General features: G+C 38.6%; 3 protein-coding genes and 2 long non-coding RNA genes across 7 annotated transcripts; 3 read left to right on the top strand and 2 right to left on the bottom strand.

Annotated features, from left to right (window-relative positions):
* Nucleotides 1-269: 269 nt before the first annotated feature.
* On the top strand, nucleotides 270-19,894 carry RELL1 (RELT like 1). Its single transcript, XM_072334977.1, has 7 exons — nucleotides 270-460; nucleotides 8,171-8,398; nucleotides 10,213-10,284; nucleotides 11,469-11,526; nucleotides 13,980-14,219; nucleotides 14,907-15,094; nucleotides 17,317-19,894. The coding sequence occupies exons 1-6, from the start codon at nucleotides 373-375 to the stop codon at nucleotides 15,085-15,087; spliced, it is 867 nt and encodes a 288-aa protein (XP_072191078.1). The 5' UTR covers nucleotides 270-372; the 3' UTR covers nucleotides 15,088-15,094; nucleotides 17,317-19,894.
* Nucleotides 19,895-27,611: 7,717 nt separating this feature from the next.
* PGCKA1 (PDCD10 and GCKIII kinases associated 1) lies at nucleotides 27,612-71,064 on the bottom strand. Its single transcript, XM_072336177.1, has 5 exons — nucleotides 70,928-71,064; nucleotides 50,359-50,449; nucleotides 47,590-47,644; nucleotides 30,890-30,937; nucleotides 27,612-30,069 (listed from the first exon to the last, which is right to left on the bottom strand). The coding sequence occupies exons 2-5, from the start codon at nucleotides 50,393-50,395 to the stop codon at nucleotides 29,112-29,114; spliced, it is 1,098 nt and encodes a 365-aa protein (XP_072192278.1). The 5' UTR covers nucleotides 50,396-50,449; nucleotides 70,928-71,064; the 3' UTR covers nucleotides 27,612-29,111.
* Nucleotides 71,065-76,855: 5,791 nt separating this feature from the next.
* On the bottom strand, nucleotides 76,856-125,248 carry NWD2 (NACHT and WD repeat domain containing 2). Of its 3 annotated transcripts, XM_072334092.1 has the most exons (8): nucleotides 125,098-125,248; nucleotides 105,829-105,917; nucleotides 100,915-101,031; nucleotides 86,431-86,634; nucleotides 85,068-85,212; nucleotides 84,164-84,753; nucleotides 78,827-82,660; nucleotides 76,856-77,538 (listed from the first exon to the last, which is right to left on the bottom strand). In XM_072334092.1, exons 1-8 carry the CDS (start codon nucleotides 125,246-125,248, stop codon nucleotides 77,530-77,532), a joined length of 5,139 nt encoding a protein of 1,712 aa, XP_072190193.1. In that variant the 3' UTR covers nucleotides 76,856-77,529. The 3 variants fall into 3 exon arrangements, with proteins under 3 accessions (XP_072190193.1, XP_072190192.1, XP_072190194.1); XM_072334091.1 differs by lacking the exon at nucleotides 76,856-77,538 and having other exon boundaries at nucleotides 78,562-82,660; XM_072334093.1 differs by lacking the exons at nucleotides 76,856-77,538; nucleotides 105,829-105,917; nucleotides 125,098-125,248 and having other exon boundaries at nucleotides 78,562-82,660; nucleotides 100,929-101,037.
* A 10,525-nt stretch (nucleotides 125,249-135,773) lies between these two features.
* On the top strand, nucleotides 135,774-136,769 carry LOC140250954 (uncharacterized). The gene is made up of 3 exons (XR_011903341.1): nucleotides 135,774-135,968; nucleotides 136,434-136,562; nucleotides 136,668-136,769. It is a non-coding gene; the product is annotated as an uncharacterized lncRNA (long non-coding RNA).
* Nucleotides 136,770-142,914: 6,145 nt separating this feature from the next.
* Nucleotides 142,915-144,984, top strand: LOC140252068 (uncharacterized). The gene is made up of 3 exons (XR_011903526.1): nucleotides 142,915-143,009; nucleotides 143,230-143,455; nucleotides 144,446-144,984. It is a non-coding gene; the product is annotated as an uncharacterized lncRNA (long non-coding RNA).
* Nucleotides 144,985-243,793: the final 98,809 nt, after the last annotated feature.

Genomic DNA, 243,793 nt, shown 5'->3' with positions numbered 1-243,793 from the left:
CTCTGGCTCAACCCCAGCTCCAGCGAGGACACCAGACCAGGTGCTCAGATGTATATTCAAGGGGGAGGGAGATTCCACAGCCTCTGGGCACTCTGTGCCAGCGCTCCATCACCCCCGCTAACGCTTCTGCATTCGATGCTAATGCTGGCTAAGTTCACAAACTTACCACAGGAGCACACAAGAACCGCCTCCCACATTCTCTAACACCAAACCGAGAGCTCCAAACGGGACTGCGCGCCGCCTCACCCAGCACCGCCCCGGGCCGCCTCCGCGCAGTCGCCGTGCGGTCAGGGCGCGTCCCGCCGCCGGTGGGCCGTGCCGTGCCGTGCCGTGCCGGGCGGCAGCGCGGCTGCCAGCGAGGAGGCGGCGGGTATGGCTCCGCCGGTGACGAGCGGGATTCCGCCGGTTGGTCTTTCGCTGGGCCCGACGGCCGTCTGGCTGGGGAACCGCTCCGATCTCGGTGGGTGAAACGTCGAGCCGGGGCGCCTCCGCCGACCCCGCCGCTTCTCCCCGGGGGTCGGTCCGCTCTTCGCGACGGGAGCCGGCGAGGCAGGGGCCGCTCGGGGCCGGGCCTGCGACGGGCTGCCGAGGCGAGGGTAGAGGGGCAGCCTCCTCCTCGCTCTGCCCCAGCTCGACCCCTGCGCTGCCCGGGGCCGAGCCGGGTGGGAGGCAGCGGGGGCTCCGCCTGTGTCCGGCTCGCGGCGCTCGGCGCGGTGCCGCCCGCTGTGCCGGAGCGCGGAGCTCCGTGGGCTGCGCGGCCCTTCGCGTCGCGACGGGTCCTGTACCGTGCGGCTGTGCGGTACGGGGCGGGTTAAAAAACAAGCTATACAGCGAGCCGTACAAGTTCTCGTAACCGTTCTGTAGCTGCCTTTACTTTGAGCCGGAGTGGGGGAATGACTCACAGAATATAAATGATTCGAGGAACTGCTGCTGCTTGGCTGTCCGCTGTGAGGTTAAACTTGGCTTTGTGTTTAGGTTTTAGAAACTCGGTTTGCTGTAACCCTTAAGTGCTCCCAGTGCAGCTCAAGTATGGAGGAAGTCACTTCTCAGTGACATTTTCTGCGTTTATACGTAACCCCAGACGCTGCGATGCTGGTAATCTGAAAGCTGAACGCCTCCCGCGTTGTCTGAAGTGCGAACTGTCAAACATAAACTCACTGGTAGGCTCTCCTCGGCTGCTTGCTGTGTCTGTGGGTGCCTCGCACCGGCAGCACATTACAGCTGTGCAGCAGGGCATGGCTGAGGGCGTACGGCTGGTGTGAGAGCACAGGGGAAGCAGTTAGCACGGCTGTGATTGCTAGCATGAAATTAGGCACAGAATGAATCTTTCTAATACGCCCTTTGTCAATCTGTACTTAGTGCTTAGCGTGTGTCAGCTTGGTCCAAAACTGTCTGAGGTGTCCACCACCTGCTGCTCTGCTCTGAAAACAAGAGGCGTGGAAGCCTTGTCATCTAGCTAATTCCTTCTCTTCAGGAGAGCAGAAAGAAGTAAATATCAGTAGGCACAGCTGAGACCTGTAGAACAGTGATAAATGTGTCAGCATTATCAGGCTTTTTCTTCTCAAGTTCAACCAGTTTCAGTGAAAGAACAGCCAGCCCGGAGTTCAGATCTGTGTTGACTACTATTGGGCTTTGCAAGGCCTGAATGCTTTCTTCAGATCTTCTATGTAAGAGAGGAGAGGAGATGTGGGTGTTCTTTCTCTTCTTGAGTCTGACCACATTCTCCACCTTCTTTGTGAATAAGATTAATGTGAGGTTTCTCTCACCGGGCACTTTTCCATGGGAGTTGTAAGGCCATGTGCATCAGTGGGACTTAGTATTGATACCTGTGATTTCATCACATGCATCAGGTGCACGTTTGAAAGCGAACTGCTGCAAGGTGTAACAAAAAGTGCAAAAGGTACAAAAAAAATACACACTATTTCTTCCTCCTGAGGTTTGCCAGATGTTTTCTGCTATACTGTCATACAGGATATGCTGGTTTTAGTTAAAAATCTTTGGCTGATTTCAACTAATGCGAATGTTTGCACAGAACGGTTGATTTTTATGTATTTGGTAGCATTGCTTTAATGCTGCTGGCACTTGTAAATTTCCTAATGGTATGGATTAGTCTTAAACATCTGATGTGTTCTACAGGCATCCTTTATTTTTCTTAAACAGACTAATGTGTTAAGTGCACTTTGCACGGAATGCATACTTTATTTGAAAGCTGAAATTCGGTGATTCTAGCAGAAATGAGAGCATTGTAATGCTGATTAGCAGCAAAGCACGAGATTCTGATCTGTTCTCTTGGTCTTGTCAGCTGCATCTTCTGGATGGATCAGGTCTCTCTTATTGCTGTACATAGTGCAGTTTTCTCAACGGGTCTGAGCTGCTGTTGGTATCTTTGTCTTTGAAGTCTTAATAATGCTAGGTGCCTGCACGGTGTGATTGCCCAGACAGACAAGGCAACTGACAAGACTAGGTTTAGTCTTCATCTGGGATTGCATAAACCACAATGATTTTGAATTGCTGAGGGTTACATGCATTATACTCTACTGCTTTAGCTATAGTTCGCTGTTAATTGCACCTGTCCATGCTTAGGAGGTATCTCCTCTCTGAGCCCCTCTTGCCAGATTTCAGGGAATGGTCATTTTTTGTGGGCAGCTTGTTGAAACTGTGTTGATGTAGCATGCGATTGGAGGGAACTCATCGTGGCAGAGACCTGACTCTCAGAGTTCAGAGGAGAAGGCTCGCTTTTCAGACCTACTACAGAATGTGCCCTTGGATATCATGGTAAGTTTTGTGATAACTTCAGTAAGCCAAAGCCTCAGTTTCTAATGTAAGGACTCTAGCAGGCTCCAGTTTGAGGTACTATGAAAGATTTGAGGGTTTATGGGTTTGAATGGGATGTTGGGTAGTAAGGATGCAGCTAGGTGTTTTAAGACAGGTTATTCCTGGAACTGGCTATGTACATCTTGCTATTAGTGACAAGGAAGTAAAGCTAGTTAAAAGTATTTAGAGCTAGTGCTGGGTGACTGCACTGGCACAGGCTGCCCAGGGGCTCCTTGGACCATGGGCCTGGGTACCTGCTCTGGTGTCCCTGCTGGAGCTGCAGCTGGGCTAGAGGGAGCCTGGGGTCTCTGTGAGCCATGGGGCAGATTCTTCTGTGCGCTTGTTTGAGAGACTGCTGCTGGCAAACCTAATGAAAGTTTAGAAGTTTGTTCCTAGCTGCAGACCTTAAACAACTGTTAGGGCAATTGGCAGCACTGCTGCTAGTCGTCATCTTCTTTTATCACGTGGCTTCCTCTATCTCATTAGACTTCCTGCTTATTGCACTTCTGTTTGTAGGTTCCGTTTACTACAGGATAGCTAGAAGTGAAGCAGAATTGAGCATGCTGAATGTTTCTCTTAAATGATAGCTTTATTTTCCCGTTATTTAGTTCGTGGTTATTCCCCAAAGTACCATTCCTTTTAACAATAGGTGAAACAGATGTTAGGCAACAGGTTGCCTTCACTTACTCTTTCCTCTGGAAATCACCCTGTTTAACCTCTTCCTTGTCATTGTTTCCATGGTTTCCTCTGGTCTCCTTTATAGATTCCACCTTAGTAGTAAGACAGGGATGTAAACTGTGATTTAAAGCTCTAGTAACCGTGATTCAGAGTGAAACATAGAGACACAGTTTGGGCTTCTCCTGATGCAGTGTGAGCATACTTCTGTCAGGGTCAGGAGAAGATGAAACACTGGCTATGGTGGCAACTGCTGTTCCCTTGAAAGGTGAGCTGAAGTGGGAATTGCCTGCTCATTTCTCTTCGTGGTGTTGCCAGCTTATGTTTTTCATTACACCTGTAAGTTGTTTCTGTGGCCTCACAGTGAACTGAATGAGAAGTGGTCCAGGCATTAAAGAAAGAAAAACTAGCAGGAAGCACCCAAATAAGTCACATTTTTGTTAAGTTATTCTGAAACTTGAGTGATTCCTACTCTACTGTGTATGAGTGGAGCACATGTATGAACAGGGAGAGAACTGCTGAAGATAAGGCTGCTGCTGGGACGTTTACAGATGTGCTTAGTTGAGGTGCCTGAGCAGATCCCATGTCTTAACTGAGTGCTTCATTTGTCTTACACTGCAGCTGAGTAGGTTGTGCAGAGGTCATACTTGATTTCTCCAACCGTTCAGTTAACATCAAGGCCAACAGTAGTTTGTGTATATTTAGATAGAAAGCTGAATGTCATCTTCATGCCTGAAAGCAGGAAATATGACCATGCAACTTTCTGAACTACAGGGATAAGATAGTAAATATGTATGTAGTTATTTATAGCAGACTGATTGCTAGAACAATCAAATTAATGAAATATAAACAAAGCTTTTTAAAAGGAAAGCCACAAGAAATAAATGGCATGGGCTTAATAGGCAAAATCTGGCGTAACAAAATAGGATTCTTTATCAGCAGGGCAGAGAGATTACATCATTGTTTATGGGCTTCTTGCTGTAGATTAAACAATACAATAACTGGAATGTGCTTAAAACAATCCATTAGATGTGTATTATACTTAGGTTTAGTATGGGAGATTTAGAAAAATAAAGGCAATGCATTATTTTAAAGATGAATTTTACGTTGCTTATGTAACAGCTAAACAGATGTAATCTATTGCAGAACAGATTTCCTTTTCAACCATCTGAGTTGTTCTTTAAGCAGTATTAAATCATTCAGGGGATTTTGCTTTGCTCTTTGAAAAGTTTGAGAATTGCCTTTTTAGATCATTGCTAAAGGCAAAGCTTTGGGCTGACTGGAGCTTCATCGGGGATGTTGTAATGATCATGCTAAATGAGATCTTCGCGTGCTGCTAAAACCAAGGAGCAAGTAATTCTGAAGCTTGGTATGAGCTGAGTTGTTTGATGTGGCAAATAGATATCAATGAAATAGTTGTTCTGACCTTCCATCTGTGCAGAAAGAAAACGGTGTATGAGGGGGACGGGCTGTTGCCTTTGCAGGATCTTTAGCTCTGTGTGGCAAATAGTTGTCTGGGAACAGCTAATCCTGCTCCAGGACAGCAGCATGAAGTGGGATGACCTTGCTGACGTGTTCTGATCTCTGATTTCTGTGAAACTAGGGCGGAAAAGGTTTGCTACAGAGCAGTCCCCTTGTGTACATGGTCCACTCCAGCCTTGTTATTACTACAGCCTGCAAGATATCACAGACTTAGATTTTATTTATTTATTTACTAAACATTATCTTGCTAACATGGAGAGAAGACAGTGTTTTACTTGAATATCAATAATAGATCAAGCTCAGCCCTATAAAAATTTTAATTAAAAAAAGGATGATTTTCTTTTTTTCCTTCATCGGCCAACTTTTTTTTCCTCACATATTCTGTTTCTTAAGGGTTTTGTAATATATTCTTGAGCCATTGCTGAATTGAGAAGATAGAAGAACACTGTGTTTGAGTAGTGGGGATTAGAACCAGTATAAAAGGAAAGTTCTTGACTGAGGCAGACTGACTTTATATTTTACTTTTTAGTTAAGGCTTCGTTAAGGGCAGAGAAAACTTAAGATCAATGACTGAAGTGTACTTAAGCAAACAAGGTGACATGGGATCTCAATTGGTATCATGAATATGATCTGTGATTTGTTGTTTAAGCAGCATTTTAAATGTGCCAAGTGCTGCTCCTAAATGTCTGCATTTGGAGTGCATCTTCGGTTAATTTTGGTACGTAGACTGGTAGTCTGCACAGGTGTATGAAAACATCAGGACAGGAGAAGGACCACAGCAAACTGCTTTCATAGTTATTGGCTTGAGTCAAGGAAGGCCTGAATTTCCAGTAAAACCTTTGTGAGGCAACATGGTACTTCATGAGAATGGAGTAACTGTCACCATTCTGTTAATAAGCATAACGTGCCTCAGGGGAAGAAGAATAGGGATCATAAAATGAGTGATGCAGCTCTGACTAATACATGACATATATTGCTTGTACCCAGGCAAGTCTTTGTCTTGTATTACATTCTAACTGCTGAAGTTTCTGAGAGCAGAGCTCTTGGCACATGGATGGTGTTTGGTAATGAGTGCTGAGCGCTTATTAGGTTGAATACAGCAGCAAGTATTTGATCCTGGCAATCAGTTTCTTCTGGAAAATTTTTGTTTTGCTTCTTGTCAAATTTTATATCTCTGATCATTTAATGATGCCATCAAGAGCAGTTTCTGTTCTGTGTGAATTACCTATTTGCACAAAAAATACTGATTTAATTTTTTACTGCTGAGGAAGATACTTTGACAGCGGACTGTAGCTGAAGGGTTTTCTCACTGGTGTATCAGGCAGCAGCCTGTGAGCAGAAGTGCTCATTGAGCAGATTGGAGGTTTGAAAATAAGCAAAAAAGGAAAGAAAGAAACCAGGCAAGCTGTTCCTTCCAGAACAGAATCAGATTTATTTCAGAACTGTACTCGAGCACGACTGACACAAAATAAGAGGAAACTCGTAAAGATGAGTTACTTGACTGCCTTGATACAGCAGTCTGTAAACCACCGGTAGTGCTGCTTCACTGAAGTGACTGCTTTAAAAAGTAAAGGCTTCCTAGGCCGTGTTTTTCTTCAGCGAGCTCAGTGTCTTGTTTAAAGTTTAAAACTGTTTTCAGGGTTTTGGCCTGTCAGGTGCAAAATCAGTGGGGTAGCAGAGAACTGAGCGGGGAGGGACCTTGTGAAGAGGCTTTGCATCTGGAGAAGCTGTGAGGAACCACAGCTTGGAGGGGTGGAAGCACTTGATCTCTAGGTTTGAAGTAGGGGTTACCTGCCGTGGTCGTGGAGGAAAGTCAGGAGGAAATTCCCTAGGGTAATGCTGTTTTTCTCACAAAGAGATGTAGAAAACATAAAGAGTCAGATTTGTTTTGTGGCATTCCTAATCTGTCCTCCGACCTGTTAGTTATCTTGAGTAGTAATCTGCTGTTGATGTCTTGGAAGTAGTGTGCTGTGGATTTCCTGTTCATTCTTAAAACAGACCGTATGCATCAAAATTCAAAGCACCTGCCACTTTTCCTTAAATTAGCACTCTTCATGTTCTGATCTGTTAATACACCTGAGGTTGTGCTGTATGCTATTTCAGTTGGATTTCTTAGGTTCTGAAACAGTGCAGCCATCAAAATAGTGTTTGCTGTAATGGCTTTTCTCTTTCCTGGTAAGTAAATTGGCTGATGAGTGGGGAACTTTGGATATGTTGAAAGCCAACAAGACTGAACCTGTTCCATTCCAATATATTAAAATGTGAATTAAAAATTCTTGCCAAACCAACTGTGAGTTCTGTGATTCTGTTTATCCTTTCTTGTCTTTTACTTCTCTGTCATGTAAAACAATTGCAGTTTTTAAGTGTTAACTCATTCACTTCTTCTGTTGCTCAATTGTCCTGCCCGAGTTCAAGTTAAAGCTACTGAAGAATACATACCTTGTAAGTTTTACGTGCAGTTATCTGTAGCGTTGCTGGCTTTTCTTGAGAAAAATGGATAGCTTTCTTTTTTGGGTTTGTATGCAAGCCAGGCCATCTGGCTCTGCCCCAAGCAAACATCCTGAGGTTTAATTTTAACATTAGAGTTCATTCAGCCTCCAGAACTATTCAGATGTTTGTTTGCGTTTCCTCTAGCTTTCTGCATTCCCGCTGTTGTGTAGCGGATTGATTCAGATGAATACTTAATGTTAAAAACTGTATTATTTATACAGCTGGCACAGTAGAGGTGATTTGGAAGTAATGGTCTGTCTGTAAATTTCTGGAGACTTTAGAATTTTACTCTTCTCATTTTGTTGCTGTTCTTTCCTACTCTTAACTTAGTTGGAATCTGTTGTATTCTTCTAATCCCATTGCCAAGAAAATTTCAAGGGTGTTTCTTAAGTCTGATCCTTTTGTCAGTGCTAAATCCTGTGCTTTCATACTAGGAAACGATCCATGCTTTTTATCTGTTTTGCATGAAGTTATGGCTTCAGGAATAGTATGGAGCTCCCCTTGCTGGTGAGAAGGAGCGCTTGTGGTATTTAGCTTTTCTCGCCTTCACCTCATGCTGAGATTGGCTGGAATACCATTTGTTCTACCCCATCGTACCGAAGAAATATCATGTGGGTGTTTTTTGTACGTGACTGAATGTTTGTAATCGTTTTATGGAGAGAAGATACTGACCGTTACAGGCATAAACTCTGTTTATTCCGTTATGTAGGTGATGTACAGGCCTTGGCAAGCCATGATTTACCGACAACTACTGTGACAACTGGCAATAATAACAAGCCTGAGCACCTAGAGTATGTTGCCTTTGTATTGGTGCCTGTGTTCTTCATCATGGGTCTCTTGGGGATCCTCATCTGTCACATCCTTAAGAAAAAAGGGTATCGTTGTACAACAGAGGCTGAAGAGGTAGAGGAAGAGGAAAAGCCTGATGAAAAAATAGGTAATCAACATGTCTAAAAAACTATTTCTGCTTATTTCTAAACATTGCAGCCAATATGGAGGTGACTTTTTGTGAGAATTCTGTCATTCTTCTGTCTAGATTAGATATTATATAATATTAAGAGAAGTAGTTTTATTACCATTGTGTCTGTTGGTTTTTGGTCTTTGCTAGTCAAATCTTCACCAGTCTTCCAACTTCCCATGTGAGTACTTTAAAACAGACTAAGAGCTCATGGAGGGACCAAAGTATCCAGCGTATTAGTGGCTGTGTACTGAAGTCACCAGATCCCTTTTGTGCATTCTGTCTGCTGCTGAGAGCAAGTACTGAACATCAGGGGGTGGTGAAAAGCCGCTGCTTGAAGCCTTAAGTCTAAAGTTTATGTTCAGCAACTTTGGTTTTATTCCTGTTGCGTTGTCTTTTTCATCTCCCCTCTCATTATAAAACTGAGCCTTTGGGTGGATTGTCTACATTCTCTTTTATGTAACATATGCTGCTTATATACATATTTTTTTCTTTTTACCTTGGTTCTGTTTTTTTGTTTGTACTCCTGTTTTGTGATTCCTTATTCCCATCTTCCCCTGCTCTCTTTTTCACCCCAGAGAAGAATGTTATATGCAGCATTTGGCTAGTAAATAGAAAGGTCAGGTCCCTTGTAAATACTGAGGGCCTCTTCCTTTCTCTAAATAGATTGATAGCACCTAAGTATGTTCATAATAAGTGCAAATGACAGTGCCTCTGTGGTAACCTAGAGTCATGTGCTGCAGTTATGATCTGTCATTGTGTTCCTAAGCAATCACTGCCCAGGGCATGTACTCAAGCAGTGTATCTGTTCAATCTGCTGGTTCAAGGGAGGAGTAACAGCAAGGTGAATAGCAGAGAGAAGGGGCAGCTTCCAGGTCTTCTGGGGAGACAGGTGTTTAAGTTGCTTTTCAGAGTTGTAGGCATTGGGGTGAAGAAGATGAAAGGTGGGGTAAAGAGTGAAGGAAGCCCCTAATTTACTGCTTAGAGGCAATTTTGAGGCCTAACCTGTGAAACTTGCCTCCATCCTCTGAGGATGAGTATTTTTCTTTTTAAAGATTGCCCTAATGTCTATTAAGTAAGCAGCGCTTACTTAATTCATTTATTTTTTCTCCAGTCTTCGAGATCTGAGATTATTCTGGGGAAACTTCCAGCGCTAGTAGTGAGTGCAGTCAGCTCCAGAAGTACTAAGTTTCTCTATTAGATATGACTAAAGGAGCGAGGAATTTAAGAATCCTACAGTATAAAATAAATTAAAAAAAAACAAAAAACCTTGCAGTTGTAAGATTAAACTGAATCCCTTTTGTTTTAGAAGCTGATAATACCTGTTATAAAATATTATCTTGAGGTGTTTTGATTTGTAGTTGTTATGTTTAGGGTTAGAAATAATGCTTTCCTTTACATCTCCTTATCTAAGTAGCTATAAATAGAATTTTGATTACATGTTCCTGAAAATCTTGGACTGCTTCAAGCCTTAAAGAATATTAGAGCTGATGTGTCGATTCCATAAACTTAAGTTTATGGTTATGCTTTCTTGAATAAAGACCAAAAAGTCTCATCTAAGTTTTCTCTCCGAACTGACAGTAGATCCTGCCAGTTTCTTTCTGTATCGTCTTCAGGTGTCCTTTCTTTCTTTCTTTTTTTCTTTCTTTCATTCTTTTTTTTGTTTTAATTGGAAATGGGTCTTTAATTGGTGGGGTGGTGCAGTGTAGTTTTTGTTTTTAAAAATAACATTTCTTTTTTTTGTTTGTTGTGAAAGGCCAAACTATTGACGAAATATTTATTTCATTGCACAGAAATGAATGAAACTGCGCATGAGAATAGTGACACTGTAGGACAAATTATTAACTACATTATGAAAAATGAAGGTATAGTATGGTGAAATTGAAGTTACGAGCCTTTGTGGTGGTGTCTGACAAGTATGTGTATATTTGTATGTATTCAGAAGTATGGCATGTTTGTATGTTCTTGCTGAATAGCCTTTTTGTACCTGTATTCTTTGAGATTGCCTCCAGGAGGCAATAATTCAAAGCAAAGTGGAGTCATTTTTTGATTATCTGAAAATAATTTTGCACTGTAAGTTTGGTTCGTGCATTTCTTGATCTTCTGTTAACTGTTGTGCCATTGGATTTTTTTTTTTGTTTGTTTGGTTTTCTTTTTTTAAATATTTTTGCTTGTTTTTCAAAGAAAAGCTGAAGCTTGTTTTCTTAATGGCAACACTGAAAGCATGTAAAATTCTAACGTTTTGACCAGATTGAATATTTTTGTCTGATGAAAGATTTGTGCATAATTGAGAGAGCAGAGTAGACTGGCTCTGACTTGGAAATTCAGGTGTGTTATCTTCCTGTGCTGTCTGCATAGTGTAAATGGTCAAACAGATACTACTAGGGAGAGGTAGAACTACTCCTAAGTGGCCTGAAGAGTGCTTGGTTAGTTCCGAACATTTTACCAGTCAAAGTAACCTTTAGGATACTGTATGATTTTATAATATAAGAAACTTTAACCTGTTAATTTTACATTTGTGTAAATCCAAGTTCTCCTAAGCATTGAGCTTGCTTTGAGTTACTACTGAATGAAGCCTAAAACTCAGGAAGGGTTTCCTTTTGTTGCTGGTTTCTTCTTTTCCTGTAATGACTGCTAGGCCTTAGTGCTAATGTGTTTTTCATCATGGCTGGGTTTTGTTCTTTTTGGTGCTTTTTCTCTTAAATGACTCTGAGTTGATGATAGTCCTGTGATGAAATGAATATTTTTAAATGTTTCAGTGATCTTGTGTAGGAGTGCTGTGCAGATGGCTGCTCTACAGCTTGTACGGGGGGAAAGCTTGGTGTGCAATATGAGCAGTAATGCTAGTAGCTTATGTTAAGAAAATCCCATAGGATTATGTAAACATTTTTGCATGATTCTCTCTCGTGCCTTTTTAATGATGCAGGTAATGCAGCCATCTTTCTTCTAGGTGGAAGTTGTAGTTCTAAGCAAACCTTTAGATTTGTTGTTTGTTTTTCTAAAGTTAGAGCTGTGCATTTTTGAAGAATTCTATTTATTCTCATTACAGCAAATGCTGATGTGTTAAAGGCCATGGTAGCAGATAGCAGTGTCTTTGAACCCGAAAGGTAATTGCTCAACTTTTTAATGTGTGTTTCCTGAGGCAACTAAAAATGTACCCTTTCAAAGGGTTTTATTTCCTGTGCACTTTGAAGGCTACATCACTTCCTTGAGTTGTCAGCCCAGAGGATAATAGCTTGATTTCTTTGTTGTGCCTTTGAGTTCACTACATTTTAGCATAAGCCCCATGATAATATCTTGCTCTTCTGGTTATATGTTCTGGGCCTGTCAAAATGATTTATTGCTTTCTTGAGCTAAAGATTTACAGAGGCTGCAAATACCTGTTTACTTTAGGATGCAATTACTTAGAAGCTGGTTTAATCCAAACTTGGTGTTCTGAAAGAGCAGAGGCAGTGCTTGTTTCATTTGTATGGTTGCTAACTTTGAACAGTGTCTCATTCAATGTCTTCTTCTGTTTCACTCTTTTTGCATTGTAATTTTGTTGACATACATTGGCTGGCCTACCTCTTGGGCTTTCTTCCACCGTACACCTATTTAAAACTTCACGTAGAGAAAGTTGTTTGCTCCTTAAATGGCAAGCATACCATTGAATTAAACATGCTTATACCTGTATCTGAGTACTTTTTAACTGTATCTATATTACCATACTCTCCTTATGTAATCCTATATTGCTGTTCAAGGCAGAGGAAATGGATACTGAAGTAGTGAAGCAGGAGCATAAAGTTTTAGCAAAACATATAATTTAATGTGCAACCATTTATCTCCTATTTTAATGATGAGAGGCTTGGTTATTGAAGAAACTCATTTCAAGTTTAACAAAATGAACTCTTGAACATAGAAATTATTTTGGAACTATTTTTTCCTGGTACATCAGAAGTATTTGGTAGGATTTTAACTCAGACATCTTGTGTCGTTATGTGTACTTTGAGAGTTTGACTGCTGTTTCAGTGAATTAATATATAAAAATGGGAAGGGACTATGGTCTTTTAAGACTACCAAAAGATATGGTGGATTGTTCTTTCATTACTTCTGACAGACAGATGTTCCTAAAGCTTTAGTAGCTTGAGTGCAAATCCCCTGCACTCATTTGTATGTTCAGTCCACTGCGAAACACTTCCTAGTGACAGAAATAAACACAGTGAAGTTAAATCTGCACTTCTGCTATTTAAAGTCGTTACTTCTTGTCTTTACTTCAAACATGTTAAATGGATTTTATTTCCTTTTTAAGTTTCTGTTATTTGTTTGAAGACCACTAAACGCCTCCCGACAATATATTTGTTCTGAAAATAAACATCTAAATAGCTCCAGACTTCCCATAACAAATTTTGTTTCTTTGTTCTCCCTTGGAGTTTTTCTGGTTTGTTAGATTTTTTTCTAGAAATAGCCTTCCTAAAACTGGATGAAACATTCTGACTAAGGCATGATTAAAGCTTAATAATACAACTTTATTAGGTGAATATATATATATATAAGTACCTACATCCTAATGATTCATGTTCAGCTTGTGTTTTTTACCTTCTTTTTCTGAGTAATGGGTATCTGGCTGCCTCTGTCTTTTTAGTATTTACTTCTGCTGAAGTGCTGAAATCTGTGTTGTCCCTACTGTGATACATCCAGTATTTTTCATAAGATTTCTGTGTGTGTGTTTCTCACACACAACTTTGTCCTATCATACTTATTTCTTGGCTTGTTCTCTACAGATACTATGGGTAACCCCAAATTTCACAGATACTTTAGATAGTCTTTTCTTCCATTATTTAAAGAGCTATTTAAAACACAGAATATGATCTGGACCAGAATGACTGCACTGAAAATGTCCTTTCAGTTTTACAGTAATCTGATTAAAACCTTTCTAGTATGTCCCTTTTCAGAACTGTTCTGCCTTACGTTGTAGTCATTTTACCTGTAATGCATCTATCTTGCTTTATGAGAATATGTTGCTTGACAGTGGAGTAATGCTGAAGTCCAAAAATGTCTTTGCTTTTTGTCTGTCCTGCCTGTTTTCCTGTTTTAGAAGAAATGGAGGTTAACTCGATAAGAATGGTTATTCTCAGTAGGTGCATTTTGTTCATTGGAATGCTTTTTCTTTTTTTTTTTATGGGTCCTTCAAGAAGCAGCTTTCTGAAGCTTAGGCTGAATGATATGTTAATCCTGTTTCATGACAGACATTTAGTTTTGCCTCAACACAATGTTGTTGAGTTCTTAAAAATAACGGAACAAATCCACTTAAACTATTTTTCTCAATTTTAACCTGATTTTTTTCCCCATTTCCTTGTACTTTATGTACATTAACTACATGATTGCAGATCCATTCATTCATAGAAGTGATTTTTGAACTGTGGAAATGTGGTATTAAGGGGAATTCATATATTCTCACAAATAAACTGTCCTTCTGAAAAGTAGTTATTCATTAGATGCAACTAAAAGCTTTACTTTTTACTTTCCTTTTAAGAAACAGGATTTAATAGTATACTCTGCATTTCCTTTATACTTCCTCTAGCCCCATGTCTCCTAACACTCCTGGAAGTCCAACAAGTCCAGGGTCTCCTTTGTCACCTGGTGCTGCTTCACTTAAACACAACTGCAAAGGCCATCACTTACATACTGTTGGAGGAGTAATAGAGAAGGATGTTTGTTCTCGCTGTAGCCACAAACGATGGCATCATATAAAACCAGCTCACAAATCCAAGGAGCACAGGAGAAGTCGCCTTGGGGAGGTTACAGTACTTTCTGTGGGAAGGTAAGATTTAATGCCACTTCACTGTATCCTTTTCTTAGAGATTCTGTAGTGGCTCACATGGGATCATCTACCCATTAATTTTACTCTATTTCTAGAACGAGTGATTGATTTTTTTTTTTTCCTTTTTTTAACATTATTTTTTAAAACCCCACTATTAGTGAACTAAATTTAACTCTAGAGGAAGTGAACAAGACTTCTTAGAACCCTGTGAGTGAGTAGGGATCCACTGTGGCTGTAAACCCAAAGCTGTAGTTCTGTTGACACAGCCTAAATGTAGTAAGGATTGCATATGAATAAATCCCCTTTGTTCTTAATTTGTTATTTCTGGATTAAGTGTGAGGTACCGAAATAACTTCATTATGTTTCCAGTTATTTTTAATTCCAATCTTACACAGTTGCTGTCTTAGAAAAAAATTACTGGTCTAGTACAATAGAATCTGTGGGTTGTTTTGAAAACCAAGTCCTTGAGAAGTGTGATTCAGCAGCAGCGAGCATATAAGGTCTGCACGGGCAATAAAAAGGAAGATTGTTCTGAAGTGAACATGAGTCTGTGTGGGTGTGTGCTTCTGCTTCACAGTCTTGGGATTCGCCCGTCTAAAAGTGCATGTGTATCCATATGCTGGTACACAGAATGATCTTGGTAATGTCTGGGGACATGCAGCTGAATCTCACTTCTGGTCACCTCAGGTTTAGAGTCACGAAAGTGGAGCACAAATCTAATTCCAAAGAACGGAAAAGCTTGATGTCTGTTACTGGGGTGGAGGGCCTCAATGGTGACATGCCTGCCACGCCTGCGAAACAGGAAGCAAAAGAAGCACCTGCCACACCTGTGAAAGAGGAGATGCAAGAGAGGAGAAGCTCGGAGTGAACTGCAGGTATGGCACTGGGAACTAGTGAAAGTGAAACAGACTGGGGCAACCAGGAAGGAGAAAAAAGGTGGTGAATGTGTCTGTTCTGTGTGAAAACTTATCGGGCAGTTTTGAAAGTTTCTGTAAAAAAAAAAAAAAGAAGTATTCTGCAAATATTGTATTTGATAATTCAGTTAATGATAAATTGGTAAAGCCTAAAATATATTCTGAGTTTTTTTTTTTTAATCTATTTTTTTTATTTAGACCTTAAAATTTGGGCAGTTGTAGGAATAAAAGCTACTCCATGAAGGCAGCATCATTGGTCCAAGATCTGCATATAGTTTTTCACAGTAAATGGACAATTCAGTTCTTAGTGGCAATGTGCTGGTTTCCCAAAAGAAACAAATACTGTTGACTGCTATTCATTGGAATAATTGCAGTGCTTCTTTGATCCTGCGTGTCAGCTGGCTGCTTATTAGGTACTTCTCTGATGGATTAGGGAGGCTTTGGCTAATAAGAATGGAGATGCATAAAAATGCTCATATCACAGTGACCAGTGGTAGGCTGTTAAACCAAGAGGATGGGGATTCTATTGAGACATTAAAATTTATAACCTCTTCTCTTGCTAGCTGTATCAGTATTTTCATGTCCAGCTGGATGGAGCTCTGTGGTCTTTCTAGTATTTCCAATGGGAGTTCAAACTGTTACTAATACATTCACTGACATATGAGAAGAGAATTTGTCTTTTGACATGGAAAAATAGCAGGAAAAGGGCATATGTGAAAATAGTTCGTTCCAGCATGCTTGTGATTTGAAGTTTGTTTTCATCATCTAGAAAAGCTTTGTACATGTTTTGTAACTTGTCCTATCCCAAATTAATGAAAGCTGTTCCCCAAGTTTGAACTATTCCTACTTTAATCTAAAAATAAGCTGCTCTTTAGAGAGAGAATAGTATAGTTATTAAAGAAAAAAGCGTCCATCTATGGCATTTTTTTATTGTAGAACATCTCTTAGGAATTAAGATGCTGCCCTTTTTGAAAACAAATATTCTGATGGCAGAGGAATGACTCAGAAATGACACTTGTAATGGCTTCTGCAGTCCAACAAATCTATTTTCTAAACTTGGGAAACTATCCAGGTCTGTTTGCTCTGTACTGTGAGGGGGGGGGGAAAGCAAAACATAACCACAAAACCTCAGCTTTGGCCTGAAAGCTTAATATTCTGTTCTCTAGTGTGGTTCTAGATGAGTTTTTGTGCACTGCCATGATAGGCTGTTCTCAAGTAAGCAGATGCTAGTTAGACTTCTGTTTCAATTACTTGTTTCAGGCTTCTAATAAACTATTGTAGCTTAATTTACTGACATTGAATGGACAAGTAATGTTTAGGACTTCTGTGCCTGTAGCTAATAAATGTATGATTAAAAAGCACGTTGTTTTAGAGGACATGACTCAGATCTTCAGATGTAGAGGAAGAAGGGAGGCACAAATGTGCATGTAAGTGCTGCTGGAAGAAGGTTTATTCCAGCTTTTTGGAGGCACTAGATTAGTCCTTAGTGCTTTAAACATCTATAACAGCGTTCTGTGTAGGATGAAATCTCTGAGTTGAGCAGTATTTTCATGCTGCTGGTTGCTTATGTTCACTGCTACTCTTGAGTTCAGTTTTGCTTCCCCTAAACTGACATATTCTTAGTCTTGAAATGAGCTCTGCAGTGTTTCAGCTTATCCTTCCATCTTGCTGCCTGTGTCTTTTATACTTATGTCTTCTGTCTATCTCTGGGGTCCATGGTCTTGAGCAGATTCCATTTCATCATTTCAGTTTACTTAAAATATTTTTAGTGGCACATGAAGAAGGAGTAAGTATGGAGCAGATACTTGAAGTCAAGTATTTGAGTTAAGCTCTTGGAGTTCCTTGGCAAGCTACTAAGAAAACAAAAACTTATGTTACTGCTGTGCTGCGGCTTTGTGATGTTTGCCATTTCTGGTATTCCTTTCTACATTTTGTGCTCTTTACACTGATGTGATTTATTGGTTTGATGGTGGTTTTGTCCATCCTTTTCATGATTACTGGCTGAATTTCCAGCTCTTCTCATTTCTTATTCTAAAGCTTGTAATGCATAACCACCACACTAAGTAATTCAAGCTTTTTTTTTATTTTTTCTACTTCAGAAGATCTGTTCTTAATTGATGAGCTTGTTTTGTAACTAATTTTTCTCCTGGACTTACCTGTGAAATTACCTCCTTGTTTTGCAGGTGGAACTTCTAAAAAGAAGTTTGTCAAGTAGCACTTTGGAGAAACCAGAGAACTCCCAAGAAATGCGTTCCTATTTAAGGAAATGTGTTTATGGCACTGTAGCATTTTACAAGTTTTGTGATGGCATCTGTGCAAGGTTAAATACTTTCTGATTTTTATTGGTCACAAAATACTATGACTTACACGTACGTACTGTTGCTCAGTGTGGACCTCATACCAAAAATCGAGCATCTTCAAAAGAAAAGATATGTTTAAGGTTTTGGACAGGGAAGGTAAAAAACCTTACCAGATAATTTTTTTCTTCATACTTAGACAAGTATTTTCTTTTAATAAGTTCAATATTACATGTAGTCTGATTGCTCTCTGGATAAACTGTATTCACCTCTCTGGTCCGTCTGGATTCTTTTCCTCTGTTCTTCCCTTCTGGAGCTCACAAGTACTCTGAAGATGAAAGTTAGGCTACAGAAGATGAAAATACTCTTTCAATCTAAATTCTAGTAGCCAAGCAAAACACACAAGGAAATAAACATTTTCATTCAGATCTGCATGTGTGCAGACATGCAGAAGTATGTAAGCCTTCTGATGCTTTCACAGTACAGAGTGGCTTAGCTATACACAAATGTTAAAGGATACTGTTGTCCTTATTCCCATTACCTTAATAACTATTTATCATTAGGCTAAAGAGTGTCATCATCTATGCGCTTGGTTGAGCTTTGGAAAAGTCACTTTCATTAAGACCATTTGTTCTCCATTTTTCTTGTGACTACTTAGTCATATTTGCAGATTGCCTAATGGCTTTGCATTTCTCTTTTGTTTTTACCCACAGGTTCCTTATTAAGCTAAGGCAACATATTTGAACCGCTAGATAAAAGATATGGAATATTTGTCATTAAAAATTAATGGAGTATGTACTGAAGTACTTCAGAGTGGCTTCAGAGGGTAGCAGTTCTCACTGGCATCGAAAGCCATTGTTTCACTGCCTTAATATTTTGAGTGTGATCTACTGCTAAAAATACCAGAGATGGTTTTGTGATGTTATTTTTATGTCTACTTATTATGACCTTTGCAATCTTATCGTTTTATTTTGGTGAGGCAGGGGGGGGGGACCTTTGCAATACTTCAGCAAATTTTGCTATGTGAAAGAAACTGAAAAATAACATTTTCTCCAAGTGCCTAAGAATATTAGCTGTAGGGTAAGACAGCGTAGTAGTGATTATGCTATGTTCTGAGAACTATACGTTAATTTAATCTAATTTATGAACTCTGAAAATCAGTGCTTCTTTTGAAATTGATTTGTTTTAAATTGCTTTCAGTCCCTTTTGTCCAAGCGTTCTGAACTGTGTTTCTCTCTCAAATCTGAGAATCTTCATCAGCTTATGTGAAGTTAACAATCAATGTGTACAGATACTAAAAATTCATGTTCATTTTTTAAACCATATTAGATACTCCCACATCTTGTCAGAGAACTTTGAGTTTGTTCGATGGTTGCTGGGAAGTATGTGTTGTGACTGCTTTCCTTTGTCTTCTATCAATTAGATATTGATAAACCCAATTATAGAACAGCTTGGGTTGGAAGGGGTCTTAAAGATCATCTAGTTCTGCCTCCCCCTGCCCTGGGCAGGTTTACTGCTCACTTGGTCTGAATGCTTCTCACAGACACCATATTTGGTAGGGGGGAGGAACCAAACAAACCAACAAACAAACCCAACCAAGTTCCTGAAAAGAAATGATGGTTTATTGTGCCTTCTAAAATTGATATTTTTTAGAGAGAACTGCTCATTCTTGAGTACCTAACATAACTCTGACCAGGACTGGTACTTGAGTGTTTAGCATCCTTGCTGTCATTAATAAAGTATGGTTTATGAAATCTCTTTGATATTTAACAAACTATGAAGCCCGCCTTATAGGCATACACTTGATTTATTTATTTGATTTATTCTAGAGGAGTTTAATTAGTGTCGGTTAGAGTAGTTAGCTTTCAATTTCCAAGAGATTGTAGAGCTACAAATATAAAATGTTATTGGAAAAAGGGAGTATTGGGCAAATCTGAGCAGTTTTAAACAGTTCTCAGAAAGAAGATGCACAGTTACGGACTGCCTCAAAAGCTTTAAAAAAAAGAAAAGTTTTTAATGTTATGGTATTGTGTTTCAATACACGGTGGGCGAGTATTGCAAGGTAACACGCTGAAAGAATTCAAAAGAAGCTCAAACAAAAATATCCTATTTTTTTACTTAATTTAAAAGTACATCCTATTTTGATTCCATTTGAATTATGTAGAATACAATTGAAATGTGTTGGATATGTAAAGCATTGTTTGCCTGCATAACATACTTACATAAGGTATTGTAAGACCTGGTATGTGTAAGAACTGAATTTGTACATTGCTTCTTCAGTAGGAAGGTTTAGAAGTGGTGCCTGTTTTTATTGCCTTTAACACTACACTTTGCAGTTTTGTAGTGATATGGACATTGCCATATTAGTCAGCCTTTCTTAAATTTGCATATCAGATGTATTTTTAACAAAGTAGTTTATATACAACTTTTGTACTACCAAGCAGATAATAAAACATTGATTCTTAAACTCGCTTGTGATTTCTTTAAACCTGCATCACTGTGTGGAACTTAACTGTTACACAGTCTGAGCTTCTAATGTGTGATGTTAAACTCTTTGCACTGTGAGTTTTTGTTCGTGGAGGTAATGAGGTTAGGCTGTTATGTGATGTTCTTCCTTACTATTTTCTTGGCAGACAATACACTTGTTCTGTATTTTATCTTGGAAAGAAGAAAATATACTCTGAGCGGGTATCTGACTGAAGACCTTTAGCCTTTAATGTATCAGGAGCATTAATTTTTTATTCTATGTGACGTTGAGCTTTTAGAAAATATGCAACATTCTCATTATTCTCAATTGTTTTTTTGTAAGGTATGGAAAGAAAAAAATACAAACGACAGGAAGCTCTTTGTGGTTGCTTCCTCTGTGTCTCTCAGTAATATTACAATGCTTAATTTGTTACATTATGTTCTCACAGATGACTGCAATCTGCAAATGGCATTACAGTGAGTTTTGCTGTATGAATAGGTGAAGGAAGCTCAAAGCAAGATGTTGTGGCTAGCTGGATGTAATTATCAGCGTACCATCCTGTTTGCAGTTCTTCTGTTCTTTATTTCAGTGTTTCCTAGCTGCATCACACAAGGTCTGTTTTGAGATCTGGGCTTGCTGAGTTTTAGAAGTTTCCATGCAGCTGTGGTTTACAGTCAGAACTAGGAAAAATAAGAAAGAAAAACATTCTTCCAGGCCTCTGTTTTCTCAGAGAATTGAGACAGTGCTACTAGAAAAGTCATGGAATTTGAGCACACATTTAGATTCTCATTTCCAGGTATTTTCATCTTCATAACAAAATAACCATAGTGTAATATTCTAGGTCTGTGTTTTTTTCCATTGCGTGGTTTTCCACACTCAGCTCCTTGACATTTGTATTGCTTGCAGTAACAATTTCAGGTTATCTTTAATTGAAAACTGAATACAAATCCAGCTGTCGTTATAACAGTTGTGCAATACATATGCTTCTATTAGCTGTATGCATATGTTGAATAAATAAGGATTTCTGTTTTGAGATGTTAAAATTCAACTGGCATAAATCAGTCCTCAAAAGAAATGTGATTTTTTTCTTCAGGGAAGGAAACTCTTATTTCCCCCCAACACAGTGCTTTGTTTAATTACATGAGTCGTTATGCTAAAACTCCTCAGTCTACCTCATGTTGCTGCAGCAAAACAGATGAGGGAACTACTTATGTTTAATAATACCTGGTTTTATTGGTAAAGAGCACACCTGCAACGTATCTTTGAAACATGGTAAGTGAGAAAGAGGTTTTCTCATTTCTGATTCTTTGTCACCAACACTCAGATTAGAAGCATGCTGTCGTGTACCTGGTGGCTCTTCACTCTTTTCTTTCTGAATTCTTTCCTTGTTATTCACAAGTACAGAAACCCTGACAAAACTGGAACTTCATATGATTCTTGTACTGTCTGTGTCATATGTGGAAAGGCAATGACACTTCATGCAGATGGTATAATTTAAAGATGAAAAAACAGTGCCAGAGTGCCTTCCTGCTTGTTTCAAGTCTATGGGTAGTTGTTTCATCTGGGCAATTTCTGTACAAGTTAACCCAGGCTGTTCCTGCTGTGCTGGTGAACGTGTGGGCTCCCCTATGCCTGCTGGGGAGATGGGGTGAGCTGCCTGCTGCAATCATGCTGGCAGACAGAAGGGAGAGGTGGGGGCCAAGTTATATGATAGGAAAAGTGTATCAGAAAGTGTTCTCCCTCCTTCTCCAATAAATGGAGCTTGTACTTACTGTGTGCTAATACAAAACAGTGTGGGAAACAGCTTATTCTAGTATGGTACTGCTGATGTCTCACAGGATTGAACGTGAGCATCTGCTGCTTCTAAGGAGTTAAATTTCCTGGATGTTTAATGGATTTCGAGTGCTCCCACCTGTGCCCTGCAGGTGGCTCTCAGTGCTAATGAGCCTGTACCCATCTAAACCACTGTTCCTGAGCACTTTGGAGCAGTTTGATCCTTTTCTTTGCTGGGCATGTGGTACTTCTGCTCATGAACAAACAAGAAAACAGAAGGGCAGAGCATTTTGTTTTGCTTTATTTTTTTTCCCTTTACTTTTGGGGCACGTATGATAAGGTACCACTGCTCTGTTTCCTACTGCAGTCTGCCCTCACCTCTTGCTTTGGACAAACTGTTTCTTCCCCCATTGCCTACGAGCACCACCTGTAACACAGCACGCTTGATTTCTGAACAACCATCCTACAGAGCTACAAGGCTCCCAGATGGCCTAAGGACTGCTTTAAGGCACCTGGCTAAGAAAATTAATTAAAGAATGTGTCAGGCTGGAGGGAAAACTGAGTAATATGAGATGGGAGTAGCTCCTTCTGGCTGTCAGAGAAAGAAAGAGGGGAGAGAGCCCAGGCCTGCAGCACTGGAAGATGGCGGGAGAGTGCCAGGAGCCATAATGGTAAGGTGTGAGGAACTTCTGGGCTGTTTTGGAGCTCAGGGCATGGTCTGCTGTGTTTTGCTGTGAATTTGGGTTTGAAACACCAAGTTACTTGTGCTGGGGATGGGCCTTAGTCCTGGGTCAGTAGGTGCTTGTTTGTAGGCCGTGCTGGGCTGCCAGTCCCTGGGAATGCAGCCAGGCCAGCTTTGCTTGTCTCTGGCATCTGCAGAGTACGACTGTTGTATCTTAACAGAAATGGCTCTTTTAAAATTATACCTACTTCTTGCCGCAGGCTTGCAATGGCATGAAGATTTGCTACAGTGTAGACCTGTTCCATAGAGCTGTATTGGCAAATTGATTTTTCTGTCAGTGTAACCGCTCACTTCACACACTTAAGCCCTCTGATTTTTACCCCTGCTTCCCTTATTACCCATCAGAGAACAGGAAAGGGCAGTGTCCCACTTTGAGAGAAGCTTCTCTTGCTATCCTAAGAACAACAACAACAAAAACCAATGCCACAAATAAATGTAGCCATCTAAATGGTTACAGGGGCTTCAGACACCTTCAGGGCTTCTGGCTGACAAGGTGAGTAGGGAAGCTCTGGTAAAAGCAGTCTGTGTGTGATCATTCTGCAGTCACTTCTTTGTTGTTTGAAACACGTGGTACTCCTGGTTCCTGCTTTCATCCCTCTGCTCCGTGTGGATACGTTGCTCTATACCCAGGTAAGGTGGTATATAATACTTTGAACTCGTCTTTAAAGCCTAGTGTGGATATTTAACTACCGGCCTTTTAGTATCCCGTCTTACAGTCGAAATAATGAGCCTTGGAAAGCAGCAATTGTAGGAGGATGTTTAAATATCCATCCCGTGCTGCAGTTTCTACTTTTACTACGCGTGTGGGTGTACGGAGGGACACGGGAGGAACGCGATGGTTTGTGCCCCCTGCGAGTGTTTGGCGTAGAGCAGCTGGAATGTATTCGTGGCAGCAGAGGGAGCTGTTGACGCTTTTATGGATCATTCAAGAAAACTTAGAGCGCGCCCCAAAGTGTTTTAAAAACACCGAGAAGCCCCAATTTAATCAGAGGTACCTCACCGCTTCTTACCAATTGCATTTCTCTACCCGGAGGCTGGACGGCAGGGTCTCCTGTGCCCCACAGCCGGCAGGGCGCTATGCTGGGGTGGGGGCTGCCCCTTTCCTGCCTTATCCCCATCCCGTCCCCGCGGAGGGGGGGCACGGCAGAGCCCAGCCCCACCGCTGTGCCCTTCCCGGAGCCGGGAAGTGGCTGCTGCAATTACTGAGAGGAACAACGCAAACCTCTCCTCAAGCCAAAGTTTTAATCAAAGCAATGAGAGAGAACAGGACATGTGCGGCTCACGTCAAAACAATAGCTGTGCGCATCAGCTGCTAATTAACACACAGGCATGACTCTGGAAAAGCAATTCGCAATTAGGGTGGAATATGTGTATTTATTTTTATTTTGATTAACGTTGGCTTTTTTTTTTTCTTTTTTTTTTTCTTTTTTTCTGAAGCTGCTTTTACTAGCTGGGTTTCATACGCAAGTTTCAATAAACGAGATGAATAGCTAGGAATTAACAATAACTGAAATGAGATGGCGTCATTGTTCTGGGAAAATGCACCGAATGCTTCATGTGTTAACCTTTGTGTCACTTGTACCTACCTAACTGAAATTCGTTGGGTTAACAGCCTACAGTGCTTTCTTCATTCTGGTGATGGATATTTGGGGGAAGGGATGGAGAAACCTGTGCAGGTTTTGGCCATAGCAAAGCCTTTTCATATAACAGACCTTGTGTTGGAAATGCCAAAATTTGCTTAGATCTGAAGATTATTCTGAAGATGAGGAAAGTAAAGCTTTACTTAAAGACAAGAGATGGAAACAACCTATAGTATTACTTCCAGGAGATTATTGCCCTAATCTCTGCAGTTTATTATCAGATGCTCACATGATATTTTCATCTCTGTGTGATTCTGTGTGTGTGTGATCTCACTGATACATTCATGTTTGTCCTATTGCTCATGGTCATACTGTGTCTGTTGTGTACGTTCGTCTCCTTTAGAGTAAGCCTTCTTAACCTAATGGCTACCACATGGTGCAGCTTGGATTGATAAGAGCGGGATGCAGTGTGTGTGATCACAGATCACTGAAAATCTGACCAGCCTTGAGGTTGAGAGGCTGAGGGCGTTGCCTTGCTTGTGCTTCTGCACCCTCATGAAATGAAGCTAATCTCTGGCTCAGAGTAAATAACAGTGAGCACAATGAGCAAACAAATTAAACCACGGCCTTCGTGTGACATGGTTTCATTGTGGGGTTGGTTCAGTGCTTTTTCTTAAGTTATCTGCCACTTGACGTAATAACGGGGTGCTGTATTTCCTGAAAGACTTGTTTGGTTGTTTGTTTTTCTCCCTGGTGGTAATGTACAGAACTGAACTGCGAAGTGTAGAAAAAAGCTGGCATGTTGTTTGGTCTGCAGTATTTTAGTTGAGATTCAGGGCCAGAAACTGTTTAGCTTCCACAAGGTTTTGTTCGCGAGGATGGTTGTGAGATGACTGCTTAGGGACTTCAGCAATTGGGTTAAAAACAAAGTCAAGATAATCTTCATCTGTCCCGATTTGCTGAAAGAATCTTGTTGGCTGAGTAAAGTTGTCCACGGGGATATTGCTCATCTCTGACTGGAAGATGATAGGATGAGGGAGTGGGGAAAGGGGTTCAGGCAGTGAGTTGGTCACTGCCTAAGAGAAGGGGGGGGGCAGGATACTGAATAATGATCTGCTCTGAAACTGTAATAAACCATTCTAACAAACAAACAAAATCTTTAGTAAAAATGTGACTGCTTATGCTGAGAAGAAATCCCAAAGCAGCTGGAACATTGCTCAGTCAGTAGCAGCTGATACAAGTAGTATTATCTATAGGTGACGGCTGAATGCTTCTGTTTATCTTACTGGTTCAATTCTAGTTCTCTTTTAAAGTATGGGGAGTTACTGTGAAGGTTCAAAGTGAATGAAGATTTTAAAATAAATTTCCATGAGATCCCAAATGAAATCCTTAGTGGAGACAGAGTTCTAAGGCTGAGCTGCCTGACTCTGGATGTGTGTGTGAAATTTGGGAAGCTTGCCCAGGGGAGGAGCTGGGGACTTTCTACTTTGTTTTCATGATGGCATGGAAGGGAAAAATAGAATAAAATTATTTTCCAAGGGCAGTTCTTGTTGGAAAGGCCAGTGAGAATTGTTTATCTGCGACCAACAGTCTTAAACACTGTATGAGATATAGATGTACAAAAACCTGGTACACTGTCTGAAGCAACTCTGTTGATAATTATTTCTTTGAGAATAAATTGGTTCCCATGTAGACCGACTTTGATAAACTTACTTTCTAGCGTTCTTAGCATGCTAAGTTCTACTGCGTTTAATTTTGGAGGGATGTCACAATTCAAGATAAATAATCCATTGAGAGAAATCATTTCAGTGTAATTAAAATGTTCAACTTAAGCATTGAATAAATGTATGAAATACCATAGAAATAGGCTGTTATAAATGTTCATATATTCTATTCTTGTTTAGCCCAATGTGATATATTGGCAAGAATTAATCTTGTGGAAAATTAAATCACATTTAGAAAATTAAAACTTCAGATGCAACATGAGGGAAATATATATATATATATATATATATATATATAAGTCTGTGTTTCATGAATTTACATGATAAAAAATAATTATATTTTTAGATTACTTTAAAGCATCTTTTAGCAAATAATGACTTTCTGTTTCTGGATTTTAATTTTTAATGGAGAGTCTCCATAGCAACACTTGCCCAGTCAATTGCTTTTGTTCTTTAAAAGAAAAAAAAAAGTGTGGAATTTATCTATTTCCAGGTTCCTACTTTCTTGTTACAATTTTGTTTGCTGAAGAACTCTACATTGACGTATCTTGGTTTTTGCTGTTGCTTTGTAAATAAATGTGCCCTTTAATATTTACCTGGGGATAAAATCAGTTCATTTCCTTGAGCTGTGTGGACTGGGACATCTTCCTTCCCTGTTGTTCATATTTGGGATCTATGCGGTGGTCTGATTTTTTTCTTTTGGTAATTACCCAGTGCTGACCCACTGCTAAAAGAGAACATCCTAAGCTTACTCATATTCTGCATCTCTTTGCTTATATACAGAAAAACTATGATTTCCCTTTAAGCTGCGTTACTATCTTTAGAGAATAACCAGTAAAATATGAGCCTCCAAGATGAAATCTTCTTCATAGAATTTCTAGCTTTTGTAATAGTTTTCCATATTGTTGTCTGTTCTTCATTTCTAAACAAGCGTCTTCACACTTACTTGTATAGAAATGCATCAAATATAGAAACGTTACCAGCAGGTGTTGACCAACTAGTTCTCATTATTTTTGCTTCAAGAGAAAACAGAAACACTTAGGTTCTACTTTATAAACGAATCTACAAAACATTGGTTTGGATATGGTGTCTTGGATTACACCAATACGTGACGTAACTGATGGTCAGCACACATACATGCGTAGAATCATAGAATGGCGTAGGTTGGGAGGGACTTTAAAGATCATCCAGTTTCAACCGACACACTTGATCAGGCTGCCCAAAGCCCTATCCTGCCTCCATAGTTTTAGATAGGAGATAAGGGAAATCTGAATGGTGATGATACCTCATTCTTGTTTCTGAAAAGTTTTTGCATGCTGCAGATTTGAGGTTATGCAGGTACCTGACTTGCTTTTTCAGTCAAGAGGAGCATTGACCAGATATTTTCCATGCAGTGAATGTACTTGTCTTGCACTGCATAGTCTGCTTTGCAATTAAGGTAATGGGAATGACACCTGCAAGAAATGTGTGTAGCCTATCTGGTCCTTGCAGAGATTGCAAGTCTAGCGCTCAGTGGTCAAGGGCATTGCCTCAGCAGAGATACCTGGTTCAGTGTGTCTGGGAGCTGCTTTGGTTTGGAAGTCCTTTGTGAACAGCGTGCTCTCATCTGCTTTGTTCTACTCTGGGAGAAATATAAGAACTGACTTTGATTTGTGCTGGAAGTCCTAAGTTTAGAGAAATGGAAAACTTGTTTTTATCTTGCAGTATTTGGATAAAAGCTCACCTCTTATTTTGGTCCTCACATGTGTGTTAATGGTTCTAGCATTCAGTGTGTATTGTTGGCAAATACATAGTTGACATTTACTATGTATCTAATGAAGGATTTACCTTTTTATTTTAAGTAACTGTTGTATAGTCAGAATTATATGAAGTACAAAAGCCACCAGATAATTTTTGATAAGTTTAAAAAATTTATTGAGCGCTTAACAGGCTCAGAAAGCACAACATTTCAGTACAAAATCTCAAGTGTTTCCTATTACAGCTGTTAATATCTGCCTTTTGATGAAACGACAGCACCGAGTGGGTCTCTAACTCCTTTGCTTTCCACAAGGAATCTGACAAAAGTAACTCAGTGGTCTGAAGGTCAGAGAAATAGTAAACGTACCAGGAATGCAGATCTGATATTCTGAGGTCTTATGCTTAATTCAGCTTGTAAGCTCAATCTTTCCTCCTGTAAGCTTAGGGACTGCAGTCAAGTCAGAGATGTGACCTAACCGGCTCTCACTGGTCACGTATAAGCAACACATCTTGCTGGGGAGCTTGAAGACACAACCTCTTTGCAAACTGTCTTGTTAAGGCAAAAGATATAGGCTTGGAGAATTTTATTAGAGTTCAGAGATCTCAGTCTGTGGTTTCAAGATGGTTTTAATCTACCTAATAGGAATTAATTTTGATCCCTCTTCAGCATTTCTGTTACTGTGAGCATGGTTTTTGTGCTCATTAAACCACCTGACTTTCTCACTCTTGATTTTGGCTTAGCTTCTGCTGTTTTAATGATCTAAATGGACTGATTAGACCTATCAGTCTCACCTCAGTGCCAGGAAATGATATGGAATAGAAATATCAGGAGCCATCATGGATAAATTAAAGCTCAACTGGGGAATCAGTCCCAATCAGCGTGGGTTCATTAATGGTAGATCCTGTTTGACAAACCTGTCTTTGTGCTAAGACAAGGCGAACCACTTAGTGGATGAAAGTAAGGCTGTCAGTGTGATCTACCTAGACTTCAGTAAAACCTTTGACCCTGTCCCCCACAACACTGTCATGGAGAAGCTGGCTGCCCACTGTTTGGATGGGCATGTACTCCTGCTGGCAGAAACACTGGCTGGATGGCCAAGCCCAGAGTTGTGGCAATAGAGTTAAGGTCTACCAGGCAAGGTGTAATAGAAAAGGTGTAGTTAGCCTAAACCCACCTGCACACGAACTAAAGCATGAGCCAAGCTGCCTTCCTCCTTTCACACTGTGTTATAGAGCTGTGCATCAGTTTTATTTGTATGTGCTAACATGAAAATCTGTGATTTCTAACTCCATGTCTTTTATAGTTCAGTTTTAAATAATGGAATTTTTCTGAACCTTGAACATGCAGTGTGTGCAGACCCTCCTGAGAGTCAAAGCTGAGGGAAACGTTTGTGTGAGACCAGGTGAGGTGGATATACCGCAGAATATCCTGTGTGTAAAGAATGATGCTTTGCCCTCCTGGTTGGTCCTGTACAGAAAAGCGTGTGTGCTTCAGGCAGTGGAAATTAGAAGGCTGTATAAAACAGTTGAAGAGATTTAGTCCCAATCTTTTCATATATGTGATTTGTAACAGCTGTCCACATGAACAGCACGTGCATTCACGTAGATCCAGAAAAAAAGATCTGAATTTCACCAGTGTATCAGAAAGAGACCTTTGTCTAGTATACATCATCCTCTTCTAGGTCTTCACCTGCAGTTGCAGCTTCCAGTGCAGCCAGAGCTGCTGCTACTTCTGCATCTTCCTCCTCAATTTCTCCACTGATGTCTTTGTGGCTCTGATGTGCGGGTGCCTGTGATGCTGTGGGTGCAGCTGTAGAAGCAATGCCATTGGGAATGTCCTTACTCAAGCCTGCAGAGTCAGTGTTAAAAGGCTCCATACTGCTTTCTTTTGCACGCGAAGATGGGGTTACAGGAAGGTCTTGACCCTGCACTGCTGAATGCTTAGTCATTTGGTCTGGATGTGCATAGTTGATTGAAATGCTATCTTTCTCAACATAGTTCCTGATTTGGTTGCCATTTTGGCAATAATCTATATCTGGCAGTTTTATGGCATTGTTATTTTGGGTGTCCAATACTGCCCTTCCTTTGAGAAAGTTGCTATCTTCTATAGACCAAGATTTCACACCTTGAATACTGTTTGTCTGACTGCAGTCTGCCTTCCTGTGACTGCCTGCTCCTAGGTCAAGCTCTTGGCCACACTCATTCGGTTTGGATTGGAAGTCTTTAGTATTGACTGAAGAAGGCTCTGCTGGTTGGCTGGAGGTGCTCTGTTCACTGGCTTCTTTCACTGAGTTTGTGCTGGGGCTGAGAATGGGGTTCACACCAGCATGAGAGCTGCTGCCATTGACTGCAACTTCAAGCTTTGCAACACACTTCACAAGGCTGTCATCTTGAAAAGCATCACCTCTGTGGTTCCAGAGGGTCTCCCCTGTGCTATTTACCTGATTTTTAATTCCTGTTCCTTTTAGCTCATCCTTCTGGAGTTCTTTTTTCTGTTCTTTAATTTCACAGTTCTTTCTGAATTTGAATTTATTGCTTCTTTGCTCTTCCTGTTTGTAGCTGTTTCCTTCATGAGTGCATCCAGGTGATTGTAACTCTTCTGGATCAAAAATGTAGCTGGAATAAGAGAAGTTTGTAGAAGATATGTTAAGCAATTAATAGTAGTGCTTAAAAAATGATTATGCTACCAATAGGTAGTCATCAGACTATTAATTGGTATGCGTTGTAGTTGCCAAAATGTTTTCTGATGTTCTTCCTCTCAAGTCTTGCCTCTTTGTCTCTTTCCCTTTCTGTATTTTCCCCCTCCCTTTTCTTAATTCATTACTCTTTCTAATTCTAGCAGTTCCTTGACTTATTCCAGATTTGCTCTTTTTTTCTCCCCCCTTTCTCTTGTAGGACCAGTACTTTTCCCCACTTCCTTACCTGTTCTGGAGATGTGGCCAAGAAAAAAAGAGTAACCATTTAGTGGGACTGAAGTGTGGTCTTTCTAAAACAAGTCTCCTTCAGGATGATTTATAACATGGAAATTGTTCTTGCAGCTAATTTAATTAAAAATAAATAAGGAACTATGACAAGAGCAAGGATCTGTAGCTGATTTTCATTTTTTAGGGGAAAGGGAGGTTCTGACAAAGTCTGCACTCTTCATTCTGCTGAATTGAGGGTAGCTTATGGTACCTACATAAGGGAAATCTTTTTGGTTAAGATGAGTTTTCAGTCCCACGCAGTACTTCTGTGGCTCAGGAATTATAGAAATGGACCTCAAATGCAATAAATCAAAAGGGCATTCATGAGAAGGCAGAGTATCTATGCTCTGGTGTGACTTTAAAGATACCCAAACTCTGGGAAAGCTCCAATTTCCGACTAATCTTATCAGTAGGTGTGGAGGAGCACATTTTAATGCTTTTCTTTTATTCTGTTTAAACATCTTTTATTGTACCTTTGTATCATTTTGCAGCACCTGCACCCCATCTGGATTTTCTTTAATCTGAAAAGAGAGAAAGGGAAAGAAAGGGGGAAGGAAAATGAGTGAAGTGTTTTGAAACGAATGCATGGGTAATTACATGGAAAATTACACTCGTTTAGGAGGGTTTTATTACTCCGAAAGAAATACACCTACACAAGGATGGATGCAGTACAGTTCAAGCTCCTTGTAGTTTTCTATCTTGCACTGATAGTGGCCTGTAGTTGGAGAATAATCTGTGGAAGAATTTAAGAGCTCTTAAGCAGATAATGGTGTTCTTCCAGAATGTTTTTCTAGTCTGCAGCAGTTTTATGATTTGGAGATTCCTAAGACAAACTAGTAATGTTTTGTATTGGCAGCTGGCATCTATGGCATCCTTTAGTTAGCAGCTCCACAGCTTAGCCTTGCCTGTGTGATGGATCCCCTGCCTTTGTGTCACTCAGTCCTGTCTCTTACTAGCAGGGCTCAGTGCCCTCCGGTCTGTCTTCTGGAGCAGGCAGGAGCAATGTGCTCTGGGGTGGCTGCAGTACAGGTAGTACAAGTCCTGCACTGCCATCTTCAGGTCCTGTACTCCATCTGAAGAATCTTCATCTGCTGGCATGTGATACGTACTGACACTGCTTCGTGCTTGTCATTGTTCGCTGGATATTTGCATTTTACATGCTTTGTGAATGAAGGGTGGGAACAGTAGTGCCGAGTTCTCACGATGTGGGGAGCTGCTGGGTTGGCTCTGTGAGAGCTACTGGGCACTGAGATAACCACGTTGAACTCTATTAATCCTCTGGTTAGATGCAGAGATGTTGCTGGGATTGGCACTTAGTTATGTGCAGTGTTGTGTGCCTGTATTTTACTACAATACATTCCTCAGGCTTTGACTGGAGCTACCAAACTGCTTGAATCTCGCTACATCTCAATATAACACCAGCTTTCTGTGGATGTGTGTCATTGCCTGATCTGGTGAGATGCTGAGAGCCACCTGCTTTGTGGTCATATGTCAGTCTTTTACTATGTCTTTTAATTTGGACGCTCAAGAATTTTTATGTTCTAAACCTAAATGAAGGCACAGACCTGAACAACCCCAAATCATGGGAGGGAAGTTATAATTTGAGTTAATTAAGTCAGGACAGCTTGTTAATTGTTGTTGTCTGTTGTCATTCAAACTTTTCCTTTATCTCTTCATGACGTACAATTTTGCATGCTTTTGCTGTAGCCTAAGGACAGCAGCTTGCTTCCCATAAGACAGATTGATAACACAAGGTCAGGGTATTTTTTAGAGTCAGCTATTCACAGAACAGCTCAGGAAAATATTATTGATTTATTCACACCAGGCATGGCCTGTACTGCCCACCAGTGATCATGCTGGCAAGAATTATAATGCACTCTATGTTGTTAGTTTATTATTCTCCTTTCCCCCCCTCCGTATCTGACTTCCTTTGCTGCTAGCACTGTGCACAGTGCCTCACATCCAGCCCCATGTTTCTGGACCCTCTAAGATCTTGCAGTCATTCAGCAGCTGGCTCCTACCTGCTCCTGCCTGTGCCTGTACTCTTTGTGCCTCATGTCTTAGAGCAGAAGTTGCTGTAAGGGTGAGGCAGATTGCTGCAGCTCAGTGCCTGTCAGGGCAGCCTGCGCTGAGCTGCTCTGCTGCCTCTGAGTGGTGCTGCTTCTCCCTCTTCCTTAAGTGCATTCTCCCTTCTTACACCTCTGCTGGTTTCTTGCTGTGTGCCATTGTCCTCCTCAATAATGACATAGCAGGAATCCCAGTGCAGTATTTTGTGCCCAGAGAGCCTACAGGAGCTGGCTGATGTGGCCATGAGTGCCACATCTGCACACCCTCTTTGCGTGCAGATCTTCTGCAATATGAAGGAATTTGGGCAAGTTTGATGTGGTATGAGGCTTGTTTGAGCCAGCTCATGTGGCCTTTTCTGGACAAAACAGAATTCTTCATTTGCTTTGATGGTTCTGAAAGATGAACTGGTTAGCCCAGGCATGTCTGGCCTGCCCTGTACCCTGTGCTATTGTGGAAGCAGCTTTGCAACTGTCACTCAGCAACAAACAGACAGTGGGTGGGCTATGAACTCCATCTGAGCTGAAGTTTGGGCATGGGGTGCAGTGCAGTGCCAGCTCAAGTTATGGCAAGTAAGTTCACGGACTGTGATATAGTGGCTGAATGCAGTCCTGTGAACAGTGAAAAATATGCAGCCTCACTTTCTGTTTTGAAGAAGGAATTTGAGAACAGACTTCAAGATTGCCATGAAATTATTATTATTATTATTATTATTATTATTATTATTATTTTGAGTATGCGTGACTCAGTTTTTTCAGGCAGCATAAATATGTGGCCTGCAGATTTTCAAATGGAATGCAATCAGACATTTGAAGATATGATCACGTCTCTTTATTGGACATTCATAAACCCTACACTTGCAGAGAGAAATACCCCTTGCTTTGCAACTGTGCTTTATTTATGTCATAGCTTTCTGACAGTAGCGTATATTTGTGAACAATTGTTTTCAAGGTTGAAGCACAGGAAATTTTTCATTAAAAATCTCTGAGGAACACAGGTGGGTGTCGGTGGTGTGGCTGGGCCTTCCCACCAACATTTTATTACATGTTATGGCCATGTGATGACAGCAGAGGGGCTCTCTGACAGAATGGCTTCTGATGTGGAAGTGTGTATGGAACAAAGGTGTATTGCTTAGTTCCTCTCTGCGGAAAAAATGGCACCCATTCACTGATACCTGTTGAACATTGATGCATGTGAGCGCAGTAAGACAGTGGGAGGTGCATTTCAACAGTGGTGATAACAACTGTGGGTCACCTCCACTGGTGCAGGTTTTTACAAGTATGGCATGCAGGCTTTTGTTCCTCACTGGTGAGAATAGATAGTTAAGGGTGGTGACTGTGTTGAATAACAGTGTTCTATAGCTGAGGATTTGCTCTATCAGGCAGTGTTCTCGTGCTCACTCTGTGTTGTAGTTCCCATGGAAATAAACAGGAGGCATTACTTCTGGAGCGACCTACATATATGTGATCCAAGACAATTCCTCTTTATTCCATGCAGTCCAGGCAAGCCAAAACATTGAATACCCATGAGTTATCCCTTCTTTAGATTAAGAATGTTTTGAAGTTAATTCAATTGAGCTAATCTCTGTGTTGACACTTCTGGTTTCAACCACCTATTTAGTTTTAGCTTAAACTTCCTTCTAAAACAAAAGAACAAAAATTGCTTAAAACTGACCAACCCTTGCAAATCTTGGCCTTCAAGTCTGAGTGGCTGCCATGCATTAGGTAAGTCACAGTGACTGTGTGATTTGTCCATGGGAAAGGCAACTTCTGTTAAGCCTCTTTCTATAGAGGCTAAGCTGCTGCTATCCTTCATGCTTGCCACAGGCTATGGGTATGCAAATATTATTTCAGCTCTGGTAAACTGTGATGACTTCAGTTGCTGTCTGTTGGCGGGTGAATCCACTGGAACACCCTTGCAGGCCTGGGTGCTTGGCTTTAAAGTGCCTGGGTTTGGTGAAACCAGTCCAAGTCTGCCCATAGCCTGGTTCTGAGGGCAGATCCTGCTTTGAGCTGGTTGGGGGCATTGCACATCAGGCTGCTTCTGCTTAATCTGTTCTGACAAGTTTCCTACTGCGTGCCCATATTTATAACACTGTGTGATTTTTAAAAGGATCTTGCTTGTATAGATTTTAACTTCTGGGAAGTACTAATTGATGACCTTCATTTGGTTGTGAAGACATTTGTTATCTTCACAGAAAGCAATTACGACTGGAAATGACCATTGTTATTTTCATAAGAAGCACTTTACTGTTTGTGCTTTTTAATTACAGCTACTGTTTGCATGATCTCCGCAGCTACTGCATTTATGCTTTTCAGCTGATTAGTTACAACTAAATTCGTTCACTGGCATGCATGAGATATGACACATCAAAATATTTTAAGCAGTATCATCTTAAGAATTATTTGACATCCCTGTAGTAGGAATATATTTTTTTATACTGTTACTATCTGAGTAATGTTGGTCTTTTCTCCTCCTCATCCTTTCCTTCTGTGTATACATAGATTGCTCTGAAAGTAATGCCTCCTATGTATTTCCATGGAAGCAACAACATGCAAAGAGCACAGTAACACTATTTGATAGGACAAATTCTGAGGTATAAAAAGCTGCAAATGATCCAGGAGAGTCCTGGATTTCACTGATGATAACTTTCAGGTTCAGGTATTAGACAGACTGACCAGAGGTGAAACATTGCTGGACCTGGCACTCACCAGTGTGGAGGAGATCACTAAAGACATTAAGATCAGAGGCAGCCTGGGCTGCAGTGACCAAGCTCTGGTTGAGTTTGTGATGCTGATTTACTTAGGCCTGGCAAAGTGTGAAGTCAGGACACTGAACTTCAGGTTGTTTAAGGAAATGTTGGATGAGATCTCCTGGGAAGCTGTTAGGGTTAGGAGGTTGGAGCCTGATGATCCTTGAGTTCCATTCCAACTCAAGCCATTCTATGAACAGAGTCATCACTATTAGCTATACATTCTCACTAGTGGAGAACAACAGTCTGCATGCTGCACTTGTAAGAATCTGCACCAGTGGAGATGACCCACTGTTTTGCAACTGCTGTGTGGGTGCTGTTGACAAGAAAATGTTGCTCACACAGTTCTTCTTTCTTCAGAAGAGATGGAATTCAGAAGATGCCAAATCTGAATTGTATGGTGAGTGTGGTAGGACAGTCCAGCTGACATTGATAATGTGCTCCATGGTCTTCAAACTGATATGGGGCCTGGTGTTATTGAATTGAAAGAGAAAGAATGTCATCTTCTCTGGCCTTGCTCTGGAATTGCAAGCCTTTGACTTAGTCAGTGTTGCAGTATAACAGTCAGAGTTCATTTTTTCCAGCTCATAGCAAAGACACTATGTCTCATCACTGGTAATGATGTGATCCAGGAAAATGTCAGCTTCAGCATTCAGGTTCAATAGGTCTGGAAAAAACTTGCATATGATGTTCTTTCTGTTCCTGTGTGACCATTCACGGGACCCGCCCGACTCGAACTTTGCAATATTTCAATGTTGCCGCCATTGTTTCCAACACATTGAAGCTGATATTCAGCTCTGTATTTGGTTCCCTGGTTGTAATCCAACAATTCTTGTGGTTGATCTGATTGAGATGTTATTCATTTTGTGGTGTGACAGCTGTGTGGCTGCCTGGAATGTGATTTGTCTTTCATATCACTATCACCACTGCTGAAATGCACCACCCACAGCCTCACTATGTTCCCATCCGCTGTTTGGTCTCCATGAATGTTCAGCAAGCATTGATGAATGTCAGTGAGTGAAATTATTTCCACATGGAAGAATTCAGTGACACACCTTTGCTTCATATGCACTTCTGTGTCAGACATCGGTTTGCCTCTACTGCCCTACCACCAACATCTGCTTCTTATGTCATGGGCCAGCATTATAAAATAGGAGGCATTGTTTTCAGAAGAGGCCATGTATATTAACGTTTAAAGCCAAACCTAGGAAAGTATTCTGAGGAACAAATTGGTTTCATAGCATGAAAAGGTGTGCTTTAGTCCTACTTATTTTGTTTTGTGTAGCTTGTTCTAAAGACTAATGTACTGTGTTCATAGTTCCACTAACAAATAATAATATTAAGAGGCTCCTGTCTGGAGCAGTTTAAATTAAGCAGATTGGCAACAAAAACCCAAAAGGGTTAGAGAGAGCTCAGACAACAGATAATTCTAAGTTATTTCTGACTGAGTTTGGAAAGACATCTAGAATAAGTCATTGCATTCTTTTATGTTGTTCAAGTTGTTCAGATTCTTACAGTGTGAAAGAGTACCCTAGCCTCATGGTTTGCAGATTTAGTGCCAGTACTTGCTTCTGTTAATGTAAAAATGTTTTTTCCCCTTTTTCTTCAGTGGAAGAGAAGGAAGAGGCTCAGTCTTTTCCCCAGCCACTCCTGCTGACCTTGAACTGACCATAGAAAAGATACTGTAGTTATATTTTCTTGGCAATGCCTTAAATCAGTGTTCACAGAGACCAGGAAGACCTGATGTTAAGACAGTGACTTTTTTTTGCTTTGAGATACAATGATATGGGAATACAACTGTCTTAAATCAGTTGGGAAAAATGCTTCTCTGGCTATTATGGAGGCTGTAACTGAGTTTAATTAGGGGAGAGCAGAATGCCAATTGTGTCAGACAAGTACGTGCTGAGTAATGGGAGGATGTTAAATGTTTTGTTGGTGGCAACTCCTCTGAGAGTGGAAAGGGGCTTTTCTTCATGTGAGACCTTGCTGTGGATGACAAGAATGTATGATGGCTGACTCCACAAATGTGGCTTGTAATGCAAGCTTACAGTGTGCTTTAAGAGAAGTATGCTTTGCTTTATCAGATTTGAGAAACACAACATATCTGATTTTAAATTATGTAGTAACACAGCTTCTATTGTCTGTTCAAACCGTACCTGTGCTATGAATAAACTAAAGACAAATGATAATGTCACGTAAAGGGAAGGGCAAACATTTCAGAGAGATAAAAACTGGTTGACAGCCTGTCTTGGTATACCTAGAAGTTTACATGGAAACAGAAAAAAAGGCCAATCTCAACTTTGGTTTATGGGGTGTTATATTTTGATTCTGTCTTTATGTATACACACATACACATGTTTAATCTCTACAGGACAGAGGCAGAAAGGTGAGGAGAGCAAGCACTATATTATTGTCATTTTTTTTCCTAGTAAGTCACAAACGTGTGTATCGTGGCTTGGTGACTTTTGATCTGAGACATTCATCTTAAGACAATTTTCTTTGATATTTTATTTTTTTTCTTCCTTGTACTCTGATTCCTTATAAGCTTTTGCTGTTCCTTTGACTTCTCACTCTCCTCTTTCCTTTTCCACTCTAAATTACTAAGTAATGTGCTTTTACCTATGTGTGCTATCTGGGCTGCTAAAGCTGAATGCTGCATCTCCCAATGGCCTGGAATGCCTCTTTCTGCTCTCTTTTCCAGGTGGAGGCACCCTGCTAGTCTGGTATAAAGTGAGAATAACCTCAGACATCTGTGGCATTTGACAGGCTTCTCCCCATTTGGGTGGCGTGGTTTGCCTTCTGTGCTGAGGAGGTATTCTCAGCAGATTTCAGAGGCTGTCCTCAGTGTGTGCCAAAGGCTGAGAAAGGATCAGGTGCATTGAGGTGTGGAGGAGGGAAGTGCAATTTGTTACTGAGGGGAGGAGGCAGCAGAACAATTGGTCTGGATAACTGATAACATTAAAAAAAGCATGGAAAGTTTGCAGCACAGATGGTAGAGCAGAGAAGAACTTTAATTAGGAATGTAGGGAACTAGTAAACATACACTAGAAAAAACACCCTCCTGTTGTAGAGGAAGAGAAAGATAACTGAGAGAAGGTTATTAAGGAAGAAAGAGTAGGGATATAGATACTTTAGCAAATTGGTGTGCAGGTTAAGAGCATCTGGGAGGAGTATTTTGCTTTCCATAAAGTACAGAGAACTCTTCAATCTATTTTTATCCAGAACTCTCTGTTCTGAGGACAGACTGTTCCCAAAGAGAGAGAGAATTGTTCTGGGCCCAGAATCCCCTTGTCCTAGGGGTTCTCCAGATCATCTCTGCACCTGTACCTGAAAGTTATAGCCTAAGTTAGTTGGAACTGACCCACTAATGTACAGCTGACAACAAAAAAATTGTGAAAAATAAAACCATGTAGCATGTCTGATGTCTTTCACTGTATCATTGGCATCTCTTGTCTTAGTGCAGTTACTATGAAGGCAACAATGTGATATCTGCGGTAAGGTCCCTGCAGTAAGACCAGTACTTAAAAGCTGAACTGAAGTTTCTATTTTCCTTTCCTCTGACTGATTCTCAGTCTGGTAATTTGTATTAAAAGTGCTTCAGGGAGCAAATCAACTGTTGCATAGCATCTAAAATAAACAAACCGACCTGTGGAGGCATCATAATGTGCTTCCTTACAGAAAATGGTCCCACCTCATGAGTTGGCTTTGCCTGTTAACTTTTTTGTATCTGAATTGATTTCAGGCTTCTTGTTCACACTTAACTGTAGCACAGACATGTCACTGCCATACTCAGACCAGCCTGCAGTCCAGCCCCAGTAGGAATACATGTCTGTTCCATCCCAGTTACACAGTCCCTGCTGTCTGCACGGCTCTGCAAGGAAGGGAAAGTTGCAAGTGCTTCTGTGGGTGCAGCTTGTTTTATCTCCCTGTTTTGAGAGTGGCAGACACCATGTTTCAGGGCAAGGAATGTCAGCGTCTGCCAGAAAGAGCCTTGTGCTATCTATCCTTCTGCCAGCACAAGGTTATTGCCGAGGTTATACCTGCCCATCCTACCTTACTCCTCCCTCTCAAATGTGCTCTTCTCATTACTTGACAAACAGATTTGTGGAGCTGCTCAGGTCTACTAGATCCTTTTGTCCTCTGATGAGGCCTCATTTACCCACTGGACTATTTGCATCCATCTCCAATACAGCTAACTGATGATAAGCTGTCAGAGGGGATCTGCTGAAAACTCTCATAAAACTTCTTTAGCCACAGTGGTAAGTTAGGGCACTCAGCCTTAGTTATGTATCTCCATTGGTACTCTCTGCTTTCCCCTTTTGAAACCAATTCCTTGTTTTTCACCAGTAAATATCATCATTGCTTGAATGCAAATTATCCTTCTGACATTATCTTTAGCTGTCGAGAAGAATAATTACATATTTTTCAAAGTTTATTCTGTTAGAATTGAAAGGGAGGGAATGATGTGACACAGATGAGTGCACATTTTTGCTTTGAAAAGATTTTTTAAGAAGTATCATCACAAATACTTTTTATTTTTCCATGGAAGTTGTCACAGTTCTGTTACACTGTTAACATTTCTTTATTATTATTATTATTTTTCTTATAATATAAAAATAGAAATCACTCTCTGGCTTATTTTTGTCAAACCCCAGCTTTTGGCAAGGAAATATCAGAATTATTTGACTGCATTTCTTTCATTAAAAAACAAAACAAAAAACCCCACAAATTCAGAGCTGTTATAATCTCAGTCCCATTAAATGACACGGTATATACCTACTGTATCTATCACTTGTTACCATCCAAGCTTTTATCATCTACGCACACTTACTGGACCTTTTCAAACCTCTCTCTGGCAGGTGCCCCATTGATTCATTCAGGTTTATTCACACATTCTCTCTTTAACTTGTCTCAAACCTCCTACATTTCCATACATTTACATGCATCCTATCTAACCTCCACAGTTCAGTTATGCATCTTTCCCTGCCACTTCTCTTTCATCTCCTTGACTAAACTAAATAGAACTCAAGTGTTTTCTGCTGTTCGGTGCAGTGGCCTGATTCCTTTTGTTTCTGTGACAAAACTTTGGGTGATATTACATGCTAATACTGCACGCAGCCAGCAGCTTTGCTTCAGTGATGGGGTAACTTGTATTCATTATGCTGTTTAGGGCATGAAGTTTAGGCTTGTTTCTGTTTGAATGTAGGGACTTAAGGTTACTATTCTGATTCCCAATGGAGTCAAGAAGGTGGTTTAAACTTGTAGGTTGGTTTTTTATGTATGTTTTGAGTGCTGGGAAGTTTGCAAGAATAATAATTGACAAAAAGTTTCACTTAGTGTCCTCATCCTGAGATCACATTAGCAGTAGACGTTACTAGATATGCAAAATAGTGCAAACTGCCTGTTATATCCTTGGACAATTCATAACAGCATCCAAGGGAGAGTGCAATCTTTTAGCTGAGGGGTACAGTTGCAATTGTGGTGTTTCCCAGAACTGATAATTATCTCTGTATATGTGGTCCTAATACCAGCAAAATTTACTGTATGGTTGACAAAGGCAACACATGCTGTTGTTCCATGCCAGTGTAAATACCTTAGCTGGAATGGGGAGAGTCTGATTTGATGTAAATGCAACATCCACCACTTTCTTTCTTTACTGCCACTCATTTCCCATGCCTCCCATCTTCTTGTTGTGTTTTCATCAGGTCCTGATATTTCTACCCACACCTTGCCCCCTCACGTTCTTTGTTTTGTTCAGGCAGCTGTTTTGCATCAAACTTCAGATGTAGTGGCAGGCAGACCTCCAGGTAGGGAAGCCTGAATGCTGCCAGCACAATGTGAGCACACCTGCACTTGCTTGCAGGTGTTCTGGCCAAAGGGGGAAGTACTGAAAAGTAGATGCTATCAGTTTTACAAAGGTGTTTTGTTTTGAGTTGTAACTGTTATTGCCTAAGCAGATCTTCCACAAAATGTGATATTATGCATAGCTATGTTACGTCCTGCTACCTCCTCCCCAGAATGTCCTTGTAGCCAAATCAGCAAGGTCAGACAGGTCTTTTGCTTCCTCTAGTAGCTTTCTGATGCTGCTGGTCAGTGTGTCAAGTCCCTTGTTTTTTGCTTCATAGATGTTGCCCTTATGCTTCATAGTGACAGCTCTCTCTATTCTCTCACACGCTTCTTATGTGTGGGCAAGAGATGTGCCCAGCCTGGCAGGTGAAGTCATTCTGCTCACTTGATGGTGCTGAGCACCCAGCTTCAAGCCTGTCTTAATGCTTCCTTACTTTCCAGCATGTTATCCTGGGATATGTTTGATAAAGGCTGCAATGCTGGAGGACTCAAGCTGCAGGCAGCAGCAGTACTTGATCCTCGGATGCACCCTTTAGCATCCTGCTCCTCATCTTGAAGCAGTGGGCTCTGCTGCTGCTGTCCTTTGAGAGGCATAAGAGGCTTTTAACATGGGGTTGGATTATTCTTTTTTCCACCCTGCCAATGTTTCTTACTTTAAAGCCATTCTTGTTCTATTTGTTCACTGACTAATCTCTGTGGTAGCTATAGGGCTTTTTCTTTAAACATCTCTGAAAAGGCGGAGCTTTCTGTGAGGCCCCTGTTACTGTGGTTTAGAGCCCATACTGCCTATGGAACACGACTTAGAGGTGATCTCTGTGTGTTCTTTTTCCTGTTATCCTCTTTTCAATTGATTTTAAATATTTATAAGGCCTTAAGGGAAATGTGTGCTCTCTGACTAGTTCCTCATCACTCACACCATTTGGTCACAGAGCATTTCCCTACCCATTATTTACCATACAAAATGTTTGTTTTATTTTCAATGATTAAAATGAAGAGTTGGGTAAAGGGCAAAACTCTCACAACCATTAGCCAGTTTGCACAAAGGAAAAACAAATATAGCTTGCAGCATAAAAACATTCATTTCCTCCTCAGCCAAGCTTATTCGCTATATCTGTTTTTCCCAAGCTTACATCACTCTGATGATGTTTAAGCTACTGACATTTATATTTCCAGTCCTTTAAAGTTGTTAATCATATATATCATAATAATTTGTTCTGTTGAGATACCTAAAACCTCAAATTGTATTCAGGACCATATTGTGTAGGCACAGACATAGAAATGCATTGTTTCTCAAGGAGTGTATGGCAAAAATATGTGTCAAGGTAAAGAAAAAAGGGTGTGATAAGCAGATGGTCGTGTACGTGTGAAAGAAGCAATCAGCAGAGAAACTATATTTGATTCAGTAATTGTGTTAAGCTTGGTGGTGCAGAGATCTGTGTTTGGGGACACAGCTGGAGTCTCAAAATAGCTGTAGCCAATTTTACGCAACTAAGACTCTCACTAAAGTGTCTCTTTGCAACTTTGTACTTTGGAGAGTGAACTCATGGATTTCATCCCTTAGTCTGAAAATCCCTGTTGTATTTGATGTCTTTTTAAATAGCTGAAAATAGAAGTAGCCTTAGATATAGGTACTGAGCCTTCTGTGCAGCACGCTGTCCAGGCTGTGACTTTGATAGCTGTGAGACATGTCTTTGAGGCAGAGGGTTAAATGGGACCAGGGCTGCTAATTTATTAATTTAAGAAGCAATTTACTAACCTTTTGGATACTATGTAATCTCTGTTTCCTTGGTGGTTTTGACTGGAGGTTGTAGTGGCTGTTATGTTTTAGATTGAGCATGGTGCTCTGAGTCTATGTGAGATGTGGCCTTAATCCTCCTGCCAGGATTTGTAGCCTCAGTAGCCCTTTAATGTTTCAGTTCACAGGAATTTTGGTAGAGTTGCATCCTAGAGCAAAGGATTCACAAGGTCTCTCTGGTGGGAATCCAGCTGGGGCCCTGTTACTGTGGGCTTGCATGCATGTGGACACTTGATTAAAACCTTTTGCCTCTTGGACTCCCTGTTCTATCATGTATTTGGCTGAGCAGCCTTTCTTCATGCCTAATACAAATATTCTGCTTATTTTGTGGTTCCTAGATGAATTCAGCAGGAGATATTTTCTGACACCTGTCAAGATGGCACGAGTTCTGCCTTCAGCCATCAGAACATCTTTAGTTAGCCAGAAAGACACTAGTGGGCATCCAGAAATGTCTGTGGATTTCAGCTTTGGGTTTGGGTATTTGCAGTTCATCAAAGTGCCACCAAGGTGCTGGAATGAGTCCAACCAGTCATGAAGTTGAAATACTAAAGCCATTACCATTGCACTACTTAAAAAGCACTTGGCTTGTGGAATATGCAATACACAGACCTTGGCTCAGTGAGCTCGGAGTCTGAATGAACTCGGAGGATAGGCTGTTTCTTATCTGTTAGCTAAAGAATCTAGGCTTCCTAGAATAGCAATGGTATGGGTATAAACAGCATGGGCAGTTGATCTATGGCTTTCCTTCTTGAGGACAGTAAATAGTTTATAGCCTTTGTAGATTTGATGGAGCAAGTTTTTCAGGAGAAAAATATGACTCATTTTCCCCATTCATTCACTCATACAGTCAGCTCAAATTCAATTAGAATAAGCAGATTGTCATTGTCATGCCCTTAATCCTTACGCTAAATTACATGGCAGGAACTTGGACTGTAAAGAGAGGTATGGGTATAGATGAACAAGCAGGTCATAAACTGGGAACACACCCATGGTAGTCTAGATTTTTGTGTTCTAGACCTATGGAACTGATTTTCTTTAATTACTGGTAAAACTGTCTTATTTCTTCCTATGTCTGAAAACACAGCTACTGAAGTTCTGGTTATGAAATTCAAATGGTTGTTTATCTTCTGCATCCAGGACTTCTCAAGGGACCAGTTGGAAGCCATTGTGCAGAGAATTTGGTTAGATGAAGGAAGGAAAGTGCGTGGCAATTGATGTGTGCCATCAGTGTCCCAGTTCCATTTTTTAAAGTTTATTTTAGAAAACGAGGGAGCATATAAAAATGTTGCAGTAAAAATAAAATATTGTAATTCAGAAACTTTGTTTTGCGTTCACACCATCTGAGTGTTATCTGTTAAAAACTGGGTTTTATTTTTTATTTTTTTGCTCCTAAACATTTCTGAAGTATTTGAATATATCCCAAAATACGTCTCTGTTCCCTATCTTCTTGTATAGTTTCTATTCTGTACCTTCACAGAAGGCTTCTTCCTGGTGCTTGCTAGAAATATAGCTTCAGATATTCTCTAATGAAGTCCTTGTTGCACTGTACAAGGTGTTCTCCCCACTGTATCATCTGGAGGACCAAGCACCTGAAATCTGAACTGTTCTATCTTCATTCATGGTATTCTGTAACGTCTTCCCTGCCCTAAACATCCTGCAGACCACGAGTCTGTTACACTGCATCCATGTCCTCTGGTGCACCTGTGAGGTGATCATATGCTGAAAGCAGTGAAGAGCTTTTGGTTTCCCTCAAAGGGTATTTTGATGAGTCTCTCAATTTAGTAATTTAAGACTAGCTGTCATTTTCATTGGACACTCTGGAGTTTTTACGTATCCTTGTTCTTTAGACTTTTTCAGCTAATGTATGTACTGTATCTCCTGACATAGAAGCTGCACACTGTTCAAAATTTGGTGATTTTTTCTCCTAGTAGGTTCATCAGACCTATTTTATAAATATGAAGCAAATGATCTAAATTAAAGGTCTCTTGTGATAACTTTCTTACAGATGCTCCTAGTGCTGCGTACATAGCTGCAGAAGTTATCAACCTCTGGGTTAAAGATGAAGTGAAGAAGAAAGTCTTAATGTTACAGTACTTGAGATGTTTAGGTCTCAAAGAGTAGACAGTGTAGGAACATGTTGCTTGTTTCAATATATTAAAAGTTGTGGTGATTTATATGAGAACTGAGAAAATTCCACAGTTGCTATGAGATGTCAAAGGCATTTGTTGAAGATCGCAGTAGTTGAAAGACACAGCTGGTGAAAGGTAAGATTTAGCTGAAATTGAGAAAAGGCAGGTGCTGAGATTGGAAAGGTACTTTTAAGGAAAACAACAGCATGTCAGGGTCTGGACTTCTGTCCAGTCCCTGACAGACTTACACAGGTTGCTCTGAAAGTAATGCCTCCTATTTACTTCCGCAGAAATAACAGTAGATACAAAGAGTACAGCAACACTATTTGATGGAGCAAATTCTCAGCTACAATACACTACTTTTCAATATAGCCACCGTCATTAGCTATACATTTTTGCCACCAGTCCCTTAGATCCTTAACAGTTCAGGATCTGTGTGGCAGTGTGAATACAAAACAGATTCTCTCCTGGCTGTTTTATAACCATGATGTTACCTTGATTTTCTGCACCTCACCAGAGGGGACATGGAGAATGCAAATAAGAAAAGAATCTGCCTTTCGGAATATTTATTTCTTCTGGGTCTGAAGGAACCAGAAATTGCACATGTCAATTTTCTTTGTGGCACTGACAGGAAAGCAAACAAATCCTTTCACTTGAATTTAATGTCAGCACAACTGGCTGTGGAGCTGTTATTTTCTCTCTTCTGGCTCAGAAATCACTTTCCTTAGCCTTTCATTTGCAGAGTCAGCTGAAGACTTGGAGCTTGTTTAAATACAGAAATATTTTCTAGATGTGGGTTGATTCTCAATAAATGTTTTCTTTCTCTCTTTTGAACCTTCTGGAATAATTTCATTTTTAACGTGTTTGTTACATGTATGCTGAGATCAATGAGAAATTCTGCTGTGGAGAATGAAAAATACTGGGCAGTGAATGTCAAGGCTACAGCCTACTGCCACAGGATGAAGTCTGGGGGAAAAACTAGGCAAACCAGGCCAGTATCTAGCTTGTGGATGCTGTCATGTAGCTGCCACTAGCTTGCAGCCAACAGTGCACTTTACACCAAGATTAATCAAGCTCTTGGGTCTTAGGTTTCATCCTTTGTCTGATGGAGGCTGTGGCCTTTATCTGCCTGTGAGTTCCATGCTGCAGCAAAAACCAGGGAACAGCACACACAATAATCTTCAAACAATAATCTGGGGGCTATCAATAGAAGAACCTTTGACAATAAATGTAAGGCTCTGAACCGTTAGGTGATCTGGGAAACACTGTTCACAGAGGAAGAGATAGTAGAGTCCTCATGTTTTGAATTCCTTCCTTCCTCCCTTCCTCCCTTCTTCTTTTTCTTTTAAGTTAAAAGTCAAATATAATAAAATTTATGAAAGTAACAACTGAATGTAAGTGCACTTGCATATGAGTAAAGCTGTACCCACAGAACTGACATCCTGGCTTATTGAAAGCTTTTTTTCTGTTTGTTTGCAAAGCAATTTTGTGGATAGACAAACTGCTTTTTTTTTCTCATTTTTTTTCCCATTGAATTTCTGGCAAAGGAGATAAAGAGACACTGCTGGAATTTAGCAGACCCTTATCCTTTAAGTATGTAATAGTTTTTTAGCTAAGGGAGCAATATTCTGGAAGTAGGCTCAGATGTCTGTGCAGATTGCTTCAAACAGATATTGCATATATGCCTTTAGGCAGGATTAAGGCCAGGTAGGATATGTGATCTCAGCTGTGGTATTCAATTGTAGCTTTATGTCCTCAAAATCATTTTGTCCTGAATATTTCAAATACTTTTGGTTTGTTTACATCATCCCAAATATTGCTAGTGGCAGGCATTGAAGCGGTGGTGTACTTGTTCAGCATATCACCCTCTCTTAATACCAAGAAAATTGGATAAAGCCCTAAGCAGTTAGCGTGACTCAGTAATTCTAATCTAGTAAATCAAAAAAATGAAGAAAAAAAAAAAAAAGGAAACAAAACAAAACAAAAACCAACAAAAAACAACACAGAAAAACTACAAATGAATGATGGAACTTGCTTAAAATTTTCAGGATATTAGGTTTGATCATGTAATGAAATAACCTGCAGCTTTTGGATCAGGCGCGCAGTTAGAAGTCAGTATGCTTTCCTTTCCCTCTTCAGCCAAATAAATTCTCTTGTTCTCTAATTTGTTCTCTTTCCCCCAGTACCTCTTTTTTTCCCCCCACTTTGCACTTGCTTGTTCTTCCCATCACCTTTTGTCTTCCTTCCCACATTTTCTCCTTCTGTCTTTTCACCCTTGTTAATTGATTTAGAATGAATAACTTCATGTTCCTCTATTTCTTTTTTTACGGTATTCAACTTCTAAACTTGAAAGTAGAAATGGGCAAGCTTTTATTTGTTACAACCAAAATGTTAGGGATTGGAAAGAAACACAGTTCAGAACCTGTTCTGTCACTAGTGCTCATAGCCATAAAGCATCACTGGAAGACAAGGTACTGCACAGTGAAAGTGAATCCAGTGATTTTGCCCGTTGTGGAATTCTGAGGTTGTGATAGTGAATGGCCAGTTAGTATTAAACCTACACTAGGAGTGCAAAAAAGGTTTTACCTTTCAGACTGTACTCCATCGACCGCTTGAAAGATTTGGTTTAAATGTCTTGATCCTGCAATAGTAAAGTAACACTTTGTGAGCGATTTCTTCATGTGTCCATGCAAGTAGGTTAATCTGAAGTGCAGGTTGTCCACTGCAAACTGTGTGGAAATATAACATCCTCCTCTTTATTCTGTAGTAATTTCTTAGTTTAGACAGTGTTCAAACAAATCACTTGAGTAACACAACTCATCCCCTTGAGCTGGGCTGGAATGCTAACCTGCTTAACGTGAGCGTAAGCATGCTGGCTACAGTGGATTAGGGCTCATGTGAAATGTTTACACATTAAACAATAAAACCAGAAATTCTTCAAATATTATGGGATTACTTTTTCCTTTGCTGGCAGCCAGGATATTTATAGAATCTGCCAAAACATCAACATATGCTTGTCAGAACTTTCTCCTTCGGTTTTTTATGAACTCTGAAATTTAAGAAATGCCTCTGGCGTTGTACCTAGCATTCATGGTACCTGGTGAAACTACTGATCTTGCAGATGTGTGTGCTCCAGGCAAAATGGAAAAGCCAGTGAAATGCTTTCTATTAAGAATTTAGAGATAAATTCTCAAGGTAACGATGTAGTTAGAACTGAAACACTGTGGGTGCCTTTTCTCCTTAAAAAAAATATTAATATTTTCTGCATTTCTTGTAGGGATGGAATGTGGCCATATGTGCATGTGGATCTTCATGCACACCAACCTATAATAATCATTAACCGTCAAGTCAGGGTCACACCTGTGAAACGGTCTATGCATTTTCCCGTTGACCCCAGAACCTGTGCCCCATTTCTGCTTTTTTTCTTAGCATCTCTCTGCTTGGGTAGTTATAATTGCAGATTATATTGCGAGCTTTGATTCCAAAGGTGGTCTTGCTCTACCAAGAAAAGCCTTGCAAGGCTTATCTTGTAAATGCAAATTCTTTAAAGGCCTTGAGATCCTTTTCAGCAGAACTCTCTCAGCATATAAGCATCTAGTTGAATCTTGAATTCGGCATCCACAGGTAATGGGGCTGCAGGGGATTGTCAAGGCAACTTAATGGCCATTATTGTATATTTTGTGTACACATTCCTTACGATTATACAAATCAGATTTGTGGTTGAACTCTGAAAAGCTCTCATAAAATTTCACTGCTTGCTTTCAATTTTTAGAGTACCCTCAGCTGTAGTGGTACTTAAACAGTCCCTGTTAGAATACAGAGTAGAGAAGGCAACAATGCGTAGCATTTGACCCACAGGTGATGCTTAGAAAGCTCCCTTAATTTTTTATTTATTTATTTATTTTTAAAGCCTGACATATGACTGAAAACCAAAAGCATTCTGCTGAATTCATCAGCTTGTGATTTAGGACCAAAATGAGGTGGCCCTGAGATCTGGTGTGAGTCATTGCTAAGGAGAGCCTGGGATCCTTTGATTCATTTCCCTGCTCTGTTGCCCTACAGCAAGTCACTTAACTTGTCTTGTATGCTACCATTCCACATCCTTCTCAGAGCCCAGTGTTTGTGCAGCACTTTGGAGATTTATAGCCCTATTCAATCTTATTATAGTGTTGCAAAAGGTTGAGAGTGTTTCCATGCATCTGTTAATGGCGCTGTTTGTACTTTAAGTAGACTAAGAATAAAGCTTATGAAGAATGAATCATTGTGCATTCCTGTCTTTAAGCAGCTTTTACTGGGGGTCTTCTTGTGTCTCTTTTTAACTTAATTATATTCTTATTTGCTACAGCTGCCATTATTTATTACAATGAGGGTTATTTCATTTAATTTTTGTTCTGATCTCTGATTTTTCTTACAGCATAATTTTGACTAGATGCCCTTCTTTGCTTTGTGTACACCATGTCCTAAATGAAATTAAAATGAAAAACAAGATCTTGCCATATGTTGAAAGGCTGTTAACAAAAGCAAAAGATGCATCCCATACAATGCATTCTTGTCCCCTCTGAATTGCTTCTGTCTGTTGAACAGATTCCGAAATAGTAGGTTAGTTATAGGGTTTTCATTAGTTTGTAATTGAGTTTTCTAAAATTCCCTGGAAGTAAAAAGGAAAATGTGAAAAAGGAGAGCTGATACAAGTCATAGCTATTGGTAAGTTGTAGCCTTAGCCATTTCAATCATGTCAAATCATTTCAATCATGTCAAATGATAACTGATTTCATTGTTTTGTGATGTAAGTCACTGGATTTTGATCCAAAGGTAAGAGTTTTTGTTTGTTTGCTTTAAGGAAAAGCAGTGAATTGCTGAAACTCTTTGCCTATAATATTAAAGTAAGTGCTGAAATCTCAGCATCAAATACTGTCTGTTTAACAGAATAATATGCACAGAAGCTGGATTTCAAGTGAATCAGTAGCTCATTTTTTCTGTGTCAGACAGGCTCAGACATAAACCAGTTTGTTTGTACTTAAAAATATTTTTTTTTGTTGTACTTGGTGCTTTATTCTCTTTTACTTGGTGATAGCTTGGAAAGTTGCTCTTACTCCTACAAATTATACTCAGGCATCTTGACTAAACACTCCTTTTACCATCGTCTTTGCTTAGCAACGTCCCTTTTGGGATATTCTTGGAAACTTGTCTAGTGTGTACAACAGTGTTCATAAATCAAGGATTGTCACCATCTCCTGCTTTTTTTCAGTTGTTTAGTACTTTTCATGTTACTGTTCTTGAGACAGTCTTCCATGCCTGTTCCCTTCAATGTAGGACACAACAAGAAGTGGCCCAAGACTCTGGAACATAGCTTACCATATTGGCGCAGATTGTTCGAATAAGTGAATAGCATCTATGTGCTTGTCATGGATCCAAGCAGCAAGGACTTTTCACATTCCAGAATAACCTGGAATTTAAACAAGATAATTAGGATTTGAGTACTTGCATTGTAGATGCTTCTATGTGCATTTTCAATTTCATTTAGTTGCTAAAAAAACATCCTATCTGGAAGCCGTAATGTCAAAATCTAAGTGCAATACCCTAAACCTATTTTGGCATGGCCCCTAGGTGAGCTTACGTGCATTCTCTTTGCTGAACACAAACTTTTAGACACTGTGAGCAGATATTCCCAGATTTACCTTCTAGTTCTAATGTTGAATCCTTGGTGTTTTTTTTTCTTTTCTTAACCCCTCAAATTCTTTTTTTTTTTTTTTTTTTATTTTAATTTTATTTCTTTTTTTAAAGTTACAAATGTAACTATGGATGGCTGCTCCTCAGATCTGCCTACTTTCTCATTCCATTAGCAGCTCCCAGCTTGAGGCTTCCAAGCACAGTGCACAGCTCCTTTGCTGCGTAATGTCTGAAGCTGGCCAATACTTTTGAAAGAACCTCCCTTGCACAAGAGATCAAAGAGTACTAATGTATGCTTTGCTCAAAAAAGCCGTATGGGATTTAACTCTTCCATCCCAAAAGCCTTAGCTTAGTCTTACAAGCTGATCTGGAGATCAACTGATTGTAAATATCTCTTCTTTCCTTTGTGGGTTGGAACTATTAGAACTCAGTGCTGTCCCCAGCAATTTCAGAAAAAAAAAGGATCAGCTGTCTACAGTGGTTTTAATATATGTCCTTGACATATATAACCATGACAGTCCTAAGATTTGCATTCCCCTCTCAGTTTCCTTTTATACTCTAATAGCTTAGGCTCTGCCCCATACATGCTTTTGGTGTTTTTGTTCAAACACTTTCTCTGCTGCAAACTGTGTAGTCCAATAGCATTTTTGGGATCTTTTTAATCAGTTCTACTTGTCATCTCAATTCAAATTTATTAGAACAAACCTCTGATTTACGTGCATTCTTAGTGTTTCTGCCCATGTGTTCCACTACAGTTATTTACATATGGTTGTATTAATGTGCTGTTTTCTAAAGGAAATCTGAACTGGATTTTGTATCAGAGATAGTGTATAAAATGTGGGCCTGCATTTGTTGATGAAAAAACCATGTCTGATCTTGCTACACATGTAAACAAAGCCTCTAAGAGTCCACTGCAAGTTAATGAAGGGGAGAAATTTTGTGAAATCAAAGATTCATTTGAAAATCCCAAATTGATTCTGAGTGTTAGCAGAAATCAGAATAATCTCTCAACTCTGAAACTATACACTTGTCTCCTAGGCTCTATATGGATAAAGAAAAGAGTCGTTCTTGGCCTACTGGGAAAATTGAGGAGGGACAGAAATGAATAGTTTTCTTTATGAAAAGCACTTAAAAAGATTGAGGTTAGTTATTCTTCCAATCTTTTTCAAATTCAAAGAGATCCTCAAGGCTTTTTATATATTTATGCAAACACTGTTTCCTGAATTCTTTCATTATGCTTCTTGTAAATATAACGTGTCACTGAAAACATGAAGTGCGTAAACAAGCAAGACACCATGCATCGGTAGCATTTAAATAAACACTTTAATAATTCTTTGAGATCTGTTGGAGCTCCTTGATCTGTGGGGAGCCTGGTAGTAATGGAAAAGTTATGTCTTGATCCTTAGTTGAAAACAGGCTGTAGTCATCCAGAAGTTTGCTGTGACGTCACCATTTCATTGTGCATGGGCTGAGCTTCCACTTGCCAACTGTATGAATTGAATTTTGCTCATTTTGCTATAAATTGAGAGGTCATAAAATGCTGGATTTGTATTGTTTTGTTTTGTTTGAATGGTGAGAAGCAATATACTCAAACCCACATGGAGATTTGTGGAGAATTATCATCTTTTTATTAGCTGAGACAACTTAGGATGCTGCTGTCTGTTTAACTGACCTTGTGGTCTGTTATCATGTGCTCACCAGTGTCTGGATGCAGGTTTTTTAGCCACAGCTATCTTTTAGTGAATACATTTATACCACTGGTGAAAAAAGGGATTTTTATGTTTTATTTGTTCCACTAATTTTGAAGTTTATGCCAGCTACTGTCAGTTTCTTCCTGGCAACTAATGATTATGAGCTGTTTTATGCTGTGCTATCTGTGTTCTTACCAGACTTCTACCCGAATCATGAACTGCAACAAAATAAACTGAATTTGTTTTATGAAGTTTGTACAGACTCATAAAATACTTGGTTGGAAAAGGGTCTGGAGTTCATGTGACCCAACCTTTTACTCAGTAGAAGTCAATAGAGGTCTAGAGCTTGCTGCAAGAATGTGCAGTGCCTACATCGAGCTCATTAGTGCAGGGAAAGCTTTGATCTTTATTGGCAATGTCTGCAACTGCAACATATGCTGGGCAGGTAATAGTGTCAATACACTCTTCCTATGTTTGTGTAGTTCTTTATTAGCAAAAATGTCAGATGTCTAGGGTGAAAGTTCAGCATCCAAAGATTTCCACTTACGTAACAATTTCCTATTCTTAGGCTGGGTATTAAATGTGTTTTGATTGCCTACCTGCAGATTTCAACCCAAAATGTTAGCATCTGCATTTTATTTAAAGAACCTGGAAGAAAAAATGAACATGATGTCTTGTTGGATATTGGTATTTGTATGTATTGTACATGTTGTGATAATGTTCTTCTAAAAGGTTCTAATCTATTTATTCTATTGTTGGCAATTTGTCTGAGTCTGTTGATAATGAGATTTTTTTCTTCTCCATTATTACAATAGATTACACTGTTTCTCAGATACTGTGTTTTTTCTCAACATTTTTATTGTCAAGAGGAGAAAGGTAATGAATAGGCAAGCAAAACTACATAAGCGAGACCTTTCAGAACTTCATCCTACAAGCTGCTTGGGCACAGAGATGTTCAGGTGCCCAATTCCTGCAGACAGTATTCAGCCAGCACTGAGAAACCATGACAGCCTGACAGACAATGCACTGTATGGAGCACCTTCCTTTGTTTTTCTTTGTAGAAGCCAAGGACATTCAGCTTCTCATTTGATCAGAATCTCAGAAACCAAACTGCCTAGATGCTTAAAAATTAATTAGGGGTGGTAAGAGCAAAACCAGCTCCTGGTTCCTGCAGCTGTCAGTGCCCATAAATCAGCTGTTTTTCCTTTTGAAGTAGGACAAGAGCATGAATTTAATTAATGGGTTTGACTTGCTCTGGAAACAAACAGTAGAGAAACAGCCCTCTCCACACCTTTCACAGATGCTGTAAACACAGAAATGTTATTGTGTATTTACTCAGGAGTATTTCCAGCATCATTGTTCTAGATACAGTTGAATGCCTCGGGCAGGTGGCAAGTCAGTGACTGCAGCAAATCCTTGTTCTTTGGACACCCAGCTCAGAGCTGCGAAGGAGAAGCAGGTTGGTAGAGTCCCCATCTTAGTTCCACCCCAGTTCTGCTCAACAAAAGCATTAACAATGATTGCTACAGAGTACTGTAGGGGAAAGCAGAAAGACTGCATTTTGTCTGTTTCGCATGGTTGGAAATTTAAATATAATATAAAAAACAATCAAATAGATTTATCCTGCCACCTTGCTAAACAAACAGAAGAGCTTTAGTCGTCCTTGCAGTGGATCATCAGGAATGTCTGACTGAATTGTTTGTTTTTTCTTCTCTTATGTGTGAAGAGACACAGAAACTGTCAAGCTTGATCAGACTCATGCTCAGTCCTGTAGTGAGCATCAGATCCCTTAGAAGTTGTGAAAGTGCCTGTTAGGGAGCTGCTACCGTGCAACATTTACATCCATCCAACATGGCTTCTGTCTCTTGAGTTAGAAGAATTAGAGTCTTCTAAAACTTTACGCTTCTTAAAACTTCTGTCTGATTTCATATTACTCACAGTTGTAGCATTACAAAGTGTCAACTTTCATGGAAACCTTACTATATTCTTTCTCTCAGTAATAAACTGCCTGGGCTGGTTATGCCAGGAAAATAATTTTATTTGCTCCGTTTTGAACGAGTCCCCTTTTTGATCTGATCAAATGTTCCCTGGTATTTGTATTATATAACTCTAAATTACATAAAGGGATTATGTGTTATCCCCTTAGTCTACAGTGAAGTGTATGTTTTCATTGCCTCTGTTTAGGCACAGGGAGAATTTTGGACAACGTATGCAGCTTTTATTTATTTATTTATTTTTTTTCTGAAGAAATAATTATTCAGAGCTTATTATTTGAACTCTTCTATATGGATTGGTGTTTTGGTTAGTGCAGATGTTTCTGAGGGGCTGAGTTCATCTCATGTCAAATAAATTTGGAAAACAGTGGTGCTTTATTCAAATACTGTATGATAAACCTGAAAATAGTGAAAAATAGTTGAATGTTGCCCTTTATTTCCTGTGTTGACTACAGGTGTGAGACTGGCCCGTAAGGTGCAGGAGGAGTATTCCATGCACTCTGCTGTGATTACCTGAACCTGTATGATTGTCCCAGCACTATCAGTTCAAGTTGTTTTTTCTTTCTTTCTTTTTTGGTTTGACAGGGCCTGCCTGGGATTGAACAACTTGGTCTCTAAGTTTCAGAATAATGTTACTAGACCTGTGATGTATGTATTTATGAATATTTATATGGAATTTAGGATTCAGAGTGAGTGCTGAGTGCAATCTGCTGCACAACATAATGAGGCAAATCCTGAAACCTTTCTTCCTTTCTCTGACATTCTCATACTTTGAAAAGATCCACAGTCCTTGGCTTTTAAATGCTCTTGTCAAAACAAGGACATTCATAAACAAATTCCAGTCAAAAAAATGCAACTTCACTGCTTCATTCAAACACACAACTGTCCTGTGCAGACACCAACACTGGTAATTCTGGGAAAAGTTAAAGAATGCTGAACACCAGGTGACTCGGATGCTATGACTTTGTTATAAGAGTGCATTTTTTCATCTTACTGTAGAATAAATATTTTATCTTTCTCATCTATATATAACAGCTCTAACCAAAAGACATGAGCCATTTCTTAAGTTAACATTAATGCTATACCTGGCAACGGCACAACTACTGTGTAAAATCATCAGCCCAATTTCATCAGCACAGCTGTTTGTAAAGGCTATGTTGCATGCTCTGGGATATTACATGGGGATGACTGATGAAGTAAATCATCTTCTCTGCTGTTGGCCTCATCTCGTTATTGGATAAGGCTGTTTTCAGAGTGGGGGAAGGTGGAAGAGGCTGTGTTTTTTGTATTTCATTTTAACTAAGTTCACAGCAGGTATTAACGTGAACTGAATCTTATGACAGCTTAACCTCCATACTGCATGTTCTGCTGGGAATCCACAGCTCCTCTCTGCAGATTTGCCACGGATCTTTTTCTGGCTCATACTGGGGTCTTCTGTTCTCAGTGTCGTTACAACAAATTGTGGGTTTTACTGATGGGTAAGAAGGGGAGGTAGGTGCACTGTGAGTGTTTTGCTTCTTTCACTGCCTTCTTCATTATAATTATCTAGCGCCAGTGAAATGGACTGCACAATTGGATGCAAATATGCCCATGTGATCAGCCAGTCTCAAAAGCCTTTATCTGGGTTTGAACTATCGTTCTTAGAACCTGTTTTTTTTGTAAGCAGTATTCCCAGACCCAGTCATCTCCCAGCCTATTTTCAGGCAGTGGTGATGAAGCAGCATCTAATTTAGTGACAGAAATTACAAAGGTTTCTGAAATGGCAACGTACTGCCATAAGTTCTGCAAAGAGCAATGGGGAGCATCTTGTAGAAATGGAATTTCCCTCTATTCACATATTTCAGGATGTGGAAATGGATGACAATAAATCCTGGGCTATAATTTAGACAGTGAGAAGATTGCAAACTGACTCTATAAGTAGAAAAATCCCTTAAGTAAACACATTATATCTATAATCCTGTCAGTCAGAAGATTAGAGATTCAGTCAAAAACTAACATATAAATGGCTTAGTAATAAAGATTGTACTAATAGAGGTAAGGAACATATTGTGCTGAAGGCTAAGAAAATTGGGGAACCTCAAGGAATGGTATTTCCTGTATAAGCAGATGTCATAGCAAAATATTCTGAGCTACACACAATTCTTCTAGCACAATATTTGAGATAACTGTCACTGTGTAGATTTGTGGTTGAAAACATCCCAATGTGATCAGCAATCATTCATATATTTGGGTAACATGCAGCCTTTAAGGCCCAAACTTCAGTGTGTGACTTGTTTGCTGCAGCTCCCAGTTGTGTCAGTATCACATTGATGTAGCTGAGGGATGACTCGATGTGCAGTAGAGGCTCTTCAGCTGACATTTTAAATATACACTGTGATCAAACACAGGCGTGGGTGCAAACTTTCCTGATCACTTTTGTTACATGTATATTTATATTCCTTATTCCTGTGGTGACTGTGTGGAAAGCCCTACGTGACCAAAGTTAGTTTTTCTCTTTTTTTTTTTTTTTTTTTTTTAAGCACACACTCTTCCAGATAGAAAGACAAGCTGTCCCTGAAGGCCAGAAAGGGCCATTGCCAAAGCAATTGACAGCTCTGCCCTCTTCTCCTGCTTTCTGTGTAGGCAGAATGCTGCATAAAACAGACCAGAACAAGCCTGCAGGAGAGCAGTTCTCCTGGGTGAGAAATCTAGGTGGTCTTGATAAGCCCTAATGTGCACATAATAGCTTAAAAGGCAGATAAAATGCTGTTGAAGGTAACTTCAGGCCCATTTGCAAATTCTATCTTTAATTATAGCAATATTTTTATCCTCCAGCCAAATAAAAGCCTGTGAGGGTCCACCAGCAGTGAATCCTCCAAGCAAAGCAGGAAATAACAAGGATGAGGATTCTGAAAACATTTCCCTAGTGTGGTCTCTAAAGCCCTTTCAAAGTGGGTAGTGAAGGTGTTTTTCAGACTACTGCAATTCAATTAGGCTGACCTAATTCTTACTTCTACCCTGCTACAGAATTCCACAGTGATACCGTTTAACTTTCTTAAGGTCACGTTGTGGCCCTGTTGAGACTTGGGCTACAGCACCACTGACTGTGGGAGCTTAAATACAGAAACTGCTGCTTGAATGGGTATCTTGTGTGCATCTTCCTCTGAGTGAAGAAAACTAAAAATGTTGTAGCCCAGAGCAAATGCTACTGGCTATGATTGATGAAATTTATGTATGTTTTTAATTAGACAAAGTGGAAGCTACAGGCCCATTCTTCTGTATCTTGTATCACTACCTTTATGCTGAGTGCTCAGTGACTTATGAAATGGCACAAAGTCTCACTAAACGCCTATTGCTTAGTTGTGTGTATCACATCCCACGGTTTGTAGAGTTGCTTATGTGTTTCAAGCAGTTCTGTCTTGAAATAGAAATCCTTACTGGGCATTTCTTCAGCAGCATCTGTTTTCCTTATTTATCTTAATTAGAAACTGCTTTAAAATTCATTGACGACATCAACATTTGGATAAGATTATGGAGTAATGGTTCAGGGTTCCAAGTCTGTGAAATACATAATACTTTTTGAGTCACAAAATTACCTTTTCTTGCAACCTATTCCTTAATTTAAATTAATCCTATGAGAACAACTGTTCAAGCATCTATTTAAGACTGAAGCTTTGTTTGCCAACAGAAATGGCACTGTTGTGTAGCAAGAGTAAATTAATCAGAGTAAACCAATTTAAATCAGCACATCATTCTTATATAGAAAATTTCTTCAGTTTAACTCTGCCAGCACATCATCACGCTTTGGTTAGAGCTGTGCGTAGTATGCCTTCATCACTCTTTCCATGAGCTGCTCTGAGCAATGGGTTTGCTGAAGCACACTGGAAGGCTCTCTGCTCCCTTAGTTTTTATACTCCTTGTCAGGCTGCCTGATTTTTAAAGACATGAATTTCTGTGCTGGCTTGTAGCAGGGTACTGGTAAGAAGAGATGGGTGAAGTGACAAGAAAGTGTCTGAGTTTCTGATAGAGACCCAGATAGCCGGCCAGATTCTATCAAGTCCTGCCTTGTTCATGTCAGAATAACACCAGAATTCATTTCAGTTAGGATGGAATGGCAAATCTGCATAAAAATGTAGCCACTGCTTTCCTAACCCTCCTGCTGTCTGATGAAGTTTCAGTCTACACAGCTCATTGTGAAGAGGTTAAAAAAGGGTCTGAAGAAATGTGACATTTTTGTCTGTTAGAAAAAATAAGTTTTTTTTTTTTTTTTCACCCTACACTGTCTGTGTTCGTACCTCTTGAAATCCTTTAAATGTGTCAGTCTATATTTTTTTAATTTTCTGTGTGACAAAGCTTTCTACACCAGAAGTGACATATGAAGACTTGCAGTGCAGCTTCCTGTCTCAGCTAAATTTCTGCGATGCTGAGCTGCTGTCAGGAGACAGCCCTACTCTCACAAATTTCTTTGAGTTCTGCTGCATGTGTGAAAGAGAAAAATAAGGAAAGGTAAAATTTGCAATGGATAAGAGCAACTACTGGGAAAAAAAAAGAACAACAAACAGAAAAAAATAAAGCAATAGTCTTCTGTGGCTTACTCTGAGGTCATGAGATGAGAAGAATCGGTGGAGCAGAAGCTTCCACACCTACCAAAACCATTGCACCACAGTAAGAAGCTGGCATGAGGGTGCCTGGGTGGTGTCCCCTGGGTATGGCCACTGATTGCCACCAGCAGCTGCAGAAGGTTTTCTCTGAGAGATGAGAGGATGCAGAGGAAGCACTTCACTACTTTCTCTCTTTCTTCCTCAACAATCTCCCCTTATTCAGGTGGCAATTAATAGTGAGAAAACAACAAGGGAGTTTGCAAAACAATCTGCTGTTTGATTTGTAACACAGGCACTGTTTTGACACTGTCTTAAAACCAGAGAGGAGAGGGAGTGGAAACCCATCATTATGGCTGCCTCTGTGAAGGATCTGATTGCAGGTAGTGTTTTACAAAAGAAACAAAGCTTGGTTAGTTCAGACTACTTTGAAAGATCCCTGATAATATATTTTTGTTGATTGTTTTTTATTTTTCTGGTAGTAGAAAGTTATTTTGACATGAAAGAAATGTGGAAACTGGGGGACTCAGGCAAAATGTACTTCCTCGGGCAAAGCCTAAGGAAACTTTCCTTCTCTAAAGAGAAGGAAACAGGTGGCAAACATTAATACTCGGGTAACTAGCTGTTATGGGATGGGTGGAGCAATACTCAATGAGAACAGCTTTGTGATTAGGAGATCTGACTAATGTCTGGCAGCCTACATGAGGCCCTGCCTTGGGCTTCTGCACTCTCTGTTGCCCCTGTTGCAATAGCTGGTTCTCTCAGAGGAAGACCTGCTGTGCAGTCAAATGATCTTGCAATGATCTTGCCATGCTGGTTAGGCACCTAAGATACACCGGTGCACCTTATATGATAACATCCTGAAGTTAACTGTTGCTTGGATTTCAAATACTCATGGTTTAGGGCCTCCTAAATCCAGAGAGATTAAAGTTCAGAGCTTTTACTGCTCAGGGTGGCATAAACTTTACTGTTAGAGCAGCTGGGGCTGGGTGTTCTTCTGTGTTGTTCCTAAAAGAGGCAGGTGCTCTAGCATCAAATCTTGGTCAAGTCTGGTCTCTGGAACTTTTTATTTAATCTGTAAATATTTAATGAGAGTATGTCTTAAAGGTGACAGCCAAAGTAAGGTGGCCCTATCACTTACAGTGCCTGCAGATGCTTCTGTAACACAAACAAGGAAATACAGTAAAAAAAAAAAAACACACACCAACACATAGGCATCTCTCTTGTTAATGAGTTGATCTGCAAAGTACCTATAGCCTCTTTATAAGGGGAAATCCTTTATGACACTGGTGCAACCTACTTCCTTGAACACTATGCGCAGGGAGAGGTCCTAGCCCTAGGGGCAGTAGGAGAGTACCAGGAGCTGTGCCTGGTAAATGACACCTTGGGCTGGTCTTTGGGCAGCTCACCTGAATGTTTTAGAGAAGGTCATTCATGGAAAGTTTTGTGGCAATCAATTGCAATCTTCTGCAAAGAGATCTTCAGGTCTCCTGGAAAGCAAAAGAAATGCCTAGGGAAAGGAGAAAGTTCAAGCACCCCTTTGTTAGCAGGGCTTTCAAAAGGGCTAATTGGCTCAAGTGCTGCCTCTTGTTTGTGTTGCATTTTGTTGGAGTAAAACCCCTGTTTTGTTTTTTTTTTTTACTGGGAGAAAAATGTATTGACTCAGTGAATAAGTGATTTTTTCAAATTAGGTTTTTCCAGGTTTTAAAGAATCATAGAATCACAAGGTTGGAAAGGACCTACAAGATCATCTAGTCCAACCATCCTCCTGTTGCCCTTGCTACCACAAGCCACTAAACCATATCTTGTAGCTCCTCATCCAGACACATCTTGAACGCTACCAGGGACAGTAACTCCACCATGTCCTTGGGCAGCCATTCCAGCACCTGACCACTCTGAGAGAAAAAGTTTTTTTCTGATGTCTAATCTCAACCTCCTCTGGTACAACTTGTGGTCATTTCCTTGGGTTATGTTTGTTGCCTGGGAGAAGAGGCCAAGCCTCTCCTCATCACAACATCCCTTCAGGAAGCTGTAGAGTGCAATGAGATCTCTCTTGAGCCTCCCCTTCTCCAGACTAAACAATCCCAGCTCCCTCAGCCATTCCTCATAAGACTTGTGCTCCAGACCCCTCACCAGTTTTGTTGCCCTTCTCTGCACATGTTCCAGGGCCTTGATGTCTTTCTTGTAGTGAGAAGCCCAAAACTGAACACAGTACATGAGGTGCGGCCTCACCAGTGCTGAGCACAGGGGGATGATTAACTCTCCTCCAGCTCCTGCTGGCCACACTATTTCTAATGCAGGCCAAGATGCTGTTGGCCTATGTTCAGCCGAGCACTGACCAACAACCCCAGGTCCCTTTCCTCTTCACAGTCATCCAGCCACTCTGCCCCAAGCCTATAGCGCTGCATGGGGTTATTGTGGCCAAAGTGCAGGACCTGGCACTTGGACTTGTTGAACCTCATCCCATTCATCTCAGCAATCCAGCCTATCCAGATCCCTCTGAAGGGCCTCCCTACCCTCAGACAGGTTGACACACCACACAACTTGGTGTCATCTGCAAACTTACTGAGGGTACACTCAATCCCCTCATATAGGTCATTAGTAAGGATATTAAACAAGATGGGCCCCAGTACCAACCCCTGGAGGACACCACTTGTAACAGGTTGCCAGCTGGACTTAACTCCATTAACCACTACCTACTGGGCACGACCCTCTAGCCAGTTCCTTACCCAAAGGAGGGTATACCTGTTCAGGCCATAGGCAGTCAGTTTCCCCAGAAGAATACTGTGAGAGATCATGTCAAAGGCTTTGCTGAAGTCTAGGTAGACTACATCAACAGCCTTTCCCTCATCTACCAGCCTGGTCACCCAGTTGTAGAAGGAGAGCATGACCTGTCTTTCATGAACCATGCTGTCTTGGCCTCATAATCTTGCCTTTGATGATCTTGCCTTTGTTTCTACATGAGTATATTATTTTTCCTTTTCATTTTTTCTTTTTCTTTTTCTCTTTTCCTTTTCTGTTTTTCTTTTTCTTTTTCTTTTTCTTTTTCTTTTTCTTTTTCTTTTTCTTTTTCTTTTTCTTTTTCTTTTTCTTTTTCTTTTTCTTTTTCTTTTTCTTTTTCTTTTTCTTTTTCTTTTTCTTTTTCATCTTGCCTTATGATGATCTTGCCTTTGTTTCTACATGAGTGAGTTATTTTTCACACAAGAGGAAAGAAGAGGGTGAAGGTAGTTCTGCAAACAGGCTTGTTTCACATACTGCCCTAGAGAGATATGGCAGGTTTTTGGAGACTGGGCTCCATGTGGTAGGTGGGAGGGGAATTCTGTGTTATTAATTCCAAATTGTGTGGGATTTTCTTGGCATAAATAAATGAGGTCTTCAACTATTTAAGCTTAATTTTCCTTCTGTCAAATGAGCTGCAAGAGATACGTGATGAGGAATATTTGAGGATGGAGGACTCTTGAATGTGTAGGGCTTGATGGAGTTAACCTTTCCATTTGTCAGGGAAAGGCAGCCCAGCTTTCTGTGAGTGGCAGTATATTTACTCACCCAGTTCCTAATGCAAAGTTTCCAGCAGCCTTATTCAAGAAACTCTGTATATCTTTTAGAGCACAAAGGGCTGTTTTATGATATCTTCTGATATTATGCTTCTTACCGGGGATACCATGGAGATGAGGAAAACCAAAGCAACCAACATAAAGTACAAATCCTGCATGTTAATAATAGAGTCTCGCACAGACTGAGAAACAGAAGGCCAAACCTCAAAAACAGGTGGCTCCTTATGGACTCTGTTGTTGGGTTTGGAATTTTGTGTGGGTTTTTTAGGTGAGCTATTGAGCTGCATTAGCATTGCACTGTGCAGTGAGCCCTGTGGACAGAAGTCCATTGTGGGCTATAGGAATGTGAGATACTGTAAAAGGCTAGAAACAATCTGTTTTACCAAACAAAGAAATCTCAGTCTATGATTAATGTAGTTTCATGTCGAGAGTACAACATACAAATCTAGGCTCATTCATGGCATGATAGTGAACAATGCATGCCCTGTAGCAGCGGAGCATACCGCTACTGGATTATCTGCATTAAAAGAACTTTAGAGAAGTTCTGCCAGGTTTACTTTATGCTAACAAATGCTCATTTAATGCAGCTGTTACAGCACTGGAAACTGCAGATTTGCAATGAGCAGTGCTTCTGGGGCTCAAATCAGATACTGGCTTTATGAAATAATTTTCTGCAGATTTGTCTTTCTACATCAAGCTGAAATGATTCAGAAAATGGAAAATAATTTCATAAGATTAGGAGAATCAGTGATTTACAGGCTCAGAATTGTTAGGCAAAGGCAACTTAATGGGTTTGGCAGCTTAACAGGCTAAGGTAATTTAACAATTTTTGGGGAAAACATGAAACTGTAGCTCCTTGAAAGCCATAGGTAAAAGCATTTTTTGTTGGTTTCATTGTTTGAAAGGAAATTAACTTAGATGCGGGAAAATATGCCATTTCATGTGGCTGTCAGACTGGAAAATCTTTTGGGAAAATATCACAACAGTAACTTCAGACTGGAATGTAAACAGAAAGAGAAGACACTGAAATCTGTTTAAAAATAGCTTGAGCTTGCAAGAATTACAACCTTGGATTTTTACTGCTAACCTAAAACTAATCCTACACGAATGAGTAGATACGACCCACAAAGCATGTGCTATAATTTTACTGCTCAGCCAAAATGTGTTTTTAATTGTCAAGTCTGAAAGAGAGAGAGCCATGAATTAACAACTTAATTCTTCTGCTCAAAAGAAAACTAGTAGGTCTGAGAATCAGAAGACTTTGCATAGGGCACAGGGATAAGGCATGTGCAGAAAAACGGAGTGGAAGAACTAAAGTCTGGAGAATAATGTACTTGGTGCAAACAAGAAAGTGGCAAAAATTATATGCTCCTCTTGACAACAAAAACAAAACAATAACAACAAGAACTCAAACTCTCCTTATTCAATTATTCTGTTTTTCAGTTTCTTTCCTTGGGCTGTTCCCCCTACATCGATCTGCTCCTACATACAAGGATCAGTTTTTTCACCTTATTTTTCCTAAGTGTTTCACTTCACAGAAAGAACCATCAGCAAAGAGCAGAAGAGCAGAGAACTGTTTGGGTCATAGTTACAAACTGCTGTGAAAATCGATAACAAAACTTTTAAAATAGGAAGATACAGAAAACACTACAACTACTTAAAGTTGCACCCAGTAATCTTCAGGAAAAGCCTCTGGTACAATACCTTAATAAAGACCCTGTCATGGAATGTAACTTTTTTCTCTTACATGAGTTCTTTTTGACTCAAAGGGTTTTACTTTTCTTTTAAGTACAGTACCTGGATTAATGTGTAAAGCACAGAGATAATTTAATCTAGAGCTGTTTAGAGAGCCAGTGAACTTTTCCATTTAGTTATTTTCAACCAATTTCCTTAGCAGGCATTGAGTGATGATGTGTGGCTAAGGGAATGATCAGGCACAGTGTTTTTGTGAATAGGAGTAGAGTTTTATGTTGTGATTACAGCAATTATTTCTCAGCATGAGGCAGGTTTGAAGTATTGACCATTGCATTAGAAAGGTGCTAATGTGACAATGATACAGAAATGGTGAATGAAATACAGATGAATTTCTGAAGCATTATTGAATTGATTATCCTGACTGCATTTACTACCTGTTTCAGTCTCAAGCTGAACAATACTTGAAAGCTATAGGAAAGTATTAATTCCACTGAAAGACTTTCTGGAATTGGGCCAGTATAGTAATTCTTTCATTTTTAATTTCTTTCTTCCTTTCTTTCATGTAATTCTTGGGAAAAAAAATGGGTTGAATTCACCAAAATTATCAGTGTAGATTGCATAGTTAAGACTGACTTGTGGGACTCTGCATTTGCAGCTGAATGCTTAAGGCTAACAGCACATTGACATTTCCAGCAAGACTCCTTATTCCGAGTTTATCCGAGGCTAGGTACAGTGTGTCTCAGGTAGCTCCATCATAAAGCAAATGTCTTCTGCCTGTATGTAATAACTTATCTACCTGACATATTTCCTCATTACAGGAGATTTATTGTCAGTGTGCTAGGATTTAAAGGGTTAGTCTCTGGAGACAGATTTGGCTCTTAGAGAATTCAGGAGACTTAATTTCAAATTCTACCCCTTGTCCAGAGCAAAAGGCTGATTTACCTCCTTGCTTCCCAAACCCAGTCTTTATCACTTGCAAGACGTGGATATCAGCGTATGTACTGAGCTAAAAATGCTCAGTCACTCTCCAGTAAAGCTTTATTTGGAAGGATGGCAGAGAAGTGAAGAAGAACTAATGGTTCAGGCTGACTAATATGTGGTGGTACTGGCATGAAAGCAGCCCGTTTTTGTTTCTCTAGCTCACACTCTTTGTCTGCTGTTTTCTTAAGTGGTCTTTGAGCTTTTTGATCATCTGTGCATTAGCAAATCTGTCTGTTTATATGCGAGTGGATGGAAATGTTTTTATGGTAGGTAATGAATTGGATAATTGCACCAAGCATTAGTGTTTAATGTATATCTGTAAATACGGACTAGCCTTTAGCAATCTGAGCATATTCATCCAGTGCAGTGGAAAACATTTGCAAGTGATTTTAATTTAAAAAGAGACGTTAAGAACAGAAATGGGACGTTGTACATGGTTGTAACTTCTCAGGCCTCTGGAGGCCTTCAGTTTAGGGTTGATCACGGTAGCTTCTGTTTCATTTACATTGCAAATGAAATCTTAGGGTATTTTTCTTCATTATGTTGTCAGGCAGTTGAATCTGCATCTTTGCTGCACAGACGTGGCCTGTTCAGTGGAGACGTGCATACATTCAGATAACAGAAGTACAGGGCTGATATCAAGCCCTGCAACATCTGCTGAATTCACACGGGGAAAGGGAATATGAAAACAAATACACAAAGGGCACAGCTACTGCGATGGTAAATATTATTTTTTCCATGCCACACCCAAGCCAAAAATAGAGACAGAAAGGACCTTAACAAAGCTTTATTCAGGTTTCTGGAAGTGGAAAGTTTTTTTTCTTCTGATCTCTAAGTGAAAAGGGCTGCCAGCTTGCTTTAAAAATCTGACACTGCCAAAGCCTTACACTTGTTTTACTGCAAGTAGATCAGAAGAATACTTTTACTGTGAGCAGATCAGAAGAGTAGCTCCTCAGGAACAACCAGTCTTAAAATCGCCTAGAGAACACTGCTGTCAGGCTTGAATGCTGTAAGAAATGTAGGAGCTGCTTAACACTTTTTATAGGAGAAGAAACTGTGGGTCCTGTGGAGCAGTACAGATAGGCTGGTTGGCACTGAGGTGGCTGCAGCCCAGACCTGGGAGCTGCAGAAGGTGAAGGGAAGAAAAGTATTAGTCTGCTGCATGGGCAGGACATGGGCCCCTTGTTCTGTGTCCTGCACTGTTGCACAAGGTTCAGGTGCGAGTAAGGTTGATAATGCTGGGCACTCCCAAATCTAATAAAAGTGTTGCAAGAAGCTGCGGGATGAAGGGGGAAGTGAGAGCTGTAAATACAACCATGGCAATAAATTTAACTATTGCAATAAATCCTGGAGAATAGCTTTTCAGAGAAGGAAAGGACATACTGCCAGGCAAATCCCTGAATCTGTGGGAACGTGGTTCCATATAGCTCATTTGGTACACTCCTTCTGCTCCTGCCTTTAAGTAGCCTCCATAGACTCCACATCAGAGTAGACATTATGGACATTAATGTCAACCTATCTGGGCAAAGTGTCTTCACACCCAGATGCACCCGTCCTGGGCAGGGAGTGTAGTCAAAAGTGAAATAATCTTTTCCTATGTAGTCTGGAGATCTTCTGCCCTCCTTGGGCAGAGATGAGCTGCTGTGGCACTGAAATTTATGCTGGTAGCAGAGCACTGGGCAGATTTGTGACAGCACCAGCACAGCCTACGCCAGGTCACGTATTCTGCTCCTGGCCTGTGTATGAGGATTTGGTACTATTCCCACTGGTGTCAGTATGGAAAGGTCCTGGAGGAGGCTCCAGGTTGAAAGGTTTTTCAGTCACTTGGAGTACATTTCCTCCTTCACATTGGGTACTCTCTTCTTTTCTACTCATCTCTTGCACAAAAGCAGACTGTCTGCTATAGCAAAGCATTCGCCTTCTTCTCATAAAATACAAAAGTTAACTGCTTTTTAATAACAATGCACAGCTTTCTTTCATAGCCGGGGAATGACTTAAAGTAGAGCCAGGCCCATTTGGTTTCACCAAAAAAAAAAAAGTAAGCCCCAAGGAGATGGCTTGTTCCTTGCTTTCCCAAATGGAAAAATAACTTATGTGAATTAATAATAGACTATTTGACCACAAATATTTTTCTAACCAGAAAGCATCTGTGGCTTTGCAGCCAACATCTGTGGTTAAAGTGAAGAATTGGAAGTTAAATAAACTTTTGTAGAAACTGTAGACAAAAACGTCACACAAAAAAGGAACCTTAGGTCTTTTTTTTTTTTCTTTTTTTTTCCAGCTTCCTGCTGTAACTGATTAAATGTTTAGTTTCCAAACTATGTACTCAGCTCTTAATAAAACTGTAAAGTTCCTCCATGTGTCTGAGCAAATGTGACTTAGAGGGAAGATCGAGGAAAAATTGCTGCCTTTTTTTTCCCCTTTCCAATAATACCTTTTGACCTTTCTGCCAAAAGTTATTTTGTCCATTTGATATCAAACTTTCAATAAGTAAAACTATGTCACTTTTTGTACCTATTTTCCACAGCAATATGTCCGGTTTGCTGGAATTCGTGCTCCTTAGCTTTGCAAAATCCAACCATGTCCATGCATCATTGCTTGCGTTTCTTTTGGTGGAAGAATGGGGCACACTCTGCTGTCAGGTGGCAGATGGACAGGTTTTGGAAGAGGAATTTTAAGTTCCAAGCAAATATTTATTATCTGATGACATCACCTTTCAGTGGGTTGCATGTGTCAAGTCTTGTCCCCACCACGTCACTTGTGAAGTGATGGTTGTGTGAGATGTTGACAAGGCTGAGATTGTGTTTAACTAGATACTGTGCAAACACAGAAAAAGGCCTCCCCTTCCTGTAAAATGTGAATGAAGGCTTTCCTGAAGTGGTAGAACAGCATGGAGACAAAGCAGACCTTGGTCTCCTGTGCAGGCCATGCTTGCCCTGAGGTCTGCTGTTTGCTGGGGCACTGGGCACTCTGTTCCATGACCAGACACTTCCTCTTTTCTGTCTGTCTTTCTTGTTCTGCACATGTCTGCTAAACAGAGACCACAAAGACCTTCTCTATCACTTGCCTGTCTGGTCTCCTTCCCTGTTATATTTTATGTGCCTCAGATCCTGTACTTGGTTTTCTGCTCATTGGGGAGGAAAGGATCACACTCTTGCCTATATGAAGCACCTTGGTTGAAAGCAGATACTTCCTTAAGTGTTTCCTTGAGATGTGATAAGAACAACCATGTAGTTAATGAAGAGCCTTAGCACTCAAAAATATTTCCTTTGCATGGTGATCACTTTCTACCTGGCTTTCCAAGGAAGCCACTGCTGCATTCACTCACAGCTTTTGCTCTGTCTTCCTGCCTACCTAGAGCTGCAAGAAAATGAGCAGGTTCACGATTTGCAGTATAAGCCTTAAATCTGATACAGGTTTCCTGAGATTCACAAGCATTTTGGAAGAGCCAGGATAACTTTTAATCAATATTTTGCTTAGCTCTGGTTTTGGGAAAACAGAAAACAATTCCACACTCATGGAAGCATTTTAATTTTTATGTTTCCTTGGTTTTTTCCAAAGGCTGAAGATAAAAAATTCTCTCTTGGATTTGCGTGAATCTCGGTTTCAAAGAATATCTTTTCTAGCATACAAGATGGAAGTCTTTGATTTGTGCATCCTTCCTGTGAACAATACTACATTTGGATGTTGTGTTGAGGGACATGGTTTAGTGGGAGCTATTGGTAATAGGTGAACGGTTGGACTGGATGATCTTTTAGGTCTTTTCAAACCTTGGTGATTCTGTGATTTGATTCTATGTTGAAGTGACAGAGCAGGCTAATAGGTTGGGTTATATCATTAGAAAAAAAAAAACAAACAAACACAATAATTAAAACAATGTAAATTACTGTAATGATTGTAAGATTTTTGGTATAATGAACATCTGAACTGCTAGCATGCTTGGAGTAAACTCTTCTATATGCCTCTCTTTGGAAATGAGCTACTTCTTGCCCTCATTCAGTATCTGTTTGCTCAGAGTGACTTTATCATTTCTTGTGTCTTTCACCCTACAAAGACATGTTGTGTAATCAACGTTCAACAGATTTGCCTGCTCCTAAGTGCTAGCTTTCATAACCCACCCAATTTGTACAAACAGTCTGGCCTTGGCAGGCTGCTCCCCATATGTCAGTTGGGTGCAATGCTCACCTTAGGAGAAAGCTTGTGTAACAGAATGGCTGTGTATTTGGGGTCTGTTGTGTTTCTCTTATGTTTAGATTTTGCTTACTAAATAAGCCCCTTATCTACAAGAGTTACTGAATAGATAAATGTGTATAGATTTTTGTAAATAATTTAAATTCAGAGGTCAGTTATAGTAAATTTAAAACAGTTGTTTTAAAACATGGTTGTTTCTTTCTATATTTTCATCTGCTTAGTGAGCTCCTCTGCTGGGAGGTGAGCAGTACCCATAGCTGGTAATAGACTCAGTGTCCCAGGCTGGACCTACATCAGGTTGAGATGGCCACTCCGGGAGTGAGCAACTGTTTTTTAAGCTCTAGTGATAAACTTGTTGGAGCTCCAACTTCCTTGGGTTTATCTTAAGTACTGGTAATGATAAAGCAAAGAAAGTTGAGAGCTTATCTATCTGTAGCAAGGTGTCATAGGTATTGTTATTCTCCACTTCTTTTTAGTATACACTAGCATTATGTGCAAAGAGGAAAAAGGGATAGGTTTTCTAGAATAAAATGAAGAAAATGTACATTGCCTGCAATTACCACCTGCTATCCGAGGAGTAAAACTATAAACACCACGTACTCCTTTTATGCAGTGAGAATCCCCAGGGGGTGGAAATCTAAAGGTGCACTGAGATCTTCTAGTAAATATAGATTTTGTAGCTCTGGAACTACAGGTAAATGGTAGTTTTTATCGTCTACAACTAAATTCCTATAAAGGGGTAAAAGTGGTACATATGGCCCCATGTGAAAATAATTACAGTTTAGAGAAAAACTGTGATGAAGAAGATCTTTGTGAATAAAGTGCTGATGCCGCATCCTGGACAAATCCTTGGGCAAAAGCTAAAAAAACTGAACTGCAATATTGCCAGCAATTGTCAGTGAAACTTCATCACTTAATGGATATGCTTTCATCCAATTTAACTTCTCAATTAACTGGCTGCCTTTCCTTCTATTCCCCGTTTTTGGTTTTGTTTTTAATAATTATTATTTTTTTCCTCTTTTATAGAGCACTGAAATACTCTCCCCACCTGCCTTTTATTTGCTTTTGTAAGATTTTTTTTTTTTTTTCCTTTTAAATGCATCAAATTGCAAGAAGGGAAATCAGAAATCATGAAAGTTCAGCGAGAAAGCCACATCCATTAAAATATACTTTCATCAGAGTGACTGAAACAATGTGCAATTCATGGTATAAGTAAAGTCAGAAGAGCTCTAAATCCCTTCAGTTCAGACGTCAGACACATTAACTCCCCTTTTACCTTACATACTCTAACACAACAGTTAGAATAGCTAAGAAATCTTTAAAATATTAGTTTTTCTGTAGTTACATTTCGTTTAAGAGCATTGTTTTGTATGGATTTCTGCTGAGCCAACCGAGCACATAAACAAAACTGATTTTACAAAAGGTGAAACAGGTGAGATCTGATATTTTCCAGATGAAAGTTAGATTATTTTGAGAGCTAAAGTTAAGAAAGAGAGTACACAACATTCCCTACAAACAGTTTCTCTTGAAAGCACAGTGTTGTAAGTTAAAGGAACAAGAACTTCTCCTACCTGTAGCTTTTGTCCTGATCAGGAAGTGTTGCTTTTTTCTGACTGCAATCTTCCATGGCTTAGCTCGGCTCCTGCATTTGAATGTTAAATATGTAAGAATGCCTTGTTTAGCTTGGGAGTTTGCATGACCTCTTAATGAGACACTGTAGTTAGTGTCATTGGGTATTAAGTCGTCATGTGACTGCAGATGAAAATAAAATCCTTTAAAGTTTGCATTTAATACTTCCTAGAATCTGTAACCCTTTACCTGCAAGCTGGATAAAAACCTGACAGAACTCACTGCTTTCTAGCCAGGGTTAGAAAAGGAATGGGAGGGATTGCATGTGCCGAATAGTTCTCCGCTGGGACACCCGCTCACCACAACCACAACAAAGTCCAAGTCTGTCAGTGTGTTAACACTGTTATTTGCATATTCTTAAAATGAAATCTTCTCATGCCACAAGCAGTGCTGAACAGCTCTGGTAAAAATTTCTTCTGTTGCATCAGAGTATTGCCGAGCACAGAAGTTGAGTCCCACTGTTCTGGGTGATGCTCTGTAGAGGAACTTTGCTTTAAGGTAAGTGTTTGCAGGCACCCCCTAATACTTACTGATGAAAGTTGCTGACTTCCCTGGGATCACTTTGGTTTGGGTGTGGTGTTCCCAAATGTGCTATGAAAGATGTTCTGCTGCTGCAACCCAGTTATGAGAGCGTTCCCTGTGCAGGAGGAGAGAATTGACTTAAGCAATATCTGCAGGCAGCTGCGTCAGGTGTTTCCCAGCTGTAATCTTTAACGTGAGTAGATGTGTAAGTGGAAACTTGAAGAAGAAAAAATGTCCTGGAAAGAACTGGCACTGACATTACATTAGGATGGGGGTTCCAAAGCAGTACAAGCAGAGATAGCCCACTTGAGAACACTTTGCTAAACCCTCTGTTTATGGTTATATGAAGCCTGGCTGCTATACTGGTAGAGGTATTGTTCTCACTCCCAGTAACTGTTCACTTAGAGTGACCCTCTGACTGGTTGGAGCTTGCACCCCTGGCTTCCCAGTGGAAGAGGCAGGCTGGAGTACTGCTTGCCTTACTCATGCGAAGTAGCCTCTTAAAATCTCACTTCATCAGTGAGCGGGGTTTGCCTTGTGTTTCCCCTCCTAGACACTATGGTGAGGACAGTATGGCTCTTCCAGATTCATGTCAGGGGTGGTCTGGGGCTGCAGTGTGGGTGGAGGGGCAGCAGGAGCACCATCTGTGCCACCTGTCCCAGTGCAGAGCAATGAAGCTGCCTGCAACACCACTGCCCAGCAACAAAGTCATAAAAACTTCTTTGGATCTGCTTATTTGAAGCAGAGAGTTGTGCTGTAATGTAAAGGCAAACATTATCTGCAGCTTGTGAGTCCAGCAAAGCTCTGCAAAGCTCTGTGGCAGACTTTTTCCATTCTTTTTTAAATTTGTCTAAATTATATTCTACTTATTTATTTTTGCTTGCATGCTCTTAGCATTGGCTGAAAATAATCTCCTGTTCCTGAAATCTGACTTTTCCTATAGGCATGTGCAAGCTGTTAGAATCTCTTTGGGCTGATAATTAGGTCAGGTTTTTACAGACGTGTCTTGGATGGAGTGTCAAACCACAAGTAGGATAATATTTTTTTCCAAGGGAAAAGTAGTTGATATACTCAGCCAGCAGAAACTCTATTTTTCCTCTAATCTCATTGTAGACTGTTTTGATGGTGTTTTTATTTGTTTGTTTGTTTCTGTATTTCTTTTTTTCATTTTGAAGGATATTCCTGTTGAGATAACACTCTGCCTTGATAAATTACGGCCCAAGAGGTTAACATCATAAGTTAGATACCATCAGCAACGTGGTCTTACAGTGGGAAATGCTGGGCACTTAACAGGCAATTCAATAATGGAGACAAATGACAACAGACAGTTCTATTTCTTTCAGGATCTTCTGTTTTCATCTGTGCTTTGGTGTTTGTTTTTTGTTTCATCCCTTGCCTTGCAAATGTTATGTATTTCACTTCAAGTCTGTTGACTGGATCTCTTTTAGTCCCGAAGCTTTCCAGCATACAAAGAAAACCACAAAATTCACATGGAATCAGAACTGTGGCAAGAAAATCAGGTGATGACATTATGTATCAATTTTGTATGCTGTGGTAAATGAAAGAGCTGTGCTGGTGCAGCAGTGTTCTGTAGTGAAAGCCATGCCAACAGGAAAATGTGGATGTGCCCTAAATTTGCCCTCATGTATTCCCTGCTGAGGCTGGAGATGGAATCCCTGTTCTGCAGACAGGTCAGGTGTTGCAGGTAGAGCTGCTGCAGTCATTTGGAGGCTTTGCTGGGTGGGATGGAAGTGTCCCCCACGCAGGCAAGCAGGACATTGATCTGGGACAATGGGGCTGCAGAGGCAGGAAGAAGAGCCTGCTAGAGGATGTTGTAGCAGTTGCTTTGGGAACCATTTGCAATTTTAAGGACATGCTCTGCTGGAGTGGTTATCTAGGGTTATTGTGCTATGTTTTCAAGTAAATTTAGTGTTGTGTGGATAGTCCTCCATACTGAAAGTCTCCTTTTCAAAGCAATCATAGAATCACAAGATTGGAAAGGACCTACAAGATCATCTAGTCTAACTGTCCTCCCTTTAACATACCAACAGAAAACCACTAAACCATATCTCCTAGCACCCTATCCAGATGCTTCTTGAACACTGCCAGGGATGGTGACTCCAGTGATGAAGAAGGATGGTTGTGTGAACTGCTCCTCCTGGAGAAGCACCTGGCAAAGTACCTCAATCTATGATCCTTAGGAGGATCATAGAATATTCTGATTTGAAATGGACCCAAAAATATTATCCACTCTTGGCTCTACACAGAACACACCAAAATTCAATCTCCATATCTGAGAGCACTGTCCAAACACTTTGTGAACTCCAGCAGCTTGGGACCATGACCACTGCCCTGGGGAGACTGTACCATGCTGCTCTTTCTTTAGTGCAGAACCTTTTCCTAATCCCCAGTCTAACTCTCCCCTGACACAATTCCATTAATTCCCTTAGGTCTGTTGCTGTCATTAGAAAATAGAGCTCAGTGCTGTCCCTCCATTCCCCTTGTGAGGCCACCATGAGGCCTCCCCTTAGCCTCCTCTTCTCTGGTCTGAACAAACCAAGAGACCTCAGCTGCTTCTCACACACTTTGTCTTCCAGACCTTTCACCATCTTTGTTAACTTCTTTCAGCCTTTGAGTTTTGAGAATTGACATTGTGATTTAGGACCACACTGTGATCATCAGCGGCTTTGTAGAAGTCTCCAGACTACCTCCAAAATGCAAGGAGTGGTGTTTGGTGATCAGGCTGGAAAGGCGAACCAGGGGAGATAATGCAGTCCATTGCTCTTCCTGCATCCAGGTGGAGCTCCACAAAGAAATGCTGAGTAATATCTTTAACAGGGTGTAATAATTTTAAAGTAGGTTCATATTTATAACATAAATGTATGGCTTTTAATAACAAGTCCTTGACAGCTATCCAGAGGTCCTACTTCACATTTTGATATTTATGGGTCATATTTGTGAATATGTTAAAAATATGTGAAAAAATAAAATGCACTTGATTTTATAATTGAAGAAATAGGGATACATAACAAAAATCTGTCATTTTGCACTTTTAATATTTACTGTAAAACATTGAATAGTTTTATGTAGCAAAGTTTTAGTAGCATGGAGAGCTGTGGTGTGGCCTCTGTATGAGCCCAGAAGCTGTCCCATGTTACCTAAGAACCAAATCCATCCAAGGTGGATACAGCATATCTTTTAATCCCTTATGAAAAAAAGAAAACAATGTGTCACAAAGACACATAAGCATCACATCAGTCAACTTGCCCTGAAAAACTTTCAGTGTAAGTTTTTGACAGTCACAGCAAACTCTCAGGACTTTAAACTGATCTGGGGCTGAAATAGTCCTCCCCCTCTTTCTTTGTATGACCATTATTATAGTGGCAGATATTTGTTTCAAACTCCCTTTGTCACTTGAGAAAATTTCTGTCACTACAGGTTTCTGAGTAGGACTTGCTTATGCAGCATAAAGAAATCAGGGCAGGAGAAACACAAACCTGAAAGCCTTCTGAATGCCTTTTCCAAGCTACCTGTTAACTCACATTTTGATGTTATCTGCTAGTAGCGTGAAAAAATTTAAATGGCCACAGGCCGTATGAAATGAAGTCACGGGCCGTGCATTCCCCAGCTGTGGTGCAAAGGAAATGACTGATAAAAATATTTTTCCTAGCTGACCTCTGGCTTACCTTTGTCAGCCAAAGAATTTCCGGCTAGTTCCCCACTAAAGCTTTCTTGCAGCTATGGCCTATTCCTAGAGCCTCGTGTGTCAGAAAATATGGACCTTCATCTGATCCTGTTTATTGATGCACTTTAGATAAAGAATGAATGAAAGCTTTGTTCTGGATATGCAAATAATGCTCCTTAAGAGAAAGTAAATTGCCCTGTTCCTCTGAAGAAATAGAATAGCACTTTGTATTTGGGTCTCTCATTATTAAAGAAACTGTTTACTCTCTATACAATAGTATGGGGGTGCTTGTGGTCATATTTGTGAGAGGGCTGTGGAGCACTCAGTCTTGCAGCAGCCAGTATTTGGACACCCTGCAGCCTGATAGTGTTCAGAAACCTACCTGCTGTGGTGGCTCAGTGTTCATCTGACACCTGAGAAATAGACTCAGAAAGGCGGAAAGCTGAGTACAGATACACTGAGGTAGATTCAAAGTGTAAAGAGGAACAGGACCTAAACAGAATTCTCAGTGAGATTATAGATCCAATACTAGGCAGAAGGACTTAAGTAAAGCAAGAGTCGTGTATGTTTGTCTTTCTTACTATTTTACAATTAAGAGAAATAGGAGTGCTGCCCCACTCTTGATCCTTGGTCAGAACATGTGAGACTTGAGACTAAGGTTCAAAACACAAACACAACACTTGTTCTGTTTTATATACAGCATTAACTCTCTTGTGCCACCCAGCTGCTTTGACAAAGGCCCAAATCCCCTTTTTGACCTGAGTTGAGGGAAAGACTGCTCTCACTGGCAGGTTGACCATCTGTTGGGGACTGTCACCAGCCCCAAGATGCTGTACTACCATGCAAAACCATGGTGAGGCAGAAAACAAGAGAAGCAAGTCTGAGTACACCACCAATAAACCACTTAGCTGAAGTGGTGCTATGTTCTGGTACTGCTTCTCAACAAAGAATGTTTCACTGTTTCTGTTTTGTTCTGTTTCTATGTTATGTTCAGCTATTACCCAATGTTGGTCACTCTGCTGGCAGATAAGAGATGTATTTTCACTCTTTCTAGACCACAAAGGAATTGACTTTTTGACATGCAGGTTATGCACAAGGACATCAAGACTGGCATGAGTGAGTCATGCCCTGTTTTTGAAAGAAGATGGAAGGAAGGTTGCTTACCTTCAAAACAGGAACCTTGGAGGAGTGAATTCCAGAACCACTTGCAGTTCCACAGCTCTTTAGAGGAGGGGGATTTCAAGCACTCCCCACTTTCCTGGGCTTTTTACTAGATAGGTTACACATATTTTCTGTCTGTTGAGTTACAAGCAGACAGCATGTAATCTAGTCATAAGGAGAACCTAACCATGCTTTGCAAATTTTAGTGGCTTTTTAATGTTTGATTTAGTTAACTTTAATGGGAAAAATACTGGAATTCTCCTTACAAAATAGCCCTTAAATAATCATTAGAATACAGGCTAATGGGAGCTGCAAATGTCTACAACTATGTCCCTCTACCAGCGTGAAATCTGCTGTTGTGGAGATGGCCAACATACACTCTGTACAGCATTAATTTAAAGTCTTGAGATATAGTGTGAGCTGAGACTACAGTACACTAAAATGCATTATCCTACTGGAGCTTTCCCTCAGATTAAAACTGCAAACACATACGAGCCTGTTTCCTTTGTTTATTAGTACAAACAATGCATACACAAGACTGTATATTGTTTGAAGACTGCAATAGATTTCTAATTTAACAACTCTGTAACAAAATTTAACTAAATTTGACATTTATGAAAATATAAATCTCTGATTCAGTAGGTTTTTCCCAACAATACAAAGTTTACATAAAAACATTCAATATGATCTATTTGTTGCAAACAAGTTAGGAAAAATCATTCAAGTCACTTAATATACTATGTTGGCTTGTACATAGAACATTCACACACTACATTAAGTTCCAGCTTAGCATTCATTTCTTGGAAATCTGTGGCATGAAGTTCTCATTTTAAAAATGAAACTGTTTTGCTTGAACCATGTGAAAAATTTTCCTTGGATGTGCCATCTTTAAGATACGTAAGGAGGGAGATGTCTTCCTCTGCTTTCAGATGATGTCCAGCATTTCTTTCACTTGGATGAAAGAGAATTATTTTTTTTTAAGCATTTGTCGTTATTTCACAATTTCTGCCTTGAAACTGATAAAACTGTACAAAAGGCTTGGAACAGTTCTAAAGCGGAAAGTGAAGCTTGTAGGTAAGAAAAAAACATTACAAATTGGAACAATAAAGAACCTTTGGGCAGCATTTGCATTTAGTGGAGAATTAGCACATATACAAGCGGTCCCAGAGTGTTTGGTCATCTGATCTGTATTTAACATGGGAAAGAACAGAAATGATAGTAAGGCAAATGTTTTTAAGATTAAAACATGGCATGTCTTAAAACTTTCTATCAAGAGTACTTTGGGAACACAGGAGATACTTTAGATTTTCTTACATCAAAATGGACAGCCATCTTTTAACATATTCATATGTTCAATTGTTTATCTGCAATGCCCTTTGTCTTTGAAAAGTTTTTCTTAATGACTAACACACACTATGAAGACATATAACTTCCTCAAACCAAAAACGAAGACCCAACTCTATATTCCTTTTATGATCTACATTTAATCTTTTTTTATTTTATTTTATTTTATTTTATTTTATTTTATTTTATTTTATTTTATTTTATTTTATTTTATTTTATTTTATTTTATTTTATTTTATTTTATTTTATTTTTTTATCACAATACAGAAACCTGAAATCTCTGCATGCAGTTAAAAAAAGAAATCTTTTAGTCCTTTCACTGAGGAGAACAAGTGTCTGTCACCTCACATACTGTCACATTTGCAGCTGACTGGTACCTATGCCTTTCAACCCCAAATCAATCCCAATTAAAAGAAAAAAAAAAGTATTTTTAAAATGATGATGGAATGTATCAAGTGTTCCAGGTTGGCAGGTGACATCTTGTCATTGCACCATCAAGCAAGAAAAATACATTTTTGCAAGTGGATATAAAGTTGGCTGTTATCTATAGATTCAGCTCTGACCACTTGTAGGCGACTTAGTTTATAAACAGTGGTCTGCCTCTCCTTTCTGATCACATGGAACTTTAGCTCTAGTCAAAGCTTTTTGTCAGTCGCAGGTAAGATCAGTGAACCTCTGTAATAGCATAACAATTTTCAAAGTATTGCTAGAAATTGTTAATCAAGGCCCTGGTAAAATCTTGGTCTGAACGTTGTATTCTGTAATTAAAAAAAACCCTGCAGCCCATTGCTTAAATATTTGCTTCATGTTCCCTCCCAGCCCACCCTCCCTCCCCCCCCCCCCACCTTTTTTTTTTTTGTGTGTGTGTGTGTTTGTGTATGTAAATATAAGAATATCAGTAAAGAAAGAAATAGCTGGTCTGCCCTCTGCTGTTAATGTCTTCCAAGAAATGCACTGATTTTTACTTGAATTCAGAAGACAAATCTATGTATGTATACTATTACTCAGGTAAACTAGTCCGGACAGATGCTCAGTTGTCAGAAGCAAAACTGTGTCCTCTGCAGTCTATGGCTGAGCACACCTTTTCATAGCAATAGCTGTGTTTTTTGGTTGGTGTTGCTTCACTCACCTCAGGCTCTATAACTGTAATGGGGCTATCCCTGGCAAACACTTCAGTTGATTCCCTCCATATGCAGTCTGCAGTCACTTTGAAGCTATAATTGTGACATTTTGGTCTAATCACTTGTGTCGTGTTGTTGAAAATCTGACGGCTGTTTGAAGTAGCAATTTTGATTTTCAGTGCTGCGTCAACTCGATCCACTACAGTGTAAGTGCCTATACTTCCGTCATCAAATCCAATAATAATATTTAAATGTCTCTGTGAGAGTGTAAGGAAAGTGGGAGTCTTATAAAGAGAACAGGCACCAATGTTTTTGCCGTCCGCTAGCCTCATTACAATTAAACTAGAGATTGCACCATTGTCATCATCTTCATTGAGAAAACAGATGTACACAAGATAGCGGCCATCACGAGACAGCCTTTGCCGCCAGATAATACCTGGAGCGTGAACTACACGTAGTTTTCCACTGTGTAGATCAAGCACATTGATGTTCTCATCACCACGGGTTATAATTCCTAGCTTGCCATTTGGGGACATTTCAAAGTCTTCCAGATTTTTCAAGAAATTGGTAGGCAGTTGTACACGTCTGCAGATGACTTCCTCTGTTAAGCTCCAGATGTTCACAGTTTCAGTAGATGTTATAAATACTATAATATCTGGGCAGTCTGGTATCAGTTTGACATCTACAATGCTTGCACCGTCATCACAGCAAAACTTCTTGGTTATACTGCCTGTCCAGAGACTCACCGCCAACACTTTATTCTTTGCCATTCCAACCACAAATGTATTTGCAGTTGTTATAAATGCATTCTGTAAGGCAACTAAAATATTGCAAACCCTATGTCCCGTGGCCAGTCGCCAAACTCTGGATGCATTTTGCTCACAGAGGGAGACTACAAACTGATCATTATGAGTTATCATTAGCTCCGAGATTTTTTGCCCATTAATGCGAAAGATGTTTTCGCCACTAACAGTGTGCCATACATACTGGCTGCATTTATCATCTGATGTAATCATTATTTCTCCAGAAGAGGTCAGCACACAGTTTTCAACAATACCTTCGTGCTTGAATATAGCTTCAATATATCCAGTACTGAAGTTCCACTTGTGGACAGAATCTGATCCATCCAATGTGTATATTAATTCACCTCTGGCTGGCAACACCAGTCTTTGGATAGGTTTGCCAGATTTGTCAATATTGGACATAGCAGTTATGATGTCTATATCCCAAATAGAAAGGACACCACTGGTAGATAAAGATAGCAGCATGTTATGATGATTTGATTTAATTAGCCTGACTATAGTTCCTGAGATTTCCTGTAAGCTCGCCATACACTGTCCCGTATCTCTTCTCCAAACAAAAATGGCTGAGGTATTTTCCATTGAAGCAATTATACAGTTGCCATTTTTGGACAACACAGCAGATATAAAGCGCTCGTTGTGTTTAGCTCTGAACTTTTCAGCTACCTTCCACACATGAGTGTCAAGAAGCTCAATGCTGAGAGCTTTACAAATTAAAATTGCACTTTGGTCTTCAGAAAGCTCTATGCTGACAACTTCACTGTCATCTCTCCTGCAGTCAAAGTCATCTGTAAGCTGGGGATTTGTGATCTCCTCTGTATTCCAAACAGAGAGGCTGCCTTCACTGTCCACCATCACCATTTCTTGGGCCTTGTCCAGAATGAGAAGGAATTTCACAAATCCACCAGAAAATTCAGAGGTTACAGTGGCCAACTTTTCTCCACTGCCTAAGTGAAAAATGGTTGTTGTGTTCAAATACTGTCCACAGAAGGCATAAACTCCATCTGGAGAACACTGAACACAGGTTACCTCGTACCAGCAGTGGAAGTGATAGAGAGGCCAGCCATAAAGAAGGTCTATTACAGTGATGTCTTTGCTGGCTTCCAGCCATGCAAGTGCATGGTTGACTGATAATGTAAACCCATTTATAAAACTGGAGGCCCCCCCTAATCCACAATGTTTTGATCCCTTAATTTCCATTTCAGACAAAAGACAGGAATTTATATTATCATATATCAAAAGAGTGTTGTTTGTTGTAGCCACTACAAGATACCTTTCATCACTAGTAAGTTTCATCCCTATGATAACAGATGGAGAGGTTGTAATCTGCCTCAGTAGCTGGCGAGTCTCTACATCCCAAGTGCTGATGGAACCATTTTCCAAAGCAGCAATGATTGTACTGGGATTAAAAGTAGGCAGAATTTCAGTGACATGCATGCAGCTGGATGAGAGTGGCAGGCGCTCAGGGCTGTAAGTTAAATCCATGGAAGAATGCAAGGGAACGATAGAGCAGTACTTGGGCCCATCCTTGTCGCATTCTAAGAGGAGATGTCTGAGTTTAGGCAGTGAACTTACTACTGGCAGAAGCCTCTGCTGCAACTCAGCAGAGAGTGAGCCTGGGTATTTTACTACTTTGAACTTGATACTGCGTAGGGTACTGGCCAGAAATTTCAGTTCTTTTTCCTGTGAGTAGGTGTAAGCCAGTTCTATGTCAGAAAGTGCTTTATCAAACTGCCCTATTCTAATCATGGTGTACAGCCAGCTGAAGTTCATAATGACTCCATACAGCATATCATCTGTTCTTCCACATCTTGTCAAGTGATGAATAAGCTCTGTCATTTTTCTATGATTGATAAAAAAGATGTCAGGCTCTAAGGGATTACACTGAAAAACCCATGGCTGATCAGGTGCCTGCCTGTCAAAAGCAATCTGATCCATGCAGTGCTTTTCTTCCTCATGCAGGCCTCTACTATCACGGTCAGGGCAACTGTTCAAATATTGGTCATTGCTGTAAAAAGGTTTTCTTCGTCCACCTGACCAAACACCAAGAAAATATTCCGCCATGATTGTGTGCATTTCCTGCAAATCTTCTTCATTGTTCAGATACAATTTCTGTGCAATTAGGTGCAAGTGTCTGTTTGCCCAAAGAAGAAGGGTAACATTTTTTACTTGTCGCTCTATTAAGTATCCCTGCAAACCCTCCTTAAGCCTTGCGATGTATACATATGGAATTCTCAGGGTGTTACTTTCTCGGATACTCTCCCTTACTTCATACATAACGCTGTTGTCAAGGGCCAAAATATCTTCCAGTTCCATTTCACTCAGGCCAGATTTGGACATAGTGATGTAGCCAAGTGCTCTTGACAGTAGTCGTGGTCCACATTTACTTTCCAGTGACCAAAACAACTGTTCTATGCTTTCATGTACAGTGACACAGAGGGAAGACTCATCCACATCTTTGTGAGATCTCCAGTTCTTGACCTCTCTGAAGGTTAAGTTCACAAACATAGGCAGTGTGCACTTGGAGAATGCTTCATTGACATAGATTTGTTGCCCTGATGTTACTTTTCTTTTAACTCGCAGCAGCTGATGTTTCAGTACTTGGCTACACATCTTTCTGTCCCTTGCAATCAGTTCAATGTAGTTGTCTTCTTCGTGAATAAGGCACCTCAGTTTTTGCAGGATCCCATGTTTGTTTGGCAGTGTTGACAAAATTATCCGTACAGAACGGGGAAGGTGAATGGGAAGCCACCAAAGCTTCCTAGCATCATCACTATCTGTTAGCTGTTCTAGGGCATCGAATATTATCACCAGTGGCCTGTGGAATGAAGACTCATTCAAGAGATTTATGAACAAATCCCGGAGGTCATGAATCTTTTTTGGGTAACTTTGCACGAGGCAACGATAATTGACTGCTAATTGTTCACAAATGCTTTGAAGTATATTCTTCAGATCTATGCTTGTTTCAGTGGATCCCAAAAATCTTATAATTACCACAGGGTCAGAATCAGGTCCCATCTCTTCTTGCAGCCAGGAATAGGCCTGGAATACAGAGCATTATTTAGTTAGGATCTAAACAAAGCACAGTAACAGGGTTTATATACAGTAATAGCCTACATATAAATAAACATTTCTAAACGTGAGTGGTTGAATGGAAATGCTCTCAACAGTAGAGCTTGAGGCTGCTTTTGATTTCAGTGCACTGGAAGAAATTTTTATCTTATGTCATCTTTGGGTGTCCTGGCTAATATCCCAAAACACTAAAGCCCAAATCTATAAGAGGTTTAAATCTATGGGGATCTGAGCAGAATTTAGTCCATAAATCCCAGGTTGCTCTTCATAAAATCCATGTCTCACTTCTGGAAATCAGTAGTTAGACTGGCTGGGCAGACCATTTTGGCACCTAAGCTTGTTTAATATTAATTCCCAGCTGAGTATAAATACATGCCCTGGCAATTTTGTTGGACAGGGATGGGAATATAGTATTAAACATTCTTAGCTGGTTACTTTAATTCCTGGCCCAACAGAGTGCACTCTCTCTTGGTGTGCCTGTGGCTCTTTTAAGCTGCCACAATAGGTAAACAGAATTTCTTGATATTTTTTTGGTTACCATACTATAAGCAAGTGAGGAATGTGGCTCTAAATCCTCTCAGTCTATGCAGGCTAACTTGTTCAGTTCTCTCATATGCTAATTCTTTTCACTCCACTTGAAGTTATTACAGAATGTTTTAAGAGAAAAATGTAACCAAAGCCTTTGGGTGAACTTATGTAGTGAAATGAGATTTTGAACTGCAAATCCCTATTTTATGTAGGCAACAAATGTGAATCCGTAGGAAATCACATTTGAGAAAGGCAGGATTTTAAACATTATTGTTCCTTTGTCTATTTCCTTCTGGTTGATATGGCTGTTTCCCAATCTACTGTGCCAAATTCTCTGGGCACCCTCTAGGGAACTTAAAGTTGTGAATTTCAGCTGGAGTATTACGCTTAGAGATGCCAGCTTGTTTTTTTGCTTTTTGTTTTTTTCCTTCTGCATCTGGTTCTGTGTTGCTCAGTATTTCACCTCAGATCTCTGTAGTACTCAGCTCAGTGGCTGAAGAAGCATGACAGATAAAAAATGTATTTTTGCTAATTATTACAGATAGTTGTAGGTAGTGTATCAGACTAATTCTGGAGTAATTTCTGATGAGAATGTTAAACAAGATAGCATACCTTGGAAAGGCATGTTGTATTTGTGAATAACATTAAAAACAGCATATGATGTTTAGACAGTTCCAGGTTCATAGGACTTTAGTGGAACAAAAGGGAAAGAGATCATTCTAAAATACATGTTTTTAACCCTACCCACCTTTTGAAAGCTCTAATAAGTCTTTTTAAATTCACTTGGGTATATGACATAGACATGTTGTTATTAAAAGGCAGTCCTTTTCTGAACATGTATACAATAATATGCACTATGTGAGTTTTATAATCTTTATTTTACTAAGCTGGCCTATACACATTAATGATCCTGGCATCACCATTTTATGTAAGGCATTTATTTACCTTCTTTGCCACTTCGGCTAATAAAAGAGTTTTCCCTGTGCATGGTCCTCCGTATATGATAAGAGGGTTAATGTGTCCTATTTTGCTAGGTAGAACATACTTGTGAACTATGTTTAATGCCTCACATCTGTATTCATAAAAAGTGGAGTATGTTTTACATAGTGATGAATGTTGAAGAACTTCATCATACAGCAAGTCTGTCTCGGTGTCAAAATTCTGCTGTACTGTTGCCTGGATTATATCGATCATGTCTTCATAGAACTGTTTACCAAGTCCTTCAATGTAATGATTTTCCACTTCTTGGGAGTACCCCAGTTTCATGTCACAGTGAGTGACGGATGTATACACTCTCAGATTGGAGGATGCAACGATGGTAGGAATGAATTCATCCCTGAGCTTGATCAGTTTCTCATGAGCTTCGGGATCTCGTAGAAACTTCCCAGCTGTATGTACCACATCCATGTATTTTCCCATCTCTGGAATTTTAACAAAACGCTCGATGTTGGCAATTTTCCGAATGTAGCAAACACACTTCTTTAGGAAAGCTGGTGTTTGTTTACCCAAGGCAAAGTCAAGTTCATCTTCAATAGCTGAGGATGAAAAGAGAACACAGAATCCCTGTTATCTTTTCTTTTTAAACAGTATAAGATCCTGCCCTCCTCCACCTTCCCCTCCCAACATGCAGACTCTTTAATGATCGCATCTGTTTTCTGTAAGAAGCAGAAAAAAGCACAGAACAATTGCTGGGTATTTTCAGAAAGGCTTCAGCCTCAAGCAAGCATAATGAGCATTTTTTCCACCTTGATCATGTGAGAAATGCCAACAGAAATATATATTTCCATGTTTGTGGAAAGTTTGGTAGAAAAGGTAACACATGAACATACAGAAATAGTCTGAATTTTACCAGAGGAAAGATATCTCTTTGCTTGGCTGTGTTTCATTTTTCCTTTTTCATACAGCAATTTCACAGCAGTCTTAAAAATCTTCTTTATTTCTTCTGATATATCTTGCCATTTGTTCTCATTCATAGAGTTTGAAGAAGGTTCCATCTTTAAAAAATATCCATAGTTAAACATTAGGCTACAATACACACATTTACAACTTCAGAAAGTAAAGACCCACTGTTCAAGGTCAAAAATAATATGGTAGCAGAGAGGCACATTTGCTAAAAATAAGTGAACAAGTTCACCTTTTTATATTGTAGATGATCATGATGTAGATTTCACTTTAGAATAATAAAAGTTATCTATTTGAATAGTTTCTGAATTCCTCCTGTAGGAAGCTGATGAAATATTCTCCAAGAATAAGACCAAGGAAACCTTTGTCTATAAAGTATTTTGAGATGCAAGCCAGAAGTAATGATATTAAAGAAGCAGTAATACTTCTAAAATTTATTTTTCCTATTAATGACAGGTATTAATAATAATAATTAAAACTTGGATTTCAAAATTGAAAATGAGTTTCCTAGTACCTACAGCACTTCATATTTGAAAAAAAAAATATTAAAAAATGGGATTTTATCTGACATTGCTTTAGTGCATACATTGCTATAGTAACAGTAATCTTAGTACCATTGGTGAGGGCCTGTGAGATAAATTCATTATTGCCTTTAGAGGGTACCTGTCAGATACCACAGTGGTGGTTTCTGTAACACAGCTGGCAGTTGCTGCTGTGTTACAGCAGGTGACATGTTGAAGGGGTGCCTTGTTTTCCTGGAAGCAGGAGGGTGCAACAGTAAAAAGAGTGGCCCCAAGGGCTATGTTCCTTAGCAACTTTCTTGACGTGTTCAGAACAGTTTGTCTTTTACTACTTTCACTGTGTTTATGTGATGTAACTCTGTGTTAGCTTTAAGTTACAAACATCCTTCAGTAAGTCCTGTTTTTCATTAGCTTGAAGAAAGGTAAGAACTTTTAATAACAAATAGAAGTTGAGCTTTATTCAAAAGGATATTACAGTAAATATCCAATATATAGAAACATAATACTGTATTCAACTCACTAAACATGTCTGTGTTAATGTCTTTTTAATGTAGGAGGGTAGAATTGAACCTTGGGTAGCACATAATTTTTAGTGTCACCAATTAACGACAAATGCATGTTTGAAAAATGATAATTAATGGTGTTGGAAAATCTTCCCTTAGAATGCAGTTATTAAGTTAAAAGTATGGGAGGTGCCGAGGGATTGCATTAGGCACTTGTGTCACTCATTCTTGCAGAGCTTTTTCCACTGATGGAGAGGAATTTTTGAAGGAGGTGAATGAGACTTACTGTATTCTGGTAGCTCTTCAGCATTTCAGATTTTGGCCTGAGGTAATATGCTGGCGGCACTGCGTTCTCATCTCTGCAGTACCACTCTTCTATAATTCTGGTCTCTAGCTTGGCCTCCAAGGCAGCATCCAGGATCATTTCAAATTCAGCTGACTCCACTTCCCCTGGGATGCGGATGTTCCCATACTTCTCTCCCAGCAGGCCCTGTGTATTTGTGGGAAATAGGGATTAAATTTTTCTTCTCAGTGATGTGAAAGCCCTCCACAGCATCTGAATTTCATAAATATCAGTATTGTAATAGTTTCATGACTTTGAAATTAACAGAAAGGAAAACACACAATGTAAGATAAATGATATTGAGATTATTGTGTTGCACTCCATCCCACTATGATCACCTGGTGGATTTTCAAGCAGATGCACTATCCTTCTTAACATTAACCAATAGTAAAAATACAAAGGCATTCAAAAGATGTAATTAAAAAACACCCAACATATTTTCTTATCACAGCTTTGAGTAATGTATTATTGATTTCCACTGGCGGACTTTAATCAGAAATGTAAAATCAGATGTAGGAGGAATCCTTTTCAGTGGACTACAGGATATGAATGTACCTCTGGATTCTTTACCACTTGGCTTTATTCTTAGCTTTCACTGTAATGGAACACAAGATTTGATGTTCTGCTTGATGAAAATTCACATGAGGTTGGGTACATCTCACATTAACGTTATTAAAAATGCAACTTCTACTAGGAATGCCAAGATTGATCTTGTGTAACTCCAAGTTACTTTGCAGTCTTGTATTATCATGCTGCAAAAAGTATTCACTGTCCTTGTCCCAGCAGATGTCCAGGGAATGCACAGTGGAGAAAGGGGAAATCGTTTTGACCAGTATTAAAACCCAGTTTATTACTTAAGTGCATGAATTTGGTATAAATGTAAAGATTTGTGGAAGTCAGTTCTTAAATTGTGTTACCTTCAAGACTGAGGCATAAAGTATTGATTATAATGCTATGAAGACATTCTCTATAACTTAGTTTTGTAGTTTTCTGTCTATAGATATTGAATGAACTTTTTGGAAGATAAAGCTGTAGGACATTTCTGCATTCTTTCTACAAAATTGTGGCATGTTTTTGACCCTGCGATTTATTCTGCATTCAGATGTTGGCACACAGCAGTCATTGAGAGTTCTCACTTTGTTTAAAATTGAATTTCATTTTTTATTTCTTTTCTCATTTAAATATATTCAGTAAAGATTCTGAATTAATGAGAAGAAACACTTAATGTGGAGAGGAACCAACAGTATCAGCATCTTGATTTTCATCGGAAAGATCTATTAGCAAAGTAATGCTAATGCAAATATAGTACTACCCTAAAAATGTAAATGACCTTGTTTGTAAATAATAAAAATCTAAGTAATCATTATTTTTAAACCACTCGTCATAATGAGAAGCTGTTCCAAACTTTTTTAGCTGTAACTAAGCCCTGCAAATCAATAACTGATTATGATGAAGTTTTGCTGGTTTTAGAAGTGTGACGCTGCTGACATCCGTCTCTGAATCCAGTTGTGTTGGCAAAAGGTACTCAAGCAGCTCATCCTGTTAGTTGCCGTAGCCTCAGATCAGAGATATCAGAGCACTTAATGCAAACACTTCCTAACCTGTTTCAGACAAAATGTGACCACAGATTTTTCTAACCTGACTGACTTTTGCCTGGAGCAGACTAGGGAGAGCACACGTGAAGTGCAGTGCTGGCTCTGATGGCAAGTGGTTGGTCTGACAGCCTTGTAATTTAGGAATTCTGAAGCTGCAGAGGTTAAACACAATATAATGTTATTTTTCTCTTATCAAATGAGGTTAATTACTCTACGGCGCTGAACTTGTACATTCAGAGTAATTTAGAAATCTCATAAACTTCTCTTAGTGGAGCTTTGCTATGCAAATTTTTAAATTACCTTAAACAGCAATTCATGAGGCTACACTTTTTCTAAATTTAAGTCCAATGGGGTGTCCAAGCAAAACTTGATAGTTGAGCCATTCATTAGCAGTATTAAAATATCAATTTTAAAAGGTCTTGTTTTATTGCACTGCATTTCATTTAAACTTATTTTGGAGGTTTTTTTTTGTTTTTTTTTTTTGCTTTTCTGGTACAGTTCTCATTCCACTGTATGAGAGGTGAGAAAAGAAAAGCACTACCTTAAAATTTAAACACAGATTTTCTTCCTTATCTGTTATTGCAACAGATATATATATTCAAGGAATGACTGGATGTTGTGCTGAGAGACATGGTTTAGAGGGAGCTATTGGTAACAGGTGAACAGTTGGACTGGATGATCTTTTAGGTCTTTCCCAACCTTGGTGATTCTATGATTCTATATAAGCAATCCTGTATAAGAGATCATCTTCCTAACCACTTCAGAAAAACAGAAAAAGAAGGTGGATTTTAACATGAACAGAATAGAATCATAGAATCCTTAGAGTCGGCAGGGATCTTTACAGGTTGTCTTGTCCAACTCCCCTGCAATGAGCAGGGACACCCACAGCTCAGTCAGGTTGCTCAGATCCTGGTTCAGCCTCGACTTGAATGTCTCTAGGGATGGGGCATCCACCACATTGCCGGGCAACCTGTTCCTGTACCTTACCTTCCTTACTGTAAAAGACGTTTTCCTTATACCCAAACTAAACCATTTCTCCTTGTTCTTTCAACACACACCCTGCTAAGGAGTCTGTCCCCTTCTTTCTTGTAGCTCCCTCAGCCTGTCCTTATAGGAGAGGTGCTCCATCCTTTGGATCATTTTTGTGGTCCTTTGGATGCACTCTAGCAGGTCCATGTCTCTCCTGTACTGAGGTCTCCACATGTGGATGCAGTACTCCAGGTGAGGCCTCACCAGAACAAAGTAGAGGGGCAGGATCACATCCCTCACCCTGCTGGCCTCCCTTCTTTTGATGCAGCCCAGGATATAGTTGGCTTTCTGGGCTGCAAGGGCACATTGCTGGCTCATACCCACCTTACCATCCACCAGTACCCCCCAAGTCCTGAAATACTGGAATCCCTGTGGATGATTTTGTCACGTGCTTTTAAATAAAATGGAGGCCTATCCAAATATTATTTGAAAGACATTGCATTTTCTAATTGAATGGTCTTCTGTAATTGTGCTCACTGCATGGCTGGAAATCACAGGTGGGATTTTCATAGAAGTTCTTCATGAGCTGCATGAATTAGTCACACTCAGAGCACAACTCCGAAGCTTTGCTTTCTACTGAGAGAATGATGAGCATACCAAGCTCCCGGGGAAAAGTTCTTCACTTGAACATATTTCACTTGATGTACAGTATGATTTTCATCAACTGTGATCACTGGTTTAAAAAAACAAAACAAAACCAAAAACCATAACTAAGAACAAAAGTAGATTATATGTGTTTGCTGAAATCTTAATTAAATTTGTTTGTTATGCTACATAATAGACTTTGAATGGGTGCATTGCATGCACAGGCTGTGAGAACAGCATCTTCCATTCTTGCATATGGTGAGGCTTGTAAGTATCTCCTTCTAGGCTGTTTCCAAGGAAAAGCCATCTCTTCTCTACTTTTCTGGATTTCTATGTGTTTGCATATTGTGTTAGGGTTCCACAAAAACATCTAAAACTTTAGATGCCTAAATAAGAGACTTAGAATGGCACACCTTCCTCCAGGGGCTTCAGTGTCCAAGATGCAGTTATGCTAGAGGCAGGAAGCACCCTCTGGAAGTGTCTGTCCCTCTCTCTTATTCACTATACATTTAAGTAGGAAAACCAGAACAACAGAATTTAAAGAAAATAAGTTTCTCACAGTCTTAATGTTTCATCATGCTAAATGAAAGTAAGAATATTGTCATTTATGTCCTTTATGAAAAATAACACAGCACTCTGCAGTAATAACCTAAAACTTCAATTTGCAATAACAACCTTGGGACAATTTGATGATTATTATAAGAAATTAATTTTTAAAAGCAAGTGTAATGTTTACGCTATATTCAGTACTAGGAAACAGTGTTATATACAGACCTGTGAATCTATATTTCCCACCTGATAAGTCATTTTCATATAATAGTAAAATAACAAATTAAAGATTCATTAGATTGAAGATGATTGAACTGTTTAAAGCTTCCAGGCTGATAAATGTATAAAACCCTCAACAACTAATTGTATCAGAGAGAACTTCTTAGAATTGACAACAGAACAGCCTCAGCAGTAGTCTTTTTAGCTTTGTTGTGCCTGAGGCTGAAATTAAAGGAAAATTATTAAAGGCAAATTAAAGAATTATTGTTTAGGTCCAGATGGAAAATATTTTCCTTCTACTCTGGGTATGGGAAGATATTAAAGTTATCGATACAATCCCAGTAATGACCAAAAGGAGAAAACTAACAAGATTTGAATTGCATCTTGATTGTTTGCCAACACAGAAAGCTGCAGGTTCATTGAAAATACAGGTGTGTAGTTGGTGAATGACCAGACTGTCACAGGCAGGCTTGCCAGCCACTAGATTAGGCTGCCCAGAATCCTATCCAACCTGACCTTGAATGTCTCCAGGTACTGGGCATCGACAACTTCTCTGGGCCACTTGTTCCAGCACCTCACCAGTCTCCGTAAAAAATTTCTTCCTAATATCTAACCTGAATCTACCCTCTCTTAGGTTAAAGCCATGCCTCCTTATCCTATCCCTATCAGACTGTGTAAAAAGTTGGTTCCTGTCTGGCTTGTAAGTTCCCTTCAAGTACTGGAAGGCTGCAGTGAGATCTCCCTAAAGTCTTCACTTCTCCAAGCTAAACAAGCCCAACTCCCTCCAATGTCCTTTACAGGGGAGATGCTCCATCCCTTTGATCCTCTTTGGAGCCCTCTGGACCCTCCCCAAAAGCTGAACATCATTTCTGTACTGGGGGCCTCAGGTTTGGACACAGTAGTTCAAATGGGGCCTTGCAAGGGCATAGTAGAGTAAGACAATCACTTCCCTCTCCTAGCTCACCACTCCTATTCCGATGCAGCCCAGGATACTGTTGGCCTTCTGGACAGGAAGAGCACACTGCTGAACCATGTCCAGTTTTTTGACCATCAGGATTCCCAAGACCTTCTCCGCAGGACTCAATGAATTCTTCACCTATTCTATACTCGTATTCAGGATTGCCTCCACCCAAGTGCAAAACCTTGCACCTGGCTTTGTTAAGTCTCATTAGGTTCTGATGTGTCTCCTTTTCAAGTGTATCCAGGTCCCTCTGGATGCCATCCCTCCCTTCTGTTGTGTCAACTGCATCACTCAGTTTGGTGTCATCATCAAACTTGCTGAGGGTATATCCAATCCCATTGTCTGTATCACTGATAATGATGTTGAAGAACACCAGGCCTGAGACAGACCCCTCGGGGACATTTCTCATGACTGGCCTCCACTTGGACTTAGAGCCATTGACAACAACCCTTTGCTTGTGACCATCCAAAAGATTCCTTGTCCACCTAATAGTCCAGCATTCAAATCCATATCTCTCCAGTTTAGAGATAAAGCTGTGGTCTCGGACCATGACAAAGCCCTTGCACAAGTTCAGGTAGATGACATCAGTTGTTTTTCCTTTGTCCACTGATGCCATCACTGCATCATACAAGGCCACTAGATTGGTCATATAGGAGCGATATTCAACAATAAGTGGTCCTACCCATGCAGATGTGTGAACTGAAGATAAAATCACTGCAGAATAACTGCAGGAAATGCTTTATGGTTTTCAGACTGTCTACAGTTTACGTCCTGTCTTTCATCTTGAATTTCCATTTGCTAACACAGTGCAGTAGTAAGTCCATCCTGCCTAAACGGCTTGTTGAAGTAAAGGAAGGACTGCAGGATTGGTAACATTTAAGCATATTTACCCTCCTGATCTGCAGAAATTTTGGATTAAGTGATATAAACAAACAGGCAGGCAGATCATGTCTTGAAAATCTGGAACAAAGTAGGCAGGATAGAAATTTTTATATTCCTGTTCAAAGAAATTTAGTAGAACCATAGCTCTTTTTGGCTTATTGAGAGCATACTATAATCCTACTGTTATGGTTGCCTTTAGAAGATACTTATGCAACATAAGATAATCACACACAATTTTTCTTTTTTTGTGGGGAAAGCAAAACAAAAGCATAAATACAACGAACAGGCTTAGCTGTACTTTGTTTCTGAGAAACAAATATGTGTTAAATTGAAGCTGAGAATTTACTATCAGAAACAGAAAAAGAATGTGTCCTTGACTTATTTATTTATTTTTATTCATTAAGGGAACAATAGCCAAGACCTCTCAAACTCAAAACAATGCTAATGGCTAAACCATAGTGAATCATTTGAACTGCAAAGAGAAAAGTATATTTACTTAAACTTATTTTCAGTGTACTAATGAGAAAAACAAACATGATTTCAGTGAAAATCTCAGTGGAGTATACATGTTAACTTCTTGTTAGTCTAATCTGCAAGCAATTAAAAGAAACCAAACTGATTTGAACAACTGAAGCTTAGGTGAAGAAGGCATTTTATCTAAACCAAATTTTAGGAAGTCGAAGATACAGAGTAGCTGGTAGCTAAAAGATATTCTAAAAATAGTTGCCTCCACTTTTTTTTTCCTTCCAGCTGTAATGTGATACAGTGTACCTTCTGATACATTCACAGAGAGAATATTCTTCAAACTCATAAATACAGAAGTAAAAAGTAGGAAGAGAAAAAAGAATAAAAAAAAAGCTGTGATTTTGAGCATGCATTTGCCTTCAGAACAGCACTTTTCTTCTAATACTGGCCATTGTAAGGCAGTACAGCTTAGTGAGCAGAAGATCAGTGTTGGTTCAGACCTCTTAAATATCAGCCCTTTGTTCCACTTTTTGCTTCATCTCAGTTTGGGCACATGTAACTTCCTGATGCTTTTACCACTGCCTTGGACTGCCTACCTATAAAATGAGGCTATAGACAGCTGACAGAAAAGACATTTATGTTCTGACTACTAATATATAATGGATCTCATGTTTCAGCAGGGAATGGGACTGTAGCTTTACACTGTTTATCAAATCTGTGCTTTTTTTTTTTTTTTTTTTTTTTTTTTTTTTATTTATTTATTTATTTATTTTTTATTTATTTTCTTTTTTTCCCAAGAGGAAAATAATGTCTTCTGAGCAGTTACAAATATTTTCATTTGACTATTTTCTTTACCTGGTGCAAATAATTGTGTCCCTGCCTCCAATAATTTGGCTGAAATTCATGGGTAAATATATTTACTTTTATAACTTCAGCTGACTACAGAAACCACGAAAGAAGAAATATTTTTTTTCATTTTGAAATGATTGTCATAGAAGTATAATAAAAACATTTCTGTGCTGAGAAATAGATACATTTATTTTTTTTTCAGTCTGCCTGGATGTGTATTTATGTTTCTTGGCTCGAGAAACAGCGCTTTGGCTCACTGAGGCATGCTTTAATTTCTCTTTTCTTTTTCCCTGGAGGCTTTGCAGAAGTACAAGGAGATGGTGGTGCTGGCAAGGCTATGGGCATTTCAGAAACTTTATAAAGGTATCAGTTCCATGAAGAACAAAAAGGGTTCGTTGTACAGTCAGTACAAAACCTGACTGTAACTGGAGCTGAAAGGATGGAGTACAAGTTCTGAAGTTTTTTGCTGTGAGTAATGTTTCTGATATGAGGTATGAGAATGATGGTGGTGTTACTTGATAAAGAGGAAAGCTGTAACGAAGTGAACCATTTCCTTTGGCTCTGAACTTCAACCACAGTACGACATTTCTAAATTTCAGAGCCTTCTCTTAGTGGTGGGGAGATAGAGAGAAAAACCTCTGAAGGATTTCTCAGGACATAGTGGGTAGGAACTAACACTCTATCATGCAGGGTGAATGTGCTTCCTCCAAGAAATTCATGACCTACTTCCCTGATACACTTTGCTTCATCAGAACTTTTCTTTTTTTTTCTGGAGATAAAAATATCAACAATCTACTTCCTCCAAAATCTTCCTTCTGTCTTTTATGTGATTATAGACTACTGCTTTGGTTCATGTAGTTGCCTTTTCTTTCACCATCGTAGCTGGGCCTTCAATCTCCCTGACTATGTGTGCAGGTGAGAAAAACAGTAGAAGAGAATAAAATAAGGAGAAAGGTCTGTGAATAAAGATAGAGTAGAGGAAGTACTGTAGAAGATTTTGCCTACCTGTGGCTGTACATTTGAGCCACTCACTCACTAAAATTCTCCTTCACGCAAATTAATCATTCTCACTTTGCTCCCCCTACCCCCCACTTTTTTTCTTTTCAATTGAATGTAAGGGGATAACCTTGCCTGTGGAAATGTCTACCCTTCCTACAGCGTGTGAGATAAATACCTTTCCTGGAAGATCCACCTTGTCTTCAAGAGAAGAGCATAGTGGTGTAAACTTGCTTTTTTCTGTAAAATAATCACAACACTCACCCGAGCAGGGAAGAACCATGAAAGGATTTGAAATCTTGTCTTGCATCTATTAGGTGAAGAACAGCTAACAGAGAAATGCTTCCCCTGCCAGTGTTGCTTAGTGTGCCTCTCTGAGCATCCAGAGATACAGGCATACAGAAGACATCCTGAGTCTAGCAGTGCAGCTATCTCGGAGGACATGACATTGATTTCTGGACAACAATCCCAAGGAATTAAAAACTAGAGCTCTCTTATTGTCCTCTATTATGTTTTGTACCAAAGAAAATGTACTCTCTTCTGCTGGGTCCATGTACCCACGTGCCCTCTAAAAAGATGGGACCTTATTTTTATATTCAAGGAAATATAATTGTGCTAATGTCTATAACAACGGATGCTTAATTTCTAAATTCCTATTTTGGTATGGTATTTAGGATAAGTGATGAGCCAAAGAGATTAGATAGAGGTAATTTTGAGCAAGACAAAAAGAGATGAATTAGGCACCTAAGGCATTAACACAGAGGCATGTAGTCAACTCCAAAGCTGCAGCAATTGAGGGGTCTTTAGGGTTGCATGTTGGACACATGAACTCTTTCTTGAAGTATTTCAGAGAATGGATTTAACGCAGAAGAACTGTTTGGAAGACCTATGTCTTCATTGTATTCAGTAACGCAATTAAGCCATGTTTCTCAGTAACATATATAGCCACTATAATGGTATTAGAAAGTGTTAATTAATGAGCATTATCAGAAGCAGAGACCACTGATGGGATAACAGAGTTTTTAATAGCCTCTTCTGACTTTAGAAAACTTAAAGTGTATGTTAACTTAGTGTTAACATGATATGTTATTTCACTGAAATTTTTTTTTGCTGTTTTTTTTTTTTTTTTTTTTCCTTCTTCGAGAGTGGTGTTCACTGAGTCTGCAAATGAAAACCTAATTTTGTAATTAAATGTCATGAAAATACTTTCACAACTTGCATAAATAATACACTTCCCAGGAGCCTGATATGATGACTGTGCAGTGTGTGGTAAAGCAGATAAACACTATAAATAAAACTATATAGCAGAGATGAAAAACAAGTGAAGGCCCACAGGCTACTTTTTTAGTATAAGGGACTCTAGTTCTAGTTCTCTGGTGAGTTAACTTCATGTCTTCTCTAGTACTAATTTTAATCAGACCTGAAATAAATGGTGAGTGTACAAGCACTAAATGCCAAATACAGCCTGCAGGTAACAGGTCAATTAGCCAAAATTTTAAGAATTTGGTAGCATGAAAATGAATGAAAGACAGCAAAGGACAGGACACTTCCCTCAGTAAACATTCCATCTCACCCATGCCATGCAATGATATGACAGAGAGGTAGAGTATATGTTCTGCAAAAGGCTGTGTCAGGCAATGCCCTGTTGTTCCAGCCACAAGTAGCACAAGCATTTTGTACAAACTTTAAAAGAAGTTTTAAGCATTAAAATAGTTTCTCTACTTCACTAAATTAACAAAGAAAAGAATGTGTCATTTACTCAACAATTGTAGTCTCCATAGCATCCTAAGCAAGTGCTTTCTGATTTATTTTTTCCAGGTTGAATAGGATAAAAAAAAAGTGTGATGTCTTTCAGTTATGAAAGAAGGAAGCATATAATATTTAACTGCTACATGGCATACTAACAGAACTTTACTGAAAGCAAGTATTTTAAGAGAAGAGCAAAAATGGCATATGAGCATACCTGCAGCACCATGAATATCACCAATACTTTCTGTTATTTTGCTTTTATAAATTAGTAACATTCCTTGAAGAAAAATAATATGCACTTTGATTATCTTTAAGAAAATAAGCTACTGATTTCTGGATTTAAGAATATTCAGACTGAGAAGTGAACTTGTTACTAGGTGGGTAGGTGTTTGTTTCTGGATATGTCACTGCTGAAGAGACTCTATTTGAGAGAAGAGAAAGAATATATGCTAGATGCAAGCAAGAGCATTAAGTGCCTATGTGAACATATCAACTGCCTGCTATATGCTGTAAAGTATGCTGTTTGTTTACTCAGAAGTGAGATTATAAAGTTTAGGATTAATTTTTTCCTCTCTCACGTGTAAGAAATAGCTGATGTTGGCTTTCTCATACACAGTTCCATTTGTAGAGCAGACCTTTACATCTACTTGATTAAAATACTACCACAGAACATGATATGGTAAAACTCTTGAGGCTCAAGAGAAACTAAATCTTCAGACAGCCTATTTCCTCCTCTACATATTATATGCAGAATGAAGCAAATTTGAGTTTAAACAAATCTTGTTCTCACTAATATGGTCATTCATATTGGATTCAATACCTAACCTTTCTGGAAGCCAGCACCAATGAGTCAATTTATGTCCAGAAAAAGAAACAGAGATTTAGCACAAATCATGTCTTCTGGAGGCTTAAAATGCAAGCTATTTAAAGACTACATCAAGAAAGAAATGAAAACCATGCAGTTTTGATGGTGCATGCAAAAGCTGCTTGATGAATCTTGTAGCTATTTTCACTGGGTTATGTTTGAAAAACGGGTGGGCATTTTTATATCCTAGATTTTACATTTAGAGAATTAGAAATGAATCACAGGAAAATATATTCCTGGCCCTAAGGCAGATCAAGGAACTCATTTACAATAGCTTAATCAGATAATATTATCCTGTGCTTGGTATCAGTCTATGGGTATGTGTGCTGCTCAGAGATAAACATCACGTTAAGGGTCATACACCCTTTGCCTGCTGTTGAATGAAGACCAAGGCTCCCCAAGAGAGGAAAGTTACATACACATTTAATTACTGTTTCCATTTTGAAGAGTTTTAAAAAGTACACAGAGCTCTCCCTTGACATTGACAGAATTTTTCTTCCTGTTGATTGTCCCAAAACAGAATTAGTGTCTTCAGACTTCTGCTTAATGACAAGATTAATGCCAGGAAGTCCTATGGAGACACTGCTGATATGATGTATGATTCCACTTATGTTAGTGGGAATTACTATTTGAATGGTTTCAAATCAGATGCTGAGTGCGAAGAAAAATCATGGTTTGATATTTCTCCCTTGGAATATATTTTACTGGGATAACTGGGCTGTTGTGCCCATGGCCAGTTTCAGCTATTTCTCCTCATTCCCTGTAATCTAGATCTGCTTCCCTGAGGAAAATTAAATTCTGAAATGCACTAAGAGTTCCTAACTTCTGTTGAATTCCTGTGTGCTTAGCATTCCTCCTAAACTGACTGTTTTAACATAGACATATTTTGCTGACTTTACCCTCTCTAACTTTAAATGTGAGGCTGTTTTCCCAGGATAGGAAAAACAAAATGTAGTTAAGGTATTCCAGAGCCTGCTTGTATTCAGTTTTCCAATTAGGAATAAATCCTAAGGTAGACAGAACAACTGAACTGGGAGTTGAGGAGATTCAGAAGAACTGAAGTAATACAATTTGGATTTTTCTTTGAGTCAGAATGCACTCAGAATTAATTATCAAGCAAAGAAAAACATGTAGCAGTGCACTTCATAAAATGATTAAAGCACGTGTTATACTGAGGGAACAAAAAGATCCGGAGATGTAGACAACATTTCACTCCTTGATTTCATCTTAGTTCCAGGGTTATTTAAGGACATGACAGACACTGTAAATTTTTAATGTTCAGCTGAAATTCCAGTGGAATTTCAATTTTATAAGGCTAGGAGTCTCTTAATGGCTTATGAATGCTGAATTAACCACAAGCTGTCAATAATTTTAGAGGGTTAAAGTAAATTACAGTGTCAGGTAGTACAGAGTAGGTAGAAAACAAAGAAGTAGAATGAGGCCTTCTCTTCTTTGGACCACATGATTTGAATGACAGCCGGGAAGACTCTCTTAGATTTGTACCTGCTGTAGCTTCAAGCTTAGTCTGGATCCAGATAAGTATTTATGTTCTTAATTTCTAGACATTTGCCAAATCTACTCAGTGTTTTCTATTATTTGATTTAGTTATTATCCTTAAGCAATAGTAGTCATAAATCTGCTTCATAAATCTGCTCCTCATCCTTACTGTTAGTCAATTCCAAATTACACTGAAATTGTCATTTTATTTTTTTTTTTGGTATAAATGTGTCCAAATGAAACATAAAGTAATGAGAATCTGTCTGGAACCATTTTTATGCTTATTATGTGTCTAGGTTGTGTCCCTCCTCGTACTGTTAGAAGTATGCTGACCCTAAGAGACAGAGAAGACTTTACTAAAAGAAGTAAAATAGAACATATATCATTAATATAAGACAGAAGAAGATATCTTGGGGATAAGCAAACTAAATATGAATTTTTTTAATCATGAAGAATGTTGTTTATCTGTATAATTTTGATACCTGCAGAGAGCTGGCCTTTCATCTGACCAGGCAAAGGAATGTTTTGCTCTCAAGAGAATCAGTACTTTTTTTGCATAAATACCTGCCAAAGCTTGTCCTTTCCTAATTACACATCCAGAACATGCTTGATAGGCTTGTTGCAGTCAAGGCTGAAGATGACCTTTGTTGGTTGATTTAAACATGAATGAATAGTATTTAGAGATTAGAGATATTTAACTGAAGACTTATCCTAACATTTCCACAGTCCTACAGATATGCATAGAAAAATGATTTTATACATCCCTCATTTAATTTCATCTTGAGAAAGCTGATAATAATAATAATGGAAGTATTTATCTTCTAGAGAAGTAATCTTGATCACAGCAAATTCTAGATATTGTCATCATATTTGTATATTCCTTTCATAAAGTACCTCTCTCATAAAAAATAAACCCACATTCTTCCAAAATCATTTTGTATTTTGCTTCATACTTTAATAGAATGTTTTAAATGTGCAGTTCATACCACTCAGTTGCCAAACTCATTAGAGAAATTCCTTGTCTGGGTCTTATTTAGAAAGCTTAAGATAAACAGCCTTACTCTTCATAGATAATGAGGATATGCTGCTCTCTAAACAGCTGAGAAAATGCCTTTATCAAAGTTTTTCTTTGCACTGAAGACTAATGCAGACAGCATACAATGCATTTAACTGCTTTTAAAATATTTTTCTAGTGATCTGTGATCAACTGAAAACATAGCATGAATCTTTCCAAGCACAGGAGAGAGAAAAGAAATATTACACTATTTTCAATTATATGGTTAATATAAAACCAGTGACAACAAAATCTATTGTAGATGATTCATTGGGATGGGGAAAAGTATACCTAGCAGGACTGTATGTAGTCTACTCCCAGGCCTTTCAGTTATTCATCCCAATCCATGATTTCATAAATTCAAATTGCTTCATCTGAAGAACACTGACTGTTGAGCTTGATACAGAACAACAGGTTCGTTTATTGAAAGATAGCTCTGACATTAAAAGAAATGGGTAAAGATTTATAAAGCACTTCTGTACAAGCGTTGTGGTCTCTCTTGTAGGTTCAACAGAAAAAGCCAGTGAAGATGTATCTGTTCTGTCAGCTTTACTGACTCTTTAAGAATTTTAAAGGCAATGTTCTGGCAACAATAAAGAGAAGGCAGTGAGCGGGAAAAATCAAAGTATCAGAGCCTCCTCAGGTTGTCTCTGACCTCCAGTCTTTTCATGCACTAATATATGGCATGCTAGCTTGGGCTTACCACACAAAGCAGCAAAATGCATATCAGAGCAGATAGCTCTCGCCTGCTGCTGTGCTTTTATAGCTAAGTCCTTCTATGCCAGCCAATAATGCATGTCTGAAAAGTGCCAAGAATTAATTAGTGGTGGCCTTCTTACACAAGCAGTCCATCTCCTGTTGAAGTGGTAGAACAATCGCATCTTGTGGTTTCTAAATACATCTTGCCATAGGGACTGCTCATGAAAGATCCTTCCTTTCTGCTTTTAGTGAATAATCTGTTATTTGACAGCTCTGTGTGGGGAATCCTTTGGCTGCAATATACCAAGTGTACAGCTAGGAATATAAAATACTTCAGAAAGAAGAAAAGAATATATTTGTTACTGAAACATGCATGTTAGCATCATTAATGGCATATTATTGTTGTAAAGGAAAACATTATTTTTATACCCACAACAAAACATGGACCTGCAGAACTTTTCAAGCAATCTTCTAACAGCTTCATGCGAGTCTTCTGCAGCTCAGGACTGTCCCATTCATCTGCCTCGACTCCCCAGTATAAATCTATAACCTGGAAAAAAGTACAGAATGTTGGTAATCTATAATTTGCTCTTTCTACCTATCAAATTAAAAATTAACTTTGAGGGCATGCTGTGTGCTGCTAAGCATTTTTCTGCAGTGCTGTGAAAAGCAATGAGACCTACACCCAGTCCTTCAACAGACTGGCAGTTTTTCCTTAAGCAATGACAATCTGAGCTGCTATTTTCCCTCACAGACCTTTTTCTGTTTCGATTGTAAGTACTGGACTGTAAGTGCTTGGACTGGGACGGTCTCTCATTTCATATGCATATTTTTGTGCAGAGATTTGCATGACAAGATCTTGATTTGATGTAGTCATTATTTTCTACTAGATTGCATATAATGGATAGGTAAGAAATAACGACAAAAGCACTGAGAAAATGCTGGCTCCCTGGAAATTAATGGAGGTTTTGCTGTAGATCTCATTGAATACTATGACTTGACACCCTGTGTCGCTTGTAGCCACAGGATATAAAATCATCCTGTGCACACGGTTCAAAAGAAAGAATATGTGCAGTTCTGTAATATCATACTTCCTTTGTTGGCTGGCCTTTGTTACCTTGGGAGAAAAGATTGTACAGATATGCAATAGCTGACAGCTTGCTGTTCAGCCTTTCATTTACAGTTGCAGACTTGGTTTTATGATGGTAATGGATTGCAAACAAACTCTTGGAAGAAACTGGAATATAGATGCTAAATGTATTTCAAGAATTTAAGGGACAAAGTATGATTCCTCTACACACTTTAACTAAAAGGCTGAATCCTTAATGTGGGCAATTGAATTTAAAAGAATAGGGATTGTATGCATACATTTCTTACTACTGCAGTAACATTTATGTCACGTGCTACTACATTCTAATTTAAGCTACAATTAACAAGTAACTTGAACAAAAGAGTCCAAACTGACAGTTTTAATGAACAAAATCAAAATTGTATTAAGACTTGAATGTATCCCAATGATAGTTATTCTATTATTTGTATTGTGGAAACACTCTGCTCTTGCTGTCAGAAACACAAAACTGACTGTTGCCTAAAAAGATCATAAAATCAATCTGAAGGTGTAATATAAGAATTAATAGTAAACTGCTGCAAAAGTAGAAGTCAGAAGTGTACAGCTGGTTAATAAGCTTGGGGAATTTCTTCGAACAATAAGTGACAAAGCTTAAGAAGCTGTCATCCTAGAACTACTTATGCCAATGTTTATTACTAATATTCTTGTTTGTAATTTCAGGCAGAAAAGTTTGGGACCTATTGATGGTGTTTGCGAGAGTAGGAGCCATGTTGTCAAACACAGCAGGTAATGCACTGTCTGACTGATGATGAATGAAACAGCCCAAGGTATGAATGCATTGTAGCTTGAACTGACACGAAAATATTTTTAGCAAGTTCTGTTCCAAAACTTTGTTGGAACAAAAGTCTTCTGCTTTATAAAGCTGCTTCTGAAACAGCTTTCCTACCTCCCTCATTTTCACTGATTTCTGTCCTTTTCTCTTTTAATCTCATTAGGAAAAAGTGTTCCCTGCTTTCTCCCACCCATCTGTTATTTATCTATATGACTTCATTACTGAACTTCATATTGCATTCAGCTGTCTTATTGCTTGAATGATACATGATAGAGCTCAAGTATTCTAGTCATAAAATTAGAGCATCTTAGCATACTGTTAGAAGCATTTGAATTAGTGGTTGAATGAATTTATTCTACTGAAACATAAAGGAAATGTCTATTTTAATTAACTGTTCAGATATCAGATAGCACTGTAAATGTAAGGAGGAAATTATCTGATATTGTAGTGGCTTGGCACCCGCCTTCCATATGTTGCCAGTTATAGATTATTTTTATTGAGTAACTTAATTTTGGTGCGTAGTGTCATAATGTGTGTTATAATTTTATCTTACAAGAAGATGTATTTTAGCCATGAGACTGCTGAAGGCACCAGCAGTTTCAAAAGGATGAGCTCATTGGTTATCACTTATGCTACCTGAAATAAACAGGATTTACAAAATGAAAGAAATGAAACAGGACAACAGCTGTGCCTCATGTTGAACTATTTTTTTACTCACACTTGGAGAAACTGCTTGACCTCACTCTGACATTCAGTAGGTTTGTCACAATGAGAAGACAGCTGGTTAAACAAGGTGGGCTGATGCTGTTCTGGATTACCTCCACACTAGTCACTTAATGGTGACTTTTCATTGATGATTCATTGTTTCCTTTTGCTTATTTTAGCTTCTGATCTACTGAATTGACAGTTTTATGGATTTTTCTAATTACATGGAGTCATTTTAACTCTATCGCTTCCTACTGCTTAAAAAGACCATATATATATATATATATATGTATATATATATATTTCACTCATGCAAAGATTCTACTTTCTTCCTAACATGGGTCACACAGTGAAAATTATTTGAAACAGTCCTTTTTCCCCAAGAAGAAAAGAATATTTTGTCTGTTAACTACTGTTAGTTATCCTGCAAAGATTTTATATTACAACTACTTTCTTTGACCACTCTATCCCTCCACTTCCCCTAGATATTATATTCCAGGTATAAAACACCATGCCTCCTGGAAGCAGGCTTCACAACGTTGTTTCTGTCTTAACCAATACCTGTTTTTCAGCAATATTTGCTGACTCAATGGAAAAGGAAAGCATGCTGGACTATAAAACCCATAGAATGATTTAACTCATTGAGTTCTGCTTCCACACACATGGTAGCCATGTTCCCCAACAGCTCCCAACAACATTAGGATGTTTGACAGATCTCACGTTTTGCAAGACCTGAAACATTTATCAGTGGAACCAGTTGACTCAATAGAAGGTGGAAAAATGAATGTCCTGGAATGTATTTCACTTAGGTCATCATTTGTCACGCTCAAGGTGTCTCAGGACAGCCTATATTTTAACATTGTTGTGGCAGTCTAACTTGAGGTTGCTCATGTTTGTTCAGTACAGGATCAGTTAACAGGATGGAAAGTTACGTGTTGTGCTCTGTGGAGGGAGATAGAAGTTTATCACTTTATCTGAAAAGTACATATTACTTTATGGGCACCCACTGCAGTAAAATCTGCAGGCTGGACTTTGCATACTGAGGTAAGAAATACAGTGTATCAGGAGTGGGAAAGGCAGAAAAGGCCCTCTCCCTTGGTAATTTTGTGTGCAAGTTTTCCTACTTTCCTTCCTCAGCAACATGGTAACTTCCTAGCTGTTTCCAGAAATGTGTCAGTGGAGCTGTCTCTCATACCTCATGTTACATATGGATTCTCCTGGTGTTGAAACTGTAAGATAAAACAATTGCTTCCTTGAATATCAACTAGAGTAAACTCAATTATTCCTCCCCAAAAGGCTACATTACAGTCCATCTGAAGACAGACATGCTTTATTTTGATACAAAGAATTCCACAGACTATGATTTATTTGGAGGAGACATTTCCCTTCTTTCCCAGACAAATCTCCTCAAAAATGACTGCAAAATTAACATATTGAGAGAGTTTTTATTGGCATTTTCCATGAGTATCATGCAGTGGTAGCAAGAAAAAATGTTTCCTTATTTTAGTATCTTTTGATATTCCTTGTGTGTACCACTGCAGCTGGGGCTTCCCAGTCAGCTGATGAACTAAGATCTTCAAAGGAAGTTCTTTTATAGCCTTAATCAGGAATCTCTGTTATTTACCACTATGCAGACTCAACAACTCCATTGCGACTCAGGGAATTAAGACCAAATATCCTAATTCAGGAACTTGTTATTATGATTAAAAGCCAGTCGAATGTATGAATAACACTGTGAGGGACAGGATGCTGTCTAAAAGGCATTAGCTTGCTAACAAGTGAGCTAAACTCTTGAGAGCTGAATTTTTGGGGTCATTTTGATGGGATGGTAATATTAGTATGTAAGAAAGGTTTGAAGATTTATAATCAGATTATTTTAAAAACTGAACATTTTTACAACATTGCAAGTTATGTTTGTTACTCTTAAAGAGAGCTCGTTTGAGGCCAGATGACATAAATGGGTCCAATTAACTTTACCAGATCATGAGTTTGCCTATACCTGACTTAAATCTATCAGTGATCTTACTGTGAAGCCAAATTCAGGCACTTTAAATCAAATGTGACTATATTTTTTACTAATTGGATCTATCCAAAGATGTCCATGGGTTTTCCATTACATAAAGTAAAACCTGAATAGACTGAAGCAATAGGAATTTTATGGTTGACACCAAGCAAATTCTATAGGACATAATCTAAATATGAATTTTGTTGAGATGCTTCCCATTCAATTCAGTTTCTAATCAGTGTTTCAGTATTCACCTTGTTAAATTATTTTCCACGTGACAGTGGAAAACTAATCTGAAGGTAGATATAACACCTATGAAATAACACAGATTGTGCAATGCTTTGCTGATGATGTGAAACAGAAAATATTTTGCAGGGGTGATATTAACCTCAGTATACAGAGCACAGTAACTCAGCCCTGATATTATTTGTTCTTAAGTATTTAAAACAGAGGTGGTTTGATTAAATTCCTGATGTGAAAGTTGCCACTTTGTTCCCATACTACTTTTTCCACCAGTGAGTTTTTTCATCTGTTCAGGATTTACCTCAAATCTGTCTGTAAGACAATTCAAGAGCATCAGTGCAATACAATTAATGTACAAATACACTTTTCTGTAATTTTATATTTTAATAGTGGTAAGGCAACAATTACAGCATTAAAAAAATATTATCCATTCCAAATACAGCTAATTGCAAGAAATTATGTTTATCTTAATACAAGATTCAATAAATCCTACCTGAAATTCCAGCCCATAGTTTTCCCTGCAGAATTCTCTCAGCTTAGGATACACATGTTCTCTTAGGGCACTCCTTTCTGCTATGGTATCTGTGTTGGGAAAAAAAGATGTTACTAACAATATTTAAATGAACTTTCTTCTAGTGAGAGATACAGACTTATTACATAAAAAGAGCTCTCGTAGACACATACTTGTAGTGGGATATGATTTCCCATCTCTATGTTGTACTTTGTTCTTTTTCACACAAATGACTCTGTGTGTACAATGGTAGCCTCCTCTATAGTCATCTTCATATTGCAGTGTGTATTTCAGTATAGTGCAGCTGAATTAATTTTGCCATTCAACAGTCAGAATTTCTTTAGCAGTTTGACTTCTATTTAATTCTTAAAAAGATAAATTATGCTAATTAGAAACACCGCAGAACAAAGAAATACACAAAAAATGTATTTAGAAATAAATTAACAGCATTAATTAATGACATTGTGTCAAATGCTATCACTTTCTTCAACAACTTCAATTTGATAGTACTATAAAAGGAAGAAGGAACTGACAACATCTTATTTATGGTATATTTGGGTCCTGGTGATTCCTGCTACCACACCAAATGCACAGCTCTGACATCTTCATCCTATTCTCACCACACAAAACAATGTCTTTTGATAACAAATTACAATACAGTAACTGGATGTAAGAATTAAGTTTCTTTGAACATGTTCAAGTGAGGCACATAAGAAGCATACTGCCAAATTTGAAATAAATTTAATACAGAGACTTTCAGATAATAAATTTTATTCTCTCCAAATAAGATTAAGATATGTGATGGATTATGTAGGTCTAGATTGTGACCAGTGTTGAGTAAGTTAAGACACAAATGGATGACACTGTTTCTAAGTTATTTGCAAAAATAAAGCACAACTGTTGTTAAACAGTGTTAAATTATGAATGATGGAGAACATCTACTGCAGTTAAGGTGATGTTTGTACAACTGCAGTGATACAAAATAATAGGTTAAATCTGCAGCACAAAGCTTTTGTGCCTCCAAACTGAATGCTGCAAATAGGACAGGTCTTCTGAGCTATTTGAGGAGGAGTGTGGCCCCGCTCCCTCTCATCATGCTACCCTCTTGGCAAGTTTTTTTCTCCTTGGCACTGGAGAGGCCACACCAGGAAGGCTGTGTGTTCTGGGCACCCAAATCAGGAGGATGAGCAAGAAATTGGAGAGGCTACTAAGATGGTCAAGAGCACAAAGCCTGCAAGTGGCAACTGAGGGATCTGAGCTTGATTGGTTGTGCAAAGTGGAAATAACCTTGGCCTACAACTACCATGATGTAGTTTAAAGATGGTGGAACCAAGTATTACAGCTTGGGAAGTTCATATGGGCATAAGGAGAAGCGTTTTTTTCTGCAGGTGGGTGGTAAATCACTGCAGTCAGCTTCCCAGGGGGGCTGGAAATCCCTGTCCAGGAGTTTTAAAGTCTCAACTGGACAAGTCCATTGTTGGCCAGGTCAATGTTGGTAGCACTTCCAGAGCCCGGATGGCCTCCTGAGTCCCTCTTGCAACCAGCAATCTAGTCTCTCAGAAGAACCCATAGGGCTGGCTTCATCATCCAGTGTACAGTGCTCGGGAAGACTTCTGCTACTGTTTGTACCAGAACAAGCAAAACTATAAAGTAAAATAGCTGATGCTAAGGATCATGCAGTACATGTTTAGGGGCATTTTACTCCTCACTGAGTTAAATCCTCACGATTACTTGGAGTGCATCAGGTTCTAGAGTTTGCTTCATTTGACATATTTCACATATCTTTTCTTCCTCCAATAGCCACTGAACCCTCTGATCAACCACTGATACGAGACAATAGATTCTAACTTCCCCAGGCAGATCTACCAAAACTGAGTGTTGTATCAAAACAATTAGGAACACATTTTGTTAAAAACCAATTTACTACTCTGCTACTGAGCTAAAACAAAATGATTCTTGCCTCTGTATAAACTGAAATTAGTCACAACTTTCATTATTAAGGAAGCACCAACTCACAGGTATTATATGACCCTACTTAAGTGATCAGTATGACAGCAGATAGATCATACGTACTAGGGAACTAAAGTAGGCTAAGATGTAGGAAAAGAAAAAAAAAATTACTGAGAAAAGGCAAGAATTAAAAGTGAACATTATTGGCCAATAGATGGGAAATAAATCTCCTGAGGTGTACAGCAGGCAAGATTGCATTCTGCTGCTTTCCAGCTGTGCCCACAGGATACCCTGCAGAACCCCACTGACTCCACTTTCAGGATGTGGCGTTGCTCCCTGTGGCATTACTTGTAGAAGCTTGCTCCGAAATGAAACAACACATTGCAAGAGCAGTGTGACGTTTCTAATGCCTTATAAATCAATCAGAATGAGACAAAACACTCCTTCAACTAGAATTGTAGTCTGGGCAAGAAACTCAGCATACCCATCCTGCATTTTAATTCCTACCTCCAAATTTAATGGAATGTGATTATCTTACTGAAGTTTGAATGTGTTGACTACATTAATGGAATTGAAGAATTCCTGTATTCATAATAACTTGTGAAAATTTGACGAAACTGAATTACATCTAGTTAAGATGAACTGCAGTAATTAGTATGGATGGCAGATAAGCTGCTTTAATTAAATAAAATCTAATCTGATTTACACTGACAGCAAATCTGTGAAGCTGGCAGTTCCCAACAAGGATGTCACAGAGTCAAATTCTGCAGGATGCTGCAGTCGATGAACAGATTAGCTACATGACATTCTGCTAGCAGACAACATGAGCTGTGAGAGAAGCTTTATGCACCTTCTAATTCTAATTCTTTGAAATCCAGATGATTGCCCACAGTAAACCATAGGAAGTCTGTATTTACAAAAATGTAAGCAAAGTTTTTTGTTTTGTTTTATTTTTTAAAAAAGACCCTAAGCCCATCTCCAGTGTTTAGATCTAATAAAAAAATGGCATTGTCTTATGTGAGACAGTAACTAGGTGAACCCATACCTTTCATACAAGCTCTTGCTGACTGCTGCCTCATGAGCCAATTCTCAGCCACGACGTCCTGATCAGCCCTACATCTTGCCCCACTTCAGCCTTAACCTTTTGTTTGCCTTTATAGTTAGAAATCCATCTTTTCTTTTTCTTGACAACTTTTAGGCAGAAGGCAGGCTCTTCCTGACTTGCTACATGGGCAGTGAGTGAAATAACCTGGCTGGCTCCAGCAGGCTCAGGCCTACTGGAAACCCTCAGAAACCAGTCACTTCGATAAGGCATGCTGCCAGAGCTCCCCCACCCCCCGGATCTCACTGCATTCCCAGCACACATCTGAGGACTGCACTGAATTAGCACGCACGCTTTTACAGCCTCTCTGCCAAGCAGTAGGCAATCACTGTTTAAGCATGACTGTGTGTGTGAGGTGTGATTTCTGAAGGCTTGTAGCTCAGTCAAATCACTGCCAGTTTTCATTAGAGTACTCCAGGGTGCTGCTTCTCACTGTGAACTATTTCCATGCCAAAGCTTGACCTTCAAACACAAGCTGTTTTCCTATTAAACTCCCTTCCCCTATTTTCAGTAGGGGAAGTACATATTATATTCTCATGTTAGTAAATAGTGATGAGTATGTACGAACAGTCACCAAACATTAATCTCTGGGATAAAATATGTCATGGGAAACAGCCTGGTTGAAAATTTCAAAACATACATGCAAACAAATGGAAAGAGTTAACACTGAAACCCTGTGGAAATCACACTTTTCCAGTTACTCTGCCCTCAGCCTGCATGCTGACCAACCTCTGCCCTCACCGGTGACTGCAGTGGTGGAGGTATTCCCCAGCTGCATTCCCAAGCAATGGAAATGTTGCTTCAAACCATGGGCTGCAGTCACTCTTTTATTCGATCAAGGCTTGACACAGCTCTGTGAGAAGACTGCTCAGCACCATCTTATTGTGTGTTTGCATGGTATTGTTTCACCTCTGGTCACCCAGGGAACTCCCTGGGTACACAAAAGCAGCAGCTCTAGTGTCACTTCTCTGTGCTCCATGCCCCAGTGCGCCACAGTGTGTTGGTACAGAAGAAGCTCACCAGGAGTCTCGGCCTCACCTCTTTCACAGCCTGCCCCTTTGCCAGCTTTGCTCATAGCGTAATGCTGACATACATGTTTACTTTAACACAGTTTTTGTGCATTTGTGGAAGTCTAAGAACCTGAATGAGCAGTGGACACATCAAACTAGTTTTGAGTGCATATCCACTAAGATATGCTATCTGCTTCTCTTAAGTATCCTAAATGCTTACATTTGCCAGGTCGGTGGGATAGATTTTTGCCATGGGAACTTTTAAATGCATTACAGTACTAAAAATCCCAGTATTGTATAACCTTTGTCTATAACTGCAGTGAATATCCATGAATTATCTAAAGATATTATGCAAATAAGGTTAAAAATTACCTACCAGCAATCGTAAGGAAGTGGCTGCCAAACTTCTTAATGTTAGTATGCTCCTGTCACATCCAACTATTCAACTGGATTATTCCTTTTACACTGCCTTTTTGTCTTTTCCTTAAAACTAATACTGCACAATAGCATTGTGTATTACCCCTGTAACTAAAAGCTCTGAATATCAATGGTTAACAAATGTCCCTAAATATTGTGGAAACCTTGTCTCTGAAAATAATACCATAATAATAAGTCATTTGCATTTCTATAGTGCCTTTCATCTGAAAATCTCAGAGCACTTTGCAAACAATGAGTTTGAATCATGTAGCTGCTACAGAGGTAAAAATGACTTGAGTTTCCCAGCATCCCGACTTCCTACAAAATTAACTCTAAAAGCTGTTGGCATTTCCTTCCCTTGGGATTTCTATGCACGGAGAGCATTACAATATGCATTCCAAGCTACCCAGGGCTCTTTTTAGATAAACTGTGAAAGGAAATGGACTGGTCTAGGTTACCTCTTTTAAAAAGCCCTTTCCAAACACCACTGCCAACCCTCAGTTCTCTACCTTCAGGTCTTCAAAAAAGGAGAAATTCACTTGGCATGCTGAAAGCCTTTACTTAATCAACCTAATAACCACAATGGCCTGTAACTCTCTAGGTTATATAAATATAATATGAATATAAAAACACTACTGCAGTGGGTCACACAGCTACTTGTCTTAACCCCAGGCTCCCAGTATGTGCAGAATGTGTATGAGTGCTGGACCACAGAGGGGCCCGCAGTTCCTTCTCAGTGCTCTGGCCACCAGGTATACTGTATAACAACATTGGTGGCACCTCGTAAGGTGGCACCTTATGAATGTTTATTCGTAAAAAATAAACAGAAATACAACAGCAATACAGATTGAGTGTTTGAGACCAAAGGAAAGGCTACCTGGCTTAAACTCAGTCGAAGTATTGAAAAATAACATTAAAATATCAAGTAATCCTGAAGTGTGTCTTTCAATTGCAAAAAAAAAAAAAAAAAAAAAAAAAAAAAAAAAAAAAAAAAAAAGACTGAATATGACTACAAAATTGTGATCCACATCAGAACATCTGAACAAGCACTTTTTCCCAACAAAAAATATAACTGCCTGAGACAGAATTCAAAGTGTAGGGCATAAGTGGAAGCCTGGAACTCCTAGCTGCTCCTTTGTTTTAGTCCCAAATGGAACAATGTCTCATTTAACTGAGATGCAATTTTAAATACATTTATTTGAAGTGTTTCCTACTTTCAGTTGTGTAAGATGACAAATTAAAGACAACATATATAGGACACATACATACTTATTATTATTATTATTTTTAAATGCAGATTGCAATAGTTGGCTACATTTCATGATGACATCTTACAAAACACCCCACTTCTTGACTGTTGATGTGGTCAACCACTGCCACCTATTGGCTTAACAAAAGCACCCACCTGTCAATTTATAAATGTTAAAAAAAGAGGCAATTAGTAAAATCAAAGCAGCCGGGACTCACTTTATAATGTGTAAGCTAGGGGAAATATCAGAGTGGAAATGGAGTTACAGAAAGGAAAAGCTGTATCCAAATACTAGGAGCATTTCAACAGAAATACTCATTATTCACACAGGATATTGTTTCCAATTTCAAACAAATGTTGTTTTTGAGAGTTCTGATTTTTGTTTTGTATATATTATGCCTTCACTGAAACAAATTTGGAGTCTGATCCAGAGGCCAGTTATGTTCGTGAAAAGATTCCTGGAGGATCTTAAATGAAGTTCTACACTTGTGACATGAGTTGAAATCCAGCACCTGATAATGTTTTGCTGACTTCCACGGAGCTTATATTAAAGCATTCAATCCTTTAAAAATGGTAAATAAGTACCACATTCTTGTGAAATTCCATGTGTAAGGTATTGGTGAGAACTCAGAAGCAGATGCCAATAAACAGTGGGAGCTTCAGCCGCACTGTGGCTTGAAGGTAGAATCTCTAAGGAAGGAGACCGCCGCATTCTGCACTCTGCACAAGTGGAAGAATTCAACAAAATCTAATTCTTTCATTTAATAATGCAAACTAGGAAAGCTCTTGAAAACATGACAATTTACAAGCAATTACTGTCATACAATTAAACGATGTGACAGGAGAAACCGAAGACACAGCACATTTAGAGACACCAAAATTAAGTCGGAAAAATTCCTCTGCAGAACACCAAAGCTTATTACAACCAAACACTGGGAAACAGCAAAGCCTGCAAGGACTAGAATTTGCAACTATAATAAAAATTAATGTGAAAGAAAAACTTCTTCTGAAATCTAAAAAAGGACCTGAGTGATCTGTGCAAAACCACAGAGCAGAAAAAATGGACCAGCATAGTAACAAAGACATGCAAAAGTCCTAATTCACTGTAACAGAAAATATGTGGAATTACCTAGAAAAAAAAATATTAAAAAGCTGTATAATAGTGGAGACTGTTTTCAGTAGTTAATTTAAGTTGTGCATATGTTGGAAGTTTTACAGTTTCTTTCTGACATCCCCATCAGAGGGAAGACAGCTGGGGCACTGACTGAAGTGCGTGAGGTCGGGACACAGTGGCAATCAATGCAGTGTCGGATGCCACAGACAGTCAGACTCCCATCTGAGCTACAGTTCCAAGTACTGGTAGCAAACAAAGCAGTGCACTGTAGGCTTGGAGAAGACATGAGACAGAGGAGAGCCATAAAAAAACAGTGAAAGCAGGAGCCTCAACTGCTTCATGGCACGGGCCAAAGCAGGCCCCTTAAACACACCTCATTTTGAAGAAATTCCTATTGCTATCCCTGCCTGACTTTGCATCTGGCAGCACTGAGAAGCCATAGTCAAGCTCAGCAAGCCCTGTCAGCCGCTGGTAAAGCTGCATCTTTCTTCTCCAAACTTTAAGTTCTTCATCCACAAAGTTGTAAATCTGGACAAAAAGGGATGAGGCTTAGGTCAAAACAGGACAGCTGAAATCAGGGATAAAAGCTGAAAAATATGATTGTATAGGCTTAAAGAGAAACAGGTGATGATGCTTACTGCCAGGAAAGTAAGGATGCAGAATTACAACAGAAGTTTTCTTTGTAACTGTTTCTTTCTTAGTACTAACCAGGGAAAACTATTAAATAACATTTCAACACAGTAAGAGCAGCACTTGGCTGCAGCAGAAGCAGTTATCAAAGAAGAAACTAAAGAATGCTTCCTGCAAGGGAGAGCAGCTGTAAGAGGGCACGAAGCCCAGAGCAATGGGACTGGTAGAGGGGGGAGGCCAGAAGCCCAGTAATGCCATGTCTGAAAAGGAGGATGTGACTGATTTCTCCTCCAGCTGATTCTTGTGCTCAGGTGTGGTGCTGCTGGACAGATGTGCAAGGAGACAGGGGGCAAGGCCAGGTAGTTCCCAAATGAGCTCGTTCTTAGGGATTGTGTGATGCCTGGGGGGAAGCAGTGAGTGACATACGCAGGAGGAGGTACATACAGCACCTCCCTTCTGCCTTCCCAGTCCTCATGATTCATCTACGCGTTATTTTTCAAGAAGATTATATAAGAGAGTTAGAAGGGCCATTTAAAATAATTTTTCAAATGCATCTGTTTTTATGATCCAAATATTTTTGTGATGACTTGATTTTACCATATTTTGTTTTTGCCATGATTTTATTAATTATTTTTGTCTTGATAATCACATTAAATTGATAATATATTAAGGTAACAGTAACTCTTTAGTTAAAGGATCCTGAGGAGTTAGTAACTGAATGTATACCAATCACTTGCTTCTCTTGAGAAACAGATGTAATCAAAACAACTAAGTTCAGTTTCTCCTAAATCAGTACCTTTCACAAGTGCTATACAAAATAATAACATCCAGATCTGGCATACCAGGTTAATTACTCAGTCACTGAGCAACTGACTGCCTTCCCAACCAGTGCTTTCAAGCCACGTTAACAACCCTTCCAAAATACTTTGCCTCTAGTTTGAAAGTACTTACATTAAGGATTATTCTTACAGAGCAGAATGTGAAAGTACTCAAAGCGTCTTTTTCGCTATGTTCCTTTTTGTAGTAAGGCAAGGGGATGTGAAGAAGGCACAGGGGCAGTTTTATCTCAGTGCGTATAAGCTGCTGCATTCAATCCCTGCACTGCTATGGGGATTTTGTGCTCCCACTATGTCACTGCAGCTGCCCTGCAGCAGGAATGTCAGCAGCATATTCTGTGCACCATATAATGCAAATTCAAGTTTTCTATTAGGCCCCTTTGTGTCAAAATGATGTGAGCATAAATATTATGTTTCCCATACAGAAAACAATCCCATTAACTAACAATCTGTGCAGAAGCGTGTAGAAAGACAAATGAAGGCACTGTAATCCAAAAGTCCTTTGAAACACACAGCACAACTATTGCAAACGGACAAGTTTGGAAAGAAACCCAGCATTTAACATTCAGATACACACTGACCTATTAACATGGTGTATTCTGACAGGGGAAATTTGATGGATGGTTCCCCATGAGCCACAATGACCTTTAAGGGAAGATAACGATCTTTTATGATGCTGTACTCTCAACAGCAGTATAGAAGGTGGTTGAAAGGATGGGCTCAGCTTCATTTCCATTTCTAGCACTGCCAGACACTATCAGTCTTTCTGACTGCCTGTGAAGGCGTTTGTCCCTTGGTTGCAGAACAGACAAAAACGTGCATGAGTCTTCCTTTACCTTTTGTACCTACAGACGATTAAACACAATTGAGCCCACAATGGGGGATCTCATCTCTTTTATTTGAAATGATTTTGAATTTGCATAATGACTATGAGAAACTAACTGTGGTATTAATACTAGAATAATACACCAGCGATGCAAGCACTCAGTGGAATAATATTGCATTATACATGCTTGATCACAGAAAGAATAAAACAAACAAAAAAATTAAAACAGGTGGCATGTAAGGAGATTGGTTTTAGTTCTGTTTTCTAAAGAAGAGAAGAATATGTGATGACCTGTGTGTCTTTTACATGTGTCTTCCATTGCCTTTTGAAATACGTAACTCACTGATGGACATTAGACAGAGCTGACAAAATGATACTAATCTCAAATATAATGAAGATCTTACATGAGAGCAGATCACCAGGTGAATAAAATAAATCCTGTAAATAACTCTCCTACTTTCAAGCATAAATGAATTCATCAAAGGAAAAGCTCTAACATGAACTGCTAGACACTCTGAATGCCTCTAGTGAGGGAAAGCTTCATCCAAAACATGCTGTCCTTGCAGGACATACATCCATGGTAAATCAACCTTTATGGGATTTGACTACTTCCTTTTATTTAGTTTATTATCCAATTCAGTTAATTATCCAGCTTAGTTAATTATTCATATTTTGCTTGGATGCACAGACCAGCTTCCTTTCACGGTAAAAACCAGATTTGAGAAATCTATGAATAATGACATTCACTAGTGCAAATGAATGAAACTCACTGTAAGAAAGGAAATGCTCAGATAATTTTTTTTTTTTTTTTTTTTTTTTTTTTTTATCTTTGGTAGTTTTAATTGATTAATGAACCTATTTCGTGTCTGTACATTGCTGTAAGCATTACCAGGAGTGCTGTGCAAGCTCTGTGCGGCAGTACTCTGCAAGTCCATCTTCCTGTGTATTTTCTTAACCAGTGCAGAGAGAGTGGAGCTGTCATGATAAGTCAGACCATCTTCATTGAGGAATGGCACAGGTATATCTGAGCCTGCTTCAGGCTTCACCATAGATCCAGAGGCCACAAGAGGTCCCTTCCAGCCTCCTCTTTTTGATTTGCAAAACAATAAATAGCTGCCTAACAAAAGAACTGCCTGAGGTCCCTCGAACCTCTGTTAGGGTACTGCGATCACATACCTGGTTTAAATGGCATGTTATTTAACTCAGTTGCACTCAAATTGCTTAACTCTTTACAGTCCCATAGTGTATCTGACTTGTATTCCAGAGTAAATCATCATACAGATTTTGCTGATGCCTTGTAAAAACAAATTACGGGTCATATAAACAGGAATTCAACAGCATTGCAGTAATCTTCATCACTTTGGTCTAATCCATTAAAGATACATTAAATAAATCAAGACCACTCCCAAACAATAATGTGGTTTAATCATTTTCTTAGTATTTGCTGGTAACCGAAAAGGAATCTGAGAACTTAAAAGAAAGTCAACACTTACTGCTCACAGATCTCAGCATCTGAGATGTTTTAAATACTATATGGTGGAAAATGAAGGAGAAAAATAGGTGTTCTCTTGAGAAAAAAGAATTTAGTCTAGCCTGAACAGTATAGACCATTCCACAGGAATCCAGCCATCGTGATTATTAAACAAGAACATGCTTATCCACTGTCTTCTAGAATTCTTGAGACCTTTATGAAACTGTAGTAGATAAGAAAGCATAAAAAGATGAAGTCCTTCATTCTAAGCAAAGCACTTATAAAGCATTCCCTTATTTATTTGTTAGTATGGCTGTTTTTATAATCCTGTGGAAATAAGAACATTCAAATAACTCAGTCTTCACAATTTATCTTGCTTCCCATAGACAACAGTGGGCAACAACGGATGACGTACAGCAATGCTTTTGGAAAAAGCTACTCTTATAGGGATATTTGCTTTTAGGTGTGCCTGTTCCACAGATATTTCCACTGTTATATTTTTAGGTCTTTTTGTCTGAGTATGCATGGTCATGTTCATACAAAATTCCCAGTGACATGAGTAGGATTAGGCATTTCTGTGAGCAATAGTCTGTTTCAAAATGTTCCATCTTTCAAAGGTTGTTGCAGACACCAAGACTAGTGACTGATTAGTGAAGCAATTAGACAAATTCCTGGAAGCAAAGGATCTCACGGATTGTTGAACACAAAGATGTAATGTTTGTCATTTTGTCCTTGTTGTGATCTCATTTTCTTCTGTCATGAATCTGAAACTGTCAGTAAGAATACTGGGCTCCTTTGGGCTAAGTCACTGTGTCAGATCTTAGAGCACTTGCCTCTTGTTTATGTTAGAGTACCTCAAGTGCATAACTCTACAGATGTGCATAACCCCTCTCAGCTCAAAGTATTAAATCCTCATGGTTGTTTGATGGTTCTCAATCTTAAAAGTGATTTTAATCTAATAAAATTTAGTTAGTGAGATCAGGCAGACAGTGTCAGGGCTTCTGTTATGTTCACTATAAAGTCCCTATGTTGTATAGTCAGGCATCAGTCTCGTACAAAACAAATAAGAAATACTACCAGATAATACATACTGAAACCACTATACTAGAAAGACTCTTTGGAGAGCTTGTGCAAGCCATTTATTTTGCCATTAATTTTAAATTTGTGCTTCCACATGACTCTGAATTTTGATTCTGTACTTTCATACAGCACATGCTGTGGCTTCTAGGAAATGCAAGTGCTTTGTAATGACACAAACACACCAAGGGGTGCAGCCTACAGTGCCTGACCAAAAGGGAGCACTACACTGGGGGGCTACAACTGGGAGTCATCCGTTCTCATTTCATCTTAATGTTCTGTAAAGTGTCACTCATTATCGTCTCTATATAATAATTTTACAAACAACATGGCTATACATGCACTGCATGGCTATGTGTCTCAATTCCTGGTTCAGGAAAGGCAACAGAGAACCTGAGGAGAAAGCTGGAGATTTACATTGCATGGGTGACCTTATGAAGGTACCCAACTGCTTGGATAGTGAGAAGGACTCTATTAAGAAACATTTGGACTGTTAACCATCCCACAGGTACATACTTGTGGTATGTACTGTACATGTACCATACATGTACTAATCACTGCAGCTGTGCTACCCCAAGCAAACACTAGGAGCAGGCTGTACAACCCCATCTGCCAGGCAACTTGAAATCTCACCTCTTCAGTCCCAGTGGCTGATACATAGCAACAGCATGGCTTTGAATTAAATCAGTGTGGAAATCCTGCCATGTCCTGGCCTTTCTTGCCTGATAGATCTAGTCTGCAAAGAAGACTTTTTCTCAAGATCTGGATCTCATAAAGAATGACTGCAGTTGGTCAGGCATATCTGTGCAGAAATGTCTCACTTCTGGAAATGGGCCTTAGGAGATGGATGCTCATAGAGGAATTTCAAGAGCAGGTCAGAGAAAGATGTGGCTGGGGCAATGAGATGTCCCAAGAGACCATGCAGTACATCTCAGTGCTCAGACAGCAGCACATGCACAAACCCAGTGGGAGCTTGGGGTCTCCCCAGCTTACCTTGCCAAGCTCCCAGCTAGTAGCATGTTAGCCCTTCTCCTCTCTTTTGGCTAAATGATTCGGAGCTAAGAGCCTCTCTTGTACACAGAACCTAACTGACTAATATTAGGCCAGTGGAGTTTTTTAGTGTTGCACTGGAAGAACCATATTTTAATTCGGGGTTTCTAATCTATCAATTTTTATCCTTCTTGAATTAAAACTTCAGAAAGGGAATAAAGCAGCTGTCCTGAAATATGCTCCCTATATTAAAAGCCAACAGATTTTTCTGTACTCCTTACACATGTCTATCTGTGACTTTATCTGTCACTTTCAGTATATTAAAATCTTAAGTTATGGGTAGCTAAATATCATCACTTTTTGATCCTTCGATGTCGGCTCTTCCTATCATTGTGAAGCAGAATTCACCAAGCATTGGATTGTTCACCCACTAATAGGGAACATGAGCTGGGTTTAGACAGTCGTGAGACAGTTTAGTTTTACCCTACTGATGATGTGTCGTTGTGCTAGTAATTCTAGTAATAAATGTATTATCACAGAATCACAAAATCACAGAATTATAGGGTTTGGAACGGACCTCATTGAGTCCAACTCCCCCCAACAAAGCAGGACCCCTACAGCAGGCTGCACATGTGGGTGTCCAGACAGGTCTTGAATATCTCCAGAGAAGGAGAATTCATAACCTCCCTGGGCAGCCTGTTCCAATGCTTTCTCACACTCACTGTGAAGAAGTTCCTTCACATATTGGTGTGGAGCTTCCTATGCTCCATTTTATGGCTGTTTTCCCTTGTCTTGTCCCCACAGACTGCTGAAAAGAGGTTGGCCAACGTTCATTTGACACTTTGACACTTAAGATATTTATAAACATTAAGATCACCTATGAGTCCTCTTTTTTCAAGGCTGAACAGAACCAGTTTGCTCAGTCTTTCCTCGTAAAAGAGATGCTCCAGGCCCTTCACTACCTTTGTGGCCCTCCTCTGGACTCTCTCCTATGTTTTTTGTACTGGGGAGCCCAGAACTGGATACAGTACTCCAGGTGAGGACTGACAGGGCAGAGTAGAAGGGGAGGATCACCTCCCATGACCTGCTGGCCATGCTCCTTTCCATGCACCCCAGGATCCCATTGGCCTTCTTGGCCACCAGGGCACACTGTTGGCTCATTATTGCTGCAGCCTGAAAGGATATCCTATCACTCTTTCAGTGAATGAAAAATTAATATAAATTTAATTTGTTTCACTTGAAAAAACCTCCAATCATATCTTGAACTAGAACTGTAGAGCTGGGGAAGGCACTGTGATGTAGCCTGCACATCCCTAGCTCTTTACAAGTTTACTTCTGGATAAAATCAAAACCTCCATGTAATGCTCTTGCTTCTACAATAGCATTTAACAAAACCTAGGCTGACCTTCAGTGATGCTAGTACTACTGCTTTGGGTGTTGTGTTTGAAATGTACATACTCACAAGAAGACCTAGCAGCAAGTTTGAAAACTATCTATGCTACTTAGAAGGAAAATTACTGGGTTTCTCATAATTTTATTTATTTTTAAAGATGAAAAACCCCCAGCAAACTAAATAGCTTGCTGTTTTTCTAAAAGAGAAACAACCAAACAACAGAAGAAAAAACACAGAACAACTCCTTTGATCTCAGTTTTGCTCTCCAAATGCAGATCTTACCTGGTGAGCATGTGAATGAACATTTTTGTGTATGAATTAAGCAAAAGTTCTCAGTGTTTTGCCTTGCACATTTGGTATATTTGGAGCAAATCTTCAGCCCACTCCTTGAGCTACATAAGTAACTCACAAAAAGAATAGGGGGCCGTGAAAAGCAGATCTTTTCATATAGTTTATCAAGTTTAACGAGTCAGCAGAAACTTTAATCCAACTCAGTCTCCATCCTAGCCCCAAATGGCTGTTTCCTCTAACATGAACAAAAACTTGAGGATCTGCTCAGCAAAAATTATCTGCTTCTGGTTCAGATCTACCTGCCTTGACCACAAAAAAAAAAAAAATGTTACAGCCTACATGATGTTTAGTCCTACATCCTCAGGGAGTCAGATCTCATCTTCTGTTCAACTATGCTTACAACAAGGGTGGTTCTGTGGCACAGGAAGAAAGAAAAGTTGGCATAGAGGCTGAAACACTGAAAATAGCAAGCTTTGTTCTAAGCTTAATGGACTGTGGGTATCTCTGACCTTTGGGCCTCTTGAAGTAAAACATCAAATCAAGGCCCCCACCAAGACCAGATGCTTGAACCATGCTGAGTTACTCAACTTTGATTCCAATTTTTGAAGGCTTTTTTTTTTCTCAAGTGTAGCCTGGTTTATAGCTTTTAAACACCACAGTGATGTGTGTCACGTAAATCCATAAATAGGTACAAAGTTAGGTAACCAGAACTAACACTTTGCATGAAAAAAGTCCTGGAGTTATTTGTCTCCACATCTCCGCAACACCTCCCTTGCAATTTTATACACTTGAACATCTGTGTTTTTCTTTAGCTCAGACATAAATTCCACCCAGATTATATAAAATTGTCATTACAAAAAGTCCTTCGTGCAACAAATCCAAGGAGGGACACCATATGGTATTTTTGGATTGGACAAAATGGACCATCATTAGTGAAACATTATTCCGACTTTTGAGTGTTAACATTAACATTGTCTGAGTTATATTTGTCTTAAGCAAAACAAGTTTTGGGGTAAAAATAATATATGCTTCAAATATGCAAAGAATCAAATTTTTACCTTTTACTTATTATATACAGCAATTAGATTGCAGCTGAAGCAATCACAGTTCTTAATCTGTGATGAGTTAAGCAACCTCATGTTCAGTAGCAGTGAAGTCAATGCAAACACCGTTTTAGATTTTCTTTCATATGTACATCAACACACAAAAATACATGGAATTCCTGCAAAGCAGCCTATAGCAAATAGGTTCAAAAAATAATATAAATAAAAATTGGTAAGACTCATTTCTGCAATCTTTAGTTACAGGCATAAGCCTTGTCTAATCAGACTCACAGTGGGTATGAATTTTGCCTTCTGTGTCACAAGAAGTGGGCACAAAACATTTGTGTTTTTTCCAACTGAGTGTTTCAAATTCATACAATGCTCTGGACTAAGAATGTCAATGGAAAATAAGCTAAGATGAACAACTGTGTAATAAGTCAAGAAAACTCAGACTCATTCAGCGCTGTAACACGAGGAAGTATCACTAAGAAGGATCTTCTAAGTCTTCTAAGTCTACCTTTTATTAGAATAAGATCTTAATTTTAAATTCCAACATGTATACATAGAATTTGATAGTTAAGATTATTAATCATGCCAAAACTAATGTTAATGGGGAAATTGTTTTTGAGAGAAAGCACTGAAGATCAGTAGGTACTTGAATTACCAAAGCCTGTACACAAGTAAATAGGCAAAAATTCAGTGTGAGTAATTTCTTGGATCCTGGGCTAATTTCAGAGTCCAAAAGAGCTACAGCAATTTACTGTTATCCTTCCAACTTCATGATTAATTTTAATATCTGAAGCTTTAAATGGCCGTTGGAAGAATAGAGCTCATGAAGCGCACAGCCTCTTTGTATTGAAAAGGGTTTTTAAAACAAAGTTTGTTCATGATTTCAGCACAATTGCTTCTGTTGATATAGCAGATATGTATTGAAAAAGCAGAAAAAAAGAAATACTCTGCTGAAACTTAGGAAGTATTCAGAGGTGTTGCACAGACAAGAGTCAGCTGAAACAATGATTGGAGAAGCAAACATCCCTACCCTGTTAAGTGCTGGATGCAGGTTCAGCCTACTTCTTTCAGGTCGGAGTGGCTCACACCCTCTGTCAGGACATACTCAGATGCTATGTGAAGTATGATCAGTCAGTCCTCAGTGGAACAGCCGAACAGACTGTGTGTAGGAGCTGGCTTTGCACACATCCCTCTTCAATGCCTTCATTTGTCCCTGCTGCATGACATGAAAAGCACCTTCTCCATCATTTTCCAAACCCCAACTCCAATCATTAAGCAATCATTTTCAGCCAGGACTTTTATTATGTTGTATCACCACATAATTTGCTGAACGAAATAGTGAACTTTGCAACTCAAATAATCTTCTGCTTAAAGTAATGACAAGAGGCACTGGAATGATCCAAATCCATACAATGCTGATGTCACTGTTCAGTATAACAGGGCTGTATGGAATTTTGTACCTGTCGTATGCTTGTACATGAGCTTTGCGTTACTGGCAGGGATCTATACAGGCACTACTGAGTCACAAACTGACATTAGCTGTTTGCTATTGCAGTCCACAGATTCCTACAGGAAACAGCAGAAGCAGTTCTTAGAATCAGGCGAACTAACTTGCCTCCCTTATCACTTGGAAGCAAGCAAAATACCCTGAGACAAGTGATGAATGGTTGAAAGAAAAATCTGCGACCTCTCTTAGCCAAAACATGCATTTAAAATATGCCTGGTTGCTTGGAGCTACTTAAATAAGAAACAAGACATTTATGTTCAAATAGTAAAAGAGCTTTAATGCTTCTAAAGATTCTGTCATCTTCAGTGATTAATTAACACCAACCTGATGATGTTAACTGATAGATGAAAACACTGCTAGAGGAAAAAGCAGTTTCACTTATCTACAAAATTCAATCCAGAAAGCAAGAGGCTGTAAAACGAAGCAGGTCTGATCCTGTTACTCATGCTCACTGTTGCTGCTTAGTGTTCTTTTTAGGGATTTCTGTTCAGGAAATTGTACAAATAACCATTTTTCCTATCTACGTAATACACATAAATTTAAGTCCTGATACAGTATGCCCTTAAAAAAAGAAAAAGAAAGAAACAAAGACATCATATCAAGCCCTGATTTTCCCCACTTTCCATATATCAAATTGCTGCAATTCAAGAGGACTACATTAAGTCTGTGCCCGTGAGGTTGCAACAAGGAGTTTCCCGGAGAGCTGCAGCAGCACTGCTCCCTGGGTCCTTCCTGAGCAATGGCCAGAGCAGGGGAGCAGACTGGGGAGGCTGCAGGACAGCCAGGCAGGCAGGCCCTGGGTATGCACACAGCACTGCAGCCAGGGTTGAAACCTGCTGAATGGTTTGCTCAGTAGGAAGGATTTCACCTGTTTTATTTTCCTCAGAACATTTGTATTCTGAACTCTTTAGGAATTTTTTTATTATTATTATTATTTTTTTTTTCCAAATAGCAGTTGTATTTCTAAGGACTTCAGTAGATGATATCCAATTTCACATCGAATACATTTGCTTGTTTATCAATAGCCTTTTTGTAAGGTGACATGCAGTGAGCAATGCAGTGTCAGTGCTACCACTGAGAGCCACAGCTGCTCCCGGTCACTGGGAGCCACTGAACGCTCACTGACCGGCTCACTTGTTCACCAAAAAGCAGAAAGCACTGAAATTGCTCTCCCACACCATCGTTTCTGAATGCAGGAGCAAAGCTTCAGATAACATTTTGCCAGTGAGAAGTGATGATCACTGTGGCCACGCCATACCACAAGGAAGCCAACACAATCCTTCCTCTTATAGTTTTCTGAAGGCTGAATTTTTGGAATAACAATACAGGAGTGAAATCCCGCAGATGTATGGCTTACATCTCTCACTTCTAGCAGGAGTTTAGTGGCTTTTTTTAGCTGAACAACCACATAGCCAGCTCAGCAAGCTGCCCTACTGGTAAATGCCACTCACGTCAAACACGGAGGCATCGGTGCTCCCACAGTGGAGGCAATGCTGGCAGAAAGCCATTCCCAATGAGTAACAAATCTACAGATTCATGCCAGTTTTCTTTCAGAGACAACTAAGCATCCTTTTGGTTATTGCTAAGTGTAATCTTTGCTTAGCTTGCACCAACCAGAATCCCGGCGTCCTCTGTAAGGAACGGGGCTGAGGGACCCGAGCACGGGGTAATCCCGATAGCGCTGTGCCCGCTGTCGGCTTGTGGGCACCGCTGCCCGCATCACACAGGTGTTGGTGCCATGGCAATCGCACTTCAGAACCCGAACGGTTCTGTCGTTGCCGGCATGGCTCCTACAGGCATCCTGTACAGACAGCGCTGTTGGGTTTGGGAAGTGGTGGGGTGACAGAGCCGTGCGCGCTGTGGGCTCGCCTGTACAGGTGGGGAACGTCAGAGGTGTGAACATTTCAGTTATTACTTCCTTGCACCGTGTGAGAACACGCTTCAAAACTTCGGTTTCGCGAGTGGGAACGGCACTCCCGACACACGCAAATCTCTTGCACGAAAGGGTAATTTTAACAAGGGATTTGAAGCAGCAGGACGGCTAATTCATTTTGATACGGAGCGTGAGAGCGCGACGGCATTACACTAAAACCGCAGAGTTGAGCTCGCCAGCACGGCCCGGCCGGGCGCACAGCACCGCGACGCTCGCTTTAAGCCACGCGATCCATCGGACTCTCGGCTAACGGCCGGCCCGGGGCGCCCCGCCGAGCACCGTCCCGCCCTCCCCGGCAGCGGGAAGCCGCCACCCGCCGCACCCCGCCCGAAGCCGGCCCCGGGGAGCCGCGAGGAGGCGGCCCCGGGCGGCAGGGGGAGCCGCGGCGGGGCCCGGCCGTTACCTTCGGGGTTGGCGCTGATGAAGACGCGGACGCTCCGGCCGCCGGGCACCAGGTGGGCGGGCAGTGCCGCCAGGTTACCGGCGAAGGCCGCCTTGCGCAGCGCCGCGTCCCGCGGGCACGTCGCCCTGCCGCCCGCCCCGGCCGCCCACATGGCGCCGCCGCCCGCCGGGCCCCGGCTCAGGGCAGCCCCCGGGCCGCGCCGCGGAGCTGCGGCTCTCCGGCAGCGCCCATGCGGCCCCTACGAGCGCCGCCGGGGCCGGAGCGTGAGGGCGGCCGGAGGGCGAGGGAAGAAAGTTTGCGGCGGCGGCGGGACGCGGCCCCTCGGGGTCTCCTCGGTGCCCAAAGCGGGGACGTCTGCGGGCGGGCTGCCGGCGTCTCCCCTGCGCCGAGCGCTTCACGGCCCCGGCATCGGGTTCTTATAGGAGAGCCGGCGCATCCTTCTGGCACGGAAGAGTTCAGAGCGCTGCTTGTGTCTTCTGTAGTCGCCCGCACGGGAGCCCCGGCTGCTCAGGTACAAAAAAGAGACGCTCGCGCTGCTTGTTTCTTTCTTTCCCGTGCTTTAATCAGTTATTTATTTGGCGGCATCAATGCGGAGCCCCGGCCCGAGGCAGGAAAGAAGGCGGCGCGGAGTGGCGGCGGGCGGTCCCCGCGCAGCTTCGGTCCGGGCGTCCCGCGGGCTGCGGCAGCTCCCCTGGAGCCGCCCGGGGCTGGGCTGGGCTGGGCAGGGCAGGGGCGGCCGCGGGGCTCTGAAACCGCCCCGGGAGGGGCGGGCGGCCAGGGGAGGGGAGGGGCTGGGCGTAATGCTTGTAGAGCAGCGTGCGGGGTACCCGACCAAGCGCTGGGTTGGGAGTGGAGCTCTCCATCCCCGTCCTTCAGTGCCGCACGGGCATCCCCGCTGCCGGGCGGACTCCCCTCTGCCCTGGCTGCTGAAAGGCACGCAGGGCAGTTCGCGTGCGTGTTCCGTGGGCGTTTGCACGCGGGTATAAGGGGAGATTTTCTAGTAGTTCTGCACTCTGTTAATTTTGGGGCGCTTTTAACCAAACGTGGCATTCCTGTATGCTCTGTGAGTTTAGCTGGGAAGGGAGAGGGCTTCTGTGCAAAGAGGAGAAGTGTCAGCTTGTACTGCCGCCTGCAGCAGAATATCACAGAAACCATCTCTGTGCCCAGCGCTAGAAAATGCCCCTTTCCATCAAAGAGGACATTCCTGGGGGATTTGGTAGTGCTCAGTAAGGAGCCTTCCCTGGTGAGCATACATGTATTTCCCCTCCGTGGGTTGCCATGCTCCATGTGAATCAGGCCAGAAGGTTTGCTGTAATTCAGTTAACAAACTGGACAGTCACGAGATGCATGTCCCTGGGAGATGAGGCTCTGTGTGCCACTGCCTGCATAACTGTTGGTGCTGCAGGCACCTTGCAGGGTGTGGTGTGCCGATGTTCTCAGATGTGCCCCGTGCCACTAGCAGGGGATTTCTTTAACAAGTTGAAAACCTGAGTTTTCATCCTATGTATTCTTTTGGAGTCCTGTCTTTGGCAGCACTGCCGGCAGCATGGGCTCTTACCTGAATGCTCTTGGATGAAGTGAGATTGGGACTGTCACTTCCTGCTGCCATCTGCCGCCACGGTGTGCAGCTCCAGCAGCAGGACCTCCATGCTGTGTGGGACCCTGCAGCCCTCAGCCTCACCGTACAGCTCAGTACCTGCGCTGATCCGCATTGCCACTCTGGGCTGCAGCTGGCAGTGCCTTTGTGCATGACTCAGCTGCAGCAGCCGGAGCTGTGCTGTGGAGGCTGAGGCCAATGGTGCCCCAAAGCAACAATCTCAGCAGCTGCGGGCTGCCTGCACTGGGGTCAGCACCCTGAGCCTGACACCCACGTTTCATTTCTTTAATTCAACAGAAAGAACATCAAGAAATGTCATGTACATTCACATACACATCACAAAGAGGACACTGCTGTGTTTGCTATAAGAACAAACATCATCAAAAATACCTTATGAAATTTCATATTGAATAACAGATTTTGTAAATTCTGTTTCTCGGTATAATATTCCTCTGTATAAGCCAGTTTCTGGCATCAGTGTTTGTGTTGGAGTCCCGGAGTGGCTGTGTGGATTTTTCATGCTCAAAGAAAGTAGATTTAGATTAGACATAAGGAAAAAATCTTTTACAGTGGGGGTGTGAGGCACTGGAACAGGTTGCCTAGAGATGTGGTTGATACCCCATCTCTGGAGAATTTAAGGCCAGGCTGGATCAGGCCCTGGGCAACCTGATCTAGCTGTGGTGTCCCTGTTTGTTGCAGGGGAATTGGACTAGATGGCCTTCAGAGGTCCCTTCCAAGTCTAAGAATTTTATGTTTCTATGTTGCCTGAGCATGGGTTCACATCCTGATTGCAAAGCACTGCCTGGAGGTGTGACCCCCAAGCCCCTGCAGTGACCTTATAAGACAGGTGCCAATGCCATCAGTAGGGTAATGGAGGATGTGCTGAATGCAGCAGGACAGATGTGTAACCCTGAGGGTGCCTTTGTATAAACATCTCTGAGTAGGGGCTTGGTCCTGAAAAAATGTAGGTCATAGAGTAGCCAGAAAATCTCTCCTATGTTACATCACAGTTTCTTGGTTACCACTCTGGCCTCATTTACTCCAAGTTCAGATAAAACAAAACTGCAGAATATATCCCTTGGTGAAACAACTGAGAATAATCAAGCTGTGTTTTGCTGATGTCCTGATCCTGCACTAATTCCCACCAAACCTTTCTTCTTGAGATGTCTCGCTTCCATCAGTGTGACACTGGGTGTGCAAATACAGCTTGGTCCCAGCCCACAGAGATGAATAAAAATGTACAGAGTTGTTAGGCTTTGCCCCACATCTGTTGTTGAATCACTAAAGTTGGAAAAGACCTCTAAGATCACCAAACCCAACCATCAGCCCATCCCCACTGTGCCCACCAACCCACTGAGGGACACTCAGTGCCACATCTACGTGTTTCTTGAACACCTTCATGGGTGATGACTCCACCATCTCCCTGGGCAGCTTGTTCCAATGCCTCACCACTCTTTTGGAGAAGTTTTTCCTAACACACAACTCCCAAGTGAATTAGGGTTTGCTGTTTACAATGGGCTGTCTGAGGCAGTGTGCTGTTCTGAGATCAGTTTTGTATGGAAACAAACACCATGGTCAGCCCCAGTAGTCTACAGAGGTGGGAGGCAACCAGGGCGATAGACTATAGGCAGTGCTGTGGTGGAGACATGCTGATGAGATGCAAAGTTGTTCTGTCTGCAATCTAAATTTATGTTTTTGTGCATATGTGCCCCAGTACAGGCTGTGAGGTGTTGAACTGTGCTCAGCAGTGGTATAGTTATGGAAATTAGTGGAGCTCAGCAGTTCTGAAGTGAAGCAGCTAACACTTTGGGAGGCCCCATACTATGTATGTAATGGGGCAACAATATCTGAGAGTTTATGCTATCTTTCAAATGTCCATGCTATCTTAGGTCCCACTGAGGTAGGTCCTAAGAACCTAAAACACCCATTGGTTCTCCTTGGGTATCACAGCCTGGTTTTGCCAGGGGCAGCATGTCCCTGCTGTCTATTCCTCAGAACACCACTTATTTGCAGCCCTTGGAGGGCTGAAGTTTCAGACTAAGTCGGCAAGCTGGCCAGCATCTTTCCTACTTGCAGAAGCTATGGGACTTCTGCGTGCAGCTACCTCCTACCCACAGCTAAGCAGTGTATGTGGTTTCCTATCAGGCTGGCCCACTTCTTGGAGCAGGTGGAGCAGGCAGTTGCCGAGAACGACTGTCAAAAGGAGGCAATAAAATCACCTTTTAAGCAAGAAGGAGTCCTGGTGGTTGTGCACCTGTTTAATGTTCTCCACATAATGCTGGTGTTTGGGCCAAGCAAGTTCCTCTCTGTAGGAGCCATGGCTGCTGTTTTGCTGGTTGAACATCACAGGTGCTCCTGTCCATGCTTTCAGCTTGCTGCTGCTGCTGGAACTGTGTGGAGGAACTCACTGTGTTCTGCTCTGTTCCTTTTCGTTGACAATGATGTACTGCTTATGCAGGGTGGGGGGGTGGATTGGCAGGAGAGCAGGGGCAGATGTGCTGAGATGAGAGAGAGAGCTCACGGAATTCATGCTTCACTAAAAAAAGCCCTGTTATTATTATCCTTGCAAATTAGGAATGACAGGCTGCCTAGGCTTACTGGGTTTATATTTACATCAAGAAACTGATTGCAAGAAATAAGATATATCCTAGCAAATCTTACACTGTACTGGGTTCCTAAAAGGACCTTTTACAGCCATTTCAAGGCTTAGTTAACTTAATTTGGACTTCCCTATTCTACCCTGTTCATAGCACTGAAAATATTTGTTTCCTTCCATTTTTTTCCTATTGCTGCTTATGTTCTGACACCTCTGTGACTTCCGGCTGCACTTCTTCCCTGCTGGTTTATAGGCTGCTGTGTCTGGCTTTGCCAACAGGTAAAACAGATACAGTCACACAATGTGAGACTCACAGTGTGACATCAAGGAAGCTGTAAGGAATGGTGCTTACTTTACTCTCCTGCTCTGCACAGGAGCACCTTGGATCAGCAGAATAGAGCTGTGAGGGGCCGATTGTCCCACCCAGGCCTTCTGGAATGTTCTTAAACTTTCTCTGAAACAGCTTGCTGTTTGCATCCAAAGAATATGCTAAACTACACAGGCTTTGATATCGTTAAAGGAGAAAAAGTTTGAGTTCATGAGTTTTTAGTCCAAGAATAAATTTCTCCTGTTGGTGAGTCTGTAATGAAATTCTGGTAACGTATTCCTGTTCTCTGTGGCATTTAGCAAGAACAAGCTTTGTTTTTCCATTTGTCTGTTTTGTACTTCAAATGTGCAATGTGGAACATGTCTTATAAAAGTATTTTTGCTCAAAAGAAAATGGATTTTGCAGGTGAGGTAGCTCCCCTGTTGGTTTCTCTAAGGGAATCAACTCTCTCTTCATGAGAATAAATTTGGATTTGGGGTGTATTTACATAAAGTTTTGTCCACCTGAAGCTTTAAGGGTACAAAGTAGTGACTACTCTAAAGAGGATATGGAGTATGTTGTACAAAGATGTGCATCCAGCATTTGATTTCTTCTTGAAAGTCTGCGGACACACACGCATCAAGGTACAAAAGAAGCTATCCTGAACTTAGGCAGAAACTGGGCACGAGCTGTGGATTCTGTTGAAGGCAGTAGGAGTTTTGCCACTGACTCAACTGAATGGTTATGCAATCTCAAAACTTGGAGGATTCAGGGTGGGCATATCCTGCCATTCTTTCTTAAAACAGACTTTAGCTTGAGTAGAAGCAGTCATTTTTGAAAATATTATAATGGATGGTGGATTTAAGATTCCTACATGACAATAACTATTAAAAAGAAACTAGGAGGAGTCCAGAGATTGTCATAGGAAAAGTATGGAGTGGAGACTAGTAGAAAAGTCAGTTATGGAGATGGGATTTGCACCAGAAGTGGGACTTGCCAATGGAAATGCTCAGGAACTTCAGTTATATCAAAAATTCTGCATGTGGGACTTAACGTTTGTCTTGGGAATCAGAAAGGAGCTTTTGATTACAGTAGTGCAGAATGTTCTTCCTTCTGTGTCTTTAGATGAAACTGTTGTGTCCCACAACTAAGAGATCTCCTTTATTTTTCTCACAGCAGATTTTCCTTTGTATTTCCTCGGATGCCATTGCTGTACCACTAGTGGATCTGTCTGTGCTCTGTGATGTTTAAGTTTTCAAACCTTGTTGCTTCTGTAAGTGCTGAGGAGGAGAGTCTAACCTGGAATAAAAAATTTCCAAATACAGAGGCATAAAAACAGTCCCAGTTTTCAGGAGCTGCCAAGTGGTACAACTATATGCTTGTTCAGAGTAATTTATATTTCAAGGAAAAGGGGATGAAAATACAAAACACATGAGAAAATGTTGTTTTTGTGTCTATGTAAGGATGGAGGTACTTCGTTCTCACCTGCGTGTCCCAGCCTTACTTGCCAGCTGGCATTGGCATAAGGACTTCCACTTCATCCTAAAAGCACTGCGCCTCCAGGAGCCTGCCTTTGTCCTTGTATGGACAATGGTCTGGATGAGAGAGAGGTTTTCTGCTTTTTGAGCATGCTTTCTGCTTCTTGAGGTTTGGTACAAATTCTCTTTGCAGCCTAGAAACGCAAACATAGCCTTTTCTCTTAAAATGTTGCAAGTGGCTATACCACATCTTTATTTTTATCTCTTATGTCACACTTGACTGAAAGATTCTTTACAGCTAAAATAACGATGAAGGCATGGAAATTATTTTTGTCTTACTTTCTACTGGAAGCTGAAAAGAAACCTCTTTTCTCATGCAGAATTCTCATAGATGGATGTACTCACCCCAGGGATACATACATACATATGCGCACACACGCACACTCAAAAGATACACAAGGACATAATATACTGCTGAATCCACACTGGGAATATTCCATATCAAGGTTATATAGTTAGACATTCAACTTTGTCTGTATCCGTATTGCTTTACATTTCACCTTGTTGCACATGTAAGTTACAGCAGCCTTTAGTTAACCGACCAGGTACTCTGTTTTACCACTATGATTCAACAGTGCTGAATAGAGACGTTCACTTTATGAGCAGCTCTCAGCTGCTGGTCAATGTGTTCAGTGCATACTTGCTACTCACTGTTCAGCCTCTGCAGGTAGGTGCAGTCTTTTTCTCCTGAGCTTTTCCCATATATTTTCTCAAGAGAGTAAGTACATAAGTATTCCAGAATGTGAACTCATTTTCCTAACGCCCAAGCCAGAGTAAGTTTCATTACTGAAGCTTACTTGTTAATACCAAAAATATCTGTTAATCTTGGATGCCCTTTCTGAGATACCAAGGACTGCATTTTTTCCCTAAGTAATTGGTATTAGACACCAAGAACAAGAAGAAGTTTCTATCACTGTCAGTGGTAGCTGGGAGTTGTTTTGCTTATGTACGTTTTAAGCTCCAGATTTTCAAATCAGATGCCTATCAAATGCAGAGCCTACAATTAATGATCAACCACAAAAAATCTAAAGGATTTAATTAGCAGCCTAGAGAGTTGATAGTGGAAGCCAGGATAGAAGTTATTTCTCTCCACCCTCTAGAGCAATGTTCACTTTCTTATCCATGAGATAAGATCTCTTTAATTCCTTGCCTCACTGCTGCACCTCCTAACCTTAGCTAAAAATAAGTCATGGTCCTTTGACAGCAGTTTTGTTCTATGGTCCCGGGTCATCCTTAAAGGTGATCCATTGTTACAATGAGATAGGCATGCATTTTTAACTTCTTATTCAATGCACTGTTCTTTCTCAGAATGGACACCGGAGCAGGGCGCCCAGATCCATGTCCATGTGTCTTTTGAAGATCTCCAAGGATCCCACAGTCTCTGGGCAGCCTGTGCCAGTGCTCCATCACCCACACAGCACAGAAGTGATCCCGGTGTTCAGAAGGAACCTCCTGTGCTCCACCTTATGCCCATTGCCCCTTGTCCTCATTGCTTTGATCAACCACTCTAGGCTTTTCTGTCCCTGTGCTGTCTTGGGGCTGTTGCTTTGCTCCCCTTCTTCTCTGGTCCCCATCAGTCCTTCCCATCTCTTCTACTTGCCCTGCTCACCTGCAGGAGGTGGTAGCAAGGCTACTGTCTGTGCTTCTCCCAAGTGCTTCTAAGCTTTGGCCTTCAAAAGGTATGTCCTGGTAGTGGTGGCAGGCACTAAAGGTGAAGCTCCATGTGGTGAGAATGTTTGAGATATATCAAACGGCAGCTGGCTTTAGAAAATGCTGATGGTAGCAAAGAACGTACACATTGCACTCTGAGGGATTGAAATCCAAAGAAAAGCCAGAAAGTAAAGGAGGAATAGAAGCCTGAGATGTTTCTCTGTGAGTCGGTCTAAGTGTGCCATTGCTTTTGCATAGGTTGTTGTGGCAAGTAGTTCTGGACATATATGTACAGCAGCAATTAGGGGGAGGCTGAATGGAGTGAGCACGTACACGTCTGCAGTGGGTTAAGAGAGGCCATATGCTGTGCAGTGTTTTCATGAGTGCTTTCCTCTTCTAAGTGAACTGCATCTGCTGCACATGTAGTAATTAGATTCAAAATAGAAGAGTCAAAATATTCCTGCTGCAAGCTTGTTGATGAATAAGGCTTAACAATCTGATTATATACGTATTTATATTTATTTGTGCACATGAAAAATAAAATCACTACTCTGACTTGTTTATGCTAATAGAAAATAGACCCATTTATACTCAATTGTTAATGTGATTTATTGACATGGCAAGTTTATTTTAGACATATGAAGATCCAGGGGAGTGCAATTCTAATAGCAATGTTAATTTGGTTTCTCAGTGCTAGAAAGAAAAAAACAAAAACAAACAAACAAAAAAAAAAAACCCCAAAAAAACAATAAAAAAAACTTGCAAAGCTTGTTTTTATTTATTTATTTATTTTACCTGCAGGGGTTCTGAAAGAGCAGCTGTCACTTTTTTTAGCCTTAGTTAATATTTGCCATCATTTTCCATCCTGCTTTGGGTACTACAGCTATGCTGGGGGAAAGGAAGCTCTCCACCTGCTCCAAGTCCAGAACAGAGTGCTTAATCTTGAAGACAAACACTGAGAGCAAAAGAGAGTTACTCTATATGAATCTAGTTGCTCTGCCACAGAAACAATGGCAGTGGATTTCTGTCTCTAGTCTACTGTAGCTAATACTGATTTCTGTAAATTGATGGAGCATGCAGTACCCTATTACCAAATGCCATCACAGACATGTTTTGCAACCATTACCATGCCACAGTGGCACAGTGAGTGCTGTGCTCTGAAGTGTTATGAAGGCCCTCAGGCAGCCTGAATGTAAAAACATTCTCTGAGGAATTATGGAGACAACTATGATCATCCGAGGGGGAATTCTAATTTGAAATAATCTTTATCCTCAAATGAAATCTGTCATTTGGGTCACTGCTGCTGTGGAATGATTATTTTTTCTCCTACGTAAGCAAGAATAGTTGAGACCTATTCTTAGCAGTTAATCATATCTCATAAGCTATTTAATAAGCTCAGTAAGCCTGCTTCATGAGTTCTATATTGCTCATTATAAGATGGGGCTTTGGGAAACCTCTTGGAAGGTGTCCCAGTCCCAGAGGGTTGGAACAAGGTAAGGTTCCTTCAACCCAAACCATTCTATGATATTTGGATTATAAAGAAGGGCATCAGAATCTGCCTTTTCACCAGTGTAAAAACCAAGAGAGAAAACGTCAGAGTTCCCAGCTGCATGCCTATGGGTGTATCAAAGGCTGCTGTTGGGGTAGGATTGTGTACCATCTCCTCTTAATGCACTGCTTTTGGGGCAGTGTAAAGCAGCAGCATGCAGCAGACAAGTGCTTCAGCACTCACAACCTGCTTCCTCAAGCACACCAATCCCTCTTCCCATTTTTCATGTTTGCTGTGAGCAGATAAGTGCAATTTAATGTGCAGTTTAACAATACCATTTTCTCATGCCTGAGCTGCCCGGTGGGTGCAGTCACTCCTTGTTTAGGTTTCCTGCAGGAGACTTTTGGCAGCTCGCCTTCCAGGAGACACTGTTTTCTTCTGTTTGTCTTGGTGCCAGCTTAAACACGTTGGATGACTTTGAATCTTTTATAAAGGTAATTCTCTAAGTAAAAGCTTTGCTTTAAGGTGTTCAACTACCCACAAAAACCTAACAATAATAAATTCCCTCCTGTACAGCGATAGAGCTGTTCTTCCACTAGGAGCATGCAAACTTGCTGCACTGGTTTTTCTTTGGCCCTCTCCTGTTGGTAGGAGGGAGGCTGGAGATGTTCAAGCACTTTGGGGGCACACATGGGTGCTGAACCCCAAATTCCTGAATCCTGATGGCAATGATAGAAACTCTGGAAAAGAGTGAAAAGAGGTTGGAGCTTTTCATTACATCCCCAATCCCAATTGTTTATTTTCTTTTCCTTTTTGAAAGCACATAAAAATCACACAGACTTGGGAAAAGTGCCTTCCTCTGAGAACATGAGCAATCCCATTGATCTCAACGAGAGACAGAGCACAGCTGGAACTGAGATGAAGCTGTCAGCTTCCTGCTAGGTTGCATCTAGCTGGCACAGATGCAGTTAAACAACTTCCTAAATCTGCATTGGAAAGACATTTCCCTGTGGGTCAGGTGGTTTAGGATGGTTGGTTCTTTTGTTGGCTACCCACTGTTATGGGTGCTGCAAGCAGTCATTGAGCAACATATTCACCCCACAAATTCTTATGCCTGCTATAGTTTTTATGGCTTTGCAGTTTTGTGCAGAGTAATCAGGCTGCAGTTTGTTAATAGAGTTTGTTGAAAAAATACGGCATGTAATAATGAAGTAAAAAGTAAAATGAATTTCCTTTCTGCAATTCTTTAGCCCAAATACACATTATGTATTCTCTTAAGCTCATTGAGAGAATGGTCTGATGAATGAGGCATGGTGAAGGGGTCTGGAGACTTGAATTTAGTTTGCAGACCTACCTGAATTTTCCTGTGCAAAGACTAGGCAGAGAAATTTAAGGCTTTAACTCCAGGTGATGATGATCCTTCTTTAGCTGCTACTTAATCCTTTAAATCATAATTGCTAATTTAGGTCACTCAGCTGTATGGCTTCTGAGAGCTGTATTCCTAGGAAAATAATTCTGCCTGGGGGTGTTTAGAAGCTGAGGTGTCAAGGATGGTGCTGAGGACTCAGTGGTGTTAGCACTGAGTTTACATCTGTTATTTCCTTGTCTGTGAGCTGTAAGGAAGCTGAAATCCAGGCTGTAGTACCTCCTCACCTCGTGGGGAGGATTGAAGTAATAGGGACTGGGAGGACAAGGTAGACTTGAGCACCAGTCTGGGTGGAACTGCGTCACCTCTGACTCGTTCTGTTGGTCCTTATGGGATCTTAAAGAAGGAAGAGCTAAATTGAATAACCTAAAATAATCTAAGTTACAAATTCAGAGTTTGGCCAGGACAGTGGACTTAAATCTACTACTTTTGAGATAATTGGTTTTAATACTCTTTTAACACAGCTGCATCAGACCATGCTTAGATTTTCACCAAGAAAATAGCATTTCAATCCCCATGCGGTTTCTCAATTCACCCTGTGTTATTGAATCCACCAGAGCAGATTGGCACTGCAAATTACTATCCTCCCCACTTCCCCCTGGGGGCAGTTTACTTTGTAGTAGTACCCTGAGGAACCGTGTCTCTCATGTAAGTGCTGAATTTTTCATGGCACTGCTTCCCAGGGCAGTGTGTTTGTGTTAACTGTGTACCTTTCTGTACTTTTTGTTTTCAGATATAAACCAGCTTTTTAGCTCAGACCTTTTCCTCTGAAGACGTGTTTCCTGTACAAAACACTGTGGGCCCAGCCCAGGTGCTGAGGTTGTTGGCCTTGCTGCTCCATCAGACTTTGGGGAGCTGTTTGGTAAGTAACGTGGGCATGGCATGGTGGTATTGTGGGAAACCAAAGGTTTCCCAAAGGGGTTTCCTGCATTTAGAAATGAATTAAACTTTCAGCCTTTGTATTAAGGATGTCACAGAGGTCATCTTCTGGTCTCCAGTGGAAACGTGCAACTGAACTCTGCAGAAAATAGGGGCTCGCTGACCAGATACTCTGCCGAGCAAATAACTGGCTGTGCCTTCGGACTACCATGATGTCACAACTACTTGATAATGGTGAAATCTCACAGTGTTAAGTTACAGACGTGGGTAGGTATTACAGTCAAAGGCATGATGCTATTTAACTCTGTACTCTTTGCATTTTATAGCGTTTTGCAACAATATGGAAAGAGGTGGCAGCTCACAGCTATCACATTTCAGTGTCTTGAGGTGTTTCTGGTAAGAACTGAAATGATCAATGGAGACGTTCTTTTCTCTTCATCATGGAAATTTAATTTTATGATTACTCCGGATAAACGGGATTAGGTTTAATCAGCTCTAGTTTTCTAAAGTGTGAGTTATTTTGCTGTCATACTTGTGCTGTAATTGAATTAATGACTCAGTGGATACTTACATTGATATCTTTTTGTCCCACCTGCATCGCTTTCTTTCCCTTGTGAAAAACAGCCACGTGATGTTTAACCAATCAGTGAATAGTTAGGAACAGAGTTGCCTTTTCATTTATGGATTAACTCTTACAAGCCAGAAATGGCAGCAGGCACCCCTAAGGTACAGTGGGTGCACCTGTGTTAGTGATGCAGTTTTGGCTGAACTGCACTTCTGACATGTTTCTTCCAGTTATTCCTGCTTACTGGCGTTTTGTGGAGTCTGAGAGTATAGGAACTGGAGTCCTTTTGGGTAATATTAAGGTGAATGGTGAGCTGTGGCATTTGTACCATGGAGATAGACCGGAGATAATCTGAATTAAAATAAAAAAAAAAACAGATCTGTGCTGTTTGTATCAAATCCTCTGCATCAACACCATTACTTTGCAGATTTAATTTTGGTCCACGCTACAAAAATGGCAGGATTTTTCTGCTGATAATTTCCAGAAAGCAGGGAGCAGAAAATATCCCTCAGCTATAGACCGACACAGATACCTCAGAGTTCATGGTTTTTTTTTTTTTCAGCAGTCAGAAAAGAAAAAGCATTCTTATGCACTACTGCTGATTATTTAAATTGTACACGTTCCAGTGCAGCATAGCAAATATATTTAAAGCCATGAGTGACAGACATTTCTCAGGCAATTTATGATATTATACTCATGTAAGTATTTTAGCAAGTATGTAATAATATTTAATAATGTGTGATAACGTTACAGTAAGTTACAATACTTGGGGATAACAAATATAACATATTACCCGTATAAATATATGAATGTACTGCAGAGCATAAGGTCAATATTAAACCCTATAAAAGGCAAATTCTTTTTCCTGGAAAGTTTTTCACAGCATTTTCTATTACACTCTGTTTCCATAGAATAAAATGCAGACAAAGTATCATCTGTGTATTTCGTTTTTCATGAAACAAAAGAGACCGAGTTCCTTAGGTACAAACCAACTTTACTTTGACTTCAAAATATTTTGGCTGTATTGGCCCAGCTCCTTTGAGTCCTAGCATGTCTTACTTCTGTCATCCAGGGCTGACTTTTGCGTTTGGCAGGATGTGCTACAACTCAAGGAGTGTTTACATTACACTTACTCAAAAAGCTGTTTCTTTATAGGATGTTATTTTATCTGAAATTCTCTTTTCTTGGACACTACAGAAAAGCATCAGAGTGAGACATACTGTGAACTTATTTTTTTTGAGTGACTGGGTCAGGCATGTGGCAATAGTTTTTCTAAGTGCAAAACAGTGTGCAGTGAATAGGAGCAGTTTGATATGATTTTCTGCTTGTAGTGGCTTTTCAGTCTCTAAAAAGCAAAAGTAAGAGTTTATATTAAGGGAGAAGCTCAAGTGTTTTTCTGTTTCCTTAGTTGATATGGACTTTATCTTTCTTTTAAAGGAAATGCCTTTATGATTTATTGTGTCTTTCAGTACAGTGAACTATTCAGTTGTGCCTGCAGTTTCCAGAGGAGCACACAGCTAAGGAAAAGGAAGATCCTGTGAGGATGACAAGCTGAGGGAAGTCCAAGTGTTCAGGAAAAGAGAGCATGGGCCTGGAATGTCCTTATGGTCTCCTCAGGAAAAATGCCACCAGGAGGATCCTGACTGTGGTGTAAAGAAGTCAGTTAGGAGAAGTAAAGGAGAGAGTGCTTAAGAATATATAGTGCTGAGAGTGTTCCTGGGAAATAATAAAGTAGGTTGGTTTTATCACTGATAGAAATAGCTTCCTAGTGATTTAGGAGGCTGAGTCTCCAATAATATGTTGAGAACATTGTCCTGTTTCCGTGATACTCTCTTAGAGATGGTGGCAGGGACTCCAAAGCTTTAGTAGAGGCTACCAAACCTTGACAGGACAGGAGAAAGGAGGTACTGAAATATGGACTTTCTCGGATCAGCCAATTTGCTCAGTCTGTCTAGAATGTTATTTTTACTTGGGAAGTGGGAAAGCATTTTTGAAGACAGTGTAAAGCCAGGAAAAATACAGCTGTCATTTATTTGTCAGGAAAAAACAGGAAATTTCTATTTTTATTCTTAGGCAATTTTTTCACTTTCCTTCTTTTAAAATACAATGACAGTCAATGATTAATAGATGCAGTCCACAGAGCTGCCAGCAAGAAGCCAACCTGAGTGTAGGGAAAGCTTAAATAATTGAAGGGAAAAAATGACAGAGGCAGCCATTAGTTCCTTTTGATAAGAAAGGCTTCATAGCCTGGCTATTTGCCCAAATAAAAGGGAAAATTTACCATTAGAGTAGGGCAATCTGTAGATTTTGTGATGGACTTCCCTTGGGGGCAGAAGAAACGTCAGGTCTCAGTGTTCCTAAATTGATAGAAAATGATGCAAAACCTCCTCATTTTTAGTTGCATTACAGCACTTACAGTGCAACCAGCTTGTCAGAAATAACTGGGCAAGATTCCAGAAACAAAAACTGAACAACATATAGGAGTGTGAATCATGTAGCACTGGCTAGTTGCCTTCAGAGGGTGTCTCTATTCCATAGACATCCCAGTGGTCATGGGAGACCTCACATACTTACAAAATGGTCGGTAGTTTTTGAGCTGAGCTAATCAGATTGGCAAATGTTGAGTAGAAAACAAACTGCAGTCTTCTTGGAGAGGACAATGAAAAACAAGTATTCAAAATAAATGAATGCTTTTCAAAGAGCGGGTTTTAGTTTATTAGCTGAATTGTCTATTCTGAAGTTTTGTGTTGTGGTTATTAGTGGAAGATAGGCTTTCACATTCTCATCAGGGGAATAAGAAAGGATTCTTTCCTATGAACTGCAGACTACTGTTTCATATGACACGTTTCTTAATGTAGTTTCCTTTAATTTCCATGCAAAACTTAAGAAGTACCAGAAGACAGGCTGTCCTGAAAAATCTGTTAAGGCTGACTTGTCTTCTACTGAAGAAATTTCCCAGGGCCTAATTAGTCATTTTGCACAGACAATATCAATAAGGCAATTGCTGAATGGTGGTGTTTAACTGATTATGTAAAATGAGATGGTGGTGAAAGAAGCCAAACTCTTGGTCACGTGTGGTTGTTAGAACTTACAGAAGTGACATAGGGCCCATAATTTTCTCCCACATCTACAGCCACAACAAAACTCACACTGCTCATCATTGGAACCCACTTGGAGCTGATGTACCACACAAAGTATATCTGGGATGTTTGGATATTGAGCTCAGTGTTTGCTGAGCTTAAGACTCTCCACATGCCCATGACTGCACTAGATACTGGGTTTGGCTGTACAAGAAGAGCATCACATTGCAACACGAAATTCTGAGCTGGAGCATAATTGGAATTTGAGCTGAATATTGATTTTCATGTAGAAATGAAAAGCACAGCTTAGAACGAGTCTTTTAGGTTGCTTTTGACTCTTGGCAGGCACAATATTAAATAACAATGACTGCTGATTAGGAAGCAGAGAAAGATGGAAGCGGTAGCTACATCCAGCCCTTGACAACATCACTTCTTGGACAATGATATCTGAAGCTTTTAGATAATGAGAGTAATGGCTATATCCTGTGCAATGAAAGAGCAGCATGTTGACTACCGTTGCCTAACAGCAAAGCTTTCTTTCCACTGAGGCATTCTGGGAAAAGCTGTGGTGGCATATGTATAGGGAGTAATCATTCAGCAAAGTAAATTTGAGTGTGTAGACAGTTGCAGAATTTCTTGAAGAATTTGTGCCTGCTAATAATCCTGTCCTTTTGATAAGGTCTTAGTGCAAGTTTTAGGATGCTGCTTACACTAAGTGATGGTCGCTTTTCTGTGTAACTTTAATGAGAGGGGGCTGCTATTCTGCTATTGCTCAGTCTTGCTTTGACTTACTGCTTTTGAAGGATTGTGTAGAATCTGTTTAATGAGACCCAGCTGTGCTGGCCAGGTGGATGGCTGCCAACAGCCTGATCACAGGGGTAACTGGTAAACACTGGAAGGATTCCGGAAAAAGGTTTTTTTTTGCAAATATATCCCTCACCATAATTCAAAGGATCTCCCTAAGAAATTTATTTTCCTCTAATATTTTTCACTGTGTCTGTCCTTCACAGGTGGCAGTGAGCTGGCACCTTTTGATACTGAGATTCTCACTCTTAAGCCCTTTAATTAAAGCACTGATGCTGTGTGGAGCATAAGAATTGGAATTCATCTGTAATTCTTTTGCATCCAGTAACTCCTGAAAGTTTTGGAAAAAATTGTTAATAACACTGTAAGGAGATCTGCCAGACATGAGCTTATTCTTGCTATCCTGTTGAGGAGGGTATTGTTGTTACAAAACTTACTTCTACATCAGAATCCAGCTTTCACCATTGTGTAACAAGTAGCTCTCCTCAACCAAAGTTGTGTGTGTGCTGGAAGTATTCCAGAAGGTACTGAAACAATATCAGGGAGAGTAGTAGAGGCTGATGACCTTCCTTTCCAAGGTTGGTGTTTTTGTTTTTGTTTTACATGAAGAGGAGCCATGAATGTATTTTGGATTTGTTTTGTAGAGGCGTCACAGTCAGTTCTAGTGATATTAATACTTGGAACAAAGGCTGAAGAGAGAAATTGGAGTTAGTGGGGTTCATCTGAGAGCAGAAAACACTAATGATTCTTTGGATGTCAATAAGAAGAAAGACGCCAAAGAGAGGAAAAGCAGCATTAATGTAACAAAGTCAAGCAAGAGAAAGTTATAGAGGATAAAAGAGGCTGTGTCAGGACAAAGATAGCTGAATGCACGGAAATAGGGGGATCTCCATGACTGAGACATGCATTTATCTAAATTCTAGACAACTCTTACATATGGATGAAAGTCAAGGATCTATTCTGCCTACTGTATCAATAACAATATTTCCTGGAGGCATTTTGCCTGCAAAAACTTGGGATGCTGCAGCTGCTTCTTCACAGTAACAGTCAGTGTCAGATGCAGAGGTTGTGTCCTAATCCCATCATTGTTTCCCATCTGGTAACACTGGTTTTTCCTTCCCTGTTTAACAACCTTGCAGAAGAAGGTGGTGGCTGTCAGATATGGGAGCAGTGCCTAAGGAAAGGGCCCAAGGGCTGTTTTATGAGGGGGTGTGAAGAGCAACAAGGCTCCTGCCAAAGAGCACTTTAGGGATGAAGGAGCTACTGGAGAAAAGGCTAAATCTGAGACTACCCAGGTACTGAAGAGGGGGTATCTTTGGTCCTCACAAAGGGTAGGCTGGAGACTGGCTGCTTTTTTTTTTTTTTTGTCTGAAGCAAAGCTCGTATATCTGCTGTGATCTTTCAGAGGAAGTGGCATATTATTATTTCTTTTGGGTATCAATTTTTTATTTATTTATTTATTTTTGTGTGTGTGTGTGTGTATGTATGTATTTAAGCTGTTGACAGTTCTTATGTAATAGCTAGTAAAGCTAAATTACAGAAATGAGGCTTCGTTTTTATTTATCATATAACACATTGTAAATCTGCAGTGATTCTGAGTGAGACTGGGGGGAAAAAACAGTGTTTTTTTATGTGTGCAACCTGTTTTGATTGCTATGTTTGTCATGTTTCTCTTCCAATCCTGATTTTTCTTCACACAATTTTAATACTCTTGAGCTGGATAAATTACTTCTAAACATAGGAAAGCTGAAAAGTACAAGAACTAGCTCTAAGGCTGCTTAGTTATTGCAGTGTGCAAAGATGGTTTCCATTAATACTCTACCGTATTAACAAAATATTCTGAAGTTGATTTATTGCATCTCCTGGACTTTCTGCATTTCTCAGTAGATATTTTCCGGAGCTGCCATGACTTCTGGTTGCCTGCTGTGAGAAACTGGTACCAGCCAGCTCACTTAAGCTGATGAAAAAGTCTGAGTTAGAGGTAGGTACTGCCAGATCTCAAGTTCCAGACTAATATTTTAAAACTGTATTAGTTTAAGTGCCAAGCTGGAAATTTTCCATGCAGTTTTTTTTTTTTTTAAACATCAATGTATTTTGATAATTAAATACTCTAGTTATACCTTGAAATGTATTCTGTGCATCCCAAATCCTTGACAGATTTTTGTTGGCTGAATTCACTGAGCTGCTGTCTAAAATCCCAGGGTTTGTGGTTTTACCTGGAGGCAGGGATTTGAGATTCCCAGCTTCACTACAGAGCTGGAGTTCTGGGCTTATTCATCCAAAGATCCACATTGACGGCGTGGAGCTTCAACTGCGGGGAAACTCCCGGGGATGAGCACACCTGGATCATCAAGAACTCTTGGTTCTACTGGCTTCCATGTCCTTCATCGCTTTGTTAGGACTCAGCCAGAACTTGTCAAACCAGAGGTAATTTTGATAAAACAGCTTGTGTTCTACGAATTGATGTTTTCTGACAAGCATTCATCAGAATGTTTCCAGTGAGTTTAATTGCTGAGTAACAGAAGCCATAATATTTCACTTAGTATTCCTCCAACAATAGGATATATTTGGGTCAAACTACAGCATGCATCTTCATTGCTAAATTAATATCCTCACTGCTATTGTTAGTTCAGGAAGCCCATTGCTAGCTGAAACACAAAGAAGCTAATATTAAAAATTACCGAGCAGTGGCTAAAGCAGCCACTGAATTGGTAATATGTCATGTAATTATGTTGATTACTTGAGAAAGCACTTTCACCATCTATTCAAGATACATATTTTACATATATATAGAAGGCCATTGCACTATGACTTTGGTCAGATTTACTTGGCTTTGTCTTGTCAGAATCAGATGTAAGTTTTATGAGAAATGCAACCTTGAAATGTCCAACAAAAATACTCAGAATGTGCTGGTATTCAGAATACAGTTTATGTATATGGAGGATCCTCAATTGAATTAATTATAAATGATGTAGACAATGACTCAAACATGTATTTCCTTAAAACACCTAAAATCAGACTTTTAGTACCTTTATAGGTTTTCCAAGGAATTCAGACGAAGTTCCATGTTGTCTTATCACTGCCATATAGTTTATATTTGCATCACCCATCTGGACACCACAAATTGTTGGTGACAGTGTCCATAGCTCCTGCTCTGATTCCATGTTAGATTATTTTAAAATAGAGATAGCAGTGTTTCAGAATTGCCTCCTGGTGAAGTGATTCTGCTGTGGGAGCATAGCCTGACATAATAGCATAGCTACTTTACTATACTGCTAGAAGGATAAGATTTTAAACACCTGTTCAGATATGAATGATACATTTACTTCTCATATCTCTACACTGAAAACTCATTTTGCTCCAAAGATAGAAATAGTTCTTCCTGCCAAATCCCTGAACACTTTCATTTCCATCCAGGAACCTGCTGACCTCTCAGAAGCAACCAGTACCTCCCAAACTCTAATCAGCTGGATCCAGGTGGAACAGGTTCACGCATTGGAGCAAGTTTTTTGAAGAAGGTGGTTATACTAAAACTACATACATACCCTGCTTGCTACTGTGTAAAACTGCACCGAATATATCAGTGTTTAAAGCAGATACCTACTGAATAATTAAAGCCTGCCTGTGCAGAGAAAAAAGTTATTCAGACTTTTTACAGGAAGTATGCTATTCTTGTCAAGAAGTTATGAAATAAGATGGAAAAGATTTATTAAGTACCCAGAGGGAAATTCACAAATATGCTGAAGGCCAAATGCTGCATGAAGATCAAACTGTTAGTTTGAACTTGGTTTGAACTAAGTTTCCCTACTTAGTTTTCATTCTCTATGTCATACTTTTTGCAGTGTGTTTTGTCAACTCCCAAGTCCAGTATGCAGGTAATGCCACGTGCTCCAACAGATACGTATGGATTTGGATTTGTGATATAAAATCATAGACTGTCCCAAGTTGGAAAGGTCATGCAAGGATCATCAAGTTCAACTCCTGCGTCAGCTTAGGACCACACAAAAATCAGACCATGTATCTGAGAACATTGTCCCAGATGCTTCTTGAACTCTGGCAGCTCAGTGCCTGGTATCCAACCTGACCCTTCCCTGTAAAAGCTTCATGCCATTCCCTTGCGTTCTTTTGCTAGACAGCAGAGCTTAGACATCAGTGCCTGCCTCTCTGCTCCCTCTCATGAGGAAGCCATAGCTATATCAGCCCACTGCTCAGCTAGCTCTTCTGGCCCCATCTTCACAGTGATGTTTGAATACCAAGGCCTATACCACTGATGCAGGCAAGTTAATTGCCTGTATCTTGTAATAGTCTATCAGTGCCTCACAGATAAAGTGCCCGTTGTGCTGAAGATGGAGCTTGTAGCTATTCTGTTTTTATTTCATTACAACTGATATAAAAGGAAAGAAAATAAATACAAGCTTACACCAGTACTCTTGGTGCATGCCCAGGTAGTTCACTGACCCTCAACTATGCTGGCTGAAGCAGGAGGTCAGATCTGATGTTGTAAGGGTTTAAGAGTAAGGTTTGCTAAGTCATGCCTGCAGATGAGTTCAACAGCACTGGTTAGCAGTAATGAAAAAAAATGGGCTTGATTGTCAATCTCTCTAATGCTTCTGGATTAACTGAACACACCCTTGTGTCAGCTCAAGGATTGATGGGCATAGGATTTCTATCCTATGCACAGTCATGTGATTTTCCTTAGTTCATGGTCAGTAGACAAATTGTGGGGAAGAGTGTACAATGCTAGTGAAAGTGTGTTTCTTGAACTTGTGTTAGAATAAGTTCCGCGTGTAACAGGCCATACTGAGTCATCTACAAATAATATGAAAATGCTTACTAAGAGTTTTAGTCAGTCTGTTGAAGTAATTCATACTCTGTGGTCTAGAAATGTAAGGAGCTACAAGAACATTTAATTTTCCTAAGAGTGTATTTCCGGATATAATATATAAGTTTTCACATTGAAGCTCAAGTTGTTTTTTTTTGTTTGTTTGTTTGTTTTTGTTTTTTTTGTTTTTTGTTTTTTGTTTTTTTCCTATATTTTAGATCAGTTTTGAGTGCCAATTTTGTTTAAAAGTCAGAAAGCTCTTCAGAAGACAAGCTAACTCACCAATATTTTTTTCTATTGTTAAGCTAAATCATACTCTGCAGACTTTCTGTGAATAATTAACTCTAGAACATACTGTGCTTCTTAAATGAGGCCTGTACTAGAAAGCAAAATTATTTGCACTATGAGCAGGTTAATTCATTTTCTATGCTGCAACGCACAAAGAGAATAATTCTTCAATGTCATTTTAGCAACAATTTTTTGTGTGTCCATGTGCCTCTTCAAAGATGGAGCTGGTAATCCATCCCATTAAAGATTTAAATACTTCTTTGATGCTAAAACATTTTTCTTAATTCCATAAATATCTGGTGGCACTTGTTCTAAATTGAAGTTAGATGTACTGTTTAATATGACATAGTGAGTTCCGAACTCGCAACCAGTGAGTAATGTCAAACCCTGCCTTTTCCTAAGCAATTAATTTGATAAATGTTCTTTAATGCAATGTGTAGGCTATTAAAATACCTGTCAACACTGCAGAGGCCCAGCATAATTTTTTCATTTCTATAGGTTGGCCTTTCAGAAATAAGGGATAACTTCTAAGATTTTATTTCAGAAACTTCTAGCAGAGCTAATCCCAGCAAAACATTGAATGTAGTGCTATGCAGTTCTAGAACTTATCTGAGCATTTATCCCATTTCTGTCTTGTCCCAAATCCTCAACTATACTGACCTCTGCAAGGGCTCAATCTTTAGGATTATCTGAAAGGGGATTAAAGATAAACCAGTAACTGAATTTCCACTTAGCCAATATGTAGCACTCAACCACTTTTGAGAGGTTCTCATTAATTTCAGTGAATGCTGAAATATCTCATTTCTTTCTCTTCCCAAAAGTAGACTAAGCCCCGTTCTTCTCTGTTACTTCATTATCCCAAAGGAAGGGGAAGATGATGGGCAAACTACTTCTTACATATTTCTTGGGATGTTATTTGTCCAGCCACCAGAGGGTACTTGCGTCTCAAGCCTCTTAAGATAAAATACAATGTCAACAGAAGTAGTATCATTGTGGTAACTGTATTTACATACTAATCAATGTGGAGTGCTCTTGCTTCATGGTAAAATTGAAGCTACATTTTAATTTAATTTGATCTGCTCGGAGTTGGTCAGACGAATAAATGTATCAGCTCTTCATCAAACAGAAATGTAGCAGAAATGAATTTAATTGCATTTCAATGTGCTGATTTTGTATTTATATGATTTAACCTGGATCAGAAATTCATGGATTATGTCACTGTCTAACTGCTGTCCTGTGTAAGGTGTAAGGACAAATTGGATTAAGGTAATGTATGTAAAATACAAGACAAATGTTATTTCAAATACAGGTTGATGTTTATTGAGACACTGCAGAGTCACCATTAGATTTAATTCAATATAAAGGACTTTATAGAAGCAGCAGCAGCAGCAGCAGCAACTTCTGCAGTGCTGCTATTGCTGCTTTGGGGATTTTTGTCAATGTTACAAAACTCTTAGGAAATCTCCAGAACATTTGCCAAGGAAAATACTGGAGCTCTCAACTTACGGTGTTGAGAAGATGAAAACAGATAGGAATTGGCAACTTTTTACAAAGCAATCTTGTACTTCAGCTGAAAAGAGTGCTAATATATTTCAGTATGTGCTGTATAAAAGTAATGTTAACTTGTAATCTGTTATATGTTAGGTATTATGGGAAGCAAATTGAAAAGGGAGTTTACCAATGACTTCCTGTTAAAGATTAGATAAGTTAAAAAGAATATTTCAGATGTATTCATTTGATGTGCTATGAATACAAAACTTATGGAGGCTGTTCTTATGTTACTCAGTGTATTATCTGTTTAGAATACAGGACATCACCTCAAGTATTACCATCAATTAGTTCTAGATACGCTTCCACACGGAGATTCATGAAGCTTGTACCTTCTGGAAATACTGTAATCTTGGTCTTTGTGGAAGTTTCTGGATAAGCTTTTTCTTTTTCTTTTTCTTTTTCTTTTTCTTTTTCTTTTTCTTTTTCTTTTTCTTTTTCTTTTTCTTTTTCTTTTTCTTTTTCTTTTTCTTTTTCTTTTTCTTTTTCTTTTTCTTTTTCTTTTCTCTTCTCTTCTCTTCTCTTCTCTTCTCTTCTCTTCTCTTCTCTTCTCTTCTCTTCTCTTCTCTTCTCTTCTCTTCTCTTCTCTTCTCTTCTCTTCTCTTCTCTTCTCTTCTCTTCTCTTCTCTTCTCTTCTCTTCTCTTCTCTTCTCTTCTCTTCTCTTCTCTTTTTTTTCTAGTGACAATAAAACATTTGCTGATATGACATAAAGGACATATTACTGAGTGCATACTCTCAAATGAATAAATGTGAACTCAATATGGCATGCCTTTTTCTCACAGATAAAACAACTTTTGTGCTGTTTAATTCAACAAGAGGTCACAGCCTTCCCTGTAGACTTATTTTCTGATGCAGGTTGACCAGATGCGTGTCTGGCATTGATACACATGTGCAATGGTCTAGAGATGTATCTTCAGGCTGTGCCAATGCTGCTAGTGTTGTATATTGTTAATCTGATAATAGAGCTGGAAGAAGGTAAAACATGAGAAATTAACTTGTGACCTTTGTTACAAATTGAAAGAATTGCCCCAAAGGGTCCTTGTTTTGAAGAAGACTGAACACTATTTGACTTCTTGCTGCCAGTCTCAGCTGAAATCAGGATTAGAACATCTGTCCCATCTCTAGCTGGAAATTCTGGACAACGAACAACTGGATGCATTCATGTATACTAAACATTAAAGACTAATATACGTGCTCTTTTGTTGTAAGATATTCATTATTTTTAATGTAATTAAAGTGGTCTGTAAATACATCATGCAATGATTTCCTGTCAGATTTTGTTCTGGAGGAGTGATGGAAACTGAGCGGCTGTAATGGATTGTCAGCACAGCATTTGAATGCCAGCCAGCTGACAAAAGTGTCCAAATATACCTCTCTCTGATGACAAAATTGTAAGTATTGGTGATAATAGTTGTTTCCTTTGGGGAAATCTAATATAAAATCTAAGTTTGGGTATGTTTTTTGTAGATTAGTTTTTTAAGAGTGAGAAATCTAACTTAAAGGAACCATTTGGGCTGTTGTTTTTGATGCGAGAACATCTCAGAAATTATCCCCTCAGGCTGTATGTCCCTACCTGAGAGAGTGGAGTATATGTGACTTGAGTAGCTGCTTAAACATACCCACTTCGCCCTGTGTTTTGTCAGAAGAAATCTGGATAGCTGGTTTAGATTAGATCTGAATGTGAAGAATTGAAGTGAGAGGACACAAATCTTTTTGTCTTTAAATTGTATTTGAACATAGGCGTGAATTTTCATGATTCTAATATCTTGTGGAAATGAGATACACGTGAACAAAATCTTCCTGCTGATTTTGTTGCCTCCCACTTGTATCAGGGGGAGATGGTGGGAAAAAGTATGTCTGAATTTTTGAGGGCATTTTGCACCTTTGAGATGATGGTACTCTGCTATTCCATGAAGAGTCTGTAAACTTTATAGCTAACAGATATTTCTAGAGCGTGATTGAGGCCAGAGAGTATCTGAGGCAGAACTATCTCTTGTGAGATTTCGATTCCTTATCTTTTGCCTAGCGAAGTACGTCACAATTTGATTTTAAATTTCTCTGCTTGTGAGGGGGAACACTGATAGGAACTGGAGTGAGATATGGTGCTCTGTGTGTTTTAATCTCCCATATGCCTTTTCAAGGCAAACTAATAATTTTCATGATCATTTACATTAATAAAATTCTGGAAAAATATGTTGATAAATGATTTCTCTTTTTCATAACAGTTCTTGACATCTGAATAATTCCTATGTTAACTGTAGCAGAAAAATCACATAAGAAGCAATAAAAGCACAGAGGAGTTGGCACTGATAAACCAGACACAGTGACTGCAAGAATCATGTCTGTGTGCATGCTGTAAGTGTCTCATTGGATCTTAACATTTGTCCTGTTTCTATGACCTCCAGTGACATTGCTCATAGCACATTATTAGTTTTTATGTTACTGTGGTGAAATGTATGTCCTTAGAAAAGTTATTTAAAACACAGCATGCAGCTTCCAGTTTTTAATCTATTCTTAGACTATTTAAGTCATTCCTCAGTTTGAACACTAGCAGTATCAAGGAAAGTAATGCTTTTTATTTCTGGTTGGGATGTTACTCATTGTAGTTTTCTTATTTCTAAGAATAGGGTCTGCAGTATATGTTCGTTTAGCAAATTATGGAGGATGTTTACAGTGTTCTTAGTCTTATTTGTGCACTTCAGAGGCTTCTCATTATGGCTGGAGTCAACGTACAGATGTCCTTGGCTATTCAAATAAATGAATGTCTAGGCTGGAATAGTCTGCACGTGGATGAAAAAGAGAGGAAGGTTAAAAGCTAAGTGAGACTGCTCAAAAGATTTACAATCAGCTGTGAAAGATGTTTCCCTGCACTAAAGCTAATCAAGACAGTGAATTTTCATGTTTGTCTTGTATTACAGAGGAAATTGAATCAGACCACTCCAGGGGATTCCTTTATTATTTGGTATTCACAGACTGGCACCCACACTTTCTCAGCTGCTGGCAATAAGATAACGTCAGTGCACATATGGTAACGAGGCTTCCTGCAAGGAAGTAAGAAGCATCATTTCCCAACAACCCCCAAATGGATGTTATCTAATAGAAAGAATTCCAGCACTTTGATATCAAATGTGTTCCTTCCCTGTCTGTAGGGTGATCCAGTTTTGTCAGCTACAAGGGACAGATTTGGGTTTTAGAATGCTCTGTGGGCTGTGTTTGGTTCTTACTGCTGAGAGTGGGGGGAGTAACACAAAGATCTGACTTGCACTGCTGGGATATGGATGGAGCCGTATGTGTAACTAGGGGCAAGAGGTGAAGGCTTCCCTCCTGTTACACTTTGCTGTGAGGTCTACCATGGCTGGTGACAAACCAGGAGGCATTTGTGTCCAAACCAATCTCATGGGGCAAGATGCCTTACTTCTCCTTGGGTGTGAGTGAGCAAGTCAAGGCTGCTAGCTGGACAGACCATGGTTATTAGGACCATGTATGTTTAAATCAAGGAGAACTAGAAAACATATACAATGCTGTGTCCTTCTTTAGACATAGCCTGTTTTCTACTGTTGTCTTTTTTTTTTTTTTTTTTTTTTTTTAAATAGGAAAAATGCACAAATTAGCAAGATATCTTTATAAGAGCCTTGCTCTGAAGGAAGAGAGTACAAAACCATAATTCAGCTACAGTTAAATCTGTCTCGGGTCATCTAACTTAAAAGTTATTCTTGGTTTGGGTTAACTTGACCCAGTACTATAACATCATACTTTGGTCGTTAAGACTTATTGACTTATTCCATCAATTCTTTTCTAGAACCTCAAGTTTAATAAATTACATGCCAATCATTCAATTTTCAGGAATTACAAAAAGTTTAAATCAGCAAAAAAAAGACTAGTCTGAAATTTCTGGCACATGGGAGCCTCACAGATTAACTCTCCTGCTTTTATTAGATCAAGGATAGATAATTAGGACTTTTTTTTTTTCCTGAAAAAAGAATGTGAAATACTGTTTTATTAAATACTTTCCAGGTTACATCAAACTACAGTTTCCTTATATCATCTAAGAACAGGAAAAAAAAAAAAAAAAAAAAAAAAAAAAAAAAAGCCAAAAAACCCACAAGTACCTCCTCCCACCACCCAAAAAAACCCACCCCAAAACAGACAAACAAACAAAGAAATAAGATGTAACTTAATCATAGATAGTTACTTAATACAAGCATTTTTAAAATAAGCAATGCCATTAGCCTTCTCCATTGTAAACCTATCAGAAGTTGGCAGTTTCATTAGAATGCATGAAGTCCTTGCTGCCCCACAGAGATGTTCCCAGGTGTGCCTGGGGACATGAGGCCCTCTCCAGGTGGGTAGGTGAGATAACGAGCTTAGGAGCAAGGAGAGGAAGGCTTTACTCCTGTTTTGATGGCTTGCTGAGCATTGCATTGTGTTCATTGACTCTCCTGCAGTAACAAAGGTAAAGTTTGCTGTCCCTTTTTTGAAGGAGACATCTTCCATCTGCTTCTTACGTGTGCAGTGAAGAAGAGTGTGGTAAGCACGTGCTTACTGATCTCTCCTGCACCTGGAGAAAATAGAGAAGTAGGCAAAAGTTCCTTGGTAGGGACTGTGTATTTCTTCCTGAGAAAACCTCTAGGAGAAGTCCCCCATCTTTTTAATTTTCTAAGGCTCTTGAAGATATGGTCATGTTTATGTTGCTAGCGTATGTGTCATAATGTTCTGGTAAATGACACTGTGTGACTTTGCCCCCTCCTCCCCACCTTCTCCATCAGACAGTCTGCTTCACGTGAGGCCTTGCTCAGGCAGTCAATGAGTACAGTACTGATAAAAATACAAGTCTCTTGAAGACAGATAAGAACTACAAATCTGTTTCAAGCTGGGTGCTGAAAGAACTGATGGCAGTCTGATGATTCAACACCTGGTTCAACAGCTGAGGTCCATTAGAACACGTGCTGAAACTACCAGTATGACTCAACCAGCTTACCTCATAAATAGTGAGCAGGCCCAGAGGCCCCTGAGTTCTTCTCCAAGGTAGTTAGCTGTGTGGTGGGCTCTCCTCTTGAGTTGGTGCGGATCTTGAAGTTATGCCTAATGTGGAAGTCCTGTATGCTTTGGTACTGTGTGATGTTTTGCTGATACAGATCTTTGGTAAGTAACTAAAAGTCAGTTGAGTTTTGTTAGCTTTACTATGATTATATCGTATCTTGATTGTGCTTGTGTAGTCTCTTAGATATAAACTAATGATTATGTCTGTGCCTGGAAGTGGTCTCAACCACATCTGGATTCTTTACCTCTGTTGAGATTAGAAAGCAAATGGGGTTTGCTTTAAGCCTTACGGTTCAGTGAAGGGGGGGTTTCATGCATAAGTGTCTTTAACCATATTCTTTATGTGGTGAGTAACCATGTGTACCTTGCTATCTTGAATGTTGTTAATTTGCTGTCTTATTTATGGTTAAGCCTTCTGGTGTTACTGTTATATCAACAAATGGATTACAAGTGAATTGTGGTTCCTCATTCTGAAAAGAGGAGAGGTATGTTGTAGTTGTCCCTACTTCTTGGAGACATATAGTACTGAGGGGAATGAGCCAACAGTATGTCAGTGATAAAACAATATCTGACTCTCAGATAAACTGAGAGGCAGTACTTTATTGCATAAAGTTTGGTTAGGGAGATAAGTAGTTAAGTGTGCGACTCTGTGAGGAAAAGAAGTTGTAGCTTGGTGGTAAAGGAGGTATCATCTACTGGATCCTGATGAGAGATTTCTCTGGGGAAAGTGAAGAGGAAGTAGACTAGTGTGGTGGCTTAAAACGGCATTTGTGGACACATTTAATCATCTTCAACTTTAGAGAAGTTCCCTTTGTAATGCTGATTTTTCTGTAGGGAAACAGGGATCTCCTATGAAGAGAATATTTGTTTTGTAGGTTAAGTAGTTGCTTTTAGTAAAAATAGCCACCCTGCTGCATATCAGATATGTACCTGTGTTGCTAGAGGTATTGCCCTTGTTCAGACAGCTGAGTTTATGTTAACGTGAGTGAATTTGTGACTAAGCGGGTACTTTGGTCTAAGAAATATGTTTGCTTTTAACAATACCTGGAGGTGTAATAGTGTAGTCATATGTGAACAGGCTCTTTTGTTTCATATACTTGTTTCATATTTCTCATATGCTTTTTCTATATGCATAAAGTATTCTCATATGCTTTTTCTATATGCATAAAATACTCTCCTTTAATGATTTTAAATTGTGGAGGTATTGGGCATTATCCTCTTCTTATGTATATCAGCCTGTGCTCTTAATTTGCTGGAGTTTTTTTGAGATGACCTTGAATGTCACCAATACTTCCAATGAGAATGGTTTATATTTAAATAAAGCTGGCTAAGTGGTATGCTCACAGCTTCTTTGCATGCTACAAAGGTTCTTCAGCAGGGGGAGGATAGGCAGAAGGAAGGCTTTCTTGGTTTTTAAGCTGATGTTTAGTGAGCAGTAAGTTGTGCTAAACTAGCCAGTTGTCTCCCTTGTGACCAAGAAATGAAGCATTTGCTTACTCTCTCTTTAGTTCTTCCAATTCAACATGTTTAACTTTATTCTCCATTGAAGCTCAGATTTCCTCTGAAGTAGTAGGCATAGTAATCCCTTCTCTAGTGTAGATGCTGTGCTTGTCCTGTTTCCTCTGTGTCCTCCTCTGACTTACTGAAGCTCATGGCTGCATCTTGGAACAATCAGCAGAAATAATGATTTAAGGGTTATGAAAGATAATAGCAACTTGCTGGGGGGTGGCCTCTGTTCTTGTATGGAGAAGGTGCTTCATTGTGAGATAACTGTGAGCTTGAACGAAACAATTACTGTTCTGTGCAGGGAAATCTCTTTAAATTGATCCTTAGTGGAAGCTTGGCAGAGGCTTAATGGTATCTGTGGAAATATAATGGAAGCGCTAATGCGCATGGTATCAATTATGAATGTTAAAGTTGCAAGTAGAACTTCTAGCTCTGCCAAACAAATCCTTGGTTGCATGTGTGGTCTATGAATGCCCATCTCTTTCTTATGTCTTTTCTATATCTGCAGGATAGCTGGTATGGCTCACAGGTGTCTGAAGTGAGGAATAATTAACTTTCTTGCTGTAATAGCTTTCCTGTGTCTGACATATGCTGTTGATGTAACAGGATGGTGGGGGAACTGTTTTGCAACAAGTGTGTTAAAATTAGTCAGGTAGTGATGCAAAGGAGTGTTGTCCCCAGATGATTGAAAATGTCTAAGCAGAAGATAGAACAAATGTTTTCACAGTGAGAGGAGGAGAAAGATTACTGTTTAGATGCCATTGTGTTTGCAAGGGTCACTTCATACTAAAGCTGCATTGCATTAAACTGCATTTTGCAATTTCACCAATAATGTAAACACTTGTCAACTTCTGTGCAACATATTTCTTTGGAGTTGTGAAGTGCTCAAGTGCTGATTATGAAAGTTTACTCCGAGAATCTTTTTCTTGAGAATAAATGAATAAAATTTGGTATGTTAAGGAACATGGTGGTAATGACTTCTAGTGTTTTGTTATCTAGTTATGATATGTGTTAAAATGAATGCTGGAGAACTATTATTTGTCAGTTTTCAGGGGAACTATACTGTTTTGGAAGGTAATATAAAAAGATAGGAGAAAGACACGACACACTATTAAATTTTTGTTTTAGTAAACATCTTTGTGTGGTTTTCAAACTTCTTGATGTTTTAAAACTTTTGCCATAGAACTGTATAGGATTTGTGAAAGGGGGAAAACTTTAGACATAATTTTTGTCTAATTGCTTTATGGGGAAGGGTTTAGTTCTGTCATGGATGCCTATTCTATCTTTTCACTTCTCTGTTTCAATAGAACCTATGACTTTAGAGTGTATTTCAGGCAGTGTGGATTGATTGGAATAAAAATGAAGACTTCAATGAGAACAAGCCCAAGAGCCTAAAATTATCTGTTATCAGTAACTATGGAGTTATGTTTTACAACTGCTTCAGAGGTACTTGATATGCTTGTTTTTGTGGAGTAAACAGTCTTGGGGCTTGTCAGGAGCTCGTCTGTCTCCTGGCTGGAGAAGTGGATGCTCTGCTGTCTGTTACCTCATGAGAGCTGTTGAGGGTCACATTCTCCAGTCAGGTTACTGTATTAGGACAACCAGGTTTAGCAAGCTCAAAAGCCAGAAGTGGTTCTCCTTCACCTCCTCTTCCCCTCCATCATGGTCACTGACCATCAACTGAAGAGCTGTACGCCTCTTTCACCTGTGATGTGAGCTGTGACTGCTTGAGGGGCTCAGGTGGAAACATTCTTTTTGTGCTTTTGACCGGAGTGGACTGGGTAGGACCATGAAGTTTTGGGATATCTGTTTGAAAGCTAATGCTTATTTTCTAAGACAGTTTAGTTTATAATGTGATTTGGGGTTTTATTACAAGAAATTGAGTGATCAGGATGTATTAGTCTTGTCAAGTTGTTGCTGTAAGCTACTGGTCTGTCTTCAGCTTTTGTTTCTCTGGCCCAGGTTTCCAGCTGAGCTGATGGAACTGATGTAGTTCTTCCTAAGCCGATGCAGATTTGAGTAGAACTTAAAAAAAAGTCTTTCATACCTATTAATCTTCCTATTCTTATCAATTGAGGGTAATAAGTAAGGTATTTCATAATTATGGATCTGAAATGAAGCTGCTGGTCATACCAGATTAGAACAGACAGGATTTTGTTTGCAGGGTGTTTGAAGAAGCCTTCAGAGTGGGTGGGAGCTGAGGTTTGGGTGGAGGGAAAAGGAACATTCAAAGGTGAAGGTATTGTTTTGATTTCTCTTGCTTCAGGGCTGAGTGCTGTAATGACCATTGACTGATGTATTCTAGGGGTATGAAGTTTGTTTTTTTTTCCATATAAAGCTGAAAAGTACCAGATTACCTTCGACTGCTGTGAACAGACTGAATGTATTTATAGTAGTTCTTTTGGGAACATTGAGGAAGATGCACAGTTTATCTGTATTCACACAAAGATGTATGATATAGAAAAGACTCTTTAATCCTCAGAGCTGATATGCTGCTGTGGAGTCTCTGTTGTACAGGTGATGCATGATATTTTCATGTCAGACTTAAGGATTCCCCAAATGTTTACAGCCATAATGTTTCAAAGCATTCCTGAAACCTGTTAATGAAGAAAACTGAAATGGGTCACAATGACACTGACCTTTGTAGAAAACTCAAATTTGATTTGAAGAGGAGCCTTAAGGCTTTCTCCAGCCTGTCAAATTTGACCTTTCATCAGTGTCTGTCTTGTTTTGAGCACAGATCTTCACTTATCTCCATATTCATGTCAAACAAATGTTCCCAATGTCAGTTACCAAGTCAGGTATTCAGGATGCAATAGCAAAAGCTTTCTGGTAACTGGAAAGCATTTTTCACAAGCTACAATTACCCATTACAGAGTGAAATCTCATTTTAGCATAACGCCTGTTGGGTATCATATAAATGATGAGCAATGTTTTGGGATGAGTAGTTTTAAAAATAGCTTCAGGAGTTGAATAAGCAGTTTTAACTTTAATTCTTGCTGTGGGCCTGAGCCATGAAATACTACTTCATACCTCTGTATTTCTGTAAGACTGCTTTTATGGGGCCAGATGGCAGCCTAAGAAATGTGGTGTAGCTATGGGAGAAAACAGGCCCTCATTGCAAGCAGCCAGTCGTAAACATTTAAAGACCACATTAGTCTTAATATAAATGCAGATAAATCTGGAGTAACCAACTAGTGTTGATAGGTATACTTCTGCTGGCTCCAGTATATTAACTTTTGCTCAACAGGGAATTGGGTGGAAGTAGTCTTTTTATCTTTTTAGTTCTTTAAATTTTAAAGATTTTGTGCTAGCTGGAGTAAGGTTGGTATGTTTATGTCTTGACTTGGTGCAGCTGGTGTTGTGGCAAAATCAGTAGAGGAAATCCACTGACTTTTGAATGCTTTTGCATTTGATCTAAGAATTCTGTCTGGAAAGCTAACACTCCTGGATGGATAAATGGATGCTTATTGCGTATGAAAGCACTCTGGTGTTTTAAATCAGAAGTGAAACTACCATTTATGTTAGCTCAAACAGAAATAATCTATATTTTATATTTAATAACTACTTATATTTTTAAGAAAAAAATTTAAGAGAAGCTTGCAAGTAGCTATCGTGTGTTTCAACTGGTCTTATGTTCTGTTACTGTGCAAGTTCTGAGCTCCGATTTCACTAATTCTGTCAAACACTCTTGTCCTTGCTATGACTTACTGTGCAGTATCTTGAGTAGCAAACCCAGTGTTTGGATTAAGAGATGCTTTCTGTCACTGTTAAGTACAAAAAGATATTTTTAAATTGTTTTTGCATGTTTATTGTTCCTGATGGTTCTTGCTGAATTGACATCAAGGTTCCTCTCTGCTCTTCTTCAGGGAGTCAAAAGGAGGGAGGAGTGTGAACAGAGAATTAGACTTACCGTTCTGTTGACTTTCCTGAAACCTGAGGGTACTGAAGTTTGCTGAGACAGTTCTCCTTTGCCAGTTGAAATTACTCAGGGCTCTAAAGCTTTTTCTTTTCTTCTAAGCATGGGAAACAGATGTTGAGGAGAACTTTTTCATGCTTGCTTTTTAATTATTCTGTCTCTTGGAAAACATGCTGATTTTAGTCCTGGATGTGTTATGAATGAAATAATTTCTGTGCTATGTGTGGTAGTCCACTAACTTTAGGGTTGCAAATCCTGAATCCTGAATCTTAAAGCCATGCACTGAAAGCTGCTGGCCAGGGAGCCAGGTACACAAGCAGGTTGTGTTCTTTGATGTGCTAAAGCTGCCAGAAGATTAATAGAGGTTTCTTTCATCTATAGGAAAATGTATGAGCTTATGAGACAGCTTTTGAAAGGAAGGATTACTGCATCAAATTCATCTTTAGATTAGAGCTGAAGACAGGCAAGCAGGTGTGGCCTGCCGGCTGCAAATGGATACCTCTGTGTGAGAAACCTACTGAGAGCAATAACAGATTTGAGGCAATGATTGTGGCATGCACAATGCTGCCAGGCCCTCCAAATAAGTTCAGGGAGATCTCTATAAGTGGACCTTTGTGAAGTCTTAGAAAATAAACTTCATATGTCTCTTAATCTATATGAGAGCTGAAGTAGAATTCTAGAGTCCTTGTATTTCTTGCTGAGATTAACATGTAAATCCCTGAGCTCATGGTCCTAGTTAGCTGGAACAGATATAAGAATACATTGTTCCTCACATTTGATTTAAAAGAAAGCCCAGATCTCACAATGTACTACCTGCAACGTTTTGAAAGCCATACTACCTTTGTGCTACTTATAGCATGTTCTCAGCTAGCTGCTGTGCAGACTGCAGATTCAGGGTATAGCCGCATTGTCTGTTTCTGTCTAAAAAGTGACACAAGTGTATTGCATGTGGCTTGTGCGTGTATTGAATGCAAGGTCAATATGTGATGACCTATGGAGCTGAGAAGGAGGGAGGAAATGGGAAGTGAAACTAATGCTTAATATCATAGAATCATAGAATGCCTGGGTTGAAAAGGACCACAGTGATCATGCAGTTTCAACCCTCCTGCTATGTGCAGGGTTGCCAACCACATCCAGCCTGGCCTTGAATGCCTCCAGGGATGGGGCATCCACAACCTCCTTGGGCAACATGTTCCAGTGTGTCACCACCCTCTGTGCGAAAAACTTCCTTCTAATATCCAATCTAAACCTCCCCTGTTTCAGTTTAATATCGGGGTGTCCAATTTGCTGGCTTGCCTGGGCTGCACTGAGTGAAGTAGAATTGTCTTGGGCTGCATGTAAATAGGTAATTGATATAAGTAATAAAACTTTTATTTTTGTAATATTTCCTATTAAAGCATGAAAAAGACTAACAGAAATTTAAAGAGGTGGGTTGGATGTGTGTGCTTTATGTTTTGAAAAATATTCTGTTTAGACGAGGGATATCATGCTTTGAACAGGAGATCAATCAAAAGGTCACTCACTTGGATTTGCGGGTGTGTCTACCTAGGGATGAGGCATAAAGGAGGAAGCCATGGTTGTAGTCTTGCAAAGAACTACGCAGTAATGGAAATGAATGTAGAACCTGTGAAACTGAATATGGTTGGCATCCACAATGCCTGGTGCTTATTTAACTGATGATATCCAACTCAATAAATTGGACAAGAAAACATACTGGACTGGAAGTCTTAACTCTGGAGATCAATAGTAATGAAAGCTTTAATCTCTATGGCATGAGTTATCATTTTGCTAACGCTTTTACTTCCGAAGTTAAATTAGAGGAGTTTTGATGAATATATTGCTACAACAGCTTTTCAAGATGGAATTGTGACCGCAGTAGATTTGAGTGCAACTGCACAAAAGGAGAGCTATATTAATCCTCCTTATGAGATGAAAAGCCTTATGTAAAATGGAATGCTTATTTTTAAAAGCGCTAATTAGTTCCAATTCTTCATGAGAAGCAGTTGCTTGTCTCTTCCAGTATATCATCATTAAATTGATAAGAAATACTTTTGCAGTGAAATGCACAGACTTGCAGTGTCTAACTTGTGGTTGCTCTTTATGTATGCTGAAGTGCAATTTATTATTATTATTAAAAAATAAATAAATAAAAACAAAAAAAACCCACCTAAACCCAAAGGACTGGGTAAAAAGAATTGTAGCTTGAGAGCAAATAGTCATTTGAAAGCTACTAATAACACAACCAGATTAACAATACTATGCTTGCAAGCAGATGAAGAATCTATTGGCAGGCTAACCTCTTGTTCTTGCCAGTGCATGTCCAAAACTACATTAAAACTCCCATATTAATCCTCAGTCTAAGAATAAAAATAACATTGTAAACATTAAACAGGTTGTGTGGGGAAAAATGCAGAATTTCTTTTGCTGGTGATATATTTTAGATGTAGAAGCATCTGAGCAGACCCTGGTTGGGTGGTATTTTTTTTTATTCTTATTTTTTTTTTGCTCAAGTTGGATGAGGCCACACTTGAACTGCGATTTTAGAATGGCTTCCAAGAGTCTTAACCTCCTGATATTTTCTTCAGTTTTTGAAAGGATAAAGGAAATGACAACCTAAAGTAGGGATGCTTTTGTTCTAGGAATGAAGCTGTTTCAGGACAAAGTCCAGTGGCTGCATGTCAGTTTTCAGGAAAGACATTTGAATAATGTTATTGGCCAGCAGGGACAGGGAGTTGGCTGTCCCTCTCTACTCTGCCCTTGAGAGACCTGATCTGGAGTACTGTGTTCAGGTCTGGGTCCCTCAATACAAGAAAAACAGAGAACTGCTGGAGGGGGTCCAAAGGAGGGTCGCAGAGATGACCAGAGGGCTGGAACTTCTCCCTTAGGAAGACAGGCTGAGGGAGCTGGGCTTGTTCAGCCTGGAGAAGAGAAGGCTGTGGGGTGACCTCATTGCAGCCTTCCAGTACCTGAAGGGAGCCTATAAACAGAAGGGCAGTCAACTCTTTGAAAGGGTAGATAACAGCAGGAGAAAGGGAAATGGTTTTAAGTTGAAGGAGGGAAGAATTAGGTTGGATGTTGAAAGCTCTTTATTATGGGAGTAGTGAGGTGCTGGAACAGGATGCCCAGAGAGTCTACGGATGCCCTGTCCCTGGAGGTGTTCAAGGTGGATGGGGCCCTGGACAACCTGATCTAGTATTAATTGTGGAGGTTGGTGACCCTGCCTGTGGTGGGGGGATTGGAGCTTTGTGATCCTTGAGGTCCCTTCCAACACAGGCCATTCTGTGTGGTTCTGTGAAAGCTTTTCCTATTATTCTGTATGCAAAATTTTCTTTATGTGAGGTGTGAGAGATTTACAAAGTCCACTGGAAGGTATGTAGGGAATGATGGTTTTTCTTCACTGTGGGAACTTTACCACTTCTTATTCCCTTCCTATTTTTCTGAATGTACAGTTTACTTTGCATGCATAGTCTTTTCTTAAATAACTTTGTGTTTATTTTGGGCTCTGCTCATATGTCATATATGCTTAAAGCAGTGATGGAAGATAGCTGCTCTGGAGTGTTTCTGATTAAAAACGCAAGAGAACTTTCAAAAGACTGAAGAATGTTATCTATGCCATATATTAAAGCTGATTTCACATGCTAAACTGGATTGAGGACTTCATTTCTCATGGGAGCTGTTGACAGCTCTCACTTAACCTGATCTATGAAAAATAGTTTATCTGCTGAAGAGACCATCTTTAAACTGTGAATGGTGAGAAGAGATGGGTAAAATGGAATAGTTACCATTCTGTAATACTACTGAATAAAGAACATAGAAATCATGAGCCCTTTCTTCATCTGTTTGCACCCAGTTGTCATTTAATTAGAAGCTGAAGTGGGTATTTGTCACTGTTGCCTCAATAAGTTTGCAGTCCATTTGAGCAGGTGGAGGTGGTACATGAGTTGTCATTTTACAGGAGTAAATCTAAACCATGTTTCACCATGACAATTCTGGAATTCCTCTATGCAACACTGACAGCTTACCCACACAATTACTGTGAAGTTCTTAATAGTTAAAAATCTCTCTTCAGGAGAGGTTTTCTGTTAAATAAATTTGTTTGTATAGAACCTAATCTAGAAGAAATAGGTACACAAGTGATAGGCAAAGTAAGGGTTAATTACAGACATTCAAGAATGTTTTAAAGAAAATACAAAATTTGAGATTTCCTGGTACTTCTCTGTAGTGCCTGGGAATCAGGATTTCACCTCATTCAAGAACTGCACGTGTCCATGTATGCTTGAAAATCCATTTCTGGTTTTAAGGTACTTTCTACATCCTACCTCACTAATTGTAGTGGTTGGAGAGATCAGATTGGAGGTTTGAAGGGCATTCATGAATTCCCTTTAGAAGAGACAAAAGAATTTTTGAAGATGATTTGTTGGTGAGCTGCTTTCAAGTTCTTTGCCACTCAGAGGGTTATTTGAGGGTCAGCTTCCTCAGTGCTTGGCAGTTTTATTCTTAGCAAAATAAAAGACACTTGACTGATTTACCTTAAGAGGCGCATATTATGCGCTGCATACTTAAAACTACTGAGACTTGCACCATGGGGGCAAAAAATACAATACATTGTTCACTATTATTGTAAGTTATTGTTAGGAGAAAGGTGACAGTTAAGATAGTAAAAGCTTATCTAAATGGATTGCATTTATAACTAATGATGGGGAGGAGGGGAGTGAAGTCTTGCATGTGTTATCTTGGACAGAAATTAAAAGCTACGATATTTGGTTGGAATATTTGAATTATGTTAACCATAAGATTTCTGTATTAAGTTGACAATAAATGAGTATTTGTGGTTATGGAAACATTTGTCAGAAGAAACCTAGATAGGTTGTCTGGTCTGGGTGCCTGCTTAGAACTAGGCTATTGCCAGTGTCAGGTTGGGGCAGCTGTAGCTTTGCTTAACAAGGCCTTAACAGTTTTCAGAACTCAAAAACTCTGTGATCCATTGGAGCAGCCTGTCCCATTGATGCATTACTGCCAACCTAGCATCTGTGTAGTGTTCAGACTGAAATTCAGAAGTGGCAATTGATTCAGATGATTGATGGGAATTGTATCCAATGAATGGTTTGGTCACCAGATGTGGTGTTCCCTTAGCTTACCTTCTAAAGCTGTATACTAGAATTGACAGATGCTTCAACAAGTGCTAATGTGTAGCATGCAACAACTTTTTATCCCCAGACAGAAAAAATGCTCTTTTCATTTAGAAAACTGCTTGTTATCTTCCTTAATAGATATTAATATTGTAATTTCTATAGAAACTGAAATCAAGTTTGACGACTACAGTGTAACTTTAAGAGCCTGATCTTGTTTGTAAATTTCTATATCTGTGAAGTAACATGCCAGGAAGGGCAGAGATGTATTTCTCCTTAATGCTAGACTACCCAGGCTTTGTTTTTTACTCAGTTAAAGGGGATTTTCAAAGGAAAATAGATCAGCAATATAAATATAACCTAGCACAAGTAAAATTGATAGTTTTTTAATCATCAGAAATACCTAATTTTTTTATTTTTCATGTTGCTGCCAACATCATTTCCAGAAAACAAATGGGTGGGAAAAATGGCTGATGATTTAAAGGTACTTTGCTCGCTTACATTTTGACTCAGGTTTTTTAATTGAAGGATATTTTCTTAATGCATACACAATGTTTAGAGGTAGGGGAGAGGTGCCTTCAGCGAATCGGTTTCAATGGAAGATTCACAGGAGCAGTTATAAAGACATTGCCTTTATGGCTTAAAAGGAAGGGAAACATTTTAAAAATTATTCAAGTTTGGAGCATAGCTACAGAACAAAGATCTGAATTTAGCACAGTGATCTGTAATGATGCCTTCTGCTTCTCAATACGGCTACTCATCCCAAATGTTATGCTGCTGTGAAGCATCTGTAACTCTAAGATAATCTAAGCACACTCACACAGAACTCCACAGAAGGCAGTGCATCACTTTATGTAGATATATATGCTGAGATGTGATATGTTATCTTTTTCCAGGTACTAACATTTAGGCTACAAGTGTTAGTAAAAAGGCAGAATAGCAGCTTCATGTTTTCTTCTCTTACACCAACCAAGTGTCTTGCACTGGCGTTAGCCTAGAACGTGCTATTTTTATTTATTTATTTTTTATACACCCCAAGGACTAAACATGACTTTACCCTTTGGTCTTAGTGATATCCACTGTAACTAACTGTTTTTACTATTATGCGTAATATAGGAAATATGGAGTTGTCTGTAACATGAAAACCATTGGAGAGTGCTACACAGACTCCATCAAAATTATTTTGGGTACTGTTAAGCTAAACTTAATTCTGTTTTATTTGTTAGGTATGTACTGAAGTCTTTAGCATAGCGACAATTGGAGTAGCACTGGATACAATAAATTCATGGCTCTATGCAATCACCTGGAATAGAGCTGTGATCAGGGAATCTGCTACACTGATGTAGAACATTTGATCCTGGCCCTTGTCCATAAGCTAAATATCTGTAAAATAAACAGATCTGTGTGTTTGTAACATTTTCCTTCATAAAGAAGTCATGTGTTTTCCCCCTCAGGATAAATTGTTAGATGTGTGCTTAGATGAATTCAAAATGAAATTGCTGAGATGAGAAAAGGACTCCCATTAGATGCAGGATGCTCTAAAACTAAAAATGACAGAGGTTGGTGGTGGTAGGAGTGGGGGGTTGGAAGTTTTAAAAAATCTGACCCAAATACAGAATGAAATTAATGGTTGCTTTAATGACCTAACAATTTGAATGTGCTCAGGTCTGGAGATGCTCAGAATAATCCCTCTAAGATTAGACTCAGCATCATTAGGATTAAAATTATACTTTCATAATTATCTCATAAGAGGAAAACATTTCACTTCAAAATGAGAAATGAGCGAAGATATTACCAAAGCTTTCAAAGGTGTTTGCATGAGTTGGTTACGATAATTTCATTCTATGTTTGAATGCTTAATCCATATAAATGCTTTCTGTAATGCTTAACCTGTTCCTGTTTTTCTCCCCTCTTCCACTGTGCTTGGTTAAACCACATCAGGAATGATGAAGAAGGTTATTCATGTGGATGCTACTGTAGGAATAGAGTAATAATTATTAAAAAAAAGGCTCAGGTAGATGGCTAGAGGACTTAAAGTAGAAGCGTTTGCACGGAGTAACTTAGTCATCACATTATGGTTCTCCTCGTCACTAAAGTCCAAAAAATTCCTCAGTAATTCCTCAAATTTGAAAGAATGCTTCTATAATTTTTCTCTTTTGAAGTTTGTAGTTCTGAGGGATCCAGGCTTGGAGAAAAATCTTTTAACAGAAAAATGAATCTGATAAATATTCCTGAACCACAATTCAGAGTAAATGGATTGAGGATATAGTTTTAAATTTGTAAAAGGAACAGCCCAAGATAACTCCTTTGGAATCACTGATTGCTGATAGTAATCATACCTCAGTTTTGTGCTCTGTCAACTGAAATTTCATTCTCAACATGAGCAGAAAGCAGTGATAAAACTTTATTCCTCTTTCTACTTTAGGAGATTAGAGAATGTGGATTAAAATGCTTTGTGCTTTGGAACTATTGTGGCATTATAACTATGTCCTTGTTTTAATAATATATATCATCATAGCCCATATATCATAGCATATATTGCTGAGAAAGGTACAAAAAAGGTGTAGAGTGCTGAGCTTGAATTCTTTAATACTAACTTATGTACACATACAAATCTGAAACAGGTAAAGTTAATATTGGGTCATTTCATCAGTGTTACTAAATGTTGGCAGGGCTAGTGCATTATAATCAATTAATGACATTAATCTGTCCAGAAGAGGACTAAAACTTATGGTCTAAAAGAGTGGATTTCTGTGAGTTAATGTTCTTCAGAAGTGCAGTTTTCTTAGCGATGTTGGATCTTTCCAGGTTTTAGATAACAGTATCATCCTACATGTTTCCATAACTATTCTCCTAAATTTTGTTTCATCCTTGAAAGGAAAAGTATAACAACACCAGAAGTGGAATCTTGGTTATTGTAAATACAAGTGCTAGTTTCCCGCTTCTATCTGTCTCTCTGGGAGTAGCTGCATACCTTGGGGAGGCATCTACTAGTAGGAATAATTTAGCAGAATATCAGCTAAGGACAAGTAGAGAACAGATGGTTTGATTCATTGTATATAGGAGCAAAGTGAATGCTTTTAAATATTTTCTTGTTTTCATGAGATTTAATTATGACAGCTGCTCAGAATGCTCTTTAGAAGTAGACAGGTCAGGGAATTACCCCAAAATTCTGAATTCAAATTCTCTATTTCTTTTTGTTTGACTTATACTCCTTTTCTGGGCATATATGGGCTATCCTTTTCAGTGTGAGAAGTGATTAGTATTTTAAACTACAACAACATCTCGTTAAAATCATTGCATGTCTTTTGAATTAACTGATAATGTTAACAAGTTTCATCTTGCCAATTATGACTCAATCTTTGCTGTATTTTAGGAAGTTTTGAGCAGGGTGGCTTCTGGTTTTTTGTTCTCTGTCAACTCAAGTGAACCAAAATAGAGTAAGACTGCAGGAGAAGTGCTTGTAGGAAGTCTGAGATTGATCTAAAGAGATGACACTTCCAACTTCCGCACTTCTCCCAGTTGCTATCTGGTGTGCAGCTGCAGTATGAAGTGTGTGTGAAGTACAGCTTCTGGATTTCTGGAGAGCAAGTGCTCACCCTTTTTTTTCCCCACTGTGTGCATGAGGACCTGTTTTTATTCTCCTCTCTCTGGTCACCATACTTCTACAGCTTCGTTCAATTTTGGAGGAATTCTACTACAGCTGATACGTTTTTTATTTTTTTTCTGCCTGCCAAAATGCTTTGTTGTACAAGCAACCTCAACATTTGTTCAAAAGTATTAGAATGTGAGTATGCAGCTGTTATGCACTGAGAACCTCATATCTGAAAGGGGTCATTATTATAGACTGTACCTATCTCATGGAGAGCAAACAAGAATTAAAATATTAACGCTACCTACGAGGCATTTTTAATTTATGCTGAAGAGTAGCTTGTTGTCACTATCAATATCAGTGATGCTATCAATAAGAATATTGTGAAAGCTTATATGAAGAAATTTAAAGAAACTAGCCCTATGGCCTGATTTCAGCATGTGCCTATTCCTTGCATGTGCTTATTTTTGAAGGATTATATAAAAGATACTGTCAGTTTTCAGGACTGCTCACCATAAAAGAAACTAAATTGGTAAGCTTTAGCCTGGGCTCTGGTTAGATTATGAACATCTGATAAATTTATGAACTAAAAAAATTCCTTTGACTTAGCTGCCAGAGGTTGAATCATAAACAGCTTAGCTTGGAATCCAGCTGTGGACCACAAGCAGGAGGTTGGAGGTTCAGGTTCTCCCCTGAACCACCTGATGTCTGTCCAGGTGAATTCTGAGTCTTTCCAGAAGCAGTTTGTCCAACCTCTCTGGGCATTCTGTGCCAGCATTTGCTGTCACTGTGAAGTTAATGTATCTAACAGAATTTCCCTTTCACAAGTTGTCCATTTCTGCGCATCTTGCAGAAATGTCTTTGCTGAACCTTCCCTTGGGCAACATTCATAGAGTTTCATCTTGAAGAAACTAGAAGACAGAATAAAAGAGGAAAAGTGTGCAAAGAGAAACTTAAATGCAAGATAAAACTATAATGAAACAGTGTTTTAGGTTCAGGATAGCCATACTTGATAATGTCCATACTGATTTTGCAATCAGAGATAAGTGTTGGTGTTTTGCTACTAAGTTTACCTATAGGTAGGGAAAAATAAAATAAAAATCTGGTGTCTGCAGCTTAATCTGAATGCAACTAAAGGCATGTTGACAGTTATGCAAGATAAAACATTTTCCAAGTTTTTGGTATGGAAGAATGTATTTCCTAGTGTTTTGTGAGGACCTAGGAAGATTTAATTATGTAGTACACTATTAAAATTCATTTAAACATCACTGCTGATGGGGAAAAATAGTTATCTGCTACATCATGTAACACTGTGGAGTTGTATTGGCAACGGAGCTGGAGGTAGGTTTGACCTGTTATCAGCTCTAAACGTTTTGAAAAATGACTGTAATTCTCAAAATGGAGAAACAGACTTTCTTTGATAAAAGGTATTGTTCATTCTCAGACTGAAAAACATAAAGAAGGAAGAATGTGATGTTTCAACTATTAGGAAGTGTTAAAAGTATATACCATATTTAAATACCATGAACTACTACTGCTCTGGTTTGCACTTTGAATAACTTCATCTCACAGAACCAATGCTGTATGTCAAGATGGATTTTTATCATGACTTAGAGCCCTTAGGACTTAAGAGCAGCTCCTGTAATCTTTCTGTTTTTCTTTATTTACTTGAATTCTTGATTCTCTCTTTCACTTACGATTTGTTGATTAGTTTAATCAGGTTGTGTTCTTTAATATACAATATTCTTGCACAGTTTTCTTAAGCCATGCAGATATTAAATTTTAATTCACTTATACAGGTGCATTTTCTTTTGTATTTTTCAATTTTTCATCTCATTTGTTAAGATATGATTTGCTTTATAGCAAATGTTAAGAACACTGCTGTCTATTCTGTTTCATAAAGCATTTTATACTGACTTACCTGATTGATTCATCTGACTGTTCTCTGAAGTGAGACTTTTTTCTCCCCCATAATTAGCCAGTAAATTGCGAATGCATTCTCAGAACTGAGGCATTCTTAGGAGTTACCTTGATCATTGGTTCTTTTATTAAAAGTTTTGCTGTAATAAACTGCTGGTGTAAAAAATCTCTTATTTTAAATAAGAGTATATAAATATTTGAAATATGAGTCTATTCTAGGTGAAACTTCCTGAACAAGCCTATTTGCATCAGCTCTAGCATTTGACAGACTGAAAAACCTTTGGACTAGTAGTCTATTTTTCATTTTGAAAGCACAAATTTGTGTCTTAAATAAGCAACCTACAAAACAAATTCTATGCATATAAGGCATATAGAAATAAGGAGGGGAGTAAGAGGGGGAGGCACTGCAAACAAAGAAGACGAGTAGCTTTTTCTGAACCTAAAATTTCTAAATGAAGCTACTACAGAATGAAAAAGGAAAAGCAGTTCATTGGAGCAGAATTGTAGAATATGAGTTTAGATCTTGGAGTTTTCATAGTTATAACCACCAATGATTAATGATTAAGAAGGATCATGTGAAAAATCTGACAAAAAGGTCAGGATGACACATACTACAATCATTATATCAGTAATTGTATTTCTTGTTCCGGTTTCTATGAGATGACTGATGATGATCATCTTAAGATCCTTGGAATACTACAATATACCATAACATGGGAAATGCTATGGAAAGGTAAGAGATCAAGTGCTGCAAAGAGTATGGGGGGGGGGGGGGGGGGGGGACACAGGAGGAAAGATGTTACCTTCACTGAAGTTGCAAACATCACATAGATACATGTAAAATGCATTGCTTTAGCAGATCAGTGCAGTCAAGCTACAGACATACAAACAAGAAAGGCATATTTACTGATCCCATGAAGACAGCGCACTTTCTGATATGAGTCTGCTTTGCAGCTCTTAATTCATGCCTGCATTTTGAACATCCTGTGTTCTCATCAGTTGGTGGGCAGAGGGAGCAAATCCTGCCTGCTACAGATATGTGCAGAGTGAGTGCCATTAATGGGATTGGCTATGAAATTGGAGCTGAAGGTGAAAACAGAAATTATTGGGTAGGAAAACTCACATTGTTGTTGTATTTGTGCTCTGCAAACCATTTTGAAGTGGAGTACGAGGCAGTAGGGAAACTGTGTTGGCTGATGCCAGGTGCTCTTGCTGCAAAAGCTAAAAGACCACTAGAAAGATTTTTAAAGTTTATAACTCATATTTACACATTATGAAGCTGAGAAGACACTTTGCCTGTAGTTTTTGGATTGAGCCTAGTATATTCGCTGTAACAGATCAAAGCCATTTGAATTTACACAGCGGGGATAACATTTCCTATAGAAGAGATCCACTGTGACATGAAGCAGCATTTGTTTGTGTCATGTGAGCTGTGGCAGTAGTTGTCTGACAACTTCTTGCTTTGTTGTTTTTTTTTCCTGTTATTCCAGCACTTACAGGATGTGACTGCAGGCATGTGATAGAGATTTTGCTGTCTGTTGCCATTAGCAATGTTATACAATGTCTTTGTACAAATGTGCCATCTGTAGCTTTCATGATTTTTGCCATGACCTATCAGAGTTGCTAAGCACTATCTTCCAGTAGGTGTGTAACTGGAGGCCTCAGACACTGTAGGGAAAATAAACAAAATATAGGTTACGATATTAATAAACTTCAGTATTTCAGGTACCACTTACCGTGGAATCTTGGTCTGTGTTCAGTGCCCTCACCTCAAGGTGCTGTTACCTTGTCAGGATAGAAGTCTGGCAATTGTTTGTTGGTGTGCAGCTCCCTCTCTTTGCCACAGACAAGGGTAATCTAACCACCACCTGAGACTCAGGCCATGTATAACAATTTCTTAGTTACAGTTGTGGAGCTTAACTGTTTTCTGTGGATAAATATTTTGCTAGAAAATCTCCTCAGGATTATGGCCCTATCACTTGACTTTTGAGGTGTTCTAGACCTAGTCAGGAAGAGGGTCAATGAGTAAACAGTTTGCCTGACATCTTGCCCCTCACTACACTACTATGGGGGTTCTTATCTTATGTATTGAAAACTCTTCCATTTTAATGATATGCTTTCCACATCTCCATGAGAAAGAGTGTATCTTACTCAACGAAATGCCTGGGTATACCTAAATGGTATGTAGAGCTATGAAATGAAGACAGCCACACCTTGCATAGGTCTTTGATTTGGAATAAGTCTCTTCTGAGTGTCTGTGGAAATGACATTTAATTTATATATTGAGTTTACATATTCTTCATGGGATACATCGTAAAAGTGGTCCAACAGCCACAGAAGACTGCAGTACATTGGTTTGTATTGGCTCTGTCTTCAGGCAACTGGTAGTTTCTATGAGGTACCAATGATTTGTGAATCCCATAATCATGGAATCATAGGGGTTGGAAGGGATCTCCAGAGATCATTGAGTCCAACCCCCCCCCTTCCAAAGCAGGTTCCCTACACCAGGTCGCATAGGTAGTCATCCGGGTGGCTTTGAATATCTCCAGAGAAGGAGACTCCACAACCCCCCTGGGCAGCCTGTTCCAGTGCTCCGTCACCCTCACTGTAAAGAAGTTCTTGCACATGTTCCTGCTGAACTTGCTATGCTCCAGCTTATGTCCATTTCCCCTTGTCCTGTCTCCATACACTGCTGAAAAGAGTTTGGCTTCACCACCTCGTCCCAATACTATTAGCAAATTCTCTGTGTCCCTAGACTCAGTGCAAATTAACTTCTCCTTCAGTCTTAAAACTATTCAGAAGCTATTTCTGTGAGGAAAGGTGACATATAGTACAGATGATTTTTTTCAATCCTCTAGAATTGTTCTATCAATGCAGATTTTTTGTGATGCATAAGGACAGATCCTGCTGAGGCTACAATCTGAGCAGCTCTTCTAAGCTAAAACCCAGAAACACTAAGTTTGTTATATTCAGGATCAAGTGGATTAAAAACTTTTCTGAAGTATAATGTGATTTTTATTTATTTATTTATTTATTTTAATTTTATGTCTTAAAATTGTTTCTTTGGGCTACAGTGCCTGGTCTGTGGTGTTTGTATTTGTTCAGTTGCAGAGGGCTGTTCATCCAGGAAGGAGAAGTAATGGTGTGCCTATGAGGCAGCTACTTCTCTACCTCTCTAGAGAGTTAGTGGGAGGACTTCTTGCTAGGGTTAAAATGGCCATAAGTGTCCAATTAATTTAAATTAAGAAAATGACAGAGGAGTGTTAGAACTTCCAGGGAAAAAACAACAAACTTCGTATTAACTAGTGGACTTTAATTTTAACATAATAAAACTTCCTACATTAAAATGATCTCAAGTTGTTGCTCTAAGTATTGCTTCAAATTTGTTTCTCTGAAGTGCTGCAGTGACAGCAGGCACTGAATTTGCTGTGGCAAGGAAATCTGTTCTGGATTGCTTTATAAGGTTAGCTCTTGGTGTTGGTTGTGGGAGTGGGCTGTGTGCATTTGCATTGCAAATGAGAAAGGACTTCTTTCATGTTGCTGTAAGTAGGCATACGTAGCTTCACACTGCAAGACTGAGAAAACATAACTTACTGTCTGCACATTGTAGTCCAATAGTCTTGTACTTCTCATTGATCAGCTCAGCATTTACCAAAATATATTTTCCTATGTCAAATAAAGTGTTACAAAACTCATTGCCTACACTTTAATGAAGGAAACTGTTAGTATCTTAGACCACTTATGGGTCTGCTTTTGAAAAACATCCACCTCTGCAGCTGGGTAGTCTCATTTCTCTTGTATTCTTTCTTACATAATAGATGCTTGTCATTTATTAGACTTTATTCATTTTTGCTCAGTACCTTAAAAAAAAACCTGAATGACTTTAAGCGCATATTGCATCTTTATCTATCTGATCTCAACAGATGTGGGGAATTGTCTTGACTTGGAGAACGTTCAGTACCAGTGTTACGAGTGAGCTCTGTAATGCTTTGTAACTAATTCATAAATCAGTTTTGAAAAAGATAAGTAGCCTGACAGAAGTATGTCATTTGGGAAACTTATGTATTGGCAAAGTAGAATTGGCACAGATGTGAGGAAATGTATCATTCACAGAGGGCATGAAGAAGCAGCAATCATTTGAGAAGAGAATCACAGGGAGGAACTTTGGCAGAGGAGAAACAGGGGCATACATATAGCTAAATTTTCACTTTAGATCTTCAGCATTTGCTCACATAAGTATCAGGCTTGAAGGGATGTGACTTTTATTTAAGATTGACCAAAAATAGGTCTTGGGAGGAATTTGAATGAGAATACGTGTGTGGGAGGGGGATGGCATACTGGAGTGCGAAGGCTTTTTCTTTGCAGAGTGGGCAGTGTGGAGGAAGTGTGAAAAAGTAGCAGGAGAAGGAGGCAAAGAGGCATTTCTGAATAAGTGGTTGTGACAGAAGGCAAGGTCCAAGAAATGATTTAGGATGATAAACATTTAGAAATGGATCTACTCTGATATGGTGATGTGGAGAAAAGTACTGTAGAAGATGAACAAATAAGGGATGTAGTTTGGACAAAGAAATGGACTGAGTAAGTGTTTATTAAAGATATCAGAAAGTCGTGTTATGAGTACTGAGATAAAGTTGTAAAGCTTAGATTCTGAATGAAAGCTAATTACCATTGGACAAATAAAGTGCTAGTGTGTGCCAGTACAGGTTAGGTGCTGATCTGCTGGACTCCTCCTGAGGAGAAGGACCTGAGCGTCCTTGTGGACTACAGTTTGATCATGAATTAATAGTGTGCCTTTGTGGCTAATGGTATCCTGGCATGTATTAAAAAATGTGTGGCCAGCAGGATGAGGGAGGTTATCTTTCCCCTCTGCTGTACCTTGGTGATGCTTCTCCCAGAGCACTGTATCCAGTTCTGGGCTCCCCATTTAAAGACAGGCAGCTCCTAGAGCAAGTCCATTGGAAGGGGGGGGGGGGGGGGAGGGGGAACACAACGATGATGGGGGGCCTGTAGCATCACTTTTTTGAGGAAAGTCTGAGAGGTCTGGGACTGTTCATCCTGGAGAGGACTAAGAGGGGGTGTCTCAGCTTCATTTTTAGCTATCTTAAGAGTGGGTGTCAAGTAGATGAAGCTAGACTTTTTTTCAGTGACACCCAGCAACAGGACAAGGGCAATAGACACAAACTGTAACACAGAAAGTTCCAAAGGAGTGTAAGAACTTTATTTCAGGAGCTGACAGAGCATGGGAATAGGCTGCTCAGAGAGGTCAGGCTCTCCTTACCAGGAGATATTTAAAACCCACCTCAACGCTTTTGTGTGTAATCTGTTGTCGGGAACTGGCTTTAGCAGTGGGTTGGGCTAGATGATCACCAGAGGGCCCTTCCTACTCTTTAGATTCTGTGTTTCTGTGATAGTACTTTGGTTGGTGAAAATTTACTGAATGCCATATAATAAAAAGTGCAAGGCTCTGTTTTGCTGCAACAGTGAATAATAGGAAAACAGATGGCTTACAAAAAAGGAATGAAAAGATGCAGAAGGCGCTGATGTGAGATGGATAGGAGGTCTGTTTTGTTTGTACTAAGACCTAGGTGGCTATCAGTCATTCAAGATAGGTGCTGGCTGACAAAAGGGCTTATGAACTAATAGGTGTGAGAGCATCAAAAATCTGATGAGTAAAGCAGATGGGGAAGTGTCAAATGAAAACACAAGAGGTGAGAAACATCAGAACTGTGATTTCTTAGGACAGAGCTATAGCAAAAGCTGAATATCAAATACTTTGGTATCCAGCAGCCACTGTCACCTACCTCATCCCTTTAATACCTTGGTTCTTCACTCTTCTTTTTTGACTCCTTCATTCTCAAGTATGAGAGAGACAGTATTGTGTTTCAAAATAAAGACTGTGATTTTTGTTCCAGTTTAATTATAGTTGAAAGCTAAAATCCTGTGGTTGAAACACTGAAGGCCTAAAAAGCACACTGAAGTTTCTTGTTTTAAAAATGAACAACTAAATAAATCTGTAGGCAGCTTCAGGACTAGAGACCTCATAGGCTGAGATTTTTTGTAAGATTATGGTAAAGTTCTAATTCAGGTTTTGCAATGCTAAGACTCTGTCCATAGATAGCTCATCCAGTGGAATAACAGAGTTGCTCTAAACAGGAGTCTAGGTCTTCCTCAGGCATCTGTACCAGAACTGTGCTGTCCATGCCTGTGGTGGGTCACAAGGGATTTATACAAACTATCACTGAATCACTTGCATTTAACTGTGGATTCTTCTTCCTAAGGCTTAAGATGGGGACATGGAAGTTAATTTTGTTTCTATCTGGACCTTCTCTTTCTGCACTTAAAAGGTGCTATCTATTAGAACTTTATATCAGAAACATCAGTTGGATGTTTTACCTCAGTCTCAGGACAGTCAATCAGCTCAAAGGACTTCTAAAGTGTTGGAAGGAGTATGATATAGAAGTGCCGTTTATCAGAGCTTTATTTGATATTAATGGTTGTAAGATATTTGCTTAAGGCAAACCTGGCTGTGACTTATCCAGAAATAAAAACTGAAGGTTTCCTGGAAGATGAAAGTCCCTGAACATACCACAGCTGTTGTTCCTTCTTTTTTCTTACCTAATTATCTGTTTTTACAATTCAAGTCTTAAACACATCTTTTCCTTTGTTTTGTTTTTAAATATCCTTGAAGTTAATAGCAGCCTACCACTCTACTTCCTTGAATTAGGTATTTCTGCAATTTGCATACATGTATCTTTGTCTTTATCTGATTCAATTTCTTGACATAAATAAACCTGATGCAATTTTAAATATGGTTTAAATGGAAAGGGGCTGAAGATGGTCAAACTTGGAAAGCATATCTATCTCCCTTTTCTGGGAAAACGACCAAAGGCTTTTAGCAAACCTTAAGAGATGCCTTTTATAAGATTACATACTGTAATATTCCATTAAGGAAACATTTTAAAATGGTGTTAGGAAATCATGAAATCTTATTAGACAATTTCATTTGGACTTTTGTGTTTATGGGTTTTCAAAGTGAACTTAGAGATAGCTGAAAGAGTTGCATAGCAGTGCAAAGATCTGGTGCTGCTTTGACTTGTGTCTGCTGGGACACTTGAAACCAACTGAGGAGCAGGAAGGACTTGCTGCTGTGCATCCCTCAAATGTATGAACTGTCCCTGTGTCTGAGTTCTTGGACTCTTCACAGGTAACAGTAATGAATTTATGCATTGTGCTTTATATTCCTGTGGAACTAAACAATAAGGGATACCCTCAGCACCAGCTTTGTACATGTACTTCAGTCATATGTACCCCTTCCTCATTTGTAGGCATTAGTGATGGAAGAGAGAAACCTGAAACATCTATTCTGCCTGAGTATGGCAACATGATGCTTTGTCAAATGGCACCTGAGAGTGCTGTGATACAGACATATGAGTTTTGAATTCAACAGCGTTCAATGTCATGCTCCAGGAAAGCCGCTCAACAGATGGTAAATTAAAACAACTTCTGTCCCCTAACAAGCTGGAATGGATTTGAATCACTGGCCTGGATTTTTTTTTATTAATAAATGTCAGTTATTCAGGCTGAATTTGCATTTTGTCATACCACAGTCTGCATTTCTGGGCAGAACCTATATTAGCTCTGAGGTGACCAACACACAGAACAGCCTTTTATGTTTGCCATGTCTGGGATCATCAAGCAAATTAGTTGCAGCATTTGCTGTGCAACTTAACTACTTCTGATACTTTATTTTTGTGTAATTTTGTGGAGATTCAAAATGCATACTGTAAAAGCCTAGCATCTAAGAGAATGGTACTTGCCCTTCTACATGATAGTAGGGACCTATTCTGCCCTTGTGAGGCCCCAGCTGGAAACCTGTGTCCAAGTCTGGGGCCCTAACACAAGAAGGATGTGGGGCTTCCGGAGAGGGTTCAGAGGAAGGCCATGAAAATGATACAGAGGGGCGTCAGCCCTTCTCATGTGAAGATAGGCTGAAGGAATTGGGCTTGTTCAGCCTGGAAAAAAAAAAGGCTGCTGGGAGATCTCCTTATGGTCTTCCTATATTTAAAGGAAGTTTGTAAACATAAGGGAAATCAACTTTTTACATAGGTAGATAATGGTAGAGGGCAGGGGAATGGCTTTAAACTAAAGGAAGGGAGTTTTAGATTAGTCAGGGGAAAGTTTTTTCACTGAGAGAGTGGTGAAGTGCTGGAACAGGTTGCCCAGAGATGTTGTGGATGCCCCATCCCTGGAGGTATTTAAGGCTGGGTTAGATGGAACCCTTGGCAGTCTGATCTAGTTCTTGATAAGTGGCTGGCAATCCTCCTGTGGCAGGGGAATTGGAACTTTATGATCCCCAAGGTCCCTCCCAACCCAAGTCATTCTGTGAAATGACTAGTATGTGTGACCTGAATGTTTGTCCATGCTTAAAGTTTACTATAATTAATGGGTTATCTGTATAGCCATCGCTGTGAGTCATAGGGGGTTGACGTCTTTCATTGGTGTTTAAGTGCTTAAGCTTTAGTTCTGTACTTTCTTTAGTAAGGGTGTCAATTTTTCCCTTGTGCAGAGCAAGGTTCTACAAAGTACTTTTTTTTTTTTTTTTTTTTTTTTTTTTTTTTTTTTTTTTTTTTTTTCTTTCTCTCCCCTGAAAAGGTCAGTGGTGAATATTCAGGTAGAAGATCGAAATACTTGTTAATGATGGATGCTTACTTTGTCTGCCTTAAAATCCACATCTTGAAATGAAGGAAAAACTTGGAAAGGCAGAAGTTGGTATCTGGAACACCAGATCTCTCAGGCACTGCTGAACAGCTGCTGTGAGACACTGAGTGGGCTATGGTGCCACGCAGTGACCTATAAGAAGGGGAAAAGATGTGAATAAAAATGAACTTCATTCTTCTCATCTGCACTGAGGTTTATGTCTTGTTTGCAGGCCATGCGGAAATGTTTGTTTTATGTATGCAAACCAATATTAAATGCAGAAGGGAATGTGAAAAGTTGTACAAAGAAATAAAAATGTTCAAAGTGTGATCACCAACTTAATAAAAAGGAGTCATAATTAAGTACAGCATCATGTTTAGGTTTTCCACCTAAATGAAGAAATTCTTTTACTAACCAGGAATTAATTAGAAATTATAACATGATGTCATGGTTTCTTGGACAACAGTAAGCCTTAATGTAATGTGGACAAACCCAAAAGCCTCATAAATTTTAGATGGCCATCTCTGATAAATGCTTTCTTCTCTTAGCATCTGTTTTAAATTGATATTTCAGCAGAAAACTATGCATTACAGAGATTCATGGTGGCTAGAAAAAGCTGTTTATCTTGAAGATTCCCTTACTTTGGAGCATAGACTTTTAAAAGCAATTCTAAATCCCAAATCCCTCAATCATATTTTGAGTTGCCAAAAACTGACATGGCTCTGCCATCAGTTGAAGTGGAGTTAATTTAAAACAGACAAGGATTCCAGTCTTGAGTTTGCAATAACCTTCTGCTTCATTGTGCTTTAGGGACAAAGGCCTTTATTTACAGTAACAGGCTGTAACTAGGAGAATGAATGGAGTAATAAAGTGCTTTATTTATACTTGGTCATTTTTCTTAGTCCTTTTCAATGAAATAACTTACTGTGGAAACACAGAAACCAGTGCAAAATACTGAAAATTGTTTGTCTACTGTTGAGCAAAATAAGTGAAACATCCAATACTTCGGCAACAGACAAATCAGTCTTCTGAGATGGTGAAGAATTGGGTTGCTCAGTGTATTATAACTTATACTGCAACTTACTGTGAGTTTTGGTGAATGCTAGAAATAAGAGCGGTACATTTACTGTGGGGGAAAAAAACCAACAAAACAACAATAAAAATCTCAATTGCATGCTTTGGCTATAAAACCTTTTTTTTTTTTTTTTTTTTTTTTTTAAAAAAAAAAAACAAACAAGAAGTTGGTTGGCAAACCAGTAGAAATAAAATGCAGATACAGCTAAATCCATCTGTGGTTTTACCTTTTAAATCTCCATATTTTCAAAGCTCTCATCTCATTGCTATTTGAATTACCGAATGATAAGTTTTACAGAATGTAAATCTTTTTAGAGAAAAACAGTACTTACATTTTCTGAAATATCTCATTCCTTGTCTTTGGTTCTTTAGAAAAGTGTACTGTTTAAAGAGAAGTAACAAGTGCTCTTAAAATATGGTTATATTTCTTCCTAATTCCTCCACAATTTTTGCTTTATCTATAACTGAAGTGAGGAGTTGGAGACAAAATAAAAACAAAAATCATAGAAACATGAATTATTATAAGTGCATTTTGTTATATTTGATCTAAATTCTGATTTCTGCTGGAGAGGTCTTATTTCCAGTAAGGGAATGAGACTGGGGAAGAGGGAAGCCAAGAAAGAATGAGAGAGGTTATTCTTAAAAGTGAACAGATTTCAGAGAAATTTCTTTCCTTTGACTGATGTGCAGATGTTTTAATTTTAGTAATGCAGGTATTGCAAGTGTATTATTTACTCAGTACATATATTTTATCTGAATGCAAACAATGCTACTAAAGAAAAACTGCCCATGAAGATGCACCAGCTACTTTGACAACATGCAGTAATAGAAGCTCTTTAAGATTTTTTAATATTTGAAAATTTTCTAATTTTTCAGGGAAAAAAGGAGTAAAATTTCATCCTTAATAAGTTCATTTCTTGTTTTGGTAAACATCGATTCTCACTTTCCTCTGTTGCTGTGAATTCTGCTTCAGACTTGTGCCCATAGAAACTCCTGTAATTATTTTCCACAAAACCACTCATTTTACATGGCATATGCTTAACCACAGTATGAGAAGTACAGTGTTACTGCCATCTGAATTTTGACTCTTGCAAATATTTCTCTTGTCTAAATCTGAAGAATTCGATGTGGGATTAGGAAAGGTCATACTATCTACTTAGGAACTTGCATTACACCATAGGCATCTGAAAATAGAAATATCTGTACAGTATTTTAAAGAAGATGTCAAGGAGGGGGGGGGGGGAAGTGGTATAAGATGACTAAATAAGTCTTATCTCTCACTTCTGTGATTTAATTTTTCTTCAGGAAGTTTAACTTTTGTTGGGGTACCAGAGCAATGTACTTGAGTATTAGACAGCAAAGAGAAGTGGATCTCACAAAGAAACAATAAGAAATGAAAAGAAATACCAAATTAAATCAATAGGGATTTTTTATTTCAGTAACTTCTTCCGCTCTTACTGCCAGCTGCAGTAATCCTGAGAATTTTTGAGTCACATTGTGCTGAAAACATCATCAGAGAGAAAAATCAGAGCTGCTACTGATTCTGTTCTTGGATGCAATGTAGTTGCTGGTCCATGACTAAGCCTCTAGTCAAGGCTGAGAGAAAGCTCAGAGCTACTAGAGCACAGTTGAGATCAGTAAGGCACTGCCAAAGCAAAATGATGACTGCAGCAGCAAGGGTCTTTCCTAAAGGATTTATTGTGCTGGGAAGAGGTGGGTTTCTTTGTGACACCTGATTTCAGAGTTGGTTGTCAAAAAGGAACCCTGAAGCATCATTAGTGGAAGAGCTTCTGAAGTAGTAAAGCAGCTTCCCAAGCAAACTAAGAGCTCATGCTTGAGTTGTCCTTAGGCTGTGGAAAGTTGGGGTCCCAGGCTGATTGGTGAGGGAGAGTCGGGGATTGAGAGGTGAAAAAAGGTTTGGAGCTGGACGGCCAAATGGCATGTAATGGGTGAATAAACAACTCACAGTGGATCCCAGATGCTAGGGCTTATTTAAGAACAAATAAAATAAGAATCTTTGCCCTACTTGACTACCTCTCAGATGAGTTCATTTTCCCTTTGTTTGCTGTGCATGTTCCCTGGGTCTCGTTCCTACCTTTCTGGCAGGGAGACTGCTGCTGATTTGAGGAGGTCAGGCAGGCAGTTGAGCTTGTCTGTCCCTGATGTGCAGCTGCTCACCATTATGTGTGTATACCAGTCTTGTATGCTGCTGACCTCAAGTGCCCCTGGCATAGGGGAATAAAATTTGTGATCAGCCACTTCTTATGTTGTAACTTGCTGTCTGAACTGAAAGTACAGGATCTTGTTTCAGGGCTGGCTTCAACAATAATGAAGGAACTGTTCTTCAGCTTACTTTAGTTTCTTGAATGTCAAGAGCAGTTTTCTAGATTAAACTATTTTCACATCTTTTTGAGGCAAGAAGTTATGCTTTAGATAAAAGTCTGAAAAATTGCAAGCTGGGTGAGTTTAATTTTTCTAGCAGAGCATCCCATCAGCTATACTGCAAGGGAATAAGAAATCTGGCTGGAGTTAGAGTTCAAGCAGAGCTGATACTGATTTTGCTTTGAGATCAGATTTATGATAGAAAGCGCTATAAGAGTTCTTGCTTTAAAAATTAAGTTCTACTCTTAAACAGCTTGAGGCTGATATTCAACAGCTCTAAATTTACATGTAATTAGCATAACTCTCTTAGTGGAAATTTGTCCTTTGTGACAAAGATGTCACTATCAGTGATATTTTCTTTGACTTGCATTCATTTCAAATGCTGTTTTATTCTGCCAGGTCAAACTGGTGGATATCAAACAGAAGTTCTGTCTCCCCAGGCATTATCAGACGCAATTCTATGAGCGAATAAAATTGTCAAAATCTCTTTGCTTGTTTAATTTCTCTTTTTGAGTACTGTATGGAGAGCCCAGAGCATCATGTTCTCCAGGTGTAGTGACTTCCTAAAATCGATTGTGCTTATGAGAAGTATGTTATGATACCATGTACAACTGATTCGTTGCTTATGAAAAGCATGAGCAAATGAATATTACTTTCCTTTTGTAGATGAACTGAATGCTATTTGAAAAACTGACCACTTCAGCAGAAAGCCCAGATCTTCCTGCTGTCCTGGTATGGATTCAGACACACAGTCCTAAGGGCTAAAAATTATTTGCATACTGAACAGGCATGTTCTATGTAACAGTAGTATTGATTTTTTTTGATTTTTTTTTTTTTAAAGATATGTATTTTTTTCAATGTGATTTGGTTTGGTAAGAGAATGATCAAAATTACACAGCCTTCTTGCAGAGAGATTTTTAAAAAAAATCAGTGTGAAAGTAATTTTACCAGTGAGCATATAAAGAGATGTATTTTGTCCATCAGACTTAGAATTATTATTTTAACTAAAACCAATTACAGAAGGATATAAACATGGAAGATTCTACATTCACTTACCTCCAGGTCTCTGGACAATGGGGCACTAATAAATGCTGTGAAATTATTGGTAAAACTAAACAAACTTGTTCAGGATAAATCTATTTGGGGGTGAAAAGCTGGGCTATTGAATTAAAATACTGCAGAAAGGAGCAGGAATTGCTCATTTTATTTAGTCTTGGTGTTCTGATAATGATTTGGACTTCTGTTCAGGGACCAGGGCTTGGTTGAAGACATGAATAGGGGCAGGTGGAAGATAGCAATAAGAGCTTCTAAGGACCTTGCATGCCTGGAAAGTAAAAATGGTGCTGAATTGGTAGAAGATATCAGTAGTCTGAGAAGGTTAAAAATTCGATGTTATTGAAAAAAATTCCATTTTTATTATAATTGGCAGAAATCTATTTCAATAATGGATTTGAATATTTTTCTGTTCCATTTTAAAACAACCTAAGTCCATGTAAGGCTTTCAGTTGCAATTGTGACCACTTGTGTAATTAGGCAATCAGAAAAGGAAAGCTTTCTAATTGACCCTAGAAATTCAAAGTACTTCTTGAAGAAGCTTTTAGGAACAAGTATAAATAGGGAGGTATCTTTTTCTATAATTAAGCACCGAATACTACTTGTGCAAATGAGATTCAGTAATCTGGTCAGTTCTGTAGTTTTATTGAGGACACAGCCTACTTATTTTCCTCTCCCTACCCTCCCTGAACAATTAAAACTAAGCAAATAACAACAACAAAACCCAAGCCCCTGTGAATAATATATACTGCGTGTAGTCTGAATGCAAAATTTAAAACAAACTATTAGGGAAGTTTTTGCTCCTGTAATAGGAGTCTTATTTCCTAGAACACAACAGTTAAAAGTGCAGCTTTTCCGAATGTTTCATTTTTATTTTTATTTTTTCCCATTGCCAGTATCTGGCTACCTGGTTCAGTATCTGGAAGGGAAGTAAGAGCTGAACTTAACCTTCAAATCTCAGCATGTTGCTTTATTAGTCCCTCTGGGTCTTATTGTGTAAACTATTATGTTTATACTTTCTGAGTTAGTTTTTTTAGAAATGAGTCTTACTGTATTTTTCTTAGGGTGATACTGCCAGGTGGAACACCTTGCAGCTGGGGATATGGCAGTCTTCCATTTCCCAGCTGCAATGAGTCTGACTGATCAGGCATTCTGCTGATTCTCTTTGTGAATCTGACCCAAATCAGGATTTTTAAAGCAAAGCATTGTGTAAGTGCTAGTCTTGCACTGTAAGTGGTAGCTTTCCCTATGTTTTTGTTTTGCCCAGCTTCCACTGTCTCTTGGCTTTAAAAGTAGGGTATTGGCAGCAATCATTTCAGCCTTACTGGCACAGTAGTTCTTACTGGCAGGTCTTGGACAGCTGTGTCCTTACTTTTTTCAGGAGACTACCAGCTGAGGTGTAAAATCTCTTTGAACTGACTTCTTGTAGCCTTGAGAGAGCTAACCTATTGATTTGTTCAGCACACAATGGATAGTCTCGTAATAAGACTTGTGCAAGGTTATTATATTTTTATCTGTATTTATTGCCTACAAACCTTAAAAATTTTTCTGCCCCCCCCCCCCCCCCTTTCTTTTTTTCCTTTAGAGGTGTAAGCTGGACTTCTTGACCTGCAAGCAGTCACTTGCAGGGGTATGATATAAGCAAAGCTGTTTGCATGTCACTGTTTCACCTCATCTATATTTTCTCAATTGAGGAAATGAAAATTAGAGGAAGCTCCAAATTTGTTTCTTCATCATTGCATTAATGAACTCAGGTTACTGGAAAAAAATACTGTTCAAATCTGTATTCAGTTTTCTCAACAGAACAGTGTTATAGATCTCCTGGTTATTTCCAGATTGTTATTATTAGGAAAAGAGTTTATTTATTGTCATTAATGTTAACTGTGGATAGAAGTACTGCATGAAGTCTGCAATTTTACAAACCTCTCTTTAGGAGGTATGGAGAGATACTGAAAATCAATATAGCTTCCTTTTCACAGTAATTTAAAAATCCATTTTATTTTTAAACTCATCCTTCAGGGTATTTCATCCTTGTTTCCAAGCTGAGAATTCTTTGTGTAGAGGATCAGTCCGATACAAATGAGTACTTCAAATACTGTTGAAGTTTACAGTAAGCTTTGAGACAAAGGTGTAGAAATAATCTCTTGCAACCTCATTCACCATACCTTTCATGGAAGTGTAATATGAACACTTGGGTATGCTTCGAAGTGTAAATTGATCCAGTATACAGAAGTACTTAAATGGTTAGAAGTATCTCTAGAGGTCCCTTCCAACCCCTATAATTCTGTGATTCTGTGATTCTGTGAAGTAAAAATTCAGATTAAATCTCTATTTCCAACAAACGGAGAATGAAATAAACACGTCAGACAAAGGAAATGCTGTAGCTATTGAGAAGATATTTGGTTAGGAATAAAACTGAACTTCTGAAATCTTTAACTTATCACAATGAAAAGTACAGTTAGTGTTATACTCAAATATTAAATGTTTGCTTTATTCCTTTCACTTCCCTGTGTTGAGCTGAAGATGTTAGAATTCGTAGTCTGGATTTTCAGATGACTGATCACATTAATCTGATCTTCTGTGCCCTTAAAGAAACAACTGAATGGGAAGGACTGGGGGTTCCACACTTACAGTTTTGAACAGTCATTCTGCTTTACATTTAATTACAATTTCTAGCTTATTGTAGGTGCCTGGATAAGAAATTACCTGATGTCTAAATCTGCTAATAAAGCATATATGGAATCTAAAACAATTCCGTTTATACAGAACTAAGAAGAAAATAGAAAATTTTCAGTGCTGCTGCACTTCCATAATTATTGCTGTGTGACTCAATTTGAAGATAACCTTGGAATCTCATTGAACAATAACTGTTAGGGTTTGTTGTGGTTTTTGATGTTGCATCTTGATTCTGCTAATCACTGAATGGTTGGAGTTGGAAGGGTAGCTGAACATCATCTGGCCTAGCCATTTAGAGCAGTTTTCCCAGGACCACATCCCTTTGTTTGCCTGGGTCCTTTTTCTTGAAGTAATCTTTGCTTTCTTCAGTTCCAAGACTCTCCTACTGACCACAGTGGAAGCTTGAGACCGAACTCCGAATGAGTTTCAGTCCAAATGTCAGCTTCTTCAATACTCATGGGTGCATCTTAGCAAGTCCCACACATTTTAATACATCCAGTTTACTGAAGTATTTTCTGTCCTGATCTTCTTTGACAAAAAATAATCGTTTTTTCGTCCCCATGGTCTTTAAGCCTTGTTTCTTTGGTGGCTGATCATGTCTTATGAGATTGATGCAAAGAAAAGCACTGTGTCTTCTGCCTTCCAAACTTTTCTGTGACACCAGGATCTCTGATGTACTTACAGAAGCCCTTCTTGTTGTTTCTGATATTCCATGCCAAAATCAACCTGAAATGGATTTTCATTCCATTCAAGAGTGAGTGAACTTTTGACCCCCTTTAATGAAGGACCTGTCCTGCTTATATCACTTGAAAGAAACCTTCATATTTCGTTAGATATGTTTACTTTGTAGCAGTGCCAGAACTAACACCTGCTTTATTGCTCACTGCAGACACAAGCTGTGATTATGAAGGAAAATATGTATTAAGAGCTTTTAGTCAAATGAACCCCTTTGACTGATATTGACTTAAATAGCACGTGGAATTCATAAATACATTAATAGGATATGTTTCTCCAAAGAGGTAAACAAAGGTAAGCATGTAGAAATATAATTTATGAAGCTGAAAAAAAATAATAATTATTTTCTGGTCAACAGTGTTAAAAATGAGAAGTCTCTGAATAAGAAAAGGCAGTTGATGTGCATTTCTGATACAGTTCTTGTAAATATAATTCCCACAATTTTGAAATGAGTGACCTCTTCAGTGACTTAATATGGTATGTACTATTACCTCCTGCAAAAGGAATTCTATTTGTCATGGTATTGTATTACTAAAACTTAGTTTAAACTGTTGTCTGTGACAACACAATCTCAATGTTCACTATAGACAGTCTGGAAAAGACTGTTCTTGCATGCATCTCTCCAAAGAAGTGTGTGAAGAATCTGCTGATAGGATGTTTGAAGACTTACCTCTTTGCTTCTTGTAGTGAATCAAGAACGGTATTGGAAAAATACTGTAACTGAGCATAACTCTAGACAGAGTTGATGATCTCACTTTTTTCTTCTCTCACATGATCATTAGAAGCGCAAGAACTCATAATCTAGTGAGAAAGGAAATAAAAAAATTAGGAAGAAAAAAAGGTGATATACAGTGCTATTTCTCACCACCTGGTGACTGATAGTTAGTTTCCAAGCTGTAGCTGAATTCTGTTGTTCAGCTTGATACTGTATGGTATGGAATATCCCTTTTGACATTTGGGGTCAGATGTCCCTGTTTTGTTGCCTTGCATCTTGTTTTCTCCCAGACTCCTCTGTGGCAGTGTGAAAAGCCTACACCTTAGCTCACTGTAAACCACGCTCAGCACCAACTAAAATGTTGTTGTGTTACCAGTGTTATTCTCATACTAAATCTGAAACATACCAGCTACTAGGAAGAAAACTAACTCCAGACAAAAGCCTGACATTCTTGAATTTTATCCCATCTGCAAAAGAAAGAGCTTCTGAAAAGCAACAATATTCTAGAAAGATTGCAACATAAGGTTCAAAAGACTTCTAATTCTGTAATTAAATGAAACACTTCTATACTGAACTCATTCTGTCTACCATACCCATTTATAAACTAGTCTCTAGTAAATGAAACTTCTGTGAGTTAATTTCTTTAATAGTGCTGTATGCAAGAGTGTGTTTACAGTTCTTTGATAGATAAGAACTGTTATCACAAACAAGAATCAATATTGTCTGTTAAAAATTGATTCTTCAGGTTTGTTGTTGTTGTTTTTTAATGCAAACTGAGGTGCTGTGAATTAGGAAAAGATTCAGTCCAAGAGGGATCAAAATGCTGTAACCGAGTGTGTCTACAAAATGAACATGTTGAAAACTCATTGTCATATTTTTTTTTATCTACAAAATTGAACTAATCACTCCAGCAGTTGCAGGATTCTTGCTGTGTTTCAAACTTTAAACATGGAAGAGTCATTCTGGGTGACTTGGTGCAATTTTAAGAGATAAAAATGTGGAAAAAAAGAAAAGTAAGAAAAAATTGAGTTCCATTTTTTATATGACAACTTGTATTGCATCTACAGTAAATTATGTATTATTTTTACATTTTAAAAAATAGCTGATTTAGGATGGTAAAGCATTGGACTTTGTGTGGTGAATATATATATTATATAAATATATTGTCCGAAGTGAGGAAAGCATATTTGTCCATTTTGCCATCAGGTAATGTGCCTTACAATGGTAGATATAACTTGATGAATTTTTTAACTCTGTACAGACATTGCATGTGCCCAGAGAAAGAGGCACTGAGAAACAATCTATAGAAACAATATTATGTTGGAGTAGCTTGAAATTTTACAGTTGTTCAGGAATTTAAAATTAATAATTTGAAATATAATTAGAATTTCAGTAGAACCAGATAAGGAACAACCTGGGTAATTCTATGATTCTATGGTTTAACTGGATTAACCTTCTCATCAGTTTGCTAGGAATGTCTGGCCTGGGAATAAAACTTTTTTGTATGTACACTTGTTCTGATTTTCATGTGAGCAACCACAGTGTTAATTATTCATCTATGTCTGTATAGATGGTCTCAATATCACGCACATCAAAGTATTGTTTGTCTGAATTCCAAGTAGAATCACAGAATCACCAAGGTTGGAAAAGACCTAAAATATCATCCAGTCCAACCGTTCACCTATTACCAATAGCTCCCATTAAACCATGTCTCTCAACACAACATCCAGTCACTCCTTGAACACCCCCAGGGTTGGTGACTGCATCACCTCCCTAGGTAGTCCATTTCAGTTCTTAAGTACTTAAGGAAAACAGTGTTAATACACAGCAGGGAAAATATTTTGCTAAGGAGCCATGTTACAGAAGCTTACAAGTGGAAAGTTTCCAATCCTTAATTAAGAAGACTCCCTTTATTGAACAAAAATAAGTAGCAACAGATCTACTTAATGTTGGTAAGATCTGTTTTTTATCAGCTGTGTGTTCAGCAAGCATCAGAATACTGCTTTTTAACATAGAATGGGTTGAACTGAAAGGTACCTTAAAGATCACTGATTTTCAACTTGCTGCCATGAGCAGGGACACTTCACGCTATGTTAGGTTGTCCTAAACCTAATCTAGACTTATTTTAAATACTTTCCAAGATGAGGCATCCACAGCTGCTTTAGGCAACCTGCTAGTCTTTCTTGTGCTGGAAACCCCAGAGCTGAACACAATAATGCAGGTGGGACCTCATAAGAGCAGAGCAAAAGGGAAGGATCACCTCTATGCACTCGCTAGTTATGTTTCTTTTGATGCAGGGCAGGAATGGCATATCACAAGTGGGATTTGTTTCCAGTAGGATATGAAAATGATTGAAATGCAAACTCTCAACTGTTTTCTCTTATTACTGTAACTTTTCTGAACTTTTTATAATTTGACATGGTGCTTTCTTGGCAGAATAAAATGATGTGTTTTGACAGTTCTTCACAAAAAGATAGGGCGCTTTGGTCCAAATGACCTGATTGCAGTCTGTGATGCTCTGTTTTGCTTCTCAAATATTCAAGTATTTTGCTATAAAATGTACTTTAAACATTTTTTTTTTGTGTGTGTGTGTGTGTGTGAACATTGCTGCTGGTAGTATGCAATCATTATTTTGAGGCTAGGAAAGTCTTGTCAGAAATACTTTTAACTGATTTGCATAGCAGAAGTCAAATGGATAGCAATGAGGTTCAAGTGTTGTGCTAGTGTCCTTGAAAATATATAAATCAGCCATTTCATTCTAAGGTATCTTTTAAATCCTACAAGAGTGCAAGATTTTTTTTTTTTTTTTTTTTTTTTTTTTTTTTTTTTTTTGGCTGAAACAGCTCAAGTTAGGTGGGGTGCAATAATTCTTTTAAGTCCATGAACCTGTTAGAATATAGTGATGGAACAAATTCCTCCACTTATGAAGAGAGATTTTCTGCATGAGTTGAGACAGTTCAAAAACATTTTTCTGGTAACAAGCAAACTAATTGTGAGCAGATGAAATTAACGGCTCTACTCTTGGAATAAGACACTAATAATTATGAAAGAATCTAGATTAAAAATGAGGCAATCATTGAGAGATTCTTACATCCCAAAGTACTTTCATAAGTACTCACAATGTATAATAAGTATTTGCAGTAATTTGGGTAGATATTTCTGTATCTTTTTTGGAGATGGATGAATAAAAAAAGCAGAATAGTATAGTAATTATAATTCTAGTAGAGTTAGAAAAATAATCTACTTCTGAATTCCTTTTTGTTTGGTTTTAAATCCTGTGACAGTGTCCTAATTACATTTTTGATTGACATCAAGAATATTCTGCTACTGAATATTTGGAAATGTTTACTTTAAATTGGTCAAATGGACGATTTTTACACTCCTTGGGTAATCATAGAGTTTAAACCGATACTCGCTGAACCAGCACTTCCTCTTCTTTGTCCATGGCCTGGACTGTCTAGAAACAAATCCTTTTCAGTCTAGAAGCTAAAGAGAAGACTGTTACAAGCAGAGGCTAAAGGCCTCTTTTGACATGATCTGCACATGAAGTTGTAATGAAGTTGTCCCTCTCATCCAAGAGATATGTCTAGTCAATTGGACTCAGGAGATTCTGCACAGGTGCACACCTTCCTGTTGTTGTATCAGGATTGCCCTCCTGTGGTCAATGTTCAAACACTACCAGCTTATTATTACTGGTTTGTGGCTACGAATTCTTTTTCCAGGTTGAGAATTGGCTTGCAATCGATGCTTGTTAGGTTGCTGTGCAAGTCAAATATTATAAAGCAGATATGTTTTGTTAAGCCATGAGTAAATGCAATGAACTTGAAGAATGGAATCTCAATCTTGGGGTTAAGGAATAGTGGTTGCTTTCTCATTAAGTATAATTGCAACACTTGTGTGTGTATATATAATATATGAATATATGATCAGAAAACAGAGTTTATTTCAAGATAGATTCAAAGAAACAAAGTAGTCTTTTCCACTATGGTTAAAATTTTAATTACTCTGCAGTGTGGGAACACTTATGCAAGACTTTATTTGTATGACAAAGTTATGTATCGATTGCACAGTGATGTAAGAACCTCAAATAGTGCACTTCAGAGCTTTTTGAAGTTTAAAGGAACAAGTGTTGGGCAAGCTAGCTTAACTTTTTTCATGTTGGTATAGTAAATCTGCAATTCTACATGTGATTTATGATACAGTGCTTTTATTTTTCATGATCTCCCTCCTGTTGTCCCTAGATCCACCTGCTTTTCCCATTGTAGATATATATTTATATTAAGGATTTTAATCTTTTTTTGTTGCATTGAAAGGATTTCAAATTCAGAAATTTTGAATGTACTAGAGCTAATGGAAAAAAAAAAACATACTAAGCAACTAATTTTCAAAATAATTATGATTGTCATCTGTATTACCATCAAAATAATGCTTGTGTTCTATTTAGCATAGAGGAGTGAAGTACACAGTAGTTGGAACTGCAGAGAGTGAGTAGATAGATCCTTTTTTTAGTCTTTTCTGGACATACAGATTCCAAACACTTTGTACTAAAGCATTGTGATGTTGGCCTTGAGACTGAAAAGTCAGACTCTTGCCTGTAATTCCAGTTGTAGTGCTGCAACTATCTTAATATCTTAAATCTGTGTTTGCAGTTGGTGCCTCATAACCAGTTCCTCAGTTCTGAAAGTAGAGACAGTGAGATAGGTAGATAAATAATAGGGGGAGTAAGAATTCTGTGTCTATTGCATGTTGTCAGTAACCCTTGAACTAATTCAGGCACTTGTTCTGACTCTCCCTTGCCCCTGCTGGTGTGCTATCAAGGTGGTGGCTCTTCCCCACAGCCTGGCACAGCCCTGGGCATGCTCCCACCTCTGAGCAACAGCCAAATGATTTGCCATTGAAGTTTGTTTGGATATAAACAGGAAAAAGACCAATGTGAATATAGAAAGCTGTCAGTTGATGTGCAGAAAACAGATTTTGGAACAGTTGGGAACTTGATCTTGTCCTGGGTTGAATGAAGAGGTGAAGTCTTGAAGTCATTTATATTAGCAGTGAATTTTATCTTTAAGCTACACTATTTATTGATCTTTAAATAGACAGTTTTAACCTGAGTTTGACAACGTATCTATTCATCTTTTTCTGTCTTCCAATATGCCTTCCAGGAACTGTATTGAAAAGTACCATTCACTTAATTTTTAAAAACTGCATGAGGAGCTAGATCTTTGTTTAAAGTCACAAGTGATTAGCTACTAATAAATGCTGCCTTTAAAATTATATTTAACTGAAAGTCATCTTGAGTGCTGAAGAGCATGCTCAGTCACCCTGACAGATGTTTCATATGTTTCATGTGATCATTCCTTTAACATCATAACCTCATATAAATCGCAATAAATACATGGTGGGTGAGACTGGGGAAGGCTATGGGTGTCTTCCTGTATTCATTGTTGCTTATCCTTGTAATTTTCTTCTTCTTTGATAGTTTCTGTTTGTCTGTGCTGAGTAGTGGGGATGTTCAGGAGATTCAGACAAGTGTATTAATACGTTCACCTAAGGCTGCACAAATTTCTTGAGTGTATCTAGCTGGGAGCATTTTCTGAGGTTTAGCTAGCTACTAATTCTATACAAGTTGGTCAAAATGTCCATAGAATCAGTAAGGTTGGAAATGACCACTAAAGTCATCTAACGTAGCTGTCAATCCATCAACACCATGCCCACTAAACTCCGTCCCTCCAGATAAGAGATAATATACAGAAATTTAAGAATGCAAGGTAGAACCACTGCATTGGATTTTTGAAGGGCTAGAATAGAAACAAGCAAACAAACAAAAAAAATTAAAGAAGGAATACCGTTTTTATTGAAAATAATGAAATTTGAGGACTACTGATTGAGTTCTAATTTCATGGCAGAAAGGTGTTAGTCTTACAGAGAACCAAAAACTCTATGAGAATATCTACCTCTGAAGTTGCAAAAACAAGCTAGTAATAGATGTTCTTTCAAGCACTATTTCCAGATTACAATGCTGAAGTGTTGTAGCACACTAATAATAGAATGTTTTTTGAAGTTGTTTATTTCAAAGTTGCTTAAAATCTGTCTTGGGGATTTAGGAATAGAAAATGAATGAGTTCCTTATCTCCAGCAAAGGACAAAAGGTTTATTAGATTATTAAACATGTTTTTTCCCCATAGTTTTCTTAAATGTGAGCAGCTGGCTCTTGCATTTTAAGCTTCAGCGCAATGATAAAAAATAGAATTGGAAATCATGCTATTAAAAATATATAATCAGTAGGTTATAAATTTTTATCACTCACTATTGTTAATTAACCTTTAAACGCTGATCATGTAGAGAAGGCCTGGGGTTTGGTTTCTGTGGGAACACTTTTTAGTAGTAATGAGCACCTGAGGATTCTTTTCTCTCCCAGAGTGAACATGACATTTCAATTCTCAAAGATGCGTGTGTGATGCCAGCACCTTTCAGCTTTCAGCATGGCAAGAAAGCATGATATTTTCCATATAGATGCAGAAAGGGCAGTAATTTTCTTCTACAGTGCTTACTTCCTGCTTAGGTTGGATGTGATCCCAAATTTTCTGCTCTTATATTCAAGAATTAGTCCCATGAATAGCACTTATTTTCGGAAGTATTGCTAGGAACCTTTTGATGACATTTTGCCTTCAGTAGGAGCCACAATGAAAAATTGTAACAATGACTTCACCTTTGCTTCCATCTATTTAACTCTATATGCTTGCATTATTTAAAATATTTTAAAACACTTTTTTTTCCCTCTTTCAAACAATTTTAATTGAACTAAAATAAACATTAAAAATAATGGTGAATGAATACTTTTCAGGATGTTAGTTTAAATGGCTTCAGATTGTGGGGAAAGATCATTGGGACTATTCTACTGTGCTTTATCTGGCTAGGTGTGAACTTGACCTATATATGAAAAAGGAAAAGTTTTCAGAATCATAGAATCATAGGATTACACAGGTTGGAAAAGACCTTGAAGATCATCTAATCCAACCATGGCCTAACCATAGTACCCTAATTATAAAAACCCTCCACTAAATCATATCCCTGAGTACCACATCCAAATGGATCTTAAACACATTCAGGGATGGTGATTTAACCACCTCCCTGGGGAGCCTATTCCAGTACCTAACTACCCTTTCTGTAAAGTTCTTCCTAATATCCAACCTAAACTTGCCCTGGCGCAACTTGAGGCCATTTCCCCTCATCCTGTCACAAGTCAGTAGTGAGAAGAGACCTGCCCCACTCTCACTGTAAGAACCTTTCAGGTACTGGAAGAGGGTGATAAGGTCTCCCCTCAGCCTCCTTTTCCCCAGACTAAACAGACCCAGCTTCCTTAGCCTCTCCTTGTAGGGCTCCAAGCCCTTCACGAGCCTCGTTGCCCTTCTCTGGACATTCTCCAGTACCTCCACGTCCTCCCTGTGCTGAGGTGCCCAAAACTGAATGCAGTACTCGAGGTGAGGCCTCACCAATGCTGAGTACAGGGGCAGGATGACTTCCCTAGTCCTGCTCACCACACCATTCCTGATACAAGCCAGGATGCCATTGGCCCTCTTGGCCACCTGGGCACACTGCTGGCTCATATTCAGCCGACTGTCCATCAGCACACCAAGGTCCCTTTCTGCCTGGAAGCTTTCCAGCCACACTTCCCCAAGCCTGTAGGGTTGTCTGGAGTTGTTGTGACCAAAATGCAGGGCCCGACACTTGGCCCTATTGAAACTCATTCCATTCACCTTGGCCCATCAATCAAGTCTATCCAGGTCCCTCTGTAGTGCCCTTCTTCCCTCAGGCAGATCAACACTCCCTCCCAACTTAGTGTCGTCTGCGAACTTACTGAGGGTGCACTCAATCCCCTCATCCACATCATCAATGAAGATGATGATGAAGGGACTTAGAGGAGAATGTTCATAACTTTTAAAATGTACATCGACCTTCCTGTGTGTGTGAGAAGACACTTTGCTAGCAGATTTCCTGCTGCTATGCACAGCCTCAGATGTGATGGCTAAGAGGGCAGTTTGTTGTGCAGCACATCTATCAGTATTATATGCCTCTGCTAATTTAGTGTTTTGGCAGGAATGATTTTGGTATTTGGGGAACTGGATTGGGTGATATAAATGACATTTTCTGAAGCTTTCATAAAGAAAAGTGTCCTCACATTTGGACTCGCACTCTATGCATACTGAAAGACTTTCAGATTTCCAAAGGAACTTCTAAATGCAAATTCAGAGCAATAGCTACAAATATTAATAAGCTTATTTGATGATCTTTTTGGGTGACTTTTGAGTGGAAGATGGTAGAAAATAGATACATGTGACAAGGATCAAAGATTTTTCATTTGGAAGCCCTTGAAAACTTTTTCATCACCAGGGGTGGTGTAATCTTTCTGTTAATGGTTTTCAGTTGCTGATTGGAGACTAATAAAAACACTAATTAGTTTTCCATTTGCATGTCTGTACACCCGTATGTGTCCTGTATAGTAAGCATTTTCTTAACACATTTCCATGCCAGAAACTATTTTACAGTGTATTTCAGATCCTTAAGTAGAAGCTTGCCTGAAGTTCCCTTGTATATGTAATTGGTAAAGTTGATAGTAGTGATGTGATTTTTCCCTTCAACTCTTTTAAATTATGATTAGAATAATTCAGCTGCTTCTGGTATTAAAGAATGCTTGCAAAATTATTGAATTAGTGAGAATTTTGTGGTTTCATCTGCAGTTGCAGTGCTAAACCTCCTAAGATTTTTTAAAAAAAGTCCCTTAAGGTCTCAATTGCATAAACAATAACCTTTCCTTGTCTCTAAATTGTAGCAGCCTTGGTTTATATGCTTTCTCCTACTAAACTGCCACTTTCAATTGGGGGTGGGAAACTGCTAGACAGCTAGAAGTGCAGCAAGTGCTGCAATCCTAATTGATTTGATTTTGTTTCCCTAACTGTAAAGTTATCAAGGATGCGTTTCCCTTTTCTCCCTTGGAAACAAAAGGTAAAAGACTCAGTTAATTCTTCTTTGAATAAGAGGAGGGGAAAGTCTCAATGATTTCTTCCCTTACAGTAAGAACTTTTCTTCTGAGTATGTCTCACCTGTCTGCCAGCTGGTGTGATATGATGGTATGTGTGTGGTTGGTTTTGAGCTTTCTCTTGAAGGCTGCGTGTGATTTTTGTTACCATAGCTTGAAGTACTACTACAGTAGCAGTTTTAAAGTAGTCTAATGAGACCAGCCATCTGTACTACTAAAATCTTCATCCTGGTAACATGTGTGAAGTTCTCACACCTTTATTTTCATTCAACTAGGAAACAGAAATATATTTAAAAACAGAATTAGATCAGTAGCATTTCTCTCTTATTTAGAGGTTACAGGTACATGAATTTGGCTTTTGTTAGTACTACCAGTTGTAGGGTCATAAATAGTCTTAGGTTCCAAGGTGGTAGTTCTACGATAGTCACTGAGGAGGAGGGAAAAAACATCCCACCACTGGGAACCATGGGGTTTTGAGTTGGGTATACAACATGACAAATACTATGATGGCTACCTAAATGTCATTTTAAAATAGGCTGATTCTTTGCTGTTTCATAAATAGATCTGGTGGAGATGGTTGCAATTGTGTTGTACTCTAAAACAGGGCATGTATATATACAAGTCTGAAATATATATATGAAAAAAAGTATATATGAAATGTATATGTATATGATATATATATATATATACAAGTTTGAAAAAGCTCCAGGTACATAAATAACATACTCTGATGTCTGACAATATTTAAAAATCTGTGAAAATCCATTCTAGAGAAACTTAATTTTTCGTCTTAGAACTGCAACTGAGGTGCTTGGGTTCTGTATTATGAATACAGAACTGTCATTAGATTGTTAATTACATGCTATCATGCTCAGTAACATCTTTCTTTAGAAGTCTGACAGTTTCAAAAAGAATTGACTTTCAGTTTTGTAACATTTCAAGCCCATTTATACAATAAATTTCCACAATTTCCAAGCTCAGAACTCCTTTAACTTACATCAAAGAACTTTGGCTCATGTCAGTAAATTGCTGTGGCCACTGTGCTGCAAAATGAATGAGAGAACCAAGTGTTGTGCTCATATATCTGTATTTTGAATTTTTAAAGTTATGCTTGAATTCTGTGGAGTTAGCTGTTTCTAAGAAAAGCAACCCATTTGGAAGAAGATAAAGCTGAGTTAATCAACTTAATAGTAGGGTTATCCTGACATTCAATCTGAGAGAAATTGAAAATGATCACTTTCTTACTACGCTGATTATCATAATGGTTATAAAATGGATTTAATGTTGAATAGTCTTGATTGGCTTGCAGTTGCTTCAAACAGTGACGTTAATCTGACTTAACTACATTTTTATTCTGTACAGCTTGTTAGCCTCATCAGATTAATGTAGCTAGGACAAGGTAGAAAAGAACTAATTTGCTTGCATATTTTTATGATTTGGAACACTGCTATTAGAGAGTTTACAGCATCTGATAGTGGGGAGAGTCAACCCTGAGAATATCTTAGGAAAATATCCCAGATACATTTTGTTATATAATTTTTTTCATGAAATGAATGATTAAAAAGAAATGACTGAAGGCTAGCTGTCAAAAGAAAAAAGAAATCAAGTGACCGACCTGAAAATCAAGATAACAAAGGAATTTCACTGTATTCAGTCCTAAGTAGCTGGGCTTAGATTTTCTCTTTCTGAAGATTCACACCACATTTCTACTTTCTGTGAGTAGCTTGTAAAATTGCTAGTCTTATAACAAGTGACATAATTCATCTCTCTTTCAGTGGAAATGGAAAAGATAGGGTCTGTGTTACATTAGGAAAGAAAGAGATTAATCACAACTGACTAGAGAAAGGCCTAAGAGATTCTGAAGGTCCAGTTAACTTTCACATAATGATCTGGCTTTAGGAGTAGATCAAGATATGATGTTAAGGAGAATATCGGCCCATCTGACCACAGTAAAGGAATGTGAAGCAAGCACTGAGAAAGCCAACTGAAACCATGTTTGTTTAAGGTGGGACAAATTGAGGAATGTGAAATTATAGCTGTTAATACAGAGCCATTGAAGACAAAATGTTTGGGTTTGCCTTGGCTTTCCACGTAAATTGATGTTCATCATAAGACTCTTAATAAAAGAATTGATTGCATTTCTAACAGCTTGATTTTACAATAGCTGTTCAGCACTAAAAATATATATGTATTTAACTGTTCTCAGCAATGAAATATATAAATTCTTATGTTTGAGATGCTTGTGTGTGATAGCTTGCTCATTGGAGTCATTTTTAAATGCAATATATGTTTTGTAACTGACTATTATGCACTGAAAAAAAGTATTCTAGCGGACTTTCAAGTTGCATTGCTTCGTAGTTGTTTGGTTGCCCCTGGAAATAATATGGGGAGAGCTGTTGTTGGGAGAACTCAGGAGAGACTGGGATCTGAGAAGTTTTATCCTTTCAGTCCTACTGAAGGTGGAAATACACTGAGAGGTATTTGTGTATTCACATGACCTGTTTCAGTATTACAGACTCTTTATTAGCCAAGTCTATTAAATGCACTTTTCCCAATGGCAATAAGAAGACCTTCCAATAAACCTGTGTAACCTAGTTTATCTCGTGGATCAGAGTGTGATGCTGAGATCTCATGAGGAGAGATGTGCCACTTTCTTGCTATTCTAGGAAGCACTAACTGGAGCATTTTACTAGTTTGTAACACAAACATGCTAACATTTATACCACTTCCTAAAATTATTCTCTTAATGAATTTAATGTTGTGGGTGGCCTACTTAGATGGGCTTTTTTCTTTTGTTCTTTTGTCACAGTATTTCTTTTTTCACTCTACACTGTTCTCTATCTGTTATGCATGGTTTTCTTCCTCTTTCTCTTAGGATATGCATTTAGATTACATTGTTGTATGTCTCTGATCATGTAGGAAATAGAATGAACAGCATAGAAAGACTATGTGAGTGAAAGTACTGCATTAAAGGGTCCCAAGGGATTTCAAGGATTTGACTATTTCTATTAATGCTAGAATAAGTATTAAGTACTGTGCAGCCACATAAATGAGAATTCTGTGACTTATCTAAAATGACTCATTGTTTGACTGTAGCCTAATTCTGATTTTTCTAAATATAAGTAAATGTTTTATCAATCTTCATGAAGTGCTTTTGCACACAGGTAAACAGAGGGTTTTGGTTGCACGGCACTGAGTATTGTGCTTTGAGTGTTCTTCTCAATGTGCTGATACACTGTACTTCAGAGTACAAAGAAATTAACAGAATGCCACAAGAGGCTTACTTGGACAAGATGCTGAAGATGCAAAATTATTTCAATTCATTTATAGCGAGCTGATGTAAGTACAAGTACTATAAGCTTAAATGAACTGGTAAGACTGTGCAACTGAGTACAATAGGGACTCTTGAGAAAGCGTGTAAGGATGTTATTGGTACTATGTTCATCTGATGTCATGTGTTTCTTCAGTGACTTATTTCTGAGTATTCAGATTGGGCACGTTGTGATGCTGACGTAATCAGAATACTGCATGATGTTGTTGTATTATAGCAAAAACTGACATGTAAACATAATACACCAGCCAAAACAAAGAACAGTGTGTCAGAGCATAAGCAGTGATTAAAACTATACCTTATTTTCATAAATATCCAGAAAACTGAGGAATTGCAACCTTTGTCCAGTTTTTCTTGCTGTAAGATGGATCTTATCAACCCTATTTCCAGAAATGCTTAAAGGGAGGACAGACAAATTAGTAGAGGTAAAATACAATGGAAGTTTATTATGCCTTGTCCAATTTAGAGTTTTAGACAGTTGTGTCAGGTGATGGTATCGCTCTGTTGATACTGTTTTGCTCCCATTTTGAATCTTGGTAGTCAAAGGTAGGAACTGATAGGTAGGTGTTTTTTAACTTGGGTTAAAAAAAGGAAAAAGAAAGGAAAGAAATAGAGATGATCTTGTTATGCCCAATTGCAGCAGGTCTGAGACAAAAGCATAACATGTTAATCCCTGTAGCCAGACTTTTAAATAGATTGGGTACACTCCAATAATTTAAATGAATCTTTAGCATGACTCATGGCCAGGCTGAGCTTTGCCATTTTCACTGCAGGGAATTCCTCCTATGTGAAGGTGACACTTTGTGGCCTGTATATATTTTTTTAGATGTCACGTGTTTTCTTGCCAGTTCATCATTTTAATAGGAAGATGGTAGTGCTTTAATATCACTTTCTATGCTCTAAGTAAGATAATCATATCTTGCCTTGCAAAATAAATATAAGATGGGAAACTATTGAAGTAATAAAATTTTCCTACTGTTAAGTCTAAATTGCAGTACTGCATAAGTGTCCAGGAGATTAAATAGTGAAATGCTATCTGCTATTCAGAAGAGAGTTTCCTAATTAGTGTTATTTCATATTATGATTACTTCTGTGCATTTTTTTGCCTTAATTAGATATAAGAATTTTGAGATTAGAATTGTCTTGTATTCATTTCATTGCCAATAAAATCATCCAGAATTCTGTTTGTTTGTTTTGACTGCATCAAAAAAGAAAGAATAAATGCTAGTTTTGGGCCAGTTTGGAGGGAAAACTTTGTATGGCTCTGGCAAAATTAAAAGGTGTTTATCTTTCAAATATCTGCTTAAAAACAAAAAACAAACAAACAAAAAACGACCAAAACTTTTTAAAGAGTTAAAGAAGTTTCCTGAGTATGGTCCTCACTTTTAAATTAACTAAATAGATTTCAGTTCTCAGTGTGAATTAGATTCATTCGTTAAGTTTTTCTGTCTTATATATTGCTTAGTTAACTAAGTGAGAATGGTTTGAATACGAATAGAATGGCATCGGCTCCTGGCACAGAAGTGCAACTCCATCATTAACAGCGAAGAGCAGTTACTAAACCACAGAGCACTGCACTACTATTGTGAGCTCTCCGTGGCACAGAAAGTCTCTCTAAGGCTGTGAGACCCACAGTTTACAATTGCCTTTTCCCGTTCTGATTTAGGTTAAATAAAACATAAAGAAACTGACATTTCAAACTGTTTTCTTAGTATATGTAAACTGCTGTAGCTCCTTTACTTTCAGATATTGCTAAAAGGAATACATTGTTGACATTCATGTTAGAATCCCAATCACAAGATTTTCAGTTTAAAGCAATCTACCAGCTATACTACTTATTAAAGCCTCTATCATTCCTTAGCTATCAATGCCCTCTATAACAGTCACTTTGTTGGTGGGGACTACAATACTTGGGAATCGATTTGGACAATGGATAAGAATCATTTCCTAAAGAGCACAAAGGTACATGAAGAGTGAATTAATCTTTTGATTTTAAAGTTACATAGAACCATAAAATGCAATCACAGAATGGCTTAGTAGGAAGAGACCTCAGAGAACATCTATAACCCCCTTTTAAAGAGTAGGAGGGCATAGCGCAATCTAAACATTTTCTCAAAGACTAATATGTGCAACCAGTGGAGAACTCTCAGGAGGAATATGGCTTTTAAAAATTAATAGCTTTGTATAGAGGCCTCAGCAAGTCATTTGCACAAGCATATTGCTGTGTGCAGGTGAGAACAACAGAGATGCACAAGATAACATTCGCAGAACGCATTGAGGCACAAGATTTGAACTCATTTCTAGATGCAGTCTAATCATGTTAATTCAGTTGAATAACTCACAGCTAATGAGTCTTAAGTAATCATGGCTTGTTAATTCAGGTGCAGGCTCATGGAATGCAGGTGGATTGCACGTGGATCTAGACAGGCTTGTTTCCTGTTACCTCCAGGAATCTTGCATTACTTGCACCAAGGCTGCAGGAGAAGACTCTCAGCTGCCACTGCAGTTGTCAGGGCATGTTCCAAAGATATAGGGAGGTAACAAAGGATTATTTCTTATGTGAAAGCAGAGAGCCTGATGCAAGCAGATTCTTTTGAACAATAATTTAATGTGAACAAAATACTACCATTTCCCTAAAAACACCATATCTTAGCTTACAGATGCCTCTTTGGTTTTTTTGTTTGTTTGTTTGTTTGTTTTTTGTTTGTTTTTTTTTTTTTTGTGTGTGTGTTTTTGTTTGTTTGTTTGTTTTAACATCTAATATGACCTTTCTTTTAAACCAATTTCTAGGTATTTATTGCTTTGGAAAACAGTCAAAGAAATTACTCCAAGCATATGTTTAACAAGGTGATGCAACTGAATTTTTATTCAGTTTCATCTTTATTCAGTAATTTTAACTTTTAATTTCTAATACCGTACAGAAGATATTCTTATATCAGAAATTAAAACATGGTGAAACTGAATTAGTGCATGCTTAAACATGAAGTAATTTCCTACGTGATTGCTTTTTATCTAGAGCAAATATTTGTACTTGAATATAATTTCGTAGCAGCAAATTAATATGTGTCTAACCTGATGTAGATTTCCTCATTGAAAATTTTTAATGTTAGCTAGAAGAGACACTGAAAACCTCCACATATATACCGGATATATTTTATACATATATACAGTATGTTTCATTCTATGAATTTAAGCCAAAGGAAACTGATGTGGACAAGTTAAATGGCGCACTTGCAGAAAATGCAGATTTTCTGTCAAGATTATTAGGTTTAACCACAAGTTTGGTCTTTCTAAATTAATATGTGAGAAAACTTAAGTAACTCTGTTATAGTTACTTGGTAGGTTCACCTAATGTATATGCTACTGCTGAAAATACAGCAAATATACCATGCATAATGCATCATACTTGGTCTTTAAGACTTTTTATTAGGATGTTCTTTTCTTCCCATTGGCTAAAACAGAAAAATCTTTCAGTGATCGCACAGACACTTATCAAGTCATGCAAGAGGGTAACTTGCCCTTTAGAAAGTTCTCTCTCTCTGTTGATAATGGAAGTAAGCCAAACAATTACCTTGATCAACTATTCCCTTCAGCTGCAGAGAGAGGACAGTTATTCATTCTTTAAAACCTGGGAAATGTTTTTCTATATTAAGGAGTTATAATATGCCACATTTGTGTTCAACAGATGGAAAGGGTAAATCATTAAGAAATTAAATACTGAGATTAAATTCCTGATGAAGATGTCCATAATTATACTCCTACTACTGTCTTCATTTAGGGCCATACTTTTAAAAACATGCTATTAAAACATATTCTAGTTACTCACAAAAATATTTAGTGTATTTATGAATCTTATTAATCAGGCTTTACACAAAGCATCTGTTTCTGATACAAGCTGCTCAGAAATAAATTTATTTAATATTGTTAAAGAAAATGCCTTTTTAGATGGAAAATTACACTGAAAAGATTTTTAAAACAGCTTATTAACAGCAGATGAAGGTGACATCTTTAAAAGACAAGGGTAAACCAAGCTAACTGATTTAAATCTGTGTTTAGGACCAGACATGTAAACTTCTGAGTATGTTTTGTTTATGTTGATGGGGGGAGGGAAAAGTGATGATACTGAACAGGTTTAAAAATGAAGTGATATGCTTAATTGTTTAGGAAAGGGTTTATGTGCCTGATTTTTAGGGTCCTGAGCGTGCAACCATTGGGCTATATGCACTGTGGGAACTGCAGTTCTCAGCTGCTTTGGGGAGCTCTTCTCAGCATTCTGTTCAAGACGTCTGTATTTTTCTTCTCAGTTTGCTATAATATTTTCTTCATTTTTCAAACTGTTCTGCATAAATGCCTACTATAAAACAGATGGCTGCATTTCAGTGGTAGATGAAGTGCTGCCTTATATATCTAATTTGTAACCCTAAGTGAACAGAAGCTATTTATTCAAATCACTGATTTTCCTGAAAGCAGCTCAAATCAGTTCAGTAACAGACTTTACATAATGGTACATGGCCTGAACTAAAATGGAAAATTCTTAGTTTTGTTTTCTGGTGGAGAGGAGGAGGTGACACCCACTGAAGTAGTGTACCCTTTGCATAATCTTCTGTTGGAGTAAAGGGATGACATGTTTCTGTGAACATTCTTCAGGCTTAATGGCCTGTTTTTTAGTGGCCATGCTTTCGTTTTCTTCAGAATGTAATCCCACTATTTATCGCACTGTTGACGTGAAAAATCACATTACATACGTGGCTTACCAACATAATATCTTTACTGAAGTATCGCCTTCTTAAAAGGTGTTCAAACTAGTCAAAGCTCATGTAATACTGAAAAATTGTGTGAGAGAGAGGTTAGTACACTTGGAGGTTTAAAAAAATGTATATATATCTCAAGTAAGTTCACTTTATGTCAGATTTGGGCAGGGTAAAATAGTCTGTAAAGTTGTGAGACTGCAAATTGGTTATAAAAACCTGTGGCTTAACATAAAAAGCACCAGTGGGTTAACTTCATACTGGTAGTAACAGACCACTATCCAATATGGGTACAACTTATGTAAAATTTGGTGGCTTTAAATTCCCTAAATTCACTGTTAGAAATGCAATAAATGTGATTCGTGAGAGCATATGTGTTATAATAATGCAAAAATGCGGTGATCAAACGCTACAAAATTATAGCTTGACCCAATTCTATATTTGTCTGTTCTGCTTAAGTCATAAAGTGGTTAATTACCAGCATTTATTTCCATTTAAAAACACTTAGCTGACTGTTGGAGCTGCAACTCACCTGCAGATCAGAATACATATGAAACAAGAACATCTTGGTAAGATCCATTAAGAACTAGGAAATTGCAGGAGTTAGGAAGAAGTGAGTAAGGAATATGCCCTCAGAATGACAGTTCCTGTGTCGTATTTCATCAAGAGCAAATTGAATTTAAAGAAGCAGACTATAGAAGTAAATGGAAAAAAATGGAGCAATAAGAACTCATATATTTCTAATAAATTTAAATATAGATGCATGCAGCTGGAGTTAGGTAGAAATGAAGAAACCTTTTAAAGCATCATTCAGTTTCTTGTATTCTTTGCTTTTTCCCATCCCATTTAAACTGAAGAGGTAATTTCTCCTGATTTGAGGAAGAGAAAGAGGTTTGACTGTTTTACCTGAAATGCTCCAGTAGTTTGCATAAATGTTCAGTCAAACTGGATGCTAATCAATATTTCTGGTATTTGCTGGAATGTCTGCATGATTTTAGAAAATATTAATGTCAGCTGAAGAAAAGCAGCTGCTTTCAGCACTCTGATATATCGCTGTTTTTACATCATTAAAAAAAAAATCTTTGTAGCTCATAGCTTCTTTCATCCCTGAGGGAAGTATATCTCAAGTATTGTTGAGACAACAGTTACAAAAGTGAGAGTTAGCACCAAGCAGCTGTCACTTTAATAACTTCCTAAATCTTTTTATTCTGAAGAAAGCGATATTATTTTATAAATAATAACTTGGATCAGATTTAGGATTGCTTCTAACAATATATCTCAAAATTACATGAGATTTTAGACAGTTATATAGTAGTGTATTCAGTGATGCTAGACTAAAATCCTGGGGACCGAAGATTAATGTTAGACTTTCTACTGTTCTGCTCTTAATAAAAAATAATGGAGTAAAAACTGAAGAATTGGTTTTGGTTTTGATGTAGATTATTATATGTGTTCCTTTGGTTCTCCTTCATTCTGTGTTTCCCAACCAGCAGGATGTCCCTACTGACAATGATCAGAGAATTTTAAAGAATGATTTACCAAAATGTAAATTAACTTTGTTGTTGTTTTTTTTATTTATCCATTTAGTTACTGTAACTGATGTTTCTGGTGGTTCTAAGCAATCTAGCTTAGTATGTCATGCAATTAACTTTCATGATGGCTTTCCAGGAAATAGCTAAAATGGTCTTTTGATCTGTCATAATTCCTTGCACACTGGACTGTTCCAAATTCCTTCTTATCAAATTTCTAAACCATTAAGTCGTCATAGCAGGTGTTGGACTACATTCACTATTAATTGCACGTGACAGTGTAAGTAATATCATAAGTTACATCTGATATGCATGCTTTTCTATAAGCCAAAGCCCAATAATAACTAAATCTTAAAAAGACAATTCTGCTTTGGATGAGTAATAACTTATTACTCTTCCATGGACTCACTGGAAAGAGGAAAAATATGCTCTATTAATACAGGAACAATTCTTTTGTCGAGATTTAAATTGTTTTCTTGAGATGTTCTACTGTTCTAATTGCACCTACTTGGAAGAAGGTATATTGGTGAAGACTTTTGTCTCCTGGTATGGCCTTTCCTTTGGTTTTCAAGCATATGAAAGGATTCTTTACTGAAACATTATAGTTGTTTTCCATGTTTAGGAGAAACATGAAAAGAAAATGCACTGAGAACTCAGACTGTTTGCTGTAGAAAGAAAGTAGGGAAATCAGATGCATGTATGCTCATAGGGTGAGTGATTTCAGATGCTGTATTGACAAGATATCCTTACAGTTTAGTGCCTGGCTAGAAAAATAGAATAATATGTAAACATAAACTTACTTTTTTGGACAATGTATCATTTGTTTTTAAGAAGTAAACAATATGCAGCCTATGGACAGTTTTAAGCAAACAAATCAGTAATAAACTATGGGAAATGTAGGTTCTTATCTGTCTTTCACAGATATAACCGTAAGGCTTTCTTCTTTCAATACATACATATGATTTTTCTCTGCCTAGTGTTAAGAAAGATGTCAGTTATCCCCAAGTTACAGACTCAAAATTGTTTGAAACATTTCCTTTATTGTTCGTGTCTTTTTCACGTTTTTCCTCAAATGCCTTACAGTTTATGGCAAATGTATCTTCTTTATTACAGAGTACTTAATATGCACTATTAATATGGCTACAGAGTAGTTAATATGAGCCCTACCAAGGCTTTGTATGGCTGAGGGATATTCATTTAGTTGATTCATAGCTCCTTCCATTGTGCTTCCTCAAGGAAAAAGCAAAGACAAGAAGTAGAAACAGAAATATAGGTGCAGCTAGAAACAGAGAGATAGGGAGAGAGTTTTACCTGTGATTATTTAAAAAGCTCACAGTAAAATAGATGGTATTTAGACTTAATCCCCACTATCCCTCCACCCCTCCCAACAGTCCTCCCCCCGTTTTTTTTTTCCTCACTTGAAACAATTATTGGTGTACTATGTTTTTAAAGTCTTGGAGATTTTGTGTGAATGTATAAGTGTGGGGGTGGGGAAGAAAGGGAGAGTGATTGTAATTAACTTTTTCTTTAAATGTTGTATATTTATCACTCCTTTCTAATGGACCATGAGTAATGTTACACAGCAGAATCAAAGTCAAGTCTCACAAGTTTATTTTGTCTTTATTGCTCTGTTCTTTTTATGTAACTCTATGAGAGCATAAAAGGATGCAAAACTGCAGTAGATAAAAGAGTGGGCCTTGCACTGATTATCATAACTTGATAATCAAGGAACTGGTAGCATGAGTTTAAGTGGTACCTGATGTGTCATTGTGTAATTTCAATTATTCATGCTATCATGGGAAGCATATTACTGTGTCCATTGCTGCTGCTTATACATTGTCAAATCTCTGTTACTATGTGTTTTACTGGATAAGACAGCACATAGGCAATTTAGTTAGCATCATCTGGAAAATTTAAAAGGAAGTGGTGGTATACGTCATACGGGCAATTTTCTTCAGTGAAAACTGAATGACTGTTTTTTGTGTTAATCGTGATTCCGTGTATTAACTATGTTTCCTTAAGGAACCAAAGGAGCTATATCAGTCTCTACAGGATTAAAATAACTAGGTGATCTTTAACACACCTACCAACCCAGACTGTCCTATGAGTCTATGAAATCATCTATGATCCAATGAAAATTTTAGTCTGCAATTCCATCTATTCTAGAATAATAATAAGAAAAAAGTAGTAAAATGTGTCAAAAAGCTAATTATGCCAAAAGCTCTAATAACTGGCAGCTTATCTGTTTAGATGAATATGAAGCAGTATGCAATATGTTCAACTGTTACCTTAAAAGATAATGTACCTGCAGGTTAGTGTCTGCAAATCAACTCTTTCCATATTAATTTCAAGTGTAAACAGAGTATTCACATAAAAGCAGTACTGTTGTTCTCTGGATAGAGAGGAATGTTGCATGTGGCTGAAAAAAAGTGTTGCTTTTGATTATAGAAGATGGCAGAAAATATTTCTATTACAATTTGATATGAAAAATGCTTCTCAATCAGGGGTTAATGAGAAACTCTGTTGAAGCAGACAAGTTTTATGGAAACAAAAGTATTACTTTTGCTTAAATGTGTAAGTAGATAACAGTTGTAATGTTTTTGAGATCTCATCCTTAAGTGCTATGTATAAGATTTTAGTGAATTTCATCTATCTGCACTGTGAGAATTAGAGGCTGATTTGAATTATTTTAGCTAAATTCTCTAGTTACCAAGATTGCTTTCAAGATCTTGCATAGCAAATGCTGATCTGCTGTTTATTAATTTCCCCCCCAAACTGAGTAGCCCTTTGCAGTCTGTTCTAGGTGACCCTGCTAAGATGGGTTTGGATCAGAAAACCTCCAGAGGTCCTTTTCAAACTCAGCTATTCTATGACAGTTCTGTGATCTGAATTTTAAAACCTCTCATTCTGAGACTGTAACTGCCAATAACTTTGGCAAAGAGCATTCTCTCTGGGTCAAGAACATGCAGTCTGAAGCATCATTGTGAGTATTGACAGCAAACGTTTTTCTCAGTCCTAATAAAAATCTGTACCATCTTCATCCCTTGTTTCCCAATGAACAATCAGAAATGTTTTGTTTACTCTTCTTTCTTAGGGGAAAAATTAACCTGTACTTTAACAGCCCAGCTTTTATGGAATTAAATGAAATTCTGAAATTAAATGATTTTTGCTGCATTAATAAGATGCAGTAGCTTGGCAAGGTTATGAATATGTATGCTGTCCTTTTCAAGCAGGTTTATAGAAGTTTTGTCAAGGAAACTTGTACAAGATTGGTTCTTTTTACCAGGTGAATTTTCACAGTTACTAAGGTTTGTTCCTGGAGCTGTTGACAGTGTAATAAACTGAGAACATATACAACAAATGTTGTTCATAGGCTGTGGATCTAGGCCAGTATAATGATTGAAATGAAGAAAAATAAATAGCTTATTGTGTGTCAGTTTGAGGACAACAGTATGTATCCTTTCTAGTGGAAAAAAACACAAGCCAGGCAACATGAGGGAAAGCTGGAGGTAAAAATAATACACCTTGTTAATAAGTAGGGCATGTTTGGTGCTGTGTTGGCATGGTTACATAGCTCCTGGGTTAGAGCTGACTTCTATCTGATGGGCTTAAAGACTGGACAGAAAGGGTAGAAGTCTTTCTGTATATCTCTCTGTGGACTTTTTCTGTGTTATTTTGCTGTCACTGAGGCCTAAGGATGGTAGATCTTCATAATATTCAACAGATAACTGTATACTTGCTATGGCTGCTGGGGGCATAATTTTTTTTTCTTATTTCAGTCCTAGATGGTCCCACTAGATATATTATTGAAATATAAAGCTGGTTTGGATTCTGCTAGAACTAATTTTTGTCAATACAATCAAACAACACAGAAACAAGAAAACATCAGAAAAAAACAACAAATAAACAGATGAGGGAATGGCAGCTATGAGAATTAGGAGAAAAGAATTGGTAATACAAGTGTTGTGGCTTAGTCTTTGCTGTAATTATAATTTACAATTTACATTATCTGTGAAGGCTTAAGAAATAAAGCTTTTTTAAAATTTTATTTTTTTTTTTTTAACTTATCTTACACTTAACAGTTTACAGTTCTTTTCCCCACCCCTAGAAATTGTAGGGAAAACTGGAATTATTTCTTATTTTCAGACCAGTGGTGTTTTCTGGCTTGCTTTTCTTGAGCAGTAATCTAGGTGTGTGCATTCTAGTTTGGGTAGTAACTTAAAATCCTTAGGGGCAGATCAATTCAAAATTGTAGTCTAATATATAAATATGACTGCTACCTGAGTCCTGAACTCAGAGTTTATCAAGTAGTAGAAGTCCATTCAGAAGGAAGATTTTGCATTCTTCCTTTCTTACAAGAAGATTTTGCCTCCCATCTGCACCTTTTAATGTGTTATAGCGTGGTGCAATTGTCTGATTACATGGTACAACAACCTCTGCCATAACTAACTGAACTGAATCTGGATAACCTCGAGTGGAGCTGAATCTGTTTGAGTCCCCTGTGCAAAGAGCACGTAGGTGGTAGATCAGCACATATCTCCAGATGTAGTAGGATTATAGTATACAAATAACAGATTTTGCTCATATTCAGCAATCCAAGGCACTTTGTCTGGTTTCCAGAGATGAGTAAGGGAAGCTAAAGCATGCCTCTGGAGTGGGGCTAATTTTGTTCTTATCCTTTATTGGGGGTTTGTAGGGCTGATAAGGAAAGTCGTACACTTTAACCTTACTGAAAGAGATGATGCTTTTTTTCTTCCCTTCCTTGCTACTGCAGCAATGCTTCTGGTCAGAACACCTCAAATAACTTTAGCTCTCACAGTAAAATGTCAATGGCCCTTCTATTTTCATTATGGAAAGCACTTTAATTCCGTGTCAAGCCACCTGCATTGTTCTGTGATTGCAGACAGATATTGATTGTGTGCATTCAGTAGTTCCTCTGAGATGTGCTGTATGTTAGTGCTGTAAGTAGCTGTGGTCTATATTTTTTGTTTTTGTTTTTTTAATTAAAACGTGTTGTTGGTCTAGCATATCTTTTAAATCATGTTGTGTTCACTTGAATTTTTTCCTCTTGATGAGTTGGCTATGGAATTCCTTTTCTCACAGCTTGTCTCCTGTAAAAGTCATTGAAGTGCATAACAATGAGCTAGTCAGTGGTTCCTTTTGTGTTTTACTTGTCTAGTTCTTTTGTTAACAAGCTCTAAAGCAAATGCAGTGTTTGAGGTAGGCTGAGCCTTACTTGTTTCCACTGACTTATTTTCTGCTATTGTAAGAATAAGAACTAAGCTCCTCTGTAAATATTTTCAGTGATTTGCAATTGAACCTTCTACAGGAGAGCAGATGTTACCCTCCTGACATATAAAACTTTACATGTTTCTTTCTGTAAGCATAGATAATCCTTTTTTTTTTTTTTTTTTTTTTAGGTGGCAAAAAATAGTAATCCTTATTCTCCATTTTAAACATTTATAAGTCCAGTTCCCAGCTGATGAATTTAGCAGGTTTCACCTCATGGGTTTCACACAGGTAACCGAAATCAGAGTGTTGTACAGTGGGTGCTCAGCAAGTTCATCACCCTTCTCAGAGACAAAAAAAAAGCAAACACAATCCAGTACTCAGTTCCATAATCAGATGATCTCATTGATGGTATGGTATGTTGATTTTTGTGTAAATGATGGTGGAATTGGAATGAAGTCCTTGAATTAATTAGTTGCAGTAGATATTTGTGTTTTTGTCTTTTCTCGCTTAAATTATGCGAATATAACAGACTCCCTCAGGTCAGAACATATGGAAGGAAAATGAAGTAGTAACCTTTGACACAGCACACTTTCTGTATTGTTTTGTCTTCCAGTTTAAAGTTGTGCTTATATTTTTTAAAATGATGCTGCTTATACTTTTTAAAATGATGCTGCTTATTACTGACAGGCCTACTGCTGTTCCCTATGCTACCGGTGGAGATTCTTTTCCAAGTTTGTTAGTGGGTATAGGGTGATGTTTTTTGGTCTTATGAAGGTTCTTGAACTACACTCATCAAAATACAGTAGCAGTGAAGCTACTTCCATAAGCTACGTACAGAAATCACAGTGCAAGCTGCAATCACATTTAGCCATGTAAAAATTTATAGAACAGTGAAATAATAATACTATAATTATCATCTATAATTATTATGAAATTACATTTAGCTGTACAAGTCTACCTCAGCTGCTACCCTATTACCTGAGTTTTTAATGTGGGAGTAGAAGGCCTCCAACACTGACTATCATTAATATTTCTACAAAAGCAGTTCATAGGACAAGAGAGAAATTAATCCTGCTGATTACAAAATTGATTAGAAGGTCTAATCAACCTCCAAGTGCATAAATGAACAATACGATGAAATAATTAATGTCAGGGGGTGGCCAGCTCCTCTAAGCAGCCTTAATTCATAAAACATTGGCCTTTAAAGTTCTTCAGCAGTTTTATTGGAAGAGTTTGGTTATTGTTTACAGGAGTTGCTCTTTGTCTTCCAGGCAGAAGTATGAGAAAAAGATACCTTTCTAATGAGTCCCATATAATTAAAATTCTACAGTTTTAGCATGTTGTCTTTGGGTCTTTGCTTTATGAAGACGATGGCTAATCAGTTGCTATATTTCACAGCTCTTTACTGAGCAAGAACCTTCTCACAGAGTGCATGATTTTTTTGTTTTTTTCACTAAATGCCAGCTTTTGATTAGCAGCCCATGTTGACAATTGCTGTCTTTTCAAACTCTCACAATCAACTTTCGAAGAGTTAATTTAATCAAAAGTAGAATATATTTTTCAAATAAGCCAAAGCTATTGCTAGAAGAAATATAGTAACAATAAGCACTAAGTGTACAATAAATTACCTTACTTGATGTATTGTGATTATAGACTTGATGCAGCTGCTAACAGTGCAGTCTCTTGGATTGTTTCCCACAGTTTAGCTATAATAAATGTACCAATATAGTAAACGTAAGAAATATTAGTGTGTATGTATATATATATATATATATCCCTTCACTTGCACCCACTGCCTTACATCTACTTTTGCCTTATGCTTTGTTTTTTAGTCTTTTATTTTCTTCCTTTTACCATTCATTAGGTAATTTCCTTTTTCTCAGCATCATCTGATTATTTAAGACTTCAGGCTGAGATAGGTACCAACTTATTGTACTTCTTAATTTCAGTTGTGAGCTCTGATACTTGATACTGATGAGCTACAGCCCAGAAGTCAGAATAATGCTATAATGTTTTTTTTTTTTGTTTTGTTTTTTTTTTTAGCAGGTTCTTTGAATTCTATGTTTTAAGTTTTATTCTTGTCCCTATTGCCTAAGGCATTGGAAACAGAGTGACAAACAGGTGGTAGAGCTCCATTAATGAGCTACCTTGGTTGCTCATACAGGAGAGCAATCATTCTTCTCTTATTCCCCTAGGACGTTAAATTAAAGTTGACAATGCGTGCATAACTGCTGTTGTTGCCTGGTGACTGGGCTTAGCCTACAGTCCCCTTAATTGCATCTACAACAACAAGCTTATGAAACAGCCTGATTGAGTCTGCTGAAGATGTAGCCAGACTAGTTTGAAACCATGTAGGTACAAAAGGAATGTGTATTGTAACTTGTCTATTTTGCTGAACATGAATTCGTGAGTTTTCTCCACATTCAAATGAAATATATTTTCCTTCCTGTAACTCTGACTGGGCATGGAGAGAGATTCTTTATCAGGGACTGTAGTGATAGTACAAGCAAAAAGGTCTTTGAGCTATAAGATAGGAAATTTAGGTTATGTATCAGCAGGAAACTTAAAGGGCAGTGAGGTTCTGGAACAAGTTGCCTGTGGATAGGGGAGAGAACTGGAAAAAAAAATAGAACTTATGGGTTGAGATAAAAACTATCTACTAAGAGAAAAGGAAGAGGAAAAAAAAAGGGGGTGGGGGTGTCATATTTCTGACAGTTACAAATATGAGTGTGTATGTGTATAACAAATGATGCACAAGCAATTGCTCACCAACTGATGCTCAGCATCACCCAAGCAGTGGCAACTCGTCTGATGAGCTCCCCCTTTTTTAGACTTTTCTTCTGCGTGATGTCAGACTGCCCTTTGTCCAGATTAGATCCACTTTCCTGGTTCTATCCTAAGTTCCTCATGCCCCTTCAGCCTCATTTGCTGACAGGACAATAGGAGAAGCTGAGAAAATAGACATGTCCTTTGCTCTTCACAGCACTGCTTGACATCAACTAGAAACACTGGTATTTTATCAATATTGTTTTTCTCTTAAAGCCAAAACATAGCATCATACTAGACACTACGAAGAAAATGAACTCTGTCCCAGCTGAAAATAAGACGCTGTACTGTCACTGTACATACTTCCTATTCATGTACCTAAAGATACAGATTTTCTAATCTAATACTTATAACAACAAAACCAGCCCTCTCAATACTGATAAAGTGATACTAGTATCTTGGTTAAGTCATCTTGGACTTCCGTATACAAAATTCTATTTATTTCACCTTTTCAGTTGTGTGTGTTGCAGATTTCCTCTAGCTGTGACTTTTTTTAGCCTTTAATTAATTGGAAAAGTTTAAACCAGAATGGAGTTTATCTGCACACATCTAACACATACAGAATGGAATCTAAAATATCTTTTCTGTCTTTATTGGAAGGAATAAAATTATGCATGGCACAAACTCGTGTTGCTGAATTAATGAAAGGACTTTTGCAAGCTGTTTTTTTCTTATATTCCATAAGCTATTAAAATCTAATATAGCAGCATGTATATATTTTTCTTGTTTGGTTTTATTTTTTGGAAGGCTAAATCAAAATGTAGAAATTCACTTTCCACCTCCACTATGACATGGTTCTTTTGTTTGTAAGGAAATGCAGAGAGAAAATTAACTCAGTCTCTTTCTGAATAGCCTCTTCCTCAACAATTTGCTTTTTGTAATGCAGAGATGGAAGAATGAGAATTCAGCAGCAAACAGCAGAAATGTGTTACATTTAGAGGTCTCACTTCATATCGTATTAACAGAAGAAACTGAAAAACAGTCCATAGAACAACAGTGACCTTTCTTACCAATCGTAAAAGCTATCATTGCCTTTAGTAGTTTAGAAGAACAGGACATGATCTGTGTGCACTGCTGCTTTCAGCTATGGTGGAAACCATTCACTATATCTTCTCAGTGAGAACTTCAGAGCTTCTAGATAAGCACAGAGGGAAAGAAGAAAGGATGCTCACCCACTGCTTTATGAAGGAATATCATCATCTGAGTAGTTCAAGAGTTAGCTCTCTTTTGACACTAGAAAACAAATGTATTTGAAAGTGGTGCTTGTTCCTTATTACAGTACTAGGAAGAATAACTTCAGCATTTTAACAAATTGGTTGAAAACGTGAACTCTGAAGGAAGATGAAAGTTTTTTTTGGTCATTTGGAAGAACTGTGGTAGTGGGGTAGCAATACAGGCTGTCTGTTTTTCTTCGTGGTACTCCTTCTTCAGGCAAGAGGTGGGTTTGTGTGGCCTGTCTCTGAGAAAATGATACGCAGTGGATGTGTTGTTCCAGTTCTGCTAAATGATATAGAAAAGGCAATGTGAGGGATATTAAGGGATATAAACACCTGTAGGATATTTAAACAAGCTTTCTGAAGAAAATACACATTTGCCTGTGGAGAATGCTTTTGGAGGTGAGAGAAAGCAGCTGAACAAGTGGTCTTAGTTGTCTGAGAGCCTATATCCTAGGTTGTGCCTAACAGTGGTTATAGTTTAGTAAGCAGGATACCTCACTTTGATTAGACAATGAGGGACAGTCCTAGCTGCCAGGTGCCACTTGTTGAGAGGAAGTCATCCATGGTGAGCACTCCTGGTTTTGTAATGGTGAGTTTATCTGATCTTGGTGTTTTCTGTTTATTTCTTTTAAAGTGATGTTGCAAGGAACTTTGAAGAGCTAAATAGAACTGCCCTTATTACAGTTGTAGTACTTACTTTTACAGAGATTTATAGATACTCGTGTCAGCCTTATCCTTTGATTTTCTTCAACATATACTGTTGCACATTTGCATGCATTTGAAATACCCACTACACGTAACATCTTTGTTTATCTCTTTAGTTCCTTACTGCCACTCTGCAGAGAGTTATTGTTCCCTAGGATATTCTAAACAGTGTATTTAAATGAAAAGTAGTAATCTCAACTGACAGACTTTTGAAGAGAGGGATTGAAATGTGGAAACATAAATACTCGTATTGTCTGGGTCAAACTTTATACTGTATATTTGCTGTTTTTTAGGCTGGTTATGCTGACTGTACATTGGCTGAATCATTTACTGCCAGAAGTTGTCTTTTAGCTAGGTTTTGCAACCTGGTTGCAGTCATAAAAATACAGAGAAACTAACAGTGTCTTGGGTATAAAGCATGTTCTCAACTGCTGTGGGAGATTTTTTGTTATTAATCAGTCTTTGTCTCTTCATTCAATGAAGTATATTTTCAGCTGTACTCGCCCACAGAATGCCTCTGCAACCATGGTTCTAGAAAGTACAAGTCAAAGTTCATAGAATATTAATTTCATATCATCATATTAATTTCATTTTGCGCTTATATCCAGATTGTGTTCCTTGTTGAAAAATGAACCCTGTAGGTCCATCCTCATTGTTGATGTTGGATAAAATTAAGGTTTCCCTACTATAGGAGTATTTACATAAAGCTATAGGAATATGAAATGGCTTATTGTATTAACTTTCTCATTGTTTTCAAATCTATTTAATAACTGGGTATTTTTTCCTCTGTAAGTAATACAAGAATACAAGAATTCAGAGGAGTTCAGTTCTTTTAAAATAATATTTAGAACCATGAGGTCATGTTTCTTTAAGAATGTTCTGCCCTTAGACTAAAAAACAACAGCAAAAACAATCCTAACTTCTGAATATTTTATTTTCCTAAAATATCTTTGAATAATTACTTAATAGTACTTCCTGAAAAATTACCAGTGATGAGGAGAAAATTGCTTCTGTAAATACAGTTAACTGTGAGGTTTATAATTAAAATCATATCAAATTTCTCTTTTCACAGCTTTATTTGATAAATTTGACATATCTGCTGTCACCCAATTTAATATGATCACCAAAGTTAAACACTTCTCATCACAGTATTAATTTCTATTATCAGGATTTTTGCAACAGGCCTGAAGGTTATTTTTCTCAGGAATTTTATGCTTTTGTTAAACAAATGTGAAACAAAAATTCAGATCAGACAAATCCATTCAGTGAAAAAAAAAAATCACTCAGAAGACTCCACAGTCCAGGATTTGTATGGATAACCCTCCATTCAGCTTTCCATTATTCCTAATTTGAAGATGACCTTCAGAGATTTAATCATGGACTTGGAACAAAAAAGAAGGTACTTGCAAGAAAACTGAGTGAGAAGTGCAGCATGGCCCATAATCTGTATGAAATATCCTCTGCTTGTCAGAATTCTGCTCTAAGCACTTCTGCGAGAGTCTGATGAAACTTGACAAGTATAATTCTGGAAGGAGACTCAAATTTTTGCCTTTATTTTTAGACTGTACAGTATTTTGGATGTTATTTTTACAGAATTTATTGTTCACTGCAGCTATTTACTTCCTGTGTATTTGAGATCCTGCAATTAAGAAATGAATTTTCTGATAATAGAGCAGGCGAAATATTTGCCTAGACTCTTGTATTCAGCAACAAGAATGACACAGCTTCTTCTTGAATTTGACCTTTGTAGCTAACAGAGAAGCAGCCGTGTTTCATTTCAACTTCTGTTTTTTTAAAGCAAATATTTCCTTTCCTCATTTTGAAAAAGATGGATTTATTTTGAAGCATGTCTATGATTTGATAAACCCAATAGAACAGAAGACCAAGTTTCATACATTTCAAATTATAAAAAGAACTTCATACTTCAGTCAACATGTTTTTCTGTTTAGCTGAGGAGTAAAAAAAATGTTTTCTGAGGCTACAAGATACATCTTTCATGCATGTGTATTTTTTAGTGTTTAAGAATAAACAACACTGCAACAGGCATTCACCTGAAATATAAAAAAGGGAAGATTTTTAACATCTTAGATAATTTTATTTATAGCTTTATTCTATAGTAATTTTGGAAATCCCTAAATTTAATGGTAAATTAATAAATAAAAAAAATATCTTTCATTCCTTTTTTTTTTCCTCCCTCTCTCCTGTCCCAGTAGGATGTAGCAAAGTAGCATATATATCTATTTGCATCTCTTGTATTGCTAAGGAGAAAGGACAAGGAATGGCAGTATTAATTGCTTGACTTGGTGAAGCTGCCCTATTCAGTGAACGTTAATGTTAGGAAAATATTTATAAAATCAAGGAGTTCATTTCAATTGCTATGGTTATATGAACTGCCTCAAAGTAGTATAAATTTAAAGCAGCTAAAAACCAAAGACCCAAGAATATCTGGCATGCTTATTATGCACTTTAATCTCCCAGCTTTCATGTTTCAGTGTAGTAAAAGCTGAGCAGTATACATGCAGAAAATATATTGAGAAAAAGATAACACAACAGATCTAATGTAGCAGAAAAGTCACTGAGAAGAATAATGTTATCTTATCAATTGTCCTGTAGAAAAATAGTAATCAATAAACACAGGCCAAATAATAGAAGCACTTTAATTGAACATTTTACAATAAAGTATTTTTAGTCCCAAACTGAGACACAAGAATTTTATTCTTTCAACTTTAAAATGGCACAAACCAATGCGAATTAAATCTGAGACACATTTTGTGGTGTCTGTTGTGCTGTGTGTCATCACAACACTTAAAATAGTCTAAAAGCACCAAAGGCATAAAATTCTAGCAGCAGCCAGGGTGCTGAAGATTAACTCTTTTCCAGTATTACCAGTGGAAGAATTGTCAATAACCTGCAAGGAGTTGAAGTTTCAGTGCCACTTTTTATTATTGGGATTATAATGTGCAGGAATCCTTGTGATTTTCTTTTCCTACTGACACAAATTGGGGTTTTTACCTAGCCTTATTTCAGACATGCTTATCAGTGTCCTGGATTTTTGCTTCATTCCTTTAGCTCCTTGTTCAGTAACATGGCATCAGCATGGACATAATTGGGACATAAAGTAATTAAGGAGAGCTTGAAAATTTAAAGGGGCATGAATAGAGTGCATTCCATTTCAATTTTCCATCTAAGAAAGACCCTCCTATTTCTTTAAGTAGGAAATGCTGACTTGAAAGCGAAATTAAGTGCCTTAGCTCAGGCCTTTTTGCCTGAGGGCTGCAATGGCTTATACATTGAATTTATTGACAAGAATGTCACATGCACCTTTCTGCTTGTACTGTTTTGTTCTTTCAAGAAGTCTGCTTTGGAGGTTTATCTTCCTTCTGTGCTCCAAAAGCCTTTTAGGCTACTTGGTGCAATTGGTGTTGCATAGTTTGAGATGGGACTGTAATCAGAGATTTTGTTCTGCATAAACAGAAAAGGACACAGTGAGGTTTGTTGTAGAATGTATCATCTCACCAGTGTAGATAATTTCTGTGTCCAGCTCATGTGACTTAATGGAGGTAGATTGCCTTGCTTGGGCTTCTTCGTCACCTTTGAAGGACTATATTATGGGTAGGTCTTTAGGAAAAGTAGACTTGGCAGAGAAAATTTGGATTCACTTGCTTCTCTTAGATACCTTTATTTACTCCTCTCAGAAGAGGTACAATAGAAACTACTGGGATGTACTGGGATGATCAGTAAAGGAGGTGTTTTGGTTTTTTTTTTTTTTTTTTTTTTTTAGATTATTACTTTTTTATTGATTATTGCAATTATCTTTTAAAAACTATTTTTATTATTATGCTTTAATGAGGAAAGATAGATATTTTGTGTTTTCTTACAACTTCAGCATTCATTTCTGCTGTGTTAGTCCTGCCTCACATGTCGTATAGAGCTGCTTCCTTTTCTGTTGTACATCCCTTGTAATTTGGACCAGGCCAAAAGCCAGTTAGTTGTCCTGGCTCCTAGGAAATACTTGTGTAGGACGAAAATATGAGACAGTGGTTTCTAACACACTTTCCACATGGTAATTATTGTATTAAAAATGTTAAATATTGATGAACCTTGAGCTATGATTGTGGAATTTCATTGGGTAATGGAGATTCATTCTAACTCAGGTGCTTTCTTACTGCAAAGTAGATAACATCCAGTTCTGCTGGCATTTGAATGGTGTATATGCTTCATTATAAAACAAATTTAAAAATATATTAGGGCATCAGTTTTAATCCTGTACACTAGCTCCAAAGTACCAGTGTACTTGATTATTAGCAGCATTAATTTATATCTGGCCATGGTAAAAGCCTTCTAAATGTGCCTGAGAATTACTGAAAGAGATGCAGATCAGCTTGAGTCATAGATCTAAGGGATCCATATCTCCATCTACCAGCATTATTTTTTATGGAAGCTCTGTCTTGGGTGTCAGTAGCAGTAAGATTAACTTCCTGCAGTGTGCTGTCTTTTACTTATATATATATATATATTTGAAAACTTTTTGGAACACTGCTTGCTAGGTATATTTAGAGCATTTGTGCACGTGTGTTGTGGATAGGTAGCTACTCGTAACCAAATTATGTCTGATAATTTCCTTTCCTGTAAATGTAATGGAGTAAACTAAAATAGCAATGAATAGAATAAATTACTTATTTTTCTTGTAGATGAAACTCTCAGCATCAAGTAGTTGTATTTGCTTAAGAAACATCAGAAAAAAAAAAGAAAAGAAAAGAAAAAAGGTTTAATCATTAATCATGAAGAATTCTAAAGGTAAAAGGTCAAAGGATTCTCACCTCTAACAAAAAATAATCTGCAGTCTAGAAGGTGACTGCAGGAAACACAACACACTCAGCCATTCAGAAGTGCTGAAAATGAAATGAAGAAAGTAAAGAAACTAAAAGAAATTAGCCTTCAAATTTAAAAGGGAAAAGTTAATTTCAGGTAGATAATACATTAAAGAATCCTTAAATGTTGACCCACCAGAACATATATACCCCTGAGAAACTAAGACTCATAAGGAGCCTTAAAGGCAGACAGAAATAACGTTTCTTCAGTCTGCTGGTTGCCTTTCATGTACTTCATGAAATGAAAAAGTAGTATTAATAAAAGAATGAGTCAAAGGCTTCTTGGGTGAGTCATGGTTACAATTCAATGTGTCTTTCTGTATAACAACTTTAAATATGAGAGAGAGATGTTGATGGCAGGTTTTACATAATAGGAATGATAGTCTAAGCTTGCCAGAGTATCTCAGGAAGTTATAGTGTTTGGAAACAGAAGATTTTCTGATATTTCACTGTACTGAAAACTCTTCTGAGAAGTTTTGTTCCCTGCAAATATTTCTGCTACTGATTCTTTATCCCTGCTTCCTTGCAGATTTTCTTAACCTCTATTTTTTTTGAAATCTGATATTGATTCCACAGCACATGTACGTTTTCTGAATAAGAACACTTCTCATTTCTTTGTGAAAAAATACTATTTTGCTTTCATTTCTGTGCTTTTTTAATTGATTTTTTTTTGTTTGTTTATTAAAAGCAGCATTTAGTTGTCTTTTCTAAAACTATATGCAAAAGTATCTCAATGAGAAAATTGCTGGGAGAGAAGAAGGTGTGATTGTCAAGTGAAATTATGACATGAACCATAGATTTGCCTATGTGAGCTGCAATGTCTGTGAACTAGACCCTCTCAGGGATGAATGGAATCTGCTTCCAGTGAAGTGAGGGGCTGGGCAGGTACACTGCTACCATGTAGTTATGTGGCAGAAGGAAGTATGAGCCACAATAAATAGCGACAGCTCAATGGCCACAATTTCTTGACTGCTTCAGTATCCCCTCACAATAATGCAGTTTGCACAACTTGTACTAGCTACTCTGTTATTGGCTTTATCCCAGTGTCCCAAAGTGAGCTGTCAAAATCAATAGAACCAATGTATCAAATTTTGTTGTAACTTAAATGTACTTTCTGAGTATCTTATCTAGGAAACTCAATAATATCTTGATTTTTATAAGTTGGGAATGTGTATTTTGACTATTTATGAGGCTTAAAATTAGGCAGCGAAAACTACTAGATGTATTTTAAACTATAGGATTTTAGAATCTGTGAAATCAGTAAGCTTACAAAAATGATGTATTTTAAGCCACTCACACACAGTTACATATCTTTCATATCAAGCCAACAGAGGTGTGTTATTTTTGCCTATTTAACTTCCTTGAGAATTTTTGCTTTGCCATAGAGAATTAATCATGTGGGTGAAATGGTTTGTAATAGACGCTGAAGAAGATGCTGCAAATAATAGCAGTCACATAAGGCATGAAAAGAAGGTGGGGAGAAAAATTCGGACTGCTTTTTGTTTTGTAGAGGACAGGTTGGATATGGGTGAAATAAGATATGACTTATCAATATTTTATGGGACTGTAGCTCTGCAAAGAGTAATTAATTAACTTTTACTACCTCACCTAAGTGATTAGTCTGTGGGGCTTACCTCAGTGTTCTCAGGAGCTAAAAAATAGGGTCTTGATTTTAATCTTTCTTTGTGGAAGTTGGTAATGCAAGCCTCTATAACAGTCAAACCAAGTTTTTCGAGACATTTTCATTTCTAGGGCATGATTTTTCTAATCTATTTCATAGGTTGACTTTAGGAAGGAATTAGTATGTTACTATAAATACCCTTTTCTCTGCCCATTAAGGGAGTGTACATACATCTCTGTATTAAAGATGCATATCTACTTCTGGCCATAAAAGGACCTGCCCATTATTGAAGGTATTCTTGCTCATCATACCAATCAAGGGGAATATCCTCAAGAATGATGGTTCTCTTTCTTCTATGCTTTAAGGCCATGTATTATGTTAAAAATAGGAGAAAATTCCTGCTTGTGAGAAGTATGATGGATCTCTGCATGACTGGGAAGCACTGCTGAAATACTTCTGGCTTCTGTGAATTTGTTTTTTTCTTTTATTTTCTTTATCTTTTTTGGTTTTTAACTTCTGGTAAGAAAACCAGTTTTGATCAGGCAGCTTGGATTTCTGTACTTCCTCTTATACATGTGAAGTTTAGTCTTTGAATTCCTGCTCAAGTATCTTAAGTAATTAATAACACTGAGCATGAAGTAATATTTACATGTATTTCTGCTTTTGTGTGCTTTTGTTTCAATTGCTTGTGTTTATGGTCATAGAGTACGTCTTATTTTTCCCTACTTTTTATTAGTGCATTAGTTCAGCACAATATTATGTTTGGTTTCATATTTCTTTATGCATTTTAATCTATTTCTGTTTTTATGTCCTAGTCCAACCTTCATTTCTTTTTTCACTCTCAAATTCTAGTATGTTTCTTTCTTCCTTTTCTCTTTTTTTTTTCTTTCTTTCTTTCTTCTTTTTTTTTTTTTTTTTTTTTTTTTTTTCCTACAATGATAAATACTGATGTATGAAAGTTAGTTCTGACCTCTTACATCAGCCTATAGACCCTCTAGGGATTTACCATGCTGTCTCTATCTTTGACATCTACTTGCAAATTGCTTGTAGGTGGTCTTAAGTTTCTGTGCAGAATTCCTTTTAGTCTACTTCTCCATTGCTACTGCTTTATTTCTTTACTCTGTCACTCTTTTTTTTCAACCCTCTTTCTTGTCTTATATGACTTTTTTTTTTTTCCTTCCCCCACTTTGTACCCAAGTCTGAGAAAGGTGACTATATATGTGTTATTTTCTTGTGTTTCTAGCAGACATTTCTCCTGGTATTTTGCTTTATTTCTGTTTTTGCTACTTGTTTTAGTAATCAACTGCATCAACCTTTTTTTTCCTTTGAAACTCCTAATTATTAACAAGAACGCATGACCTTTATCTCTGGCTGAAAACATCCAATACAAATAAGCAGCAATTTACTACATCTGCAAACCACTATTTAGTGTCTAAACCCTGTACTATCCTGCACTTAAACTTCTGGGTACATGCTCTTGTGTGGGTATATTCAGGAGCCTGAGAACTATCAGCTATATGAAGTAAACCTTTCTCTAAAGTTCTGAAACCACTAGCTAATTCAGAACAAAGGTTTATTCACTCAAAGTTGCTGCAGCACAGGGAAATAATGTTCTGTTCTATCCAGTTGAGTACTTTTTGATGATTGGGTCTACCCTGTTCCCTGAGATATGTCCTCCAGGGCCTTAGACTGCTTTTTGCAAAATGTACTTTGAGAATGGATTCATCATAATCTCAGAAATGTTCAACTGTTTAGAGTCTATTTTATCTAGATATCTCAAATTCTTGTTTATGGCAAAGGGTTTTATATGTCCATTTCTTGGCAACAGTAGAAGTGAAGAGATGACTTGTGTATGCTGTTCCGTAGCAAGAGTGCTCTATTTATTTATTTTGACTCTATTTAGGAGTCAAGTTACAGGATAATGAGGAGATAGCTATTATAACTCAAACTGTGTGTATACCCAGTGAGGAGGATTTACAGGGTTTGGTGTGCTGTAATTTCTTTGGTGTGTATAAACTCAGAGTTTTAAGAAATGCCAATCAAAGCTGAATTCTTGCTGCTAAGTGATAAAAGCTCAGTGTAATTTTCCAACTGCTAATGCTTTCTTGTACCAGCTGGAACTTAACTTTATGCAATAAATACAACTTCAGCATGTTCTTAAGGGCTTTTCCACATTTATTTTTCTTTTTTAAAGTACTGGTTCTACTGTTGTATTCTGGCATATCAATACTATGTCTTGTTTTAATTCTCTAAATGTATCATATACTGAAAAGTCGTACCTGATGGCTGATAAATCTACTGCCTCTTTGAAGATGCTCTATTCTATTTGAAGCATTGTTTACTAAATATCAGCAAACACTTCAATGTTTTGGGAAAGATCTGGCATACAAAATATTTTAAAACTGTCAGAGTACTGTTCCTGCCCCATCCTTAATTGTGTAATGATTCACAAAGGACTGAAGAAAAAATGCTAATGCATTTTGTGACAAGATTGGCTAATTCTATTAACAAGGATTTAATGTAAGTAAGGAGAATATAAAAGCCTATTCATTTACTAGTACAAAACAACAAGTTTTACAGTAATATAGACACAAATTACACATAAAGAATTTATTCCATTGGCTGCACAGAACTACCCAATACCTGACTTTAGAATTCTCAAACTCCTCATGTTCACAGTGATTCTTTGCAGTGCCAAATACCATTGCATATTAATAGCAGATATTGTTACCTTCCAATATTACACTTACCACACAGTTTGTTTCCATACAAAGTAATTAAAAATATATATCTTGCAGATGTGATGAAATAACAAAGAAAATACAGCAAGAAAAATATTTGTACAATTTTTTCCTGAATAGCTGAAGTCTGTGTGCAGTAATTTCTCTCAGATAACAAAGGCTGAGACATAATATTATTCAATTATTATGATTCAAATTTTCCTTTTAAAATTAGCTCATAATTGCATTTTTGGCTCAGGAAACACACTTTGTTAATGATGACTGCCTTTAATTTGATTTTTGATACACATAACAACCATAACAACCAAGAAAAACCAAATGGTACAAGAAGGACAGAAATATATTTATCCTGTGAGTGATACATAATTTTTCCTACTTTTAAGCTTAGTTTTTATGCTGTTGCATTTTGTCCCTAGTTTTTCCATATGGAGGAATTTAGTGACACACCTTCTCTTCATACACATCTCCATGTCAGACATCATTTTACCAGACTGCCCCTCTGCTGCTCATAAAAGTAGTCACATGGCAGTAAAATGTAACAGAATATTGGCAGGAAAATTCATCCTCTATGATCATGCAACAAATATCTGCCTCTGATGTTTTGGGCCAACATAATAAAATAGGAGACATTGCTTTCAGAGCAGCCCCTCATACTTCAGGGCTCTGTCATGTGCAGTAAAATCCATTCTCACACTGTACTGTTGGAAATAATAAAACTCCTTATTACAGTTTCTATTATGACAATGTATGAAGACTTTGATAATTGTAAAGATTTTTTGTATAGCTGCCGATAAACATAACAGAAGATCATCGTGAATTGTTTGAATTGAAAATTACCCTTAAAGGTCAGGATGCTGTTGGCTTTCTGGGCTGTGAGGGCATGTTCTTGGCCAGCATTCAGTTTGCCACCAACCTGTATCCCTAGGTCCTTTTCATCATGGCTACACCTTTTCCTTATGTTCCTTAGCTTGCACTGGTAGCAGAGGTTGCCATGCCCCTGGTATGAGACCTTGCATTTAGAGTTGTTGAATGTTATGAAGTTCAAACAGGCCCACTGCTTGAGCCTGCCTAAGTCTCTTTGAATGGCACCCCATTCATCAGGACAAAATATGAGTCCAAAAAAGGCAAAGATGAGGAATTATTTCCTCTCTCTCTCTCTCTCTCTATATATATATATATATTTTTTTTTTTTTTCTGAAATTTTGGCAGAGAGAAATATTCTGCTGACTGCTTTGTCTGGGCAGATGAGCGTTTACCAAATATAGAAGGTCTGTATTAATCAGGTAGAATAGAGTCAGAGACCCTGGTCCTTGTCTGTTTGGAGTATAACCACTGGATTTTAGGGCTGGACTGCAGACTTGTGCAGTAATTTCAGTAGGAGATGATACAGCAGGGGGAATGAGGTCTAAAATCACCACTGTGCTGGGCCAGGGAGCCAAGAAATCAGTGCAGTCAGTACCTACAGCCTCTGTACAGTCACCATGCTGGAGACTGGGGTTTTGCCATGATAGATGGAACCAAAATGTCTTTTGAAAGCTCACCTTTTGTCCCCCAGAATGGTGTAAACATTTTTATTTTTATTTTTATTTTTATTTTTTTTTTTAAACTGGAAGAAGTTATAGATGATGTAATTAAAATTAAGGAAAGTTCCTTTTGGCATGCATTACTCTACTGGTGGAATAGTCTCCCTGGCTTGAAAGTCTTTCTATTTCTTTCTTCATGGTAACCTTTCTACAGGCCCAGACTGTATTTTACAGGAAATGACAGTGGCTGCAGACAGAACCTGTGCCTGTTGTAGGAAGTAGAGCTTTTGTCCATTTCATTTTCCCTCACCTCTTGTCATGCTGTATGCAGGTGTATGGATTGGCTGCCTGAAGGGAGACAGTCATTTGGGTAATTCATAGTGAGGGGCAGAGAGAAAACAGGCCAAATTCTTCTCAGTTTGCCAAGAATATGAAAGGGCCAAGTCCCAGAGCAGTGAATTTTGGACTCATTTGAGGGATTTTGCTTCTTAAATGTACATTTCATAAAGAAGTGATCACCAGAACTGCAGTTTACATGGTGGAGGAACTCGGAGGCAGTGGAAGTGCAGGTGTGTGGAAGTCAGAGGTATAGATGTGTAGGGGAACAATAAGCATGAAGAACATCTGAACAGCAGAGATACGTCCTGCTCTATAACTACCAATCTCTGTGCCTTGTGGATGTCAGAGTGCTTTCTGAATTTAATTTCTTTATGCTTGGGCCATACCTGGTAGACAGGCAGGGATTGGGAGTGTGTTTAGGATCATGTCTCTGGGCTATAGCCCTTTGTCCTGCGTGCTAACAAGTATAGTGCTGTGCTTCACTCTGGTGCCTCAAAGGGAGCTGTGCTGGGCTTAGGCTTAAACAGCTCTTCACTGGGTAGCTTTTATTTCCTCAGAGAAACACTAGTTGAGAAGTTAGTTCTTTTTTATGGAGTAAAGCAAGTGGCTACTGTGTGAGAGTTATTTATGTCATCCATTGTATCCTATTCCACTTACTGACAGCATACTGCCACCAGTACATTTGTAGAAGTAGGACACTCTAAAATGGTGAATTGCTTACTATCTGTTGAGTGGCTAGCATTCAGTTCGTATTTCAGAAACTACAATTTTCTGCTTCTAGTGACTGCTGCTGTTTTATTTCTCATACAGTGTTTTACCAAGGCTGCAAAAAAATAAGCTGAATGTGGTACATGCTTTGAGCCACAGTACAACTATACAGCTTTCCAGGAGGCCTACCGTGTTGTGAAACTTTTGCACCTGATCTAATTCTTCCCACACTGACTCTGAGAAGCCTTGGGATATTTAGAATGTTAACATCAACTCAAAGTATCTTTCACCTTTTATTTTAGCAACTTCAAATTGTTATTTGTATGACGTTCTTTAAATTCATGTCTCAGATGACTCCATTTCATACTGGAGTATAAATAGAATTTGATTATGATTAAATTAGTCCACATCTTTTACTATGCTTACAACAAAATGAAGGCTTCTGACTAAGACCATATTTGCCAGGGAAAATGAGTTTTGTTGTAAATTATTCTTCCACAGTTTTTCATTACCAAAATAGTGTTATTGGTTACTCTTCAGCAAGTGACCAAGCATAGCAGTCTTGTTCCACATTTTATCTTCTGGCTATCCACTTGACATGTTTTATAGATGTCTGTGATAACTGCTATCTCAAGCCTCTTGCTGCTCTTAGTCAATAGTGGAAAAAAATCTGTAATTAATATAAATAAAGACAAGATGAATTAATTAATATATAGCACATACAGAACTATAAATAGTTGTGAAAAAAAATCTGCTATTGGAGTAGCGGATTTTGGGTAACTGAGCCAGCACCCATTGTGCTTCAGTGCAGAGAGGAGAGTGTGTTCAAGAAAGACTGAAGTGAGCATATCCTGTTCAGTGTCACATAAGCCAAGGTAACTAGTAATATGAGGTCAAGGTTCTTCCCCTTGATTCACAGAGCTGTGAGTACTCTGTCCTGATTTGGATTCTCAGTGAGAGGAGTATTTTAACATAGTGTGGTGCGTGTCTACCAGATGGCACCTAGATAAATAAAGTGTATACTGTACAGGAGGAAACAGGGAGAGAGGACTTGTTCAGTTGTAAGGGAACTAAACAGAGATCTTACTGCTGTTGTCAGCTGACAGGATGCTACAGAGAGGATGGAATTGGACTTTTCCTGGGGGTTCATAGTAAAAGGCAAGTGGGCACATGTAGCAACAACAGAAAATTCTGTTTGATATTAATGATATGTATGCAGTTATATAGATATAATTTTCCATAAGAGTGGTCAAATTTTGGAACAGATTGCTCAGAGAGACTGTGGAGCACCTTGAAGACATTCAAAACTCAAATAGACAAGTCCCTGAAGAAACTAATTGAAGTGGAACTGATATAAATCACGGGCAGGAGTAGCTGATCTCCAGAGGTCCCATCTGGTTTTAACTGTTCTAAGATTCTAAGAATCACAGAATTCAACAGGATAACATTTGCAAATATTTCTGAATAATGCTAAAAAATGTGCTAAATTAAGAGGAAGCTACCACAAACGCTCAAACCCTGAGGCTCTTCTAAAAGATAGAAATTCAGTTTTCAGAGTGCTCAAACATACATATAGTGTCATATAGATTAGATTCAGTGAGACAAGAATTCAAAAGATGCAAATGGATGCCGTGACATATGAGTCAGGCTATTTTATTCAGTAAGATTTAATTTTTTTTTTTTTTGCTAGAAGAATCAGAACAGGCCTAGTAGTTCAAGTTGCAAATGATTACACTGATTATTGATTAAACAGGGAACTGCGTGATTGCTTTACCACAGAACATGATTAATTTGATATTATTGATTGAATACCACTACAGATCTGCAGAAAGATAAAAATGGATGCATTTAATATAAGTGATGTTATTTCTGAATTGATTAACACTGAGTTTTTGTGGTACTGTAGCTATACACAGAAATATAGTTGTAAATAAAGTCATTTGTTGATCATAAAATCATAGTATGATTTGAGTTGGAAGGAACATTTAAGATCATCTAGTTCCAACCTCCCTGCTATAGACAAGGACATCTCCTACTAGACTGAGCTGCTCAAAGCCTCATCCAGCCTGGCCTTGGATGCCTCCAGGGAGGGGGCATCTATAACCTCACTGAGCAACCTGTTCCAGTGTCTCACTGCCCTCACAGTAAAAAATTTTTTCCTATTATCTAGTCTAAGTTTACCATCTTCCAGTTGAAAACAATTTCCCTCTGTTTTGCCGCTGTATGCCACCCTCAGCTTATCTCTAAACCCCTTCAGGTACAGGAAAGCTGATATAAGCTCCCATTGGAGCCTTCTCCAGTCTGAAGAGCCCCATCTCAGTCTGTCCTCCTAGGGGAGGTGTTCCAGCCTTCTGATCATCTTTGTGTCCCTCCTCAGGACTTGCTCCAACAGCTCAGTGTCCTTCTCATATTGGGGACCCCAGTACTGGACACAATGCTCGAGGTAGGGACTCATGAGAGCAGAGTAGAGGGGCAGAATCACCTGCCTTTGGAGAAATATGGAGACACTGTCCAAATATGATCTCAGTTAGGAAAAGCTAAAGCCTACTTGGAGTTAAGTCTAGCAAGGGACATAGAAGAGCAACAGAAAAGTGTATGGGGAAATGTGTGCCCTCTGATAATTGGACTGGGGAAACAAAGTAGCAAAGATTATGGAAATGTCTTCAGTGTACTCCCTGTCTTCTCTGCCTTGGCCCTGCTTTCTGGAATTCCTGAATCCAATGGGAAAACACACAGCAAGGAAGATTTGCTCTCAATGGGAGAAGATCAATTTAGAGAATATCTAAGTAGATTGATCATACATAATTTAATGTGCTGCACTCACCAGTGTTGTGTGAGCTGATTGATCTCACTAAGAGGCCATTGTAGACTGTTTTTGAAAGATTGTGGTGACTGGGAGAGACTTCTGAGGGCTGGAAGAAAGCAAATGTCAGCTTGCTATGTTCAGGTGACACGCTTAGAGGATGGTCTGATAAAAGCAGTTGAATAAACTAAAATACAAATGCTAAATGGCATTTGCTTAAAGGCAAATTAAGAAATAAAAATCATTTAATTAACTTTTATATATTAAAAAAAATCACCTTTGAATTAAGTGATTTTGTGGTCCACTATGGAATAAAAAATAATTACCACCTCATTCTTTGCCTCTTAAATGTAAATTATATTTCCAAGAAGTGTTCTTTTATGTTAGATTTGCTCAAGTTGCAATTTTGATTCTGATACCTGTTAATGTAAAGTGATTCCATTCAGCTGATACTTTATGAATGATGATGAACATTTACTGCCTGAGATACCTTGTCATAGATACTAAATATGTATGTGTATATACATATATACAACATATATAAAACCGTGTTTTAAAATTACGTATTTGTGAATTTAACTGTTGTATTTTTGTTGTTTGATCAGAAAGGGGGAATGAACATGTGAAACCTCTGGGTTATCAATCTTCTGTATTTGCTGTAACTGTAATAAATCTCTTGGCAGTCAGCAAATCAACTTGCTTGTAGCCATTTTATTTCATGATATGAAAGATATAGGTAATAACGTATATAGTTTTCCAGAGTCTCAGCTGTAATAACACTAAGCTGTACACTTAATGTTCCGCGTTAAGTGGAAGGAAACTTCCTGTATTTATAACTGACTATATATTATGTAAGTATGTTGAGAATATTGTATTTCCCCACAGCATTTGTAATATTCAGCAGAAATTATAGTAGATAGTCCACTGGAGAATTAGTACAATTAGGGAATGTTTCAGCTGAAAATCTCCCAATACCCACAAGATTTTAATGAAGATAGGAATAACGGAGGACTTTTCTTTTAACTCTGTGTTTCTTTTATCCTTGGATAGTGGTACTGGGACTCACTAGATGACCTTGTCTAGCAAATAAAAGGAAAAAAAGAGTACACTTTAAGTTAAACCACAGGAGGTATTGTGTGAGGTTGAAAGTAACTTCATTCACAGATCTAGGTCTTTTGTGAATCATCTGTCCAAAATAATTATTATGTTTATGAACATAACATAACTTTCTAGTATTTATTCAGTGTTTTATTATTATTATTATTATTATTATTATTATTATTATTTGGCAGATCATAAAATCATAGAAACAATTGTAGATGCTAACGAGGCTGAACCTTGTAGTTTTTGGAGGGGGGGCGATAACATAGGTGGTGAGCGAAGATTTTGGGTTGTGACGCAGCAGTGGCCCCCCCCTTTTCCATCCCTCACCTTGTGATGTACCTTGGCGCGCATTTCAAACATGCACCCTAGGGTGCGTAGACGAAGTAGTAAGGTATATAAAGTGCTGATTACTCCTAATAAACGCCATTTTGCCACCTTTCTTGATGAGTCACCTGGGCAAGGGGGGGTTTGATCTATAATAGTGCACGGCAACAAACAATGAAGTTGGAAAAGATCATCTATTCCAGTTCTTAACCCGTCAACACCATGCTCATTAAACCGTGTCCCCAAGTGCCACATACACACATTTCTTGAACAACTCAGCAGACAGTGGGTCTAGCACTCCTCCCTGGACAGCTTGTTCCAATGCCTTACCACTCTTTCTGAGTATAAAGTTTACCTAATATTCAACCTGAACCTTGCCCATGACCAAAAGCTGTAAGCACTGGCAGACGTTTCTTGCTGAAACTGTAAATGCCTATGGGGCATTTGGCTTGCCTTTTTGGTTCAGAAAAAACAGACAATGGAGGACTGCAGTTTTAGTTTTGGGACTGAATTTTTCTTTTTTTTAGTTCTATTCCTGAGTCCCTAACCCCGTTATATGCTACATTTATCTGTGAAAAATGCAACTATTTAATGAATACACTCAAAGAAATGAATTGAAAAACCTAAATTATTCACTGAAGATTTTTCAAGCCTTACTAAATCTGAGGTTAACATCCATTTCTGATCAGGCATGTTATGAAGTATCTATTGTTGAGTACTGATAAGGTGCAAGAAATTGCCTTTATAATTACTGCACTTTAACCTATGAATATGGTTAACAGCTGGGGATTTTTCACTTTCTGTGAGGTTGACTAGGCATGCCAACTGAACGATTTGCTTTGTAAGTTGTGTGGAATTAAGGCTTTAAATTTAATGAGGATTTGTGTGCATTTAAAAAAAAAGAAGTGTTCAGGCTTTTTTATAGTGCATTAAGCTGAAACATTGCTCTTGTACTTCTGGTAGCTCTTCTGTTGTTTTTCAGTGAAAAAGTTGATGACCAGGGTTTGTATTTTTTGCCTTGGTCCTGTAGGAGAATTCTTCCTGCTCATGGTGAAGTGAGCAGAGTAGAAGTTTGTCTGCTTTACAAAAAGTGGTTTTGAAGTCTATGTAATTTGTCAGCTGATTCCTAAAGAATGACTTTTTTCTTCCTACCCCCCCCCCCCCCATTTCCCCAAACAGATCCAATCTCAGACTTTTATCTTCAAAGTTGTTCATTTGTACAGTATTTAAGCTTGTGAGACGGTTATAAGCATCTGTAAGTAAAAGTTGTATTGCACATATAAATGGGGTAGTATATGCAAAGACTTTGGAATTCTATCACTTTCATCGTAAATTAAATGTGAGTATAAAGAATTAATTTTTCAGTTCATGGGATTTTGTTTTCCTTTCTTATGAAACTTAATTTCAAACCGAATTTGTTCCTTGGCTACTTCTACATATCCATTCACATAAACTGTGAAAAGTCTGATAATTTAATCAAGGGAATGTGAGCATTTACTCTTGTAAATTGTTGAATTTTGTACTCTTAAATATGAGGAGCAGAAATGTGGCTAGATGTATTCTGTTAAATGCTCTGAAAGGATTGATCTCTGCACTGACAAGTATGTCTCTGCTATTTTGTCTTTATCAGCTGTATCTTTAGGTCTTCTTCTTTCAGGAAAAACAACAACAACAAACAAACAAACAAACAAAACAACAAAACCCACCAAAACAGCATTGTGACCTTTAATATCTGTCAAAATTTTACTTGATAGATTTTGAATGATGGGTTCTGAAGAAAACAATTGTTGAGATATCAACAAAAATATCTCATCTGTTGCCAAAAAATTTGGTAACTCTTTAAGGAAAGTTTTACTTGATAATTTTGCTGATCTTTTATTTATTTATACTCACTAGTATATTATGCGTACTTATTACTGTAGAGTTAGATGCATACGATGAACATTAAGGATGCTTTAACTGATAAAAGGGGTTCTCAGTTTACTCTCTGACAAGCTATGGGTGCTTTTGTGATACTTCATCTTCAAACATCCTTCTCTTAACACCTGTGAATTAAAAATGCATGCTACTGTTGGTTGTGCAGCTAGTCCTTCTCCAGATCCCACGTCAATAGCACAGTGTCACAAATTTGTGATGTTGTCACTTTCTCCTCTGTTTTTAATGGCTGAATCCTGCTGGTGATGTAGGTCTGTAATAGCTCTAGGTACAAAAGGGAATAGAAAGGAAGGGCAGTTACTCAATAGATTATGGCCATGGTAAAAAAAGTTGCTGCCAGGTCACTGAAGATGCTATTCTCTACAGGTAACTTGACAGTTCAGTCCGAGAGAGAAGTTTTTACAGATTACCCTTCTAAAATACCATTAGTTTTAGAAACAATTTTCCAAGTTAATCATTCTTCCATTTCCATTTAATTTGGTGTTTTATGTCTAGAACTTAATAGAAGTTTTAACCAGTGCTTATTACTCATCTTTTCATTGTCATTTTGAATAATTAACTGTCTCACTGTAATGTTTGATTGTGGATGCTGTTTATAAGTTTGTGCAATTGACATTGAGTAGAAGGCTGATTTTTGGGATGACAGTGATATTCTCGTAAGTGCTGTTGAGTGCTGCGCATGTTGTTTTTTAAGGCAAGGCTGCTCTGTTCTAAACAAGATACTTGCCTCTGTTAGAGAATTACAGAATTAAACCCTGAGCCTTCATTAGCAAATCTGCTTATGGACTGAATATAAGAAACGCTTTGGCATTCATCTGAGTTGGAGGGCTTTGATTGTGGAAAAGGCATAGAAAAATTCAGATTACACTGCAGTCATAGTGGTAATCTACACCGGATGGTGCTCTGCTACTCTGTTGTATGTTATGTTCTGTCTGTGGGATGTTGTTGTTGTTTGCTATTTATGGTGGGGGAGTAAAATATCGAATACAGTAATAACAATGACAAAACAACTTAAATAGCAACCACCAAATGCTGATCTTATAAATGCAGAATGAAAAGCCATAGTGTTCCAAAAATGGGAATTATAGCTATGTTGATTGTATAATACGCTGAACAGCAGAACTGCACATTAAAGAAAAAAAGGAAAATTAGAATGAAGGGAATAATGAAATTTACCAGTGATCTCACTACATAAACTTCTCCTAAAAACACACTTTGAGACTTTTTACTAGAAGAAGCATTGACCATACAATAAGATATTTAATATTTATAATTTGCAGTTATGGTGAGGCCTTAGATAATCTCACTTGGAAAAGGGAAACTGGGAGTAGCTGACAATTGGAGCTAATGAGTTAAGCTGAGGGACAATGATAAATGGCTGTCTCATTTTGAGAGGCCATATCTGTCAGACAGTTACAGAGATCACTGTTTTTTGCTGTTTTCTTATTTAGTAGAATTAAATGCATAGATTCAAGGCATTTTTGAAGGAGACTAATAACAGTAATACAACAAAATAATAGTATAGCAAAGCAATAATATTGTTGAGGAGAAACATGAGGGAGTTGTTAGTACTCTCATTGCCATGAATTCATCTTTCTGCAATATGAAAAGAACAGTGATTGCTGAATTCAAAATTTCCCCCAAAGGTTTGAGTGATAGTTAATCTCTAAAGTTATTTCGATTCAAGCTGAGTGCATTGGTTGCTTGTAATATGTTTGTTGTAGGTTTTTTGTTTTTTTTTTAAAGTGATGTACATCAACAGTCACTAAATGGGTTCCTGCTACACTTGCACATGAATTTGTACCACTGAGTCGCTATCGTTAAATTACCTATTTTTTTTCTGGGACTGTGAAGAATGGCGTGTGTAAAATGGCATGTGTAAAATGGTGTGTGCTTGGGGAGGTGTGGTGTGCTGATGGACAGTTGGCTGAATATGAGCCAGCAGTGTGCCCAGGTGGCCAAGAGGGCCAATGGCATCCTGGCTTGTATCAAGAATGGTGTGGTGAGCAGGACTAAGGAAGTCATCCTGCCCCTTTACTCAGCATTGGTGAGGCCTCACCTCAAGTACTGTGTCCAGTTTTGGGCACCTCAGCACAGGGAGGACGTGGAGGTACTGGAGCAGGTCCAGACAAGGGCAAGGAGGCTCATGAAGGGCTTGGAGCCCTACGAGGAGAGGCTAAGGAAGCTGGGGCTGTTTAGTCTGGGGAAAAGGAGGCTGAGGGGAGACCTTATTGCCCTCTTCCCGTACCTGAAAAGTGCTTACAGTGAGAGTGGAGCAGGTCTCTTCTCACTAGTGACATGTGACAGGAGGAGGGGAAATGGCCTTAAGTTGCGCCAGGACAAGTTTAGGTTGGATATTAGAACTTCTTTACAGAAAGGGTGGTTAGGTACTGGAATGGGCTCCCCAGGGAGGTGGTTGAATCGCCATCCCTGGATGTGTTTAAGAGCCGTTTGGATGTGGTACTCAGGGATATGATTTAGCAGAGGTTTGTTGTTGTGGTGTTTTTTTGTGGTTTTTTTTTTTGTTTGTTTGTTTTTTGTTTTTTTTTTTTTTTTTTTTTTTTTTTTTTTTTAGATAGGCTACTGGTTAGGCTGCGGTTGGACTTGATGATCTTCAAGGTCTTTTCCAACCTGAGTAATTCTATGATTCTATGATTCTATAAAAATGGAATTAACTAGGCCTATGTAGTAAATATTGTTACAAACTTAAAAGAAAGCAGCTTTGTTATCTTGATCTGCTCCTGGTTGCAGCCACAAAGATCTGTTCTCTGTGTTGCTAGAAAAAACTGGAGTCTGAATAGTAACTCTTCTGAAATGTTCAACTAGAGTCCATTCAAAATTCTTTTGCTGTTTGAATACGAATTTTATATATGTGAAAATTTTATGATGAAAATGATTTCTGTTTCCAGTGTAACACTATTTTTTTATTTGTTTATAGCTTTGTTCTTCTTTGTAGCATATCCTTTCATATTTGGACTGTGCTGGCAAGTCACACCTTAGTCTGTCCTTTATTTTGACAGGTATATGGCTTTCCACTCTTTTTATTAGAGAGTATATTTAGAACTTGTAATTTCAATGCTTTCTAGTGACACTGTAGATTGGCATGTTATTACTGGTTATGGCATGTTATTACCAGTTATTCAGACAGTTCAGTGACACAAAATTCACCTACAAGTAGCTTTGGGAGATGCTCTGCACATAAGCTGGAAGGCTGATAAATATACCTTGTTGTTAAATGATTATTTAAAGCATTGTGAAATACTTTTAGAGCAGTAGTGGAACAATATAACAAGAAAAATCAAACACCAGAAGCACAAACAAACCTTAAAAAAGCTCCAAGCCCAAGGAAAGCAATCATCAGCCTGGACAGATGCAGATTTTAAACTGCAAGCCACACTGGCTCTATCTGTGGCTGAAATTTTCATGCACAAATACCTGTAAAGCTGTTATTCATCTTGTCTGTCTGACATGACTACTACATGTGATCAGACTTCACTGCCTAATAGCCATAAGATTTTGTCTGGGTGACCAAGCTAACAAAAAAAACACCATCAATGTATTAAGTTCAGCTGACCTCCCCATAGGAATTCCATTCTTTTTAGTCTCAGTATTGTAAATAATTTATCAAATGATTTATTTTAATCATTGCCTTGCATTCTTCCCCGTCTTTGTTGAATTCAGAAAGTAATCCATCAGACATTTGATCATGTGTGTAATTGTCTAGCACTGTGCAATAAGGATTTTGGCTGTTTTACCACAGAGGAAATACGCAGAGGTATAGACCAATGGAAGTGAAAGGATGTGGCCACCAGCTTTATCTTCCATTCTCTTTCACTTGGAATTGCAGTTTTGTTCCTCATTTGGAAACAAATGTATCTCAGGGCTGGGTATCCTTTTGCTACAGTGCAGGGCAGGCTGCTTTGCGTCTATGGTGGACCTGCAGAGATCAAGGGCTTCTTATTTCTTTTCTGCTAAGCAAAAGTTTCTCTGTTGAAATTGGTATTCCAGCTTCATTATTCCAGCTGTATGAATTAATGACTATTTTTGATGCTTCCTTCTTTCTATATCAAATACTTTGCACAAAATCAAAGATGTTTTTTGCTGGTAAGGAAGAAGGAGTCTGTGACAGCAGGGTAGGGTTGCTGATCCACTGAACAGGATTGGGAGTAATGTACTGTTCCATTTCCTCTATGCTCTTTGAGGGAAAAAGAAAATCTAGCAGTTCTATATAACACTTCCTGTGTGATAATTTGTAAAAATAGGGTAAAAATGAAGTGGGAATTTAATCTTAGCTTGAATATTGTGAAGACTTTATAGTACTCTAGAGCTTCTAGTACAGTTTCATTCTTGACCTTTATTTTTTATTAATATTTCCAAACTCAGAGACAAGGCCATATTAGATTTTTTGGAAATTGAACTTGTATGACCCCAGACTTCAGAAAGCTATGTAGTTAAAGCAATTTCCAGACTGCCTGTTTGACTGTGAGCCAAAGACACAGTGCTTTGTGTACAACAAAGAAAAAGTTGAAAAGGAATCTGCGGCCAAATCATGCGGTTCACCTTTATAGTCTAAGAAAAGCAAATCAAGCAAATCAAAAATCCAATCAGCCAAACTTTGAAAAACAACAGGAGAAAACTTGTTTATGTGAACTTTCTGCTTTAGTTCCTAAGATGGGCCAATTCACATTTATTGCAATATCTCTGCAAAAATTACCAAATAATGCAGTATTTTTCCTGCCAGATACAGTTTCTGGGCTTTAATCTCTGGGCTGTTTTAAAAACTGTCTTTAAATTGGTTGAAAAAAGTAGGGGGTGTTGAAAGAAAATTTCCATTGGTATGTATAATAAATTCAGATATTTATATTCATGGCTCATAGATGCTACTTTGATTTAGAGAAGTATGAAAAAAAAAAAAAAATAGGAGCAGTTCTGGAGGAGGTACAGCATATTTTTCACTTGTTTACTATCATATGACAAATAGTTTTTCTCAGAAAATTTGAATGTGATCTCTAGATGTATTGGGGTTGCATGTGTAGAAACTTTTAAACTAGGCAATGGGACAGGTGAAAGGCACCTGGTAAAAATATGGACACAGCCTAAAAAGAAGAGTTCAAAATGAAATGGCTCAGTTTGAAGAGTATAAAAGTTGCTAAAGGTGTAAGAAACAAGAATCAGGCATTATGATATAAAACCTGTACTTGTCAGATAACATAAACTGAGCATTTTTTGCTCTTTGGTGGGTAGAGGGGGAGGTGTCAATTTAAAAAATTTCTCCCAGTTTTCTCTGAAGATTTGCTTTAATACTTTCTCTGTGTAACTTTCTTTCTTTTCTTTCTTTCTGGGTTTCTCCTCTCTGCGCATTTTCAAGCTTGGCACTATTCCAGTTGGCCTGCCTAAGGGAGAATGGTTATGAAAACTCATGTGCTATGAGGGGGTGGAGTTTGCCAAAGTACCTATTTAACTTAAGGGACAAATAGGTGGCTTGCTGCCAGTCCTAAATGTGTACTTAAGCAATTGTCCTAGTCAAAGCTAGGGTATACAGAAACTTCATGATTAGGTGAAAGCTCCCTGGAGGCATCCAAGGCCAAGTTGTATGGAGTCCTTGGCAGCCTGATCTGGTAGGAGGTGTTCCTTCCCACAGCTGGGAGATTGGAACCAGATGAAACAGTAATTCTGTGTTTCGTTTCCTATTCTTATCATGCCCTCAATATCCTAATGTTCTCAAGTTACAGCTTAGTTAGCAACAAAACTTAAATCCTTAATTAGGTGGTTATGAAGTTAGTATCTGATGTAAAAGGCTTATTATAATCATATGAAAAAGGAAAAAAAAAACAAAACCAAAACACCAAACAAACAAAAAAACAAAACACAAAAAACAAACAGAAAAACCAACCCCAAAGCAAAACACCTCTTTCTCCTTGAGGATGCTCTTTACCTCTGCATATGAGTGAATTAGTGACAAACAGTCTTGAATGGAATTGTCTAAATGTGTCCAGATGTTATCATGAGTTACACATCCTTAAGTTACTGACTCTGAGAATGATAGAAACAGGCAAATAAGATGCTATCACTGCATATAACACAGAGAAAAACAACCCCTCTCATTGATAATGATTACAAGTGCAAATTTATTTTGTGCAGTACATGAGCTGGCATTTAAACTTGCAGTAGTGCCACATCTCATTATGAAAAGATGATTGCAGTGGGGGAGAGGAAACAAACAATATTCATATAATATTGAAAAGCACTCAGTTATAATGAAACATTTAACTTTACCTCAGGAATATGTTCTGACATAGGCCACAGGTCTTAGGAATATAATAGGTGTATGGTAAATCAGACTTGTATGAAAAGCTCACATGCGGTGCATGCAAGGAATGTGTACATTTGGTCTCCATACCTACAGAAATGACATCAGAAATATTAGTTTGAGAAAGAAGGAGTTTCTCAGTCTCCCAAAATAAACAAATAGGAGAAATCTGTTCCTCAGAAAAATGAGTGAAGGTAACAGAAAGTCAGAGCACTGGAACAAGCTGTCCAAAGAGACTGTGGAGTGTCCTTCTCTGGAGCAGAACACTAAAACCTACCTAGATGTTTTTCTGTGTAACCTACTCTAGAAAACATGCTTTAGCAGTGGTCTAGGTGATCTCCAGGGTTCCCTTCCAATTCTGTGAATTTGTGCTTTTGTGCATTACTCAGTACTCACTGGCAAGGGGCAAGAATTAATCTCCATTCATCCATACTAAATATCCTTTTGTTGTTGAAATAAAAGTTTCCCTTAGTGGAATGGGCTGATCTATTTTCAGGTATATAGTATTTTATACTTTAATGTTGGTTAAAATTATGCTTTCATTTGTGGCAGACAGCCTAAAATTTTTTCACATGTGTCTATGCAGTGTTATTGCTTATCATATAATGGATTCATTTGGTGTTTATCTGGAGAGCAAGCAGGCTGACTTTGAGGTCAACCTTACTTTTAAAAATGTTTGTGATATCACCTCATGTTGTCAACAAAAATTGTATTTTGCAATTGAATTAGTTTTCTTGTTGGGTTAGGCTGCTGACAAACTCATCTGCAAACATAACTGTTACTTATGTTCTATTATTCTGGCATTGCTTGTTTGAAGTTTTTGATTCTTCCTTCAGTGGCATAAGGGACAAATGCAGTAGAACTAGCCTCTTGGAAGCCTTCATTTTGTGAGAATATGTGTATGCATACACAAAAAGAATCTGCACAAAGGAAAACTGTTAATTATTTGCAAAAATCCCATTAATGATGCAGGATAGATGCTTTTCAGAAGTGCCAGAGAATATGAGGTAACCGTGATACTAACAAATTGATGTACTTAGTAATTGTGTACTTTATGGTAAAATATTTTTATAAATCTCTCTATATGTTATATTATTATTATTGATTCTTCTTGTTGTTAATTATCTACAGGTCAAAGAGTTTGCCAGAAATATTTTTTGTAATGGATTTTGGCTATTTTGAAATTATTGTATAGACCTGTATGAAGATATCTGACATCTTTAAAATACCTTAATATGTTGCTCTGCTGAAGTGGAAATTAAATATGTTGATGAGCACTTCCCTTAAGTAAATCTGTGTAACTTCAGTGCATTTATAAGAGGTGAAATAACTTTCATACATTATGAAGAATACATTTCTATTAAAAAGAGCAGTATGTTATGACCATGAAATTGTTTGAGGAGGCCTTCATGAAAACAAGACCTCACTTTCTCAGAGCCCCAGATCTGAGGCTATCTGGCTTAGGATCTTACAAGTATGACTTAAACAATCCTGCACAGATGGCTCTCAGCATCTTGCAGGGCAAGGTGCAAGTTACAATTAATATCTAGAGTTGACAAATTTGGCATTTCACTGTTGGAATCTATGCAAATAGTTATTAAATGTTTAATTATTAAGAGCCCTGTGAACATCATTAATTTGCCTACCTGTAATTTTGTGTCATTTTGACTTTATCACGGTTAACACTTCAAATTGTGCCTAAAAAAAGAAATAAGTGCTAGATTTTATAGTGGATCCTCTTGCAATGACTTGAGTTTTTTTCTGGAGTGAGGAAATTACTATGACCAAGAGTTACCAACCCAAGTTGATGGAGTGTAGTTTGGAGTTATTTTGGGTCTGGTTCTCCATTAACTTCTTAGAATATTCAAATGTCCCTTTATATACCTATCGAATTATATAAAATGATTACACAAAGTGTATCATTTAGGAGTGATGCAGATTTTTCTTTTAAAACTTGTTTCCATCTTCTGTGAGGTGGAGGTGTTGCAAAGATCTTATGAGTTTGTTTGCTTACTTGTTTCAACAAGCAGTTTACTGAAATATTGCTCTATACCAAAAATATATGGATTAGAAATGTAGATTGTTTTTTTTTCCACCCAAAATATTTTGTCTTTCTCCTTCCTGAAGAGGACACCACAAAATTTCATTCAGAAAAACTGAGAAAAGCACAATTTGTGCAGTAGCTACATCATATGGAGCTTGCACTACTAAGATCAAAGAGTAAACTCATGTTTTCATGTGGTAACCATAGGTTTCCAGTGGAAATCTGGGTTTTCAATGAAACTTGACAAATTTAAGTGACTTCTTAAAGGTTCGTAGACTTCAGGGGCTATAACATCCTGTGAAGTAGTGTTTGCAAATTACTATAGACCATCTTCTGTACCAAGCTACAAAGTCTTTCAATAGTTCAGATTGAGTCTTACATTAATTTCTAGCAGTATATTTTGGCATTATGGATTTTGACAGGTGAAGACAAACGTTACTCATGCTTTTCATAGTAGCTAACAATTTAAGAATACATTTATATTTAAGCATATGCTTAATTTCTGTGTCTGTGAGAAATGTTTTTGTGGAGCCTAAACATAAAAATCTTATTTATGTATTTTGTCATTTTACTTCTCTGTGAGTTTGCTATTTTTGTTTTTGTTTTCATGTAGATTCACTGACCCAAGTTGTTTTCTAAATAATCTTGTCAGTCACTGCAGGATTCAAATTACACATAAACAATTTTCTTTTAAATTCAGTATCTGAAAAAGTAGCTGTTGGGATGGATTCAGCAGTCAGTGCATGGGTTTCCTTTCCTCTTCTTTAGAGATTTACTTACATTAAAATCACTTAATATTCAAAGCATATTTGTCAGCATATTTGAATATTCACTGCAATTGAGTGTGTAACAGCTGACAGTGTTCATTATTATGTGATTAACAAAAATGGAAAATGTAATGAAGAAATGATGTACTTTTTGACTAATTTTAAGAAGGCAGTAACAGTGGACTTGATGCAAATACCTTCTTTCGCCTAAAGAAGCTGTCCTTTGCCATGCCCTGAATCAGCAGTGTAGCACTTGTCTTGTATGCCTTCATTTCTGAGGAGGAAAAGTGAAAGACAGCTTGACTGCAATATTATGCTTCTGTGAGTTATGTCAGGAGAAGAGCAGGGACTTACCTCTAATTTGTCAGGAGGATTCTCTATCTTCAGGTTAGAAACAGGGAAAAGGAGAATGGACATTTTGTAACCCCATGGCCCTGCATCCTCCTCCCCCAGACTGCCTGCAGACTTCTATTTTTTTGTCCATTTTATTTGAAGCTCATGTAATTTTGTCAATTAATGGAGAAATACTATTATGAATAAAACTATGATTAGCTGCTTCTAATCCCAAGATTTCATTAAAATTATTCTCATATGGAAAAAATGAATGAACTAATTTGCAAGATAAATTTGCCTGCATTAGCTTATTATTCTGGTATGTTAGGACTTCTAAGTGAAGTGAATTTTAAGAGCCACCAACTACAAATGTGTCCATGACTTTACCTAGTTCTTAGATAGATAAGTAAATAGTAGAGTGTAAAATCTGAGAATATCCTGAGTAATAATTTTGCAGCACAACTAAAAAGGACAAAATTCTTTCCTAACCATAGCAGACATGAGAGTATAGCAGCATTCAGTGTTTGGAAAGATGAACATAAAAATAAAGAAACCAGTTGCCTGCTGTATTTGGTAAAGGGAATTTGTTGGTGAGTGCCAATGTTTCTAGAAGCACCAATAAGTTACTGGAAAATCCTCCACATGCTCATACACCATGTAAGCAAAATCTGAAATAAACATAAATATGTGAAAGTTTTAATTAGGACAGCAGTCATTTCCTTGTGCAATAATTAATATGAAACACTGTTGGAGGACATAGGTTGCAAATAGCATCTGTGTTAGTTCTTGATCTGAAAACAGAAAAATCCTCAAACAAAAAAGAAATGCTACGAATATGCTGATATACAAGTCAATCCACAGAGGTGTTAGGACTTGCCTCAATTTAAATGGAACTTTTGTCCTTGTATTTAATGGGATGAGGACTCCTTGAATTAAGTGTATTACTGAAATCTTGTTATGCTACAACCTGGCAGTCAGCATCACACTGTCATTTGGTTACCACATCCAGTCCCTGGCCCTCCTACCCCCACTGAACTGAGGGAAAGAATCAGAAAACAACATAGTAGAAGTTATGGGCTGAGGTAAAAACAAATAACTAAAAGAAAAAATATTTATAAAGATCATGAAACTCTTGGTACTTCAGAAAATTAGTACAGTTAACAAAAATGGTAATAAGAGCTTGTGCTAGTAGTAATGTAGAAATCATGTAGTTCTGTAAATCACATAGGTACATGCTTAGTGTTAGACATATATATCCTATTGGTGAATTTAGAATTATTTGTTCAGATTGTAAGTCTGGGTTAGAAACCTTATTTTGAACAGTTCCTATTTACTTAAAAAAAAAAAAAAAGTGTTTTTTTTTGTTTTTTGTTTTTTTTTTTTGTTTTTTAAAAAAAGAGGAAAAAACCCCAAAATCTACCTTTAAGGCCTTTGTTGCAGTAAACATGTTTCATATAAAGAATATTACCGTATTAAATTAAGATCTACTAATAGCTTATGTGATGAAAAGAAGTTGAATTTTCTCTTGAATTATAGTTTCATAATTATGATGTGTACATGAATGGAATATGAACTTTTAGATTTTTTCAGATGTTTATATACACAGATAAAACTTGAGCTTTC

Source organism: Excalfactoria chinensis, chromosome 4 (genome assembly GCF_039878825.1).
Source record: "Excalfactoria chinensis isolate bCotChi1 chromosome 4, bCotChi1.hap2, whole genome shotgun sequence".
Taxonomy (NCBI): domain Eukaryota; kingdom Metazoa; phylum Chordata; class Aves; order Galliformes; family Phasianidae; genus Excalfactoria; species Excalfactoria chinensis.
Note: the sequence above shows the minus strand (reverse complement) of the source record. Positions and strands in the feature narration are given on the sequence as shown.

What these genes read in the sequence shown, in the direction of transcription:
- NWD2 (XM_072334091.1), bottom strand. Translation starts at nt 125,248, where the DNA reads ATGTGGGCGGCCGGGGCGGGCGGCAGGGCGACGTGCCCGCGGGACGCG. An exon ending in CTGCAGGTCCATGTTTTGTT is followed by an intron (nt 86,635 to 100,914) that starts GTGGGTATAAAA and finishes ACAAATACACAG; the next exon opens with GGCCTGCTGGGAGAGAAGTA. An exon ending in AAAGAGATATCTTTCCTCTG is followed by an intron (nt 84,754 to 85,067) that starts GTAAAATTCAGA and finishes TTTCATCCTCAG; the next exon opens with CTATTGAAGATGAACTTGAC.
- PGCKA1 (XM_072336177.1), bottom strand. Translation starts at nt 50,395, where the DNA reads ATGCTATTCACTTATTCGAACAATCTGCGCCAATATG. An exon ending in GAACAATCTGCGCCAATATG is followed by an intron (nt 47,645 to 50,358) that starts GTAAGCTATGTT and finishes TTACTATTGCAG; the next exon opens with GATCAAGACATTTAAACCAA. An exon ending in TGCTGCAAAATGATACAAAG is followed by an intron (nt 30,070 to 30,889) that starts GTACAATAAAAG and finishes CTCTTATTCCAG; the next exon opens with CTACATTTTTGATCCAGAAG.
- RELL1 (XM_072334977.1), top strand. Translation starts at nt 373, where the DNA reads ATGGCTCCGCCGGTGACGAGCGGGATTCCGCCGGTTGGTCTTTCGCTG. An exon ending in AGTGTCTTTGAACCCGAAAG is followed by an intron (nt 11,527 to 13,979) that starts GTAATTGCTCAA and finishes TACTTCCTCTAG; the next exon opens with CCCCATGTCTCCTAACACTC. An exon ending in ACAGTACTTTCTGTGGGAAG is followed by an intron (nt 14,220 to 14,906) that starts GTAAGATTTAAT and finishes TGGTCACCTCAG; the next exon opens with GTTTAGAGTCACGAAAGTGG.